The sequence below is a fragment of the Pseudopodoces humilis genome, chromosome 3, assembly GCF_049639895.1.
Source record: "Pseudopodoces humilis isolate 2021_Gansu_Grassland_sample_001 chromosome 3, ASM4963989v1, whole genome shotgun sequence".
Lineage (NCBI taxonomy): Eukaryota > Metazoa > Chordata > Aves > Passeriformes > Paridae > Pseudopodoces > Pseudopodoces humilis.
Window position 1 is genome coordinate 23285644 of NC_142202.1, and position 288358 is coordinate 23574001.

The 288358-nt window shown below is 39.1% G+C and overlaps 1 protein-coding gene and 1 long non-coding RNA gene across 7 annotated transcripts; both read left to right on the plus strand.

The window, feature by feature from the left end:
* Window positions 1-65173: 65173 nt before the first annotated feature.
* Window positions 65174-212088, plus strand: EML4 (EMAP like 4). Of its 6 annotated transcripts, none has more exons than XM_014252936.2 (24): window positions 65174-65322; window positions 143490-143672; window positions 154166-154295; window positions 159318-159491; window positions 161593-161721; window positions 164732-164757; window positions 165202-165234; window positions 176044-176167; window positions 181017-181166; window positions 182612-182681; window positions 183944-184054; window positions 186379-186474; window positions 188682-188816; window positions 189040-189175; window positions 190924-191075; window positions 192592-192717; window positions 192832-192963; window positions 193583-193650; window positions 197587-197675; window positions 198805-198902; window positions 202909-202996; window positions 204216-204314; window positions 208657-208787; window positions 209249-212088. In XM_014252936.2, the coding sequence occupies exons 1-24, from the start codon at window positions 65298-65300 to the stop codon at window positions 209711-209713; spliced, it is 2970 nt and encodes a 989-aa protein (XP_014108411.1). In that variant the 5' UTR covers window positions 65174-65297; the 3' UTR covers window positions 209714-212088. The 6 variants fall into 6 exon arrangements, with proteins under 6 accessions (XP_014108411.1, XP_087908800.1, XP_087908798.1 ...); XM_088052674.1 differs by lacking the exon at window positions 65174-65322 and adding an exon at window positions 99324-99484; XM_088052672.1 differs by lacking the exon at window positions 65174-65322 and adding an exon at window positions 125291-125395.
* Window positions 212089-247075: 34987 nt separating this feature from the next.
* Window positions 247076-259725, plus strand: LOC148184605 (uncharacterized). The gene is made up of 3 exons (XR_015772326.1): window positions 247076-247350; window positions 258113-258374; window positions 259486-259725. It is a non-coding gene; the product is annotated as an uncharacterized LOC148184605 (long non-coding RNA).
* The last annotated feature ends 28633 nt before the right edge of the window (window positions 259726-288358 follow it).

Consider the following 288358-nt stretch of genomic DNA (forward strand, 5'->3'; position numbering starts at 1 on the left):
AAGCTAAAGATCTGCTCTGGGTACAATCACTTCACCAGATAGGCAGGTAAAAACACAAGGCTTTTAAGCATCCCTTCCATTTGACATCTGATTTTTGTTCACACTAAGTAAACCTTCACCTTACTGTTTCTCCTATGGGTACAGAGGTGATCTTACTGTAGATGATGGTGTAGGTGTAGGCACAGCTGGCAGGCAGAAGGCTGGATCTGCACTTCTAATTTTCCCTTCATCCTTTTTCCTCAGCCTCCCTCTCCATTTCCAGGTTCCTGCCACTGTCCTTGCTCTTCTCAGCCCTGTAACTCCGTGGGACCTGAGGATGCCCTAGAAGTGTGGTGAGCCTTAGTAAAATAAGTTTACCATTATTTATTAACTGGTCTCCGCTTCTAGCTGTGGCACACCTCATTTGTTATGCTAGCAATACTTCCATCACAACACCTTTTTCTCCTTAGTGACAAAGCAGGGCAAAAAGAGGAAGACCAAGCAACAGGCTCTTGTCCTGTTCCATGTCTGATCCCCAGTGGCAGGACGCACTGTAAGCAGCAAACACAAGACCCTCTCCTACCCATCTCTGCATGGCTGCTGCACAACAGCCCTCTAGAATCTCTTCGGCCTATGCCCCAGTGGAAGAGCACATATATACAAGATCTTTCGTTTTTGTCCATGCTTTTCACATAATCAGAAGCTGGACCTACAATTAGATTTGTTACTTTTACTTTTATGGAGAGACTGAGGAGATATTAATGACTGGTAGGCACAGAGTACTGCAAGTCAGCTGACATAAGAGCAATCTACAGTTCATATATATTAGGGTATAGGCTATCTGGATATTCAAATATTGATGTTAATCACATGCACATTACAAATATCAGGTGGTTGCTGAGTTTGTAAATCACAAAAATTATGCCTCAGCTTATTTATCACTCAAAATCACTAGGATGTGATGTTATTCAATTTGATGTTGCAATGAAATGTCAGAACAAGACAATTCTCTGAAATGGTGTAAAAATAGCAGTTATGAAAGCATAAAAAGACTATGAAAGTACAATTTTTCTGTCTTGTTCCACTTCCTTTTATCAGTGCAGAAGGAAGGATTTAAAGTTTGGAAATTCTTATGAAAAGAGATAACTCTGGTAAGTAGACAAGGAAAAGCTCAGGAAATTGGTTAGCTGGGAGTGGCCACACACTGAAGTTGCACAAGCTGTATCCCAGGGTGTCTCTGTTAGCCATGGCCAAATGTGGCCTCAAGTCACTGGCCCAAACTGCCTGAAGGTCCGAGTGCTTGGCAGGGCACGCTTCAGCGTCAAGCTCATCCCCATGTGGGGTTTGATTTTTCCTGCTTGAGAAAACACAGTTGATTTGCCTGCAGCCAAACTGAAACATGAGCCAATAACAGGAAATGGGGATGGTGGGAGAGCCTGGACTCAAGCCATGAACCAACTTTTGTGCAATTAGGCACAAACAGCATCACGTCAGAAAGCACTGTTGAAAGCAACAAGTCAGCTCTGGCTGGAACCACCAGCCAGTTTGGTGTTATCAGGCAGTTATCTGGGCAGGTATTTAAGTGGAATCACATTATCATCTGATTTCTATGCTGAAGAAGGGAGGGGGTTGATTGCCCTTCTTTTTCAGACCTTCAGACATGACTGAATAAGATCCAGAAATGAGCAGATTCTCAAACGTTTCACTCTTAACATACAGACCCTTAACACACAGGCAGGAACAGCTTGGAGACAAATCACTCCATCTAGTCCATGTGATGCTTTCATTGATCTGACCACAGAGAGGAATTCAAGTGGGAATTTTCAACAGCAGAGTGCTCAAAAATATGTTTTGAAATTGCTACTCAGCCTCTAAGATTTTCAGAAAAGTCCTGCAACAGGTCAATTGCCCAAACTTTTGCGTACATGCCTTTCTATTCCTGATGGCTTGTGGATTTGAACCCCTGTCTGGTTAACATCTGGAGCTAGGGAATATCTGAAGCTTCTGCCTCAAAGGAACGAGGAAACTTTCAACCAAGAGCAAGCTAAATATAAGAATTTGAATAAGAAGGATGAATAGGCCTCAACAGATATCTCAGGCTCAGCCAAGCAAGTGCCACAGATGAGTGGGAAACATGTTGGTGAGGGTAAAGAGCAAAATACACTGAACAATGTGTGAAACAAAAGGAACACATTGATGGGTAAGGAGGGTAAAACAGAAAGCACAACATACAGAAGGAATTTAAATCACCTCCACAAGACGTGGCCAATATGTTCCCAGAACACCACTGACAAGATAAAACTTAACCCCAGAAAGGGCAGAGAAAATCTGCAGAAAAAGCTTGTTCAGCAGGAGTGGGGTAAAACAAGAAAATTAAAATTCTAAAGCTTATACAGAGAACTGAGGTCTTAACTAAGAGCTGTGAGACAAACCTTGTACTTGAATGCTGCTGGGACTTGAACACTATCCCACAAAACTAAACAGAGCAGCTCCCCTAGACCAGACAGCAATGGAAATCTCCTCCTGACTCCAAGACCACAGTTTGCTGGTTCTGTTTAGTCCTAAAAAGCCCTTGCTGAGTACATCAAACATCTGCATTGAACTATTTCAGGCACTGAAGCATAGTCCAAAGTCTCTGGTCCCTCAGGAACAACTCTTTGTCTGCAAGCCTCTCGATCAGACACCTGGAGGGCTCTCTGACGTAGCAGTCCAAGCCTAGGCAGGAAGCTTTTATCTTACATATTGGCTTTTAAACATGCAAGATTTATAATTCAAGGCCAAAAAACTACTACCAGCCTAGTCGTAGCCAATTCTCCTACAAAGTGCAGCATCTGGTAAGTAAATTCCAGCTTCTTAATGGTATTTGATAATACTAGTTAGTGCTAGTGCTAGCTAGTTAGTGGCACCACACATTTCTCTCTGTATACTCACTCCTTAGCAGAGTAACTTCAAAAGCACATTGATAAATTGGAGAGGTTGTAAAAAGTGATTTGAGTGCTGGAGAAAGCACAATACAGTGAGAGCTGGCAAGTTCAGTCTGTGCATGTTATCAAAAAAGTGAGAGATGAGCTGATTGTCACATAAAAACTTTCAGAAAAGACAAAAAGAGGGATTCAAGACCTCTTCACTTTAAGGACAGAATGATTGAGACCTGTGTGCAGCCACAGGAGCCAGACAAAAAATCAAATTATATTGCAGGAGCACGTTTTAATTGTGACAGTTATAAGCTACTGTGGCAAAACTTCAAGGGATGTGGTGAGTTCCCCAACTCTTGCTACTCATCATATCAAGGGTAGATGCTTTTCTGGGGAAGATGATTTTAGTAAGCAAATTAGAAGCTCAGTGCAGATCTGAGCCAAACTCTGCAGCCTTCGCTATGCGAAAAATGAGGCGAGATTTTCTGATGGTCCCTTTTTGGCCTCAAAATCTGTCTGCGGATTTATGAACCCCTTTGCTCAGTTCCGTGCATGCACAGGAGGAGAACTCCAACGCTGCTGCCAGGAACCCCAGCACCAAAACCCCACGACTCTCATTCTGCAGCCAGGGGAGTGTCAGCCACCCCAGCCCTGCCCGCAGCCCTTCCACGCACACGGCTCCGTGAGGACACACGGCTGCCCAGTCTCCAGCCGCTAATCCTCGCCCCCGAGGGGGCTCACTGGGTTAAATATCTGGCAAATACACACCGAAACGCCCCCAAGCTGACCTCCAATACACGGCCACGGGGCCCAGGGCGAAGCCCGTGGGGAGGTGAGAGCCGGTCCCTGGCTGTGTCCCTCTTTGCCAGAGGCGACTCGGCCCCTCAGCGCCCTCAGGGCAGAGCGGGGCCGCGCGGCCGCCGGGGGGCAGCGCTGCGCCGCCTGAGGCGCCGAGGCCGCGGAGGCGCCGAAAGCCGGCACTTTTCACCCAGAACGGGAGCAGCGAGGGGCAGCAGAACGCAGCGAGGTGGCTCCGGTCACACCCCAGGCGTGGCATTTGGAAGGGATGGATGCCACGAAGGCCAGGGAGCATTTGCCGTTGCTTTGTCTTTGCTCGCTGAGGCGAGGAAAGTCTCCTACGAGGGGAGCAGCTGTGACGCACGCCGGGATTTATGTTCGGCGGGGAATATCCGTGGGGAAACACAAGTTGTAAATGTCTAATTCTTCGGTTTAGTAACTGGTATGTTTTAGAAATTTACTATCCTTGTAAATTTGGAGGATTTGGAGCTTTTGTAAAACAACTGCGTGGTGAGCCAGACGTGCTGTCTGTGTCACGCCGAATTTATGCGCTAAGCGTCATTTCTGATCCCATAAATGCCAGCTCCAAAGTGCTTGCAGAACTTGCTACACGACAGCGGTTTTGCTCCGCTCAGTCTGAACCCAGAAAATGTGCAGTTTTACTATAGCATGAAATTTGGCATTTATGTTTAGCGCATGATGATAATTGTGGCAGAAGCACAGTGGCAATGGAAGTTTGAAGCAGAAATATCCATCATCTTCCAAAGCACTCCGCGGATTCCCAGAATTTGTACTGGATACATGGTAACACTTTAAGACACCGTAGCGTGACATGGTAGGGGTGGAAACATCGTAATTCCTCAGAAGATGAGGTTTGGCCTCTCTTTCTTTCCCTCCATGCTGTGACTTTTGTATTTATTAAGAACAAACTAACAGGAAATTAATTTTAAATTAAAAATTACTATGCACTCAATGCCTGTTACAGAAAAATCCAATCATTAGGACTTCTCACTGTTCCCAGTTAGCCAAAGTGAGCTGTCTTTGCCATTGCCACTTTTCCTGAGCAATCCATATCTACACCTTCCTCCCTAAATCCTGCTTGAAAAATCTTTTTTCTTCATTGATAAAAAGCAGCAAGAGAATTGACTCAATTATTTTTATCTTATAGTTCCTTATTTTTTTTTTCAAATACATCTTTTTCACAAAATTTGGACCCAGATCTTGAGGGGATAAGGAACAAGAAGAAGTTTAGCTTGTTCATTTTCCTTTCACTAAAGTTTTGGTATCTTTTCTTGCAAGTTTATAATCACCAAAATAGTTCCTTTTAATGAATAGTTTCTGATAGATGACAAGTTACGTTCTCTGTGCTTGAAAGGGAAATGACAACAAATAATTACTTTTAGAAGATACATCAACAGGAAAGAGCTATATTTCAATGTGTAAGGTTTTTTTTTCAGACTTGTTTGTTATTATTTCCTGGGACTACTGTTAATCTTGAATGAAGGGCTACATGCAATGTTTTCTAAATGAGAGTCTTCATTAGTTTTTCTAATTGTATTGTTTTTAGATCTAACATTACAAATGAGGAAATAAAAAATCCCACTCATTTCAAATAATATGAAGGTTTCTTCAGACACCAGCTATTGCTGCTACCTACTCACTGCTCCTTTGATACTGAAACAGTTAAAAATGTCTGCAATTTATTGACTGTGCCAAATTGCTCCCTGGTGTAATTCCACAGAGTATATCAGGGATGAATTTAGCACCATTTCGTCAGCATTATAAAAGCTGTATTCAGTCATTAGCCGGCTGATAAATTATTCAGGAGGTTTTCTTCTATGTGGCTCATAAGGGATAAAGAAAATACTTTTCCAATCAGTCATTGTCTCGTTTTTATTTTTTATACTAGTTTAAGCACACTCACCACATTAGCAAGTGATTAATGACATTGGCAGGCAGTGGCCAATGGACCATCGTTCCTTATGTCCATGAGGAGGTGCAGCTGGAGCCTGTCCCACATCACACACCTAACACAAGCAGCTTGTGCAGTGGCAGTCTGGTGTGGGCTCTTGCTCCCAGGAAAGTTCCATCCCACATCAGCCCCACAGTGCCCAGCTGCAAGTGCCTCCGGCTGCTCACTCCACACTGGCATCCTCTGCGGAGTGCTGATTAATGCTGCTCCTGATTGGGAGCTCTGGTGAACACGCAGGTCTGCAGCAGCAAATCCTCTCATGCCAAAAGAGATAACTTTCTGTTACTGCTGACAGAGGTCAAAGCTGAAGCTCTGCAGAGAAAACAAAAGTGAAGCTTCTTTTTTCTATTACAGAGTTTGGGAAGTGTACAGGCAGTTTTGTTAATGGTAAGGAGTGTGTGTGTTTTTGCCACATACAGGTGGCTTTGAGCGCAGGTGCCAAAGTCCCATAGTGCTGATTCTCCTGCTTCCCAAACCCTACAGATACCCATATTGTCTCAGCATCAGCTTCTGCCTGTAGTGTCCAACACAAGCACACAAGACCTTAGCTCGTTGAAATATCCAAATGCTTTGCAGCTTTCACAACTGGATGATTATGACAATTTCATTGCTATTCATGTTCTAACAATAGTCAGTGAACACAGGGAGAGAAGTAGAGGGTGTTTTGCCCCTTCCTCCCTCTCCAGCCATCAGTTCTTGAATGAATGCAACAACCAGCTAAATAGTGGGAAATCTCAGCTAAAATCTCTCTCCACCAGCTTTTTAAGAACAGGACATCAATCTTGCCTGTCCTTCTTGTCATCAAGTCTATGGTGAACCGGTGATGGATTCTTTGCTGCTTTTGTTATTTTATTTTGTTTTATTTTATTTTATTTGTTTTGTTTTGTTTTGTTTTGTTTTGTTTTGTTTGTTTGTTTGTAGAAGTTTTCAAGACACAAACCAGAAAATGGGGAGGGATTGAGGTCTCCCAGCTGAATGTCCTGTATATGGGCCTATGTGCTCATTTGCCTTCAATATAAATAGTTAATTGTACTCAGGATATACCATCAGGCACTACCATGAGTATCTGAGATAGATAAGCAGACAGGAGGGAGTGAATTTTTCTTAATAGTCCAAGAACAATGCAATCAAGGTGATAAAAGGCATTATTCAATTTAATACTAAAAAAAAAATACCCAGACAAACAGAACTACACTTAACTGTAGACACAGAGTTTTATTTAGATCATCTAAAGCAGGTCTGCCATATAAATTAATGTTGAATTTGTAAAATAGAATATGCAATTTATCTTCTTCTGAGTTCTATTGCTTCATGGTGTCTAAAAAGGTATGGAAAGTTTTCCATCTGCCTAGCAGGGATGTCGAGAAACTGATCTGCAGAAAATGGAAAAAAAATTAAAACTATTTCTGAGTTCAGAAGTGCAGCAACTTGTAGGTGAAGCATTCACATCCACCTGATATTTCAGTATTGTTATAAAATGTGGGGAGGAGTTACAGAAGTTTCTAGCAGGAATAGAAGGAATTATGAACCATACTAAAATTGTCTCCATTGAATGTCACTAGTTTTATCCCCCCATGAGTTGTGTAATTATTTTCATATATTCACACCACGACATAAATGGCTGGCCCATTCTCTCTTCTAGGGAAAGAACAAGCAAACCCAACAGTCAGGATATGTCTGTCATACCAGTTTGGCTCATTGCACCAGGGCCCAAAAGATAATACCCAGCTCTGCAGCACAATACTCACTGCTCTGTCATGAGGGTGAAATTAATTCACATTAGGAGATAGAGTTGCACACTCATAAAGCCAATAACCATGCCAAAACTTTGATGCATTATATAAAAATTCAGTATCAGTTTTCACTTCCCTTCACTTCTGCCTCACTCAAAAAATTCCCCACTCAGATCTGTTATTTCCAATCCAATCCAACACAACTTTGCAATATAAGCAAGGAGTTATGTTCTCTTGAAAACCAGATGATATTTAAATTAGCTTCATCTATTTGCTTATTTAAAGCAGCATGACAGCAGGGATAGCTGAGCTTCACCTTGATGGTATAATAAACTTGAACTCAGTGTTATGTGCAGGGGATTGATTTATGCTGTTGACAGATTCTAGGCTTCAACAATGAATGTGTTAGAGGGGATGTAAATGCAAATGGCCACATGGTTTCCTGAAGTCATGAGGGCTCCTCATGGTCTTATACTAATCACTTCCACATTTATTTTTCTCTCTAGAAGCATCCTGGTTTTCCCAGGAAGGTTATGACTATCCACATTGAATCCAAAGGTTTTGGAATAACAGACATTGATTCTGAAAAAACCAAACACACAAACCAAAACCTGTCCCCCAAAAAGCAAAAAAAAAACCAAAAACCAAAAAAAAAAACTTTTACACTTTCAGAAGTATTCTTTGAAGGTACTTTCTAATATGTGTTAGACCACAACCTTACAACCTTGACTGAATTAAAACTGACATAGGGTAAAAATCAGTATAGGAAATGTCAACCTGCATTTCCTATGTTAATACAGATAAATTGATACTCTTTTTTTTACCGTCTCTAAAAACTTCAATCAGAAACACACATTTGTGATGACAGTCTCAATTTTTGCCAAAAGGTGTTGGTTTTCCCCAGTTTTAGCAGCCTTTGTCATACTCCCATTCTTGAGAACGATGGAGGAGCCTCCTCTCAGACTTTCAGCATGTGGGAATTTTGCTGGTGGCTTGCAATGAGACAAAATGTCCCCGAGATGTTGTTACCTTTCCCCAGAATTTTTGTCTTGCTCAAATCAAAACATAAATTTTGAGCTATAGAAAACCTGCTAAAAGAAGTAGGAAAAGGAGAAATCCTGACATCTTAGCAGCATAACTGCCCATTGAAAAATGACTCCGTTCTTATCAAGATAATGCAGCTTTGGCCATGCTGCCAGCATGGTTGGAAACACTCTGTACCTCTGCACTCTGCTTCTGAGTAGAGCCTCCACAGCCCTGTCCCAGAGCGCTGCCCACCACAGCACCCAGCTCCTTCCCAAAGCCCATCTGCTGTGTGCAGGCGTTGGTGCGCTTGGCCTTTTGAGGAAGGAAATGACATTGCCTCAGAGAGGGCACAGTCACAGCCAAAACCGCAGCTGCAGTTCTGCAAGAAACCACTGAGACCTCAGCTGCTGTTACCTTTTCTCTTCCTGATTCTTGCACTAAAGGAAACAGAAGCCACACAAATTTAGAGGAATATCTTGACTGGCAATAAAGTAATTTAAATTTCGTAAAGCAATAAAGAGTTCAAGCCTCTGACACAGCTCCTAATGACCTAAAGAAAATTCTAAAGACAAAGGGCTTGACCTTGTGTGAAACCAGTATGCTGCTTTGTGAAGGAAAAGAAGTAACGGAAGGACAGACAGAGCTGACAGACAGAACTGTCCATCCAACTCCAGCCTGGCAGGCAGCAAGTACACATGCTTGGTAGCTAATACCAGCCAGCAAGAGGCATCCACAATTTCCAGCATAAATTTATTTCCTTGTTTGCTTGCTGTTGTATACTGGCAACCTAATAGTTCAAACCATCCTCTTACCTTGTACTCTGAAGGAAGCAAACTCAAGTAAAAGACTTCCCTCAGTTTCTCTGTGGAATCAAGTCAAATCAGATTACAAACTTGTGGTTTGTCCAGGCTCTGCTCAGTAGCATCTTGTCAAAGTATAGGCATCCTGGGCTCTATTTTCCCTTGATCTTGAAACTGTTGGTCTTATTTTCATCTTTAAAGAGATTTACTGCCAGAATTCCAGAAAATGGAGCCTTAAGCTAAAACCAAAAAGGTCACAACATTCACAATACCCTTGACAACACAGAGAGAGCTGCATATCTTGCAATAGCCTTACAGTCTCTGCTGAGCTATAGTGTAAAGACTCACAGAAGAAAAAAATTAGTTTAGGAACACCCAGATTACAAAAAGCCAATCTTTCAAAGCAAAACAGGAAGGCAGATCTCTGTGCCAGTTACCTGACTCATGGCAATGGAACCATTGGTAAAGTGCTGTTCAACACCCAGTTGGTGAAGGTCTACTCACAAAAAGATAATCAATGACCCAAAAGGTTACTGCTACATTTTTTATTCTTTTTGCATTATGTTTTGTTTTTATTACCTGGGACAGATTTACTTCCAAAGACTTTTATATGCTATGGGGAAGTCTATTAAATCATTACACTGAACTTCCTTGTTCTTACACTTAACCTTTTATGAACTTGAAATCTCATGGTGTTCTCAAAGCAGGCTTTATCTCTCTGTTTTAGAGAGAGGGAAGGAAAGCAGATCACTGCAGTCAACACCAGGAGTTGATGTCTGAGTCCAGGATTAGGACCATGGACCATGGACTTCAGCCTGTTGTTCAACCATAGTCAGGGATGGTCTGTGGTAGACAGGGGCCCATCATTGCAGGGCAGCATTTTGAGCTTCAAACTGAGGTTACAGGGAAGGTGCAGTTCTCTACACAATTTGCAGAAGGGTTTTAGAAAACCAACCGTTAAAGTAAAGTCAAAGTTACAGCCAAAACAGAGAGTAAAACTGCAGTTTCATTATTCTCAGCTATTTCTAAAAAACAACATCAACCTGTATAACAAACATTTAATCACCTTAATAATGCCCAAAGAATTCGTAGCTTGGCCAGGTTTAGAATTTAAGGGACTGTTGTTTGTGCAATCTCTGCTCAGAAGTATTCTGCTGTCAAAAGTTGGAAAACATCCCACAGACCAAAACCTCAGACACTGTGTTCATTTGCCCAGAGCACAGTCTTGGATACTCTTTGTGTGACCCACCTTTTTGAAGCAGAATATGCATCATTCTGCCTGGAAAGCAAAGGCAAAGCAGAGTCACAGAGGGCTCAGAGCTGGACAGTATCAGAAGGGCAATAAGTCAGTATCTGAACAATTGAATCACATTCACTGTACTGGGGAAATCAGGTTGAAATAGCCAGTGATGCTGCTGTCCTGATGGGAGTTCTATGTAACAGATGAGATAGATGAATAAAATACTTTATTTTAGATAAAGATTTCTTTTAGCTCAAGCATTGCCTGTTGCAATGACCTGATCAACACTCAAAACTGTGCCTTCAGCTATTGTCAGTACTGCAGAGTATCTCAAAGTAGTGAATGTTTTCTATGGAGACATTTTGCATAGTCTAATAACTATTTGGCTAGAAAAAAGATAAACCTGCATTTCTAGCTTAAATCACAATCCTCTGAACTCTCTCAGAAATTTAGCATAATGGTGGAAAAGGCTGTAAAGCACCTCTCACTATTTCAACTTCTCACCATCCTTGCTGTGAATTTCCATGTAGACAGTCTGGATGCCAGCACACTGACTACTGTGTTTTAAAAAATGTCATACAGGCTCATGGAAGAAGTTGCATGTGCTCTTTAAGAAAGAAATTAATTGGATGCCCATGCCTTTCAATCACTTGATTGATCACTCACTTGATCAGTCGCCTGACAATCACTTTCTAAAGTTTTTAGTTTTGTTTATAGCAGTATCATCCAGCTTCAGCAATTCATTACCTTGCTTAGTATTGCTGTGATTTATTAAATGTTCTTTTGTGTTTTGATCACAGTGTAGAAACCCGAAACAGGTACCCTGGCAGAGGCCAAGATTCCTGTCCTTAACTGTAGGTGGCATTCTTCATCTGTTCATCTGAGTTATTGCTGAAGGAATTTCAATATTGCTGACACAAATGAGTTATTTTCATGTTCCCTTGATTAATGTTATCAGTCTTCTCCTATGTTTAATTAAATGGTACTTTTAATTGGAAGGAATGCAGATTCATAAAATCTAAAGTTGCATAACTATGTTACTTGGAAAGATTAAAACAACTTTCTGTTCTTGCCCTAGAAACTGAGGAAATGACATGTCTTTGAGTGATCTGGAGTGTTTCCAGAAAAATTCTTCCACTGTGTGCTATGACAGAAAAAAAAGGTGTAAGGCCTCAAGACCTAGAGACCATTTTCAATTACCTTGCAGCAATAGTGAGTAAATCCAGCCACATTTTGAATTTTCAGTGTTATCTCTAGAGAAATCTCAAATAATTTCCTCTAGTAGGTGGATCTTGGCTTGTCCAAAATTTCTCATGTGTGTTTGGTTATCTGAGACAACTCTGCACTTTTCTAACAGCTTTAGAATGGTTACAAGGGAAAAAAAAAATAAAATTTTTTTTTCATTAAATTTAGCAAAAAATGTAGCAAGATTAAAAAAGAGAACAAATCATGTCTGCTTAGAAGTAAGTTATCTATGAGTATCCCATGAAGCTCTGAGTACGTTTTGGTCTCTAAGCTTTTCCAGCCCTGATCCTTCTTCTGATGTAATCCCATCAGTGGTATCAGATTATGTACATCCTTCATGATGCAGGCAAACATCCACAGAGGAGTAGACTTAAGGACACAGGGTTCATAAGTTCTTGTGACCTGGGAGAGGAGACAGCTTCTAATCCTGGGAATAAATCTTCTATCTAGAAATGCAATTCAATTAAATTATTCATTTCCCTTCTCAGCTTAATCAAAGATTAAGCTACGAGAAATACTTACTTGTGCCAGATAACTGAAAACAGATGGCTGAAATTTGTTTAGCTCACCAGAGAAATTGGTAGGTCAAAGACATCAAGTCCCTTATATAGTAGGCTTTATTTTATAAAAAAGAATTTAGTTTGGGGGTGACTCTTCTGATGTTGACATTTTTATTTCTGTTGCGACAGTGAGGTACAGTCAAAATTGTTAAATGATCTGTTATCCACATGGATGAGGGGATTACAGGAAACATTTCACAGGGATGTATTAATTTTTTCACTTTTTTTTCCTGTGTGAAAAGTGTTATCAAAATATTAATTTTGGCCTTCTTTATGACTGAGTCAAACCCAAGTATTTCAGTCTTATTGAAGGGGAAACATTCAGATCAACCTAAATAAAATATGCTGGAAAGTTTAATTTTTCTGATGGCAGTTTGGGGCCCAATTAAAACAAAATAAAACACTGAATTCAGCTACAAAATTAATATTCATTTTGATCAGTTCTAAATATTTTCACTGTATATTTCTGCAGCACTTATCAGAAAAAAACTTGAAGGAATATGAATTCTTTGGCTCTTACAAAAGTTCAGCTGGATGATAGTGCTGCTGAATTTCTTTTGTAGAAAAAATAGTGATTGAAAAAGAAAAATGATTTAGCAAAGCCCTCTCAAGGAGTTGGGCCTAGATTTCACTTTACCTTGTATAGATTTTCTAAAGACAGTGAAGGGAGACTAAGTGAACTCTGCTTATCTTTTTCCTCTGTCTCCCATTTTCACAGCTTGGGTCAATGTGCCTTCACTGATAGGAACAGTGAAGAAACTGGGATGAGTTTTGTCTCTCCCACTCATAGTGTAGCTGGGTTCAGCCTTTAGCTTATAGGGGAAATATAGTTCAATCACCATAAGAAAACTGGGAAAATCCTGTATTATTCCTGATAGATGTCCTGATTATCCACTTAGATACACATTTTTCTTCATAGCTGAAAAGGTAACACTGTTCTTGTTTATGGCTTATTATTATTAGACACGCACAGAATGCTGTATTAGAATTGAGCAAAAAGGCATTAATTAATTTGTTTTTGTGTTGGTTCATCTGCTAAGCAACTGTATGACAACTTAAGACATCTGCCTATTGGGGTCCAGCCTCTGTGGATATCACACAAAGAACTGCATCCCCAGGTATCAGGTGAAGGCTGGACTGCAGCCTGTGGGAAATTACTGTGGGAGTGCAGTATACGTGTAATGACTAAGGAAGGCAGGCTTAGATTTGCTGCTAATTATTACAAAATGGAAAAATATTTCACAGAGTTCACTAATATCAATAGGATTTTAAAATATTTAGCTCTGATTGGTGGATAAAAAATACATTATTAAAGCTGGTTCTGTACACTTGTCAATCCATTGCAGTGGAAAATCCTGCCCATGTTCAAAGTTCCAAACTGCAACATGGTCCCTAAAGAAGTCAAATGAAAAATAGACTCATGCAACCCAATCTGTCTAAGATCATGGAAGATTTAAATCTCAGTCTTTCTTACCTGGGTTTTGTAAAGTGTCATCAAAACAAGTTCTTGAGTTAGGGGCTTTCCTTTTTCAAATTGGACCAATGTAAATGAGGTCTTTAGCAACATGGCTGATAAAAATGAACAGTCATATTCTGTGAGGAAACAGACCACAGTTATATAAAGTCATCCTCTCATATGTTTTACAGTTCCCTGTATGTTCTCAGATCTGGAAAATACGCTTCACAGTGACAGTTTAACTAGAGTACTGTGAGCTGTAGCATGCAACAAATTTCTAGGTTTCATTTCAGGGAGAGAAAAAAAAAACAACCCAGGTTTGATTTTTTGTAAATAATGAGCCGTTTTGGTATTAGCTCAATCTTACAACTCAAGTCTCTTTCAGGTAGCTATGGCTTTGCACAGATCTCTGGAGTAAAGCAGCATGTCAGTGACTTCCTCTGCAGCGCACCACCATGCAGAGACAGAACATTTGGATTATGCATTCATAAAGTCACATTCTATAGTACAATGTTTTTATCACTCCAGTGAGGATACACCTGATGTGGTGCTCCAGATGATGTGATCTACATTACAATTCTGCAGCAAATCTGAGGTTAGCAGCATTGCAGCCACGTTGGCTGCCTGGGGATCATAAGCATAATTATCTTTAATTAATACGCAACTTTGCAGCTATTTGGAGTCTACTTTGGTTTATTTAAAACTCCTCCAGTGTCTTTCCTGTGAACTGTTACAAGGGCAAACATGAACAAGACCAGAGCAAAATCCATCCTTACTGGATATAGTCAAATCCTACCTCAGTCCTTTGACTGTGGTGATAGATTCCCCAGGCAACTCACACGGTCATAATATCTCTCCATTTTGCACTCCGTAAAATGGAGAAGAGATGGTCATAGATCCTCTACAACAGCCTGGGGACAGAGCCAGCACATCAGGGCAGCACAGAGCCCCATGATCTGTGCTATGACATGCGATCCTTACAGGTGACCGTGGGAATTAGTTCACAAATCCCTTTTCTCAAGTTTAGTAAAGGGATTTGGTTGAAGTAAAGACCACCATATGATCTGTAGACAAACATTCAGGGGAGTAATAGTCATCACATTGTGGACTTAATAAAGTGAAGTTTCAGGTGACCCACCTGGACCATATCTTTGCAAACCTTGCAGTGATTTTTCCACATCAAATCCATTCAGTGTTTTGAAACAGTGCCTTGAAAAAGGAAGTTCATGATTCTTCTTGTATCATGTGAACTCTGTGTAGGCTATTTTCTAATACCATAGGAATAGATAGTGCACTTTCCCACTCCCCTAGAAACTGAGTTAATGCAGAATGACTAATGTATCTGTTTGGACTGTCAAAATACTCATTGTAAACTTGATGCATAAACTTGATGCCTAAGTACATCACAGCAAAGGATACAGTCCAAGGAACACAGTTTCTTTTCCCTTGATTAATAAAGGCTTGGAAATCAGGCTTAAGAGCACTCTGTGCTCCCTCAAGGTCAAGAAAAAGATGCAATACTTAGAAGTATTTCATTCTGAGGCATTAATCAGTACTTTATCTCACAACACATTGCTCAATAATTTGCTTAAAAAACTTCCATGTGGCTTCATTTACTCTTCCCCTCTCTCTCCAATGTTTTGTTTCCCTATTAGGGTGGTCAGCGCAGGCCCCAGGGCTGCCCAGGCAGTTTTCATGCCATGGTCAGAGGTAGTTTGATAGAGCTCTTGGAAAAAAGCGTGCACTTCAGTCTTCTATAAAGTGTCTGTTTCATGGGAAACATTGTGCAGACCCCTGACAGAGACTACAGCAAACCCCCAGATTTATTTGCCTGTTATGTATGATTTCTTGAGTTTGGAATTTGCCACCAGACAATGCAAGCTGACTTTATATGGGTGATATAAAACATAGAGAAAGGTCAGGTTTTGCAGGAACTACAAGGTCAGGTTCTTTAGGAGCTATGTGCAGCATAAGCAAACGTTTTCCTTACAGCTTTCTTCCCAGCAATTTATTTCCAAAATAAACTCCAGTGATTGTGCCAATACTAAAACAGCCATTCCCCTGACCCACCAGTGCTAATAAACTTTCTGACACACAAAGAACAGGGGATGTTCAGACAACACCAGGTCTTTTTCTGTCATAACACTGGTGAATAACAGTAAAGAGAAAGAAAATATTTCTGAAGAAATACTACCAAACCAATGAGCATCACTTGGGACTAACCCAACTGATGTATGAGAAAAAAGCTGGATCAAGGAACAGCATGAACGGGTCATGAGGATACAATGCTGTACCCAACAGCCCTGGCTGGAAAGTGAAAGCCCACTTGGCACCCTTGAAAACTTACTCCTGTGCCACAGCTTAGTGGTGATCAGGACACCTGCAAAATTCAGAATTTTATACCTTCCTAATGCTGTTTTGGGTTTTTAGCCATTTTACAATGAAAAACAGTGATATCATGGTTCAACCGTCTCCTGTATGTTTGTTTTCCATAGCATCTTATATAAAATTTATTAGTAAGTCTGAAGAACTTGGTTATAAATAATTTAAAATTGTTTCTTCAACTGACAACACACTGAAAGTGTATTTTCTCTCCTGTGAGGAAAAAAAAAGAAGTCTTTGAGTGGCTTCTATAATATGCAGCACTGAATGTCTTGATTAATGAAACCCCAAGGGACATAGAATAGAGCCCATATCACAGAAAAAATGGAAGGCCCAGAAGCCTATTATCTCTTAATAATTACTAGGGTATTATGAGCATTCATTGCAGCATGTTCATTAGGAGCATTTCTATTTTATCATCACTGAAATACTCTAATATATGCTGGTCAGATCAGAGATGTGAGCTTGATACAGGAGGGAAACTATACTTTTAAAATGTGGAAGGTTCTTATTGATCTATCTCAGGAGCTAGTCTGAACATATCAGGATAATATTGCTGTTTAGAAAGGAAGAAGTTTGGACCCCAATGAAAAACATGAATGTCAGCTTCAGATTTGTCAAAATGGCATCATAAAATCATGTATTTCAAGTACTTTCAATGGTCTGTGGATTTCAGGTGTCTTCTATTCATCAATAAAAGGATAAAAAAGCTAAAATGGAGGAAATGTTTTTGCTGCATTTATGAATTTGAAATACCAACTAACAACAGCTCCAGTATATTTTTACTCCTTCAGGATTTATCAATCAGCTGAAAAAAGAAAAGATAACCACAGTTTTGTGGTTAGAATAAAAAATAGCTGTAAATAAGAAATAGTAAGAAAAATAAATGTGCATGAAACCCCATTAATTTCACATTGTAACACTTCACTTTTATTTCCAATATCCCTCTATTCAATTCCATAGTTATCTAATTATGTACAATTAAATAAAAAATAAACTAGAGGCACATAGTCATTATGTGAATAAAAGATATAACTTATTTGGTGAAAAAATTAGAAGGATTGGCAACAGCAAAATACTATGACCAAGGTAAGAAGAACTTCAAATAAATGCTCAAAAGTAAATGAAGCTTTAGTGGAAAAAGTATGCAGTGATAAAGAATATGGGAAAGAAAAGTTTGGGAAAAATGCAGTAAATGGATATGGATAAAACAAATGGGAAAGAAAAAATAAACAAGGAAAATTATGTTTAAAAAAAAACAGCACTTGAAATATCATATTCCCCCTTCATTGAAAACAAATTTAGTCTCTACTTCTTTTATGTGCAGAAGGGTAAACACTGGCTGAAACATGCTGGCTTCCAAAAGCATTGCCAACATAAATACTGCCAGGAAACACAAGCTGTCCCTTGCTTTTGCCCTGCAGTAAATTCTGTTGTTCTGATTTCCACAGGCATAAAACTCTGTGCAGGTTGTTGGTTAATGCTACACCTGAACAACAGGTATTAACCCAAATGCTGCCGGGGCAGGCTCGGGGTGTGTGCAGGGCTGCTCAGCAAAGAGAGAGGTATGTGAGCTGTGAGGTCTCTGTGGTGCCCTATGGGGCAGCAGCCACAAACCCACAGGCTCCCTCTTGTCTGCTCGTTAAGCTGTTCAAACAGGGTATCTTTCAAACTTGGCATTTCACCTCAGAAATGCAGAAAGCCTACAACTGCATCATATTTGACACCAGTGTCTCCACTGGAGAGCCTCATAGCTGCACACTCAAGAGCTGGAAACTTCTCTCAAATCTTCATTAGATGCCTGCCTTGTTTCCCCAGAATCCATCCATACACACATGGCTAAAACAAATTGTCTGTGATCAAGATTCCCTACTGATAATTATGTGATAAAATACTAGAGTATGAGAACCACAGAAAAATTTGAGGACTTTAAACAGATCTTTCTCAGGTCAGTTAGAAGTGACAGGATTGCACGATGTGATAGACTGCATGGAAAACCTGCAAACTGGGGTGCAGCTGCCAGCATCTGCTGAGGGTGGACACAGAATCATAGAATTTTTAAGGTCAGGAAAGATCTTTAAGACCACTGAGTCCAACCCTTAACCCAGCACTGCCAAGTCCACCACTAAACCATTTCCCTTGGTGCCATATCTACAAATAACTCCAGGGACGGCTACTCATCCCTTGGGTAGTCTTTTACAATGCCTCACTATCCTTTTGGTGAAGCACTTTTTTCCCAATATCCAATCTAAACTTGCCCTAGTGCAACTTGAGTGTGCTTCCTCTTGTCCTGTTACTTGTCGCCTGGGAGTAGAAACCATGTCAAACTTTCTGAAGGCTTTTCTAGCTCTGTCAATATCCTTTTGCATGGTGACTTCAATTCCTTGCTAAGGGAGGAGGCAGGGTGGTGAACAAGCTGTTCTTATGGTTCAGAGAGGCAGCATAGGGTCCACAACATATGCCTGGCATTCCACATACCTGTTCTTCTTGGGGCTGGAATTATTTTTTGCTTACATCAGTTTATTTGCCCTCACCTTGATATATGAGATCATGGCTTTGAAGCCAAAGAAGATCCAGACTGACATCAGGTTCTCAAGCAAACCTTCCTGAGGCCGGGATGTGCTCCGTGCAACAGCCTGTCCAGCAGTGCCCATGAGCCAGTCCATGCTTACCAGTACTACTGGGACAAAATTAGGCAAAGGTTGTTTTAAGTTTAGACTATTACTAAGCCTGGATAAAAGCCACTTTGCTTTTCCTTTTCTGAAGAATTGCTATGGATCCTTTATACCCTCAAGAAAACCACAATTATAGTTATTTGGGGAGGAAAATATGAAATGCTTTTATATCATGTTTCCATTCATTTCAAGAAAACTTTACATATCATGTCTTTGCCTTGAATATTCTTTCTTTGATGTAGGAAAGAAAGGTAACATCATACTTAAAATATTTTCATGGATGATTGTAATATATACTGAATCTATGTCAGGAACAAACATTCCTATCCTTCCTTCTTGCCTCACCAATTAATTTTGCATGAAATGACAACATTTGCAATATTAAAATTTCTGTGCTATGTGGCACATACTTACTCATAAAAGTATGAGTGACTTTTACAACTGAAAGCGTGAGCTAAAAATAAACAAATCTTGACTTGATTGCTGTCTCCTATATATTTGAAAAGGTAATATATGAAGGTAGTCACTGAACCAAAAATATGCAATGATCCATGGATCACTCAAAACTATTTCTCCCACAGTCTAGAATCCAGAAATTAGTCCAAACTAGGAAAAACTTAGATACAGCACATACATAGGTAGCAAGCAGAGCTCTGTAACGACCTGTTAAGGTTCACGTACTGCTCAGTATTTTCTTACTCAAGAAGCAATGTTCAGCTGTCTCAGCTCTTGAAATGAGGTAGCAAATTTCTGTTGACAACTGTGAATGTGTTTGCAATTCGGATTTCCTTGAAGTCCAGGTCTTGACTCCACAAGACTGATTTCCTATGTCACCAGTAAGTCAAGTCATTATTTCATGTTAAATGTATAAAGACAATATGCAAAAAATCCAATTAAGTAGCATAAACATATCAATTTAAACCAGAAAACCTATCTTAAGAGAGGTTTGCCAGCCTGTTCCTAAGCAAAAATATTGACAGCGTTTTCCAGAGTGGTAGAATCACTTTATAATTTTTCCCATGTCCTAGCCCGAGAATGTAAAACAGACAAAAAGGATGACATTTTTAAAACTATCCAGTGCTAATGTTTTGAACATACTGAACTTCTGAATATTCGAATTAAAATGCATGCATGCATTACATACATATATGTTTTAAGTGTAAAAATAGAATGCAAAATTGATGCGTTGCACACTGTGCAACCTCTGGGCAACTTTAGAAGGGAAATCAAGATTTCTGATGTTTTTCCATTTATTTTAAAATTATTTATTTAAAATTATTTATTTTAAATTATTTATTTTAAATGATTTTATGTATTTTTTCTGTTTGTTTGTTTATTATTATTTTATTACTTTTGTTTTCTTTTACTACATTCTTATTTCATTTGTTAATAGGTAGGCATTCTACATTTATTTCAGTTTTTTTTAAAGCTAGGCAAGGTCATGATAAAAATAAGATTAATGGAAAAGAAAAACAGGCTGTTTTAAGCCAGAAACTCAATGAAGTTAGAGTAATGGTCCCAGGTAGTCAATCCCAAACCTTTCTGTCTGCCCCCTGTGAAAAGTTGTTGCTTCTTTCTCCTTTCCAAGCAGTCTAACAGGAATTTACAACAGTGAAAATGCACTGTAAATACAACTGAGAGTGCTTGACAAAAAAAACCAAAAAACAAACCCAAGCTGTGTCTCAAATGAAAAGCTTAAAAAGATATTTTTTAATGGCAGAGATTTTGTGAAAAAAAAGTTTGCTCTTGTATGCCAATGATTCAGTAGCATTTTTGAGATCAGGAAATCCTTTCTCTACAATAGATACTTTGTCATGCCAAAAGACAGATCTAAAATTGCATTGTGACTCATTCATAAGGCATTCAAACATTTTTATTTTCTTCAAATGTCTGGAGTTTGAATCATCCAAATCTCCATAAAAAAAAAAAAAAAAAAGGCAGCAAGCAAACACTGTCTCCTTTCAGATGGGATATTTTGAGGAGAGGCTACCCCTTTCTCCAGCCAGCGTGGCCATGTGTGGCACCCAAAGTTTGGTAACAGCACTCAGTGGTGTTTGCAGTATCTTGAAGGCTCAGGGGCTCCTCGTCAACTTGTCTCTACAGATTTTTACCTCTAATAGAGCTTTTCAAAGAACAAAAGTACTTTGGCTGGGGTAAGGTATGTGTACATCATTATGACTTTGTACAAGCTATGTACTGTTGAAATTAATATGTTTAGACAAGTTCCTCATCTGATTCACAGCTTAGGTAACATACCCTGAAAAGATTTTCATGGGGTTTTATTAATTTCCTGTTTTGCTTCTATTCAACTATTGCTGATGTAAAATTTTTTAGATTAATACAGGAGCAGCAAAGATCTTAATCACTGACATTCATGAAACTCCACAAATTGTTTTCAAAAGAGATTTTATTCTCTGGTATGCTATGTATTCATGAAAGTACCAATAATGAGTTCAAAGGGGGCTGAAAGAAAAACTGCAGAGATGTTTTAAGTCAATGTTCACTTGTGAAATCTTAGTAGTAATCTGTGAGATTTTTTTGTTTTAATTCCTGAGAAAAACTACCATGGTTGTTTTGTTCCTCCTTTTGGTCATTTGCTTCTCTGTTCATTGCTGAGTACTTTTCACTTGTGCAAAATAAAAAATGGAGCTGTACATGGAGAAAGTTAGTTTTGGTATCTTCTACTTTTTTCTTCTATGTGGGAATAATCAGGTTTTGATAATAAATTTAAGAATTACTGAATATAATTAATTTAAACTATATGGCAAGTACAACACACTGTAAAGGATCAAAAATCTTGCTTTTTCAATCAAGTGCAAACCATACCATGCCATTTTTGGATCAAGAACGAGTGCATCACATCAAATGAAACAACTAGTCAGCTCACACACTTTAGACCAAATCAGTATTAATATGGTTGGTGGAGTTACTAATGGCCCAGGGTTAATCCATGATCACATATTCAGGATCCATATCCTGTTAATACAACAAATATACCTCACTATCAGGAATTTAGGAAATTTTAATAAACACCTGAATATTTCTAAACACATTTCTAGCACAGTTGTGGCTACGGCTGTTTCTGTCCCAAGGCCTCACCACTGGATGCAAATCTTCATGCTTCTAAGACCATCCACCTCCCCCAAAACTTACAGTAATATAAATAATATATAAATAAATGTAAATATATAAGTAATACATCAGTAAATATATAAGTAATATATAAGTAAAGAGCTGTGAAATATCTAAGTTCATGCTTACCAGGCAAGCAAATTAACTAAGTTCTTACTATATACTACTTAGCTGTCACTGAAATGAAACAAAACATCTCAAATTTAAGACATTTATCTTACAGACTCCTATGAGCCTCTATAGGACTGCCTAACTTTGCCACAAGGAGCAGTTCTATTTTGGTGTGGACACACAGAAAACAAACTTATGCATGTTTGCTTGATTGGTACTCCATGGCTCAAAAGTTGGTATATTGAAAGGTATTCAACAGCTCAACAATGTTGATTACCTTGACATTATTTTAATGACAGTTCAATTTTTAGTCTTTTCATTGCAACAGCTGCTTGCAACAAGCCTTAAAAAGTATTTAAAAGTATCTAGAATTACACCACGAGGTTTTATTTTTATTTTTCAAAAAAATAGCATGAATATTTGTTTAGTCAGTTGACAAATTTTAATTAATACACACATGAAGTTTGATTCATAATGAGGGAATCTAAGAAAAACACAGCTGCTTGCACACCTTGGGAGCTGGTATTTTCAAACTCTTCAGAGGTACAAAAACACATACTGGAAATTCCAAGCCTTGGCTTTACAAGATTTCCAAGCACTCAGCCTTAGAAAGCTTTATGAATAGAAAGTACAGGCTCTCCACATCTTCAATACTTGCTTCTGGCTCTTGCAAAGCAGACACTTAAATGCTATGAAGATTGGCATGCACAATTGTTGGTTAATTGAAGAGATATGCCATGGCCCGCATAACATGCACCTGTCTGCATTTCCACAAATGTATCTGACTGCAGCACAGTTTTGGAGGTGTTAAATATGTAATTCCATATTTTGCAATCTAAAATTAGAAAGAAGCTTTTTTTCCCAATTTCTGTTAATTATAATAGGCCTTAAAAAAATTAATTTTTACAGAGCAGTTCTACTGCATTCACCATCACCTAGAACATTACAGAAAAACATTGTATCTTTTTCTACATCAGGCTATTCATCCAGCAGGATTACCTTTTCAGGTTTAGAGATATATGTGCAATATACTTTTTCCAGTCATAGTTCACCTCTTTTTGGAGCTGGAACAAATCTATATAAGAATTGCCAACTGGAAAAATACTGGTGGGGCAACAGATTTGCCGAGGGCTGGGTTACACCATGCAACCATAAAAACCCCAGGAGCATGTTTCAGTTACTCTTTCTGGAATAAATTTTCCTTGTCTGCTGTAGCAAGTCATATTAAATACAGAGCTAGTTCAGTGGCAGCCTTTACTGACACCAGCAGCAAGTGACATTTTAAGGTAGATCATTGTAGGTAGATCTTTTAAAGTAGTGGGCAAAATCCTGACCTTAGTCTCTCTCTCTCTGGAATGCCACTGACTCCTGTGGACAGGGGTTGAAAGATGATTAGAACTGAACTGCATTTTTTGGGAAAATAATTACATTTCGGAATATTAAATGGCAACACAGATTGACACTTTTGACAGGTAGCCTTTTTACTTTCAAAGGAATGTTACAGCCAGTGAAAATCACTACTGCCTGCCACTAATTTGCAGAGAAACTTGCCATTTCCACAGTATCGTGTATTCAGCTGCCATTAGTTTAGTTGGATGTTTTCCTTGTGGGGCTTTTGCAGTCCATACTGTTATGAAAACTCATGCAGTAGTGGATTGAAGCTTGACTCATTGAATTGAACTGTAAAACACAAACTTCCCTGAAACAGAGTATCCATGAATATACCGATGCATCTTAGACAGCTTATGAATGGTTGTCATGGCACAATAAAATCGCTTTGAATAAAAACCAATTAACTTTCAAACACTCCAGCCAAAACTTGTGGATGCTAACTCTGAAACAGAGAGCCTGTAGAAATTACAGGCCACATAGCGTTCTCAGTCCAGCCTGAGAAAGTAGCCTGGGAATTCATAAGGAGAATTCAAAACAATCCTCAGGGACAGAAAACAGCCTTGCAGGTGCTGTCTGTCCCTTGTTTTCTTTGCAGGAGAAGGTCAGGGGGTAGTGTGCCCCACTAACCAATGATGGTAACGTAGTAGTTTGCTAACCAATAAGAGTTTCCTTTCTGTACTTTCCATGTATTGGTCTATAAAACAGACCTGAAGTAATAAACTAAGAGAAATTCTCCTGATCGACTCCATAGAGAGTCTGTGCCGCTCTTCTTGCCGTTCCTAATAGAGCGACAAAAACTAACCATGAAGTCCACATAACAGTACAGCCAACAAATAGAACCTACTGGGAAGGAGCTTAGGCTATCACAGCAAGCCATGCCACATATTTTCCTCTCTACAAGCCTCGTGGATCCATGAAAAAAAACAAAATGTGATTAATTCTTTTCTGCAGTCTACCAGTCTCTAGGTACCGGATTGTCCATCTGTGCCTGTTGGTTGTTAGCACAGGCTGGAACAGAAGTCTGGATTATCTCAGCTGTAACAAAAGAAAAAGAAAAATCCCACTTGAGGAAGGAAAGCTTCAGTCTCTACTACCTCTGCTCATCCCTCCCTGGTCCTGCCAGATTAGTCAAGAAAAGTTCAGTACAAACAGACTTTGCATTGCAGAGGAATAATTTTGCATTCAAAGCAAAATATGCAATGAATATTCCCAAAAACAGTTCAAGACCAGCAAAGACCCCAGGAGTATTACTGCTAAAATGTTCCTCCAAAGGGTGGTGCATGGCATTCTGCTGTTCTGAAATTAGTTGTATGTATAGTATGAAGACTCCCATGTTATTGAACAGAAAGCAAAGTAAGAAACTCACCCTTCAAGCTCTTTGTGCTGTAGGAAATATTTAGTGCAGCACATTTACATTTACTGTTCTGCTTCTAGCAAGAGTTATCTCCTGGAAGAAGGCACTATCAGTTTCCTTGGCCAAAAGACACATGGCAGGAATTTCCTTCAAGTACTGCAGATGGCACAGTGAGCCTCATGGACCTATTAATCCTCCCAGTTATAGAAAACGGGCTTTTCTAGGAATGATGGGGTGTTTTTCCAGATCCAGCACAAAGCATGCCATCTAAGCTCTAAAACCAACACAGGAAATTGGCAAGGGGAGTCTTCGTCTAGAGAGAGTAAGAAGACAACCAGAGAACAACAAAAATTGCAAACAATTACTCATAAATCTGAATTTAGTAATTTATGAAATGAGACAATCACGAAAAAGTTACCTTTTATACTGTACTCTGGTCTTTTTTGACCAGACTCTTATTTTAGAAGTCCTGTCAGACCATTTCAGAAGTCGACAGGGCGTGAAGAGCAGCTCTGGCTCTTACCATCCCCCATGAAGTCTGCCTGTGTAATTCAGCAGTGTTAGAAAAATCCAAAGGCTTGCTGACATTTTTGTACCCCCACACACACAACAACCAGCCGTGTTTTCTTTTAATGAAAGCAAAAAATACTCAGGTGAATGAAATGCTCAAGCCAGGAGAGAGAAAGTAAAACATTTCAAGTCTCAGTTACTTTCTAGGTGACCACTCCTTGTTCATGAGGATTTTGGGTCATCCCAAACCATTGGCGTTTCAGATGGAGTCATCTCATTTTCAGATGCAGACAACAGGTTAACAAGGCACGTATGAAGAGCAGTTAAGGCAATTCTGCAGAAACAGCCTTACTTAGGAAAAAAACATATTTTTTCACTCATTCTTTCTTTGCACTTTATTGTGTGTGCTAAAAACCTCCGTACTGTGTACACCAGTAATTGCAAAGCAAACATCATTCAATCTTATTCTGCAGCTCTGTTTCCTCCATGAATCTCAAAGCACTGTAAAAAGGAAGGGAAGTATTGCTATTCCTATTAAGGTGGATGGTTCCTATTTCACAGATGTAGGAATCACACCACAGGTTCCCCTCAGACAGCAGAAATGCTTCCTCAGTGCAGCTCTAAGTATAAAGAGAATCATCACAGTGATACATTTGGACCAAGACACACAAATGAGATAAATACATGGCTTGAGGCATTTTATTTCAAAGTCTGTATCTCTAGAGAATACATGAAGATTAGAGAAGATCTTTCTCACAGCCACACACAAGTGCAAACACCTGTATGTTCTTTGGGCTTTATTGTGTATAATGACTTTTTTTCCATTCTGTTTAACTAGCACATCTTCCCTACAACCAGAAATTGTTAGAAAACAGCAGGAAAGTGGGGTTGGGAGGGAAGCAGGAGAAAAAGAGAATATTTACATGCTGCTTTAAATGTTTTCCAGTTTTAAGGTTTCAAGGTGGTGGGAGAGAGGTTGCAACTTGTTTTTCTAAAAAAAGATGTAAATCCAAAAGTCAAAATCTTTACATTATTAAATGCCAAAATTCAGTGGCATTAAGTCAAAACAGATGTTTTATTTCAGTTTTGCATTTTTAAAATGGACATAAGTTTGAATATTGTCACTTCATAACAAGAATTTCTGTTTAAAAAGGTGCTATAAATAACTAAATTTTCCTTTTTCTGGAGTTTTTTTTAAGCGGGTATCCCAAGGGTGATCTTAGCAGCAAAAAAGAAGGGGCATTCTGATCTCTTCTATTTCCCAGATTGACTTTAATCTGCAATGAAAACGGCTCATCTCACAATCTTTATTATGCTCTGCTCAGAAAAAAGATGACCCAAGAAGGTGTTAGAATATTTCCTGTTGGAAAATAGATGTTGATATAATGTACTATAGGCAATGCAGACAGTACCTTTTATCACTTGTAATTTATGGAGAAACTATGGGATACAGTAGGATAAAGTAGGATATAAAACTGAAGAGGGGGAGAGTACATTTTTCATTTTGCAAAGTAGAAATGTGTATTTCTTACAAATTTATAGGTCTCTGTTGACTTTATTATTTTTCCTGATACAGTTGTCAAAATGTTTAATAACCATTTTATGTTCAATACTTGACATTTTACATCTTAGTTGCAATTTTTTGAAAGATGCTATTATACTCACTTGAAAGAATATTAGAGCAGACCATGATGCAAACATACATATGAAAAAAGGTACATGCCTCTGTATTTTCATTTTTAATCAATTTAATACAGCATGCTATAATACAAAGAGTGGAAAAAGAATTCTAAAGGCAGATTTTCTAAACTGTGCTCTACATTGAAAACGATGCTTTGTGAATGACATAGTTGTCATATTTGCATGGAAATGCAAAACCTTTTTTAAATTTTGAAACTAAGCACCTGGCTTCTGTAATCCAGTTCCTCTGAAAGGATTCCTGCACCATCACAGTGATATTTATGCAAATATGCCCTCTGAGATGAGCCTGAAAGACTGGAGAGCAGTTAAAGGGATTTTTTTTTTTTTAAATAGATAAGAATAATCTGAGAGGAAGAAAAGTGCAATTTCAAACTACAGAGTTAATGGTGTGGATCCTCTGTAGAGAGAGGGAGCAGGGAGGGAGAGAAGGGAGTATGTGTCTCAGGATTAAAGCTAAGAAATAATAGAATTGCTTTGTGAAAGGCAGAAATAGCTCTTGTGTCTATTTTTGTCTTTTGCAAAGTAAGTCTAAATAGCACAGGAGAGCCCAGGGTCAGATTTTTTAAAACACAAAGGATGTAGATAAGACAATTTGGGTGCAGAGAGGAGAAGTGTGTTATCTGTCATCCAACTTCCTTTGAGAATCATGAGGTGACCTACCGATTTTAACTTTAAAATCAACCCTCACCTCCATGTGCAGAATAATACGAGGGAGTAGCATTTCCTCATTAACATGTTCTTCCATGAGAGCCATTTGGCAGAGTGCAGTAAAGGCACCACAGTACAGCAGGTTATCAGTTCACTATTAAATCTGCCCCCTCAGCTGTCCCTCTGTATACAGGGCAAGAAAATACCTCCCTTATGTCGGGTTCCTGCATAGCTGGGCTGAGCCTGTGATTTCATGGCAAGAAGAAAGACTGCAGTTTTCTGAAAGAGTGACTTTTGCTCCCTGTGTCTGGACCTCAGTCCCACACTGTCTGCAGGGCTAGGGCAACCTCATATTCACCCATGAATTACCAAGGATCAAACTTCAGCTTCTGGTGGGGTTCATTTACCCATGACAGCATTTCCTGAGGGTGATGAAGTGGCTCCGGAAGCGGCTGAGCTATAAAACCCAACTTCTCCAAGGAGTCAGCACTCGCTCTTTGGTCCTGGATCAGCAGGGATGTGTCACCTGTGATGGGGAGGGAGACACAGGATGTGTGGCAGCTCCTTGTGTTCCAGGTCAGCTCCAATCCAGGCTGTCAGTGTGGAGACCCACTACAGAACAATGCTATGTTTGCAATTGAATGTTTTAATGTCACTGTCACTGTGGTGAGTCTTGATTCAGCTTGCTGCCTGTGGGGCAAATAAATCCCATTTTATGTTGGCAGCATGTATTTATGTGGGCAAGGTGTCTTTTGGTCTGAGACAAAGCAAAGTGCTTCTGTGCTTGGAAAAAGGTCAAAGCACAACAACAGCTCTGGCCTAAAAAGCTCTCTCCTGTTTCTATTGGGATATTTTCTGTTCTCATGCAATTTTCAGAGTAATCAAAACTGAATGATTCCAAGCAGCAGCTGAACGAAGTTAAGGAAGAGGTTAATATAAACTGCATGGACAGATACACTCTTGAAAGAGTTTTCAGTGTAAGCAATGAGAAGGGTGAGACAGTGAGATGAAGGAGAGCACATTCCTCATTCAGCAGGGAGCTGGGGGGAGTGGTGCAGCTTTCTGAAGCAAAACTGGAATGTCACTCATTTCCCTAAACTCATGTGTCACAGTCCCCTATGCCACTCTTCACTGGCTCAGGAATGAGCCTTCAATTCACATTTCAGTTTGCAATTTTTCAGCTTAGTTTTTATTGTTTGGGTCAAACTTCCTCGTCCTTAAGTGTGTGTTAAGATAGGTATTTCTGATTCATTAAACACAATGTGTTCATATGTGCACTGTGTGCTTCAGGACTGAAGCCTTATTTAAGTGTTTACTAATATTTACAGAACACTATTTACACGTCTCTTGACAATCACAAAATTGTTGTTACTCAGAATGTTCCTTTTTCCCTCAGAGTCATCACTCTGAGTTCTTTTGTTTCTTTCTCCCTGGCTTGTTTGCATTCCCTTTACTTTCCAAACCCATCCTATTTCCTCTCAGGTGATTTACAAAGAAAGTCAGTGACCTTCCACTGTTCAACTCTTGTATAAACTGTCTCGACAGAATTGTGGGCTTTAAGGAAGGGGGTAGGCGGAGGAGTCTGGCTCCTTGGCTGAGAGTGCAGCTTCCCCAGAGCTTCGGTTTGGGCTGTACATTGTTTGCAGAGCTAAATGACATCCTTATACATCATTAGCTGCCCAAAAAATTAAACTGGCTGTATCACTACATTCTTGTCAATCCTTTTGTTTTGACATTAGCCTCTATTTTACTGCAGCTGGGTGATTGACATATTTCTTGTATCATTTCATCATTACTCAGAGTCAAACAAGTGCGGCAAATGACTAATGGCACATTCATTGTTGGTCATGGATACCTGGTGATCTGCATGGGTGCACTGATTTCCCAACATTCACATTTCCCACTACATTCAGAAAGCATTGTACAGAAGGGGACCTTTGTAATACAGATTAAACCCCACACCCCTGCCCTTCTCTGAGGTTTTTAAACATGTTTGCTTGCAGTGTGTTTTCAGTAATCATGTCTGTTATTCCTGTGCTTGTCCGGAGCTGTGTCTTGGCATCTGCATGCAGACATTGTATATATATATCAGATTTAAAGCTGCTCAGGACTGGACTAACTGTTGCTTCCTGGCATTATTTTAGCAATGAAATTTATTGACACAAATAGTCATTACTTAAAATAAGTGAGAAATGGCTCTAATAGAAGTCTACATTAAATTGGTGTTATGCAAAATCTCAGTAGAAGCCCAGCTCCCTGAGGTACAGACATCTTATCAAGGAATGTGCTGGAATACTTGCACCCAGTGAGCACAAACTCAGCTTCTCATGTTTGCATGACATTGAATAATTGCAGAGAATTGATATTCTGTAGCACCACTCCCCATCCTAAAATTCCTTGTGCTTCTGCTACAACACTCTCCCTAGTGGGCTTTCCATCAGCCAGCCTCTGCTTCAAAACATCCCACAAAGAGAAGAGATGCTGCTGTCTCTGTTGCTGGGGTTGTCCAGAGAGGAACTGATGGATTGTAGCCCCAACAAAGAAGCTTCTCCCCATCCCTGCTGGGTGAGCAGACTCAGCCAGAGTCTGCTCCACATCTGGTTGTCTGCTCCAGCTTTTGGCATTGAGTCTGCATGGATATTTGCAGTGTTGAGGGTGTGATGAACATGTCAATATGATGGTCAAGCATGTAAGTTTTCATTTAATGTAGCATTGCCAAAGTATGTTTTTATTTAAAGTAAGGCTATTTTGAACCTCCCTTTCATTCTTCCGTGATGCCTCACAGATTATTGAAATTCATTTTGAGAAGGCTGAAGTTGAGAGCTTAACCTCCATTTTTCCAGGCTGCTCAGGGAACTTGCCACTCTTCCCCATGCTGAATGCAACAATAGGCAGACAGAATGGCTTTCAATGTTAAACTTTGCACATGCAAGAAAAAATTCCAGCAATGTTCACATTTTGCAATGTTTATATGTAACTGAAGGACAGGCTTTCTCCCTGTTGGAAGGGGCTGGATCTGGAGAGCAAAAGAGCTGTCCTACAACAGGGGAGTGTGCTTCAAGAGAAGACAGTAAACAACAAGGAAAGAAAAATGCACAAATTAGGACACCTAGGAAAGTTAATTCTTACTTTTCTTTAAAGTGGATTCATTAAACTAAATTAAAATCTCACATAGATGCTTTCTCTTCCAAAGGGATTAAGTAGTGGCAGCCACAGAAGCGTTTTTAACAGAATTCACAGAGTAGTTTAATTCAATTTAATTAATCAGTTTCAGAATTCACTCTTTAATTAAATTCAAGCTCACTTTAAAAATATATGATCTGTTGACAAGCCCTAAATGAATAGCCTTCCTAACAAGTTTTCTTTCTGCTAACTTGAGAATGGAAAAATAATTCTAGAACACTGATGTTGCTTAAGGGGAAGGAGCATTACAAGGCACTAGAACAAGGCAGTGCTTGGCTTTGCTTTAAATTACAAGCCTTTCTATGACTTTTCCTTTAATTTTTCAATTTCTGCCTCAGGTTTCTAAGGAAGAATTCAAGATGCAATTAAATGATAAGAATGTCTCAGTTTGGTGAGAAATCATTCAGTTTGGGTAGATTTGTAATAACTTGAAACTTATCAAAAACAAGACCGAGCACATTCCCTTAGAGAAATGTGTTTCAGCTGGAGCCTGTTCTTCCAAGGTTCCATCCCAGATACCAAGAATGGGCAGAAAGTATTACATTTCATACAAAGAAATGCCAGTACTTTTGGTTCAGTGAGATGAAAACTCAGTGAGATCCAAAGTCTGTTAGACAACTGGATGACTACAACTTCTCGGAAAAAGAAAAATAAACTGATAAGACAGAATGAGTAATGACTAATTAATTTATGGTACAGTATGGTATTTATGCTTATGGTTTGATCCCCCAACCTGTGATATTTGCAGGATGCATAAGCACATTTGTGCATAGCAACCTTCCAAACTTGTTAAAAGGCAGATGTTGAATGGAAATCTTCACTTTCTTGAATTTCTTATCTGAGAGTTTATTATCTGAGAAGCTTTGGGCAGCTAAAATATATTCCCCATGGGATTATTAGGCATTATCTTGACCCAATGCAGCACTTTAGTACCAAGCTTAAGATCTCTGCTGCACGTTTAAGCCAAAGGGCACTCCAGCACCTTGGTTATGACATCCCATGTGAAAGCTGTTGGGTGAGGAACAGGAAAGAAAAGAGATTCAACTCCTCTAAGAGTTAAAAGCACGGCTGCAGCATTCCAGTAACATCCTGGAAACTTCAGCTCCCATAAGAGCACATTGACCACAAAAATCTGTCAAACTTAAACACAGCAAATTGATTACTGTTACTTTTTAAAAAGCCCTGTCTAGTGGCAACACATTTATGAAGCAGATTTGTAGCTGCAGTTATGGCAAGTATCAAGTGGATTTCCTCTCTACAAGGAGAGAAGGATAGCATCAGACACTGTCCTCCAAAGGTCTTGTTCAGACTTTTCTTTCAAGTCAGGAATATGGAAGGTGGGCATCAGCAGCCACCACCTTCCACAGTTATCCCAGCTTTGGTGCACAATCACGCCTAACACCAACCAGCCAGTTTTCCGGCTGGCTTACCAGCCTAGCAGAACTGTAACTGCATCACATTCAACATCCAAGCATGAGTTAAGACACTGAACAAGGTGGAATGGTCCCTTCAGCCAGACTTTATGTGACATCTGATCCATACTAATAACAAAATATAAATGGGTAGATCGGAGCCCAATTCACTTTTAAGCATCAGACCACCAAACCTCACCATCTCACACAATGCTCTAGCACTTGTAGCCTAATGAGAAATTCCTTCTTATCCTCCAGGACTATTGACTGGGTTGGTTGTCCTCAGCAGGAGGGGACTTGTGTGCAAGTGCAGAGATGTGCAGGAGAGCATTTGACCTGCCTCAGGAGATATTTACCTGCTAGGTAGGTATGAGATGGGAAACTATATCTTTCTGGGTGGTATTGATTTCAGCATCTCACCTTACTGATTCTTCCATGGCACCTTGACAAAAATCAGATTTATCCAGATTCTGTCTGGCATTAAGTACTACAAAAACACATACATATGCCAAGACCAGCCTGAGAAAAACTGTGTGTGATCCGAAGAATACATGCATTCTCCCGACTTTTGGGATAGCTTATCTCAGTGCTTATCTCTTATTTTGAATGACTACAGCATCAGAAGGCCATGATGTTAACAGAGCACAGAATATGGCATTTAGAGAGCAGAATTATGCAGTAGTTGAAACAAGGTCTGTAAGCAGAAGAAATAAATTTTATTAGTCTTTCTGCTGCTACAGGAAAAAACAAACTCTGGTCTTGTGTGCACTGAACATCTAAACATATTTTGTTTACCTTTCCTTCTCTACAAACCATGCCCTTCTTACATCTTTCATAATAGAGGTAGGTTAAACAAACAGGCAAAAAATGAGAGGAAGAAGCTGGTTCCATCAAAAATTACATATATATATATATATATATACACCATTTTTCAAGTGTTAAGGTGTTAAGTATGAACCTGCATTCAAGCATGGTCCGTTTACTCCAGCTTAGGTCTTAACATCAGAAATATGGCCCAGTCCATATTTTTGACTTTGATTTTTGTGAAAATCAAGTAGCCCAAAAGCTGCTCACCAGCCCTTCTATTTGTGCCAGGCATGCAAAAAGCACATCCTTTTCTGCTAGTTCTATTTTTACCCAACACATCATATGCTACTGTTTAAATCCTGGTAACAATCTATTCTCCAAAGCATTATAAATATAGAAAATCAGAATTGCAATCCAAATGTGAAATATTTAGATTCTTGATTTGGAGCAATCTGTAAGCAAGAATGATTTCTTAAGTTCTTAAGTTTCTGAAATACATGGAAGTGGAGAAGTAAAAGGAAAGAAACAATTTCAAGACACCAAAACTCACTGGTGAAGGAATCGCACATTATTTCTTTCAACTTTGGCCAAAACCTTTGCTTCTGCTAATACTAAGGAAACTTGAAGGATGCAGCAAAATAATAGAAGGAAATTCTTGCCTTACAATGTTTTTTTTTTGTTCAACCATAGTCTGTGGTAGGTGAGGAAGGCACAACCTTACTCTAGAAAGGGCAGTTGAAGGCACTAAATACAAATACAATGATCACTGAACTGTAATTTACAGCTTGATCTGAAAGTTTCCACAGGCAAAACCACAGCGGGTGAATCAGAATTTCCACCAGGGTACCAGCACTGCCACCCCTGTTCAGGCAGGGAAACGTCTACACCTGGCAGGGGGCCAGAGCCTCTCCCCTTGCTGGCACTGGGGACACTGACATAGAAAAGGTGGCCACCAGCACGACTGGTGACCCAGATCCTGGTCCCTCTGCTCACACGTCGTCAGGCTTCGGGACACCACTGAATGAAAGGTGGGGCCATCAGAAATGCCTCAAGACTTTCTGGAGAGAAGATTGAGGGCTGACTCAGGGGGAAACATGCACCTACCTATTCTTGCAGCGCCTGGGATTTTCCCTGAAAACTCCTATTCAAAAATTCACGTGGAGCTCCACCAATTTACGGGTAAAGCATCAAGAAAGACAAGCGTCATCTCACAGAATGAGAAACAAGATCTGCTTACTGGACTTTCTGTCTTCGATTTACGCTTCAGTTTTTACTCAGTCAAACTACTGTAGATGTCAAAGAAAATTTTGTGTGTGAATCATCTGTTGCTGTTGCTGCTTTGAAGTATTTTGCAAACCAAACTGGAATTTTTCACTGAAATAATCTTAGTCTGAGGTTTATGGGGTCATCCTACTAATGGCCATTGCCACAAATAGAGCTTTTGTGATATGTATCCATTGGCCTCAGTAGATTTTTTTCCCAGATTTGTAAATATCTAGAGTCAGCTTCCTTCCATATGTACTATAGAAGTTTTACATCACTAAATAGCCATTAGTGATGAATACTGAAAGTGTTCTAAAAACTGTTTTATTAATGATGCTGTTCTTTTGCATCTTCATCTGCAGAAGCAAATTACTAGATCTCTTTTGTGCCTGATTCTGCTCTTGTTTACGTTAGTATTAATTTTTAACAGCTCTATTTACTTTGTTTATCTGTATTAGTATTTTGTTGCTCACAGCAGAAATTGGAAGCCTTTTTTTCTGACAGCTGGTGAGCCAAATTGTACTTTGTTACATGACTATGTACCAAAAACAAACCACTGCATTAATTCATTGCATTTAGCAGATTCTCTTCCAGAATTCTCTTTTAACATTTTCACCAGTGATTCCAAAATCTTAATTTCCCTTTGCATGAGACAAAAAAATCTCATTTTGATCAACTTGAAAGAGCCTTTCCTTGAGAATATAAGGTGTCGGAGCCCTTGTATGCATTTGCAAACTAATAAAACTGCACTAGGGCACTATGTTTGATGTTTCTGAAGCTGAGTGAAACAGCTGAGAGTGGCCCCAAATATTTTCCAGATGCTTTTGAGGCTGTTTCATTACAAATTCAAATTTTGTATTGTGGAAGATTGACACAAATAGATATCTGGGTAAAAGGTTTTGCATGTGTTGCCTGGCCTGGGTTTTTGACAAGGTACCAACTATTTTTTCCACAAACAGACAGAAACACTCAGAGTAGAACTTTGTGCAAGCCCCTGCTGTGAAGAAGGTGAGTGCTCTGGATTTAGATTTAATCACATTCTGGTGCATGCTCACTCATGTAGCAATTTGTCTTTTTGCATTAGGAATAAAATATACAGCTCGTCAGTTTAAAACATGCATTTTTCCCTTCTGCTTCTGTTACTCTTTCACTGGCAGGCCAAGAAGTCCATATCCTGAAATGAATTCTAAGAGTTAGGGTATGTTTTCTTTTGGCAGATCAGATTTCAAAGCTTTTCTCCTAAACATGTGAGATCTGATGTTAGCTAAGCCCTGTTCTCTTAAAAATGGGGCTACAAAAGGGGGCATAAGAAAAACAGAAGTAGTGCTCCAGAAGAAAGGGGTCAAGTACCCAGAGAGGGCTTGGTATCTATTGAAAAGAGTTTTCATGCTATCACATGTTCAGAGCCTATTTTTAGTTGCAAAAGTCATTGGCAATGAGATGTTGTTTTTTTTGTCAGAGCAAAATGTCTTTCACCTTCCTTTGAGGTATTTCTGACTGTCTTCTGAAGGGTCTGGCACCACCAAGATCCCTGGTATTCACAGCAAGTTTCATGGCTACCCCTCTTCTGGAAGGGATGAGAGGACCAAACGACAGGATAGCATAAGGAAAATGTTCCAGCTTGTCTTTCCCCAGTTTCCTCAGCCTATTCACTGACCCTTCGTTGGGCACGAAGGCTGAAAGTTTGTGAAGTCGAATTTGGAGAAACATCACAGACACAGAAGAGATGAGGTGGAGGAGAAGACCACCTTTTACGTAATTCATTGACTCAGTCTCCTGATAACATCCAGAATCTCCATTACACAGCGCAATTTCTCGCCCTGTAATTCTTCACTCCTTTTGTGCTGTGTCCCCTCATTGCTACATGCTCCTGCTCCAGCAATTTGGAGTTGCCTTCCCCCACAGCCTATGGAACAGCTCCAGCCTGCTGAACAACTTAAAAAAATTAACACCATTTCTAGTTGCATTGAAAACTGCTAAATTAACTCTTCAAACATCTGCCAGAGCATGGGGTTACTTCCCATTTTTGTCAGCATTCAGCCTTCTGGTCATATTCTCAGCTGCTCAATCTCCATCCTTCTCCCCTCAAGCCTGCTTTTCATTTCCTGCCTCTCAAATCTGGTCTCTCTAGCTCCCTTTCTGAGAAGGAAAAAGAGAAAATAAAACTAGCAGAATATCCTTTCACAAATTTACAAAGAAAAAACTTATCTATCAAGTGTCAGGCACCAAAACTACCCCCATCTAAGATATGTTTTACCTGCAAACTGAGCAGCAATGTATATTATCTCAGAAAAATTCAGAAAGAAGGAAGCTTTTTGCAACATCTGCAAGCTGTATACTCATTCTTCCTTTTTTTATCCCTGAATAGAAATTAGTATATAAAATTATTTTAATATATTTTTATTAAAATAATTTATAAAGGTACATATAAAAGAATGTGATTCTTCTTTGATCTACAACCTTATCCATACTTGAGCAGACAAAAAAAGGAGAAAATTTCCTAACAGCTAGAGGGAAATGGAAAAACATGTTGCCTATTAAACAGTACCAGCATTGATGAAAACAAATTGCAGTGATATGATGTTCACCTGGATGCACCACTTGACCAAACATACTTGATTGGGGATGAAATGCAGCCTGCTGGGCATGGGGCAGCTTTTACAAAGCAAATGGCAATGGAAAGGGTAGCAAGGCATTAGTCAGTGTTGAGTTTCCCTCACAAACCCACAAGCCCATGTAAACCACTACTAGCAAGAGCAAGGTCCCCTGTGGCAACAAGGTGCTCTTAGTAACAGACACCCAAATAGTGCCACAATACTCATTGCAAGAGTGTCTCTCAATAGCAGATGGGTATCACTGTGACTAGGAGGAAGGCAAAGCTTCTAGGGGAAGACAAATCATTTTACTAGACTACTTGGTGTACTGGGAAGAAGTGAACAAACTTTGACGAATGCAAACTCTTTTTCAAGGCATGGTCTGAAATCACTTTCAGCCTTTCTTACCCAACCTGTGTCCCCAGCCTTGGGCTGCTGGAACTGTGGCCTTGCTGTAGCAGTGAGCAGCCTGGAGGCTGCAGCAGGAGGGCAGAACCCGTGGAGACAGGAGATGGGCAATGCTGGAATGACAAGGGGGTTCCCTGACACAGGAACCCACTGGAAAGCCTCATCCTGTGGCTCTCCCCTGCTGTTATCTTCAGGACTTTCTCTAGGGCTCCTGGGAGACAGCTGTGCACAGTGGTCCAGCACAGTGGGGAGTTTCTGTGTGCCTCCCACTCGCAGCCCTTCAAAGCAAAGGCAGAGAGAGCACCAGCCTCCTCCTGATTCGCATGGAAACCCACCCTGACACCGTCCTAGCCCTAAAGGGGCTGTCCCTCCTCAGCACACCATAACTTTCACCAGGTTCAACTCCTTCAGGGCCCTGCAGGCAGCACTTCAAGTCCCTGTCACACATCTGAAGCGGGGAATTTTTCTGTACAGCTGCAGGGGAATCCCGCATTGTAGGAAAGCCAGATGGGCTGTGCTGGCGTGAGCCGTGCCAGAACCGTGGTGAGGAAAAGTGCTTCCTTAAGGGTAGAACCCTCTTCCCTCACAGAGTGGAAGGGCTCCTGTCACCGCAGCAATGCACACGCCTTGTTTTTCAGGAGAGGAGAGGAGTGGAGGACGTGTTTGAGGATGGCTGTGGGTGACAGACAGCCCAGGGCAGGTGCCACAGTGCCAGGAGGACTCAGGCTCACTCCCAGCCTGGCTCCCAGGGAGGGGCTCAGCTCCCAGGGAATAAAGCGCCTGCTTTCCCAGCATGCTGGGCAAGAGGCTACTCTGGCGAGCTTTCACACCACTGTCTGTGCGAGATTTTCTCACTGGGGAGCTGGCAGCTGCTTCCAGCAGCCCATGTACTGCTCTGTACTCCTCACCTTCTCTTAAATACCTCCTTGGCTGAAATGCCAGGCTCGTGTTGCAACTATCTCCCAAAGCCTCTCAGGTGCTCTTTTCCTACGTGCTGAATCTGTGAAGCTTGTCCCAGCTTGCACACATCACTGTACTTCCCCTCCTGAGGTCTGACCTTACAGATAAGTTACATAATGGATAATGTTATCAGAAACTCGTGCAGCTTGTAATTTTCCCAAGATCCCAGTTCTTGGCACATAGCAAAGTTCTGGCTTTCTGTTTTATTAAGTATAGTTCTAGCACTTATGGAAGTAGGATTATAAAAAAAGAAGTGCTGTCAGTCCAGAAAATAAAGGACAACCAATTTTTATTATTATAAAAAATACATGGTATCAGATGATCTCAAGATTTCTAAAGGCTTGGGGGTGGCAATAAATAAAAAACCAACCTGCCTCTCATTCCTTGAGTCTGGAGGGAGATGTATCTGCACTGCCAAAGCACAGCAATAGAGATTTCATTCTCATTCTGTTATCATCCATCATCACTCTGCCAGGCACAGACACACAATTTCAAGCAGTCTGGGCCACATCCTTATTTAGAAAACAGTCTCAGCTTCCTTGTACTTTTGCTTGGTGCCTGCTCATGCCATGCAGCACATTAACATAACAGCTGACAGAATTAATCCACAGTAATAAAAGCACTTGCATGACTTGACCTGTATAATCTATTTGAGGACATTTTTCTTTTGCCTATTCTTTCACTCACCCTCTATGTTTATGTCCAGTTCACTTATTCCTGCCCATCATCTGCAGATCAATTTGAACGTGCTGCAGCACTTGGGTGATTATTGAGCTGCACAGCAGAAGTTACTTTTGGCAGCGGCTACACAAAGCAGGCCAAAGATAGCTGCAACTCTGGTTTTAGACAGCCTTTTTTTGTTTTTCTTTCTCTTAATGAAGACCTGTATTGGAAAAATGTCACCAAAATATGTCTTCCCCTCCCCCCAAAAATCCAATTAAGTTTAAGAAAAATATTAATAGGCAAAGCAAAAAAAACCAACCAAACAAACAAAACCCATCTGCACCCAAACTTCAACACAAAACAAATAAAAAAATCTAAAGAAGGGAAGGAAAAACTACTTGGAAATGAGCACAAGATTTATTATGCATAGTGGGAGGTATCACTCTTGTATCCTGGTGAGTTATTGTTGTTAATGAAGTATATTTAATACAATCAAAGGACAGAAAAGGGAAAGGTTCAGACTAGAACAATGAATTTTTTTTCAGATCTGTGGGCATTCCTTATAAGAAGAAATGAAAATGCCTGATTTTATTACATTTGCAATGAAGTAAATGATGAGAACACGAGTAATTCTGTAAAGGACCATTCAAGGAAGAAGTAAGGCAACAATTACTGATTCAGCTATAATGCAGGTAGAAAGATGGCTTTCTGCCTGGACTGGTGGTAGGGACGGGGCAAGTCAAGCAGAAGAAAATTCCTTCTCATGAAGCTACACATATGCATGTTTCACATGGGAATACTGTTTCATGTTACTTCCTGAGGGCTTACCCAGGAGACTTTTATTGGTGGGATCACCTGAGGGTAGGTACTGCACGGCATCTCAGCTAACAAGCTGTGAAAGCAGACCTCCAGCACTGGTCTGGCTCTTCCTGCTCCCCTGGGTGCAGGTGACATCCAGGATGTGCCAGGAGAATCTGATATTGTGACTGACATGGAAAAGTATTCCTTTCTGCCCCTACCTTCTCATGCACATGGTATGACTATCCAACCTTTCTCAAGAGAATTAAGTAGAGGCAGATGCAATTCCCTGTGCTACTTTTAAATTTGGAAGCATGAAAACACACATGAAAGCAAGGCAGGGCCCAAGAGACATAAGCTGCTGCCAAGGTAACACTGCATATATGAGGGGGTTCCTTGATTAGGCAATTACATAACTGCTTCCCTGAAACAGTCTAATGATTATAAGATACATTCTCCACCTGAGTCAGAAATGCATTTCCATTCCTTCTCTCCCCGTTGTTATGTTGATAGACCACAACTGCAAAATTTTTGCCCATAAAAGTATTGCAGGTAAATTTATCCATTTTTCCATTGATAAATGAAACCCTACCTTATTGAAGACACTTCCTGTTTGCTTTGTCTGTATATTATCTATTTCCAGATGCCAGTTTTTCCAACTGTGTATTATTGATAAATTTTCTCAGTACATCTCTTATTTCATACTTGGTGCCATTCCTGTGGAGCTGCCCAGACAGAGCGGTGTGGGGCAGTGCAGAGTTGCTGTTTGCTGGCTCTAGGAGACAATTAAGCTTCTAAAGAAGATGAGCATTATTAGGTCAGGTTCTGGAACAAGTTCAGTGCTTTGAAAAGTGCACATCTTAACAGTAGTAAATCTCCACTGCTAGTGTGTTGTAAAGAGCAAATCTGAAAACTGAATTTCCTGGGTTTTTTTATTTTCTGTGTGCAAATAAAAGGAAAAGAATTTTGGTACAGATGAACAAATCTGGAATAGATGGGAAGTGGATGGGTTTACTTTTGATTTTTCCTGTGTACCATCTCATGGCAGTCCTTAATGTCAACTCTTCTGTGAGACTAAATCTACTGATCACAATTAGATTTGTTAGAAATATCAGCTTTTTGGATAGGCACTCTGGTGTCTCATTTAATGGTTGAACCAAACCATTCACCAGTTGAAGAGTTTCTGCAGGTATTTTAATTCACTTTAAATTTCCCAAGTGGCTTCTACAGGCAGTCACACAGTGGCCAGTAACAGTGCTTTTGGCCTGTCATATTTTCTTTCCTGAAGCCAGTTCTGTTGGTTCTGCTCAGTTTTCTGAGCCTGGATCCACTGAAAGCTCCAGCTGTCTGAGACTAACAGAGAAACTGAAGGGGTCTTGAACAATCACATTCAGAGAGCATCACTTGCTTCAGTTCAATGTGAAAAGCTCTGGGAGTCTCAACTATTTACATCTAGTACATAGAAGAGGATAAGCCAGTTTTTCATATGGTGGAAGGTAGAAAACAGACAGCAAGCCATGATCATGAAAAGGAAAGGAGCTTGGTAAAATTCTGTGTAGCTGGAAGCCTCTAGTAGCATTAGTAGCACAGAGTATGTAGAAAGAAGCCTTGACATTTTAAAAATAACAAGTGCAAGAAAAAAGGAAGTTTATTATAAATCTATGCATAAGAAATTCATCTTACATTGTAAAACCTTGAAAAGAAGAGCAGAAAATTAGGACCAGCAGAGATAAGAACAGTGAGATCTTTGATAGACTAAGAGTAAAAGGACAAAGTTGCATATGTAGGAACAAATGGTCATATCAGTGCATATGTTGAAACAAGTGGGTCAGCTTTGAGAAAATGGCCAAGTTTTTGACAGTAATGAACGAGGGAGCATGTCTCATATTAGCAGGAAAATATGGACCATTTCTGTTCAAGAATTTTACAAGAACTGGCTGAGAACTTTTCTGAACTCCCTCCTTGAGTCACTTTTATTTCTGGGTTTTTGTTTTTCTTCAGCAGCTGTTGGAATGTAGGGGAAAACCTGGGAGGAAAGATGAAAATCTTTTAGGATTGTGCCAATATTTAAAACAGGTAGGTAAGGTGAAAGTTATTACATGTGCTTGTCTCTGAATCTTAAAGAACATATCTATATATCTCTCACCAGATTTATGAGAGTGTATCTGTATTGCACAGCGCAGCTCTTGGCTGAGATAATATCTTAGTTTCTGGAACAATATAGCTGTATCAGTGCAGCCTCTGCCCTATTTTAATTAGCCTGGGCATAGCACTGCGCTGATGCAGCTGAACTGTTCCCAGTTCTGGAGATGGTTCAGTTGGAGTTATGTCAGGTATTGTAGCATATTTTGGTATTGCAGCACAAAGACAGAAAGGATAGAATCCATATATCTGGCCATGCAGTTCTCAGGGAAGGAGTCATACTTGCACCACTGAAGAAAACTTCCAGTTAGAACAACAGGCAACAACACAATATAAGGCTCATTATCCTTCCAGCAGGATAATTTGTAATTGTCTTCAGCAATTGTGCACTTGCAGTGTTACAAACAATGATATATGAGCATTCAGGTGAAATATGGTTCAGATGTTGCCACTCTATCATGTACTACTTTGCACAAGATTTCTTAGTGCAGATGATGTCAGCAAGGCAGTGCCAGCCTTAATGATTTATGCTCACAGAACAAAAAGGGAAAAAAAAAAAAAAGTTGAGACAAAACTCTTAATTAGAAAGACAAAGAAAAATAAGGGAGACATAAGAAATCACCACATAATCTGGTATATGGTCCATTGAAGAAGAGAGGATGGGATCTTTCATCTGTGTATCATTTTCTTTTCTGCAGCTGAGTCTCTGCTGGGTCTCTTGGAGTCTTATGATGTTTCTTCCACAGTAACTGCCATGGAAGCTATTATCCTAATTGCACAGATAATTTGTGCAACCCACAGGCTAGTACTTGGACTTGGCTTTCCCCACTGCCAACTTTTCTTTTTATCCCCAACAGATTTTCTTCCTGGTTTAGTGCCACACTCCTCATCTTTCTCTTTTCTTCCCTGCTGAGAAAATCTATTTCTTTTCTGCTTTCTCTAAAGCTCTTCTTGCCTGAGAAAAAGATCTGTGTTTCTGCAGAACCATCCATAGGCTGCTCATAAAGGGGAAAACAGCATCTGCAGGTTCTGCTGGCTGCCTGGAGCAGTACCCTCCCAAGTTACCCCAGCAAAGCCCTGCTAGCTGAGAAGCATCGCTGGTTATTCCCATAGGAGTGGATATATGGCTTCTGCTCCTCGAAGCCAGCACTTCCTGCTCCAGTGTATCTCTGTGATGCCCAGTAGATCAGCTCAGTGTGTCGTGGCTCAGGCTTTGGCATCACTGGGGCAGCTCCATCTGTGTTGTGTTCAGGTGTCAGCTGGCACAGGGGAACCCCCTGGCTCTGCATGTGCATGGTCCCTTCATTTCAAAAGACATCAGTGCCCTGACTTGAATTTATTTAATTGTGTTTGTCACTAAAATGACAAGCAGATAAAATTCACGGAAGCACAGACTGGAGGTAAGCCCTGGGCACAACAGATCCTCCCTCCAAAACAGAACAGAAATTACAGACTCCCGACATCAAAACATTCAAGAACTTTCACCCCTAGTTACAAAACATACCTTAAACATCCCTGAATGTGCACATAAAATCTTAAGAAAAAAGCAGTGGGAAAAAAGAATCAGAAAGAAAAAGTATTTTCTATATCTATGGCTCCTGCAACAAAAGAGGAAGAGGGAGGTAAAGTAGCCCAAGCCTATTTCATGGTGGCAGCAAGGCTTTCTTTCCCAAGCTAACACCCAATCTGCTTTACCACAAGATTAAGGAAGAAAGAAATACAATCTGCATGATTAGTTCCAGAATTTGCAGAGAGATGCTTAGCTTTGCTCTCATAGAAATGCTTTTGTGTCTTTGTCTTTTTAAAGTCTTTGGCAACCTCCCATCCTTACAATATATTGACTGCACACATACGTGTCATATTAGAAACTTATATTGTCCTTTACCTTCCCTCATCATGTCAGAAGTATCAACTTCTGGAATGAATTTGATGTCTTCTTTCTCCCTTCTTATTGTATTAAACCAATCCTTCTCAGCTATTTTTGTAATATTATGGTTGTAATATTTTTAACTCTTACAATTTGAAAGTTTTTTGTCTGTTTGGTTGGGTTTTTTTTATATTCTGCTTTCTAAAGTCCTATAGGTTTCATTTGAAAATTAATATGCCCTCAGGATTACTGACAAAAGTGGAAGCAAAATTGAAAACTTCCAATAATCCAAAACAAATGGAAAGAATTGCACAGCAGGTATTTTTCTATCTTGTGATTTTTAGACCTGCCTAATGATTTTTGGACTTTTGAATGTATAGGGCTGGTGCCTGAGCTTTAGTCCCTGTTTAGCTGAGGGGACATGCTCTTCACTTGCTGAACTTCTGGCACTTCCTAGGGAAGAAACATTTTCTCCAGAGGTAGCTCTGCCTGTAGTTCAGGATCCTGCCCATATAAAGAAAGGCACTAATGCTGGGCAACAGAAGATCCAGCTGAAGGAAGAGAGGTTTTCCCCCAATAACTGTAGCTGGATTCTTGCTTATCAATTTTCTGTCTGTGGTTTTTTCTGCTCCCTCAGCCTTTACCTCCCTGCCTTTGCGCTGCAAAAGGCTTACACAGAGCAGACATGAGTTTTCATTTATTACACAGGGATAGTCCATTTCTGCAATTTAGATTTTAACCTCACTGGATCAAAAAGGAACTTATTCCTGATTTAAATCTTTATAAAGTAGGAATGAATTTGGTTTATGACAGCCTATGTTTCTCTTGAGTTTTTTTGTTTTTTTTTAATGTGTAAGGTCTCGTTACAGCTCTGTAGGCAGAGCTTGGGGTCTGTCAGCACAAACTGCTGGTTTATCTGTCTTGTGGACACTCCTGCACTGCCAAGTCTCAGCTCTAAGCCAGTTCCCAAAACACACACTGTTCTATGAAGCCCAGTACATATGCACAGTTGAAGTAAAATAAGTTTTTCGTGCATTCTCTGCACGTATTGTATATCTGTTTCATACAGCTCTGGTAAAAGTTATTCCAAAAATGAAGGTGCTAAAAATATCAAGACTTCAGAACTGAAATAGCAACTACATACTACAGCTTTTTTTCCCACGAGGTATATGTCTTTCTTATCAAGAAATGTTAGTAAGACTCTATACACACCCACATTACAAACAGAACAGTATCACATCTCTTTTTTATATATATATTTTATATTGTTACATATTTTTATATATTTTTTTAATATTTTTTAACAGCATGTACATAGACATTTGGCTAATAATCATTGGAAGACATGGCACAACACTACCCCAGTTCTCTCACTTAGAACCAAAATGAGTATTTTTTTCTCTCTTCTTTAGAGAATTAAATACACAATATGCCCCTTTTGGAAAGTGCACACCACATTTCCAACATTTAGTCATAATGAAAACCAGAAGGCCATAGTCTGGCTTCTCTGGAGCTTGTGTGTACTGCAGAGAGGAGGAATAAGGTCCATTTCCCCTGTTTGTGTGTCTCTTGTGAGTGAAATGATGTCTCTGCAAAATGGTGAGATTGAGAGGCTGCAGGGTCTGTGTCCTGAGATTCAGCCCTGCAAGCCTGGGATTGTGCAGTCTCTTGTCATGCTTCAGTTCTGATGACCATCAGGGTTGGGGGAAGGGAAAAACAGAGCAAAAAACACCCACTTTTGTATGAGCAAAATCAGATCCTAAAAGCTCTGGGTTGGAGTAGTAGGAAGTGTGTCTCTCATCGCACACGTATGTGTGTGTCAGGATCTTCAGGAGCACATTTTGGCACCAGAGCCAAGTGCTCCAGAGGCAATGAGCATGATGGAGACAGTGCTGGCAGAGATCTGGGAGAGCCTCACCACAGCTGAGCAGTGAGTGGACTGCCAGGGAATTTTAGGAGAGCCCTGGCACTATAGGAGCTCAGGTAGAGGGGAGTCATGGCACTGTGGGCTCCAAACCAACCTCCCAACTCCCCAGGTACCTGGGGAACCCTGATGCCAGCAGCATTTCCATAGGCAGCTATAGGAATGTAGATCTCCTCCCTGCAGCACAACTCACCCATGAAACAGCAAGGAAGTGGCTGTTATGGTCCACAGAAAATTGGACAGGAATACAGCACACTCTTAGCTAATACATCTAAAAGTCTGCTGAAGGCATTGGAGGCAGCCAAATACTTTTCTCCCTCTGTAAATACATATGATTTCCCTCTGTCTGTGCATGACACCACTGGGTAAGAACAGCCACACAGGGTACCAAGATGTACTTTCCAAAAAAAAGTAAATCAAATTTGCCTTGTTTATATTCACGTGCTTTTTGGATCTTCTTTCTGAAAAAAATCCATCTAAAAAGTTTCTTTTCAAAACTGTTTGTCTTGAAATAAAAATGTTGTAGAAATTCATAAAGGGACGATGTGAGGGTTTGTAACTGAAGAGTTGCAGAGCATAAGGGGTAGGCTGAGACAAAAGTGTCCCAGGCATGGATTGCTGGGCCAGGAGCCAGGTGCCAGGCTGGCATTACTAAAAAGACACCAGGAGCTGGTGTTTGGGTGTCTCTCTTTCACTTGGGGTCTGCCTGTGCAGAAATCCACCTCCTGCACCTGCACTGAACTGACAGCATGATTGCATGGAAAAGGAAGAGTGGCTGAGCCAGGAATAAACTGCTGCCTCTCAGGGAGAGCAGCAGTCCTTTTAGGCTGCAAGCAACACCATTAAAGAACATGACTGACAAGGGAAGAATCTCATGGTGAGGGAGGGATTTGTTGCCTTCTCTCTGTAGCAAATAGAAAACTATAAGAGGGAGAGAGAACTAAATTATGTCTGCAGTCTGCTGGAGACATGAAAAGTCAAAGGTAATGTGCAGTTGACAAGCAGAGCACAGGAAAAAGAAAACACTCTGTTGTGCTAAACACATTACACAGTTCTCCAAGGGCTTGTGGAAGAGAACACTGAAAATTCCAAAGGATGCCAGCATGAAGTGAGCAGGACTGAAGTTTATTTTTCAAGAAGTTCCTCAAATTCAAACATTAGACTTTACAAAATAATGAAGGGACAATTAAAAGACCACTAAAAGAAGGATATAATCCCAAGAATTTTATCCATTTAATAAGAAAATACAAATTAATAGTGTGACTGGTTCATCCAGATCACATTATTTAAATAATAATTGTGGTTACTCTGCTAGCATAGGAATAGTTCTCATAAACTATTTTCTTCATAGATAAATAGAACAATCCGTACATTCACAGTGAAATGAGAATTATATTGGAAGTACAAATAAACACATAGTTTTGGTTTCAGCAACACTATGTGCTGCTGAAATACACTCAGGTTTGTGTGCACCAGAGGTGGATCCAGATTCTGGTAATTATCAATGCTACTTGAAGCTAACTGGCAAGGCAGATCTGATGGTGTTGTTCCCATCTATTTGCCATTTGGAGTGAGCACAAGGGATCTATTGTTCAGCCACACTTCCTGCAGTGGTTTAGGAATAAAGCTCAGGCTGCTGTCAGGGTAGCTGTTGCAGGGAATCCATTGACATGATTAAAGCATTACAACAGCAAAAGAGGAAAAGAGATTTTAATCTACCCATTATCTCCCCAGATTTTTCTGCCAGGTAACATTTTTTTCTGCCAGGTAATATTTTGTGTATTCCAGGTAACATTATCTGTTTTTCTCTTTGTAACTCTATAGCACCATTTTAATCGCAGATAGACCTGCCTTAACGCGAGAATAAGGATAACATCTATACTTAGGAGGATTTGGAAGTCATTATATTTAAAAAGAAAACTCTGGGAATGGGAGCTTTAGGAAAATGTAGATAGTTAAGATATGGCCAAGCAAATAGTTGTTATAACACCTGGACAGAAGATTGTGAAAAATGTTTATGGAGATGTCATACTTGTAGCCTGGCTACAAAGGGAAGATATGGACAGTAATGGAGAATGTGAATTTATAGAGCACCAATTATCCTGCACTAGCTCTCTGCCCAGACACCCCTAATGCATAATGGATATGGCATACCTTATTCCATTTTTTAAAGTGGAAGTTTTCATATGAAAACATAAATCCAAGACTTTGCCCTCCATGACAGAGTGATGCGGGGGTGGGGGGGTGAGAGAAGAGGCAGTTTGCAGAGAAATGCCCATTTCTAAACTGTTATCACACCCTTGTCCTAGATGAAAGCAAGGGGTCGCTGCAGGTCCTGAGGAGGGTTCGGTATGATGCAGTGAAGAGAAAGGACTGGATAATTTGAACCGGTGGGAACACAGACCTCTAGAATATGAAAGGTGGTAATTTTTCCAGAGAGATGTCAAACTTCAAAACTCGTTCATTCAATGCAAAATTCACCTAGCAATAGTTTTTAGTGATCATATGTGTCTTCTTCATGCAAATCCTGTTCTAATTCAACCCTATTCCAAATAAAAAAATTGTCCCACTAAAACCAAACTCTATGTGGTTTAAAAATACATCCTACAGTATTCCTGGTGAGGAATAAATTCCTCTTTTGAAAGAAGGTAGAAAAACCTGACTTGACAGCCAATACAGAAAGAAGAGCACTCTTCCTCCCAAAATAAAAACACCTAAAGGACTGCATGGGTTGCTGTGAATATTAATATAAAGTGCCTGAAACGTGAAACTCAACTATATTTACTAAGACTCAGATTCAGATCATCTTGACAATTGGTGGCCATCCCAGCATTGTCTTGGCAGACTGACAAAAAGAAAAAATAATCTCTTTTAGAGAATAATAGGGAAATATTAGTCATTTCATACAAAAGGATGCAATTATATAAATTTAATTAAATTCCATTTCTTTGCAATCATCAGCATTAACACATGAAGTTGAAGTTTTGTTATTAACTTCAAAAAAATAAGGATTTCATCCTTAATTATATTTTTCAAGGGCACTTTTAGGACCTAATGCAGAGCCTTCTGAAGGTAACAACAAAAGACTGTGGCTGATGTCAGTGGATTTAGTGGGAGTAGGTGGTAATTTAACAATGCAAAAAGGTGCTATGGAAAATACACAAGGATATTTTCCAAATCTTCTAGAATATCTGTTTCAAATTCTGTATAGTATATTGGCTATTGAGACATACATCAGTAAGTGTGAGTGACAGGAGTGCTTTAAAGTTTGAGCTTCTGCTTGTGGAGCGTGTGAAGTTTTACCTCCCATTTTTATTGGAAGCAGTCCTAGTCCTTTATAAAGCAGCAAAGTAGAGAAAATAATGAAGTATTTGGTAAAACTGTAATGCTATGGCAAGTTTTTTCATGCAAATTATTCATGTGTGCTAGACACAGTCCTTGCTTCTTTTTTATTTAGTTTATTGCAGAATATGCTTATCTCAAACATTTACTGATAAACAATATTAAGCCACATTCCATTAAATGCTCACCTGATATTTTTAATTGGTTCAAGAGAGGCTGGAAAAACACATTCATGGGTGGAGGGTGTGGTACCAGATTTGGTGTCTTTGCTTTTCATCCTGTTACTATGCAAATTTGTGCTTTTCAAAGAAGTGATGAAGATCCACATGTATTCATTCAAATAAGATCCAGACTCAAAGGCTACACTCCTGCAGCCAGCCAGTAGTCCTTTCTCACACCAGATGTCCCTGACTTCCCTGGGAATCCCTCAGGCAAGGCCATGGATGGTGTCCATATCAATCACTGCCAATTCTTCCTCATAAGGCAATGTTGGTGGGGTGCAACTGATAAATAACAGGTGCTCAGTGCAAAGGAATGTAGGCACATAACAAAGGCTGTATAGGGTTAAAACATTGGGATTTTGCCTGCAGCTGTCCACAATAAATATGCATAAGTTCATTTTTTGCTTAGTTATGGATTCATCCACCTGTTTTCCTAAGAGTGCCAGACATTTTGAACTCTAATTATTACCAGGTCCTATCCAAAGTCCATTTCAGTTAACACAAAAGAAATTGTCAGTGATCTCAGGGAGCAGGGATCAAGCCATATGGAACAGTTTCTCTGCCATATTTATATTACAGATTCTCATTTTTGAATTTACATTTGGTCTTTCTGCAAAAGACTTAAAAATTCTGTGCTTTTCTTATTTTCAGGCAGTTTTTGAAAATAAACCTGTGTGCCTGTTAAATTATTCCAACAGATATTGTTGCTGGACCACAACGTCAGTGGACGGTTCAGAGCTGCGGTACCAGTGAGCAGAGATGGATGTTGCTCTGCTGATGGCTCCCAGCTCAATTCAGCCTCCAGGCCTTCCCAAGTCAACTTTAAGGCTCTCTCCAGAGCCGATTCAGCTGCAGCACAACATTGCCCATAAAGCAGATGAAGTGTTGCTCCACAGAAATGAGCACACTTCTTTCTCCAGAACACCTCTCTACTCCCCAGGTACACTCCTGATACTTCTTGCTTCCTACCTGTTCGCTTTGACTATGATCTTACCAGTTTATGTCTGACCATTTTATCTCTATTGCCTTGGTTCACAGGTAAGGCCATAGGGTATCCTGCAGGCATAGTTCATCAGTAAATCCACAGGTGGAATCATGGCCCTCAGAAATATAACCTTATCAGAAAAATACCTGTAGTCTGTGAATACTCCAGAAAATGTCACATCATGATTTAACAAACAAAAAAGCCAAACCATAAAACAGAAACAGCAATGGAATACCTAGAGAATTCTCATGGGCAGAACTGAACAGCTCTGTAGAAAATCAGATGTACGATCTATCAAGCATTATTGGTTTCCAGTTAGTTTTGGGATCCATTTTATAAATCTAGAATTGCATCACGTATTATACTATTATTTAATAACATTTAATTGTGTAAGCCATTATATTGTGCAACCTGGCCTTCTCTATTCTCCATTTTCCTTCTTAGTGAAACAATCAGTGAAGCAATTTCTTGATCATGGCTATTCTGAATCATTACGCCTTACTTTATAACAAAACCTCTAGCTAATCAACATCAGATTAATCTTTTTTTATGACTGTTTATTACATTGAAGATGTTGGCTAGTCCTGAAACTGAGGCAATAGAAATGTGGTTTGCATGTTCACTGACACCTCTGCACAATTAGATTCTGGTGTGAGTCACTTGGGATGGAAATGTTTGTCAGCCAGGTTTTGGGAGGTTCATGGACTTAATTAAGTGATGCTGTCCCAAGAGACTAGTGCACACAAAACAAAAAGAAATCAGTCTTCCAGTCTTGGCAAGTAAATAGAGGAAGAGCTGGCCTAGACTTCTTTCTTTAATACATCTTTAGTTGTTATTTAAATTTCCTCATTACTACTTTATACTTTCATTAGCAGACTGAGCTAAAATATCATGAGTAGTTTTCCTTTCTTCAATATTTTAATTTACATTACATTAACTGTTAGTTAGACCTAATTATGTGATCCATCAGTAACAGTCAATGGCTTGGAAATGGAAAAAAACTCTCCAAATCAATCAGGAATATTATTTCCACAAATCGATTTGCTTTTTAAAGGCAGGAACAGAAACTTTGAAATATCTGCTCTTAAAATACACTGGTGAGCCAAGATGTATTTCCTTGACACTGACCACATTTCATACAGCACAGTCATGATTATTTGAAGAAGAGATGGAATCCCCCCACTGGACCTGAATGTGGAGTAGGGCTGCTTGATGAGGGTGCTCCAGGAGAGGCTGAGGAGAGATTAGCTCTTGGTAGTCCAGGCTGGTGTTCAGCTAACTGATCCCTGCTCTCTCTTTCTAAGTGCTCTGCAACCAAATCTGAGATCAGATCTATTGTCTTGACAGATGTATTTTTTTAAATTAGAAAGTGTGCTAATTTCAGCATAAAAACACTGTGCAGTTGTAGCCTCTGAAAGCTGCTGCAGTTCTGTGGATGTCTAATTATTTACTCACTTTTTTTGAGACATCAGCATTTTAGAAAAGACTGTATGCCCTAATCAGAGATTTTTATTGGAATATATTGTATTAAAAGACCATGTATGTAATATAATATTAAATATTAAAACAAGGCACAATACATTGTATTTGTAGCTTATAATTATTCTTGCTATAAACTATTAATATTGTAAAAATGATTAGTAAATTATAAGTATTTTCCAAAGTCCTGAAAATAAGACATCTAATAACAAGAGGATTTCATGTAACAGTTAAAACAAATTCCATACCCCCAGGTGTAAAGAAAGCTCAAAAACCTAAGTTGAATGCAAACTGAACAGACCAAAAGGAAATAAAGAGACATATTTGTAAAAGACATCTGCAAGCTGATTTCTTTCTGTGAGTAGAAGCCTGGTAATGGTTGATGAGACACCTGATTAAAAATAAGAACTGCTAGCAAGCAAAAACTGAAATAAATATTTTGCACAAGTATGGAAGCTTTTACTTAACCCTGGCCCAAATGCCTTTTAGCTTTTTGTGTTATGGCTGAGAAATTTTAAAAACCATATTTTCCTTTTAAACTAATACTCAAAAATAAAAATACAGCAGGACTTCAGAATAGAGTCTTCTGGGAGCTGAATAATGCTTTTCATTGAAGTTTGCTGTAGCAAGTCAGACTGTACTTGCTACTGCTGAGAATTAAAAAGGTAATTAGCAAAAACCAGGCAGAGATGCTTAACTGGCTGAACTGGATTGAATCTGTACAGCTCATATGCAATTCAGTCAAAAAGACTGCCAAGACAAGATGAAGACAGACTTAAGACTTTGTATTTTCCTTGGATATACAAATACCGGCACACAAAATTAAAGCTACATTTTTAATAAAGTCTTATAGCTATAATAGTTGATGCAAAATTGCACTCGACTTTAGGAGCCTGGCCTACATCATAAACTTTGTGGATGAGAAGTTAGTAATTGATTTGGCTCTGTTTTGAAGACAAAGCCTTATTTCTCAGAAGCATCAGCATAAGCTGTAAAGGGATTTGAGTTTATGAGAAAAACATGCATTTTAAAGGCATGCAGATTTCACCATAAGTGATGTGCTTCAGGAAGAAAGTTCTGTAAAGAAATATCCCCTCCACTTAATAAAAGTATGAAGCACTTCTTCCTAGTAAGACTGAACTTTTTTAGTTGGGAATATCCCATGCAATAAATATGAAAAGAATCACCCTTAAAAATTAACTGGTCTTACTAAGCATCACTAATAATTTATTTTAAAATATAACACATATATGCAAAGAGAGCTTAATTTAGCAAACAAATTCTGAATTTTGCAGAAAATTATTTTCCTTGCAGATGAGCATCCAGAACAATTTCAGCATGAGTAGCAATAAAAAACAAAACTTCAAGGGTACTAAGCAAGAATTTATCCTTATTTTTCATAATATTTCAAAAGTAATGACCTTAAGAACCTTGAATAGAATAAACTACACCGTACTAACACTAGAAGAAACAAGTTTTGTTTTACCTAGTTAATGGTAGTAACATTACTGCAAATGTGGATGCCAGTATTTTAATGACACACTTTGATAAACCATCAGAGATAATTTATCAAAGATATGCATAATAAATTATAATAAATAATATTTACATTATATATTTTATAATTTAAGACTTCTTTTAACAGTATCTTCAAAGGACTTTAAATAATTTTAATAAAATGGGGTAAATCTAGCTCAAATGAAAATCTTTACTGTTTTAGTACTGTTCTGTGTTTGATATTTCTGTGTGTCCTGAGATATTATGAAAATATTTTTATATTCAGAGCATGAAGAAGTAAATCATTAAGTATAATTTTTCTAGCAGATGAATTCACTGGTGTTGATTCTTCATTGTTTTGCATCTGGTGTAGTCATTTAGAGATGTGCAGAGTCAGTGCAAAACATTACAAAATTAGAATCAGACTTTTCCAAATCCCTTTTTGAAGGTGCTAAAAATGTAAGGCAGGAAACTGGAAAGTCACTTCCAGTGTCTTGTGGATCTCCTTTGGATACTGGGCTAGATTCTAATGTTATCCAACTAAATTCTTCAGAACTGATCCTTTTTATTGTTAATTCACAGTCAAGGATGAGATATATGGACCTGAACTCAAGAGTTCAGCCATGTACAGCATGCTTTCTTTGAACAAAATGTAATCAGTGGTAAACAGGGGCAGACTCTCAATTATTCTCCATGGGGGATTCTTTCAGGCATTTGCTGGAATTCTTACATGAAGAGTCTGCTCTGTGTGCTTTGCTGGACAGAATACGCACAAAAATATTTTCAAACTAAATGCAGCTGGCTCTAATCCTGTGATAATTCAATCTACATGCATCCCTAGCTTTAACATGAACCAAGCCATCTGTAAAATGTTAGTTACATTAGAAGACACAAATCTAGTTTTTTACCAGATCCGAGCCAATCAATAAGTCTTTCTTTCTTTGATCTTTGTATTTTCTGGAATAATGGCAAGAAACCAAACCAAAATCACCACAAAATCAATCCAAGCCTTAATACACTCTTAAAACTACTAGGAACAGTTTTTGATGAGGGGCTTCACTGCTGGTAGAGTTTCTCTCCTTGGGACATACATTCCAGTGGTGATTCAAATTTTTCTCCTGAAATGAGTGGATAAACTGTACTTGCAATCATATAGCAAGCAGTAGGAATCCTAAAAAGGTAATTTTATTTTGAAAGATATATATGGACCCCCTTAGCTTATTTCAGATGAAATCCAGACCAAATTGTTTAAATAACAAATAAAGACAATACAGGAACTAAATGCAGGAAGAATACTGAGAAAAAATAAAACGCAGCAAATTCCAAGTACAGCAAAGAATTTTATTCATATTGTATATTCATGTTACATTTAATAAGCACATTCATGTGCTTATTCCATACTCTCACACACCAGCTACAATATGGTTCCAGTGACATTTACAGATAACAGCTTGTATTTAAAAAGCCCAGAGTTGTTTTATTAAAAGACAATGAATTTGCATTGAGAAATGCAGTGAGAAATGCAGTGAGAAATGCCATTCTTTTTGTGAAAGTTCCTTTATACATCATGTAGTTTTCCTCCATTTGTGAGACATATTATTGAGAAGGATTTCCACTACCCCACATTTATTATGTAAGAGTGACAGGGGAGTAGGAATGATCATAAAGCACTGCTGCTGGAGTAGGGCAGTATTTTGATTTTTCTTGGTGCAACTGTCCATGCAAGGGAGGGATGAGCAGTGTATGAAACTGGTGTCTGCCCTCCAATTCCTCTCTGGACCTTGAGGAAAGACAGTAACGCTCAAAATGCTTTCAAGTAATTTTTTTAGCTACATACAAAATGATTCAAATGTAGCTCTTCAATTTCTGCTGAAAACAGCATATTTTAAGCAGAATTCCTCCTATGTACATAAACCCATAAGGCACAGAAATCAAGAAAAATATTATTTACTTGATTCTGTGTTTGTTAAAAGTCTGGTCTATTCCTCTATTTGCCAGGAATAATTAATAAGTTTTCCTCCACATTTTTTTTTCTCCCTATTCCTGCAGTCCTGTATTTTTCTGGCCATCTTATTAATGCTTATTAGCTTTATAATACAGTTTTTGCAGTCCTCAAAATCAATCACCTTTTAATTACATGGAACAGTTAGAATAACCAAATAGCTCTTCCAAACACCTGCCATCACAATCAAACTTCTACTGCTTCATTTACCTGAAACCCTTGTAGTCTATGTAGTGGTATTTTCATTTGAACTATTAAGTAAGGTCTTCTACTGCCCGATGCTTTTTGCATTCTCCACTTACCTGGTACCTTGACAGTCTCCTCTTAAACCAGAGGACTGGATGCTCATCCCCTTCTTCCATGTTGGTAAAAGATTTGGGCAGACTCCATTGTTTCATCCACTCTACTGGTGTGGTGTGCCTTGAAATGTTTTTTTGTAGTTTTATGGTCAGTGCAGTTAACTGCACTGGTACTCCCTGCTCTGAAGGATGCTAGAAGGCTGACATAGGTAGGGAGGGACATGACAAAAAGAATATTCAATTCCAATCTCCTGGGCTTTAGAACATAATCTGAATTACAAAATATAGTAGCAATCATACTGAAATTAGAAAAATATGAGAGATGAGTCAATTTCACCTTTCCTATGCTTCCATCTATACTCTTCCAGCAAGATTCTGGTTTGACAGACTTTGTAGGAAGAGCACTTAGAGTAGATTTTGATCTTCATAAATTTTAACAGCTGGAACTGCTCACAATGATTTTCCACATGAAAAAAAATGCTGGTGACATCTCTAAATCCTTAGATTTGGCAGAGGAAGATAGTATGTATAGCCAATATAATCTGCCTAGTGTATCTTTTATTCAAAACTAAAATTTCATTGCATGTCATGCATACTTCAACCAAAGCATGCAGAGATACCGACTGAGAGAGGAAACCTTTAAAAGGTTTCACAGAAACAGAGAATACTGGAAGTCTGAGGTCACTATGAAGCCATTAGAAATTTTACTGTTTAAATTTGAAACAAAGAACCTTCAGAATATCACAGATGTGAAGTGGGACAAGAACAGGCAGTCAACCTGGCAGGGCCATCTGAGCCAAACAATCTCGTATATCTCACAGTAGAAGGGAAGATTGTAAAAGGATTGGCAGAGTAGAGAGAAAAAAAAATTAGAAACATTTAGAAATGTCCATTGGAGAGGACTGAGTTGCCTGTTCTGAGATATGGTAAAGGAGTGTACAGAGCATGAAACACCATTCATAATGTTACACGAATGGTTAACTTGAGACATTTTTGCCAAATTTGAGTACTGTCCCTGTTTTTCTCAGCTATGAAGTCCTAAAGGGAAACTTGCCCTTCATAGTCCAAGATTTATTTCCTTAAAACATGTTATACCTCTGAAAATATGGAGCTGCAGAACCCAATGCTAATGCTTGAACAACCTGTGGAAATCTTACCTCCACTGGTTGTTGTTCAAAGGATGAATTTATGAGTACCTGGATATTAAATGAAACTTTTGTCTTCAGTGCCTGTCTCACAACTTCAACAATATTAGTTTTTGAATGGCATTTTTCTTCCTCTTTTGAGAAGCACTGCTGTTGCCTGTGACACCATTTATTCATTACATGATGCTCAGGAAGCAATTTTCTCAAATCTTGTTTCCAGCCTGAAACATTCTCTGTATGCAGAGTAAACCCTGGGAGTTGTGGCCCTGACACATTAAGGATTTTGTCAGAGAAGCACATTTTTGAAGGGCAAATGCCCTTATTCACCAATATTGCATTTAAAAGAAAACAGAAAGACCAAGTTGCTCTGGACGCTCACCTTTGCCTCCAGTACCATTTCCCAAGCATTACAAACCACATAAAAGGACAAAGGATACTTCAGTGCCAGTCCAGAGATACCTGAGCCAAGAAACACCGTTCCAGGAGGAAGATCACAGACATTGAGATCACATGCCTGAAAGAAGGTAGAAGTTTTGAGTTTCTTGTGTTTTCAGGACCAACTTGAAGAGATATTAGCCAAGAAATTATTCACAGCCCACCCACCCAAGTGAAGAGGGCAAACCCCACATTTGGAAGCACAGTCAGTGTTGCTGCCATCTGCTGTTTTCACGTGGTATGGAAAATTTCAAATTACTCTTTCCCCCTACTACATTTTTCAAGTTTTAAATGCAATCATATAAAGAAGATTAGAGGGAGTGCTTTCTTTCTCACAATTCTTGATTTAAAAATGCTAATTTACTAATCTGACCTGAGAAATTTTGCTTTAATTTAATTTTTCTGCCTATTTCAGGGATGAGTTTGGGTTTGTTTTTTTTTTCTGGTATTTTTTTTATTTTTTAACATGAATTCCTATTTGAGATAAAGGGAAAGGCTGTCCACTTCTACAGAAAAGCAAAGAAAGCAGATAAATAGGGGAAAAATTCATTTGGGCAACTTTCTATGAGTAAATTTTAATTGGATGACTTGCATAAATGGAATGTAAATTTGTCTACAGCACAGCATGGGTTTGGCGCTTCAAAAGCCAAAGTTCAACTGTTGACATCATTAATTAGGAACTATAATTAGTAAATGTAGGGTAGGTAAAGGAAATGAAAACAAATGTGCTTCATTAACTATTCTTCAGGCACAGGTAAATATGAGTTCATTCACTGCAACTGTGCACTGCATGCCTGAGACAGCCTTATTAGGAATAAAATAATAATCTACTGCCTTTGACTACAGAATAGCTAACTGCCCTGGTTACATTTGTTAGGGATCCATGACTAGGAATCACAGTGTAAGGCAGGTTTGAATGCTCCTCTTTGAGCATTTACAATTTTGACCCACAGAAAATTATCACTACCCCTATTCCACTATGAGCCTGAATGACCTTGGGGGTCTTCTCAAAGCAGGAGATATTAAGACATTAGGAAACCAAGATTAGAATTTTATTTTCTTGATTAATTGTGATGATACTGATATTATTAATTCCCAAAGACACAATCACTTGCCTCATTAGACTTTGCAAGTGATACATTGTTTCTGTATGACACATCTGAATGCTGCGTATCCCTGAGCCTAGCAGAAGCTCCTTCCTAGAGCTACATCTTCTCCTGGGGCAGTAAAGTAAATGTCTGACACTTCAGATACGAAAATACCGACAACTAAAAGCTCAGTTGTACATTGTTGGTATCCAGAGAACAGCTCTGCCCTTAATTCAAGTTATCTATAGATGGCTATTATTGCAAAATTAATTTTTTTGAATGGCAATAGAATTTCTTTCCCCTTTATTTCAGTTTAGCCCATGCTGACCTGTTTTTGGTCTTCACTCTCCAGCCTATGTCTAACACCTTTGTTGGCGCTCTCAGCCTGTAGAGCAGAGGATGATCATGGTGCTGCTCACTGAATTAGGGTGCTAACATTATCCTTTCTAAAGGAAAGCATCACACACCTGCCCTGCTGGCTAATAACCAGGCAATAGAGTGGCTGTCACAGCTTAAGAAGGTAGAAATGGAAATGGGAAAGAATCCTGAGCTCCCACAGGGGACAAGCCCAAACATAAGACATAAATCTATTGCTGAGTATGGCATAGCTGAAAGACAATAAAAGATTCCTTAAACTGGGTAGAACAACAGGACAAAAGAAAAACAAACCTCCTAAACCATGTCTGTTCATTTCTTATTATGAGGTGGGCTGCTGCCTGCCAGCCTGTTTTAAAATCAACACTTCACAGCAAGAAACTACACAGCAATGTATCACTTCTCTGCAGGCACTTCCTTCCCCTGACAAATGGTTCAGGCACAGTAATAGCTTAACCAGAACTGCACTGAGGGGCGACCAGCACTGAGGGAGGAGGATCTATAGGAAATAAATCTGTATTTATTTACAGACACATACACAGGCACACAGCTTATTGTGCAGAGCAGCTTCTTATTGTGGAAAATGAGCTGTATAAAATGCAAAGCTACAGGAGATGTTTTAACACTCAGGGGAAAAAAAAATAAATTCCACATGTTACGCTAATTTATTTTGTCCCCAAGGGGGATCTCCATAAACTTCTCAGTTGAAAAATCAGCTCCTCTTCCAGCAGTTTTAAGACTTACTAGTTAGTACTCCTTGTTAACATCACTAACCTGCTAGCCTTACATTTTCCTAATTTTTCTAAGAAAGGAGAACAGAAAAGGGATTGTTTGAGAGCTCATCATAGTGCTCCTGAGTACAAGCTGGAGCACATTTTTTCCTAAGGCAGAGAATAAACTGCACCCTAATGTAAATGGCTGATACAAAGCCAATGAACCAATTTATGCCTCAGCTAAATCCTTAACTTAGCACTTATGTAAGACATTAGACTTTTATAGCACTTGGACCAAGGTAGGAATTCATGAGGAGCTCACTAATTTGAGAAAACAACTTGAGTGTGCTTTTCAGTACGACAAACCAGACCACTTATCCAATTAGTGAGAGATGAAGATAAATTTAATTTTTTCAGCTTTCTGAAATGTTTTTCAGATTTTCTTATTTAATACAAGCTCAATACAAAGCTGTAGAATAAAACTTTTAAGCTGCTCTCTAGTTACAATGCTAAGCCTTTCCCCTCATGAGTAAAAAAAAGTATTGTACATGCAGGATTTAACTATCTTTGCTCGAATTCTGCCAATTTTTAAATGCTTAGGAATCACAATGAATCTGCTCATTCCCCACCAGGGCTGGTAAATGAATCAGCACTAGAGCACTTCTATTTTTCTTTTACTCAGTAGTCACATTTGTAGGAGACTATTACTTTTTAAACACATTAATGTAATGATTGGAAATTAAGCATAAGCTAACAGAGATTTGTAGGTTCTACACCTGAACCTAAATGTGCATTTAATGAGGACCCCAGGAAATTATGCAGTCCTAATGGCTTGGAACTGAAATTTTGGGATAATCAACACAAAGAAGCAACCTGTAAGCTGGACTTTTCAGGATATGGATTCTTAGCACATTCTCAAAATAAAGCCATCTCTATTCAGTCTCCATTATGGAGACTCTCACAAATCATTACTACATTTAAAAAAATTTGGCTTTTTTGACTGACAGTAAATTGTATTTGTGCTATTAAATGAAGACATTGAACATTTGGAAACAACTTTGCACACTGTGATGAAAATCTATTAGCAATAAAATAAAAAACTAAATGTGCAGAAGTGAAACAAAGATCAGCTCTATATGGCTTCAAAAGTCAACCTCTATGAATTTTTATGCTAACCAGCTAAGAAGTAGTGCCACTATAGAAATAAGACTATGATCCATCCTACTACTACTACAAAAAAGTCTACCTAAACAGAACTTAGTCACTGGAAAGCTTTTGGCAAACTCTAATATTTTTGTTTTGGAGGACAATTTCTGTTCTTACTTTTTAAGGCAATGGGGGAAGGCCAGGAGATGATTAGGCATATGCTAAGATCAGACCTCTAGAAATACTTTACTGAAACTGCAGGAAGCACGTACAGAGCAATATCAGAAAGACTTGGTTTCTAAAAAGGAGCAGCTTGGTGTCTTTACCAAACATGAATGAGGATAGACACAGCAGTTAACTCATCCTTGTTTGGATCCTAGGCCATATTTTTGTTAAACACATAATTAGGAGCCTTAATGGAAGTTCTCTTAGTTCTCCTCAAGTTCCTGACAAGACTCTTAGTGCCTTCCAGCCCATTCAGCATTACAGGTGCTGATTCGTGTTTCTGGGTAATTTTGAGGGACTGAACCTTAGGCTGCTTCTTGGGGGAGGCAAAATCCCAGCCCAGAAAGAAAACCTCCAGAGATTCTGTGATGAAGGTAAGAGAAGTAACCTCTATAAATCAGGAAGAAGTAATTTAATTTTCCTCTAGGTCAGGCATCAAATCTTTTCCCTTACATCAGTGACCCCTGGGTACTTGAGACTCACTTGGGAGAATTAACAATATCACATGCCTTATGGCAAGCCAACAAAGTTGTTCTCAAAGTTGATCTTCAAAACAAGGTATCATAAAGAACCCACTTATCTGCAAAGGACAACATCTCAAATGAGCATGGGCAGAAATCCTACACTGATTACACCACCAGCTGTGGGGCACAGCTGGTTGTAAATAGCATCACCTCACCTCTTCTTTTCCTAGGTCTGCAGGTAGAACAGGAGAGAGGCAGGGTCAGACTCCTGGCTTTCTGACTGCTTTCCATCTTTCTGACTGCTTTCTGACTGACTGTTCCCATCTGGGCTTTTGCTCTCACCCTGAAGAGGTGCATCGGAAAAACTGCAGGAGGGAGAAGATGAGTCCTGTGGGATGTACATTTCTCTTTCCAAACAGTAAGATGAAATGGCTCAAGTTCAGACTCACAATTTCATGTACAAGAATCTCAGCAATTTAATTTTCAGTTGTTAATAATTTTTATGTTTCCTCAGTGGAAAAATGCTTAAATGTAATTTATATTCAATCCACCAAAAGGTTATAAACTATTTCTGGGCTGAAGGCTGCTAAACTATGTCAATTCAAAAAAAAAACACCAAGACAAACAGGTATTCTTGCAAGAAGTACTGTTCACAAACTTGCAGTCCAAGGAAAATGTGCCAGGGAAATGAAACAATGGGGGAAAAACAGCCTATTTCCTTCAAGGGCTGTGTAAATATCTCTGGAATGTGTGTAGCCTCCACTGTGTATTTCAGGGTGACCTCCTTCTGGGGTTTGCATTTTCCATAACTTCCCTCTGGTAAGAGAAAGACTTGGTGTGTACATTCAGGTCCCCAGCTAGGGTCTGTCAGCCTTGCCTGCTGCAGTCAGCAACACCAAAGTGATTTAGTGCAGCTGAGGCACTGGCTCATTGCTCACCAGCTATTCTGAGAAGCAGAGCTCAGGCTTTGCCTGTCCCAGCATTGGTCCAGCTGCCTCCTGAACCAGTGGGAGTCACAAGGGGTCTGGCTGCAATGCAGAGGGAGGGAGAGTGGCAGAGAAGAATTTAGATCTCCCAAACTGTGACTCTGTCAAACTGATGTAAAAGTACTACCCCATGGTATCACATTTATCTTTCCCTATTTGCTATCTATATGTGCAATAAAGCACTGGATGTTTAGCTGATTTGAAAGTTGAGATGGGATATTTCAAGTTTACTCCAACCTTGAATAGTATTATCTCTCCTTAGCATCAAAACATAAACTAGAGGGAGACAATAACTGAGCTTGTTAAAACTTTGTAACCACTCTCTGGGTCATGTTTTTGAATCACTATCAACAAAGAAACAGAAGTTAAACCCCTTAAAGCACGGTACAATTCCTCCCTTCTCCAAGTCAAACATTAGTACTATACTGGAGGTAAGAAATCACCTTTTCCTTAGGGTTTGCACCTGGAACAGTCATGCTGTTAATCAGTTTACAGCTATGTTAAATAATTTGCCAGTACCACCTGTCTGAAACTGACACAAATAAGAGTATTTTTTTCATTAATTGTAAGTTCTTCAGCCATTAATTGTAATTTCACTCATCAGCCAACTAAAATTGTTAAAGATTACATACACAGGGTAATAGATGTATTTACTACAGATTTTTTTTTTTTGCTGAAGTTCTGCTTCATATTCTTCATATATTATCTATACTGCAATTATATCTGTTGTGTACACCACAATCAATAAATAAATTAATGCTTCAGTCAAAACCCCACCTAAATTTACATGGCATACAGAAGTTGGCTTAGACTGAAGAATTTAACATAAGAATTTAAAAGCTGGACTTTGCCATATTTAGTTAATTCTGCATACTGTTTTATCTTCAGAAATTCCTATATCAAATCACATCACAGTAAACTTCCTTCCCAAATGTCTCAGTTTTGTTAATTTCCTTAACTCTGCAGCTTTACTTTTGAAATACTGGAACCAAATCTTGGGCTCTCAACAATACTCCAGTACCATATTCATGCTCAATGTAAGATTACGGAGAACTGGTTTTCTTTGCAGCTCTTTAACCTTTTTGGTATACTTCCATACAAGCTCTGCACAACCCAGCTAATCAAAGGCATTAATTCATGCTCCTAACCAATTTCAGTAGGATCAAACATCTAGACAAGGATCTATGATGCCATCTTCACTTCTGAACCTCAGTTTCCAGTCTACAAAATAGAGACAACACTTACAAACATAAGGATGTTTAGAATACCTCACTCACGGATGTATCTGAAGGACGGTTTTGAAGAGCTGAAGAAGGCAGCTGGGCTTGCTTTTTGTTTGGTTGGGGTTTTTTGTTTAGCAAAACAGCACACCTGATACACACAAATCCCACCTGGGGAATTTGCATAAGGCTCTATCTGCGGGAAAGGGACTTCTTTTCTGAAGAAAATTGTGCACAGGTTCTGAATTCCCAGAGCACTTTTCCTTTCCTACCTTGAGGAACTTTCTCTGTGTACTCCCAATGCTCTGAGCATATTGGAAACCTGCCCTGAGGCAAGCAATAAATGGGGGTTGAGGAGATAGGACCGCAGCCTGGCTCTTCTTGCTTTTGTCCGTAAAATGAAGCATTTTGAAAGGAATTTTGACTGGACTATACTGACTGCAGGGCCCATTTCTCATAGCTAAGAGACCATGAAAGTAGCCTTTCCATATAGAGCCATTCTACAACATACTCCAAGTGCGAGCAGAAGCTCTAATGCCTGGTAGTAATTAAGACCAGACCCTAGAGGCTAATGGTGGCTCATTTATAGCAGATCGATTACAGGACATCGTTTTTTGACAAGACTGCAGGATGTATGATGGTGGATTATTAATGTAGTTGGCAGGCAGCTGCACTCAAATTCATTGCTGCGGCAGCTGTTCAGTAAAATTTGCTGGAAAATCCAGTGGAGATTAGGTTTTGATGAAAAATTTCAAGGCGCTTTTCTCTAATGTGGGCGAGCACAAACCTCCTGGGTTTATTGAATGTTGCAGATCAGCAAGATAACGATGCTTTTGCCTAAGCGGATGGAAGGTGCTGGGAAATGTGGGCTGCTCCCAGCAGGTCTGTGCTGCTCTCCAGCTCCGAGCTCTCCCCAGTCCTGTTCGACAACATCCACAGCCTGTCATTAGAGGGCCCAGCTGCAAATGCCAGGGCCGTGTTCGTGAGGCAATTACCCACGCCTCTGTGTAACTGCGGCACTCGCCGAGACTGCGTTACGGGGAGATACTTACAGCAAAACAGGATGTTGCGATGGGTACGGAGCTTTTCCTGACCGAGGAGAAAGTGCGTCATGCAACTCGTTGATGTTGCTTAACATAAGAAATCGCCTTGACTGGGCGATCAGATAGTATGCAGCAGAGCTGACTTGAATTTCTGGTCCTACTTTCTCTTTTCCCCAGACATCAAGCACATGACTGGAAGTTATAAGAGACGGTCGGGAGCCCGGCCGGCTGGGAGCGGCAGGAGTGACTGCTTATGCCCAGCTGTAAGAAATGCCAGGGTACAGAAGTGACAGTTCCTCTTACTTAACATCAGCGAAGAAAAACTTCCCCGAACTAGTCTGAACGAACGTTTTGAGATTCACCTAGAAGATCTGTTTTAGATTGCTGGGGTGATTACATTAAGCCGCCCAATTAACCCACCCAGAGCCTACTCGATAGCACAAGCTTTTGACTATAAACCGAAGTGCTGCTCCTGGCCGACCCGCACGGGAGAAGGCGCGCTGGCCCCGGGGCTGCTCCGGCCGCACCCCGTGTCCCGTCGCGGCCCCTCTGTGCCCGGGGCAGCTGCCGCAGCCCTCCCAGAGCCGCGGCCCGAGGCGCTGGGCGCTGCCCGCCCGCAGGGGAAGCGGCGGCTGCCAGGGCGGGCGGAGTCGGAAGCACGACAGCACGGGGCGCTGGGGCGGCGCTGCTGGCGGGGGCGGGAGTAGCTCGGCACTCGCTGCCGTGCTGGGGTCGCGGCGCAGGGACGGAGCCGGGCAGCGCCGGCCCCGCAGCAGCTCCAGAAGCAGCGGCGGCAGGAGGAGGAGGGGCCGGGGCCGCCGGGCGCAGGGGGCCGCCGGAGCCGCCGCCCCCGGCGGCTTGCGAGCGCCGGGCCGCGGCGCCGCCGCTGCCTGCCGTCGCGCCGCGGGTGAATGAACCTGTCCCGGCCGACCACGACGGCGGCTTCGCCTCGGGCTCCGGCACCAGCCTCCCCCCGTACAAGATGGACGGTTTCGCCGGGAGTTTGGGTGAGTGGCGGCGGGACGGGACGGGACGAGGTGCGGGCAGCCCGCCGGCGGCGGGGCCCGGGGCGCGCCCCTGCGGCCGGCGGGGATGCCGGAGCCGCCGGCTGGGACTGCCCGGTGCCGGCCGGGCCGGTGCGTGCGAACACCGCCCGCGGCGGGAGGGGAGGGGATGCCAGCGCGAAATCTGGTCAGCTTCAAACCATCTGTTGCGAGAGCTCCGGCTGCACTTGCCTTCTTTGTTCTTCACTCGCCGTGGGTTTGCGCTTCCCCAGAGCTAGTTGCTTGGCTTTGGGCTGATGGTTTGGCTCAAGCTGTTTGGGGTTTTTTTAAACGTTATTTTGTTTTTTGTCTCTTCTTTTTGCTCCGGGCGGGAGAGACGCCGTCGGTCCGGGCGCAGCGGGCCCGGTGTCGCACCGAGAGCCGCAGAAAGCTCTGCCCTGTCCCGGCTCAGAGCGGCTCCAAGGGAAACGCAGCACCCCTGGAAACTTGGGGGCGCTGGCGGCATCCGCGGGAATGGTAACGGGGCAGTCGGCGCCTTCCCGGTGTCCGAGCATCCGTCCGTGCGCCCGAGGCGCCCTTCGGGCTGCCTGGGCGGCAGGTTCCTCTGCCGGAGCCCTGGCGTGAGCGAAAATATTAACTGCTTGTTTTTGTTGCCAGAAAACTGATAGGCTGCTCTGCCTTCAGTTTTATGTGGGCTGCGCCAAATTCTCACCAGTTTCTTGAAGCAAAAATACTCCACCAGACCAGTTTTTGACTCGTTTGGGGGACAGATCGCATGTGCAGCCAGGTTGTGCTGATTACAGGTGTCAACTGACTATGTATCCAAATGTAACACTTGTAAACCCTGTAAGTTTCCATTTCTGCAAATTTTAAGACCGTTGACTTTGAGGTGCTGCCTACCTGCTGCTCTCATCGTATTCAGTGCTGCTGCATCTATTGCAGGCATTTCGTGCTCAAACTCACTCCATCTTTTGTAGAATAATAAATCTGTGCCCCTTAAAAACAAGATTAATTTATTTTTACGTCACTCCTGTAAAACCTGTAGTAACAGTGAATAGTTCTCAATTTTCTGGAAAAATTGACTCATTTAAATACTTCTGAGTGTGATCCTAACCTTTCAGGTTTTTGAAATGTCAGCTCCAGCATTTTGGGCATCTCTCCAAACCAAACTGGTGCACCATAATTAACAGTATGCTTTGGTAGTTTGGCTCTTTGCCAGATATACTGTCCTTGCTCAAGTAACTGCCATGGCCATTTTAGATCTGGTGATCAGAAAGCGACACATGGAGGAATTGTACGGGTTCTGTTCCCGGTTTTCTGAGGGAAGATTGTGCCTGTGGGTGACATATGTAAATGTGCCTTGGTTAATATTTATGAACCTCTTAACCCAGCAGAAGAACTGATCACCATATCAAAGCACACCGATATTGCTTTTAACTCGTGCAGTATTGGTCCCTTGAGGTCGATATTTAGAAATAACTGTTTTTTGTTGGAAGTAGGAAAAAACTCAGTTATTATGAAATAATTAAGCTTTGCTTTCTTGCATGGAGTTTCTCAGTGGACAGTGGCATTGGGTTATCGGGTGGGCCAGCACCTTGTGCTGTGGAGCCATGATGGGCTCATTGAGGCATCCCATGTGTCTTGTTAAGGGGGGCTCCATCTGGATCCTTAATTTGTTTCACTGTTTGTTCAGGAACATGCTGTGATTTTATGTGAATTTAATGAGGATTAAGCTCAGCTCAACCTTTTAAAATGTGTATTATGATATTCACTGCTAGTTGGCCTTTGATTTTGCTTTTGTGGCAAGCACTGATGCGCAGAGGTTTTCTGGACTTGGGCTGAGGGGAGGGCATTCCCAGAATCTTTTGCTTTGAAGTATGAAACTTTATGTGACTTTTTTGTTTCCAGGTTTGAATCATGCTGCTCAGTCCTTTTCTGTATTTTAATCACTTGTTGGCTTTTCTAGCTGCTAATGAGCACATAGTGTTCACAAAGATGTGTGAATTGTTCTGAGACCTTTTTTTTAAAACATGTCTAATTAAAATCTAATGGCTTGAATTTAATCAGCTGTCTGCTAAATGTCTTTTAGGAAGGCCATAAATTAATGTAATTTAGAATGAAATGTAAAAATTAATTAAAATTATTGTTGGCAAAACTGTGCTGTCTATGTATGTGCATGCTCAACCAGTCAAGCAAGCTTATTAGAGAGCAAGTTGTCCTTTTAGTGCCTCTTGTCATTATCTGGAAGGCAAAATATTATTACAGATTGTGCCCTCTAGCACAGGCAGAAATACCTTCTTGCATGTCTCTTGCAGTTGAAAATACTTTATGCAGCTGTTTTCTTTTGGCTTCCACATTGAAATTTTTATGAGAATAAACAGATGAAAGAAACCATTTTATATGTAATTTAGAAAATTGTTTTGGTTATTGGCTTAGTAAGTGCTTATGTAGCACTCTACTTACAAGTATACAATTACTGTATACAGTAAAAAAAAATCTCTATGTTATGAGTTAACTTGCACAGTTGAAATAGATATTGATTATTTTGATAAAGCACTGAGTTATTTCCCGTTTGCTGTGACTTCAGTACCTTTAGAATATCACAGTGATAATTGGATCCCGTTTATTGTCTCACGTAGGACAGTTTTATCTCACATTTGGCATTGCCAAAGTGATGGCTCTCAGAGGGCTCAATGGATTCTGGCCATCTGCTTTTTCAGCTTCATCCCTCGAAGTCAAAGTATGTGCTTCTGAATGGGAACAAGAAGTCTGTGAACTTGGACTGGGGTGCCTGGGCTCTTGCCTTATGCCCTGGCTGAGACAGAAGCACAGCATGGGTGTCTGGCTCTGTTGCTGCCAAGTTCCCCTGCCCCTCAGGGTCCTCATCAAAACAGACATGCATCAGGGCAGAGAAAGCACTGCTGATGCTGCCAAAGGAGTCAAGCAGAGAGCTCTAGCAAAAGGAAAAAAAAAAAAAGGCAAATAAAAAAGCCCGTGTGGGAAATAGTGCAGCTAAGGCTGTCAGTAAGTGCTGTCCTGTTTCATCCCTCTCTCCTGTTTGTTCTGCACTACTGCCCTGTGTCTCTTCCCCTCTCACGCTGGTGCTTGCGAGCCCTGGGTGAGCTGATTCAGACATGCCCATCAGAGGGCTGCAGGACTGCAGAAGACTGATAGTTTTGCCATAAATAATTTTAAGTTTTAGGTATCATTGGGTATATTACTTTTCTGCTTTGGTGCTTGCCCCTACTGTTTTGATGGGTTTCTGCCTAAATTGTCTTGTTAGGGAGTAGGAGAAGAATGCCAGGTGGTGGGAGGGAAGCAGTGGGAGCCTTCAGCTGAGGGTAGGTAGGACCAGGTGGGGCTGTGTGTAGCTGCCAGCTCTGAGAGTGACATTGCTGGGTCTCGTCTAAGGTGTGAGATCTGTTAGATTTAAGGAGAGCCAGCCGTGGCAGGCTGCCTGGGGCTGGTGAGGAGTGAGTGCTCTTTGCTGGACAGTTTTCCATTGCTTTTAGCAGCTGCATTGTTTTCCCTTCTGAGAAGGCTTCTGCTAATTGAACTCTGTGACAATAACTCATGGTAAACAAAGATATGGAAACATTCATCATATTATATTAAAAAAATCACTACAGCCTTTTCCAAGTTTTTCACCAGTGTGTGTGATAACAATCTGGAATAAAGCATTTCAAAAGGACTCTCTCCATTATTGATGTCTGTGGCAGAATAGTAACTCATAAAAATATGGAGAAGTCTCAACTTCTGATTTCAAACCGGGGTTTTTGTGCAGCTGTGCAGGGTGCCCTGAAGGTTAGAAGGAATCTTTCTGAAAGATTCTCTATGGTTGAAAATAGTTTCACAGAGAAATTAAAATCACTCTTGTCTTCAGGCAAGTAGAATAATTTAGGATTTTTTTTTTAAGATTCTTTGAGTCTGTGCATTTTGTTTTCAGGGAAATAGAAAGCAAAGGAGAGCTGAAATTACCAAGTGGAGACCAATGCTTTGCTCTGCCATTGTTGTTACTGGAAGAAGAACTGGAGACAAAAAAAACCATTCTTTATTTATCATTTTGTGCAGTATCTACATTTTGTTCTGTCGCTGTATTGCTATTAACTGCAGTTTATATGCTAACCACTTACGGGAGGGGTGACACGGTTCATATCATTTTGCTCCATTTCTTTTCCTGGGTATTGTGCAGAAGCTCTCTGTCTTCTGGGTAGGTTCTGAGGTAGTGTTGTGAGTATGTGCTCCTGCTCAGCCCTGGAGGAACCAGCAGTGTCTGTCGAACCTGTGGCTTTGCTAAAACCCAGTAAGGCTTCTCCATAGCCCTCGGTCTGTGCGGGCAGAGCTGCTACAGGGCTCAAGGTGGCTCAGGCAGAGAGGATCTTGTGGTCGCTGGTGCTGTGAGCCTGGAAAGCGTGTGTGCATGATGATTCATCTCTGGCTGGGCTCACTACCGAGAAAAATGAGTGTGTGGGGTATTTGTCATTTATTTGGGCTAGAATATTAAGTTTTATCGTTGCCCGTCTAGACTGCAGAAGTGGCCGTGGTGCTGCAATGCAATTGCTCATAGCAACAGCGAGCTCAGCCTGATTCACAGGGCTCTGCTTGCTCGTGGGATTGCTGTGTGCTATTGTCACGGTGTGTCTTCTTAAAAATAAAATCTTTGGCAGGACATCATTCTCCCCTGCCTGAGAAGGGTGGCCTTGGCTGGTGCCAGGGGAGATTAAACTCCAGCAGCAAGGAGGGAACAGGCTGTTTGCTTTAGAAAGTTGGTGGTGGCGGCACCTCACCTTTTGCTAGAGGCCTTCAGTTCATGTGCAGTGAGGAGGAACCCTTTGCTCTCTAGCCAGCTGAAAAGCAAAGGATTGTGTGTTTAAAAAACAATCCTGTTTTTGCACAGAGTAATTGGTAATATTTGGTCTCATTGTGAGTAGTATCTCAAACACAGGAGCCTGTTAGAACTCCCTCTCAAAATTTCTCTCTCCCTTGGAAAAGCTATTATTAATGCTTGGGATGCTTAGAATAATTTCTGGCCTTACAATGGGTTTTTCATGTTCTTTAATACTTTTGATACGGCAGTAGAGTTATATGACAGGATTGTCTCTTGCCTGAGGAACCTACTCTGAAAGGATTTTTTCCTTCTATGCTTTATATCATGAAATATGCAAGAGGGAAAAAATTGGTCAAGAACGGTGTTCTTAGAAGTTTTTGAAGCAGTGTTTTGTTTAGTTAGTATTATTATTAATAATAATTGTTTTGTTAGTAAGGGTGGTCCACGCCAGTCCTTGCTCTTCAGAGCTGCTTCCCTTCTTGGTGTGGTTTGTATCAATTAGTGAGGTTTATTTTTCTCTTCTCTCTTCAGGTCCTTGCTAAACCTAATCCTTAATGAATGTGATCGTAAGGCCAAGAATGTTGTTCCTGTTTTACTCTCACATAATGTAATGGGAAGGGTGTTAGAGTGTACGATGACAGTGCAAGCCTCTCCGCTTTTGCTGGTGTTGAGCCTTTCTAGTAGGGACATTCTTCTGTTAAGGAGGTGAAAAACACCTGATAAAGAACTTTCCATAAGCTTCACTAACTTCCTTTTCAAGAAATCTGTCTGCACTTACTTATGGGCTCAGGTGGAACCACTGCTCACCTCACTTTTCCTCTCTGGAAACAAGTAAGCACCAGGAGTTTATATAGGAATTACTTCCCTCTTTTTGTTCATCTGCTTGTTTAAATTGAGGCAGAATTCTAGTTTTCTGGATTTTCCTTTAATTGAATGCTGAAGGATGGATAACTGGACACCACATGGTGATGTGCAGTTTTTTCTGAGAGTGTGAGTGGTCTTTAGCACACGTATGGGCATTCAGATTGCAAAAGCTTGTGTCCGTGGGGCAGCTTGGAGTCTGAACTGATCATTCAGTCAATGAGAGTGGGTGGGCGGTGCTGATGGATGTGGAGCGCAACACCATCATCATTAAAAATATCAGTTTGTTGCTAAATCTTGGAGCATACAGAAAGTTTTTTCTCTTCTCATTTTGCCCTTTTCTTCCTTCCTGCTCCCTTTCTTATTTTTTGTTTAGCTTTTTTTTGCTCCGTGATGCAAGTATTCATGCTACAGACTATCAGTGAGTGCTACAACATTCTTAAGCATTCTGCCCTAAGTCTTCTGGGTTGAATGAACTGATGTTTTTTAATTAGTTTTTTTACTGTTTTGCCTCTCAGTGGGTTGCTTCTTTTTCTTATCCTCAGTGGTTTCAGCCTAACTTGTTTACTAAATATAGCTGTGTCTTGTTGTTCTTTGACTGCTGGTTTCTTGATCCCTTTCCTGACTCTTTAATGGCTGCACTGCTCTGCATGACAGTGCTGTTGATAGGGAGGGACAGCTACTTTCTACCACGTGTTTGGAGAATCCAGTTTCTTTCTTTCTTTGGTGGTGTTCACTGCCTTTCTGCCCCATCTAGTGATAATGGTACAAGATCATGCTCTTGTACCTTCTTAAGGAAGATATTTTTGAGTGCAAATCTGTCTTACTGTAGAAGTAGGCTTACTTTTTGTATTTAATACCAATTCTTTCTGGAGCTGCTTGTACTTGTGAATGACTCTTATGCATAATAGAAATGCAGTGTGAGGGACAAGAGAAGAAACAACAGCTATGCACTGTAAATAGATATGATGTATTTTGGATGTGATATATTTTGTACAATTACATGGAATTTCCAGTGTATTAAACTGAAGAAAAATACTGCTGTCTGTCACCTGGTTCTCTCATTTTGCTGAAGCTCCACTCAGAGCTGTAAATGCAATGTTCCAGCCCAGAGTTGTTCCCAATTCTCTGGCCTGTTTTGAGCTTAAAAAATATGGGAGGGGGAGGCTGAAACCAGACTGGTTTATATTTGATTGTATTTTGGATTTGTGTAAACAGTCTTAATGCATCAAGCTAAATTGGCAGGCTTTCATAATCCTCTGGGAAAATTGGGAGTTTGAAACCCAGCGGATAAATGAAAAAAAAAAAAAAATGGTTCTAAGCCCCAGATTTAGCTCCCCAAAGGGATGCTGTAAATTAGTTAGATCTAGAAATGTGGTTTAGTTAAAGAAAATGAAAATGTGTTTTCATGAGAACCTTACAACTTTAAAGACAAAAGAGTAGGATTTATTTATTTTGAGTTGAGACACAAAAGCGAGAAAATGGCTGTTGACAAGAAATTTATATTTGCTGTCCAAACAAAGAGGTAATGATTTCACCACTTTTTATGGTTTTTAATGAAATGATGACATAAGGGTAGTAGAAATTGTTTTAAAATACTTAAATTCAGTCAGTGGCTGAGGTAAGCAAGCCTGCACATGCATAGCTAATTTTAACAATCCCAAACATGTATAAGATGAATGGTAGAACTATTAGTTTCCTTACAGTTTACTATATGTTACTTTTTTTCTCTTTTGAGAACAAAAGAAAAATGTTGTTTTTGCATCAGGGTTCTGATGAGCTTTGTGCCCATGACTGTAGAGAAGAACAGCAGTAGGGTGGGCTCGAGTTTGTTTCCATTCCCCTTATTCTTGGTGACAAGCAGACCATGCCACTTCCTCAAGACATTTCCTGCTGTGTGTGCATTATTTGGATCTTTCCTTCCTTAGAATTGAAGGTTTGCATTGGCAAGCTCTGTTTAAACACGGCAGAGTAGAGCCCAGTCTCACAGGTTCAGTTTTTGAGGAAGGATATCACCTCCCCAGATTAATTTTTTTTTTAGTCTTTATTATATATCTTCCAGTACTTCTGGCTTCTGTAACTAATAGGCAAACTTTGGAGTGGCTTTGAATCGTAGATATAATTGTAGATATTGTAGACATAATCCTTCAGGTAGGGCACAACTGATTGAATTCCTTTCCAGGAGCAGTAGATGTTGGAGACCTGGCCACATGGAATGGAAGGAAAAGGACTGCTGTTAAAGATTTTCTTGCACATCTCTGGTTTGGTGTAGATGTGGTGAAATCACTCTTTGAGTAGGAGCAGTTCCGAGGTGATTGCTCCACACATCCATTTGGGATTCTCCGGGAGGAGAGTCCACTTCAGATATGTGAACATGCACTGCAGCTGGTACGGTTTGGGAGTTGTTTGGGTGCAATTTGATTGAATGGAATTTCAGAAGAGTATATCTAAAAATGTGCTTTTTGGTATTTCCAAAGAGAGGCATAGAAAGGAGAAACCTCTAGGGGTAAGAACCATAAATTAAACTTTTTCAGCTGCAAGGTTCAGAGACATGGCAATACTCATGTCTGCATAGTATCACTTAGCTTCTTTAAACAAGAGCTCTAACAAGGAGGTAATTACAACTTTGTTTAACTATGAAATTCTGCACTGAGCTGCTATCCCCTCCTCTCCCAGCGTGTCCTGTGCAAATGCCATCAGAGAGACCTGGCAGGAAATCAGTGGTTTGTGTGGCTGTGGTGCTTGCTTTCTGAATTCTAAACATGTCCATTAAAACCATGAGGCAAGAGGGACAATAACAGACAGTACAAACTCTGGCAGGTGTTTTTTAAAATAATTAATTTTTTTTTTTTTTAATACTCTGTCACAGGATAAGCATGAAGCAGCACTGAATCCATCTGCACGTCTATTTTCTAAGCACTTAATGATGGCATTTTTCCATGAAAATTATATGACATTTAAGAAAGATGACATGTTGGCAGTGCTGTTCTCCAGATCTGGAATTTTTTCTGTATTTTCTGTAATCTGTGACTAGTATTTTCTGAAAGATGCTTGGAGAGATGAAATGTTGGTTATAAACAAAGGGTTGGGTGATTTGAGGTATTTTCAAAGGAGCTTTAAAAACAGAAATTGTTTCTCTTCCTCTTAAACATAGAGAAAAGTGGGTCTTAGGCGTAGTTGTAGAAAACAGTAAACAATTCAGATTCTTGGTAAAACACTTTGTTTTCCCCCTGAACACTTTATTTGGCTTATTAGTGGGTCATTAGAAATGATATTTCAGTGCTATTTGCTGGAATAACTAATTGTTATTGTCAGGACTAACTTAATTGTTGGTACAAACTCTAAATAGGAAGAAACAATTGCTGGCCCACAAGTGCTGTGGAGCTTTTGGTGGTGCATTTCCAGCATTTTAGGCAGTAACGGTGTTACAAACTGATATACATTTTTATGATTCAGTTGGAGAATTGTCCAATTGTGGACATAATTTCTGTGTGAGATAAACATGATGCCTCAAGCTTTTGCATGCTGGCTGGTTTAGGGGCAAAGAAAACAGGAACCTGGCAATCTTTTAATTTGTAAACTCTGAGGTTTAGAACCACCCCAGACAAGCACTGAAAAACAATCCCACTTTATTCATGATGTGGAAAAATACAGAGTAGAAGTTACTGTTTAATCACAGAATGTTTTTTCTTGGAATGAACCTTAAAGATCACCTGGGTCCAACCCCCCTGCTGTGGGCAGGGATACCTTTCATTAGACCAGATTGCTCCAAGCCTCATCTGATGACAAATTTAATTCTGAAATAGACTTCCATTTTTCATTTTTAGATGCCAAACTTTTAGATGTTAATAGTTGTAAGTTATTTAAACTTCGGAGGGGTTCAAGCTGTGGGCATCAGGTTGGTAGATGTTGCCAGTATTTGATCTTAGTGTCCTGCAGAATGGTTGATTATGGGTTAAATGTCATGGTGTGCATTAGCAAATGCAGGAAGTATTTGTTGGGAGGAATCTTATGTTGCTTTTTCATTGGGATAATTTTTCAGTGAGCTGGTATGGGACTCTAATCTGGCACCCTTACTGAACAGGAGATAGGAGACCAGTTTTTCTTTATATCAAGGCATCTGAGTTTTGAAAAGATTTTTGATCATTCATTTTGTGTGTGCATGCCAGGCTTGTGGCTCTGCTACAGGAATGTTTGTATGTGTGTATAATGTTCTATTTGTAGAGAAATATGCGACTGGAAGAGCATTTAATTTGACTTTTAGTAGTCAAATGTTGAAGTCATCATTCACCTCAGAAACAAACAATGCAAGCTGTTTACTACTGGATTAAGGTATTTGAAGCATTGTTAGGGTAGAGATTTTACTTTGTTTCCCTCTCTGCCTATCAATTCAGTTATTACCTAGCTAAACAATACAGGTTTGTGTGTACAGATTCTTGCTAACATGCTTTTAATTATCTGCATTTACTTAATTATAATTTGCAGTAGAAATTTCAATTTCCTGCTCCTATAGCTATGGCAGCTTTACCAGCAGAAGGGCTCTAACTTGGCTGCTGGCTTTTGTGAATGGCAAAATTTGTTGTTTGTTTTCTGTAGATCACAAAGTGATTTTTTTTTTTCCAAAGCTATAGATAAAATGGCAGGGAATTGCTGGAAAGTGAAGGAGAATTGATAAGAAAGCTTGCATAGAGTATTTGAAGCCTAAATTGTATTTGTCAGTTTGTGCAGATTTGTGTTTGATAAGATCACTTACATCTGCCTTTCAGCCTTTAATTGAAGGTAATTTAAACAGATAAAATTTTAATAGTCCTTATTTTAGATTCCAGAACTAATTGGGAAATTTCCAGACTCTGGTGTCTGCATATGTATATATATAGTAACACACCCACTGATATCCTCCTACCCTCTCCCCCAGTTTCATTTAAAGGCTTCAAAGTCTGGCTACCCTTTCAGTGAAGGAACTTCTCCCAATATCAAATCCAAACCTGTTCTGATGCAATTTCCTGTGTTGTATGACTTGTTTCCTGGGAGACTGACCCCCACCTTATATATAACATCTCTCTTACGTAATATAGCCCTATCTGGACTTACTTTTTGTATGTTTGATTAATGCACTTTTTGGCTTCCTGTCAGTATTACTGGCTCCTGATTATCTTTTTGCATTGCAGTATGTATTTTGGTTTTGAAAGACTTTAAGCTTTTGAAAGCTTAAAGTTTTGGTTTTGAAAAACTTTGAAATAGCTTTTGTTTTTTTTGTCTTTGCCATGTTGCTATTTATGGAGCCTTTTGCATACTGCATATGGGTTAAAACTCAAAATACCTTCAAAGTTAAACTAATTAGCAGGCAGAAGATAGAAATCTTTACTAGAAAGAAGTGACTTGCCTAAGATGAGCAAGAAGCTGTATTTTGGCAAACGGCTCTTCTGTACTATCATACGATCTTTGGGTATGTATTTTTAGAAGAAAAATGGGTAGGGTTGATGTCATCTAAGAGTTGTCTGTTGACTCTTAACTCCGGTTTTCTTCGTCAGCTTAATTACTCTGGGATTTTACCGTCCCTTGAGTTGCAGTACTGGCTTAACAGCCTCAGGTAGTGGCTCCTGCCTTTGATCTGCATCTTTCTTTGTTGAGAAACAGGGATGCAGAAGCAGCCATTTCATAGTGATTTTCATCTGCCTCATCAGCTTTAATGTGCATGTGCTAACATTCCCCCTTCTCTGTCGTGCACAGTTTATGCTGTGTCCTACAGTCTCCTCCAGGCTCCACAAAGAGCAGCTGCTTGGTGGCCTTGAGCCATGTGCTGCCCGTGGGTACTGTCATGCTGGGGAGCTGAGCCAGATCCCCATGGGATGTGGGGTAAACCCTCTGGGGCAAGACCTTTGAGATGGAAACCATCTCTGCTTCTTTTGGTGATTCCCCTGTAGGTGTGGTCCTGAGTGATGTATAGGGAAGCTGGGTGGTGTGACAGCAGAGACTTCCATGTGGTTGTACAAAACAGGGGTAATGCTAATAATTACATATCACATATAGTTTTGACTTTCCCTGAACAAGCAGTTTTGTAGCATGGAAGGGAAAGGAAAATGTCTGCCCTTGGAAGGAAGGCCTCTAATTTGAGACTGCAGGAGCCACTCTGGTGAACTCTCTGAGGGGTTTCATGGGGATGGTGACAAGCTACAGCTGCTGGAGGGATGCTCTGCAGAGCAACTTGTTTTTCTTCCTGTTGTGTTAGACTGCTGTGACATGTGCTCCTCCCTATGAATACCTGGATTGTCCAACGCTTTGTAGCTTTGTAGAACCACCCATTCCCTCTCAGGTACTTCTGTGGACGCCTTGTGATTATTCGGGGTTTTTAAAAACTTCTATTCCATGTAGAATATTATTTTCTGTTTTTCACTGAGTGCCATTTAACTTCAATTTTTTGCTGGAAAGTTTTTGAGGTGATATACGACACGCTTGCCATGTTCACCATGCTTGTCATGGGCTACTTTATGTCATGTCACCCTTTTTCTAATCTGTGCTTTCCTCAGATGCTGACTTCTAGTGACTTCAGCATTATAGAAACAATTTTCAGTCTCTTGGAAACAGGTATTGGAATAGGTTTTAGTCATTTACCTCTTGTGTTATGTGAACCAAGCACACTGATGCTCTGATAGCTTGATGTCTTTCTGGGCCACTTCCAAGGATCTTGGAGAAGGAGGGTGCTGCAGCTGTTGCAATTTACTGGCTGTTCAGTCCACCAAGGTTCTGCTCCTCAATTCTCTTGTAACAAGAAACATCCCTCTAATTTAATAAGATAATGGCTGCCATATGCTTTTCTTCATTACCCTCTTTTCTTCTTCTAATTTTTCATATGTGTTTATGTACTAAAAGGGGACCATCTTCCATGCTAGTAAAACATTGAAAGTAGGTAAGTTTCTGCTTATTTAGAAACATTTTATTGTATAGAAAATAATCATAAAGGCATTTATATTAGTTTTTTATACTCTGAGGTACATTCCACATATTTGTTAATCATTATTGGTTTGATTATTTTGTTTGACGTAACTTATTTTTCCAAGGACTTTTATTGCAGCAATTACACATGAAACTTAGAAGGAAGTACAACATCAGATCACTAAAGATTCTCTGCTGCTTTTACAGTTAATTTTTATGTTTTGTGGTATTAAAGTTAATGATTTCTGGCTGTGCTGGCTGTTTCACATGCGTAGTGTATATTGTATCTGCTTTATTACTGAGGGTATTTTTTTGAACCCACATGCGTCAATGTAATTGGTAGGAAACTTACCTTTGGTTTTGTAATTGAACACACAGTTGTATTTGGGTGTTTTCTAGTGCTGCCTCTTTTATTGATCTAGCAAGTGACTTGTAGCAGTCATATAAAGTATATAATTACCAAGAGGTAATTATATAAGTATATATTATATATATATATAAGTACCAAGAGGTACTGCAGTTCTTCTGTTACATATTGTGATCTCTATATTGCCATGTGTGCTGTTCTGCTCTCATTTTGCATTTCACTTTTCTACTCCCTTTTGAGTAAGCTGCATATCGAGCAGTTAATCCACTTTCTACCTACCATAAAACCCCCTCCGTTTTAGTTTTGAGGCAGTAATTTATAGTCCTTTAGTAGGTCAGTGTTCCTGTTTGTATAAAAACATTTGTGAAAGTGGCAGCAAGAGCAAACGAGATGGAGTCAAGCTCTGGTGGTGTTTTCACTGCATTCCCTGCTCAGAGGGTGGACAATGCACTGCTGCCTGTGGGAGTTGGCTTTGCTCTGTGTGTGCAAGCTCATCAGCATGGTACCTTGCTGTGCTGGGGAAAGAGCTGGGCCCATCCCATGGCTCAAACCATGTGGTGCATGAAGCTGTGTTGGAGGACTGCGGGGGGCTGGTGTGAGACAGCTGTGGCAGTAGAGGGCAGCTGAATGTGACTCTTCTGTCTTGGGAAGCAAAGAATTTTTTAATTTTTTTTTTTTTAGCCTCCTTTTATAATGCCTCTTCAGGTGAATACTGAGTACTGGCTGTATTTGTGGGCAGTAGGGTAAGGAAAACAAAGGGTGAGCACTTGAAGCCCAAATGATTTCTTGTATAAATTGTTTAGGATTAGCTGTGTGCCCATCAGCATGATAATGGGTGTGTTTCTGCAGAAAATCAGCTAATTCCTGATCCAAGTTACAGGCTAGATGGTTTATCTCATGGTAACCACTTCCTTGCATGTCCAGGGTGACTGCAATAGCTCTATTCTTTTAGTCATGTTGGAGAAACCCTTGAGTCTCTCTGAGGAGTTTTGAGATGCGGGGCGTTGTGGGCTCAGCTATGGTGTCCTCAAGGAGCTCAGGGGCAGGGGGCTGCGCTGGCACCACGTTTGCCTTTGACTTTGATGGGTCACTGTGTGGGAGGTTACTGGGAGGATCAGTTTGTTACTTTATCTCTGGAGGACGAGAGATGTGGGGAAGTGAGTGGGCAGATAGTGGTTTGGAAACTGTAAAGATAACATCGTGTAAAGAAGTTAGAGAAGGTGCCTGGCTGGTGTGTGCTGCCTGGTACAGCCAGCCTGTGGTCCAGTTCCCGTTTGCAAAGGCCCATCTGTCTCTGTTGTGGAGCTCCTGTCTGCCAGCATGGTGGGTGGAGGGGGTTCACTGCACACCCCAGAGGTGAAAATAACTGCTTGATGTATTGCGGCTGCAGGACAGATGCTGTGAGGGAGGAAGAACAGCTTGGTGTGGTAGTAGAGCAGTTGGGGAGACAGCTGGATGCTCTTGAACATCCCACTACTCTCCAAATCTCAGCAACTTTTTTCTTACTCTGCTGCCTTTCCTCCATTTCTTCCTTTTTCCTGCCATTGTCAAAAAAGGTGTGTGAAAAGACAGAATGGATTTTCCTTTTCAAAGCCTTCTGAGAAAGCCTAACGTTTCACATCCACCTATGTCACTGTGTTTTCTCAAAAATCAAATATAAGCAAACATAGTACTGTTTTCTTAACCAAACCAATGCCACCCCAAACTTGAAATTAGCTAATGATATAATTATCCGGTTTAATTATCATTGTTTGTCTTGCTGTCCTTATTGAGGCAGTTATGCATATGTTCTGGATGAGAAAATGTGTTTTAATTTTTTTTTACACTTGCTGTGTACTAAAATGAAAAAACAAGCCAACCTAATTCCCTTAGAATGTATATTTTATGGAAAACATATATTTCCTTAGAATGTAGGTTTTATGGAAATACCTGAAATTAAGGAGTCAATAATTTTAACTTAATACTTCATTTATAAGACTTGATTTTGAGCTTCATATTCTAAAGCTAGTATGTTGTGGAGCAGCTAATCATAGCAAAGGCAAATAAGTATCAGATTACAAAACTTTTCTACATTAAAAATATGACCATATGTGCCTCTGAATAATTCCAGATGGAAGGTTGGTTTATAATTTATTTTATATTACATTTCTTCAGAATTCTTTGCTTCTTTTTTTCCTTTCTTTTTTTGTTGTTGTGAACATAGGTTGTGAATCCAGAGATATATTACAAGCAGAAAAAAAATAAAAATAGAGAGTGCAAAATAATAGTTTATGCCAGCAGAGTTTTAGGCTGGACATTATGAAAAATTTCTGCACAGAATGGGTTGTAAAGCATTGGAATAGGCTGCCTGGGGAGAGGTGGAGTAACTGTCCCTGGGAGTGTTCAGAAAACAGTATGGCACTTGAGGACATGGTTTAGTGGGGAATGTGGTGGTGGGTTGATGGTCAGACTTGATGATCTTAAAGGTCATTTCCAACCCTAGAGATCGTATTTCACTTGCTAGGTGTGTAAATCCCATTCCCCAACGTTTTGGTTGTGTACTTTAGCTAACAGGAACGCCACGTTCCAATTGGTCATACATGCTTTTTAATACATTATGTAGTCTCTAAGTGATTCCATTTTAGAGTACTATTCTTTTTTAATATGTATCTTAAGAAGCATGTTCAGATGCTTATTGAGACAGTTCCCAGAGTGAATGTGAAACCTTTCAAATAAAAAGGGAAAAACTTGAGAAAGTTACAAACCTCTGAAGACATGAAAAAAATGTTACAGTAAAAGTGGTTTTGCAGCCTTGGCTCTGTTTGCTGACAGTAGTGCAGCATGGAACTCCTTTGGAAAGGAACATACTCTTAAGAGCTTGTCAGCTTATTCTGTTTCATGAGACTTCTTTTAGAACAGCCTTGTGTTACAAAAAGAACCTTAGAAATAGGCATAGCTTGGTTCATCTTGTCAAAGGCAGCAGTTAAATATTCTGGTTCAGTAATTACAGCTGCACTTTCATGGCAATGTGAGAAAAATGTAATTTTAGGTAATAGTCAATGAAGTTATAATTGTTCCTATGTGGCAGGTCACTTGGGGCTGCCTTTGGGAGTGGGTTGTAGTAATCCTCTTACCCTCCTGCCCGGAGCAACTAGATCATTCTTCATCCCCAAGTGGAATGCCTGAATTGTGATTCTGGTCCTTATTAGTCCGTGCTTGCTTTCTCTTTATCTTAGTGCACTATCAAGTTAATTCAGGATGATCATTTCAATTCTTACTATCTGTGTCTATAGTGTTTTCCTTGCTTCTTTTTATTTACTAATTTCTCACACAGTTTTAACCATATAAGTCACCATTGTAGGAAATAATAACTGCAGCTTTGTTAATAGATTCTTTATGTTTAACTTCACTCAAATGTCACACAGGGTCCATGTGCAATGTATTAATAACACAGATGATGAGCTCGGCATAAAAAGTGCCTGTTCCAAGTTGCTTTTTCATCTGTATCCTCCTTGTTTTTATTTGTTTATTTTCCCACAATCAAATTTCAGGGCTTTAAGAAAGGCTATGTACTATATTTACTTAATGGCAGAGGCAAGTATGGGCTTTCGTTTTGGCCGTGACAATAACAAAGTCAAAATATCTGGAAAACTTCTTTCCATGTCTGGAAACTTTATCCTTCTTTTACTATTTCTTGGGGCTAAATATTGATTAAATTACTGATTATTCAGGAGTCCTGTGAAATGCAAAATGCTTCAGAGCCCCTTGGTTTTAAGCCTTTAGAACCTTCCCCCAATGCCTTTCAGTGGGCTGTGCAATTAAAGAGGTGTTCTTTGTGTGCTTTGCTGAGGTATTAACTGCTTGTTTCCGCAAAATTGGGATTTTCTTGTTGTAATGCATGCAAAGTGAGTTCTGTGGTGTGTGCTTTGTACAAAAAGTGTAAATATATGTATTTTTAAAAAAGAATCAGATCAGGTTCAATGATGTTACAAGAATGTGCAGCTTAAGAGAAATCATCTTGATTTCTCAAAAAGCATCATTTTGTTGAAAAGTGTAATTTGAGTAAAATAGTTTCTGGAGTACAGAACCTCCTGTACAGTGCTATTTCTGAAATCCAGTTAGGAAAGAGGCCAGGATTCCTAGGGGAGCAAAATTTAGCAGTATGGAAGACTGGGATTGCTAATGGTAAGCTTTTTCTCAGGCTTGTGACTGTACCGTTTTTACGCAGGAGTCTTTGAAAGACGGATATTGTGATATTTCTCCTAGGCTCAAGTACTTCTGTGGTCATCTTTTTTTGGTTCAAATTCTACACTTCAAGGGATTTTACCACTTTTCTATGAAACCTTTGCCCTGTCCTTTAGCATTTTAGATGAAAACCATCCTTTGCAGCTAGAAATTCCCATTAATTGGCTTGTTTCTCACACAGAGTAAGTTTAAATGTATTCACAAGCCCTTGTGTATAAAGAGGAGGGTGTTTGCTTGCAGTTGCTTTCAGAAAACAGGGGAGTGAAGGAGCCTTTGCAATATCAGGCTTGTTTGCTCACTTGCTGTTATAACAACCCCCTCAGAACTACTGCTTTGTAAATGACACCCTACCTACTGTTAATTGTTTTAAATTCTAAAATGAATTCTATTTGGTGAACATTTAACCTGGAGAACTTGCCTTGGCATGTCAGGCCGGTTAGCTTGTGTGGTGTGGTGCTCTTTGCATGCATTTTTTTATTTTTTAAAGAGCTAATGTAGCAGTAGTGAGGCACTGTCTGGCATTTCTTAAGGTTTGCGATGATTCCTCTGCATTAGGGTTTCAGGAAGACACTGTCACCACACCCACCACACTCCCTCTTCTCTGGGGACTCCTTTTCCTGCTATTTCCTATGGTGCCTATGAGATTCAGCCGTTCGGAATTTGACTTGTTTTCCCAGGTGACCGGATTGTACTCAGGAGTCAGAAGCCCATGAGAAAAGCCATTGCAAGCTGGCAAACCCTGGCCACCTGTGCCCTTGCAAGGGATGGAAGGCTGGGGTGGGGTGTGCGTGTCATGTCTTGGAGCTAATTTTGACGGAAACCGTATTTTGGAGCAGAAATGCGTAGGAACTCGATTACATCAGCACTAATTTTCTGTGCAGAGCGCGAGGAAGATGGACTGGGGTGGGTGCATAATCAGCTTAAAACATGACTGAATTGGTTCAGTCCTTCAGCAGGAATTGCCTTTGAGTAGAAATCAGGCATGAGGAGCACAGCCCCACATGGAAGTGATTTGCTGCAAGTATGAAGATGTAATATTTGAAAAAGGAGAGGGATGCTGTAAATGGGAGGCGTGCTTGCCACCCCCAGCATATCCTTTCACACAAGCTAATGGTGTTTCTTCAGGTGAAATGTGGGCTGGCACAAGACAGGAGACAGCATTATATCTCAAGATAGATACTTAAATCTTTAATTAAAAGCAGATGTTGGTGGGGGAGAGGATGCCTTAGGAGCACAGGCTATTGCAATAACCAAAATGTGTTGAAAGATAAAGTGATGCATTGCATAAAAATCTAGAGGATTTTTGAGTGTTAAAGCTCAGTGATACAGTTAATTTCTTCATAGAGAAGTTCTTCCACATTACTCAAAAAAAACATGCTATGGCTTTTGGCATTGATATCTGTATAAATCGATACTTTCTGGTCTGAAAGTCACCTTTTGATCACTTTGCACTTTCTGTATGAGTGAGTTGACATTTTTAATGTGAGTGAAAAATAAAATGGTAGGTATGTTCTTAGTTCTGCAAAACATTGATGCTCCCTAATAAAACCACTAAGTAGGGGTTCTAACTGTTTAAAAATTCCCTTTACAGGTAAACACCTGGAAGTGGTTAAAATGCTTAAATATAAATGTTTCAGGTTTATGTTTCTGTGACTAGATAGATAATGGTTTCTCCAGCTCTTTTTGGTGGTCTAATCTGCTTATTTTAATTGTCTAAACAAGCAAATCTATAGTGACATGGAGATGACTGGATCAAGAAAATGCAACTGTACAATTCAGTTTTCTTGTTATTTTTAATAGACATATAGACTTCTTATTTGTATAACCTTCCTAATTTAATGAACAGTGGTACCAATATTAGATGCAACTGCATGTTTGTTCAAATGTCTGAGTGATTATTCAGTTTTTCTCGATTTTATAAATTAATTACCCAGATATATCTGTTTAAATCCTATATTTCTGATGCTACACTATCTTGAATCATGGAGTCTCATTTGCCTGGGCTGCATTTTTGTAAATGGCGTTTGGCAAGCCAGCAGACAGGAATTTAGAAACTGATAAGTGTTGGCATCTTTAGTTACTGATCACATTGTGCCACACATGCCCTCACAGAAGGTTTATAGGTATGGGATTTTTGTTTCCTCCCCTTGCATCTGTCCGTGCATGGCTTATTCTTCACTTGTTGGCCGTTTTTCAGACACGTGTTAGTTATTATTGTGTTGTATTTCTTTGCAATCAGGGAGCTAACAAAAACTGTTGCAGTGCATGTGTATTTGCATGTAGCTGAAACTATCTATGTAGGTGGCTTTGCTTTGCAACAATGTAATGCATACCCAAAATGTTAATTTGCAGCTCGGCAAGAATGGTGAGGAGTTCAGTGTTTAGCATCTTTGCCGTGTTTTTTGTGCATTCAAACACATTTGAATGTACTCCTTTCATCAGAAGTCTCCAGAAGACTTAATGTTTGGGCCAGCAAAATAGGGAATCTTCTACTGAAACTGTTTCCCCTTCTTTTCCATCCTCTTTAAGATTTTTTAATTTTTTTTGCATTTTCTTCTGCTTACATGTATGATAGTATAAATTGCACTCAGTTCAATAGCTACTCGTACAGCTCATGAAGAAACTCTTACAATGCAGGCTGTTCTCCAAATGTCAGAAATGCATTCTTAGTAATGGCTGACTGTCTGCAACATGTCTCAACCTCTGTTTTTAAATTATATATTAGTGCATAAATTCTCCAGTATTTTAACATCTGAAGTTATTTTCACCCAAGTCCATTCACCTCATTCTTCAAGCTTGTGGGCTTGTTTGTAAATGCCCACAACTTTAACCACATGTAGCAAGTGAATTTTTTTGGAGGTGTATATTGTTGGATGGGCCTGTTTTCTTTTGTCTCCATTCTTCCCCACAGGCCATCACTGAAAATTAAATTCTTCAAAATATTAGTTTTTCTTATGAAAATAGACTTTTCAATGAGTAGATGAGAGATGTTTTTGTGGCTACATGAAGAAGGAAGATCAGTGTGAGAAACAGTTTATTGCTGGGTTTTATCTTGTTGGGTTCTACTAACCTACACTTGTCACCACTGTAGATTCTTCTTGTTCCACCTAGGTTCCAGCCTTCAAAGTAAATTTCAGTTAGACTTCTAAAGTTAACTTAAACTTTAGAAACACAGTATCTTTATTATATTTATTAGCAAAAAGTAATATTTTCTTCTGTATTCCATGTATGTAGAGTAGACTGGTTTCACATTTTTCAGAGAGGGGGCAAATTCTGTCAACCTCTGGCTTAAATGATCAGCTGCTGAAACAAGTAATAATCTCTTCCCCTGTTTTTAACAGACTCTCTGTCGGGGGGGACTGTCCATCAACATAAATCAAAGTTATCACATCGGATTCTGCTGAAGGTGTTTCAGCATATGCAGCCGAAGCACAGCAGGCCAGATCCCCTCTCCTTGATGGGGTTCTGTTGATTAACATCAGCTGAATTTCTGGCCCAGCATGTCCAGGGGTCTCAATTCCCAAACACAGCCCTACTGGCTCTGCAAGACGCCAGTGCCACATTTATATTGGAGGAAAGTTTGTTGTATCAGCTGTGTTACAGAAAATTGTTTTCCCTGGGCTGTTTGTTACAGACTATTCATTGTGACTTTGGCTGGCTATCAGATGCTCCTGTTTAAACAAACAAATTTCTTCTCCTGGTTTTCTTCAAGATGTCATGCAGTGAAGTACCTCTGACTGAGACAAAACGAGTGACACATATGTATTCAATAAGTGACATCAGGATTTGTTCAAATGCATCAATAAAGCAGTCATTGAATTGTGACTTCAGAGTAGGTTCTAGTGGCAGTAAAACAGCAACCAGAATTTCTAAAAGTTTCCATTTTCAAGTCACTTACCTTTTGTCCCAGGTGTTTTTTTCCCCTTCACGCCAGATCAGTGCCACCAGTTTATGTGCTACCTGTGTTGTTGCTCAATGCTGAGCCACAGAAAGGTATGATTTGCTATATTTAAGGCAGAAGTCCTTATGTACAGATAATGTCTAGGCAACTGTGTGTTTGCATTTCTGGATTTTTTCTTTTTTTTTTTTTTTTTTTTTCTTTTTTTCCCCTTATGTTTCCCCTTATTCCCTGAGTTTTGACACAGCATTTTGGAGCATCTGCTGACAAGAGTATGTCAAAAGAGCATAGAGTACTATCTTCTATTCTTGCATTTTGGCTGGCAGTGTGTTTTGGCTTGCTGCTATATTACACTTGTAATCCTATACCAAGCATGCTGTCCTAGAATAGATCATAGAATCACTGAAAAATGTAGGTTGTCACCGCTGGAGGTCATCTGGTCCAACACCCTCCAGCTCCAGCAGTGATGGCTTCAAAAACAGATAGTGTTAGTCAGGGTCTTTCTCCAACTGAGTTTTGAATATCTAGAATTAAAAAAAAAGGTTACGACTCAGGTTACAAAGGAAAAGAAATGGGTTGAGGGTGTTCAACAGGTAGAACAGGTGGCTGAGTCGGAGTTTCCTTCGTTGCCCCTTCCTTTTGCACTGCTGAAGAGAGTTTGATTCACTTTTTTTCTGTAGTCCACACTAGTCCCAAGGTAGTGAAGGATTGAATTGGCTCCTCCTTTGACTTTTTGCACAGCCTCTGGTGTTCCGTGATGTGCTGCAGCCTCCCTACCACTGACTCTCTCCAGCTCTCTAATCTCTTCTGTACTGGGAGATACCAAGCTGGAGATGTGTCTAGCTGCCCCCCACCACAGGAATAATAATTTCTGCCAACGTGTTGGCTGTTATTCTGCCCAGACAGCTCAGTGTGTGGGCAGCCCTGGCTGCTGCAAGGGTCCCTTGCTGACCCCCCCAGTTCCTTCACCTGGATCTTCAGCTTCTTTGTGCTGGTCATCCCAGCCTGAATGGCTGTTTGGGATTTTCCTGCACTGCTGCAAGACTGTGTTTGTCTTTGCTGAATATTGTGAGACTTCTGCCAAACAAGTTTTCTAGTTTGTCCTGATGCTGAGGAGCAGCAGCCCTACACCCCATCTTTTCAGTCCTCCCCAAGGCTGATGAAGTCAGGGATTCTTAGAATTCAGGTTGGAAAAGACCTCTGAGATCAAGTCCAATCGTTGATCCGTCACCGCCAGGTTCACCGCTAGACCATGTCCCTTAGTGCCACATCTGCATAGCATTTAAATATCTCCAGGGGTGGTGATTCAACCCAGAAATTATCTATGTAATGTGACCTGAATTTTTCCCTTAAACTGCATTAGGAGTGGAGTATTGATTACTCTTAACCAGGATGAGGGTGTGTTCATCCCATGGGCCAGATGAGGCACTATTTACCTGGCTACTGACCCATGAGCAGGTACCATTGAGATCAGCCACCAGTAGGACTATTAGACCACAGCCACTGCATTTGAAGCCTGATGACCCAGCCAGTTTTTCATCCCATGCCTAAAAACGATCACATATCTTCTTCTCTCACCCAATCCTTACATTTGAGCAATGCAGATTTAATGAACAGGTTAGTGGAATGGAAATTATTAATATTGTACACTTCTAAAAATCCATTTTTGCATTTAAGAAGGAATTGGAAATTGTTTGTGGAAAACCGAGAGCCCAGCAGAGGAATCTTTTTGTTTTTTCAACCAGTATAGATTTGTGAAAGTGTCACATTCAAAGTGATTTAAGCTGAAAAGAAACTAAAGGGAGAATTGCAATTGGTTTGAGTTAGTTTATTCGGTACTAATTTACATTGTTTAAACTTTATTGCACTGGCTGCGTGTGGAGACCATTTATAGGAAAAGCAGCTGAGTAGTTTTAAGGAGAATGCATGACAGTAAAACTGCAAAGTATCAGGATCCTGATTGATTCCTGAAAAGCAGCTGAGTTAGAGTGGTTTTAAAGAGAATGAATGGCAGTAAAACCACAAATATCAGGAGCATTCAGCATATTGGAACAATTTTTACATCATTTTTGCTTTAAAGTCACTGAAGTTTTAGAACTATTAAATGTACAACTTTTTTATTTTTTTCTTTTTTTGTTTTCTTTACACTTTGTGAGACTCTTTTCTGGACATGATGGCAAATTATTGTTTGTTATTCAGAATTCATTTTGTAAACTGTTCTTCTTCTGAAAAGGAGCTCATGTTTGGCTTGGATAAGCCCAGGAACTATAAGCACAATCGTGCTGAACACTTAGGCACATCTGAGCCTCAAGATGCAGCTCTGGGCAGGGTTTGGTGGAGACAGGGGCAGGGGTCCTGTTTCATAGGGCAGTGAGGCAACTTGAGTGAGTGTTGGGAAGTCACAGCTGAACACCAGGGAGCTGTGAACTTGCTTGGGAGAAAACAGGGATGGGAAAGTGTGTTTCCAGCTCAGGAACAAGGGATGTCTGTGAGCTTTGTGGAGAACTTTCCCACTGTGTCAGCGTGAGGAATGAAGTTGCAAATAGGGGAGATGACCATGTGGGCAGAAACAGGGCTTCTAGTTTTGCACAGCAGCTTAAGGCAGGAATAATTCAGTCCAACATTGCTGTCAAAAGGGGGGATTAGTATGATTGTGTTGTGTTGTGGTGATTACACTGATTTTATACCTCTTTTTCTGCTCTTCCCACCTGATACCTCCCTCTCCATTCCCTTTCCCTTGTCAAACACACCCAGCACCCATCACAATCTGCTACATTGACAGACATGTTCAAACAGGTATATTGTATTTAAAATATATACCCGTAGCTCTGTATTAGTCAGGTTAACTTTACATCATGCCTTAGTGCAATGATTTTGCAAATCTCACTCCATTATTACTTACATGTTCTTTCCAATTCTTGTTTTGAACTTGAGAAGGTTTGCACAACCAAAGATGTTTGTTTGCCTCTTAATTAAGCCAAGCAGATTTGATTGTCAAAAAATATACAATTATGTTGACTTTGCTAGTGGATAAGTGTTTGGTAGATGACTTAAATTCCAGAAAATCTTTGGAAAGAAAAGTATCTTCAGTGAGGTGCCTTGATGAATGAACATACATTTTCAGTACGCCGTAAGTGGTTTGTATTAGCAAATGCAGTGGTCAGAACGTCACCTGCAAAAGATAATGTGGTGGTGGCAGAGATCAGATCTAGTGTGCTGGAAATGAGCAAAAAATTGTTCTTGAAAATTTTCATGTGCTTGTTTTTTGTCCTAAGTGTTGATACAATGTTTTTGAAGGTTATGTAAAAAAATAGCCTTTTTTTTATTGTTGTTGTTGTTGATTATGTAAGCAAAATAAAAGCCTAAGAATTGTTGGAATGAATGTCGAAAAAATTCCACCTATGAATTTATACAGCTGTGCATGGTACTGGAGACATTTACTTGTCAAATGTAAAGGAATATAAATACAAATGGAGGTGCATTGCCCTTTTATTCTTAAACACTTGAGTTTGCTGGAAGCACAGAAAATAATGAACCATTTTTCAAGGTGCTCTATGTATAGATGATGCCAGCAGGAGTCTTACAATAAAGAGAAAACCTTCAGTTTTGAATGGAATTCATACCTACATTCACCATACCTTGAGTAGTGGTCACTCTTCTGAAAATAATCTGCTATCAAATACAGGGAAAAACTTGCAATCTAGTTTAACCTAAAGGAAGATGTTTATATTATTTTAATTTCTTTTTCATTGTTGACAGTGGTAAGTGGGTGATTTTTGTTTGTTTGTTTGTTTCCCCACTCATTCTTTGTTTGTTTTTGGTGCCTTTTGGGGGAGCTTTTTTTCCCCCTCTCTCTACAGGTTGCCTGATACTCTCCTTGCAGAGGTTGAATATGGAATTGAGCAGCAAGGTGTATCTGCTGGAAGGGGCTGCAAGTTCACCTTAAACTGCTGCTTCAGTGAGAGAGGACTTTGGTGTTGGGGAAAATTTGGGCTGGGTTTTGAGAGGGAAAAGCTCATGTGCAGTTGGGAATTTCCCTTATGGTGCTGCAGGGAAGAATCATGTGTTCTGTTTTCACTGTATGCAATCACTGGAGATCTTGGTCTCTGCGGTGACCTAATCAAGATCATGTGCAATCTTTGAGTTTCTGACACAAGTCGTTAACTTTAGTTTGGAGAAAACCACTAACTTTCAGGCAGTTCTGATGTTCATCTCTGCCCCTGGGCACAACCTTACATTTGCAGTTATAAAGGTGATTCTTGGTCTGTCAGTCTGATTGAAATTCAACAATCTAATTTTGGAGAATATAATTTCCTTTCTAATAATTACTAATAATGTAGTCATTACTCACTGGTATTGAGCTGTTAGTTAATTTGCCTTTTGCACTGTTAGCAATAAGCACAAAAAACTTGTGATAAAAATGTGATCCTGGTCTGTGAGTTTGTGAGATGGAATTAGTGGAGTTGAGTGGAGACAAAGCAATTCAACTTCAGCTCCCAAGATTCATCCAACTGACACTGCAGTCACCTCTGCCACAAAGCAAAAGAGAAATACAGAAGAAGTTCCCACTCCTTTCTTCAGTGTTTTTTCCCCTTGCAGATTTAAAGTGCAAACTTAAGTTTGAGCACAGCTCTATGTGTGACTGCCTATAAATAAAATTCAGACTGCAAGTAATATTTTGTACCATCAGAAACGAAGAGCTGGAAATGTCCTTCTGTGATGCACTGGCATTTTCTCCACCATTGTCTCTTGCTCTACTCCATCCCTCTGCTTCTGTGGCTTGGCTGCTGCATTTTTTTTATTTCCCCAGGTGCAGGCAGGTACTTTAAACAAGCTCCTGGCAGGGACTACCAGCTTTTTCCTCTTTGTTGGCGGGATTTGGTGAGGTCATGCAGACACTTGCTCCAGGAGCTGGGAAATTGTGTTGCAGTCTGTTCCAGTTAGGTTTCATGAGTAATTGCAAGCTTCCCTTATCTGTATTGTCTTAAGGGTTTCTATTGTTAATTGATTCAGTTGCATGAAGCTGTGACAGCTGTGATAAGCCTTACCATTTTTACTTCCAGTTAAAGATTTATAAAATGTGAATTTCACTGTATGTGGCTCGAAAGTCAGATGGGGAGCCTCTGAGTGTATTTGTTTAATTGTCTGTAGCCAAGTACAATTAGCATGTACTGTACAGGCAGTGTAATTATCCTGTCTAGTAAGCATGCAGAATTATTTCTTACTAGATTATTTTATTATTCCCTTGGTGTAGTGTGGGGCAGCAGCTGGATCCCTATGCTAAAAATAAGAAAGGAAGATGTGCATTTTGCATATTGCATCAGCTTTCAGCAAGCTTAAAATAATGTATTGTGCAAGAACATGTCCTTCAGCTGTTTGCCTAAAGACTATTGACAAGTTTAACTTCTTTGAAACACACACATGCACACCCTGCCATGTATGGACACAGAAATAATACCATTCAGCTTATAACCCATTCATCTTATAAAATAACTCATCAATTTTTATGCATTGGTCTAAATTTAGGAGGAATTTGGATTGTTTGCATGGAAGAGAAGAGGTAGCATTAGCTTTAACTAAAATATTGTACTCTGATTGATTTGGCATGAGTGCTGGTCTAATTAAGTGCTTTCTGGAAAGATTGCTTATGTGTCCATCTACTTTCTTTGGTTTTGTTTCCCAGGGAGGGGAATTGGAGAATGAATGTGTTGTGTGAAACTTTTTTTCTTTAATGTGTGTGCGTTGATGCCTTTTTTGTTTGTTTGTTTATTTGGATTTTTTTACAAGTGAAATCACATATAGATATTTTGGAAAGTTAAAGCTTATTTTATTGGTTGTTTTTGAAATTATGCAGTCTTGATACCTGTAAACTGGGCAGGACAAAAAAAAAGTTAAGGAATTTGGTACAGGGTGGGGAAGAGATCACCATGACACTGAAGTTTGCTCTTTAGGGAGGAGAGACCTTGTAAAAAGGCTTTTATTATAACTTTGCCAGATTGAGCGGGTGCTTGCGCTTGTTGATGTTTGAATCAATGCTGAGATAACAGATTCTAATGTTTTTTATACTGGTATTGGAGCAGAATGAGCCTGTTTCATGGAAAGACTCACTGAGATATTCTTTGTTTTAACTTACTCTAACAGGAATAATCTGAAATCATAAGTATCTATAATTCTGTATACTAGAGACTATCTCTCAATTGCAACTCTTGGAGAATCAGCAATAAATGCATCCCAAGTACCAGTTAGGCATTACTGCTTGTATGTGCTCATAAGTTGCCTAAACTACTGCAGTAATGTATGTCGTATCTTGTACAACAGAGGTGTATTTCTAGCACGGAGATGCTTAGAAATAACTTTGAATTCCTCTTTTGTCTTTCACTTTAGCTGTAGAATAATAATTTTTTTCTCTGCTTTGGTGGGTTTTTTGTGTTGCCTCCATATAGTTAATACTTAGAGAGAGCAATGTGGTTGTTCCAGTAGGCTAGGTAGCTATTGACCTAAGTGTTTAAAGCCTATTTTGGAGATGTGAGATGAAAGTATAACTTTGTAAATGAACTTTCAGCTTCAGTGTTTGAGACTTGTATTTATTTTCTGCTCTGTTTCTCACTGTGTTTTTTTTTTTTTACACTATGTGTATAAATTAAAAGTAATGACATCATTAAGAAGAGAAAGCAATGAAAATGTCATTCATATCTGTTAAGTTATGACAAGTTTGGCTTGGGCTTCTTTCTGTGCATGTATTTCCTTAGAGGCATTTATCCCCAAGGTTGGTGAAACATCACTGCTCATTCCAGTGCGTCTCTCATTTCCTCTAAGACGGGTGGCAGCTAGCTCTAAACCATATCTATGAAGTGCCAGTGTCCTTTTGTCTGTCCAGTACTTACTGCTGTGTCTTCCTCTGGCATTTCTTGGGATGATGTGGATTTAGAAATGTGTACAAATATCTGAATTCTGAATTGATTGACCCAGCTGTTGGAAATACACTGCAAACACGAGTTGCAGAGTAGAATAACTTTTAAAAGCATCAGTTGATAGCAGTGCCAGGTTGTACTGTATGTTACTTTGGGAAGGTACTGAACTGTAGAATATGTGTGCTCGAATAAAAAGGATTAAATTTAACTTGGAAGAAAAAAAAAAGAAGCAGCTGATTGAAATGTTTTAGAGTATGATTCCAATACTACTGAAGAGGCACAGTTGCAGTTTTACCCAGGCAGTTTATTCTGCCTTGGAATCAGGGAATAGGCAGCCATGAAGCAGGTAGTCTTCATCCACTAAAATGTTAAAAAGAAACTAATTTTGAATAAGGTTGATTTTTTGGTGTGGTGTTTTTTAATTTGTTTATTTTTGGGGGTTTTTGTTTGTTTTAAGGAAGATGTGTGTATGCTTTCAAAACTTGCACAGAGAGCTGACATTTCTGTCTGAGTATTTGTAAAAGTCTGGCATGTCTAGCAAAGTGAATTGAGACAATGGATTGCAGGTATTTGATGGTAATTATTTTCCTTACTTGAGTCAGAATTTCAGCTTGAGTGTAGTCCACTGAATAGATTCAATTAATTGCAAAATAGGTTTTTGTCTCTAAATAATTAAAAGTGTCCAGATATTGCCATACACAGGAACCTGAAATTACCATTAGTACTCTGTTAAACTGTATTAAAACCAAATCCATGTATAAATGTACAGATTAGAAATGATACTGCATCTAATTGGCTTTTGATATTTTCATGATCTGTACTAGCCGACAGTTAATCAAATGTTGATTGATATTAATTTAATTTTTGTTTTGTGGTTTGAATTTTACATCAAATTATATTACAAGAGGCTTAATCACAAGCCTGTTGATCTTTAACTCAATTTTTTAGTGTACAGTGCAGGGTCTTTTAAAAATAAGTAACATTCATATACAAAATGAATGTTCTCAGCCTTAATTAGTTACTGAAACTGAAACACAGACTATCAGACTCTATAATTAGAGCTGTATATTGTAGAGTTTGGGGTTCTTTTTGTTTTTGTTGGGGTTTGTTTTTGTTTATGGATATGCTATTTTCTCATACTTAATTCTGGTTAACCATAGAATTTTAGAACTCTTAATTTGATATGACACTTTTCCTTTTTTGTGTTCTGCTACTCTGTTTCTTACCACATGAAGATGAAGGAGCACTATATTTTGCCAGTATAAGAACTGTTTCGTATAATCCTGCATTAAAAGGTATTTAGGGAATTTCAGCAGTATGTACTTAACTGGAAAGATGAGCTATAGTGCACAACCTGCTTTAACAGGTTCCTGCAGTTTTGAATGCCTGCCCTTTGTGTGCAGTAATACAGAGGCAGCTGATTAGGGTTGGCCAAGTTCTGCTACATTGACTGTAATTACCTAAACTTACACATGCCAGCTGTGATGAGGAAAAAATAAAGTAGGTCTTGCTCTTCTATCTTCTGTCCCTTATTTAAAGTAAAAGCAGATTACCTCTGAGACAAAAATGTTTTTAAAACCTTTGTGGTAGAGGGAACTAAGCCATGATGTTTGTGGTTTTTACATGTGAGAGGTTTTTCCAGATATTTTCCCAAATAAAAGCTAAAAGAGTACTGCTGAAGTGATCACCCTGAGCTGATAACTCTGCCCTGCCCAAACAAGTCCAGTGAATTTTTGGAGGAAGGAGCATAATTCCTGTCTGCCTACCCCTCCAGACAGAAGTGGGCCATCAACAGTTTGACTTGGGAAGCAAAGAACTTTGAATAATTAAATTTAGGTAATAAAAGCTTAAGTAACATCCGGTTTCAGAAAGGATACCTAAGTCTGGAGTGTGTAAAAAAAAAAGAGAAAAGGGAAGCAGGAAGAGAGAGAAGTACACCAAAGTTGAGTCAACAGAGGCCCTTCAGAAAAGGGGAATTCAAGCCTGAGGAAACCAATACAGAAAGCCATAAAATGCATCAGGCAAATGTATGGGAAGGAAATCAGAAGGGTGAGAAGTCTATGAAGCAGATGGTCTACTTTGTAATTTGTCGCTTTACAAAAATAGGAAATGAAATAGTTCCTTCTCCAATACATAGTTAAAGGAAAAAAAAAAAAAAAGAAACCCTGGGGCTGTAGATAAGTAATTCTATGGAGGTGTCTTGTTTGGTTTGTTTGGTGGTGTGGTGTTTTTTTTCTTTTTTATTTTTTTGTCAGTGAGAGGGAAATACTGTCACACTTTAGGATGTTGAATAAAGCAATACTCAAGCTGGTGCCTTGAAACACAGTGAACTATTGTGACCAGTTGGATATGCCAAAGAATTCTGGGAGAAGTCAGGGATGATGAGATTGTTCTGTTCCAAATGTGCATTTTGCTGTCAATGTGAGCATGGTGGAAGGACAAAAAGAATAAGGAAAGTTAATTATTTGGCTAAAACTAGACAAGTTGGAGATAATACAGAGTAACCTAATGAAGCAGCATGAGTGAGCAATGAGACAAGGACAGCATGTTGGGCTAAGAGGATTTACTGAGGCTTAATTACTGTCTTAGTTTATGAAGCAAGGGAACAGGACAAACATGAGTTTACAGATTAAAGAGGACCTTGATGTAGATTCTAAATCCAGAACTGGGAAGCCAAATTTTAAGTACATGGAGGAAATTAGAATGCTTTATCTTAGTGCTTGTCGCCAAGGTATCAAAAAAAAGGGGGGGTGGGGTGGGGGAAACATATGAGACAATGGAAAGGTAGAACATCTCCTGTGAACAATGAACACTCAGCAAAACTAAATCCAAGGAAAAGGAAATACTTCCACCCCCTCTTTTTTCCTTATCCTTGTTCTCACAGAATCTGTGTTTACATTGAATAACACATCTCTTTCAGAGGCCACTGAAGCTGAGAAATCTTCTGAGAAGTCAAATGATTTAGACATTTGTATGAGTGGCAAGTAAGAAGTATTACAGTAAACAACATTTTGTTTTTAGCAAAGTGTAAAATTATCATGGTTTTGGACATTGGCCAATTTCAGAGGTGTGGTTTTTAGTTTTTCTGCTTCTTCCCCCTCACCCCCCTCCATAATAAAGTATGTCTGAATGTGTTAGCAACATAAATGAAGAAGCAGATGCTTTCCCCTTTTCTGATACATGCTGTAGGATAGATTCACCAGTACTCTCACCAGATTGAATGTTCTTCTGAAGTACAGCCCTACCACATGAGCATCTTCTGACTTCAGTGTATGTCAGGAGTGATGGAATGAACATTTGTTTACTTCTTTTTTATGAAAGAAACAATAAAAACAATCAACCTTCCCCCCTGCAACAAACAGACAAACAAAACTCCCAAATCAAATGCTTTGGTTTTTATCTTGTTTGACTCGTGCTTGGGAAAGTCATTAGGACATGTTTACGAACATAGGAGTATATTCTCTCCAGTGTTTAACAAGCTGCTATGAGGCTGTAGCATCAATGGAGATGATGTGGGCTGTTATCTCTGGATATAGACAGAATTAAAAAGGAATTGCTCTGTCTGGAAATTGAACTCCCTTAGCAGTTCAAGTACTTCCATGCACTGGTGGCTGTAGGAGCCACAATGTCTTTGCCTGCCCAATTCCACCTGCTTTGCAGCCACTGCTGTCACCAGGGAAAATACTTCTGAGGAGCTGAGATCTGCCCCATAACACGAGAATTTCCATCTCAAATATGCAAAGAAAAATCTGAGGGCTGAGACGGTCTGGTGTAAGAGAGTCAGTCCTGAAGCTGTCAAATACAGCTGTTGATTTGTTTCTTTTTTTATTAAGAGAAATGCAAGTCAGTTGAAATCAGGTTGGGCATGTTGGATCTCCTTGTCACTCCTTGAGATTTACAGCTGATCTAGTGCAGATAGTGGCTGGTGGTGATGATTCCCTCCTGTGGCACAGGGAGCTCCATAATTCATGCTTATGAAATTAACCTTTTTTAAAAGTTTTTGATGGGCAGGTTATATCTTATTAGTAAGCATCAAATGCAATGAAATACTTTTTCAGAGGGGCTTTAAACTTTATAATGCATTTAACAAGTATTCTTCTCTCGTTCACTGTGTGTTACCAAGAACATGTGCAAAGCAGTTTACATGCCTATTGCATTTATAGTGGATGTTTTTTTGGATAGTTTTTTTTACCTAGAGGGGCATGTGTAAATCCTTGGTGTGTTAATGGCTTCTGCAGATGTGTTCAAGTAGAAACCCCACACTTCAAAGTCTGTATGTTATGGATGTAAAGTACTTGGGGCAAGACAAAGCCCCGTGTCAGTGTTATCTCAATAAATGTTTGAGGCTTGCGAAAGCAAGGTGCTTTAACTTGGACTTTCCTGCTTGGGGGAAGAAACCTGTCTTTTATTACCGTTTGTGCCGAATTACGGGAGTTAATCATTGTTCATGTGTGTGTGTGTATTGAGAGAGAATGTGTTCACTGAAGGCAGTAAATCTAACAGTTCAAGATGTTTTCTTCTGCTTGGTGCACTCAGTGCAATATTCAATAATGCTTTTCCCATGTTAGGTGCTTTGAAAGGATTTTTTAAATACAGTAATCACGGGTGAACAGTGTCTTACAAAGAATGCTCTTGCAATGTTTGAGTAATTGGTGTATAGTCTGAAGCACAGTAAAGCTGATGTATGGTTGTACACTCTGAAATACAATTACATCTATCATTAGACATGACAACTCATACATTGGTTGAAGGCGAAATGCCCCCAGGAATCACATAATTTTCTTCATTTTCACTTAGTGTTCAGTTGATAACATTCATTTTGTTGTAACTGCAGGATGCAAAGGTAGGTGAATTAAAAGGAGGTGCTGTTTTTAAGCGTAATGTGGTAAAGCCCATACTAATAGTTTCCTCACACCTGGTGACCTTCAGTGTGAGAACATGCTGTTGTCTGTCTAGTCCAGTGTCTTTTAGTTAACTTCAGGCATCAGCAGCCTATTTCAAAACGGGTGTAAAACTTCTGTACCAGACAAATGTGGGATGATCTTCCTCCTCATTCTCAATGAAGTTGTTTTATCATGCTAAAGAAGAGTTGCATGCCATGTCCGTTTTTAAAACTGGCTTTTCTTTGTGTCTTGTTTTTTTTTTTACTTTGTGCCTATTTTTGTCAATGGTAATCCATTTATTAATGGGAATCCATTTATTGCCGTCCTGAAAAGAAAAAGTGACATTTTTAGGAATGGTTGAAACATTTGATGTCACATTTTTTTAAGGTAAATGTTTTTATTAACTTAAATACAACAATACTTGTAATTAAAATGCTGTTGTGTTTTTAAGAATATTAATATAGCTTATATAGATTTATGTTAACAAATACAAAATTATTTCTTTTGCAATAGAGTTCTGAAGAAAACTAAGTCCCTGTTTAACATTTTTCTTGTCTTAAAATCGTTTTGAAGGCAACATTTTCTTCTACCAAAGTCTTTAAAACAAGACATTTAATTTTATTTTGCCAAAGCAATAAAAACTAATTTTGGTTGTAATGAAAATTAAGAATTAGATGTAATAGAGAAGAATATGAACCTATGAAATATTAATTGCTTTTTGTAAGGGTATTTTTGTTCATGTTTATTTGTGGTCAGTTGGAAGGAAGTAAGCACTTGGTCTCCTGCTAAGTGTGGAAGGCTTTAAACATGCATTGCTTGGTGCTAACTTTTTTAAAGCATTACTTATGACTGACACATCCTGGTGTAGTTTACTCTTCCCGCAAGTGACCTTGAAAGCATGTCTGTGCAATAATTGCTTATTGCTGGAACAAAAGATAGTTCTGTCTGTGATTTGTTTGAATTCAGGAAGCTGTGTTTGCCAAAGTAAAATCTTGGTGACGCAACTATGTCAGGTTTCAGCAGCCACACCTCTGCTAAGCAGTTTCAAGTTTTCAGTTTTAACCTTTGTTCATAGCCATATTCCTTTTCCAGCAAAACTTCTGAGGTGATTTGCTTTCTTCCTTTTGCACTGAAGCTGTGCTAAAGAAATGCCAAGTTAGAAGGAAAAGCAGCAGCAAGTACTATTGAGGTTTCCAGCCCCTCTGTGCTGAGGCAACTGGATGGTTGCAGAATAAATGGATTCTCTTCCTGATCATTGTGGTAAGGTTGACGCACAGTATTCTCAAGTGTTGAATGGTATAAATGGTGTGGGTTTTGGAGAATAGGATTTTACAATGCTATGCTTGATACCTGAAAAGTAGTGCAGAACGCAATCACTGAGCTCCAGTTGCCTTCCATTGTGAAGGGATAGTGAATCCAATTAAATAGGTACTTCTTCACCACTGTAATGCTGTTTTCAGCATGGCTCTGAGGTATTGCATTAACATTTGTCTTTGATATTGGTGTTTAATGCAAGAATACATTTCTAATGAGCCAAGCTGCTGAAAGTGCTCCCTCTAGGACTGTGTGAATATGGTTTTCACTGCTTTATGATGAGGATTTGCCTTTCTGTAATTATGGATTTGTAAGAATCCCTTCAAAATTAATAGGTTTAGGACAGCAATTACAGTTTTGCAGTGTGTTAATGTGCCAAGTTGGTCCCTGTGCTGTACTGGCGGTGTATACTGACCTCTGCTCAGGACCGAGTCTCTGGTGAGTGCAACTTCTCATCATTATCAAACTGCAAGCAAGCATTTAATTACAAATTAGCTGTTTTAACTGCTTTAGGGGAAAAAACCCCAGCAGAGTTTTGAAATTAAATCCTGATCAGCATTTCAAAAGCAGATCTGTCCATTTCTGCCTGGAGCCATCCATATTTATGCGCGTGCATACAGGCGGCCCTTAATTATCAAATACCAAAGTTTCGTACTGAGATTTCTGGAATTTCACCCTTGGATGCAAATTCTAATTTTTGTCAGGCTCCAAAGTGCTTTAAGCATCATGTTTGAACGTTTTCTGAGTGTAGAGGGCTGAAACCAAGGATCATGGTCTTGGAGAGCATTCAGAGCTTTGTTAATACTGCTCCCCAGTCAGATGCAATGCCAGGGGTCAAATCTTTGTTTACAGCAGAAGTAAATGAAGCAGTCATTTTACAAATGACTTGTGAAGAAATGATAGTAGTGCTGTGTGGGGCCTCTCTAGACTGTTTGTTGCTTCATTCAGCCATGCCTCATCTTTGTCCCGCCTGATTTACTGCCAAATTATGGGACAACTCCCAAAGACCCTCACTGAAAGCAGTTTGTAATCTTCTACCATGCTGAGTACAATACTACATTCATCATCATGTCCCACTGCTTATGAGTTAAAATGGGCACGCAAAACTTGTCATTTACAAAAATAGACTTTTTTTTTCCTCCCTTCTAACTTGCTGATACTGTTGTGTTTCTTGCTCTCCTGTGCCTGCCTTCTGACAGGACTTCCAGAGCTAATCAGCACCACTCCTTTCCTAAGTCTCTCGGAGGTGCTGGGGAAGGATTCATGCATATTCTGTACCTTGAGAGACTGAACTACTTTCCACTAGGCACAGGCTAGGAAAATAAACTTGTAAGCCCAGTTTTTTTTCATGGGCAGCACTTTCCAACCAATGCAGCGGTCACCAAATACAGAAAAACTTCTATTTTTAAAAAGAAAAATTCTAATATGGCTGCTGAAGTATTTAGTGTGGTTTTTCATTAGGGGAAAAAAATTACATTTTCTCATTGAATGCATTTTCAGGCATTGATATATGCAGATTTTCCTGCTGCAATACAAATAAACATCATCTGTGTTCAGTGTGGTCTGGATAGGACAGTGGGTGTTTGCAGAAAGAATAGCTTCAGCTTTACTTGAAGTAAAGTTATGATAGACATAATATAAGATACCTGAGAGATCCAGATGATCAAGAGCAGTTTCTCCTTAATGATAAACAAAAGAAAACTGTGTGTGCCTCAGAAGAAGTTGATGAATGTAATTCCATCAAGAATTGGGGATGGTTGTTCAAATATTTGACTTTTACTGAGAGTTTCCTCAAACAAATTTTTTTCTTGTCTCTGTAATATGTAGGCTTCAAATTGAAATGAATTTTAAATGCTTGCTGGAGAAGGCAAGAGGTATACAACAGCTGTTGTAGATGAAAAAAGGTCTTTCAGCTTCCAAAGTAACTAAGTAAGTGGTGAATGCTAAAGTAGTGTGAAAATGGGATGGTAAAAGACTTGGAAAAAAACATGAAAAAATCTAATTTAAGAATGTTTTAATTGAGGCCTGGTTTTCCAGCTGCATTTAGATATAAATGATACCCTTTCATTTGGTATGTGATGACCTCTGAGAAAGGGCTGGGATGTGCACTGGGATTTTTATTGCTTTGTTAGGAAATAGGTAAATTTAAGAGTGTTGATAATTGAGTACCTAATGTTATTTTATGCAGAGATGAACCTTTTACTTGAAGACAGATTTACATGATATTCACAGCTCATAAATCATTCTTGCATTGCCTCCCTGCTAGACTGTTGGCAGTAGAATGCATTTCTCAAAATATGCCTGTTTTCAATTAGCTCAAGGAAAATTCTCTAGTTACAGCAAGAACATCCATCTCTATTACCTGCCCCAGGAATTAACACCCAAATACATTTGCATGAAGATTACCAAAGCTTACTGTGTGTAAGTCATGATTAGGGCTGATTTTTAAAAAGGAGAGGACAGGAAGATTTTACCCAGCTGCCTCTGAAATGTTTCCAGTCCTGAGATTCAGTTGTCATGGGTTGCGGAACAGCTCCTCAGGAATGGAGACGTGCAGCCCAAAGCATTTTGGGCTTGGAAGGCAGGAGGATTTGAGAGAGCCAGCGTGGTGTGAGCTGGAGCTGGTTGGGCTCTGGTTCATGGGGGTAATGGAAAGGCAGGATGCTGCCTTGCTGGCCCAAGCTGCTCTGCTCTCCTGGGCAATTGTGCTGTTTGTTGTTTTTCCTCTTTAGCAGCAGTTTTCTGTACACTCTGTATACAACCTTCCCCTGTTTTATCTCTGGGCTGAGGTAATTGAGAGCTTCTTAGTTCTGTTTTATTGTGTCTTCTCTGAACAGCCTCCAGACACCCTCGCCTTTTGTTTGCAATTTGCCCACTTCATTGTGCTTTGGTTAAAAAAGGTGCTTGTGTTCATGCAATTACAGATCTTGGCTAAACAGTTTGTTCTGTGCTCTCACGGTATTTCTTGCATGGTGAGTTCTACCTCTCCTACATTGACTTTGTTCTCTTAACTGAAGAAAAGGCAAGTGACACTGCCAACTTGTACAAAAAGCTTATTTTCTTCCAAGGAGAATTGAAATGGTTTTAGTCTGTGACTTTTTCTATTGAAAACCAGATTTGTGTGAACTGGTGTACTTGGAATGAACAATGTCCCATTAATGTGGTTGATCCAAAATCCCTTTTTGAAGGCAAAGTGGGTGATCTTGATTTATGTGAGGTTGCCAAAGTAAATGTCCCTTGAAGTCATTGGCTTGCACTTAGCTGGAACAATATACCTGGCTTTTAAATAAAGATTTTTTTTTTCGCTGCCTGATCGTGGGTGAAGAGCTAATTTCACTCTGTTTTGCTTCTAGTGAGCGGATTTCTAAGGTACTGTGTTAATTAGAACAAGTATTCCCTGTTTTTCCAGGGAAAGAAGCGTTTACTTCAGCACATACATTTCAATGTGTGAAATGGCAGAGACAATGTTTCTAGGAGTATCTTGTCTCCTCAGGTGGAGAGGGCGGGTTGCTTGAGAGCATATGTGTGTGTATACATTTGGAAAATCTGTGTGAACATATGTCTGCTGCTTCTACACAGTGAACATTTCCATAAATTTATATGGATATGTGTGTCTAGATTAAAATGATGCTGGTGTGTATTTGGGCTGATAGGGCAATGCTAGGCATCTAATAATTAAGATAGTCACCTTTTCATTGTGGTCAAAAGAAGTGGGTCGTTTTACAATGTGTGTACAAGAAGTCGTCTCTGGCACAGACTGTGACACATTATTCTGCTACTTGTTGTGGTGCACTGGGGCTTGGTGCTCAGGCACACAAGACAATGCTAAGGAAATGCTTTATATATACTCTGTATTGGGAATTCTTGACATTTGTGTTAATAGCATGTAAGTCTGTGTTTACAAGACTTGGAAAACACTTGAGAGATCTTCACTGTTTGTGGCCATGTCAGTACAAAACTGGGCTTTTATTAAAGACTTAGTGGACAGTTCTGGAGTGGCTGTAGTTTATCATGTCCAGAAGTGCTCAACAGGAAGACCTGTTCTGATCAATATACCTATTCAGGGATCTTTGTCTGCTGGCATTCCATGTGTCAAGATGCAAAATGTTCTTTAGCAAAATTAAAAAGAAACTGACTGTGGGTTGAATTCAGTATTTGAGTGAAGAGCATCTTTTTATCATATTTTTCAGCTGGAAGGTGAGAACGGGAGAGAAGGAGGAAAGCCCTGGCCATGCTAAGCTAACTTGTGTAGGTCATGAGTCAAGGGGTAGCAAGTACCATTTTGTACCTACTTTTTAGAAATGTTTATTTAATATGTCTGTGGTCTCAGGCTTTTGAAGGCTTAAGGAAACCAATGCTCAGTTTTCATGAATTCATGTAGTAGATGCCTATCTCTTTGCTGTAGGGCTTCTGGAAAATGTTATTTCTCCTTTACTTGCATAATAATTTTTTAAAATTTGGGAAGAGATAATTTATTACTTAGCTATAGGTTCTGTGCTTTAATAAGAATAGTATGCTTTCCCATGACTCTTGCGTCCCACGATGTAACCTTTCACTCGAAAGTCTTCAACTTCCAAAAACCCATAAGTTGAGATTATTTTAAAGCAAGACCTTACATTGTTCTTTATAGTAATACCTAATAATATATATATATATAATGCACATATAAAATGGATATATTATATATATATATATGTATATGTTTATTTTATGAGATAAATATTTATATATGTGATTTTTTTGCCAGAGGGGCTGTGTCTGAGCAGAACACAGGGAAGAGGGAAACACCATAAAACACAAGGTGTCATTTGTTTCACCAGGTTGTTGTAGTGCCAGTGGTCAAACCTGCTTCAGCTTTAGTAACAGTGTTTGAGTTGATGCTAAGAAATGAGAGGTCCTGCTCCTTTTGGAGTTTTACCCTTGATTTCTAGGGAGGAGGATGGGGGAACTCCTAGAATAATTGTGTTAATATTTTGTTGCTGTCAGAAGTATTTTCTAGAAGAATTTTTTTGAGGGATTGCTGCCTTATCACCACAGCCTGAAATGTAAGTTGCTTAGAATGAGCGTTAAACTGAAATGCTGCACAGAGAAGCATGCCTGTCATGAAAGATAGGAAAAGCTAGCATAATGCATTGGGTTGCTTTTCAGACACAGATGATGCTCTTGGGGTTATTGGTTTATGGGCCTGGCTCCTAGGAGAGAGTAGTTTGGTTAAAACCACGACACTAATCAGGCTGAGAGGGAGATGCTCAGCAGCTTCACTAATAGGATGTTGACTCTTGTCAATACTGTCTCCCAAGTCCACTGAGTGGGGGCTTCCTGGTGTTACTTGGCTTCCCTAGGTGGTACATGAGAGCTCTGAGCTTTCTGTGTGCCTGGGCTGGCTGTGTTTGACAGGAGCGAAGGACCTGCACATCCCTCAGGGTTCAGGCTGGAAGGCAGAGGGTCCTCACTGAGGTTTCTGGATTTGAGATGGTGCTTTTTGAAACTCAGTTTCCTTAACTCTGTCTGCCAAATCCATCAGTTGAAGGATGCTTCATTGTGTTGGTGGAAGAAATGGTGGGAGTGGTGGCTTAGATTGAATTTTAGATGTCTCTATATTTGAACAGTGGCGGTAATAAACCCCTTATTTAGCCCCTTGCATCCAAAGAAAACAATTCAGATAACAGTTTTCTGTGAAAACTTTTAGAGTATCAAGTGAATTTTTCTTCTCTTCCTACTGCTATGTGACACTAACAGCTTTGTTCAGAATGAGTATTTTTGGGGGACAAGGGGCCTGGGGTTTGTGTAATTGTCCCTTTTCCTTTTGCCTACGTACCAAATGAGCTTATCATCGTATATTTTCAAAGCTGCTTCATAGCAGCTAGAACATACTGACATGCTGTCCAAAATAACCACATCTTCCTTTGAAGAAAGAAAAGTAAGTAAAGGACAAAGTTCTTGTTAGCAGGTCTAACTGCTCTCTTATAAGGCAGAGAAAGCTGGTTAGAAAATAATATTACTTACTCTGAGGCATTTTGATTAGGTTGTATATTCTTATTTATGCCTTTCCAAATAAAAAACCAGCAAAGTAGCACCAGCTGCTCTGTAAGTTCTGTGAAACATTTCTAGTGCTTCTACTAAAAGGCAAGGAAAACAGAAAAAACTAATTCCTGCAGTGAGAAAGTCTTGATTTTTTTTAATCTGCGTGTCCTGCACAGCTATTTTTCTTTGTGTGATTGCTTACTTGATTGGGTTTTGAACAGTAGAAATGTGACATAGAGGCAGATTTTGTCCTGCAAACAGCAACACTTGAACATAAACTGAAATATAAGAGGATGCTAATTCTAGGACTGTAGTTCTGGGTTCTTATATGCACATGCTATCTTTTCTTATATGCTGTATACCAGAGCTTATCAGTATGGTTTAGACCACATAATTCATACACGGGAAATAATAAAAAACTTTTAAAAAAGCTAAAGTAGGCTTGATATAACTTTTGCCCTTTCAGTTAGGTTTATTTTGTTTTTGATTGACTGTGAACCTTCCATGTAGCAGGGATAAAGTCATAATCAGTTGTTCAAATCAAGAGCCCTTTCCTCCTTTCATAGCTCATCTTGCTGCTATAGGTATGGGAGTAGGCTGCTGCTTTTTTAAATGGGGAGTGTTTGCCAGTTGGAGAAGGCAACTTTTTTCAAAGGTTGAAATACTTTTCAAAACTCAAAAAAACTCCAAAACATTATAGGATACAGCAAGCTGAACTTGTCTTTAAAAAAAAGAAAAGCCAAGAAAGCGGGGTAGGGGAAGGATGGGTGGTTTGCCAGAATAGTGTCATGCTTCAAAGTAAAGGGAGAGACTGGAGGTATGACACATGCAAAGTAATATGTAAATTTGCTGAAAACAAGTTATTTTGGGCATGCATATGATTGCTGTTGAAGTATCCTACGTAAATCCTATTTAGGTTTTAATGCCTGCTTTACCCAGAATATCAAAGCAAGTAATAGCATATATTCATAATCTAGCAATTTAATGATTAACAATGAATTTTAAATAGTGCTATATTCTGTATTACACCCAGTGCAGGTAGTCCTGTTTGCTGGATGCCTTGCAAACTTGGGAAGAGAACAAAAGGCATCATGACACATTTCTAATAAAAGAAATACAAAAGATGTGTACATTTTGTTGGTATTCCAGGACAGTTAAAAAAAACAGAGTATGTTGCCTGTAAAATAGGATTGAAGTTCACTTTCCAACCTTTGAGTTTGTGTCTGTGAGTTCTTAGACTGTGTGAATCTGTTTTGCAGTGGGATAAACTGGAGGGAATTTCAGTTTAATTTTGAAAATTTGGGTTTGAAACCAAAACCTAAATAAACATTTCTGTTTTTTCTTTTAGCACTGAGACTTTTAGCGGTGGGGGAACTTCTTGTCAAAATGCTTAGAACATACCTTGTAATGGAAATTGTGGGAGAATGTGAATAGAACAGAAATAGACCCAGCGTTTATCTGATAGTTCAACAAAAGTAAATATTGAGACTTGTTTCTTCTCTTGTAATGGACTATTAAAGTACAGCTGACTTTGGAATGGAGGGCTGAAGGGGACAATTTCCCCAAATAGTAGTGTAAAAAAGAAAAGTTGAAATCTAGATGGGCCTGTTGCTCCCACTCTCCATGTGTTCTAACACATTTAAAGCCTTTATAAAATGACAAAGCATGAATAAAGCATAGTGTGCCCTAGGGAGGGAACAGAAAAGTTCAGAGACATTTTTTCTACATCTCTGTTATAGCAGGGAATGCACTAAATGTAAATGCCTGGCTAGTGGGGGAACACACCATACCTAAGCTACAAAAGTCTCACCCAGGAAAAATTCATTCAAACAGTAGTGAATATATAAATGAGGTGCTGTGCAGACCCTGATGAAGTTTTCAAGTTTGTTGAAGTACAGCTTGCCAGTCCAAGATGGAGTAATACCTCAAGCTTTGGGGCAGTGGGAGTCCTTCCACAAGCCTGTGCTTCCCCCTCACTCCCTTCCTTTTCCTGAGATCCATCCTGCCTTACATAAACATACCTACAGAGCTCTGTTGCTTTCAGCTCTTAATTGCTAAGCTGGAGGATCCCATGTGCTTTAGCTTCCCTTATAAAACAGTAGTATAAAATTTTTTTTCTGTGATCTGTCTTCTGAGTTGTCTTCTCTGCACCTGTTTCTGGTAAATTGGTTTTGGGAAGGGCGGATGACTTGGTTTCATTTTGCTTTTGACTTGGTAGCCACAACTACATGTATAAAATGACAAATAATGGTTTGCCAATACCTTATACAATTGATCATTCTGGTTTTCTGTTGAAAATACCCATTTATTGTGTGTGCATGTGTAGAAGTACTGCAAATTATGAGTCTCAAACAGCTGTTGGTGCTTTCTTCTCCCCCTCATCTCCTGTTACTGGATCGTAGCAAAAGTTAATATTCAGTTTTCTTTCACTTTATATGCTTAAATTTCATTGCACTAGTGTTGCTCCAGCTAGCCCAAAAGATTGTCCAGCTTCTGAGAGACGCCTTTGGGAACAGATAATTCTCCAGGCTTTGGTTTCTCAGAAGTCATTATTGTATATCTGCTCTTTTTGTATGGTTATTGTGTAACTCACATATAGCCCTGATGTCACAAAACCTAAGGAAATACATTTTCTCTTTGCCTGTCTTTTAACTAGTGCTTTGTTCATCTTTAAAATGTTATATGTCTATACTTTAAATACTACTGTTTATCACACCAGCTCTTGCTTTAATTCTGGAATAAGTTCACTGGTGCAAGCTCTTTGGTTCCTTTTTTGAGGAATAAATTACTCAAGTAAAATTTTCTTTATCTTCATTTCACTGCTCAATTACTTTTCTCTGATATCTTTTGTTCAGATCTTGTCTTATCAAGATCATGCTTTTGCACTTGTAGCACCAAAGTTGATCTTCCTTCTCTCCCAAATTACTTCCTTTCCCCCTGCCTCTTGTAGTAATTTTTTGGCATATCTGTCACTGTTGTGAGTGTCAGTTATTTCAGTGTTGTGGAATGGAGATTATCCAGATCCCCTTATTTATTTGCAAGTGGTCCCATTTTGTCTCCAAACTGTATGTGGCAATAACCATTATCCTATCCTCATTTTCAGTGTGTTGTTTTGTTATCTTTTTTGAAATGGAAGGCAAAACATTTTCTTTGGTGTACGTTCCTGCTTTTTTTTTTTTTTCCTAAATGATCTCTTACACCTCAGTATGTAGTAGCTGTCTTTCTCCCCCTCCTTTGAAGCTGCAGTGCACAGCAACAGCGATGCCCCAGGATTTTTTCTGCATGGTTCAGCTCAAGCAGGCTCCCAGTTGGTTTTAATCTTCTGTTGGTGTCCTGTAACCTCTAAAATATGCTTTTCTTTCTTAAGATTTTTTTTTCACTTATGAAAAAAAAAATGTTTCTTGCTTATTTTTAGCATCACAGGTCAGGTTTTTATTAATCCAGGTAGTCTGGGTTCCTCAACAGATTTGTTCCTTAGCTTGGAAAAGAAACTGAATACCCTCTGCCAGCCTTTGACTGTGTCTCTGGGAAGTGATCAGGAATGGTCAGGTCTGGGTTGTGGTTGCTTGAGCTGCTGGTCATCTCTCCTGTTCAGCAGCATGAACCGAGTGGACAGCATCCCTGCTGACCTGTGACTGATCATGACCACTGACCCAAGGAATCCTTCAGCTCTTGTGTCCATGCCACTGCTATCATTCATGCTCGTTTGGGTTTTTTAAAAAATAAAATATGTTAGCGTCTCAGGAATTAACACTTTTCTTTGACTTTTCATGAGGGAGAATCTGTGGACCACAGATGTAAATGTCTGTAGGATGCCCTTATATTTCAGTATTTCTTTTCCTTCCTTCCTTTCTTCTCCCTCATCCACTACCCTACCTGGCAATTTTGGCCTTTGTGTGTAAGTGTTGGCCACCTCTCAAAGGTTATGTTTCTCTTAGCCTGCTTCTTATGTTTCATAATGTAGCAAAGACTTGTTTTCCTGTGAGGCTAATACTTTTTCTTTTGAGTCTCTGAATTGTCAGCTGTGGTAGGACACTCTGGTGCTAGCATGTGGAAAACAATGCATCATGCAATAGAAATGTGTGGCCAAATTATTTGTGTGTGTGTGTTTATGAAAAACAACCTTTTCTGCAGGAGACTGTTACTTTGGGACTGAAGACTGCGTGGGAGAGCTGAAATTGCTGGAAACATGTTTATAGGGGAAATTCTGGCAAGTTTTTAACTGCCATACGAGGAATGTGGCTGTCTAAAAACAAGAAGTTGTATGATTCTTTTTCCAGATGTGATCCCTTTACCTTTAATTGCAATTTTAGGATATGAGAAGGTTTAGGAATGGAAAGACTGATATAAAATATCTGACAACACCAATTATTGACTCAGTTTGTTTTCTAATTCCATGGTGCACAGTAATGCATCTACTTAAAGGTGCTTGTGCTGTATAGGCAAGTGTTTGTGGTTCCTCTCTGTGAAAGTGGGATGGCAGACACTAATGGTGATGTGAAACTGTGTAAGTTGTGGATGGTTCCTCCCTCTAAAAGAGGGATGATGGAAGTTAGTGGTGATGTAAAACCATGTAAGCTTTGAATAGTTAAATTTTAATTGCATATCTGGATCTGTTACATATATTGTTGTATTGTTGAGATTGTTGCTTTCATTTAATTGCCCAGACCTTCTTCCATGCTTGCTGGGGTTTTGTATCTTTGTTCTCTGTGTTTACTTTCTTTTTCCCTTTTCCACTTGCTTTTTTCCCTCCTTTTTTTACTTTTTTTTCCCCCTCTAATTTTTGTTTGATTGTTTTTTTTGTTGTTGTGTGAGGGGCTTTTTTTGGGGGGGGGGTTGTGTTGTTTTTTTTTTATTTTTGGTTTGGTTGTTTTGTGTGTGTGTGTGTTTGTTTAGCTTTAGTTAGGCTCCAGAAGGGGAAGACATCATTAGGTCTGTCTGCTGGTTATGGGTCTCTGTAGGTGAGGGTGTACAGAGGGTGGGGGATTTTTTGCTTGACTCTTTTCTATTTTTTTTTTTTTTTTCCTGATGAATTAATGATGAGGAGAGATGGGCAGAGGGAAAGCATTAGCAAGCAGTGGTGCCTAGCAGGGGTTGATTACATTTGAAATAACTGGTTGTGATTTATGTTGTTTAGTTTTCAATGAGAAGGAAGAGGAAGTGGGACACATCCTGTCTAACAGCTTCTTTTAATGCTCCACGATTTATCTTTGCAGCATGTGCAGTAAGATTGTTCAGACTATTTTCTATGTGAAAAATGTTCAGTACTGTCAAGTCTTGAGACATCTGCCTAATATTGTCTGTCTAATATAGACTTCAGTATTCAAGTAGCCCCAGGCATATTGTTGCTACTGCTTCCTTAACAGGTGAGCATATTTTTAATTTTAATGTAATTGCCCCATGCCAGAGAAAGGATATCAAAACTTTCGAACCCCAAACCAGCTCATTAATAAATATAATCTTGTCGTTTCACTTGACACAGTAATTCCTTTATGGTCACTGAACAGGTGTGGCCCATGTTGAAACTCAGTTGAATTTTGAAGTAATCACCTGCTATCTTGGTGCTGCTTTGTCCTTTATGATCCTCAGTGGGCAGTTCTGATGGGTCATTGCCTGGCTCTGTGGGTCATGGGTGCAGGTTTGCATACAGACAAACCAATCTTCAAGGCCACCTTTTGGTCCTTTGTGCAGGTGGGATCTTGTTTGCTCCTGTCACTAAGGAACCTCTTAACCCCACAAGCAGGTTGTTTTTAAGATGAATTATTGTTGAGATCTAGGGAGTATTGTAATCAGGTCCTGTTTGTCAAGAAAAGCCTGTAGCCTTTATTTGGAGAAGTGCAGATCTTGTTGAGTTCTATTATTTGCCACTCAACAAAAGAAGGATTAGTTACCAGATCTTTCAACTCTGTTTTTAGACTAAGGAAAATAAAGAAAAACAAGAAATAAGAATTTGAAATAAATGTTTTTAATCTTTGCTGTTCCAAGGGTAGGTTTCATTTTTGTCAAGGTCCTTTTGGAGAGTGAAGTGTAAATTTTAAATTTGTTTTTTTCAGTCTTTTTAATGTGCAAATGGTACTGGAATTGTGTATATTGTGAAAAATCCTGGACTAAGATTATTTTTTTTCTAGGCAGAAATACTAGGAGAAATTTACTCGATTAAAAAGTAAAAAACATTCTTTAGCATAATAGCAGCCTCAAAACAGTTCCTGTCATCAACAATTCATGCTTTAAATAGGCAAGAAAAGCAAAAACAGGATAAAAGGAAATATTTAAAGGAAATAAAGGTATTTTGTTGGCCATCTGTTCTCCCCTCTTTGCTAACATCCCTTAATTTTATTTCCTGCCTGGACCTGAGTGTCAAACATGCTGATATGACACCTCTGTTCCCAAACCTGTGAAATTACCACCTTTGTGCATGTTGTCAAAGAGGAGTATACAGTTTTAATGTCATTATTTAAAGGAAATCCATGGAAGAATTTAGAAATAGACCCTTTGTGCAAGGAATTTGTGGCTTTTCCTTCCATGTTTCCCCCAGGAGGTTGTCCTTGCTTTGGAGACACCATGGGGCTGCTGTGTGTCATTCATGTCTGCCACAGAGCTGGAAGCAGTTCTTGTCTTGTTGTGGCAGGAAAATCAATGCAGCCAAGGGTTCCTTAGGAGGGCCTTGGTCAGTGTGAGCTTTGGGGAATAAAACACTGGCCGAAGTAAAGAAATCCATCCCATCACTAGGAGACTGTGCAGGGTGGTCTGTGTTCATGTGGCTTGTGTTTTGGTTTTCAGTTTGTGTGTCTGCAACCCTATTGTGGGCCTCTGATTTGTTCAGCATGGCTAATAAATTGCTACCTTGCTGGATTTTGCAGTTGATTGGAAATTTGACTCTTACTATGGGAAAAACCCATGAATCTGTTTTCATTGATGTGCTTTATTTTAATAATTTACAAAGGAGTTATGAAACTGTATTGGGCACAAAATTTCAGCTTACATCTAGAGGAATGAGTAAAAGCAAAAAATACAGCGTCTTTTCTGGCTTAAACTGGATCTTTAGGAATTTTGCATTGATAATTCAGACATGTGGATTTGCTGTCATTGTGCAGCCCCTCCTAAATATGCTGGGAATAGTCCAGCAATGTCAGCAATGCCTAGAGCAAGGTTATGTGGTTATTTTTTTTTATGAACCTAAAATTGTGTTAATCTTTGTAAAGGTTAGAAAGGCAAACTCATAATTCTTTTTTATTGCTTATGTGTTTTGAAGTGACTTTGATACTGGACCTGCCCATATATAACTGCAGGTTATTTTTCAGAATGGCACATGCTTCAGTCCTTTCTGACACAGCCACTTGCAATTCACACAGGTTAAACAGAAAAGAGTTTTAAAGGCTTTCTGCTTAATGCTCCAGTGCAATTAAATCCTGCCTTTGTTTGTAGAAGATAGGATCAGAATGCATTGGAACAACCAATACAGCCCATAAAATAAGAGGCTTTTGTTAATTTTTGTCATGAATGCTCAAGTAAGCCAAAGTGAAGTGAACATTACCAAGAGATGCATATCCAGGGATTTAACCTCCTGGTAGAGGAGGCTTTGTACAGCTCCAGATGTGTTGTTGTTTTTTTTGGTTTGGGGTGTTTTGGTTTTTTTACATCATCAGTTCTACTGCTAATGGATCCAGGACTGTTTTAAGGGTTTGGGTTTCTTTAAAGGCCATGCTTGAAGAAGCTGTGAAGTATAAGGAAGAGAATTTGTGTGTTTTAGCAAAACTGTAAATTTAGCAGCCCTCCAAGTTGCAAAAGGAAGAAGCATGAAAATCAGACATATGTGTGGGGGAAGTGATCCTGAATTAACTCACAAGGTCAAAAGAATTGCCTTTTTCCCAGTAAGCTGGGTTCTGAGGTTGGCTTCAGAACACAGTTTAAACAAAGATGGTTAATTTAACCTGACAGTGTCTGGCTGTCCTGTTCAAACTGCATCTCTGTGAACAGATCCTGCTACCTAGTGGCTCTGCCCAGCAGACAACTTCACTCCACTCAACTATGGGAGGCTTCACTCTCCTCCAGCTACACCAAATATTAAAATATACTTTTGCTGTTGTGGGGTAAACTCCCACTACCACCTCTTAATAGGAGGCTGAGATTCCTCCCCTACCCCTTCTCTTTTAACAACAGATCGTTTCAAAAGCAAATCCAGTACTGTACACTAAAGCAATTTTTTGTCTGTAATTCAGTTAAGTCAGCATACTACTGTTTTTGTGATCTTTATGAATTTATTAAACTTTTTTATTCCTAGCAAACCAGTATGGGAAATCAAAGTACTTGAATAATTTGGAAAAGCAATTTTTTTGACTGATGGAGTAACAATATTAATAGCCATTCTTTTTACAAAAGTAGCTCTGATACTCAGTCACTGGGAACATGATGCCTTACATCAAGCAGTGAAAGCATCATTTAATATTTTATATAGCCCAAGTTGTCCAAATGCCATTAGGGTGTGTTTTGGATAAAATGTTGGTTTTCTAAAGACTTTTGTATCTGAGTATACCTACTGTAATAACTCGTTGAAATTTGTCATGTTATGCTAAACTATATCAGAGCATAGGGTATAATGGTCTGGAGGTGAGTCCTGGTTCCCTTTTCCATCAACTGGAGCTTCTCCCAGGTTTCTGGCCTGTCCCTCACCTCGCTTAGCAGGTCTGTGCTGAGAGCTGTGCCCTCTTCCTCCCAGTGCACAGCTGCCAGCCAGCCAACCCTGCTGCTAAATCGTGCAGCAGGATCTCAAACCTTCTTACCAAATCAAATCTTCCAACATTGAATCCTGTTTAAACTGCAAATTTACTAATGATCTAAGCCAAACTCCTGACTCAGAGATTTGTGCCAAGTACGTGCTATTTCCACTCTTAATCCTTTTAGTGGAGAGTGGTACCTTGCAAGCAGTTATCTGCAAGTGTTTTCTGGCCTGCTTTCCAAATGGTCGGCTCCATTCCCACAGCCACTGCCTTACTCCATCCTGTCTGCAGGAGAGTGGATCTGTGCTGGAAAGGCACTCTGCTGTCCCCACCTGCATCAAAGTTGCTCCACACCACATGTGTGCATGGGGTACAGACAGCCCAAGGCATTGCTTTGAGTTGTGTTCTTGTAGGCTGGAGGGTTTCATGGAAATAAACAGCTGTTTAACATTTGAACATTATCGTGACTATAGATTAATGCAATTTTTATTTTTTAAAAAGGTGTTTTTATTTTTAAAAAAGGTTGTTGTTTTTTTTTACGTGGACTCATCATATGTTGATGTTTACGCGTGATGTACTTGTTCAGTGGTCTCAGGTGTAGCTTAATTGCAGGCCACTTTGTATGGCTCTTCAGGTGGGTGATTAAGATTGGATTACAAGCTGAGTTTACTGTTTGCTACTACATTCCTTCCAATGTTCCTTCCTATCCTGCCTAAGAATAACAATTGGTTTATAAATGAGAAAAGGAAGGAGACAATGTGAATAACCCATGTTCTCTCATGTCCTTTTTAATGCCGTAGATCTGATTTCATCAGTGAAAACAGTAAGATGCTTCCTCCAAATTATTGTTTAATTTAATTCTCTTTCCACTTCTCCCCGTGTTCCTCCAATGCACATATCCTCTATGGGCTTTGAGGATGCTGCAAGAACAAACTTGATTTCATCTGATTGCAGGTATGCTTGAAACCCTGTAATTTGCCTTAATGGAAGGTAGTGCTGACCTCTTGATAGCAGTGAAGCAGATAAAATCAGTTTCCTGATTACCCATCAAATGAGTTACTCATTAAATCGAGTAGCTCTCCTGTGGTGAGACAAAATGAGTGATTTGAATTCTGTCAAGAGCATGACAAAGACAAATACTGAGGTAAAAATCTTCCATTAAGAAAATCTTGAAGGATATGAAGTATAGTCATTTACAGTCCTCAGCTTCTCTCTCTTAACTTTGTTTTGAAAGAGCTAGGAGGAACTTTCTCCTTGTGAGCCACCTTGCAGGGTTACAGACCTTCAACGAGGTGGTTTTGAGGGCTAGTTTTGCAATACAAATGTGTCTATGTACATTTTTTAATATCTGGGCTTTGTAAATGTAGGAAAGCTGCACAAGTGATTTGCAACAATTCATTAATACCTGATTGCTGTAGTAAACTTTTACACTTAATTTTCTTATGGTGTGGCAGAATATTGAACAATTTGACAGAATAGTGAAAAGCTGTGTATTTGATGGGGAAGAAGAACACGGTTCAAATCCGTTACACTGCCAGTGGGATGCATCTTCAAATGATTCCTAGAGAAACGTGCAATGTTTAGTGAAAACTTCAGAAACGGGGACTGGAATTTTCTCTGCATTTATGTCAATCCTCTCATTGATATGTAATGCCATTCCTTTTGTTCTGATGCCTTTGAATAAAGTTTGGTAATGCATGCTTTCCTGTAGAAGCCTTCTTTTATGTTGGAAAAAACCCTTAAAAACAAGCAACCCAACAAACCAACACATATTCATGCTATAAATACAGGCCATGGAGAAATAGAATAAAATGTCCAGTATCACAGGTTTGTTACTTTCAAGCAGATTTTCCTGCGGGCTGTGTTAAGATGGTAAGTCACTAGCAGTTGGTTGAAGGAAGTAACTGAGTCTTCCTGTTTATAGAGGTAGCAGGTGAAAACGTTGCTACTAAATAAAACTTACACTGAAATTGTAACATTGTCTGGTACTCAGTGTCCTATAAGCTTCTGTGATGATTACAGACTTGCAGATAAATAAATCACCATAACTGTTTGTCTTGTCTTGTTTTGACTAAAGCCTCTTGAACATGCTATAAATTCTTTCGGTCTAAGGATAGAAAAAAAAGTGGAATGTGGGTTTTTTTGGGAGTTTGTATATTGGACTGAATAATTAAATGGTCAGATGTAACCTCTGGTGCATATGATTTTAGAAAAACTATTTCTGTTAAATAATTTAGATCACTTTACTAAGGTTTGGACATCTTTTATATCTCAGGACTGTCTTGAGGTCAAGTGTCACTTACTTTAAAAATTTAGAATACTAGAGGGCATCACAGACTGTAAATATAATGATGCTTTATTATGTCCATAATTTAAAAATCTGTGTAACCATGTGCATTTAAGAGTGCTGTAATTCTCTGTGCAGTGTTTTCAGCCCATTTGTGGAGTGCTTTAAACGTGGTGCAAGCTGATACGAGAGTGTATTTGCAGTCCATATCTTATATGTATTTCAAATGGAAGTTGTATGTTCAGAACTTAGTGTTAAAAAAGAAACACACACACAAATCCCCAAAACTTGGATTAAAAGAAGCTATGTGTAAAGGTGTTTGTCAAGTTTCTGCCTAAAACCTTTTGGAAGAATTGTGCTTATTACTCCCCTTTGAGGAAAGGCTAGGTGATTTGGGATTGTTCAGCATGGAAATGAGAAATGTTTGGGGTGACATAATTGTAGCCTTCAAATCACTGTAGGAAGCCTACAAGAACAATGGAGAGAGGCTTTTGATTCAAATTGAGAGTAGGTAAAGATATTCAGTATTAGGAAGAAATTTGTTACTGTGAGAGTAGTGAGGCACTTGCACAGGTTGCCCAGAGAAGCTGTGGATGTCCCATCCCTGGAAGTGTTCCAGGCCAAATTGGATGGAGGTTTGAACAACCTGGTCTAGCAGAAGGTGTCGCTGCCCATGGCAGGGGGTTGAAACTGAATGAACTTTAAAGTCCCTTCCAACCCCCAGACCATTCTGTGATATTCATTGTGTAAACATGCATGTTACAGCTAGTTAGATGAAACCTGTGAACTTCATACACTTGCATATTAAAAAAACCTAAATGCTTTGTAGTCTGTATTAAAAATTAAAAAAAAAAAAAAAAAAAGGCAGGACATTAAAATAGTTTTTATTAGTTTAGTTTATGTAGTATGCAAATATATATAGTTTATTCCTTATCCTAGGATGCTGGGAGCTTAGAGCAGTCAGTACTGTTGTCTTTTGCTAGCAAGGAAGTTGTTTTTAGTTGTAGCCCTATCACCCCTAGTATTCTATTCACTTAGCTCATGAACTTTATCCTTCTCAAGGAACAGATGGGTAAACTCTTCATCTGAGCCTCAATTAAATGCCTTTAAAACTTGCAATTTCAGTGTGTTCTAGATTGTTCTCCTGTTTTTCAGCCCTTATTACTTGATGATAACTAGTCAGATCTGTCGTACAGGAGTTTCTTGTGGTGAAGTAAGGACATAGTGAGCTTGATCATATGTTACCATAACCATCGCCACCTCGCAGTGGTGGTTCCACAGTGTGTGGAAATGCCTCTTAGGTAATATGGTACTATCAAACTCCTACTTGCTTCTGACCTTTAGTCAGTGTCTGAATCTTTGGTAAGCTGGATTCTTGAAAAATATGACTGCATTTCTTAAAGCCATTAAGGGTCTTCTCCATTTCTTCTTCTGTGGTGTTTTTCCCCTGTAGAATGGTGTGTCCTTGTCTTGACACGGCTGTTTGGTCTGTCAGTTCCGCTACACCTCTACTGCACATTGCAGTTCTCTCTCTCTCTTTCTCCCTCTTTGAAATTAGCCTCTTTGTTCCTTGCTTTGACCTTTAGCTGTCACAATAGGATTGGTGATCCAGAGGAAGAAATTATTTTTTCTGACCTATTGAATGTTTATTTTCTGGCAATACTAACACAATTCTGTAGACAAAAGTTGACCTTGGTCTTGACTTCTGTGAAAGAGCTACCAGTTAAAATGGTGGGGTGCTTGTTTCTTGCTGTTCTTTGGTTACCCTCCAGAGAGAGAGACTGGCAAAGGTATCAGTTGTGCCAGTTTTTTGTAATACTGCTAGTCCTACAGGAAGAAAAAAATGTTAACATCCATGTGTTAATGTCCATAGTGTTACTCAGACTTTCAAGTAAGCATGACTTCTAGTCTGGTAGACTTTTTATTTTTAACCTAGTTGAAAGGTCTCTCTGGCTTCTGTGTGTGGATCAATGTGATTCCTTCTAAAGCAATTTGTGAAAATAATATGGCTTGTTCTTCCATTTTATATTCACCAAGTTTTAGGATACTGAGAACACTACTGGAAAACAAGAAAAGTAAACAGGAATTTCTATACCTGCCTTTTAGAAAAAACACTAATGTGTATCTTGTGTGTTTTTCCAATAGCATAGGTCCTAAACCCTGCCTGGGGATTTCACAATAGTTCAGTCCTGCATTTGTAAATTTGTAAATAAATCATCGTGTTTATTGTTGTGACCCATTTTCCTTCGGAGTAAAAAAATCTGTTGTCAACTAAATTTAAAGGAATGACATAGATATAAAACTGTTTCTACAGATTCCCTTTAAACCACTTTGGTAGTCTGTGCCATCAGAAGGGTAATTAATTTGTGGACTGTACAGCTGTTGTATATAATATGTCAAAACTGTGTGGCTGTAAATGATCTTTTGATAAGGTCAGACTCTGAAGTGGAGTAATAGCTTAAGGTCTGACACCTATATTACATTTGCATGTACTAGGTAATATTTAAATAAGCAATGCTGTGTTTCTGCTGTGTGATCACAAATGGAGATGATCACCCCACCCCTTGGGTGGAAGATTTGGGTTATGCTGGCATATGCAGAAGTCTGGAAGCCAAAAGGTGTTCCTGTTGGTCTAGATGAAGCCAGACTGAGGCACCTGTGAGGCTTGTCCCTCATCTCCATGGCTTACCATATGTCTGAGCCACTCTTTGGGATGGGGTGGGGTGATGGCAGTGCAGCCACATGTCACCCCAGTGCACAGCTGAGCAGGTCACCCACTGTGCAAGCCCTCTGTGCATCCATATCTTGTGTGCTGGATGTCCTTAATCAGAACTAGTTTTGTGGGAAGGATTGTGCTTTTTGGGGGGGGGATTTCATAAAGGCTTTTCTACCTCCTCAGCACTTCAGAGTGGATAGTAAACAATAAATTTGTTGGTCTCTGTCATAAATAGTTTGCTCTTTCAAATTCTCTTGGGTTTTTAACTCTTAGTTTATTTTTTACTACTTTAAAAGCAGTAAAAATAGTCACCATTGCAGCAATGTGTTAATGGAAACAGCCAGCACCTGGAGATGTTTTGACATGCAAGAATGACATTTAATCATTTTCTGAAAGGATGCACAACTCTTCAGCAGTGTTGTACTTCTAGAAATAGGTATTTTATTTTGAAAGTGCTTTATTAAAATTTCTCTGCACCGCTGTTTTCCCAATTCTGCATGGCAGAAGCAATATTTGTCTTTCTGTTGGCATAAGCTAAATAATTAGACAGCAGTCATTTCACCATAGCTAGTCCATAACCATAACTTTGATATAAGACCACCAGTTGTCATTATTAATTAAACTTTTGCTGATCACTTTCAAAGAATGGGAATGAGTCATATTGAACGACCCTGTGCAATTTTACCTGCACTTTTAAAAATACCACTTACGCAAATCTTGTCCATTTGAAGCTTAGTTCTTGACCAGAGATGAAACTGATTATCTCCATAAAGATACAGACTGTATCTAACAAGGATGCTGCTCTTCAGATCTTTGTTCCTCATGCACATTTTCATGGGTGACCGCCTAGGTTATGTGGTCTGAACTATGGTCTGGAACATATGCCTAACATGAAATTTGCAGGAGGAACACCTTTTTGTGTCTGTGTTTTAGATTTAACACTTTTTCATCTTGTCTGCTGGAGGGGGAGGAAGGCAGCTGCAAGCAGTCTGCGTGCAAGTGCTCCAGGCCGGCAGCGGAAGGCGTGCTGCAGCTGTGGTTTGATGTTATGCTCAGTGAAATACCAGCCTTACACAAAGCTACCCTTCCTACACTCCACATCAGCCTGCTGCCACCTCCATCATGTTGGTAGAGCTGCTGCAGCAGCAAACCCCCCCTGGCAAAAATAGACATTCCTGTGGCTATTCTTAAAATATGTATTTGCATTTGGAGGGTGCTGTGTTGTTTGCAGGATTTTTTCTTTTTCATATTAGGCAATGTGTTTTTGGATCCCTTTCCTAGGCCGGTTAACCTAGATTTAGTTTAGTTTAAAGCTGATGGTTTAGTTTAAAGCTGAGTACAGTTTAGTTGCAGAGGACAGCCTCAGGACGATTTTTAAGATCCACTGTACACCTCTTGTTTCTCGTGTTTTATGTGTGCTATCTCCATCTGAGAAAAATGCCATAGGATGAAGGAGCTCAGTTTACAGTCTAGGAGGGGGGTGATGAGGGAAGGGGCTCAGGCACTGCTGTGTGCTCTCTGTCACATCCTGCCCGAGCACTGCTTGCCTGGGGACTTCACTCTCCTGTTTCAGTTCTTATTTTGCTCAGTTTTCTGGCAATGAAATGTGATTTACAAGTGTAGCTGTTTCACAATCTCCTTAAGTCATCCATGGGCAGAGCTGCTGTTGACAGACACGATTCCCACCACTCTTTCCAGAAGGGTACTGCCACTTCCCTTGCTGCTGCAGCGTGGCTCATTGTGCCATACACCATATGACTGGTCTGGTGAGTTTCCCTGTTTTGATATTGATGAGTTAAGTTTCATGCTGATCAGTCTCCTCGTGTGCTTCCTTGTGCAGCCCCATGAGCTGTGTTGGCAAGAGCAGGATGAGAATGGGAAGGATGCAGGAGAAGGGCAGGGATGCTTATTTTAGCAGTAGTGCTGCTGTATGCCAAGTGTAAGTGACCTTAATCCTAGTCAAAGGTCCTGCTTTTCATTACACCTGGAATTAGTACTTTGGAGAATGGAACTTTATTAGGGTTTATTAAAATGCCCAACACCTGGAGTGAAGAGGAGCTAGCAGAGGCAGCCACATCCCACAGGTATTAGTGGGAGCAGTGGATCCTGATAGATTGTCCTTGTTCTTTTTAGCTCACTAACCAACCTCTGAATACCTCACAAGTACTGCTGGAAGCAGGGTTAATGGAATGAGCATCCTTGACTGAAGTGTATCTTGTAAAACTGTTTAATTACTTTGTCTCACCTGATGAGATAGTTTTGGTCTGTTGTGCTTGCCAAGTGATAGCAGATATAACATGGGTTTAAAAACAAACTGAATTTTTTTTTTCCCTAAAAATAAAGCAATAAAAGGCTTTAGGAATTGGGTGGTTATTAAAGAAATTACTTTTATTCTCTCTTTTCTGTGGGGTAAAGCTAATGAATGCAGCTGCTGAGGGGTGATACTCTTTGGCAGTGAGGTTAATTGCCAGCTGAAACATTGCTGAAGTTTCTTTTCAGAAAGAAGAAAGCAAAATAATTGAAGGATCATCTGCTAGTGGAAACATGATTGATTTCATATATATGAGGAAACAAAATTAACTAGTGCTGCCCTCTTGCAGTTCAACAGCAAGACAGTCATTAAACTAGTGTCACTGCAGTTACCACTTTGTGATGCGTAGGTACAGTTACAGGTTTCATGAATAAAAGGTAGATAGAGAGAGTTTCCAGTAATCTTCTGGGTGGAATATAACACTGTGACTGCCTTGTATAGCAGCTCTTGGATCTGAAATCTCTTAAATCTGAAGGAAATTAAGAAACCCTAGTTCTGTGAAAACAAATTTCCAAATTTCATGTGGCAGGTACTTTCTTAGGAGCAGTATCACTTGCCAAGGAAGCTCAATAGATAATTTTCCTCTTTTTTTTTTTTTTTTTTTTTTTTAACTACTAAAGATGTCCTAGGGACAAATGTCTGTTCTGCAGCTGGGGATATGGTGACTTTAGTCACCTGTTAGCTCTGGGTAAGGTAATTTTTCAGGTATGGACCCATGGGGACCTGTTTTGTCCTCCTTTTCACATGGAAGTGATGACTCCAAAGAGTTCATGCCTTCCTATGGCTGTCTTTAAAATCTGGAGGAGCCATTTGCTCCCTTCCTTGAAGAAAAGGCACATTGGAGTGTTTTTTGACCCATGAAAACCTGAAGTATGTCTAAAATAATTCCTTTTCTACAGTCATAAACTGATGCTGCTGCAGTCTTTGGGATATTCACTGCACCAGCACCAGATGTGTGGTGTTGCTAAATATCTGTATGTTGGAGATAAACAAGCAATGAACTAATCTGTACTTGTACAGTGTACACAGCTCCGTTCCTGGTCTTTAGCAGGCTTTATTTTGTTAGATTGAAGAGTGTTTATTTATCTTCTTTTCATGGTGTAGCAATGCACTTTGCACTGCTAATAATCCGAGAATTTTTTCCTAAGCAAAGGCTTACATTGTGTATGTGTTTTATTTTGGTGTGTGCTGTATTTTAAGGTTTTTTTTCATTATTTGTGCCTATCTAAAATACTTAAAAAGAGCACTTCCTCATCACCCACCATTCATATTAAGTAACATCAGGGAAGAGTGTCCTGAGATGGTGTTTCAGCTTGGATAGTGTAGAGGTAGACAACTGCTGAAGATAGGTGGCTTAAAAGGACATGTATGATAGAAGGGCCAGAGACAGAAGAGTGAAAAATCCTAACGAAGGAGATAAGGTGAGGGATTTAAAGGCAACTTGAGGAATTTTGATCAAATCTTCAGCTGAGGAAGGGAACAGGAGATAAGTGGGTTGAGAGTGCTTCTGCCATTTTCAGGGTGAGCTATATACACTGGGCCTTCTGAAATCTTGTTTCAAAAGTTAGAGTTCTGAGGGTCATTCTGATGGTGCTCTGATATTTGCTTTGGTTCCTGCTGCCTCATCCTGTGTGCTTTTGATGGAGCAGACACTAAGCTCTGTTTAAAATACCCAGAAATAGCAGTGTTTCATACTCATTTTATAGTAAGACAGGGTAACTTTTTTAATATGATGTGTTTTACTTACTTCAAAATCGATATATTCTAAAATAAATTTATTGGTGTGAACTACATTGGATGCTTTTTTGCCAGTTGCATGTAATGTGTCATTGTTCAGAGTGCTAACGGTGTCTTTAGGATTGCAAATCAAGCCTCTTCCTGCTCTTGGCATGGATCTAACCAGTGCATATAATGTCTGTTTGGCCTCATGGGGCATTTTGCCTGTCATTTCTTCCAAGGCTTCATAGTTGTATTGGGAAGTATGTTGAGTTTGAAAGGATACCAAAGTACGTGTGTTAGATTATTCTGTCTGCCCAGCCCTCCTGAGATAAGATTCAGTGTTTCATCTTGCAATTAAGATCGTTTAATAACTTGATGCAATGTAGGGGTTGGGACAAGTTGGGAATGTGGATTCTTGGTCAATCCCAGTATCACAGCTGTGTGTTGAGGCCCATGGCTTCATTAGGGTCCTTAATTGTGTGCCCTTGCCTTTTACGCTTTATCGTCTTCCACCAGGCAGTTTCCTAGTCCTTTTCCTTTTTGTTAATCACAGTAGTTGTCTGGCTGACTTCATACTGCAGAGCTGTGTTCAGCTGACTGCCATCTCTTTTTTTAGATCACTGCAGAGGTCGATTCCTCCAGTCGATCAGGAACTGCTGGAAAAGAAATATACATTAGTTATGTAGATTGTCAATCCTGGGGAAAACACACAAAACCAATTGTGTGCTGTCCTAATTATATGTGTTCTTATGAACCTATTAACCTTCTCATCAACCATTTCTGATGGTGGGAAAAAAGTGCTGCCCCTCCTTGTTTTTTAACTGGAGACACGGACTTCCACCCCCATCCCCCCCCCTTTTTTTTTTTTAAATCTCACTGTTGTCTGGAAATCTAAACTTTAATCCAGACTTATTTAATATGCTTGAAAATCTCGAAAATAATAAACTATTTCAAGTATGATAAAAGAGTCAAAATACATGCAGTACATATTCACAAATAGTTTTGTTTTGACATTTATCTTGCTGTAGTCATTCTGCCAATTGGCTTCAGGCACGGCTACCAAAAGAATGAACACATGTTGCATTCATTAGTTCTCATCTGGCTGTGCTTCGTCTTGCAAGACAGACAAAATCATGATCACATTAAATAGATTGTAATGCATTTGTAATACGAGTTCCCTTCTGCTGAACGGAATGATAACTTTGCAAAGCTGATGCTTTTAAGCCATATTTTGCTTAGTTTTCATATAATGGATATGAGTGTAGTGCCAGTGATGTCATTGCTTTTTCGTCTCGAAACGATGTCATGTGAAAAATATTCCAATATAATACTGAGCAAACTGCTGCCGCCTTCTTCCCCCGCCGTGTGAACTCCCCGTGTCACTGCTCCTGTCACTCCTCGTGTCGCGCCGTGGCTGACGATAGATGTGTGCCGTTTCTGACAGACAGACAGACAGACATGCTTTGAAACAACAATGGTTTATCTGCATCTCCCGGTGGTATTGTCGTTAGTCCCTGGCGGTGGTTCTTTATGCCCCGAGCGCGGACAGACGGCTGGCTGTGGGATGTTTATGGCCCGTGCACCGCTGTGCCCCCGGCCGTGACACCGAGCGGCGCGGGGGTGTCGGTTCCAGATTGCTGCGCTTCCCTGTGGGGAGAGTGCAGGACCCTGTCCGTGCAGGAGCAGCTGCCGCTTTCCCGTTCGGGAGCAGCTCGGCGGGCTCCGCTTCCCTGCCGGGCGGGCTCCGCGTCGCTGCCGTGCAGGCCCCGGGGGCCGCGGCCCCCCGCCCGCGCGGGAGGGAGCGCCGGGGCGCCGCCTGCCGGCGGGCCCCCCCCCGGCCCCCGCCCGCCCCCCCGCGCCCGCTCGGGGGCGGGGGCGCGGGCGGCGGGGCCGGCCGCCGCCAGCAGGGCTCGGTGCTCCGGGACCGTGTGCTGGGCGCCCGCCGGCCGGGTCGCGGCGCGGGAGCTCTCGCTGAGGCGCGGCGGGGCCGGCTCGGCGGCGGTGGCGGCCGGAGGGATGGAGGAAAGCTTGTCCTGCCTGGCCGCAGCCTGCGACCCTTCGGCGCTCGCCACCTTCTGCACGGGTAAAGTACCGCGCTGCCCCGCGCAGGGAGGGCTCGCTCAGAGTCATCCCCGGCGCTCTCCGCCCCGCATTTCCCATCCCTGGAGGCGAGAGAAAGGGAAGCCTGTCAGCGCCGGGGTAGGCTCTGCCCTGCGAGGTGTGAGGCTGGCTGGCCCCGCGTCCCCGTCAGCAGCTCGCAAGGTGTGCCTGCCCGGGGCCTGGGGGGCTCGCTGCCGTGCGGCACCCGCACCGCGAGAAGGTTGGCAAAAAAGAGATAAACACATACAACCGGGACGTGCGTGGGTAGCGGAGGAGGCTACAGGGTAACAAAGATGAAGTTAATGCTCGCTGGACGGGAGGTGCGGAGCAGCGTGGGTCCCGACGGCCCGGGGCTCGGACAGGGAAGAGTTCGGTGCGAGGGACCTTTCGCAGCCCTCGTGACAGGGCGGCTCTGGCGGGTCCAGCCTTTCCTTTGGACCTCTCGGTTTGACGCTCTCCGAAGGAAAAGCCGGAGGAAGCCCCGGTGGGACTCGCGGGGCCTCAGGCAGGCGGCAGTAAAGGCTCGTTCAGCGAGGGGAGAGCAGAACTGCGCCTGCTGCAGCTTTCTCGGTCTGTCCAACCTGTATTTGCCCTTCAGAACTAGGGGTGCTTTTCCCTTCTCCCTTTATTTTTACCAGTGTCGTAGTAAAAATGAAATATTTCAATACATTTTCTTTCTATTTTAAACAGCTGCTATCAAAACAGCCTCTCTTGAGTGCAAATTAGGTAATTAATTATTCTGACTGTAGCTACCAAAACTATATGGTCTTAACAAGACCTGCCAACCAAATAACCCTAGCCAAGAAATCCTATCAGAGATAAAGCGTGTTCCTCTCGTACACGGAGTGGAAGTGTTTTACTGCGAATGAAACAGACGTCAGTGAGCTACCCGTTCTTTGCTTGCTGATTCATGCCATATAATTTGGATACAAATGCAGCATCTCACATGTAAAACATTGCATTTATGGCCGAAAATATGATGGTCCACAGAAAAGTTTCCTAAAAAAATAAAAAGGAGCAAGTGCTTAAAGCATAGATTTCTGTGGCCATTTAATGAAGAAAGGACCTTGCTATAATGTACTTTGTTAGAGTACTTTACTTTATCTGCTTCAGAATTCAAAGCATTTGGTTTAGTATTCAAGATGTTGCAACCCTCAAGAAAGAAGGGAGGGTAAATTTGAAACGTTAACATTATAAGTACTTTGTATGATTTTTTTGCAGGCTTGCAAGGATTTTTACTGTAGAAAAGAAAAGCTAATGTTTAGCTGTTTGTCTTCAGAACAAAATTCAAAAGAAAAGCATTTTTTATGGCTATAGCTTGGAGCTTTTTTACCAATATTTAAAGGTTTCTGTGACATTTCTACTGACTTAATGGACTGTAACAAAAGTTTCTGTGATTGTCCGTAAAAAATTTATCAGTGTCTCAAACTTCAACTCAAGGTGTATCTTGAAGTTCCAATGTGAGTGTGACATAATAGATTTACCTTTGAGGTTTGTATAGAAATCCAACAAAGTAAGATGCAAGAAATGCATTCTTTTCTGAATGCATATGTTCTATTTTTTTCTTTTTCTCTGTCTTAGGAAATTGTTTTTACTGAAATTTTGATACAAGTCTGAGCATTTTGCAGGATAAGAGCATTTGTAATTAAAAGAAAATGTGGCTTTGGATATTCTTAGCAGGGTAATATGTTTTGTTGATTTAAAACTTGATTCCTACTTGTATGGTTAAGCCTAATATTCCTTTATATCAGGTTTCAATGACAGTGTGTTGGCTTGTGTATAAAGCGAGTGATAAGAAACTGGATTGATGGGGAATCAACAAGTGCTTTGTTCCTGTGAAATTTCTAACTTCAGCCTTGAGGGCTTTTGCACTGGTAACAAGTATGGAAAAGCCTGAGATTAAGTTATAGAAAGTATTTTTTTTTTCTTCTTTTTGTTGGGCTATGCATGCTCATTCTCGCTTTATTTAAACGAGCTTAGGGCTTTCTATTAACAGTAGGGTATTTCAGGTGAGGGTTTTGGGTATAACTTAATTTTTTAAAAATAAGTATCCTAGTGTGATGTACTTTTCTACAGAACTTTTCTACCTTTAATTGTGATTTGTTCTGTGCACCTCTAATTGCCCATTTCTTGCCAGAGCTAAAAATTAATTCCTAATTCAGCAGTAAAGAACTAGCATTTCCTTTTAACATATGGGGTATAATTGCTGATAGGCAGCTTAATCAAATTTTTTAAAAAAGCTTGTCTGGTGTCAGTAGGAAAGACGTCTTTTTTTCTTCTTTTTCTAATTAGCCTTTTATAATTAAAACTAAGACAATGACATGTCCCTTAGGAAGAGTGTAGCTATTAAACTGGATATGGGCTGGAATTAATCTCAGACAATATTCATCAGGATAGAAATTTTCATTTTGACCAAGGGAATTACTTATCTGCAAACAAATCTTCAGTTGGCATGCTTCTAGATTAAATATTTACCTCCAGTGATACTTGGCATCGAAATTGGTATTTATAAACAGGGGAAAAAACAAACAAACTCCAACATCCCACTATTTTTAAGCTTGATTTCTTTCAGACTCTTGATTTATATGCATTTGTCTTTAATGTTAAGACATAGAGAGAGTTTGTTTAGGGTGTTTTCACAGTGTTTTCCAATTGCTGGAGATATTGATGGCAGAAGTTGGGTTGTGACAGTGGCTCTGCAGGGTTTCTCGGGGCTTGACACTGGGTCTGCCTTGGGCTTGGTGCCTCTGCCAAGGGGCTGTCACTGTGCTGTGGAGGGCACCTCGACTGGCAGTGCCTGTGCCACCTGCCTCATTGGCAGGCAGTGACAGTGGCTGGCACATTCTGCTATTCTTGCTGCCTTGCTTCCCTGCACAGGTGCTGGTGCAAAATTATTTAATTTGAATTAGTATCTGACATAAGGGACTGTGCTGTGAGTATTTAGGTGTTACAAGAGCCTTTCTCTTTCTAGTGCCTGCAGTGCTATGTGTACACAACATAAAATTGTACATACTGTAAAGGTCGGGATAGGTTTTCATCTCACACTATTTAGAAGGCCAGTACCTTGCCTCAATAGAAGTCTCATTTTTTGACTTTGTAGTTACCTTCTAAAACTGTAGTATCATTTTCGGGTAACATTTTTTCTCTTTTGCCGGTTCAGATCTCTAGCTGGGTCCTAACAGTTCTAGGAACACGTATTAGTCATCAGAAGGGGGTTGAGGAGATAATAGTGACTTGTGCAGGTAATCGTTAGCGTTTTTTAGCAGTTGCAGGAAGTAATTGCAAGTTGAAGTAATTGCAAGCCACACTTGGAAGTTGCTGAAGTATCAAAATTGGTGAAATGTCAGAGGTGGAGTTGACACAGCAAACTTGTCATTAAAGGTCAGCTGGAAAGGTTCAGACTGCACACACTTTCTCAGCACCAAGTCTTTGCTGTCAAATTTTGAGTAATGCCCCGATTAAAAAAGTATCTTTATGAACCCCTGCTTCTCACAGAGAAGTAAGTTCAGCCAGAAAGAGGTGGCATTGGAAACTTCCCTCTTGCAGCAGACTTCTTCAACCTGCTCCTTCTGCATGGAGCCAGAGCAGCTTTGAGAGCAGAACTTGCAAAGAAATACAGAAAAAGTGCTGGACATTCAGCTCCTGCCCTGTGAGCAGGGAAGAAGGAATAACCAGATATGACAGCCATTAGTCACAGTTCTTTATTGCATGATGAGAAGATGTCTTTATGCATCATAAAATCAGGATTTAGGTGATACGTCTTCTTGCTTTGCTCTTCTCTTCCAGCGCCTTTTCTGTTCTTTGTATGTTCTAAAAATGCATGAATTTGTTGGAGTTTGCCCTTGTTTGCCTGTGAAGCTCTTCAGAAGCATTTAAAACCATGGTAATACCCACAATCTAATTTCTGATCCCTATGTAATGCATTAAAGGGAGCGTTCACTTCCATGAGAACCTGGTTTGGGCTGACACTTCAGGTTTTTGCATGATTTGACTTATTTGGTAAATAAATGTCACACAATGTCTTGAGCATTAAGATATTTTTGAGGTTGCTTTTCTTAGATGATAGAGGTGAAAAAATCAGAGCTGCAAATGTCACCCTGAGTGATTTGCACTGATATGGTGCAGTTTCTGTGCTGGGGTTACGTTGGGTGCATGGTGGCAAAGTGGCCCTGAAGGTTGTTGGGCAGGGGTTTGGCAGGAGCTGGCCAGTGGGGCTGATCTAACTGAAAACTAATTGGGGGTGAAAAAAGTTTTGTGTCAGGTAGTCACCAAAAATTGTATCCTGCAGCAGATACTGGGGCAGAAGAAGCAGCATGAGCCTTCAAGGAAAATCACCCCTTTTAGCAGCAGCCCACAGTTTGACTGGCTTAAAAACAAATTAAACCATGCCCAAGACAGTAGTACTACAGACTGAATCAATACTAAAATTAGAACAATTTGTCGCTTTGACTTTTGATTTGATCTTAATGTAAAGAAACATACTCTGTCTCCCAGTGTTTCTTCTTGCTTTCACCTTCAGAGTCTTGAATGATTATTTATGGACAACATTGAACTGAAGAAAACATCTAATGGATTTCACTGAAGAAATCTTTGAATTGCCCATCTTTACAATATTCTATACATTTTTTTGCAATCAAGGAAACCTTTAGGCACGTAATGATATGAAAAACTGCTGAGAAGAAAAACATTTTGACAAACTTTTTCTTTAAAGGATGCAGTTCAAACTTTTAAAAATACCACTCTGTCTGTACTATAAATAATTAACTGGACATTTTGTTCAGTGGAGGCAGAGCTGTGCTCCTGGCCCTGCTGTGGCAGGGTCACTTGTCTCCTCCAGCTTTCTGGGAGGTCTCCCCCAGGTGTACACATTGCATGACCATTCTTGCAGCCTGCAAAGACATGAGAATTCTTTGCAGGCTACAAGGATGGTCACACCTAGTTTAGAGCATGGGCTTGTGCTGGACTTGCAGAGGGCCAAAGGAAGGTGGAAGCTTGGAGCATGTTGACGCAGTAGGTTAGTAAATGTGGATTAGTAGGTTAAACAAGCTGGCATTCAGTCTTGAGTAAGAGCAGTGTGCTTGAGTAGTTACTGCATGGTAGTTCTCTCCTGGGCTCGCTCCCTACTGGTTTATGTGGGCACATTCCAGGTTGCAGCCCAAAAAATATATTTTGTTAAAAATAAAATAAATGTTGTTAAATAAGATTATTGAAAAGGTTAGAAAATGCTGAAAAGTTATAAATAATCTTGTTCCTGTTGATGTTATTCTGTTGTGGTGGGAGGAATATTTTCTATGCATGAAGGATCCTGTTACTTTGGTTAGCAGTATTAAGCAGAAATAGTATCCTCCTGGATGGTTCTTTTATATGTATAAATAGCTGAATTAGCATAGCTAATGCTTAGTAAGTGTATGTGGAATTAATCAGTCCTAAAACATAAGCATTAGTGGAATAAACTAGATAATTCAGTGGTTTAAGATAATTGCTGCTTTCAGAGTAACTATTATCTTTTTGGCTTTAGATTGTTCTTCCCACAGTTATCAAACAAATACAAATCTCCAGGGTTTAAAATAAGAGAATAAAATTGAATTGCAGACACTGGAGACCTACAATATGTAGCTTTTTTCCAGAATGCTTTTCACTTGATGATTTGGAGTATATTAGTAAAAATCTATAAATTTTATTTCCGTGGGTTCAGGCAGGCCTAACCTAGCATTGCTGTTCCTGATCTGTTATGAAAAGCTGGAAGTGTTACCCAGTGATAACTACAGAAGAGCTTTGACATAGGTCTGCAAGGGACTGAAAGCTGATGTGGTAGTGGTGGGTTGAATGGCAATTCAGAGGCTCTCCCGTTGTGTTGGTGCTTGTGTGATTTTGTAGAAAAACATCACTGCTTTTTTTTTTGAAATTGTGTCTTTAGCAAATAAAAATTTCTCTTTCTGAGGTGGCTTTGATTGTTACCAGTTCTTGATTAATTAATGCCTTAATTTTGAGGAAGAAGGAAGTAAATGGGAAAAAATGCAACTTGTAATTTGTGACACTGCTGTTAGTCCCAACTATATTCAAGTCTTGTTTTTCAAGTATTTGTAGCACTTGTAGTATTTATAATACTAGACAGATATATCCATGGTCAGTCATTATTGCTATTTGTAGGGCTACATTTGTTACCTAAAACTGTTGCTTTGTAGTGAATAGTGGGAAGAGAAACCTGAAGATTTTTTATGCTTCAGAGATCCCATCTTTAGGAAGATCAGATAAGTAATCTGTTTATGATACAAAATGTGATGTATTTAAGCAACTTTGATAGATATATCCCTTTTGAATGTACAAAATTTGGGAAACATTCCACACAGAAATGTGTTTCTCTACAGGATCCTTTGAGGAGAAAGGGAAAAGTGTCCCTATGGAAAGGCAATTTTCCCCTGTAAGGAAATTCCATGCACACATGCATGTGATTTATCAACAGTGATTGTGATAGTTCAATTTTGTGTAGGACTTCTACATAAAATACCTTCAAGGTGAAATTTTAGAAGGTCTTAGCCTGCCTGTGTCAACCGAAGTGTTCTGTTCAATGATTGATTTTTCTCTTGAAAGCTGTAGTACCATGTAAGACTGTTTCAGAGTGCTTGTGTTTGCTTTGCTTCAGTTCTGAAATCTGCTTTGTGGTTCAGCCTAAATAAAGGTGAGAATTAATTCCTCCCTTTTCTGGGGAGTTTTCCATTTTAGGTGTACTAGTGCCAGGATTAGCAACTGAAATTATGATTGAAACTGGTTTTATTTTTATGTATTCATTTCTGCAGAAGTGGCCTAACTGCAGCTTTATAAAATAGATGTGCAGTCACACGTACAGATGTCTGTCTTGCTGTTCAAGAGTTCTTCCTTGTCATGAATTAAATCTGTTTCATTTCACAATTACATAATTTGTTTATAGAGCATTTGTGGGAATTTGTTGATAGTGTCCTTGCTAAGGAGAGTGCAGCAACACTTGGTGACAGATCTGCAGTCTGAACTGTTTAAAAGACTATCTTTGCAAAAGAACAAACGTTAATATTTCTACAGCTCAGGAGAAGCAGCTTGTTGCAGGACAGTGAGTCTCCTGTCAGGCAGCAGTAGCCACAGCAGCAGGAAAGGTGTGAGCAGTGCTTTCCACCCACACCTTGTTTGCAGCTGTTACTTCACCAGGGCTATTTAACTGCTAACATAAAATAAAAAGAGCTTAACTAAAGAACCAGTCAGTTTAATTGTATTTATACTCACTACCCCTTTTTGAGGGTGGCTGTTGACTTTCACCAGCACAGATACTTCTTACTGCTCTCTGGCCTGTGTTTTCTCTGACACACAATGCGTAGATATTTCTCAGTACCTCCTCCTGTGTAGTAACTTAATTGGAGATTGTGACTAATGTGTGATTAGTACTTGTGCATACCAAGTTCAAGGTTGGCTGTGTGGGAGCCATGTGCTTTATCCTTGAAATCAAGCAGACAGGTTAGCTGTGTCTTTAGTATGACTGGTCTATATGGAGATGGGTTGGTTCTTTTCTATACAAGAAACCCCCAACCAAACCAAACTGCTGTGGATTTGGTTCCACCTGGGGTAAATGCAAGCTGTTGTAGAAATGTTTCCCTAATATCAAAGCTACAAGCAGTTGCAGAAGCTATGGAAGCTTCTTGGTGGAGGTAAAAAAAGAAGGATTTTGACTGATGCTGTTGCAAGTGTTGAATTGGATCAAGTTTGTGATTAGAGAGCTTTAGTCTCACATTCCTAAAAAACAGTGGACTTTTAAAAATATCAAAACCAGGCCTTGTGTCTGTTCTTGCTTACAAGACACAGGAGAGGTTGAATGGCTGTGAGATGGTATCCCCTGCAGCAGGGAGGGTAACATTTGTATGACAGAGCTGGGAAAAGATGTGCCTTCTGCAGGAGATGCTTCCCAGTGGGATGGATAAAGCATGACGGCCTTACAAGCACAACTGGCTGCTCCTGCCCTGCTGCGGCAGAGCTGTGGGCGAATGGTCAGGAGAGAAAAACTAGCTAATGAATACTCCCAGCAGAAGGCTTGTCCCTTAGAGGCTGTTTTTTTCAAGGGAGGGAGTGGATTGTCATCCTTAGGTTTTGGATTAGAAGATGCAAAGAAGGACAGTAACTCTTCAAGGTCACTTTAGCTTGTCGGAGTTGAAGTTCAAAGCTGGTATTTTACTGAATGGACTCTGGTATGGAGAGGTAATAAAGCAGTGGCCACATAGGGCTGTGAGTAAGTGGAAGGAATTCATGTACCTGAAATACCAGAAAACTGAAATAAGGCAGCAAGTTGGGAAGTCTATTTCAAAACAGGTTTTCCCTTTATCTGAAATTGCCGTGTCCTGTGACTTGGCATGATAAGAGGCTTGAAATAGCGCTGTGTACACCAGTGCTGGTGCCTCCCCCTGCTCTGGTGTAAGCATGTTTCTGCTGAGCAAAAAATGCTCAGATCCTGCTTTTTCCAGCAGTGCTGAAAGGGAAAGCTTTCCCTGCAGAGTAGATGAGTGTTTTGGGAGAAGGAGGTCTGTATTTCATTGGGAAAGGAAATTAATACTACAGGCCAGGATTCTATTTTTCTTGATGGAGTTTTGCATAGTGGCACTTAGGATAGATTGGCTTAGAATAGCACAGAATGAGATCAAAGAAATGGTTTGTACAGTGGTGTTTTAGATGTTATAAATTAGATATTTATGAGTCCTGGGGGAAAGAAATGCACAGCACAGTGAAGCAGCCAGTACAAAAACTTTCAGAAATGTTCCAACACTTTTATTTACAGGGATAATGTCTATCATGATTTCTAGATAACAGCAACTAGAGATTATTCATGTGTGTGCCATGATTTGAGATGAGTAGAATTTTGTAAGTAAACATTGCATGGTACAAAATGAAATGTATCCATAAAAGAAGAGGTTGTTTTGCTTTGCCTGATGTTATCTCACTTAATGATTTCAGTGCTTTTCTGTTTTGCTGCTGAAATGTTACTCTAGAATTGATGAGAATATAGCAATCTTAGAGTAGAACTTCTTTCCTCTGGGGCAAAAATGTACTTGTTCAAAGCAAAACAAAAACCCGACTAAGTTAGTTGCCCAAGTAAGCAATAAATATTTAAGATATTGGAAGATTTCCATAAGTGTCAGATTGAAAGTATGTTGGTACTACTGAATTCAAATCCTTTGCAGCAGAGGAGATGCACTGCCATTAATGGGGAGTGTTGGACTTTGCCTGCGTTGTTGCAATCTAAAGATTGAATGTTTCACAAACTTGGATTTTATTCATGTGTTACTAGGAAAGTATATGTTTTGGAAATAGAGCTTGGATAATCAGTGGTAAGCTGTATTAATTGGGGCTTAAATTCTGAAAAAAATTAAAATTCTATGTACACTTCTTTGAGCAAGAATTAGCACCATTGCTCTGGCAAGAGCAGTTAAAAAATTAAGTGGTTCTGGGTAGAGGGAGGGGTGCAGAGAGAGATGGAGAATCTGAGATTACTGTGATGCTTTTTTTTCCTCTCTTCTTCCCTCCTTCCTCTCTCCCTTTCCATTTACAAGCCTCCACACCAACTTCCTTGCCTGCCACATAACTGCTGGTATCTGTGCAAATGAGTTTGCACAGTACTCCAGGAAAACCACTGTTTCAGATGGTCCCATGTTTCTCCATGAACTCTGTGCATTCGCTGGACTTTGTGTTGTTTTGGATAGCAGTACTTTTGTCTGAGCCTGACTGTGGTTATCGTTCATTCTGTTGAGCAGGTCAATGGCAATTAATGCTGCCATCTTTTTTTAGATTTGTGCATTAAAGACATGGAGTGTTCTAAATGGGAAGTTAGACTGAACTTAAAAGTCAGAGTTAGGGCTGTCCTTCAAGAGTGTGTTGAAATCATACAGGTAGTAAGATCCAGTTTTTAATTACTTGGTCATGGTCTCCTCCAAGTTAGAACTCAGAAAAGGAGATTCTTCCCATAAAAGCAGTTGGTTGGTATTTTGAGTTACCTTTATTTTCTTTGCATGTCTCTCTCTTATTTTTATGGGAAAGCTCTTAATCTTGCATCTTGAAAAATTGCATGCATTTAAACACTGACCTTGCTGCAGCACTTAGGGTAGTTCATTGGTAGCCCACAAGTGTTAATTAACCTTTAGGCAATGTGGGTTCATGAATTTAAATTCATTTAACAGAGGAAGAGTGAAGTTAAAAAGATATTAAGGTCAAAAGCATCTGCTAATTGCCTAATTTTCTAATTAAGCAGTTGCCTAATTTGAAACTAGAAAGGCTTGATTGTCAAAGTGCATAGGGAGAACTGCCCTGTACATGTCAAAAGCCTGATTGCTTCTGGTGGGTTTACCTGTGAGAGCCGAGCACTTTTCCACACTGATATCTGGTGTTTTGAGTTAGGCACAGCATGCAGGCTCCTCTGCAGTGAGGCTTTGGGAGCGCGGGAGAAATGCTTTCCTACTCTCGGTGTCCTGCCTGCTGGGGCCACTGGGGAGCCCCAGGCAGTGGCTGGCTTTGTCTCTCTACTGCAGAGCGAAAGCCTGTTGAGCTTCTCCATAGGTGGCTTGGGTGCTGTCTGCTTTTGGTGCAGGGAGGTGAGAGGTGGCTGAACCCTCGGTGAAGAGGAAGACTTCAGGGATGTGGTCACCCTTCAGCATATGAAAAGTTGTTTTCTTAGAAAATGTTAGCTAGATCAGTTTGGGCATTAAGGAGGATGGGGATTAACCTACATTGTTTCATGCTCACTTCATTTGTTACTTTTAAATTAGCATTTTAGCATGGAAATGTTCTAACACTTCTAGCACAGTGAAAATGAAATATTTCAAGTGAAGGAATACTAATCTGTGTGTGCTAAAGTGTTAATTAATGCATGTGTAACTTACAGTAGAGCAGTGTATTGCAGCTGTGTGTGGTTGCTGTGTGAATTTCCAAGCCTCTATGTTAGAAAAGATGCTCCCTGCCCCTCTTCTTACTGTGACGTGAAAATGGGATGGCGCCAAATATTGATAAGAGCTTGGGGTGGCTGGGATATCTGCTAAGCCATACATGGGGGATCCCAAGTAGGTGCCCATAGCCACCATGAATTCTGTCTATGGAGTGTAAAGGTCACTGATTTGTAGCAAAAATATTATTTTGGAAGGGTATGGGCTTGTCTTGCATGTTGAGGGCCAAGCGTTGAAAGGTAGTATCAGGAACAATGTCAGGAGCATCAGTAGCCAAGGAATATTAGGGGAAGAAAAGTACTTAAAAATCACAAGGCTTTTTAAGCAGTGGGTGGGGAAAAACCCATGAATGGTCTTACTTTTGAGATGCATCTCAGTGGATGTGGAGCTGATAGGAAGTGCGCAGTTGGGGAAGGATATGAAGCAGTGCCTGCATAATCTGCCTCTTCAAGTAATCAAATGGATACCAGTGTCAAATCTGAGAAGTGTCTGTAAGCATTTGTTCTGTTTTTGCAGTCTGTCTATCAAACCTAGTATCAGCAAATATGAAATATAAAATTTTTGTGCCCAGTAAGCTATACAGTTACTGGAAACTTAGGCAAGCAGAACACTCATGTTGATCAAATATAGCATGGGTGGGGCTGTGCCCTGTGAATCTCAAACTGATGTATTTCTAGATTATCTGTATTAAAACGGAGTGTTTACAGCAGCAGATACACAAGCTTGTTACAAAAATATTTTTACTTTCTTTAATTTGTGGTTATTATTAGGTTATTTTTTTGTCAGGATGCTTTTGCGTCATCTTTTAATCTTTCTCCTTCGTTTGCTTTTTCATGACAGGCAAATAAAAATTTATTAATATCTATGTGCACAAATCTGTCTAGCATATACAAACAGAGCTACTAATTGTTAGGCATGAAGTAAATCATCTTACAGAATAACCCTTTCAAATAAAGTTGCTTGAAAACATGGGCCATGTTCTTTATAATGTAATGATGCAGGCTCACAGACATGAACATGCTTCAAACTGGCCATAAAGCAGTCCACAATATCGAAGGCCAGCAGCAGCTGTTGCACAGCAGAATACTCATGGGCTTCAGCTAAATCATCTCATGGATCATCTAAAGACAAATAAAATACTGCTTGCTGTGGACTTGTGATCAAAGTGGTTTGTGGAATGGCTAGTGTAGAGTAATATATCCTTTTATTATTATTATTATTATCTACTTGTATGGGGTAAAATTAGATGGGTCTATGAAACATTAAAAAATCTCATGAGCTGTTCAAACTGTTCAGACCACAGTCTGGTTGATGTGATGGTCCTCGTGCAGCATCAATCCTGAGCAAATGAGTGCTGTGTGACAATGTTCTTCCTGAAAACCTGAAGAAATGTCTTAGAAGTCTAAGAAGGAGACAAATACAAGGTTTAGCCAGTTTGAAAATGTTAGTATACTGCACTGTCTACAGTCAGTGGCTTACCTGTACCCATCTCAGAACATCTGCATTATTATTCTAAAAAGAAAATAAAGAAAGAACTAAAACTTTTGTCACCAGTAACAAGTGTGAGATCAAGCAGTGCATTGGTTTGAATTTGGTGCAGGAAAACTGGAAGATTAGGAAAAGAATGGACAGCTAGCACAGGAAGCCAAAGATGTGTGAGGTAATTGAAAGAGTTAAAGGCCAGATACTGCGCTTTCAGGAAGGGAGAGTTGGGGGGAGCTTCCCACTCCACTGCCATGCCATAAGCTCTAGGTTCTAGGATGATAAAGTATCGTTTGGGCTGTGGGAGAGCTCTTTGAATCCTCTGTGCTCATGCTGTGTGCTTTAATTCCCATTCTTGTATTCTTTCCATGACTCACGTCCTTTACAAAACTGAGATAATTTTTGCATGTGCTGGCATTCAGAGGAGATACTGTGAACAAAAGTATGGAGTCTTAATTCTACTTTTTTTTTTTTTTTGAAAATTATGAATTACAGATATGTAACATAGTTCTTGATCTTTGCACTTTCTTAAGCTATAAGACCCTCTATAAACTACTCTTAAGATGGGTGATCTGCAGAAAACTGTAGAGAGTTTTCTTTCTCATAACATGTAGGAAAAATAAATTTGTAAGATATCTCTCTGGAAACACAAACCTCATCCAGAGTCAAAATTTTCAGTGCTCTTTAAAACAAAAATTGGAATTTATATAAATACATACTTTCCTTCACACGTGAACAGGTCATGGTCCTCATGAGAAAAGGTTCTTTGGGGATAGTTATCTCCTGAAATTGTCAGTCAGATCTTTATTCCAGTCCCAGTAATTTCTGTTCTGTTCCTTTTCCCTAATAAAACTCTTACCTCTCTGCGCAAAATATAGAGAGCGCTGTGGGTTAACAGCCAGGGCTTTAAAATTACCTATGGTTGATGCGGCTATATTGGATAAAACATCGCCCTGTGGTTTAAATTTCCATGCACTGGAGTTTATAGAATTTGTTTTTCTGAAATGCTGTTTATGTCAAAAATTATTTCCTTACTAAGATTTAATCAAAGCTGGGAGGAATTTACTCAGGTGACAATGGATGATCTGGATTTGTTGAGGGGGCCCAGAATAGATGGTTCAGTAGTAAGACTTTTTATTTTTTATTTTTTTTTCAAATGTAGCCAGTTCAACATTCTCATAGGCAGCACATGATGAAGGGTGATGCATTTCAAATGCTGGTACCCTCAAATGCCTGCTAGATGACATATGAGATGTGTGTCTTGGAAGGTTTAAGTGCCATCACCCTGTCCTGGACACCCCTTTTGAAGTTCCTGGCCCAAGGCTACGGGGCAGTTGGAATTGCTGCCTTGTTTGATCTGCTAGGAGTGGTTTGATGCCTGTGCCTATGAAGATTCCTACACAGACTAACCTGTCTGTTCAATGCTGTTCATTGACTATGAGAAACGACCCCTCATTTTTAGGGTCATCCTTGCATCTCATGAGTACTGAATACAACCATCCCATGTATATCTTTTCTAACTCCAAAAGCAAGGGAAGAATTGATGTTTTCTGGGCTAAAATCAAAAATCAAACTGATGAACTGTGAAAAATAACAGAACATTTTATTTTGTAAGTTATAGTACTGTATGTTTAGACCTAGCATGTTTTTGCTGTCATTTGAGTGCCAGTACTCTTACCTTAAACCAGTTTTTAAGACTGAAATAACCTAGATTCACATCTCTGTGGATGTCTCCTCACTACTACCAGTAAGCACTGTAGATGGTGCTTTTCTTCCACACTGCATCTTGTTCCAGTGTGTCCCTTAAAAGCATAGGTCAGCAACAGCTTAGAAAATACGACCAACACATCGGAAATGGTGATGTTTGGTTATAATAAGAATAGCCAGGGAACTTAAAAGGTATTTTTAAAATGAATCAAATTAATGGCTCAATAGTCAACTGCACTTACAAATTACTTGCTCTATTTTCTTAACTGTTTTTCCTCTTTAAATAAATTTCTCTCTGGTTTAATAAAAGAAGAGCAGCTTATGGAAGGCCTGGATAGATGCACCTCTATGTCAGCACAAGGGAAAGGACAGATGTTTAGGAGTGGGAGAAGGGGAAGGGAGGAGATGGAATTTTGCTTCCTATTAACTGACTTTGTTCTTGCATAAGAGCCATTTCCTCTCTGAAGGGGAGGACATGTCCTTGAAGGAAGGTTTTTTTGTTGTTTTTTTTTTGGTATGAACTTCTTTTGAAGTAGTTCTTTAGATTATAAAATATGTTTTAAATGAAAGAAGAAATCTGGAAGATATTTTGAAAACTTCTGTGAAGAAAAGATGTAATTGTGCAGATTTGTCAGAATAAGCTCATGGATTCCAGCTTTGTTTACTTTTAGTACATCTTCTTTTAAGATAATCCCTATTGAGTTACTTTTCAAGACACTGTCAGGAAGGGCATGTTGAAATTCAGTTGAATATTTGCTGTAATGGGTGAGATATGTGGGTTGGGAATTATTAGTTTGAATTCTCTAATAGTTGCCAGGGATACCTGGTAATATGTATGGTTGTCATCACTTGAAACAGATGCTGCTTCTGTAGAATGATAAAGAACAATGAAGTGTGCTACTGTATTCTTTGATCAACCAAATGTCTCGATTTACGAGTGATATCCTTGTTCTCCAGCTTCTTTCAGTCACTGTGTCTCCCATGCCCTTTCTGCAATGCAGAGCAGCTGCTTGGGGTTTGAAACTTCCCATTGTACAACAGGGCACATTGCTTTGCCTGGTTTGAAATCAGCTGAATGGCTTAACCTTTCTGGCCTTCTCCTCATGCCCCATTTCCATAGTTGTGCCCTCTGACAAGCTGTTGGTTTGAAGCTGAGTTTGGGGGTCCTTCTGCCTCTCTGTGCTGTGCCAAGGCTTGAGCCTCCACAGCACAGCTCACAGAGGAGAGCGTTGGTCAACTCCTCTGCCGTCACACCAGATGTGTTGAGGAGGTCAAAGCTCACCCTTACAGGGCAGGAAGATTTGCTCTCCTGTTGTTCTTTGAAATTCTAATTAGTGACATGCCTTCGGGAGCTGCAGCAGCCAGCTAATGCGCCCCAGTTTTGCGGTGCTGGGGTTCAACAGCAGCAGTCAGGTCAATTAGCAGTTCATGGGAAATAAAGATGTCCAGAAATGTGCAGAGCATTTGCTTCTGTGCTCATCACAGAGACTGATCAGTAGTGGAGCCTTTTCTGGTTTGGTAATTACTCTTGTTTGGACTCTACACAGGGAGCACAGTAATATTTGGCTTCTAAAATGATGATTTGACGTAGCTGCTTATTCCTTTTACAAGTGTTTTACAGTGATCTGCTGTATATTTATGCAGCCTGGGAACATACCCATAATTTATCCATTATAATGGATAATATCTATTAATTGAAGACTTTAGCTAACAAAAAAAGCAAAAAAATTAAGTTGGGGGGGTTTGCCTGGGTTTTTTCCTCCTCTTTTTTTAAGGAAATATCAAACTGCTTTCTTCTGTTTGGACTGCTACTCGGTCTAAGAGAAGTTACAAAGTTTATGATATTTTGAAAGTAACTGTTTTCTCAAGTGTTCATTCTGACTGGTCCACTGCATCTGCTTAAAGGCCGATACTTGCAGGATAGTAAAAATATGAATTATATTATAAGTCCATTTACTTTTCCAAAGAAAAAGCTTTTCTTCATGGATGAATGTCCGTTTACCTTGGTTTCTTTTTTGTATGCTGCATAGGTATGCATGTAGGACCTTTCCCAGCTCCTTAAAACAGATGGAGATTTATGTTTTGAACATGAGGGTTTTAATAAAAGAGTGTTACACAGTCCTTCCAGCCTGAGGAAGGTGTCACAGGTCTGGGTTTGTAAAGTCCTGCTGAGAGACCATTGGATGTGCTGGCCTGTGGAGTCATTAAAATCAATTTTCTGCATATAGGGAGGTACAGTTTTGGATGGTAGTATTAAAGGTATTTTTGTTGAGTCCTAATCTGTTGTCTCTGGATCTCCATTTGATTATGTACCTTATTTGCTATTGAATTCCCCTGCAGTTCTTTGCATCATCCAGAATGAATATAGTACTAACAATGAAGTGTACACTTTTGCTTTTACCAAATTGTTAATTAAAACAATATGCAAAATTGTCATTTAGGGGATGCTTTATTATTGTAATCTTAACTGTTCCTTTCAGTTCAGTAATAATTGTGGATACATTTCATTACTAAAGTGTTTTTAGGGTTTTTTTACTAATTCATGGTAGGACTTTTGGTTGTGTTGTGAAAGTAGTAATTATGATGCTTTATTTTAGTTGGTTCAGCTCTTGGCCCATCAGTAGTGAGTATCATGTTTTAACTGAGTGAAAGTTGCCATTAAACTCCCTAATCTCTTTGACAGTGAATTCATTGGAGGAATTTGGCTCAGTATTTCTTTTGTTTACATGTATTTTGAAAGTTATTAAGGTTTTTTGTTTTGTTTTTTTTATGGAAAATCAGAGTATAAGGATTGTGGCTTGTATTAAATTTTTTCTCCTTGATATGTCTTCCTAAGAATACTGGAAACTAAAGTTTAGATTTAATAGAATCACAGTAATAATATCAGTTATTTAGCTTTGCATTTAATTTTGCTGTATTTATTTTCTAGAATATGAACTTAAATGAACTATATAATACAAGTGAATTTTTGTAAACCTCTATTAGAAGTTCCTTACAGAGATTTTAGGAAGTCTTAGACAGGTTGGATAAGGAATTCAGTACCTTGGTGATTGAGTGACATACTCTTTTACAGGTTTGTTGTTTTTTTTTAAGTGACTGGCCTATGATTTATTAGAACAGCCAAATACGAAGTTCTGTTATTTGTTATTTTGGCTTGGCAGAAATAATGCAAAGAACTGTCAAAGGCAAAGAGTAAGCAGAAGCTGTAATTTCCTTTTTTACCACTGAAGAATAGATTTGGCTGGGTTAGGCCTTCAATGCTAATCTATCTCTGTGTGGCCAAACAGATTTTTGGAACCTTTTTGTACTGCATTTATTTTCTCTTCACTTCAGGCCAAATCTTATAAGGTTGTATGTTTTTTGGCACATCCAGGGTGGTGATGTGAAAAAAGTTAAAGAGAAGGAATTGAATTTAAGAACTCTGATCTAGATCATTTAAACTGAGACTGCCACTTGATGCAATTAGGTCATTTTTAACAGTACTTGTATGTTCAACTGTGGACTTTTTTTTTTAACTTTGAAACTTGCTTTAATATTAAGGGTCATAGTTAAAATTCTTCAACAGTTCCCCAAGAATATATTGCAGAATTTTACCATGGTTTTAACTTTTTAGGTTAATTCAGTTGGCTGTTTAAATAAAGTTCATTTCAGTCTTCCTTGTACTTGTAAGCATGTTTTTCATAGGAAGTGCATTCCTTCTTGTGATTTTAATAGGACCATGCTCCTTGCTAATGATTAGTAATGATTTCTGTCCTGAAGCATTCATTTGATATTTGTGCTAATATCCATTCTTTATTCGCCTGAACATGTTTGTTAGAATGTCTTCAGTATTTCAAAATGATGGGATAGATGTACTTGTGCTGTACATGCCTCTTCCTGTGGCTTTTAGTTCAGAACAAAGCATTTCAGTGTCTCTTTCTGCTCTGCTTTGCCTCTGTATAGATGACAGCATCTCAGCTGCGAGCACCTCCGATGTCCAGGACCGTCTTTCAGCCTTGGAGCTGAGAGTGCAGCAACAAGAAGATGAAATCACCGTGCTAAAAGCAGCCTTGGCTGATGTGCTGAGGCGTCTTGCTATCTCTGAAGACCATGTAGCTTCTGTGAGAAAATCAGCACCAAGTAAAGGTAAGCCCAAATTTGGTAAACTCTTTCTAGAGTCAGACTGTGTTATCACGTCAGAATGTTCTCCATTGGTCACTCATCTTTCCCTTTTCTGTCTCATTTGGGAAGGCTGATCTATTTTGAGCTGGAGGGGTTAGGTTTATAATAGTGGCTTAAATACATACAGCCAACAGATATTGGAAATATGCTTATTAATTATGATGTTTGCTAACATTTTTATGTTCTTGATACCCTAAAAATTTTCCTTACTTCTTGCTAAAAAGTTCCTGTTTTAATTTCAGTGGTGGAATGTTAACCTGCCACTGGAGGCTCTGGGGCTTATGGACAGTTTTGAGTCTTAGATTTGACTTTGCCTGGAAATTATTCGACTGAAAAGGCATATTAGAGATTATGTTTTCTCTTGTTCCTAAATTATAACCAAAACAAAAACCAAAATGGATTGCTACCAAATAAGAAGGCTTTCTGAATGTAGTTAATTTTTGTTCGTGTACAAAGATAACTCGCCACCAGTAGATCTCATGTAAGAAATGGCCATGTAGCAGCAATATCTCTTTTGGTTAGTCACTAGTAACTTTTATATTGCAGTACTGAAAATGCAGGATTGTTTAAAAGTAAAGAAACTGGATGCTTTTTGCACTAATTTTCATATGCTTCCCTTCCCCCCTGCCCCCCCGTGGACATTTTATTTTGTATTCTGGAGAAGTATTTGAATTGAGTTTTGAACTTACTCCAACTTAAAGCTGTGTATTTGAAGAGAATTATGGCTGTGTATGTTTCTGGCATATATCAGGTCTCTGATTCTATAAAATATGAGGTTATATTTCAAATAAATCATGGTTTTAATTCACCATAATTGCATGTAACCACATCAAACCCTGCAGCGCAGAGATCTCTGGGATCAATCCCTGTGTGAGTGTTGCAGTGCACCTATTACACCTGTGCCAATTTAACACTGAACTGATACAATGTAGCCTATGCTTGTTCGGGTGACCGCTTTATATAGGCTGAAAATGCTGAAAGTTTGAATTATTTTAGATATGACAGAGGGATCAAATTCCTTACTTAAGTGTTTTTGCAGTCTCTCTGCCAGATGGAAGGAAGTCATGATGCTTAATTGGCTTGGGCTCTGAATCCTGCCATTCTCTCTTGCTTGCTAAATGGTAGACTGTTGTCATCTCTGCTTATAAATGCAGCTTTTATCCACCCAATTTGCATGTCTAGCCTCATGAAGATTGAAGCTTCTTTTTTGATCTCCTTTTAAATATAGCTTTAGCACCTATTTTGACTAAATCACTCTGCTGTTTGCTGTCCATTATGAGAAAATGTCCAAGTGAAAAACCATGGGGAAAACATGTCCATAGTGCCTTATTTTTCCTATTTAAATGCAGAGGAGCTGGAATGTGCGCTTTGGCTTGGACTGTCTAACACCCAGCAAGCTTTGTGTACAGGCAGGCAAACTTCCTGTGTTCTGCAAAATGCCTTGAGGCTATCTCCTTTCTGGGGGTCTTGGGACCATACTGAATTCTATAAGTCCATTTGTTCAGTGAGAAATAAACTAATTATTTGGGGGAGGCAGAGCAGAGGGAGGGTGGAATGTCTAAATATCTTCAGTTTGGTCATATTATATCTCTACAAATGAAGGGCAACAGCATGGAACTGTGAAGAAAGAGATGGGAACAGGGACAGATACATACATGCATGATCTAATTCACTGAACTTAAATGAATTATGACTAATTGGCACTGTGTTTAATTGGTGATGGATGTGTTCCCATTGTGTTCAGCTACCCAATACCACCAGAAAACACATTAACTTCACTTGTAATCATGAAATCAGCTGTACATAGAATTCACAGAAGAAAATGTTTACAGAGACTGGAATTTTAAGAGACTAAAATTAGACTTGAGGAATAAACTTGGGATTAAAACAACTTCATACATTGCTTTTTGCAATGCCCTAGGTTCTACCTTTGATTTCTGTATTTTAAATTCTTTAAATGGCCAAAAAACTCTTGAAATGTTTTAACAGAGAGAAGTGTGTTATTTTTTTTTATAAGTAGGATTAGAAGATGATCTGAATTATCATACAAAAATAATACTCAAATAAGTAACTGTTAGGTTTTCTTTGAAGTATTATGCATGTATATAACAAACTAACTAGTCAAGCCAAGACTTCTGCAAAAGTAACTGTATTCCTCCAAAACTCATTTTGGTGTTTGTGATCCTGTCAAGAATCTGGATTTATGCATTACAATAATTGCACTTTCATGTAAAATATTATAGGTTAATTTTCTTATAAGAAATATGCTGAGGCTTTCAATCACAGAAGTATTTTTCTCTGCAGCAGCCCTTAAATACATACTGACATAAATAACGAGTAAAGAGAATAGATGTGTATATATACTTCTGAATACATGGGGAGTGATGTGTTTAATCTGAAGTATGGCAACACAGTGAGATAAATACTTTTAAAACAAACTGAATTTAACAAGAAAAATAGTACCAGAAAAAGCCATCCTGAATCTTTCCATCAAACTAAGGCAATAACTAACCTAGTTTGAAGGGTGGCTTTTCTACTTTTTGCTAAAATGAGTTTTCTAAAACCTCTCAATTTTTTTTTTTATTGTTGCCACCTCAGCAGTGCCTTTGAAACGAGATTTTTCATAGGCTATAAATAAGTGTTGTGAGCCAAGAGTGAATCACACTGAAAGAGACAAATCCATCCTGATCGCTTTTTAACTGATTTTTCTTACTCTGAAGTTGATGGCTTGACTTAGTGAAAAAAGCAATCACTTTGTCCTTTGTCTTGTTTGTCTGCATGGGACATATGGTGATCTAATTCTGTTCTTAATTTCTTTTATTTTAGATTGACAGATTGAAACAGTAGATGAAGATAAAGTTTATGTATTATCCTTTAAATCTTTGTTTATCTTTTTTCCCCTACATTTCTGTCACATGCTTGTTTTGAGCTTAGTCCAGTCTCCAGCGAAAAAACTGACACGGTTTGGGTAGATTTATATTTCTAACTGATGGGCTCTCAGTCAGGAGGTTGCTACCTAATATCTTGTGTGTAAAGTTCTGTCTCAGAAGCAAATGGGTTTTCATACAGGGATTTGCAAACTGTAAAAGACAAGATAAAGGGCAAGTTTTTTAGGCACCTTAGTGTCTCCTAGTAAAGCATGAAGTAGAGATACTGTATAGGGAAAATACCTCTAGTAGGGATCGCAACATGATTAGCATTAGTCTGTATTTCACAGTGAAAAGCAGGCTGAGAGTGTTTGCACATAACATCCCAATGCAAAGTTATTCTAAACAGAGCAAATCTTTTCAATATAAAAAAACTGTGATAGTGCTTCTTCATCTCTGCAGACAGCTAAGAATAACTACACAGAGGAGAAATTACTAGGTCCAAAGATAGTGTTGAGGATTAGAAATGTGAAAGGGCTTGGTAAGGGATCATGTCCCAGCAGTTACAGGGCTTGTAGGGATCATAGTGTGAGAATGAGTTTATGAGTTTAATTTCTTTTCTTTCTCTCTTTTATTTTTAAATAGATGGCTTGGTAAGAAGAATTTCTTTGGTGGGAAATTATTTGCATTTGGCAGCTCTGCACTCTTGTTGCCACATGCCTCTGCTGTAGATGCATGATTGATGCTGTTAGCATTAACAAAAAATTCCAAAAACAAAGATTACCTGGACACTGAAGAAAAGGAAAGCATAAAGCAGTCTGGTACTTCTGGCTGCCAGCAAGATAGATTGGCTCACAGCTGGTGCCTGGTAAACCTATTAAAATCTTCTAGGGTGTCAAAATGTGTGTAACGGGAGAATTCATCCCTCAGGCTCTGGGTGTGCAGGCAAGTTTGTGGCACCAGTGAAATATCTCAGACTAATCATTTCACTGGAGTATGAGCTTGTGCCTGAAAAAGTACATATGATGTTGGCCTGTAGAGAAACAAAGAGTTCATGTCCTTTTTCTGGACTCAGAAATAATGAGGAGACTTGACGAAGGTTAAACCTTTGGAGAAATGTTTCCTATTGCTTGGGCAGGAATTAATGTTAAATAGCTTGTATGCAAATTCAACAAGTGAAATTGGAATAGTGGATGACAATTTGCAGGGAGGGTTTCCCATGACAATGAAGAGTGGCAAACTGAGAGGCATTTTATTTTACTTAAAGCAGTGAACTTGGGGACCTGCAAAAGCAGGTATGTACTGGAAATGCAGTTGGTAGGGGTTTTTTACTTGTTTTTTACTTTCCTTTGTGCAGTGGGCTTTTATAAGAGGAGCCCATTGAGTTTTCCTTCTTTTCCTGCTCCCTCCTCTTGTATGAAATAGCATGTCTCATCAAATTTCCATTTCATTCCACTTGTGTAAGTACTTCAGATGTCATTTTTACCTTATCTCAACAATGGTTTCATTTCACCAACATTAAGTCATTTTGTTTTATGTTAACAAAAAGTGACTCCAGGCGTTCAGCAAGCTTCATTAATGAAAGCATGAGACAGATTTTTGTGTTTTTTAGTCTTTACACTATTCAGTAAGCAGAATTGTTCTAATAACTGAGTACATCTTTATGTTGTCTATCAGTAAATGTTAAAGAAACAGACAATAGAAGTTTATATAGGAAAATGCTTATGGTAGTGGTGTGATATAGGTTCTTATCCAAAATATTAAAGCTAAGCTGGCAAGCTTGTATGTGGGTTATTTTACTCATGGGAAAAGTCCTATTGAAGTCTGCAGGCTGTATGCTCACATAACAAATAATGGTACTCTTGAGGTCTTAATGCATTTCCCAGGTACTGGTTTTAGTGCCATCTGTTCTTTCTGCATTTCTTCCCATTTTTTCCTATCTTCTGCTATGACTTACTGAATATTTTCTTTTTCTTCTGTTACACTTCCTGTTCTTGATGTTTTTCGTATATTTTCCTTTATTTAAAGAATTTGGATCTAGAGGGCATTCATGAGCTAAGGGTCACTAGCCAGCTAAACCAAGTTTAGGAAGAAGAAGTGAAGAACAAGGCTCAGAGGTTTTTTTAAAGTTCTGTAACCTAATCTTGTTCATTGTAGAGGAATATTTTCAGTTGTGGTTTTAAGTATACTTATTCTTTTTCCATATGCTTACAGTTTTGGGTATGTTTTGTGCATCTGTGTTCTTCTTTTAGAACAGTGTGAGCAAATCATCTTGAGTGGTACTCTGCTATTCTCCATGATGTTTATCAAACTAAGAAGTGTAATGCTGAAAGAGTTCAATATTGTCACTAAATTTTTCAAATGAAAACTCTTATTTATTTGAGTAGCTTTTTCATCAGTTGTTTGCCAGAGTATATCAAATTGTTTCAATTTACGTAGTTAAGATTTTATTTCCTCTGCTTAAAATTAGCCCATTTCACAATTGGTTGAGCATGTAGATGGTGCTTCTGGGAAAGTATATAAAATAATACAGAAGGGAGAAGGAAAAGAGCTGTGTGATTTGAATAAGCAATTGGACAAACAAGTCTTCAGTTTTCTGTAGTATGTTTTAAAATGCCTGCCATGGCTCCCCTAACACCTGAAAAATTAGTTTTATATCCCTGTGAGGATCATTTAAAGTTAGAAATATATGGGTTAAGTAATTATTTATAAAAATCTTGTTGGAAATCTAAAAATAAATATTTAATTACTCTTAACATCTAAGTTAGTTTATTTACCTACTTATGTACCTCCTAGGACAGATGCCCTTGGAGCTCAAGTTGTTTATGCATTAGCTATACACTCTCAAACTGTTGCTTATTGACATGCCTCTATTTGGCTAGTTCTTTTCCTTTTACTAGGAAATGACAAATAATGTATGTTTAATAGCTGTCAGTTGAAATTTGGCTTCCATTGAAAGATAATAAAAGAATGTTTAGTTTTTTCAGCTAGTTGTAATTACTATAAGAATCATAAAGTTTGTTGAAACTTAGTTGTCTTAAAATTTGATTATTAAACAAGAAGCATAACCCAATGGTAGTGAACTGATTTATCCTGATTTGTTTTGTTCATTATTTGAAACTTGAACTGTCTTTGTGTGATAGAAGGACACTTTTTCAACTTAAGAAGTTTTAATCAAAATTTGACTCTTAGTATGTAAGTGAAGTAGTTGAATAAAACAGAGTGCTGAAGAAAATACTGTACAGAATACAGTACTCTCTTGGAAAAGAGTTTTTGTGCTCCCAGGCTACTTCTTTGCCAGCATCTTCCATGGGCTGAGGGACTTGACATCCTTTGAGAGTCTGGAAGCAGAGCCATGACTAAAGTTAGCTGCTTTTGTACAATTCATTGCAACGCCTTAAACTAAGTCTAAGATTTGTCATAATTTCTATTGATTTTGATGTTGTTCTATTAGGAAGGAAGTGCAGATAAAATCTTACATTCTGCTATACTTACAAACTATTTCTGGCTGGTTTTCCACAGCTTACTCTGCGGGCTTTCTGGTGAGTTACTCACACTGTGCACTTCTTTAGTAAGAGTACCAAATTGGTTTTCTGTCATTCCAGGCAGAAAACCCCATGGCATTTAATATGTTTATAATCTTGAATCACATTTTGCTGGAAGTCAAGTGGTTCAAGGTTGTTGAAGGATTTGGTTTTTGTAAGCCTTAATGGGAAAAAAAGAGAAAAATCTACTTTTAAGAGATCGACTTTTTGATTTTTGTAAGGTGTTATTTCTTGAGCTTTTTCTTTTAAATCCACTTCAATTAAGTGCCCAGAAAAGTAACTTTAATGTGGCTGCAGCTACTTATTTTAAATTAAAATTACCTGAAGAAGAGAAACAAGTGTTTGGTTTTTTTCTTGTAAAAAAAAGGCAGTTTACCTATCAGAATATTAGTAAATACAAAGATATTGAGGAAATTGTTTCAGTTAATATATTTGATAACAGAATAAACTACATTTTAATGTAAAATATTCTAAGTTTTGGGTTTGGGAAGAAAAGTGAGTTACTAATTGATTCTCAGCTCTAGCACCTTGTAAGTATGTTTGGAGGGAAAAGCTCTCATGTTATCACAAGACACACATTTTCAAACTTACCACTCTCTCTAACAGCTTGGCTTCATTTTTTCCCTAGTTAGCTAATCAAAGCTGATAAAGAATTTGAAATAGATTTCTGGTTTATTGTGGTCTGTTTTTTCTAATCCTACTTATCTTTCATTCACACATTTGTGTACTTGACAGATGTTAATAAAATGTTTCTTTTGAACCCTACAGATACTTTTCTGTGAAAATTATCAGAACAGAGATGAATCTGTTCCATAAAATACATTTTTACCACTTTGATCTCTGACAGTTTGGCTTTAATCCTGGTCACCATGCACTGCCTTTCATTCTACATTCAGTTTATGTCTGGCTTTTGTTCCAAACTAGCAGATAAAGCTAAGTGCTATTCAGTCCAAAAAATTTCAGACTGTTTATGCTAGGAGGTGGCGTGTGACATGGTATTGGCAGAGATGTGCAGCGCAGTGCTAGGACAACCAATTGTTTCAGTGTATTGATCTGGAATTCGTGTTCTCCTGTGCCACTTCATTATTTCCAGGTCTCTGGAGCAAAAGCACTTGACTACTATGAAGGACTATCTCTGCAGCAATGAAAGTTATTGTGTTGTTAATTTTTGACATCTTTTGACTGCAGAGATGTCCTGTGTTTTGGAGTGGTGGGTCAGCTTCCTTGCACTTCTGACCCAGCTGGGAAGATCCCCCTGGTGTGTCTCTGTCAATAGCCAGGCTTCACTGGGATGTGCACAGAACTTCAACTCGCCTTTCCTTTTCATGGTTTAAAATATAAATGCATTTTCTTTACATATAATTGCAGATGATTAATTGAATTTTTTTTCTTCCCTTTAAAAGCAGTTATTCTAAAGTCACTTTTGACTATCTAATTAACATGCAGTATATAGAGAATTTTGACGGTGTCTTGTTTCTTATGGGTGTTGAGTGTGGGGTTTGGGGATTTTTGTTTGTTGGGGGGTTTTTGGTGCTTTTTTTCTCTTTTACATTTTATTGCACATTGAGTGTGTCACGCTGACCAAGATTTTGTTTTGGAGTGTAAGAAAGCCTGATATATTTTTTGACACTTGAAAAAGAAAATTGTCACTGCAGTTTTTAATCTGGGTTATGTTTAACTGTTAGTCATTTTGCAGAAATAGTTTTTACTTCAATTCAAAAATTTTAATCTCAAGTGGGATTTTGCATGTCACTTGTTGACATTAGGAAGTACTTTGCCAATCTACCATCAATATCCACCTTACTGGAAAACAATCCCAAAGCTGCTGTCTGGATCCCTTTTTTGTTGTTATTGTATTCATCATTACATGGAGCAGTGCACATTCCTGTCATGGGTATACGCTGATGTAGAGTTTTATTTGTAATCAGTTTTGTCCCTGGACATATTCAGGAAGTAACACTTTCCATACCTAGTAGGGGGAAATATTCTAGATGTAGTCAGTAAACAAAATAGCAGTGTGCTGCTTGCACACTGACAGTGTGTTCGTCATCTTAATAAGTTCCTGTGCCTGTTGTGTAGCAGTGTTGTCCTTTATGCATCCTACTGAATGCCTTACCCACCACGCTGGGAATTACTGCTGTTACGTCTCCTGATTCACATTTCTGGAAAGCCATGCTAGAGCTGGTTGGAGAGACATTAATCTATTTCAATGAGCAGACAGAGATGTTAAGGTCATATACAGTTCAAGAGTGAATCATGGGCCTTGATATTATGCATCTCCACAAAGAAGATGACTTTGTCACTGAAAATAAAAGAAGCTAATTTATAGGCTTCTATAGTAAATGTGCTTTCTAAGCTCAGGAGCTTTTGTTCTTGCATCTGAGTTACATGGGGTAAAAAAAAATCTCTTGAGCTTTTGAGCAGTATATTAAAACAAATTCAAGAACAAAATTTTTATTCTAAATGTTTATGTTGCAAATAAAACAGTCTCTAAAAACTACCAGTTAGAAAGAGTCATGCCAAATTGATTTATACGGAATTTAGGAAGAACAATGATCTTTGAAGCGTTTTTTGGTTTTAAGTGTGTCTTAACTTTTTTTCACATTTCCTTTATTCTCGTTTCTGCCTGAGATATTCCACATGCTCCTTTTGGCTTTCCTGATCGGAATTTCAGATGTGATAGCATGCTACTTGGTGCATTTGAAGTAGTGTTTGGTTTGTGTAGGCCAGCCCATTTCTGCATTCATCCAAATAGTTCTGACATCTAATATTCCCTTGATGAATATCTCTTGTATATAATGTGGTAGTTTAAAATAAGAATCAATTTGCCTCTCAACCTGCTTGAAAGAGCTGTGCTGTGACACATGGCTGGTAGTGTTCAAATGAGGCATCTGTGTGCGTTTGTCCTCTGTTCACAGAGCTGTCGATTTTCCCCAGCTGCTGTTTTACTCCTCACTTTTATCTTCAATGTGTGGCCTCATGCCTTATCTATCTCACGCTATTCAAAGCTTGCCATGAACACAGACCTGTTATTTTTCTGTCGGTCGTGTCCTCCGTGTTTGTTGCTGAAGTCAGAGTGACCAGCCATCACAACCCTATGAGATGGAATAGAAATTTGCTGTCTGTGAAATGGGTATGTGACACAAAGGGGCTCAAAAGTTTCCACTGATTTTTGGATGCTTAATGTGAGATTTGCTCAGTGATCTTTCTCAGGGCACATTATACTTCAGAAGGGAAAAGTACAAGTGTAGCACTTTAAAGGAGGAAGGGGCAAAATTCTCCTCTGATTAAGACATTGGAAATAAAACAGGCACAAAAAAAAAGAAAGGCAGTTAGTGGGAAAGGATAAAATATCAAGTTCAAGCAAAATGCCTTGTATTTCACTGGCATTTTGTGGAAAAGGCAAGTCTGGGAGCTAATTGCCAGGCTAGCATTCAGCTCTGAAAATAGAAGAGCCTGTGCTCCCCCTTGTCTTCCTTGCAATCCCCTCCCACATTCACTGCATAGTTTTAAAATTCTGCAATGAGTGAAGTGGGCATCTGACAGACAGCAGCCTTCTTTACATACACCCTCTTGATTCATCCCTAGAGAGAGTCTGTAATGTTCACTGGATATGGTAGATGTTTCACAGAGTGAGCAGTATCAGAAACTTAATAGCTGTACCATACGGCATATACTGAAAGGTATTTTAAGATGGAAGGGGCAGCTGAAATGAAACTGAAAATCTTGTGGGTTTTTTGTTTGTTTTTTGTTTTATCCTTAGAATCACAACCCTTAAATAACTTGACAATTCTTTCATGAAATCGTAGCAGTAGAGAAACTGACCTCTGTCACAGCGTGCTCTTGCCTGCCTTAGTGTCCCAGGATTCCCAGGTCCAGCTTCTTAGGTTAAGGTTTCATGAATATATGTCACTGGATGTTTGTCCTGAATGCTGAGGCTGCTGCTGTGTGATACCAGGTCCACAACTGAGAGCTTTTTGTTGCTCATGTGGACCTTTGGATATAGCTATAAAACCTTACATTCTTCAATATTGCTTTTTTCTAGGTCAGCCAAGCCTCCGAGAAGCTATCTCAATGTCATGTATAACTAACGGGAGCACAGGAAGCAGGAAAACAAGCCACAGTTCATCCGTTTCTGTTGCCAGAAAAGAAACACTTTCATCTGCTGCAAAAAGGTACCAAATTGTTATTAAAATTAAAATTTTTTTATATATTAAAAAACCCCAAAACCACACAGAGCAAGAGTTTGATATTTTGTCTCTGCACAACACTCAGCAGAGCTGCATGAAGTCCAGTAAGGCGCAAATAAACTTTGGAGATTTACCATGTTGTTGGGCTGTATACAGAACACTTCTAAAAAGAGTTCAAAAATGGGGAGAGTATTTCTGTGGTGTGTAGTGTAGAAATGATTTCTCACTAAGGGAATAGGAAAATGTATTTCCAGTGCAAATGGAAAATTTTTCCTTTTGGTATTCATATGCTCTTTTTTTGTTGGTTTTTTTGTCCCCCCCTCCTTCCTTCCATCAAGGAAATTAAAGGGCAAAACTGACTTCATTGTCTGGAGCCTAAAAAGCAGGCAATAGCAAAATAAATATGAGACAATAGTAAATTGCCTGAGTTAAAGGTTTACATTTTTGGGTAGAAAATCTAACCCCAAATATGGTTACTTAGTCCTTATGAAAAATATCTGTATCAGATCTCAAATGTGAAGAAAAAATATTGCTTGAGTGATTTGGAAGTTAAATGAGCTAGGACCCAAACAGCAGTGGTTTTCCTCCATGTAATACTTCCAGCTTCATACAGTAAACAAAGTGTTTGCTTAACTGCTTTTTTTTCTGTGGGTCTGTTAGACAGTGATTGCATGGGTTCTTCAGCAGTAGGTTTTGCACCTATTCTTGTTTGTTGTGAAGAACAAGCTGCCAGATTTAGCCACAGGGCAGAGAATACTCTAATGTGTAACTCTGGTAAGTTATGTGAACAAATTCTTGGCCGCCGCAGAGTACTCTGGTAGCTCCAGTGGCTGGTTTATCTTCCAGTGTGGATGTAAATACTGTGCTGTACAGCAAGACAGGGAAATTATATACTTCAGGGAATAAAAATGCTGCAAGCAAATATAAACTGTATGAGAACAAATCAGAAGAAGATTTAGTGCGCTTCGGAATTTGGAAAGCGAGGGTAGTGCCCCGCTCTTCTCCACTGTGTAGCATTGCATATCTTTCTTTTTGTTGAATTCTTACATTTACTTTTCAACAATAGATCAGACAGTGATCAGTGTATGTCTCTATCTGCTAGTGCGACATGCACAGGGACAAAAGACATTCCTGCAGGAAGGTATTTCTTAGTTAGCACTTTTCCATTAATCTTACCACTGTGGCTCTTGGCACTTTGATGAGAGCCAGTCCGATTCCTGTGGTGTTCAGCTTGCATTTGTGCTGAATCACCTGCTTGATGCATTGGCTGCTCAACACTTGAGTACACTTGAGTACGTAAGAGCAGAGTGGAGTGGCTGGCATCCCTTTCATCTGAGTTAAGGTCTTTAAAAGGAGACCTGGATAGGCCAGAAGAGAAAACCTTCATATGCAGAGGGCAGCTCTCCCTGAGCGCCTGGATAACTGTCCAGGGGAGGTATTGGCGGTTCCAGTGCAGCTGAAGACACATGACTCCCTTTGTCAAGACATGTTTTAGAAAGGCCTAGGAAGGTTCTGTTTCCAGGAGTTCCTTTCACTGTCATATCTTTATTACATAAATTTATTTGGTATTTGGAAGAAACAAATTTGCTCTTTTGTAAAATTACCAGCTCGAGAAAGGGGAAAGGAAAAGCAAGTAAATGTCAATAGTAGTCCTGTCTCCTTACAAAGGTAGAGTAACCATGTTTATTTCTAACACTTGTCATGTTCAAAAAGGAGGGAGGCCAAAGGAGACAGGCATGTTTTACCGCAGCTTATCCAGGCCTTTCTTCAGGCTGAAGCTTGGAACTGGTGCAGTAGGTGGACACAGTCATCTATTGACATAGAATTAACCTTTAGACCCCATAGCCTGCCTAGGGCTTTTCATGTTCTAACTGTGTGCAGCCATACATCTAGCCAAAATAACAGAAGGCCTACCCGTGTCCAAACTGTTACTGGTGATGAAGTTTAGTGTGTGAATTTCTTCTATGAATGAGCAGTTTCATTTCCTGGACTGTTTAATCTTGTTCTGCAAACCTGAACATTGAGATCATGGATATAATCAGCTGCCTTCATAGCTCCACAGCAGCAGGATGTCTCATTTCAACAATGGCATTCTAAAATACCAGAAATCACTAAAATCAGAGCCCGGGAATGTTCCCTGAACAGTAGGTAGATGATGTCCCATTAACAGAGATGTGATAATGGATGTGTTGAGAAAATTTCATCCCTATAGTTTGGACTGGAAACAGGTTTATACTTTGTACAAACGAAAACCAAACAAACAATGACTGCCAGAGACCCGTTTGATCATTTTCCTTACAACTAAACATTCTTCTGAAATCAGCCTCTGATAACAATAGCCTTGATGTTTCAGAGTGACTACCATCCAAGTAGATGACAGTGCATTGTGGTCCAAAGGATGAAACATTGTACTAAGTGAAATTGAGAGAAGCTGCAAAATTAGGACAGAGAGTAACATCTCTCAACTACTCACTTGTAGACTGAAGAAATGCCTCATCAAATTGGGTTTTGGAAAGAAGTTTTGGATGCATTAAGTGACTGCTTCCCAGAACAACTAGTCTTTAGAAACCCACAGGAAAAATTCTGGTTTTGAATTGGTTTCAGCAGTTACACAAGACCTACTAGAAGACGTACTAGTGGGAGAGCCATTCTGTACTAGCCAGTCATAATACAATTAAGCTGAAGATTTTAGCAGAAGTGAGCAAACCAAATAAATTCAGAACAAAGATATTCAGTACTCAGACTGCCACATATCTACATGATTTCCTTCCAAATTAAAACGGCAGTCAAAAGCGAAGCCTGCTTGCAGCCTGGTGATAGATAAAAACACTTTGTTGGAATCCAAGTGTACCTTGTGCTACAGTCCAGAGTGAAACAAGAGTGATTCAGCAATTCTCATGGCCCAACAAAAAACTTAAGGAGCAAACCTTATGGCAAAGAAGTGAAATGGATAATCTGCAGTGACAAGCTCAGTGAAGAGATTACCACACTGAAGATGTGGTTTCTAGGGAAGGATCAGATAAGATGAGTTTGGGTAGGAACACAAAATATGGGACTGAACTGATAGGTTAGATGATACGCTGCTTTCAGCAAGTAGCATTCACCTGAGCCTGCTGGGGGAGCGCAGAGGTGAATTGCTGATGTGTCATGGTTAAATTGGACATTAAAAGTGTGAGTGTACCTGTCATAGTAGGAAGAGAGAGGACTTCTGTTTTCTTCAGTGAAAAGAGATTCCAGTAATTTATTTCACTATACTACATTTCTTGCAACAGACTGCAAAAAGATTAAGTGTAGTGTGCTATGTATCCAGCAATGCAATCTAAGTCTTCTGATTAAAAAATAATAATAAATTTATGTGCCACCAGTTAATTAAGGACTTTCAGCTATAAATTATTAATCAAAACCCCACAGTTCTCCAAGCTTTGTTCTCTATGATCACATATATGCCCTCAAGAAATGTGAAATTCTTTGTTTTGTTTTCATCTGGTTTATTTGAAAAAAAAAAAGTCACTCTGATGGATTATATTGACATTTTAAACCAGTTAGTATATTTTACAGTAGAAATCCTGAGTGATGCTTACAGATATGTCTGGGTTTCATATTCATGTTTTGACCTGTGTTTCAGTGCTTCTTTTCTCTGAAAGCAGTTGGAAAAGTTGAACTCCTGTCAGTCTTGGAGGCTTTGTCTCAGTGGTAGATGATACACTTTAACTGAAATAAAAAAAGAAGCAAAAAGACGTTCTTAAGAATGATATGTTAAAATTCGGTGCCCATTTTTTATTAATTTATTTTGAATGTTGCTTTTCTGTTTTCTTTATGTTTTGAGAAAAGGTAAATGAAGATACAAATAATTATGGTAATGCAAGAATTCAAGATGGGGGGAAATTGTTGTGAAGGAAAAAAAATTGGATTCTCATGTTCATAAAGATACTGTTTCTTTTTTACTTTGCAGGTTACTTTGACCCTAAGAGAAAAATCTTTCTGTTATGTTTTTAGCTGGTGTTTGTATCTTGCATTATTTCTTCACTGAGAAGTCTGTCTTGGAAGATTTAATTTTTTTTCCTTAAAAAAGAAATAGGCCATGTACTCAAGAGTACTCTTCTCTTTCAGGTCCCAGTATTGTTTGTGTGATTCAGTATATTACAAAGTATGTAACTTCATAGAAGAGCCTTTTAATTAATCTTTCTGTTTACCTAGCAAACCTTTGGTTTGGTTCTAATAGGTTTAAGGTTGGTAATGGCATGTATTTAAATCTGTTTCAAATATGAAACTAATAAATGCAGCACTATGAAAATAAAGATGCGTTCTTAGCTGTCATGGCTGAAGGCATTAAAGAAGTGGTGAGAGAATCTGATATTAGTCAACTACACATCAAAACAGTCATGAGTTTTCAGAGATGATTTCCTTTGAACTCTGGTGCAGGCAACAAGAGCTCAGGGACCAGCACCAGCATTCCAGGGCTTTGGTGGCAGCTCTAAGACAGTAGCATGTATGTCCACAAATGCAGTTTCATGGTGGGCTTACACTAATGAGAGACAGCACAAGTCACAGTCCTGCCTTGACTTGCACTGAGCCTTGGCTGGCAGCACAAGGTGGTCAGGGAGCTCTGAACCAGAGGAAGGTTCCTTCCTGAGGGATGGCACTCTTGTAGAGCATCAATCTGTGTTAGCTTTGACTGCTGTAGGAGAAACCATGAATGAAGGACACTCTCAAATCAAAATTGCATTAATTTTAAAATCATAGTTAATGTAGTACAGCTGAAATGTGTAAATAATCATCCATGTTTTCCTGACTGTTTTTTATTGTTAGAGCTAGTGGATAAACATTATTTCAGCAAAATGCTAACATGAAGGGATTGAGTACATAATCAAAGTGTTCTTTAGGTGGTTGTTTATAGTAAGTTGTTAAATGCCTCTCCCATCTTTTCACAGAGGACATTTTCTCCCACTTTTCTAATTTATTTGCTTGTTCTCTTTTTCCCTCCCTATGTTACACTTTATTTTACAGCGGTACAGAAAAAAAGAAGGAAAAACCTCCAGGACAAAAAGAAAAAAAAGAGGACTCTCATTCTAATGATCACAGTGCACAAACTCAAGCATCACCTTCTCCCCAGCCCTCCTCACAGACTCTCCAAACACACAGGCAAACTCCAGAAAGCAAGAGTTCTGCTCCAGCTAAAAGGTTTTCACACTACCACAGTACAGAACTAGAAAATGACTGTAATGATACTGAGTTCATATTTGACAACAAGTCATGTGAAATAGTTCTAATCTCATGATCAAGTTAAGGTTTCATACTTTTTCTGCTAGAGAAGATGCATTCAGTATGCATTGCAGCAGAGCAAATAGATAAAAACGCATGTTTTTCTTTGAATATATTTTTAAGATTACACAGTTTTTTGTTCTCAGATTAAAATCCTAATACCGTAGATTACCTCTAATCAGCTGTGATTGTAAAATATTTAATGATCACTGTGACTTGATTCTTCTCAAATACACTTCATAGATTTTGTCTGATATAGCTGAATTATGGAGTGTATTTTCCACATGGCCATTTATTAAGTCTCATAACAGTGTTTTTTAAATACTAGTATCATTGCAACCCTTGGTTCAGAAACTTTTACTCTCAAATTGTTCTATAAAGTGACTGCAGTTTTGTTTTTGTTGGTGTTTTTTATTTCCCTTTTAAATTCCTCTAGGTTGCAGGATGGTTTTATACCCAGATCATAGAACTACTTGACTTGAGTAAAAATGCAGAAATTTATTTAGGGTTGCCTTATAAGTTCCCACACATTTTTGTGGGAATTAGGCACAGGGGGGAAAAAAAGGTATGTTTTAGAGATACTAGATTGCTTTTTGAAGTCAAGAAAATGGATTTTAAGATTTGGATGGTAGCTTCTAAATTTTAAAACTATGCAGATCACTTGCCATGTTTTGTTTTTTTGGTTTTTTTTGTTTGTTTGTTTGTTTTTGTTTTTTTATTCATTGTCACCTTACTGTTTTGGAAGGTATAAATTTTTTTCTTTTTTACTCTCTGCCACTTAGAGACTGAAACAAAATGAAAATGAAATTGATTACTCTGAAATTTACTGTGGTTCACAAGATTGTTGTCTTGCATTGCTTGAATTCACAGCTCTTATAAATATTTAAACTTCCACTTGACTGGTGCATGTTATAACACTCCATAAAGGCTCTGTCTCCATGTCTTGCACAAACCTGTGAGTTGTCTGAAGCTGAACTTGCGGCCTGTTGTTCTCTTGCCTGGTATCTCCCTGTAAAGATGTCTGAAGTCTTGCTTACTAATCTTTTGCAGTGTGGGGAAAAAAATAAATGCCTTTTTTAGTCTTCTAAGGGTTTAACTTGATTTGATTAACTTGTTTGTCACAGGACCTTTGAGCCTCTTGAGGTGCTGTGGAAGGAGCTTGCCATTTCTAAGGTTGCATTTCAGGACTTAACTCCTGCAAAAAGCATTTCTGACGGGATGAAGTGTGATACTATTAGCAGGACATGCGCAAACTCTAGATCAGCTGGTTGAAGGATAATTTGGGCTAGGTTGATTTTTGAACATGTATTCTGTGGTTAAGACATATGCGAAATTATTGAACTAGTGACTACAAAATTTGCAAGTTCCCATTAGTGTAGATTGTCTGCAATAAGATTGTTGAAAAATTACATCATAGTTCATGGATTTAATTGTCTCTAGTATCAGGCCAAACCTAGCTTGTCTTACTCATGCAAGAGGTTTGCAAACATTTGTTTCAAAAAGATTAAAGCCATTAATGTGATTTAGTATATGCTAACTGCAAAGCTTCCATATGAAACTAATCTGATAGAACTGTTCTGCCTCAGAAATCAATGCTAAAGCTAAAGCTGGGGAACAGTTAATCAGGGAAAAAAAATTACATTGTTATCTATTTAATTGATTTTTAAATTTTTAAAGTTTATTCTTTAAGGCTTTTATAATTTAGCCTCATTTTTTCCACTATTGTAATTTGTTAGTGATGTAGTAATGAAGAATAGAGTTATTTCGTTCAAGTCTTTATGTAAGAGCATTTGGAAATGGAAAAGATTAGATAAAATGTGGCATTGTCTTGCTCAATTGTTTTCATTCATCCAGTTAGAACTTTTTGACTAATCTTTTTTCCCTGTTTCATGCTGCAGCTTGAAGGAAGATCTAGCTCTGCTTTTGTCTCCTGCTGCTTGATCTGTCCATTTGCATACAAGTTCCAGTTACTGTTACATTATTATCTTGTAATTGTAAAATACTGTTTTGTTTCTTCTAGCATAAAGAAATCCTTGACTGTTGAAAAAGCTCACAGTGCTTGGGAGAGTTCCGATGACAGTCGTAACAAGCTGATGAGAGTAGCATCAACATCTAAATTAATATCAAAAGTGGCAAAGAATGCAGACAAGTATGTATTGGTTTCGTACATAAAAGCAAGAGAACTTGAGAGTCGAAATATTATGAAATCACAGAATTCTAGTGAATTTACTGGTGTATATGCTAGGACCTTTTGCATCTTTGTTTTTACTGTGACTACTTACATAACCTGTCAGTTTGGTGCTCTAGGTGACCATGGAATTTTAAGATTATTATAAAGTAATTCTTGTGTAAATGTGTTTTAATATTGCCTGTTTGGATTAGCAGCATTATGACATTTTATGGCTTAATGCCAGTGATGTGAAACTTCCATTTTTTTCCTAATTAAAGCTGATTTTAAAATGCAAGTGTATTTCCTTGAAGTCAGTTTCTGGATTTCACATAGGATATGTTTCCAAAGTAGACTGTAATAGTAGGAACATACTTTTGTGGTTTCAGATAGGTCTCTCAGTTTAACTGTTTAGCAGGTTCTAGACTATAGGCAGGGATCTTCTTTTCAGTGTCACCTTCAGCAGGTGATGTGCTGTAGCCAGCCATTCCTCTTATGCTTTTCCTCAGCAGCAGATTTTCTTGGTTTGTGGTCTCCAGTCAAGGCCTCTGGGGGTGAGCAGCACAGAGTAGTTACTCCTGCTCCTGTCAACATAGGGGCAAGAGTTTGCTTCTTGCTGTAATCCCACATTGTTGACCCCTGTTGGGACCCACTCTTGTCCTCAGTAGTCTGCCAGTTGGGTTTCCCACTTTGTATTCACACACTTAATTTCTCTTTTTGGTTTTGTTGAAATTTTGCTGAAATAGTTGTGTTGATTCTTTGACTGACCCCTTTTCTTTTTGCCAATATCCCCCCAGTGTGCTGGCAGCTTCTTCCAGCTTGGTGTTTGCAGATTCCTAGATCTGCTCACTAATCTTCACTCAAATAGCCCTTAACTGGTGCAAGGCAGAACTACCTGGAAACCCATCCCATTCTGACAAATAAAGCACTTCAGACCTTTCAGATTGTTACAGAGTAATTGCCAGTTTTTATGATTATGTCTGTAGTGCCCTCCTTAGCTTGCACCTTCAAATACATAGTCAAGAGTGGTGTAAGTGCATTCCTTCTTCCCTGGGAATGGGAAGAACAAAAGCAAACTAATCTTGGGTGTGGATATCGTCACATTTAATAAAGCTTTATCCTTAGCCTGAAGAGTTCTGCAGAGTAGTGGAGTGCTGTGTGTTGAGGGGATTATGTGCTGCATATTTTGCAAGTATTTCCTTTCCTTTTATAATTGGTTTTCACTGTTGGAATTTAAAAGCCCTTTGGCAATTTAGATTATAGCATGACACTGCTGGATAATATTTTGGAATGACAAAACCCTCTGCCTTGATTTTTTTTTGCTATGCTGCTAAAATACCTTTCACAGTGTGATACATATTTTAAATTTGTTAAAAGTAAAAAATAAGTTTTACTTTTATTGACACATATATTGGTTCAGATATGGTCAAAATAGGTATTTTATTTCATTTTTCTATGATTCTGCTTATTCAGAGACCTCAAATGTTTTCCTTCTATAGTATCTAATGTAGAAAAAAAGTCAGGTGTCTAACAATTGTTAGAGAAAGTTGTCTGTTCATAACTTGGAGCTATTATATCTTAACTATATTTGGCAAAAGCAAAGCCTCAAACATGAGCTGTAGACCATCACCTGATTGAAGAATGTGAATGTGAATATTGTTGTGTCCCTTGTTCTAAAGCTCATGTTTGTAACAGAGGCACTGTTTGCATACAAGGACACACATTAATAATAATTTCTTACTCACTTTCTGTGTGCCGCATTTCCATAAAAACTGGTTGGTACTGTGCAAAGATGTATTGTTATATTTAATTTATTATTCACAATTTGAAACATTGGCCTCATCTGCTTGAAGCTACAGGAGCCTTGTGCAAGGGAATAGAATCCAGCCCCTAATGTGGGCCCCAGGACAGAAATGTTTTACATATGCTTTGCACTATCAGCCCAGGATATGAACTTTGTTTACGCAGCTCAGTCTTTAAGTCAGCACTGAGCTGTAAATCAGTCTGATAAAGCCGTAAGAAGTAAAAGGGTTCCCACAGCAGCCACAATTCAGTGGTTTTCAGGCAAGACTGGGTATCCACTTTAGATTTTTCATCTGGCAGTTTGGTAAAGGGTGATTCCACCGACAGCCAGAGATGACTTTCCTCATGCATATGCTTGACCCTTTGTCACTGTTACAAAAATTTGACCTCCATCCAGCTAAAAATACTGGATGCCACTCATACCTTTCTGCTGAATTTCAGATGAATTCAAGAGAGCGTTTTATGCAATACGTTCTCGTATCAAGGAGTGCTGTTCTATTAAGAAGTAGGTCTGATGCTGGAAATTAGTATTTCTTCCCTTCTCACAAAAAAAAAAAAAAAAAAAAAAAAAATTACTGAGTTTTTTAATGAGTAACTCATTTCTGGCTCTGGTAAGGAGAGATGTCTCAACTACGGTCTGTTGAAGACTGTGTTGCACACCCAGTAATGCTGCAGGGATTGGTATAAATGAAAGTGCAACTTTCTTACATTTAATCCATGTGTCTAATGGAGTTAATTCCTAGAAAAATTTGTGCTGTTGTGTGCTGACAGCTTATTTTGACAGGTGTTAAATGCTTTGCATGCAGGCCTGAGGATGTTTGGCAGCTTAAAACATTTGGTTATTACAAGTTCTCACTCTCGAAATGGAATTTTCTGTGCACAAAGGAAAATGCCCTCTATAATTTAGTTTTAAAAGCTTTTTGAATTTTGTAATTATCAAAATAATTCTTAGAAGCCCTTAACATAGGGCCAAAGACTAAGTTACTTGAAAGATATAGTGAACTGCATATAATAATATATGAATAAAAATGCACTACAGTGATCAACTATTGAACATCATATACTACAGTTACACTGTACACAGAATTTGATGGTATTGCCAAATGCAGTATTGGGTAAAAACTAGATGGTATTGCCTTGATAAGCATTTTGCATATTATTAATGATAATATTTTGAATTTTTCCACAGGCACAAAGATGTCATTGTCAGCCAAGGTAAATAAAAACATTGATTTTTAAATACTGGATGAAGCTGAAAATATTTGCTTTTGACTGAATAGTATTTTCTCTAAATGAATAGATTGGGACATATGCTTATGAAGCAGGGGTTTGGAGGTTATATAGCATTAATCAACTCCAAGAATTCATTTGGCAAAAAGTTACTCCAGACATGTATATGATTATTGAGGTTATGGAGAAATACCTCATCAGATTGGATCTTTAATAAGTACAGAAGTTTTTTGGTAGGTGGGTGGTGGGAGGATTTGAGTTACTTTTATAAAATAAACTCCTTTTTAAAAATTATTTTATCTATGTATGTGCACAGAGTGGTTATGAAAACAAAAATCTAAAGTTTTGATCAATGTGCCAGTCTTCATCCAAGCAGGTGTGAGACTTTAGAAGTAGTTTTAAGATATTTTATTTCTGTCCCATAACTAGCAAAAATGTCAACTCGTGAAAAAAACAGCCAAGGTAAGAATTAAGCTATGCCCTTTGGTCGCTTTCTTCTAATTTAGCACTCTCACAAATCTTTTATTTGGCTTTTCACCATCAAAGAGTATCAGTGCATATTCTCTTAATATTTCAACTCTCTTCTTACGGAAATTTATATGCATATGAACATTGCATTTGGGGACTATTTGGGAATAGTTAAAATAAATTACGGCACACATAATTTCATCAGAGAGGAGTATGTGTTCAAATAGAAGTCTTGCATCGTTGCCTTAGATATCAGAATATTAAGAACTGCCAACTAAAAGATTTGTTTTATCTCAGCTTTCTGTCTTGCCAATATTACAACATATAAATGCTGATTAGACAGGAACAGAGACTGAAGGTTTTAACAGTCTCCTGAAATGAAAAATGAGTCTCTTCTGAAGTGTATGTCTTTGCACCACTGAATCTTACCTTCTGTGGCTACCTGCTGCTGCTGGCTTGTTCAGTCAGGAAAAAGAGCCATCTATCTGAACATGGTGGGATGTGACAACAAAAGAAGTCCACTTCTGGTGTTGCACAACTACTCTGCTTTTATGTCCTGCAAACTGTCCTAAAGCATGCAGTTTCAAAATTAAAGCATGTAATCCAAGTGCATGCTGTACGCAGCAGATCTATGTACAGGGGTTTTGTCTTGTGCTTTTTGCTGCTAATTAAAAAATCTGTAGTCTTCAGATTCTGTGCTGTCAGCAAGTTTACATTATTCACAGTTTGATTGCTTTTGGTCTCCTTCAAAAAAGAAAAGAAAACCTCTTATTTTTTTGCAAGTTAATATATGAATTGTCGGAGTGGAAGCAAAAATCAGCTTGGATCCAATTACTTCATCTTTTTCTAGTTCACAGAGAAATTACAGGTATAAAAATATTCTGAATTGATGCTTACCAAAAGCATCTTCAGAGACAGGATGTGTGAAAGAGAATGAATGAGTATCAAGAGCAAAGAAGAAATGTTTCATTGCACCATGGTGCTTAACTTAACCAGCTGTGGAACAGTACATATGTGCAGCACTGGCTACTGTAAAAGGAAAGCTAATCAGTAGTGGCCAGATGAGCTGCAATTTAGCTTTGCAAGTTTTTGAATAAAACTATTATATTAAAAATACCTTTCCTAGTAAAAACAGCTTTTCACAAAACCAAGCTGTGTATAGCTAAAATACCTTCAGTGCTTCTACAACTTTGCATGTTCTGCCTAAAATGGACCACCCTCAAGTTCTCTCATTCTGGTAGCTGTAACTTCAGTGCCACCAAGTGCTCCTTGCCATCTTCTGTGTTACTGTGCAGAACATGTGATACATGGGCACCTTCCAAGTGTGTCATGCCATAGCCTGTCCTGAGCCTAACTGGAATCAAAGAGAAACATGATGTAGATAACAGGGCCCCACACATATGGGAGGTGGAGGGAAAGTCTTGTCATAGAAAATGCATTTGCTCCATTTTAAACACATGGAGTGGCAAAATGTTATTCAGTCTCTAACTTGGATGCAAATGCAATTAGAGGATTCAAATTATTTTTTTTTTATATTGTCACTGAATGTATTTTTTACAGGTTTTAGAGTGTGACTGTGTGTGTGAGACTGTTAGCTTTTATGTTGTGTTAACTGCCACAGAAAAAACCCTGTGTAGGTTACTGTTGTTGCAGCAGGTTTACCCATCCTTTCCAGTAGAAGTTTAGCAATGCTTTGTCACTTCCCCGTCAGGGCAGATGACTTTAGCCTGTTTTGTACTTGACAGTTGCCATATAAGTAAACCAATTTCCAGTAGGCACCTTGACCCAGCTGGTCAGGAAGCTGAAGATTTGTACAGACAGTTAGCATAATGTTTCTAAGGTAAATCCTGTGGACTCAGACAGTGTTGTCTTGGATAGATAAGGTGGGATGAAGAGCTGCCCTTGCTCATGGTGTTTGTACAGAACTTTCCTTGTGGAATGCAAGGGCACAAAAAGTTATAGCTGCTTTGATGCTCCTTTGTATCTTGCCAGCCTTTGCCTCTAGGGGTGAGCAGTCTCTAGCGCGGTGTTAATTAAATTACAGTGGATCCCCATAGCTACTCATTTCACTGAGCTGTGTGTAAAACTGTGTATGCTCCCAGTACTCATCTCCCATAAGGATTGTGTCGATGTGCTTCCTAGATCTAGAAATTATCTGAAGGAGGCTCTTGGGAAGACTGCTGGTGTGCAAACTGTTAAGCTTCAAAGGAAATCTACCGTAAAAATACATTAGTGTCTTCATATACACCTAAAATAAGTTTGGAATCACTGTGAAATTGCAGATTTTCATAGCAGATGTTTGCATAGGGTAATGGGATGGAAGATGACAATTTTGTGTTGCTTTGGAACCACCTGGAATCACTTTGTTTCCTTGTTTTGATTTAGCTAATAAAAAAACACCTTTGAAAATATTGGTATGGTATACTACCACAAAATATAGATTAATACGTTTTTGCATGCTTAGTTCTTGGAATCTAATTTTTCTAGCAGCAGAAGTTGCTGCAATTATATCTGTCTTCTGATACTCTGTGTAGTTCATTGTGGTTTCTATTGGTGTTGGAATTAGATATTAAAGTGAAAGACTTGGGGAGCAAGCAAGAGTCTTAGAGGAGCTTCAGCAGTGAAAAGCATTAGCTGTGGTGTTGGAATTGGCTTTGGTTTGGTGTGAGTGTTGCATGTAAATGTCAGCAGGACATTAGGCAATTATCTTTTCCGAGCAGGAGCAGCAGCAGCATGGGGAACCACAGCCTGCAGCTGCCTTGTGAGCAGCTACTTGATTTTCTTCTGTTTGTCTCCATGCCTAAGCCACAAGTGTTGCAGTGTCATCTAGTACCTTCTCAGTACCAGTTCTGTTCCCTCAGTGCTTTTATCTCTCCCACTCGGGTTGAATTGCATATACTTCCCGTAAGGTTAGTCCCAAGCTTTATGCTTCTAGGTATGTGCTGCAGCAGAGGTCATAGGGTCAGTGTGTTTGTTTGTCCTTGTAAACCACCAGCCTTTTTACAGTAAAATCCAATTCTGTGAAAATCCAATAAAGCTATGGGTGAAATGAACAGGTGCTTACTACAGCCTTTAAAAGACCCTAACTAAAGCTATTCTTTTAAGTTCTTTACCAGCAGGTGTTTCTAATTGCCTATAAAAGCCAACTTGCTTCTCACTTCAGCAGAAACATTTTTAAAGTATTAATCATAAGACATTCATATTTTTATACCCAGAAGTTAAAGATCTGGCTTATTTTAAGATAAAAGGTAATTTATTTCACTGAGATTGTATGTTTGAGTTTGGTTTTCAGTGATAGCAGCTCCATATATGAATCACTTGTTCACTTATTATAAGGTAATAAGAGATGCTTGAACTTTTTGGATGGCAATAAAAACCATATGTGAAAGAATTAATGGAAAACATGCACTACATTCCTAAGTTTTTTGGGTTTTGTTATGATTTTTTTTTAATTGTGCTTTTTTAGTTTCCATACTTTTTCTCCTGTTAGTTTAACTGTGCTGTAGTTTCAGCTTAGATAGAGCTGTCGTGGAGCACACAATGGAAAAATGTCCCCTGCTGACAACGTGTGCAAAATTCATTGCCTTCCTCAGACTGCTTTTTCATCAGACACTGATTTTGTATCAGATGGTTGCTGAAGATGCTCCCATACCTGAGAGCAAATGGAGACCTCGTCTAACATTATTTGGCTTCTTGTTCTTGTTCAGGCACAGTGCATATTATTAAAAACCATTAATACTGTCACAAAACCAAATTGTGTACTTGGGAGTTTTTATCACTGATTCTTAGTGAAGTCAGGATTTTATTATTTAAGCAGGAAGCATTTAGATAGTCTTATTGAGGTTGTTTGTGTCCAATATTCCTTTTTCAGTTTTTTTCTTTTTTTATAAAAAGTCAGAGTTTAGTATTAAACTTCAATTATTTCAGTGCTAATGGTAACCGTTGTTAATACCTAGATTCATAACGTCACCCAATAAATGAAAAAGCAAAGTTTACTTATCAAATTATGTAAAATTAATAATCAAAGATCTGTTAAGATATTTCAAGGCAAAGCTGTAAAGTCATTCCAAATCAGGGCAAGTCTCTCATCTCATCTATTGTATTTGACTGCTTGGCTGGCACTGCATCAGGGCTCAGTAACAACAGTGCTTGTCTGTCTGTCAGGTTCAGCAGGCATTGGCACATAATAGCTTGGGGTGAGAGGTGGCAGACCTGCAGCCACATTTTAATTCCACTGTCAGGTTGAATGCAATGGTCTGGGCCTGGTGGCTGAATTTGGTTATTGGTCTCTGTGCTGTTGCCAGTGTTTTAAATTAGAAACAGGCTTCTAAGCTCCTGTCCCTCAGGTTAGTGGTCCTGCAGAGTTCTTGGACACAGGCCTGAAAGCAGGAGGCTTGTGTGAAAGAAGCTATTTGTAGTTTTAAAAAGCATAACTTCACTGGTCAAGCAACTAGAAGGTGAAGACAGATTAATAAATGTACCCTGGATGTGGTAGTTTATTGTATATTATTAGAGTGTTCTGGTGGCCAAGCAAGTTGGAGTCTTTTGGGGTTTTTCATTTGCTTGTAAATCACTTTAGGGCGCTGCTATATACAAATAGAACTGAGCTAGGGTTTTAATGCATCAGCCCATGTTGAAATTTGAAACTAAATGGGGTGGGACCTACTGAAAAATAGTCAGTAATAATTTGCAAAATTACTGTAATGATTCCTTTAGAACAAAACGTGTGTGTGTATATATAATCTACTATATGCTCATTAGACATCCCATTATGTACACACTTGCTAGCTGAAGAGCAGTTAATTACAGCACAGACTTGTGGGGTTATCTCAGTGTCTTGTCTAATGAGGAATAGTGTCATATAAAATACATTCTTCTAATATGTCCAGTTTTGTTGAAGAAATCATTAATTGAGGGTGAAGGTTTCTCACGTGCTTCTACAAAACTACTTGATTTCTTTTTGTGACATGTTTTTTGGAAAACGGGTGGATTTTGTAGTGTCACTGTCTTCAAATTTCTGAAGTATCTGAATAGTAGCTTTGTCATCTGAATTGCTTTTCACTATAGATACTTCTGAGTTAATCTACAAATACTTTGATCTTTTTTTCTTCTTCTTTCCTATTATTTTTATTATTTTCCTTCACAAGCCTTTCATAGTCCCCTAAGATTATGACTCTGGGAAAGTAATAAACTGCTTAAGTGCCATTGCATGAGTCTTTCTGTGCTGGTTTCATGGAAGCACTAATTTCAGCTTTTCAGATGGTTTGCATTGCAGTATCTTCTCTGTTATCACCTGCAGGGTTTTTTCATTGGCCTCACCTTCCAGCTTGCTTTCCCTGATCTGCTGGGTTTTAAACTTTCTTCCAAAGGTGAATTAATAGAAATTGTTTGGAGTTGAATTTTAATGTTACTGAGCTGCTTTTTCTTATTTCTTCAACTTTTTTTTTATAGGGCCTGATTAAAAGCTTATTCATACTAACAGGAATCTGCTCTTCATAAAAGCAGGCTTTACAGAAAACTTTCAGTCCACTATTTGTCTACAAATTTTATTTGCCCCTAGTTCTAGTCATTCCTGGATTGCCTTATCAACTGGTTCCTTGAATGAAAGGTAACCATGCTGGCTTACAGTGCTGGCTTACAGTCAGAGAAGATGCACTCATTTTCTTGCAGGTCAGCCAGGCTTCTGAAGCTCCCTCTCACTAGCAGCACCTTGTTTCACCAATATATTTATTCCTTTCTTCTCTCTCACGCTGTAAACTTCCAAAGAACATTTTGTAGATACTTTGTTTGCTAACATCTGCCTCCAGCCTGCTGGGACCTACTTGGCTTAGTGTTTACGCTAATGAACTTAGCACAGGAAAGTAGAAGCACTGAAATTTCACTGATGACACAAAGCTGGGAGGCCAGACTGATAGAGTTGGAAGTTGAGATTTTAATACAGTAAGACCTAGATGTTCCTGAGGCTGGAGTAGTATTAAAAAAAAAATTAATTAATTATTCATGCAGGAGTTGACTAGCAAGGTTCTAGCTATAAACAGGTACTTGCCAGAATTAAGTGGTAGGGGAAGGGGCTATAACATGCCAGTTAGTTGTACAAAGATTGAACCACTCACTTATTTTGAAAACACAAATGCAATCCCAGGATGTATCAAAAGTAATTCCAATGGAGATAGAGGCCTTGTGTAAAGTCAAAACCCTGGTAGGTTCTCTTATGTAACACTGCATGCACCCATAACCATGAAGGGTAAATTTTGTTGTGCTGTAGAGACAGACTAAACCCTTATTATACAAAAAGAGAGTTAAATAGCTGGATGTTTTTATTTTTTCAGAATATGAAGGCTGGGAGGATTGCTGTTTTCATTCACTTTCATTCACTTTTCCGTTCACTTTCTGACAGCAGATAGGCAGACCTGTGCTGAAGTGATCAGCCATGCTGTCACACACACAGAAAGAAAAAAACCTGGCCTTGTGTTCTTGTCGCCTGGAAGTTGAGTAGTTCCCAACTAGTAGTGGGAAGAGGTTTTTGGATGCTATTCTGAAATCAGTAGAGTGTGTTTATGTCTTTCTCTGTGACAGCCAGGGCTCTGCTCTCCAAAGCAGGTGCTGCAGTACTCTGCAAAGTAAAAAAATATCAATGCAAGCAGAGAGAGGGCACTTGGGGGGGCATGTTGGGTATCTGTCAGGCTGGACTAGGCTGAGCTGAGCCAAGCCATGATGTTCCTCTAGCTCATTACATTAATTTGCATTAATTTGCAAAGCCCCATGCCTGCACAGTGTTCAAGACTACCTTCATATGTGTCCTCACCATGTTCTGGCTTCTCTCTTTGTGTCTCTCCTTCTGAGCAGTGTTTTATGTCACTTAAGCTGAGTGGGGCCACATTTTAGTCAAATTAAGTGTTTCTGCATCTTTGGGGCCGAGTTAGTAGTTTCCCCAAACCTCTGGGGGACCCACGGAGAGCCAAGAGCTGCATGCATTCTGCTTAGGTCCAGCACACCCAGAGGGCTGCTATGTGAGGCTAATAAGCCTGAGCCAGTCCGGGGAGCATGAATTGGGAGTGCTGATCCTATGTTACCTGGCACTTGTGTAAAGAGATTGTTGAGGCTCCAGAGGTGAAATATTGTGGAGCCAAGCAGAGTTTGGCAAGGGCTGTGAATTTGAGCTCAAAGCTGCACAGAAAGCAGCTACAGCTGTTCCTGGTGAAGAGCTGGCCCCTGGAGCCAGGATGCTGCAGCCACTTGATGCTGCCTTTTGTAGCATCTCTGGGTCTGAGCTGTTACTTTTTGTGTGTTGGGGATTATCCATGGCACCTGGGTGTGCTACCTGAAGAGCTTCAGCTGTGCTTTTCAGTTAGTTTGATCCATATTTGGAAGGATTTATAGGGTGTCTGCAGTTGCAGATTAATTAATTTAGCAAGTGCCAAGAATTCTTCATGGTATGACCTCCTGGCCCTTTCCACACACAACCCCCAGCCTCATCTTCCCCAGATGCTTCTGATCATTGGATAGTGGGATCTGAAGATCTCTTTATATGGTACAAAATATTTTTTTGCTTTCATACTTATGTTTTCAGGCTGGTAGATACCAGAATTGTCAAGGATTTTTTGTTGGCTAGGGTTTAGTGAGTTTTTTACCCACTCTCTTTAGAAGTTTTGGCTTTTTCTCCCTTGTCACCCCTTACATACATATCTGTCATAACATGACCAAGGCTCTTTTTTCCCAAAAAAAGGACATAAAAGTCTAGACATTCTGCTTTATATTGAGGTTTCAGGAAAGCAATGTTGTCTAATGCTCTTGATCATTTAGTTAAAGTAGTATAGTATGAAAGAGTTAAATCACTGATTTTCTTAAGTTGCAAATACAAGAATTTGGCCTCAGGCAATTAATTGCTGTTTGAGAATGGTGTTGGTATGCTGTCATCCTCTCTAGTATTTCAAAAGATTTTTACATTAATATTATATCTGCCCAACAGGTTATTCTAACAAAAGGAAATTTACAGTCTTAGACAAAAAAAAAATCTTTCAGTGGGTTCTCTTGTTTTCTAACCCTTCTTCTTCTTTAGGGAGAGGCTTAATCAAGTTTTACCTAGCCTTTGTCTTTCTAACAAGTGTTTTATATATATTTCTTCAGAGGTAATCTTGAGTAACTACAGTAAGGGTAAAAAAATTTATTTTTTAATGGGGAACTTCAGAGAGCTAATTTGTATCTGAATGCCCTGTAGATATTCTTTTCCCTGAGATCCAGGAGAACCTCTTCTGAGAGACACTTGACTGAATTCCTCTTGGACTCTTACGTCTCTCATCTGCAGAGTCCCAACAGGTGCAACTGCCTCCATCCATAGGAATTTCAGTTGCTGGTTGTCTCCACTGTTCTAGGCAACAATGAAAAATTTGATCCTAAATTTGTGGTGTCATTTTGCACTGATCTTGTGGAACCAGAAGTGTCAAGCTCAGTGTTAAATCAAGAATTTATGGTTTAACAATGATCGATCTTTTGTAAATATCCTCAGGCTTTAAATTTAAAAGACTGTGGGTGCCAGATTTTAATAGAATGGTCATTGTTAATGCATTACTCTAGGGTTTGGCCAGTGTTATTTTTTTCTCAGAATATACATACTATAAAAAGTATATTGGTAGATAAATGAGGCATGGTACTAATTTGGAATAATTATCTAAACATTTATGTCAGACAAGTGACAGCTCCAACCTTTAGCTTTTCTTAGCAATGCAGTTAAGTAATGAACTTGTGGTAAAATAACTGTTGTGTCTAGTTTAGCTACCAGGGAGTGATCTTCTTTGTTCCTTTTTATTTTATCTGACACAGGTTTTCTACTGTTCTCAGTGGAGAGACTCATGGGGTTCTTGTTCAAAGCACCCATGTTTGTTCTTGGAAAGAAGCAAGACAACTGTTTTTCACCTTTTTAATATTTCTTTCCTTTCATACTGGACTTCTATGGCTCAGCTTCCTTGCATTAGTATGCTAAATAAGAAAAATCTTTATATATAATATATATATTAATATATATATATATATTAATATATATATATATATTAAAAAAATTGTTTAATTATTACAATTATTGACCTGGTTTCTTTACCTTTTTAGATCTCCAAGTTTGACTTGAGCTGTTATACTATGATTCTGTGGAAATAAGTCTGAGTTTCTCATAATTTTAATTTCAGGTGTTTTAGGGAAGGTCCAAAATAGGTTGCACAATCATGCAGTCTGACTATTAATCTTATGCGTAATTGGGAAAATATTTCCAAGCATTCCTTCAAGATTGTAGGGGAGTCTGTTTCATGTTTGTTTCTTAAAGAAGTACTTAAGTAATTGTTTAAAAATCTTCATTTTAGAGTTTAGTGTTTGTTGTGTCAAATGTGATTAGAGATTTCCTAGTACCATATTGCTAATTTACAGCTATTCTTCTACTCCACTTCTACGCAACTATTCAAATTTTGGTTTGAACTCTGAGTTCCCGTGTCTGCTATGATTTTCAAATCCCCACTCATAAAAAAGTGTCAGTGTTCCAAATTCAGAGCTGAATATTACATTACTTTGGTTAATATTTATACTAAAATTTGATATTAATTGCTAATGAAGCTGAAGAGCAATAAAATATTGCTACTTCATTTATGCAAAGTTAGTGGAATATTTGGCTCTTTGTCATCAGTGCTTTTTGAAATGGAGCTGTAATTGTGGTAGGTAAGCTCACTTTCCTTGAAAAGGAACTCCTAAAGGTTTGTGAAGTGCTCAGATTCCCACAGAGATGATATACACGTGTTTTGTCACAGCTGTATGCAGCATTAGCTGGAGTTATTCTGAGCTGTTGCTTTTTTCCATTCTTCAGGATACGATGCTTAATAGCTCAGGTTGCTGTATTAGTTTGTGATGATATATAATTCTTGATTATATTAATCAGCAAAGCTCTTGCATTTTCCTGCAATGTCCTGGTGTCTTAGCTTGGCCATGAGAGTTTGGAAAGGTGGGGGTGGGAAGCAGTTGGATAGTTGGCCTCGGAGGGTTGTGGTTAGTGGGTCATACCGTACCTGATGGCCAGTAGGTGACACATGGAGTCTGCAGGATTCCGGCCTGGCCCTGCGCTGCTCATCATGTCTAGCAATGGCTGAGGTAGGTGATGCAGTGCACTCTCAGGTTTGCAGTGACAGCAGACTGGGGGCCCAGTGGTTCTGCTGGAGAGATGGGCTTGCAGGAACCTCACAGAATTAAGCAGAGACAAATACAAAGTCCTGCACCTATGGGAAAGAAGAGTCTCTGGCAGGAATGCAGTCAGGGGACAGAGGGTCTGCATGAAGCAAGCTCACTGGGAAAGGCCCCCAGGGTCCTGAGAGGTGCCAGGAGAGGATGTGTCATCTCTATTCTTGGAGTTTTTCAAATCTGGATAGGCAAAAGCCTGGGGAACCTAGTCTGGCCTCATAACCAGGCAGAGGTTTGACTTAGACACCTCCTCAGGTCCTTTTCAAACTGAAATACTTTATCCTGTAATTCTGTGACTAATTATTTATTCAGTTTCAGATTTGCATTTGGATTTTGCCTTTATAACTTGCATGTCTAAAATGTTATATGCTCAGTCTGTTCTATCACAAATTCAACTAACACTTGTTCTGTGTGTGTTTAATGTTCCATTTAAAAAAAAAAAAAAATTCTGAGCCTTTACCAAGCTCACATTTCAAAAATAATTGTTATATAACCAGTGTGATTTGCATCTCTGTGCTTATTACTGGTTTCTTTTGTCTTACTTCTTGTGTAAACTTGCCACATGATTGATGTGCCTTTTTGTTTCAACAGAGGGAGAATATATCAAGATGTTCATGCGAGGCCGACCAATCACAATGTTCATTCCTTCTGATGTAGAAAACTATGATGATATTAGGACAGAGCTGCCTCCTGAAAAGTTAAAACTGGAGTGGGTGTATCCTTAATATCAATAACTACTCACTGTTCCCTTTTTGTCTTGTCTTGCATTTTTCCCTTTTAGAATCCAGTCTTGTCTGTTCGCTTTTAAGAGGTAAAAACTAAAAGGTGGGGGAAAAGGTTCAAATTAATATAACAATGGAAATGGTTCTTAACTCCTGTATGGTACAACTTTAAATAGCAGACAACATAGATACGGAAATACTTTTTCCTTGTTTCGCTGTTGATGTTAATTCTAATTTATTAACTGATTTATATTTAATGCAAAAGAAAGCATCTTTGGAGAGTTACAGAGTTTGAAAAATGTCCCCCTCTGCCTTCTACTATATTAATGTAGCCTTTGCTTCAGGAACAGTTAGTTTTCAATCTCTGATCCTTTTTAGGAAGTTTTAGAACTATGGAAGATGTTGAGTTTGTTGTCCTTTCCTACTTACTGAGGATTGGAGAAGCAGCCATCCTTTGCACTGCTTCTGTATTTCAGCTCCAAAGTGAAGTGGTTAATTTCTTGGAAACTGGTTTGTAATAAGTGCACTAAATTTGTCATTTGAAGAACTGAGTAGGTGTGTGGCTGATGACAATTCTCCAAGTTCTCTAGATCAGACATTAAGTTCATTAAGAGATGTGCCTTTGCAGATGTTTGTGTCTTCCTGTCACTCCCTCATCTCTGTAAGATTTTTCCAGTAAACTGTGATTGTATAAGTAAGTTTCTTAGTACTTCAGTAAAATAACATGTCTAGGCAGCAGTTGAATTGTTTTAATAATTGAATTTTGATGCTCTGATGTTGCAGAAAGAAAGAAGGAAGATTTTTTAGGAATGTTGATGATACACTGTCATATGTCAGGAGGAAAGTTTCAGATGAAAGTCTGGCTGGAAGGAAAACAGAGCTCTTTTTCATGCTTTGTAAAACTCTGGTACCCAATTTTACTACCATCACAACTCTCTGTTGCTGATGCTGGCATTCGTGACTGTGGAGTGAATTGGGTCAGTCAGTGATCTGGCTGAAATGTAATCTCTTTTTGTGAAGTTAATTTTCAAGCAGGACCCATACATTAGTTTGATTTTCCTCACAAATATGCAAGGACTGGAACTGGCATACAGGAGGAGCATCAGCTTGACTTTTCCAGCATCAGTGAGCAGTTTGTACTGATGAAAACTGATCATGAAATCACACCCTCAGTTAAGTAGGTGCAAATCCCAGTGTGGACACATTTAATGTCCAAGAACCTTATGTTCAGGTTAAACCAGTTGTCTTCTGAGGTCTAATTAAAATGAAATAAATGTAGTCGAAAGAGACTGTCCATATGTTTTGGAATCTGTTTAAGGAAATGTCATCCCAAATCAGACCAGTAGATTTATGAGTGTGGGGGTATCTTTTGGATGCAAAGGTGAAGAAAATGATGAAAAGGCAGTAAAATTTATGAGGACTAAATATTGATCTCTATGATGAATTAGAACAAAATTGCTCTTCAGTTTGGAGAATGCAGCAGCAGCAGATCTTGTGCTTTATTCTTAGGGTTAGCAAGGGGAACAAATCTGCAAGACAGCAAATCTTGCAAATATGATGGGAGACTGAACCCTGTACACCTTCTTAAAAAAGCATGGGGACAATTATTCACTGAGTCTTTTGCTAATGTCAGTGTTTTGCACCTGAAAGCTCAACTTAGTGTTGAATAAGTTCCATTTTATATGATTTGTTTTGAATTCTTTTAATTCTCCTGCCTTTTGGATGATTTTTTTTTATAATTGGGTTTTCCTTTGTTATTATTCTTTTGGAAAATGCTGGTCAGCTATGACCAACTGCAAGGAAACAACAGGCAGATTATTGGAGTGGATTTTCTTGGTTTATTGCTTGGTTGGGTGGGGTGGGGAGGTCTCCTTTTTAGATGTTTCCTGTAGGTTTATTTGACTGCTGATACCCTGTACTGTAGATTCAAATAGGGAAACTTAGCTTTTGTCTGTCTTGAAGATTATAGTCATTTGAAGAAATGCCTAAGCTGCTTGGCAAGATAAAGCAGCTCATGGGGGAGTCTGAGCTCTTGACTGTGTCTGGTTCCTGAGTGATGTCATTTAAATTAAATAATATAGTTTGAGTATCCCAGCTTTGTAGTGCAATCTTTGCTACTGAACTTCAAAACTGGTTAAAGCATATCTGGCGTTTCTAGTAATAGCAATATTGGCTTATTTAATAGCTTCAGAGGTCACAGTCAATGTAGCTTTTTACAGTGACTTTGTGGATTTTTTCTCCCAGTGTATAGTAGCTCAGTTTCAGGAGGGTTTTTCAGACTCCATTTTATGAGATTATTTTTAGCAGTAGTGCTCTTCTTTCTAAGAATAATTGAAGACAGTGGTAAATATACTGCTGAATTCTGGTGTACGGTAGATCACTTTTCATGAAGGCAGTAGCTATTTTTAGCCAGTTAAACAAACAAGCAAAAAAACCCCAAAACTCAAAGTTTTTAGACATACCAAATGTTGTGACAAAACAGTCCTCTTAATTGGTGAGAAATAATCACAGTATCAAGGCAACTATCTCTCCATTTCCCCAATTTAATCATCAATTTCACTGAAAGATAAACACTGAAATTCAGTGGAAATCAAGTATCAAAGTTGTCACCCCTTTTTTTGAAGTGACACAGTCAATTATTGCATTAATTTTACTGCATTAATTGTGTTGCACTGTATGTGCTGCTTTGTTCTGCATGTGTGGAGCAGGAAAGAAATTCTGTGGAGCAACAATCCTTTTCTTTACTCAGGATAGTTTGGGATGGAGAATGAAGAAAGCAAAAAAAAAATGTCCCACAAAACAGGTGGTTCATTTACATGCTTGTAAAAAATGTGCTTCTAGAAAATGCAGCCACTCTTTGCTACTCTGTTTTATAGGAGGGGTAAAAGAAAGGCGGTACTGAGAAAATGTTTTTTTGTTGTTTTTTTTTCTTGCAGTTTCATGAATATCAGAGCTCAGTGGTGGGTGCCAAAGTATTTAGCTCTAGCTCGGCTAAGCATGGAAGTCTTCTGCTGTGGAAACACATGTTTGTGCAAATCATTAATACTTTTCTAGGATGAATGTTCAAAGATGTCAATCTTAGTAAATCCTTATTAATACATTCCTTAAATCCTTATCAGTACATTCCCTATTGTGTACAGCAGATGAGCAAAACCTGCCTCTCTCCTCTGAGAAGGTATTTAAAATAGCATTCTTAATGCTTCAGGTTAGAAAAAATATTGTCATTGGTTTATAGCTCATTGCTTTTGAAAGTTCAGCTATTTGGTTTGTTGTTTGTTATTTTTTATAGAAGGCCATTCTGGGGTTTCTTTTAGTTCTGTCAGTGTTTAAAAGAAGAAAGAGGAAAACCGAGTGGGGGAGTAAATAGTAATGGAGGAGAAACAGAGGCATCCTTTTTTTCCTGCCCTCAGCATTGTGTTATATCAGCATTTCTCTCGGTATCGTTTGCTTAGCAAGCCAGTGAATAACTTCTGCTTCAGGGGAGCCATTGTGTTGTTCCCTACTAAACAGAAGACAGCAAGATATAAATCTGTTTTGTTTTCCACACTCCAAAGGGCTTTAATTGACAACTGAATGCAGTGTCCCTCTTTGAACTACTGGTTAGTTACAGCATGTGTTTAATTTTGCAAGCGTTCCTCTGGTCTGGTGGCACTGCAGAAGAGGAAGGGTAGCGGGAAAGTGTAGTGGGGCATTTTTAGTAAAAAAGTGGCCCTTGTTCATGAAGAATAGAGGTCAGACTATCAGATCAGGGAATGCCAGTTTAGACACTCCCAAATTTGAGCTACTGCACCTGCCTTCATTTATGAGAAAGGGCCACCTTCATCCACTCAGCTTTTTCCACATGGGCCTTTCACTTCCTTTTGTATACCTTATTAGCCAGGACCTGAAGCAGGAATTCTTTAGTAAAAGTTGCTTAATGTGTTTCCCATCTTTTTTTTGCTGTTGCAGGTGTATGAGTTGGCAGTGAAGTGGAAAGCTCTCTAAAGTGCACGACATAACAGGAAAATAATATTTTTGGGGCTACATATCTAGATGTTAAAGTCTGAGTTATTATGTTAATTGTTCCTGGTGACCCAAGGAACTAAAATTTAGGCAAGCAGCCACATTAATAGTCTAGAGGAAGAAAACTGCACCTGTTCCAAAGAAATAACGAGTTGTAATAACGTTTGACCAGTGCCAACCGAGGCTAGTTCACAGTGTGTAAAACTGCTGAATGTCATTAGGAGCTGTGCATATTCCTACAGAAAACATGCCTTTTATATATTTTGGGTAGATTTGGATAGAGTATTTTTCATTGTGTAAATTCCTTTTAAGTTTTTTTTGTTTAAAAAATACTCTTAAACCAGGCTTAAGAAATCTTTCCTGAACTTGGCAGCTGCTGTGCAGAAGCTTGCCTTTCTCTGTAGGGCATTAGGAATTGTTTTAAAAGGCCAAATGAAAGCAACACTGCTTTCTAGCCTGCTGATACACAGCTCTGCTGCTGTAAAAAATGTTAAATTAGAATAGAGAGTCCTCCTGTTACCTAATGAAATTTCACATGAAAATTCTTAGGAAACTGCAATACTGTGTTTGCTTTCCTCTACCATATTTTATTTTTAACCAGTTATCATCATTTCTTGAGGGATTTGAGTTCCTGAAGTCCAGTTTTTTTGGGGTTTTTTTTGTTTTATTTTTAAACTGTGTTAGTGAAATCATGCTGTAGTTCCAGAGGGAAAAACTTGAAGAACATTTGCTGACATGAGAGCTCCACAGGAATCCTTTAGAAAAAAGAGGAAAAAAAATTATTTGTTTTTTTTCCTGGTATTCAGTGATTATGAAAACCTTAACTAAATAAAAATATAGATATGGGTATCGTGGAAGAGACTGTCGAGCCAATGTTTACCTCCTTCCTACCGGAGAAATTGTGTATTTCATAGCCTCAGTGGTGGTACTGTTTAACTATGAGGAGAGAACCCAGCGGCACTACTTGGGTCACACAGACTGCGTTAAATGGTTAGTATACAAAATTTGCATGTAAGTGTGTGGGTAATAATGCAGAAATATTTCTTTTCCTCTCCTGCTGTATGTACAAACTAATTAATGTCATCATAGTTGTAGCTATTTCCTGTTTAATTAATCCCAGTAGATTTCACTGTAGTAAACACAGCACAAACAAATTGTGTCAGAGCAGTCCATGCTAGCTTAGGATGTCAGGTTTAAATGTAAAACAAGGGGATACATGTACAATCTGAGAGTGCCAGGTTGAAGAAAGGATCATTGCATAAACTATTCCAAATATTTGTCCCAGAAATTAAAAATTGTTGTTAGCCTGACTCTAAATCAGTTGTTTACAGACAGTATGGCAAAAGTGCAATCTTAAAGGAGAACTAGAAAACCAAGTCAAAAACTGAACAATCATACTCTTGTTTTGTAAAAGATGCCCTGTCCAAGTATAAAGAGAATCAGGGAAATCAGAAAGATGTTAGCAAAAAAGAAAAGTATAGAAGAAAAATTTAAGCCAATGTCATTGTGGGTGCAAAGGCAGAATTTGCTATGCTAGTCTGAAGAGTAGTGCACAAAATGTAATGGTGAACATAAACTCTCTACTGTGCAGTACCTGACTGGAGAAAATTTGACATCTAAAGCTCTTTTCTCTTGTCTGCGTAATTGCTTCCTGTGGGAGGAATGTTACCAGTTTGTGTTCTTTGCTCTCATTCAGAAAATTGCACTGAATTGTAAATTTTTTTGGTGTCCATCTTTATGATCTCTTCAGGTTTGCTCTGACCCCCTTTATTCTTTCAATGGCTTTCTTCACCATTGCAGTTTTACAGAGAAAGCAATTAAGAATATAGATCAAAAAATCCCAGACTGAGAAGATGTATTCTCTAAAATCTGTTTTTTCGCATCAGCTTCATAACAAAATGTGATAAGCGAGGGCAGAGTTTTACTTCCACTAGTAGCGCATCGCACTTCATTAATACAATTACATCAGTAACTTATTTCAAGTGGTGTTAATCTCTGACTCCTGGATGCACAGGCAAACCCTCAGCCAACCTTTCTGCCTGTTTTTCCCTGGGTTCGTGACACCTTTAGGTTTAGGCATAAAATACACCTTAGTGCTTATAAATATGGTACATAACTATGTGTAGGAGGTTCATTACAAGACAATGTAGATTTTGTTACATTAGACTTCCAGTGTAGTGCAAACCTGAGATGTGTCAGAGCACATGTGGAGGTGGCTCTTCTGGCACTCCTGGTTGTGTGTCAGCAAACAGTTAATACATTGTGGAATGAAATATCTGATGATAAACATTCAAGCTGTCTCTTTAAAAGTGGGATTTAGGATCATAAGTGTCTTCATGGGCTTTTGTTGAGATACAAATAAAAAATTTACGAAACACCTCTCAGTTTTGAAGACCTATGACAGCAAAAGCAAGTCATATTTCTGTCTGTCTTAGTCTTGCAGTTCATCCAGACAAAATTAGAATTGCAACAGGACAGTTAGCTGGAGTGGATAAAGATGGAAGGGTAAGTAATAGAGCTGTTGAGCAGTAGTATCTTGTTTTGAAAATCAGGACGAAGTGGACTGGGGTTTTTTTATCATCACCTTCTGTCTGCAGTTTACATTATGCACAGCATTTACTGAGATATTTTGATTTTCTCAGGTAACAGCCTGTATCTCTAGCAAAAGACAGTAAAATGAAGCACACAACCATATATGAAAAATGAGCAGAGGCTTATGAAGTCCTTTATCTGCAAGCAAACATGAAGCTTGTAATTGATTTATAAGGCCACATAATTTATGTTATATTACTTTCAATATGTCCTCTCCCAAGGGAGAGCAAATCTCCAATTCTGTGGGTCAGTATAGTCTTAAGGCTTCGTGGAAGAGGAAACCAACTTTGAGAATTCATGGAAGGTATACCAAGCATTCCTGGAAAGTTGCTCATTTCTGAGCAAGTATATTTAAATGCTGCTCTCCACCTTTTGGCATAATTCTGTCAGAATTTGAATAATTGGACTATTTTCAAGAAGTTATAAACAGAGGGGGGAAAAAAAGACAGATGCTATAAAGTATAGAAGGATGTTAAATATATCTCTTTTTCAGATGTTCAACCTAATTTTTTATATGTTGTAAGAAATTTATGTGGGGGGGGTTGTATACATGATTTCCACTGAGCATATTCTGATTCTTGTTAGAGCTGGTTGGTTTATTTTTCCATCAGTACAAAGATTTGTCATTTTCAACGGTAAATGCTGTCCTTAGGCCAAGTTAATTTGTGATTGTTTCTAAGCTAGTTTGGAATAGTAGTTGTATGAAATAAAACCACAGACATTTTCATTGAGTGATTGGTGATGGTTAAGAGACTCACTGCACCAGGGTTTGTTTCTTTACTTTTTTTCCTAATTGATATATATAAGCCCAGATTTGATAATTATTTTTAGTTGTTGCATAATATCACTAGTCTGGGGTCTGAAATGCAAGATGACTTTTCCATTATTTGTTCAATTCCTTGAATTGGTTAAAGTGTTTTCACAACTACCAAATGCCACTTTCCTGCCTCAACGGCACCGCCGCGGTGTTGGTAGCCCAGACATAAGGATCCACATTGCCTTGACTCTCCCCTTTTGACTTTGAGGATAGTACCCAGCAGCACCACCCGCACAGGTCATCCTGCATTTTGCTCTGCAGTTTGTAATTCAGGCAGCAGCTGCTTAACAAAGCTCGGCCCCTGCCCACGGTGCTTTCCCTGCTGGTGACCCGTTTGTCCCGTTGCTTTCCCACGCAGCCCCTGCAGCCCCATGTTAGAGTGTGGGACTCGGTGAGCCTGGCGACGCTGCAGGTCATCGGCCTCGGCACCTTTGAGCGCGGAGTGGGCTGCTTGGATTTTTCCAAAGCGGTAAGATGGGTGCGGTTCCTCGGGGTGTTCCACAGAACGTGGCCAGTCCCATGGAAATGGGAAGGAAATCTATGGAGATTTTTGCATGTGGTTGTCTGGCTGATCTCTTTTGGTATTAAAAGTGCCAGTAAGTTTCTGTATACTTTATAAAAGCAGCCGACAGCAAACTAGCTGGAAAAACAGGAAATGGCACATGTGAAATTGCAGTAACAAACCAGCACAGTAAATAAATACACAAGAAAAGCCCTAACGAGAAATTGAAGTCCCCTTTGGTTTGGTGGTTTTGTTTTGTTTGTGAGGACATTGGTTCTTTTTACTTTGATGTTAAAATTTGTTACAATTTGTTAGTTAGATTTGTGAAGACAAAATTTAATGAGTTCTGATAGGAGGGTTAACTTTTTTGCTTTCACAGCTGGAGTAGGTTTCGGTCCACCAACAGGAAATGAAAAAAAACCCAAAACCCTCATATTATCTTGTACTATTTTTTCCTGAGGAATAGCTTGTTCATTTTTTGCCTCTTTTACACAGGAAAAAAATAGCAGTCTTTGTTACTGGGCCCATAGAATTTATCAGAAAAATTGGTAGCGCATGGAGATTCACTACTTGGCATTCAGAAAGATCTCATTTCAAATTTGGAAATAAGTTGGGTTTTTGTTTTTTTCTAAAATATGGCCATATTTTAATCTTTGAGCTGCCACTGCACTTTTGCCAAAAAGCTGAGACATATCAGACCTCCTGAGAACCCAGGCTGGATTCTTGCATTCCATCAAGAAGAATTAAAATATGTAAAAATCCAGAAAATGTAGAAAAACAGTGTCTGCAGTATTTTGCTAATAGAGGAAGAGATTTACAGGTCAGCTGAGGTGGGAAGGTATTTCTGGAGATCACCTTATCCACTGTCCTGCTTGCAGCAGGTTCTGTCAGAGCAGGCTGCTCAGGCTCTGGTCCAGCTGGCTTCTGGGAATCTCCAAGAATGGAAACTGAACAGTGTCTCTGGGTGACCTGTTGAAAAGAAATTCTTGCACTCTTGCTGCAGTTTCACTTAGCAATTGAAAGAAAAAAAGCAATTGAAAGAAAGTTCTTAGCATTGTATGTTTTGTGTTTCAGTAAATAATGTGAAAGGAGTACCAGCATTCCTGTCACTCCAACAAACCACTGAAACTTAGATACTCGGATAGAGATCTTTTTCAGCTTGAATAAGAATGTACTCCATCATTTAAAAACCAAAAAAAAAAACCAAAACCCAGGGAATTTTTGAGGACTAGATTTTAGCTTTTATTGGTTCTGTTTTTCAGCTGCAACTTAATTTGATACCTTATTAGAGTCTCACATGATTGCTTACTAGACTGAAACAATTTGTGTGCAATATCTAGGATTATTTTTACCACAGAATTTATTAACCCCCACAAGAGCTGTGTACATCACCAATGCTGTCTTCAGGGTTTCTTCCCACCTAATCATTTAAATGTATATTTGCATATTACTGCTCAGAATAGTGCTTGGGAATAATAACTTTAGCCACTTCTATTTTCATAATTTGTTAGAGAATAAAGTGTAAGAATCAACTTTAAGATAATTGAAGTCTCCTCTAAATCTTTCTACAAATGTCCTTGAAACAACTGGTTTGTGCAAGTATGCATTGCTGGGAATAAGTATGGTTTTGTTTTAAGGTATTTTTCTCTATTCCTTTAATTACATGTAGCCATATATTTACCATTTTGTTGTAAAGTTGCTTGAAATAAGTGGTTTCAGTTATTTAATACTGTAGGTGCTGCTCTACCTCCCCTGTAAGCATTGTTTTATTCAGAAAGTCTTACCTTTGCTGCAGTTTTACCAACTACATGATGAAACTGCTGGTACTTTATGACCCATAAGGAAAAAATGAGACATGCTTACAGAATCTGATAATGTAATTGTGTGTATGTGATAGTGGCATTTAGGAAAAAAACACAAGTGGAGCTGTCTGTCTGTCCTCTGAGACCTGAGGAAAAACAAAATACTTATAAGAACCCATAAACAAAAAACCCAGCATAAAAACAAACAAAACCAGAGTAAAGACTTGATAAAATAGCTTTAAAGCTTTCCTAGAGTGTTATTTGAAGCATGATCATTTTTTATGAGATTATACAAAAATGTCTATCTTTATGAAAGAAAAAAAAGAAAATTTTATATATATATATATTGAGGTTGTAATTACTTTAAAAGGACTTGGTTAATTTATATACCTTTGTGGATTTTTGAAAATACCTCTGCCCTGCCCTGTTTCTAAATTGGGTAATGATAATACTTTGTCAGTACTTTTTTTTTTTTTCTTTTTCCTTTAGGATTCTGGTACTCATTTGTGTGTAATTGATGACTCTAATGAGCATATGCTTACAGTGTGGGATTGGCAGAGGAAATCAAAAATAGCAGAGATAAAGGTAATTTTTACACATGAGTATTCTGAAATACAAGTGGTTTTATTCCCATAATTACAGGTTTTGGAGACACACTTTTGATTGTACTTGAAAACTGCAACTGTGTTATACTGCTGGCTTGTTTAAGGGTTCCACAGAAATGTATTCTTAACTTGTTTACTGCAAGAGGTTTGAATACTGAAGAGTTTGTAATTACATTTTACTCATCCTTAAAAGCCAATGTAAATAAAGCTATTGTTTAGTGGTTTCTTAATTTAAAAAAAAATAAATCCTGGGAGCTTTAAGAAACTGAACTGATGATTCAATCTGTAGTTGTTTAAAAAAATAAAATACTTTAGACTTTCCTTATTGTATTTTTCTCTGAATCAAATTCCAGTTTCTTATTTGCAGTATGTGTCTCTTCTCATTTGAAGTCCTAAGTACTTTCGTGGATTGCAGCCTTGTCAGCTTTTCTGTTTCTTTTTGAACTTTCCCAAATTTCAGACCAATGAAATGTGTTCAGAGGTGTTGCACTCAGTGCTCTTGTAAAGCTGTTTTCACTTGGAACACCCAATCCTTCGTGTTATCCAATATCAAGCAAGCAAATATTTACCTGCATGTGGAACTGAGTATTTTTATGTTTTTATAAATCATGCTCTACAAGCACATATGTCTATATCATTACAAATTTGCCATTTCAGATAACAAAATCAGGTTGGTTTGACCCCTTTTTTCTAGATTATCTTGACTAATGCTAACTGTATTCTACAAGTTTTAATTTAATTCTATGACAGCATTTTTATTTCCTTTTTGATATTTTATTTGAAACTATCTGGCATATGCCTTGTGTTTCCCGTTCACTGACATCATGTTTTGACTGTTTTTGCACTCAGGGGAGTTCCTTGGTGTTTCAGAATTGGCTAAAAATTATTTGGCAGGGACAGTTTGCCCTTCAGAACTTATTCACGTCTAGGACTTTTGGTCTTACAGTATCTTAAGCACCTTCCACAGGAGACAGTGTGAGCAGAGTTGCATCCCTTGAGCTGGGATGCAAAACAAAAGTTGTTTCTTAGCTGAGCTCCATTAAGGTTTTCAGTCCTTAAATTCCAATTTATTTTTTTGGTGTAGCAGTTTTGCTCATGTGAAAACTGTGTGAGAAACATAATTCAATATATATGGCCATGAACAAAAACAAAACAAAAAGGAAATTTAAGGAGATTGTTTTTTTAAAGTAAGCCAAAAGTGGTGAAGTAGGAGAAGTTTCTCCCAAAGATGTGATTTATCAGTACTCTTATGTATAAGTCACAGAACAGCTGGACAGCTGGGGTTGGAAGGCACCTGTGGAGATAATCTGTCCAACCCCCAAGCCAAAGCAGGTTCACCTAGAACAGGTCACACAGGATCATGCCCAGGCAGATTTTCAGTATCTCCAGAGAAAGAGACTCCACAGCCTCTCTGGGCAGCCTGTTTTGAAATCCTGTACAAGTAAATGAGTTTACTTTCTTGTTTTGTAGTCACTGCCTGCGGGAGATTTGTCTTCAAAGACAGTTTGGTTGAATATACATTAGAAGTTAAGTAAATGACCAGTCAGTTTGTTATGTTTTTAAAATCTATTGGTAAAGGATGAAAGACTTTTAAGATGTTGGTAATTCAGTAAAAGTACATGCAGCCAGGAAAAATACAAAGGTGAGACCCTAAGTTTCAGAATTTTGAGTTATGCAGGCTTCTCTTTTTCTTCTTTGTGAGGAGGAATGGAAAACAAAGAACCCCAAAATTTTTTTACAGAATTTCAGAAAGAGAATGATGGATATAATCCTACAATATTTTTGTTGTCTTACTTGCCTCTGTCACGGCTTTGTTATCCAGAATAGCAAACCAATCTGTACAAAAACTAAGCAGGGTTTTCAATCCAAAAATGTGTCTTTATTCACTTTCCTTGGCAGAAGCTATTCAAGAGATCAGAAGCCTTTGTGTTTAAAAAGGGAATGTAAAACCCTAACTTCTGTACTGAAGTTTAATAATGATCTCTTATGTATGTGAAAAATCAATATATACAGAATTATATATGCAATCATTCAGACAGCTGACTTAGCACAGAACACTTAAACTAGATAGCTTGAAAGTATTTCTTACATATCTCTGTTCTAAAACTTGGGGTTTACATGTGTTTCTAGTCGTTAATGTCCTATCTGAATATATATGAAATAATACTATTTCTGTTATTATTTCAGACTACAAATGAAGTCGTTCTTGCTGTAGAATTCCATCCCACTGATGCAAATACCATAATAACATGTGGCAAATCCCATATATTTTTCTGGACCTGGAGCGGCAATTCATTATCAAGGAAGCAAGGGATATTTGGGGTAATAATATGTTGATACCAGGACAGTTTTAAATCAATGGAAATCACGTTTTCTGTACATTTGCTTCGTTGTTACCATGTACTGTCTGATCAGAGAGGTAATCATACAAAAAAAAGGTTAAATTTTGCTTATGTATATGCAGAGTGTAAGAGTGTGGATGCATTATTCTATTTATGTAACAAGTACAAGGAATTATCCCTTTCTCTTGCTTATTTTGTTTCAGAAATATGAGAAACCCAAATTTGTTCAGTGTTTGGCTTTCTTGGGAAATGGTGATGTGCTCACTGGAGATTCAGGTGGGATAATACTTATATGGGGCAAAACTACTGTAGAAGCTACTCCAGGAAAAGGAGCTAAAGGTAGGATATGTTGGGAGTTAATCACAGATTTTACATAATCTGTAGAAGACAAATGTAAAGGATGGCATTAGGCAAGGAATAGAGAAACAGGCCTGACTCAGGGCATTCACTTCCTATCAGTAACAGGTGCTATGAAAATCCTGCAAGTCCAATGACTTTGCTGACTTGAGAGCAGTCTGGAATTTCTGTATAATTAACAGAACTGTGTGTGAAATTAATGAAAACTACTTTATCTAAATGTTTTGCATTTTTAAAAAATGTGGATAATCAGCTTTCCTTTGATCTGGTGATTTGAAAAAGGCTGTGGGATCAGTTTGGTGATTCTTCAAGCTGCCTTTGTCTCTTAAGCCTTATGTTGCATCATGCTTAGTCTCAGAAGGATACAATTAAGTGGTGGAGCTGATATTAACAGGACTTGTATGTGAAGTACAATTACAACACTTAGTTGTAGCAGTTGTGTGAATAACCATTTCTGGTTTAGCAGACCCTCAAGTCTTGATATACTTTGAAAAAAAATAAATTTGAAATTGAACTAACTCTTTAGAGCAAAGCTTTTGTAAAAAAGAAAGGAAAATGATTTGTTACCCAACATATGCAGACCTGGCACAGTTGAGCCCTCATAAATTCAATGATAATTCATTTTACATGGCAGCTATTTCAAACACTCTGGTTTAAATTGGTATGCCAGGAAAACATTAATGTAAAAAGTACATTTTTAACAGTAAGTCTGATTTTGTAGGTAAATCTTTTTCTCATCTTTCGAGTTAACTGCAATGGAAAAGTAATTCAACATATTATATGATGTTTAATTTTTATTTTCTTGTGCAAAATTAACCTTTTTTCAGTATAACCCTAAAAGTTACCAAATAGAATATTTATTTACATTGGCTTAGTTGGCTTATCACATTAGATTGGTCACAGGACTTGATCTCATACTCTTTCACAGTGTGAGGGCACACTGATTTAAACTGATTTGAGCCATAGGCAGAGTCAAGCTCATAGCTGGGTGATGTTTCACTTTTTCTGATTGCTATTTAAAAATATGCAGCACCAGAATCTTGTTTTGTTTAGGTTTTTTTAATTAGTTTCCAACATCAGTTCTTTTGATATGAAGACCCAATGATGATGAAAAAGGCTTCTTTTGTTACCCTTGTTGTTTAATATTCTCATCTCCTTCATTCTTCCAAGTATTTTCCTTTGGCTAGACTGCTGTCTCGATAGATGCCAAATGCTGGTTGTACTATTTTTATGTGTGGCAGCATCCAGCATTAGATATTAGGTTCATGCATCGTGGAAATTTTGCTATAAATAATTGGCCTTTTATCCCCAAAAAACTATAGACAGCAAGACTTTTAGTTTCTTTTAATAAAGTATCTTTATTTCTTTTTAAATAATGACTTGCTAAATATTTTTTTTACTCTAAAAGACAGTTTCTCTTGCATCTGGAAAAACTGTGTTCCTTTGAAAAGCAGAGAAAATAAAGCATTTTACCAATTGTTGATTTTGCCTTCACATTTTGTAGGACAATCAGTTGCAAAAAAGTTTTTCTTCAGAAAGACAGGCCCTTTGTTTTATCTTTTTATCCTGTAAGAAAACACTACCACCTTGTGTTTGCAATACTAAAAACCTGACAGTCCAAATGTAATTATTATACACTTCCTTTATCCTTCTGCCTAAAGGCAAAGCTTCTCATAAACCCTAGGTGAAAAAATTACTAGTGTTCTTTCTTTTCTTTTTTGTGCATGTAGGAGTATATCAGATAAGCAGACAAATCAAAGCTCATGATGGCAGTGTGTTCACACTCTGTCAAATGAGGAATGGAATGCTGTTAACTGGAGGTGGGAAAGACCGAAAGATCATCCTGTGGGATCATGATTTGAATCCTGAAAGGGAAATTGAGGTAAGAAATCAAGAGAGGCAAGGAAATTGCCTTCAACAAGGTATTGACTAGCAAGACAGGGCCTTCCCCACCCCCAGTAGGGGAAGTTAGGATGAAAGAATACCTTCTAGTTGCTGTTTTTTAATTGGATTACAATGTTTTATTACAAGAGTGTTTAAATTTTAGCCTATAAATGAGCCTATATGAGGCTTCAGTTCTCCTGTGTTTAAATTGAACAGAAAATTTAAGGGTTTTCTTTCTTCAAAACCTTTTCTTAGTTGTTTGGGTTTTTTAATTCATCCTGTTTGAGAGGATGTTTGAGGCTATTCTTTAGTACTGCCTGTGTTTTTATAAATTTGCCTCTCCGGGGAAAGACAATGTCACCAGCATTTCAGGGTTTTGGTAGAGGGTTTGACATAAGTGGTAGAATACATTTTGGAATTCTGTAATAATTAATGATTAATAAGCTATTATGAGGAACTTCTTTTAAATTTATCCTAAATTGAGTGTTCAGTGACTATGTCTGTTCTTTGTAATTTGCAATATGGCAGTGGTAGGTCACTGGGGATGAACTGGAAAAGGTAATGTATTTTGGATTTTAAAAACTTGGGCTTTTCCCTTAACTTGAAATAATATGTTCTTCCTAAACAGTTCTTTAAACATTGGTTTACTCCACTTACCTATTTTCCATTCATAGCAGCATTTTTTCTTAACACTTAGGTAAGTTCAGTCTAGAATTTTTTACTGCCTTGAATCTACCACTGACATTTAGAAAACATGGCAGAGAATGTAGCCACTATCATATACAATTCTTAGGCTCAAATAAAACACTCTATTCATACCAGTGTCTCCATTTTCCTTTTGTTAGTAATGTCATGTTAAAGCTAATTTTTATGTTACCAGAATCCTGACAGATTGATTTTTCTATCTTATGTTATCACTTAATATTAGTGTGCTTTCTCAAATAAAATAATTTAAAAACCAAACAATTGCACACTGTAAAATAAAGCAGTATATTAGGATTCAAGCCTGCAATAAACAAAGTAATTAAAATTCAGAAACATTGCTAACATAACGCATATGAACATTTACTTTGGGCTAATCAGGAAACATTAAGAAAATCAGGAAGCATTTACTGTGTGCTACGAGATTTTTCTTGGTTTTCAAAGCGTGTTTTGGAAAGTAAATAGTAACAGTGTATTATTCCTTTCCTTGTAAGATGAGTTGTAAGGCTGTGGAGTGCATTTGTTTAGTGAATTTTACGCTTAAAAGCAGTGTAATTTAATTTGTAATTTTCTTTCTACTGAAGTTATTAAAATGAGTGATTGGCTTGGAATAAGATCTTGTATGCCTGTGCTGAACAAATAGATGAGAAAGGTTTCAGGTCAAGCCCTGATCAAGGTTATAATAATTGGATTGTTCCTTTTTACAGGGAGAACTCCAGTTCTGATTCTGTCACTGTGCTCTATTTGTGGCCTCCAAAATGAGGCACCTATCAAGATGCCTCATGTGATTTGACAGATGTTTCTTTTTGCAGGTTCCTGACCAGTATGGAACAATCAGAGCAGTAGCAGAAGGAAAAGCTGATCAATTTTTAGTGGGTACTTCACGAAACTTTGTTTTGAGGGGAACGTTTAATGATGGTTTTGTAGTGGAGGTACAGGTGAGCATAACTTGTTTTTTTAAACTATAACCCTAAAATGTAAAGATTTTCTCTGCTGGTGTGTTGAGACTCTTAATTTTTTTAGTTGTTAAATTACATGTGGTTTCTTTCTAGGGACATACAGATGAACTCTGGGGACTGGCATCTCATCCTTTCAAAGACTTATTTTTAACATGTGCCCAAGATAGGCAAGTTTGTATGTGGAACTCTGTGGACCACACACTGGAATGGACCAGGCTGCTAGATGTATGTCAACCCTTTAATTTAAATATAAAGCTCGAAAATGGGAAAAAGCATTCAGTTTCTGGAACATTCTTGTCCCACCTGATTGCAAACAAAAATCCTACAGTTATGTTTTTAAAACAGCTATCTTGAAGCTTTGATGCATTTAACAAGGATTTAACAAGGCTCATCAGGCATTGGTAAGATGTAATCTGGTTACCATTGCTTGATGTCATTTTGACAAGCCAACTTGAATAAATCTTAGTCCGTTACTTGTGTTACAAGTTATTTTTTACCCTGTTCTTCAAACAATCTGAAGAGGTCATCATACAGTTGTGAAGATTTGGCTTTAGATGTCCTTTCCTTACTGTCATTCAATTAGTAGTTTGGCTAGTTCTTTGCTAATGTCCAAGAAAAATTACTTTTTTCACAGAAATGTAGGTCTTTTACTCACAAGGTGGTCTCACAGTGCATGTCACTGCTACACTGTGAGAAGAGCTGTCTGAGGATTAGCGTGCTGCTAAGTGATTGGTTTTTCCCGTGTCAGCTCAGCTGAAACTTTTAGGATAGTTTTAGTATAAGGAGAGCTGTTTGGCCCTCAGGGTGTGGCTGGGGCAGTAACGTGTCTGTGCCTCTCCTGCAGGAACCCGGGCACTGTGCGGATTTCCATCCCAGCGGAGCTGTGGTCGCCATAGGAACACACTCGGGCAGGTAAATGCCTCCCAGCTGAGCTGTGATGACAGAAAGTGTAAAGGAGACACTTTAATACAGTGCACCTTATAATTGGAGTCATTTGCTTATTATTCTTTTTGCTTGAGGTTATGGAGCCTAAAAACCATGGCAGAAGAGGGTGGAGCATCTTATATTTTTTAGACAAAGAAAGAAGAATTGTCTGATTGCTGTTAGGCTGGTTTGACTTTGTAACAACTCTTTAAACGAAAGCCCAGATCTTGGGATTTGTTTTGTTTTCGTTTTTTTAAGTTTTTTTTTTTCCTCAGGGGCTTCCATGAGCACTCATTATTGTCTTTTCCAAGTATCATATATTTCAATGCAACGTTCACGATCCATTTCTTTTTAAGACGGGTACAGTAAAGATATTTGTCTTTCCCAAGTCAAACACACTTGCAGCCTTTCAGACTGAGGTGGAGAGGCAAGTGAGCAGATTTTTTGATATTTTGATTTTTGTGTAAGACAAGGTTCAGCATGGCACATTGCTGCGCAGAAGTGGTACTGAACTGTTCTTGTTCTTCCTGAAGCCATCGTGCCTTTGCAAGCTGTCAAAGCACAAACTGAGTCTTTTTAACTTGAGCTTCTTACAATGGGGGAAAAAAGTTACTTTATTTCATAGTCAAACTCTGGCTTGGTATCATGTTCCAAGAGGGGAGCACCAATATATCAACTAAGGTTAGGTTGTTCATAGCATTAGAAAGGTGAGAGGAACACGTATTAAATCTAATAGCATTTTTGATCTGCTTTTCAGTTACACCTCATGGTTGATAACTTGATAATAATGTCTGGTGCATTTAAGAAAATTGGGAAATTTTTTTTGTATGTTTAATTTGCCAGCTAGAAATTTTTTTATGCCTAACCTCATGCCTAAAAAACATTTGAAGTTTGGTTTTTAGAAACTGCTGAGCATGTGCAACACACTCAAAATTTCCTGGAAAAATGAAATGTTAAAATACTTTTAAGGAGTTTTCTCTAAGATGAAGATGCAGTCTACACTAAATTCATCAGGTGTTATATACAGCTACAAAACCAAGTTTACCTTCTAGTAAAGCCTTGCCAAGCTCTTGTATATTTGATTACCACGTTGAACCTTTCCATCTTACAATTATAAACATTAAATTGAACTAAAATTTCTATCTTCATTGAACAGAGCAGAATATACAGGCCTAAGAGTACTTGAAACAGGAAAAAGGGGAAGAAGGTCAGGCTATGTTTCTTCAGAATTTTTAGATGTTTTTGAATTTATATTAAAGTACAGTTAAGGCACATCCCATGGCCAAAGCATTCAATCTGTTGCTTGCTTTTGGCTGACTTTTTTTTTTCCCCTCTCCTGGAGCATTTAGTGTTATGTTTTAACTTTGGCACATTCAGTTTAAATTCTTATTTTTAATTTACTTGCGGCAACAAGTGTATACTGCATTCAAGAAGTTTATGATGATGGCCTTGGAGTTTTTTGGGGTTTTTTTTTTACCCTCAGTAAAAAGGGTTTTTAAACAGTTATATTTTCACCATTATATTTTAGTGTGTTCTGAAATTGTATGGTTCAATGAGGGGTTTGAGATACACAAATGAAACTGAGTTGAAATGAGACCTGGTAAGTGTATAAGTGGATGAGAAATAAATGGAGTTGAGTCAAGATAAACAAAACAGTTTTAAAATTACTGCCTACCCAGCAGCATCATGCAGTGCTTTCTGTGCCAGAAAATCTGGTCCAAGGGAGTTATTTCCCAAGGAATGAGGGCTGCATGATATATCTAGATTAATGTAGGAAAAAATAATCTCAAATCCATAACAAATCTTTTAATAACTTGATTCACAGCCTAAAAATCTTAAAGCAAATATTAAATGGGTCTAATCTGTTTAGAACTCAGCAAACCCAAACCTTGCGTGCGTCTGTTACCATTCTAGTGCTGCTGAGCTTTCAGCACAGAGGTAAGACGGGCAAGGAATAGAGTACTAAGGAAGTTGGGTTTGGTGGTTAAAGCTATGGCATCAAAAGAAAACTGACTTTTCTACCTTTTGTCCCATTGCTGTCTGTTGTTTTACAGTGGTGTGTCTTTTATCAGGCCAAGCATCACGCTTTTGGTGCGTGTTTCATGTATCACTTCCCATGATAAATATTTCAGTATAATTTCCCCATTTGGGCTGTCTGCAAAGCATCTACTGCAGGTTTTGTTACCACTTCCTTAAATACTTGCTGTGGACCTGATCATCAGTTGTTTGGGACTACTAATTCTATTTGTAGGTTCTGCTGCTTGGTGAAAAGGCACAGCTGTAAAACTAAAAAAAGCTTTTTCAAGGTACTTTTCAGATCCTTTTGTCATGCTTCCAGTGGTACTATTTGCAGGGAAGTAGAATATCTTGAGTACTAAGCATACCAGTATTCAGAGGGACTGTGGAAAAAAAACCAACAAGATTCTAAGAAAAGTGCTAATGTTGATAAGAAAACCGAGGGCTGAAGGACAAGGTTAGGTAAGGGTTACCTTAGAGTAAGGTAGAGCCACAAGGAAATAAAACAGGCAATAGAGCTACACATTTCCTTCCTTCCACTGGTTCTGTCTGTCTGGCACACAGGTTATCCAGCAGTCCATGCCATGTGGAGTTGGGTTTTTTTTCTATGTGTATTTTGTTTAATTTCTTTCATGTGGTTCTCTAACCACAAGCTGGTTTTAAGCCTTTGGGACCAGACTGCTTTCCAGATGCTTTGCGGTTGGACACTGGGTGAGCACAAGCTGGAATCTCATCCCCACCCATAGAAAGCAATGTGTGATGTTGTTCCTGGAATTCATTTTACAGCTTTGCTGTGGAATAAATGGTCCCAGGTTTAACAATGTTCCACTGAGTTCACTGTGAGACAGAGGGTGCAATTCCCTTGCTCATTTCCACAGTGTTTGAACTTGCCATTTGCCATTGGGGATAAAAATCTGCCTGTGGCATATGTACATGGCTGTGAGAGCACAAGTTAGGAGCAAAGAAATTAAATTCTGAGTACAGCTCCAATGTATTCAGCCATATTGACACCTTCTGTTTTCGTGATCTGTTGGTATGAATACATATTTTTATTAAATTGTCATTGTCTCTGTCTTGCTAATGTTCAGAGTATTTAGGAGTTGGGTGGACATCAGACCTGTTGCAAAGTGCTCAGGTTCCACTGATCTTGCACATCTTGCTGTCAGTGGCCATTTTGGTCTATGCGTAAGTTAGTTTTTGTAAGCATCTTGCATGTGCCTCATAAACAGTAAATTGCAGGTTAAAAGTTACTGTTAAAGAATAAAACATGCAATTAATTACCTTTGTTATAAATCATCAAAGCAAGAAATATAAAATGCTAGTTTATGAAACATCAGATTCTAATGAGTGGTTAGTTGTTCCTTCTTACTTTAATAAAATTATTCATAGAAATGAAAAGAGAGAAAAGTACCAAACTAGAATATAATTCGTGCTTACAATGAGTATGGAAATGTTTTCCACTTACATCTACTACTTCAATTTTTTTTTCTAACTTTGCTTTATAAAAGTTGAAAGATCAGTTTTTATATCAAAACTTATCTTCAAAATAGGGAAGTAGAATGAAATTCAGCTGTAGCCTTAAGGCTTAATGATGATAAGATGCAGTCATATTATCTGTTTGGTAGCATGTTTATTGTCCAGTAGACATTTTGGTGATTATTACAGTGTTCAGGGCACTGAACAAATTGAAATTGAAAAAATTGAATGGTATTTAGAATCTTTTATATATTGTTCACGGAAACTCATATTGCTTTGTGAACCAGAAAAGTGTTCCATTAAAAAGAGATGTTCTCTATGCTGCCCTTGAGGGGCTAGCATAAGATGATGCAGGCAGGCAGTGTTTATGGCTCTTTTACTTGGTTTTTTGTTTAGTGGAAGCGATACTTACTGGAATTCTCCTCTCTCTAGGTGGTTTGTTTTGGATGCAGAAACGAGGGATCTGGTTTCAATACACACTGATGGCAACGAACAGCTTTCAGTGATGCGCTACTCAGTAGGTAGGCAGACTTATACAGTCAGAATAATTCTGATAAACCAGATGGGTGTTCTGTTAAATGGTGTTAAACTACTCCCTAGACATTAGAAAAGGCACAGCTTTGAAAAAATTGTTTCAAATGCTTGGTGTGTAACTGAGGATTTGCTTTTGGATTTGTTTGTGTGTACTAAATCCTGGAATTTTGTAACTGCAATCATCATCACGTTTCTCAGCCTTTTCTTCATGTTGAACTCTGCTATTATAATAAATGCTAGCTTTGTTCCTCCCAAAAAAGTTCTCAAATAGTTGACAGGTTAACAGAAAAATCTGTAAAAACCTTAATATTTCAGTGATACTTTAATATCCTTCCTAGTTAGTTTACAATTTCATTAATGTAAACCCATAAAACTAAGCTCATGTTTGTCTGGAACTGTTTGTGAAGTATTTGCTCTGGGATTACATGGAGCCCAAACCAGTGTTGCGTCTCCTCTTCAGACATGACATGAGAAATCATCAGAGGCTGACTCCTCTGTTAAAACAGGATGGAAGAACACCCTTGTAAATATTTTTCCTGTTTGCTTTTGGCTCACATGCCATGTCAGCGAGCAAAGCATGTGCCAAGCACAGCAATTTATTTTAAATCACTGATGTTCATTGACACGGGTGATGATGGTTATTTGTGGCAGCTCTTGTCATCTTTTAAAAGGAGATAAGGTAGAATAGAAAAATGCTTATAATGTTCGAAAATTCAACATCTTTTTATGTTTAGTGTTGATTTATTTGCAGTCCACACCTCCAAAGTTAAGCTATCCGTAGACTAAATACTCTTCTGCATTTTTATGATGCATAAAACTCAAGTCTGCCTGCTGACAACAGCTTTCAGAAATCTGGTGCAGTCTGAGGGTTTATATCCTGTCCATTGAACAGTTACTCTAAAAAAGGGCAGAAGTGAAAGAACTTGTCCAAAAAACATACCCACAAAGTAAACAGATATAGCTGAAAAGCAACGTAATGTAAACTATTATGAATCCTTCAGTACAATTCATAGGGAGTAGTTTAACTGAGACTATGGTCTTCACAATAAATCTGAAATAATTAAAAATCACAAGACAAACATTCTCTTTATTTATATTAAATATTCTGTGTTGTAGATGGCACCTTACTTGCAGTTGGATCCCATGACAACTTTATTTACCTCTACGTAGTAACCGAAAATGGAAGAAAGTATAGCAGATATGGAAAATGCACTGTAAGTTTTGGAACATGTATAATCATTTACATGATTATTACGTCTTGTACATGCATTTTGATGTTACACATACATTTAGATGTTAAGCAGTGAAACTCTCTCCAGGTTGATGTTTTTCCCTTTTGGATATGTGTTTTATAGGGTTTTTTCAGAATTTGATTGATTTTAAACTTCAGTCTCAGATGGCTGCTCTACATCTCTTAGTGTGCAGTGATCAATTCTGCATCAGATATGACTAATTTATCAGACAATTGCCTTCTTTCTTTGAAATGGGAAATTAGCAGTAAGATGGAGAAATGCCTTGTTTAATATGCTGAAATTTGTTCAATGAAAATATTACATTTTTTTGAGGATATTCTCCTCCTTTTGGTAAAGTGCTTCTTGAACCAACATAAAATTAGGGTGGTGTAATTCCATTAGGACATGTAGTCCTGGAGGCTGCAAATAGACGTTGCTTTCAGTTGTAATTTTTACTACAAAATTTGAACCTGAGGGATGTGGCCCAGAGTAAATAGATTTAAATGTAGCATGGGTAGTGGAGTTTGTTATTATTGTTACATTGGATGAGCTTGTCCCAGTACTAAGACAGACTATTTTTTGTAAGTGTTTAGTTATTGAACATCCTGGCCTTAAGTTCAGCTGTCTTTTAAGGTTAGTGAAAATATTTTCATTAAGAGCAAGTGAAACTTGATGAAATTTTCAAATTATGTCATGGGAATATAGGTTCACCTTTGAAATGTGCCACACACTAGAGCACTGGGGTCATAGCAGCCTGTGTGCAGCTGTTGTGGGGGGCACAGGGCTGCCAGGGCAGGCAGCAGCACTGGGTTTGCCCCATCACTGCCTGAGCTCACACGGTGGGGAAAGGCCAGAGCCCACAGGGAGCTCAGACCAGGGCCCCAGTGGGGCTCCTGGGGACAGCAGTGGATGTCTGCACCTCAGTACAGCATCTCACCTCAACATTTTTTAAACCATAGAATATAAAATCACTCAAGATGGCTGATCCCAACATACATAATATTTGGTTTGCTGTGTATTTCAAGGTTTCTGTGAGCTCTTTGAAGATGTATGAGATCATTTATTTCTATGTATTATGTATGTGGAGAGAGCATATTGCAATGTAAACCAACATCTGGATGTCCCTCTATCCTGCTGTCTTGGCAGGAAAAGCATTTGTAAAAATTGGTGTGGGAGAATTGAGCATTGCTATACCCAGGCAGAAGTGTCAAGGCTTCAGAGCAGGTTTCTGTTATCCTTTAACTTCCAGCGTGAGTGACTGCATGTAGAATACAAAATCAGCAGCATGGTTTCTGTCGGGGCTGAGCTCCGTGACCCTCCCAGCCGGCAGAAAGCAGCGATGTGGAGCTGCCCAGAGCTCACTGCGAGGCTGCAGATCCAATTTCACATGCCCTGCGCCTCCCCTGTGCTCCCTGCCAGCACCCTGGTGGGTTCAAACCAGCTTGATGCTAAGCAGGGAGACACCCAGGCATGCTCAGGACCCGGAGCACTCTCCTGGCACTGCATCCTTCTGGCATTCTGTCATTCAGTAGCCTCACGGGTGACCTCCAAGTAGTATGACTCAGTCCTCCTGGTAGTCAACTTGTGGTTGTTTCTTCCAGCTTGAATACATTATTTGAATTCTTTCAGAAGGATTTTATCTACTGAACTAGCGTTAGCTGGTGCATAAGAACTGTATGCCCGCTGTTAGGTTTAAATCCCCTCTCAGTCACAGCCAGGCATTCTGTTGCTGCGAGAGAGGCAAGGCTGTGACCTGTGGGCCCTTTTCCACAGAGAGGGATGGTGTTGGTTGTGATCAGAACTTCAGATGAGCATTTTGACTAGTGCAGCTGGTTTTTGAGGGCTTCAGCTATGCAGTCAGCAGTGTGAAGGTGTGGGCTGGGGCTGAACTTCAGCGTGTCAGCATCCCTGTTTGCCTTACATGAGGGACACCTTAGCAAAAGAGAAGTAAGTGCTGGGCATTTACTCACTGGGCATTTACTCACAGGGCTGTGGGGTGAAAGCCACACAGACTGCTGCTCTGAAGTATTTGGTGTACTGGACTTAACCTGAAGTAATTTAGTGTGCCTGTCCTAGAGGCTGTGGGCATTTTGAACCTTGCACCACTGAAGTCTGAAACAGATAAACACTGCCAATGGAGGAAGAGTTTCCATTTAGTCAGATAGTTTTCTTAGCTGGTGAAAACATGAATCATTCATTATATATAAAGGTACAGAAAAGAAGAGAGTAAAATGTTGCCTTATTGGTGGGCAGCTACCAAAGAACAATTTTAATAGAAAATGGATCCTCCTATTGCAAATATGATAACAATGTTGTGCTCCATTTCATCATTTAGTGGTCACTTGCCTGGAGGGATTTTGCAGCCTGGAGCCCCCTGGCCAATTGCTTTGTTCTCTCTCCCCACCGCCCCCAGGAATTTTAACAGCTGCCAAATGTCTGGCAGGATTTAGTAAATGACGGACCAGGTTTTTTTCTGCATTGGAGTTCAATTGCAAATTGGAAGAGTAGGAGGAAGAAAAGAGGGGAGATAGAAAAAAACCTAGCCAATTGTGCAGGTTTGTTGTTTTTTTTTTAATACCAGGTTTGCATGTCAGTATCATATGTGTCACCCATGGCTGCAAAGCAGTTATGTCAATATACAGTTCCTCTGCTTGAGGCAGAGATTGATGCATAAGAAATCATAAAGGCCAGCTTTTCTCCTAAATGTTTTTGCAGTGTCTCACAGAGGACCTGGGGATAGGGAGATGGGACATGGGTATATTTCTACATGTAATTCTGGAAGGAATCAGCATCTCTTAGAGCTCTCTGTGGAAGAAACTGGCATGGTGGGTGGCACAGCAGCCAGTGCAGAGCTTCTGCATGGCCCTGGCATGGCTGCTGAAGGCTGTGCCAAGAGACCCTGTGGGGGACTTAGGGACACCCTGTTCATCATGCCCACTGAGAGAGAGACATGGATTGACATCTGCCAGTCAAGAATGTGGCAGTTTGTTACCTGGCAGAATGACTATGAAAGGGAGAAAATAGATGGTCTTACAAGGGGAAAAGGAACAATAAGATGAAATGGAAGGGTGGAAGAGGAAGAGTGACATGAATGTCACTTTTATTAATTTGCCACCCATGATTCCTACCTTATATAAATTTGTGGCTTTTCTGGAGCTTTCTGTAGCTTTATTATTACTCTTACTTCCCTCAAAAGAAGTTTGTGCACAGAAAAAATACTCTGTCCAGCTGCATTTGTCTTCTTTCTCAAAACCAAAGCCAGGTGTTTATCCCTCAGTGTGCTCTTGATGGTGATAACTAAACAACTAGACCAAAGGGTTTTGATTCTTAATAGAGATGACCCAGTACCTGTAGGGCAGACACCTTTCAAAGCTGGTGCGAACATGGTGCAGTGCAAAAAGCACAGCAGAGACTTTCAACAAGCTTAGAAGCATATTCTTGTATTACCAGTCAATGATCTTGTACTTCTGCTTGGCAGTTGTTAACCAAGATATCCTAAGTTTTTAGGATGAGCAAGGGTTATTTGCATGAGTGTGTATTTAATGGAAGTTATTTTAAATGGATAGAGAAATAAAAAATGCCTATCTGTTACTTTTTTGTTAGGATCTAAAACTGATCCTGTGCAAGTTACTCGCTTTTCACAATTAGTAGCAATGTGTGTGTTCTTAATTCCAGTATAAATTTGGGTTCATCCATATTTTAGCATCATGCCTTCTAGGAGTAAATAATTCTGGAGTCCAAGTAGGCCTGGCTTTACAAGGGAAGGGTGGGAGAGGCATGATGCCCAGCCTGCGTTTGTTTAGCTGTTAGCAAGTGCGGCACTGAGAGTAAGGAGCCTTTAAAGGAGCACAAGTGAATTGCAGCAGACCTAGGTCAGGTGGGAAGGTGATTTTTTTTTGCTGTTAGCTCTCCCATCTGTGGGTCAACTTCTGCTTCACTTTCAATTAAAATCAAGTGTTTCACACTGGTGTTATGCATTCTTCTTCAGGGACATTCCAGCTATATTACACACCTTGACTGGTCCCCGGACAACAAGTATATAATGTCAAACTCAGGAGACTATGAAATACTATACTGTAAGTATGAAATTAAATACACTGGAAACAGAAATATGTATTAGCTGTCAGAGTATTTAGAAAAGTGTGCTTGACTGTACAAAGTGCTTACTGACAAAGGGACTGATTTGAACTTGTGTAACCTGATATCTTGATGTTATTCAGAGCTCTGTATTACCTAATGGCAATGCCAAATATAGCTTACTTCTTTACAAGGTCGTAAATCAGTTTAACAGCATAGAATTTACAGAACAAGTGGCTCTACAACTTGATGTTGGCCAAAAGTTGTCTAATTAGTGTCAAAAATACCAGTTATTTTGGGGGAATAAAATCAGGGGGCCTGTGCCACAGTTCTCTCCTGGGGTTTCTTGTCTGAAACTTTATCTTGGCTGGTGTGGTAAAAACGAAGAAGAGCAGTAAATGTTACTTTAATGAGTTAATGGTAATAATGTTTTTGTGATTGTATTTTTTTAATATGTGAAAACACAAATATAACACGTAGTGGTTATGCCAGAAGTTCAGCATCAGTAGTGCATATCAGTCAGTTTTAATTTTTTTTTTTATTTGTGTCTTCCTATGGCTTTAACTGGATCCAAGAGGATTGTATTTTTTTCCCTTTACAGGAAAAAATAGCAAACAGTTTAAATGTCTATCACCTTAACATATTTTTTCTGCCTGTCACAACTTAATTTTCAAATCTAGATAGTGCAGTCTTTCAAAAGGAAGTATTGGTGCTTACAATTTCATATAAAGGGAAGATAGGAACGACCCATTATTACTGGCCTGTGTTACAATACAATCTTTCCTTTTCTAGTTAAAGGTTGTAAAGCAGTCTAAGGCTTCTCTGCTTAGATGCTCACTGTTTTAAAAGCACAGCTTTCTGAATGATTTGGTGAATTTTAATACATCATTGGAGCTGGTAGGAAGAAGAAATTATTATATTACAGACTCCATTAAAGCATTTTGTAGAGTTAGTAGCAGAGTACTCAAGTTGCAGGGAAGTGTTTTTGAGGTTATGCCATCAGAAGAGGGAAATAATAAGTAAATATGACTCATAAAAACCAAGTTAAAACTTCAAGTATCTGGAATTTGATACAGATGCTGGACTGTCTTTGCCTCTACAATTTAATTCCAGATTGGATTTAAGATGCATTTATTTACTTCAGTAGCATCTCTTCAAAGAGCACCTATGGAAATATAATTTTGCATTGCATAACTCATCATTCACTTTTTTTTACAGGGGACATTCCAAGTGGCTGTAAGCTAATCAGGAATCGTTCTGACTGTAAGGATATAGATTGGACAACATACACTTGTGTGCTAGGCTTCCAGGTGTTTGGTAAGCGCTGTTTAACTTGCTTTTAAGCTACTAGCACTGTGCTTTTGTGGTTTTGTTTGCTTCAATTTGTCATTAAAAGTACACTGTTAATGATTATCAAGGGATGGTACTGAGATCACAGACCACAGTGGCTGAGCTCTGTGTTAAAGTGCACTGTGTTGAAGTGTTCTATAGACAATGTACAATTGATTTCTATTTAGTTATTGAAGTTTGGGGGTTGACTCTTCCACTGTCATTTTAGGCTACCAGTTATGGAAGCACTGAAGCAAAAGGCTTATATTTTAAAGTGCTCATATGGCACATATGCATTTGCCTTTGTTTACCTTGTTTGGGACAGGAACAAGAGTGTTACAAGTGTAGGTTATAGTTCATAAATTAAAATTATGATAGCACTTTGATACTGCTAGTCAAATATAAGTAATATACTCTGTCTGTAAAGAATAAAAAAAACTTTAAAGAGTAGGGGTTTTTTACAATATACAAAAACAGTTTAAAAAAGCTGACAGATCTGCTTTTAATAATACCATTTTACACTGTGACAAAACAGTTCAAATAGCTTTTGCTGTAGGCAGCTCTGTTGACCATTAATGAGAAGCCCCTTTGTGAGGGGTATAAAAGTAAGTTTCAGCCTCCCAGTGAAGTTGTATGAGCAGGGTGCTGAACATCTCTCCTCCACCACTGAGATCAGGCACCTGTGTCTGTTCTTCATGTTGGTAGAAATACCAATAGCAAGTAAAGCAGCTAATTCTTTAGAGGTGAGGATTACATCTACAAATCTCCTCACAGCTACTAGGAGGTCAACTTTGAATACCAGTTTACATGCAGGATAGAAGAAAATCAGTGAAGTGTGAGGAGTCCTTTCTCTAGCTTCTGACACTTCCCATGCGTATTTAAGGGCTGTCATGTGCTTGATGAGCAAGTAGCCTCAAAGGATTGGTGTGAGGGCTTCCACTGACACACTAGTGTGGCACATTGGTTAGGTGGAGGGCATTTGGTGCTTAATAACCAGGCATCATTTCCTTTTTGGATACCAAAGATCTGAGACAGAATAGGATAAATAAAGGGATCAGAGAAGGAAGTTTATAAGAATAAATATTTCTGATTTTTTTTGGAGCTTGATAGGTAGCAGAAATAAATATGAGTATGCCCTTTCTTGAGCTGAATACTGTTGCTTGTTGCTAATTCAACAAAAATACTTGCTTCCATTAGCCTGAGAACTGTGAAGCAGGCTATGTATTTGTAGGTGTTTTTATTCAATCTGTCTGGGAGAAGTAGAAGCATCTCCTGATGCTCTGTTCATGTAAGCCTAGGCTGACAAGGAATTGGACCACAGCAGTCATTTCCTCACTGACTTAGCTACTGTGATTGAAATAATAGTACGGTAGAAAAGCCTTTTTTAAAATGGAGTATCAGAAGATTCAGGAGATGCCACAGAAAGTGAAAAGCAAAACTCTGATGCTAATATGATGTCTTTTCCCAGGAGCAAATAAAAAACTTTGTAAGGACTGTGTATTCCTTCTGGAATAGGCTCGGAGCTGAAACATTTTATAGTTTTTTGCAGAGTACTTAAATCTACCAGAAACATGGAGGTAGCAGACTCTTACTGCTGAACTTTTTCCACTACATTTGGTGTTAGAGTAGACAGAATAGGGACAGCAGCTCCCTGAATCCCAGGGCTTTCCCAGAAGTGTCCTTTACTCCTGACCTAAGGAGGTGAGATGTGGGAGTGCAGAAAGAGTTTGGTTTCACATCAAGATCACTGGCTTTGTCTTTTTAACAGCTGTTAGATAGAAGCTGTTACTGGTGGCTGGGGCCAGGCTGGGCATGAGCAGCTCCCATAACCATTTTACTTATTGCTTTTAGAAGTGAATAAGTCTCCTGATCTTGTCTGCATTTTCTTTTGGATTAATACAAACTTCAACCACTCTGAATTCAGTTTAATTAGTTTCAACTGCCCTTAAAATCTTCAGTGTGTCAGAGGACCCAGGGATGAAATAGGTAAAGCAGATAATGTGATGGTATTCCAGGGCAGAACAGAATATATTTAAATTTCCTAGCCAAGATTCATCACGCCCTAATTTTATACTGTCTACTAGTCTGACACCCTTTGCAGAATCTTAAAATTATGGTTTGACCTCAAACAAAGGCAAGTATTTTCCCATTGAATCAGACAGTGCAGCTAAGCCAGCCCATCAGATATTTGCTAACCTGGCTTTGACCCAAGGATCAGCTGGCTCAGGGATCCAAGAAAGCCAGGGGCTGCTCACTGATCTTCAGGAGACAGCGTTAAGTTTGTGGGATTTGGGCTTTTGGGGGTATATATTTTACAATTCAGCTCTGTAGGTAGTGTGCCATAGGAACAGACATCACACTGTTGTCAGCAGAAGGAAAAGGATGGAAATGTGTGGTTTGGATGAGAATAGCATCGCTCCTTTTGGCAGCTGCAATTACTATTGGCTCAGCAGTATCATCACTCTGCACCCTGAACACTTGAAGTCACTCTTGGGTTTGCTGCACATTTCCCACAGTTTTGTCTGAACGGATTCTTTTGAGAGGCTTACTGCTGGCTAGCAGAATTTATTAAAATTGATGTGCTGCTGTCATGCCTTATAATAAAGTCCTATTATTTTGGGGGGGGTTGTTATTTTTACAGTTATTAAGAATTTTTGCAGTTATCTTAAGAATTCAAGACTCAGTCATATTAATGTCTTGGATTTTTCATGTTTACCTGATGCACTGAAAGCAAATCCTGCTGTCTTATGATAAAGGGTTGCCTTACCTTTGGAGCTGCTAAAGGACTTTGCGAACATAAAAGATGCTTCATAAAAGCTTCAGTCTTGACTATTAGTCCTTTTAATCTTAAATTATAAAGAAGAGGAAATTAAAAAGAAGAGGAAATTGCATAGTTCTTTGTCAAAGCCTGCCTAAGGTGGTAGCTGAAACTTCAGGCATTTATTGCACCCTCATGATGACAGTATTTCATATATAGAATGAATGAGGAAAGGTAAAATTCATTCATGTTGAAATACTTGAAAAATTCTCAAATAGTATGTATTTTTCACTTTGATTTCATTGATGTAAGAACACTAAAATGTTTCTGAATACTTTCCTTAGCACTTCATATCTTTATTTAGTAAATTACCTACAATGTAACTTATTGGCATTGTAGCAAGTTTAATAAGCTGCCTTTGTTATTCTTCAAAGAAAATAAAGTTCTTACTCCACCCACTGAAGAATGGGGAAAAATAGATTTAAAGTTAAGCACTCTTTGTCATTTTGGTTAAAAACAAGAAGGCAAAGCAATTCTGAGTTGGCTTTTTGTGCTGTATAAAACAGTAGACAGCACATGTTTTTTATTTTACTGAAGTCAGCAACTGTAAGGGAGGAAGAAGATATTTTCAAATCTGATAATCAACAGTCCTCTTGGTCAACTGGACACACAGTTTTTAAAGGTGGGGATGAAATTTGAGAGGGGAAATTTCCTCCTAACTCCTAGACCTAATCAGAAACCCAAGTCTGATCTAAAAAACAAGGTACTACTATATTATAATCCCGTGCTTACCTTTCGTTCAGCTTTCCTTGCAGATCTGAATTGTCTGTTTTATTATAGGAATCTCTAATGTCTTTATGTTTTGTTAAAAGGATTTTGTTTTTGAGTCTCCCTCATCCCAAATTTGATTTTCATCAGGAAAAAGGGTTTTTCATCTAGGAAATGTTGTTATTCTTTTGTTTTAGACATATCTGTGTCACTCTTTTGACTTAAAACCATACTGAATTGCATTTGAGCACTTGACAGCACTTACATCTATGAAACTTGCACAGGCTGGGTTTCTGTGCAGAGTATCAATCAGTTGTCTTCTCTGAGTTACACAAATACTAAGATTTAAAATACAAGAAGTCAAATAAACCAGAGAAGAAACCAGTAGGACCACAATGTACGGTACCTGGGTTTGCCCTGTGCTTCAGCATCACTGTTGCTTTTAAAATATCTGTTCATGAATGACAGTATTAAGAGTTACAAGTTTTAGCAGCAAACTTAATCTAAAGATAAAGTTTAAACAAGACTGATGTTTTGAACAGGAAACGAATGTTAAGTCTGAGATATCGTCCTGGCTGAAACTGAGGATTTGGGAGAACAGGGTAGGGGGAGCAGCATTAGGCTAGCAAAATATTAATGACATTTAATGGAATGCACATTCCATTTTCCGGCTGAGTTTCTGTCTTACGTTTTGTTCATCTTGCCTTTTCTCACAGCTTTATAGATCTTATTTTTGTTCATAAATTGTTTGTTCATTTGCTTCCAAAACTACCATTGCTGATTATCTTCCACATTCTTTCCTAGGAGTTTGGCCTGAAGGATCAGATGGGACAGACATAAATGCCCTTGTCAGATCCCATAACCGAAAGGTGATAGCAGTGGCTGATGATTTTTGTAAGGTCCATCTCTTTCAGTATCCCTGTTCCAAGCCAAAGGTAAGGCTTGACTGGTCTAGTCCATGTACTTGTTTACATTGCCTGAAAGATTTCCTTGCTTCCAGCATAGTTGTTTTGGAACCTGGCAGGCAAATACTTCTTTTATATCCAAGAGCCCACATTAATTTCACAAATAAAACAGAAACTTTAAAACAATATAAATATAAAATAATATAAAAGTGTCAATAATTACCCTTAAATTCTGGAGATGAGGCTTGATGCTTTGTGTTTGCTGGCATTAGTGTTAGGTCCATTACTTTTTCTATAAAATCTAAATCTGTTCAAGTTGCAAAGAAGAAAGGAAGTAATGCAGTGAAAAATCTAATATAAATATAATTCTTTACTCTTGTGAACTAAGAGCTCTCATGAAGGGCTAAGCAAAAATGTTAGTAGTTTTAAATTTCTGTATCATGTACTCTTCTAGTCAACGTGTGATTTATCTTTCTGCTTGTTTTCAATAGGCCCCAAGTCACAAATACAGTGCTCACAGTAGTCATGTGACAAATGTCAGCTTTACTCATAGCGACGGTCACTTGATCTCAACTGGAGGGAAAGACATGAGCATTATTCAGTGGAAACTTGTGGAGAAGGTAACTCTGCCACCAAATGACATTGTCCTGGATATCAGTGCCACCAAAGTGCCCATCCCTGCCAGTGAAAACGCTGTGCAGTCTCCTGCACATCTCCCACAGCCTTTTAACGAAATGAACCAAAATGAAAGTGTAACTGGCAGCTCTCCGGCTTCCTTGGAGAGCAACTTGGAGCAGTCTGCGGAGGCCAGCGAGGAGCACAGTGAGGAGCAGAGCGAGGGAAGCAGCCTGGATCCCGCCGAGCCGAGCTACGAGGAGCCCTCCAATGAGCTGAGCGAGGAGCACAGCGAGTCCACGGTCACGGAAGAGCAGCAGGATAACTCACCGGCGTCTTAATGCTCCCAGCTCAGGCGGGTGTTATTTTCCCTTGGTGTGCGTGCTTTCATTACAAGGGTGAGGGTTCAAATAGGAAAGAGTAGCTGAGATTCATGACCACTCCAGATTTTGAGTTTCAGTGAGATTTTTAGTCTGAGCTTCAGTTCAATGTGTGGAACCATCCCAAGGGCCTGGCTTGATGGTCTGTAGCAAGATCTGGTCGCAGTTAGTAGTGGACATTACCATAGATCCATTTCAGTTCTGAAATTGCTGTCAGGAAGTGGCATGAAATACATACTGGAAAAAAGGTTAGCTTTGAGAATTAGGTGAAGTAGACCACCTTAACTATGTGAAAGTGCTTTCTAGAAGAACTGAGCTGATGGGAAGCACTGAGCTGTTCCAGCTGGGAGGCACTGTGCTGCTTTTTCCAGGTGCAAAGACAAGCAGAATGAAAAAAACAACCAAAAAGCTCTTTGTAGGGCTGTTTTCCTTTGTTTTTTCTTGAGAAAAATAGAGGAAAAATAATGTAACAATGCCACATGTATGGCGATGCCTTCTTGATCTAACACATATGCAATTTTCTAACACTACTAATTCCTCATGGAGTCTGGATGTGTTCAGAGTTGGTCTGCCCTGGGTGCTGCTAGTTCTAAGGCAAATCCTGTCAAGGAACGGTGTTGGCTGTTCCATTTTCACAGACTCTTAACTAGCAGAATAACCAAATACTGGTGTGTTTCACTTTTCATGACCTGAAAGTTAACTTAAACTATAGGACATAATTGTCTCTTCAACAAGTTGCTTGCCTAGAGAGATGGAAACTTGAGAGAATCTTTTATAGTGACTTAGATGTGAACAGCAGAGGAAGCATGACAAGAACACAGAAGTCAGATGGGCTCCAGAGTTAAACTTTAAGCCTTCAAGCAGAACTTGCTCCATCCCTAGTATGAAAAATATAAATACAGTTAACTTAAATTATTAAATTGGTGCTTAGAATTAGTAAGTTGATATTTTTTTCTTCTGAATTTTTAGAGGTAATTCCTAAAAATCATTAAACTGCAATCTCTACTTTCTGTTTTTTCCCCTGGCTCCTTTAGCAGTTGTGATATAAGCATACAGTAATTTAGATGATGATGATGTGACTTTCTTTTTTTGTGTTCCCTAGACTTGCTGATCTAGTGTTTTTGTGATTTTATTTCCACTCCACCCCTCCCTGGGTTGCTCTAAGCCATGCAGCTCTCATGTGGCTATACCTGGCCAGTTACGGGATATCTTGGCATTTGTTATGCATTTGGAAAGTACTTTTTTTATGAAGTTTGTCAGATAGCTACATTTTTTTTCTTAAGTGCATACATTTCCTACTTTAAAAAAGATATAGATTTACTGGCAGATATCCATTTCCTATGTACTTGTTTATATTTTGATTACATAGAATTTTCTTTTTTAACCTGCTGCATTGTGCTGGTATTTTAGTTCTTAGTTAGAATATCATGTTTAGAAACTTTGGATGAGTTCATAAGTCTTAATTGTGCAAACGTTTACGTGATTGTGCCATTCCAAAGTGCATCAAAACTGTCATTCCCTTACTAGTATCTTCTCAGGAGAAATGCTACAGATCAGGTATTTAGTCATAATTTGGAAAGATAAAAACAAATGGACTCCCAAAGGACATTTAGAACATTTATATATAAAATATATAAATATATATATACACACATATATATATATAGAAAAAATATCCTCTTGTTTACAACAGTTCCAGAGAACCTCAAAGTAGTTCCCTTCAGATGGAGGGAGATATGGATTCCAAGCAACCCATCTGTTTAAACTGTGCTCTGTACATACAGTTTTACTGGAGAGCTCTAGTATGCCTGACTTGCAAATTTGCCAAATAGCAGCAGTGGAAGATAAAGTTCATCAGCTCATCAAAGTTCTTGGTTACAAATGAGAAATATGCTGTAGGTTTAGAAAATTATCTTAGTAAAGGAGAAAGGATAGTAGAGCTAACGAGGCACAGAGAGCTCTCGGTCATTTAACTCCACATAAGCAACACATTTCTCTTTGGAACATCTGTCATCCGGGGTTGCCATGTAAGTGAGAGTTAGAGTTGTGATATTCTTGTGTAGTTCAGAAGACTCTACTAACATGCAAAAAGCCTTACAGCTTTCAATTGCTGGCAACTACTGTTTAACAAATAATTAAATCTGTGATAATGGATGGAAATGGGATTATGTAACTGTAGACGTTTTAGAAAAATAATTGTGAATGAATTATGATTAAGAGTGTTTCATGTGAAGATGTTTGAGCCATTTCTATCATGCATTCCTGTCTTGAGGCAGAAAACTTTGAAGATTAAAAAAAAAATAAAATAATCAAAATAAAATATTGCTGTGTCTCCATATCTGTTCTTGTTCCTTCTGTACATAAAGTGGATGCTCTCATTACAGTTGTAATGTCTGGGTCTGTGATTTTGAAAGAACTTTCTCAACATGTGCTTTTTTGATAAACTCCCAGGCTGTCTAAAAGTAAGTTAACTCTGCTTTATGAATTCTATTGTCAGATCTAAATATTGCTCTTGTTTATGTCTCAAAAGTTCTATGACATTTCCCTTTTCCATTTTTCATGAACAGCTGGCATTATCCTTCTGTAGCTAACTGATGAGTGGCAGAGTGTTACAAACAGGTTTTTGTCCTGCTGCAAAACGCAGTCTGCCTTCCAGAGCTCTGCCCAGAAGCTTTCTTCTAGAAGTCATGAGAGAAGTACAAGCTTATTTTGGCTATAATGTATTGAATACCACAATGTTTCCCCATTCCTCATAGTCTCTGCCCAGCTGCAGGTGCAGAAGGTCACAATATGCTGAATATATTCCTTGTGAGAGCTTCTGTCTTTTCAAAGGCTTTGAATCATTTGCATTTCTTGCATCTGGTTTCTGTCCTTCACAAAATGGGCGAGAAGGCAGAAACCTGCAAGATAGACAAATACCTCATGTTCATCCTCACTTAAAGGAAAAGCTAACAAAAACCATCACTGGCAGCCTGAGTTGGACTGGAAACCTGGACTCTTCCACCAAATTGTCAGGAGAATGCTGACACCAGGAGAATGTTCTACCATGAGCAACAAGCAGATGTCCCAAGGTCATGCTGTGCTGTTCCCAGCACACCTGCAGCTGTGCAGTGCTGTGCTTTCCTACACTGCTCCCTTTCTCTCCAGCTCAAGGCTTTTGCCACCTCTTCTTCTGGGATTCTCAGTAAGGCGGGAGTCTTTCTGAAGAGTAGGTAAGCTGGTCTCTGAGTCCTCGTTGCTGATGCAGGTGGGGCAGGGTTTCCAAGTAGCCACTCATCACCTGAGACAACAGCAGCTGCTGTTATGAGAAGTTGCGTGATGGTATCTGTTCTGTGGAGATGAAGTTTAGGGTAGAGACACCACTGAAGGCATAAAACTATAACTGCATCCCCTTTTACATGATGGAAAACTTAAAGTCCATATTAAAATGTTTGTATAATTTTGTAGTAAAACACTGGAAATTTTATTATGGAGTGCCATGCTCATGGATTCTTGCAGTCTGCATCCACATGGGTGAATTAGATAAAGTGATACTGAGTTTTGTGAATATGACCATGTATCCATGTGGGGTTTTTTTCCCATGGAAGTTTCAGGATAGATGAGGAAAGAGATGCGGATGGGAATGGGTATTGATGAATGATGAGGTTTTTTGGTTTGATCATGCTGGAATTCTCATTATATTATTTGTATAGAAATAACAAGTACTAGTTTTTGCATATGATGGCATGTCAAAGTCTAGCTTCTTACTTTTCTTAATCATCCCTAGAAAGCAATGATTCTGATTTTGCCTACAAAAATGAGCAAAAATTATACTTTGATTGTTATATTGATTAGTCTCCACTGAACAATATGCTGTATTTTCTACTTTGTGCTTCACCACATAAGATGTGTTGCACCCCCTTATGTTTCCTTCACTTCATTGCAGTATTTCAGTTGAATCAGGATGGAGTAAGTAGAATGTCCAGGTGAAATTTAGGCTTGGCCAAACCAACAAACCAAAAAAATCCTCATTTCCACAGCCTCATGCTAATAAAATGTGGGCTCCTGGCAGTGGAAGGGTTACTATTACATGAGGTGGATTTTACTTGAGTGATATTAGTGCTGCATGTTTGCTTTCCTCGTGAACAAGTCCAAGCCCATTGCCTAATCTTTATTTCTGACAGATGTTTTATGTACTAATACTTTAATCAACTGAGAATGAAAAACTGCTTACAGTTTACAGTAGGATTATACCCTTTAGAGCTCAGGCCAGGGTACACGTTTTAATGTATTTAACATGCATGGGGCGGCTTTGTGTGCACATTCACATATGCAAGCATCAAATGGATATGGCTGCTCTAGGCTTTATTTTTTTTTTTTTTTTTTTTTTTTTTGTGGTTTGAAGGAGAGATGTGGATGACTTCACTGTTAATAAAGAAGGTTTAGGAGCATGGAATAAAAAGCCTTCCCAAAAGAATGGTAAGGCAAGAGGATTGGGAGAGGAGGGGCAGTGGTGGAACTGGTTTTACCAGAGCAGGCGCATCACACACCCCAAATTTCCTTCTTCTAGTTTTTTCCAACATGCAAAAGCCTATAAAAACTTGCATTTCTGTTGGATGTACTGGTTAGTTAAAAGGTGGTTTTGAGAAAGGAAGTTTATGGGGATTTTGGCTGGGTTTTACTTTTAACAAATTATTCTAGAAAACAGCTTTCTTCCTGTCTTAGTTTAGGGCAAATTAGGAAGGAAAACTCCAAATGGGGATTTCCCCAGGGAAATGCCCCTCCCCACTAACTGGTCCGGGAAAAGAAAAAAAATTCCTTAGAGAGAAGTGGAAAAAGCTGTTTATTTAACAGAAATTGAGTAATATTAAATAATAAAACCTCTTGCTGTTCGATGGGATGGCAAGTCTAGGAAGAAAAGTCCTTTTCATGTGGTGTAGCTCGGCTCGCTCAGGTTCTTATCAGTCCCTCCGGCGCTGGAAAGTGCCGAGGCCCAGGCCCCGGTGGGCCACAGGCGTGAGCTCCCGGGATTTGGCTGGGTGTTCAGTCCAGAGCAGGCTTGCACAGATCCAAGAAAATTGGGAAAAAAACAAAGGTCCAGGGAACTCCTCTGCCTCAGCTGGCTAAAACTAACTAAAAGCCAGAGAGAAGCTCTGTCCCGCTGTCTGTCCGTGCTGCAGACACCACAGTCCAGGAGCGGGATGTGTGGGAGTGATGTTTTTCTTTAACACAAACTGCGCGCTTCTTCTTCCCCCTCTCTTGCTCTCAGAGCCAGTCTTAAAGGTGCAGAACTTAATATATAACATAAACCAGACGATTGGGGATACCAGTATCATAAAGTCACCCCAGGACACTTCCAAAAAGTTCTTCTAAGGAACCAAAATCTACAAACAGCTTACTTCTTTAAGGGATATGTATGTCCTTGTGATTTTTACAGCCCAGTACCCTTTTCAGAAGGGGACCTCTGGACATTTCCCAGCTCCCACCAGCCAAGTGATCTCCAGCAGGGCTGTGCCTTTTCAGCAGCCTCTGCTGTGTAGCTCTGCACAGGTCACATTATTTTTGCTCTCAAGTAACCATCACACTTGTCAATTCCTTGCAAAAAAAACAACTTTCTCTAAGTTCTTGGAGGCTGTCCAAATCATAGTCAGTTACCTTGTCCCAGTTTTATTTTTTGGTAAGTGCCTTTAGGTTACTATTTCTAGAACAAGCTTTTGTGAGCCATGTGCTCCAGAGAGGTCTTGGTCTGCTCTGTTCCCCTCCGTGGATGTTCCAGCAGTGCCATGTTTGTGTTGTGCATTGCTTGTGTTGCCAGTTGTCCTTGCTCTCAATCCCCTGTCACACAACACAAGGCTCCTCACTCTGCCTTCGTCACTGCCCTCCCAGGCTGCAAGCAAGCGGTGACACTTGCTTTTAATGCTGCTTTAGAGTTCTCTCAGCTTCCTTTAAATGCACTCTTGTCAATCCATTTACCATCCATGTGTGTGTGTCCCCTTTGTTTCTCCCCCTCCACAGCTCTATCAGTGATCATCCCTTCCACTGGCAATAATTTTTTTTTCCTTTTTAAGTCTATTCACACCCTGCTATGCACCTATATCTGCATACAGGAAAATCACAGAAGAGGAAAGTCATAAACTGTGTGCATCAGACAATGGCTACAGCTTCAAATGCTACCTAGGATGTAAGTATAAAAATCCCTGGAATTTTGTACTCTGACAATGAGTGTCTCTGCTGTTGGGGGGACACTGAAAATGGAACTGGGAACTTAAAAAAACTATGTATTTCCTAAGTAAAAGGAACAAACCTGGTGTCATTGCTACATCAGGGGAGCCTGGGGGTTCACCTCATAGCTTGGGAAACAAGCCAAAAACCCCCAGAAACAAACAAAATTATAACCAAACCTTTTGGTTTTAGCAGAGCAGGCAAAAAGTTTCCTATCTAACAGCAAAAGCAGAGGGAGCAAATAGAGCTATGAAGTGTGTGTGCACAGAGCAGCCCACTGTACAGCAAATCTGCTCCTGCTACATTTCCTCTGGTCTAGAGGTGGGTATGAGCAGCACCCCTCTATGGGTGGGCACTCTCTTTTCTCTGCTGCTACAAACTCTACCCTGGGCAGAATTTCTGTAGAAAACCCTGTTTTCAGCATTGTGTTGATTAGAAGTTTTACTTGAAGAACTAGACAACACAGAACTGAGAGCAGAGTGAGAGTCAACATCTTGTCCAGGCACAGGGGTCCTCCGTTGCTAATGCTAAACAGAGATTTTCATGACTGCCTAATGTGAAATGACTGTTGTATAAACAGGGCTTCTGAAAGGATCCCATTTACCCCGAGTTTGGCAAAGGGAAAATGAAATGTCAATTGAGCGTGTTAAGCTGGGTTTCTTATGTCAGAAGTTGTAATGCATTTGTAGATTGATTCACAAATCAGGAGACCTGCAGTTCCATGGATTTTCTGCCAGCTGGGAAGAAAACAGATGTGGAGCATTTTATACTTTCAAAAAAGCATACCTATGAGGGATTTTTCAGGACAGATGTCCATTCCACCCTTTGCCAGGACCATATGGATCTGCTTACATTGTATTTTGTGGGGGTGTTCATAGAAGCTGTACTTATGTTGGAGTATTTTGTATTAGACTCAGTACTTCTGTAGGGAAAAAGACAAAAACAAAAACACACAAACAGCTTGAATAACCATCTTCCAAACTGCCCTCTCAGTGGCCTTCCTAGGGTTGTACCTCTGAAACATCTTTCTCAGAGTAGACCTCTTGCTCTGATAGTTTTTCATTCAATTATACATAATGTTTCAGAATGTTTTTTCTCTCCTAAGAACAGGAGAACCTTCTAGGTTATTCCCAGCAATTAAATTAGAGTCATTCTCCCTAACAGCAAAGAGGGGAATGGCTTCAGCTTGCCTTGGACTTGTGTCTTTGGAAACTTTTGACAGAGGCTTCAGCTGTCCAGGTGATGTTTCTCTGCGCTGATGCTGCACTTGGAGGCTCCAAGTGCCCGTGGCCATGTGCCCATGGGTTGCTGTGTATCCTTACGGAGGCTCCAAGGGCTGGCTGTGTCCGTGGGCTCCTCTGTACCACTTCAGGAGTGGCAGGAGGTGGCTGTGCAGACTCTTCCACCCACCTCTCGATGGAATGCTGGCACGGTCATGGTGTTTTGGTGAGCCTTGTCAAATGGTTCATCGTCATTGCCAACCAGGTGGTGTTCCTGCAGCAGTTTCACTTCCTTGGATGGCTTTCTCCTGGAGTATTTGCAGCTTAGCCACATGCAATAGGCTAGCAGGCTATTGCAGTCCATAAATTTCTCAGAAAGGGAAGGGAGAGGATTTGGTATGCAGCCTTCTCATTTACTGCTTTGATTTTTTATTTTTTTTTCCCCCTTCATTCTTCCATGGATTTAAATCTGTTTGACTGGAAATGAGTGAAGGAACACATTGACACAAAGACTGACGCAGGTTTGACTGGAAAGTTTATTCTTAAATTCCCCCCATCAGTTTGGAGCCTGACCAACATCAGGGATTTTAATGTCATAGATAGCGTGATAGAAATTCTGGCTTAGCTGTGCTGTAAGGAAAGACCAAGGGGAACTATGGCCTGTGTCCCATTTTTGGGTCCTGAATTATTGCCAATTATAATATCTCCTGCTGCAAGCACTTTCTCCCCACAATCAGCCTGTGGGAACTGATCATAACTCTGCAGCAAAGAGCAGCAAGAGGGTTTGTGCACAGGGGGAAGGGCTGCAGATGGGGAGAGCTGCCATAAATGGCTCGGCTGACAGTCCAGCTTTTTGCTGAATTGAAAACTTGTCTCGCTGGAAATCATGGGAATTGGCCTATGAGTTTCAGGCTGGATGCATCTGTACGGGGTTGTGTCTGCAAAGAGCTTGGCCTGGGGGTGCTGTACTCTGTGCACATGGTCTTGCTGCACATCTGATGTGCCACGTCACTGTAAAATATGTAAAATTGAATGGAATGTGTGTGGAAGAGGGGGAATGAGTATCATGTGTGCAAAGGAATAAGCACGGTTTGATCAGCCCAACATGCCACCCTTTTGTCACCCTTGTCCTGATTTGTTTGTTTTACCCTCTTCCTTCACATTTTCAAAGCCCCTTCATGAGGTTTGTTCCTGGTAGTTCTCAAGGAGCTTCAGTTCAGAGTGATTTTCAGGGCAGAGCCCCATTTAAACAGTAGTAAAACACACCACTCTTTTGTCCTGTGATCCAGAATCAGTCCAGCTACAGGTGATGGTTTGATGCACTGTGGCAGGAGTGAGGCTCCACAGTTACTGGATATGGTTGTAAGAAAAAGCCCATCAAAATAGATGCCACCTAAAAGCCCAGTGCGGTACCGGCACACCATTTCTGCTGCAGATACTGCTGATTAGACTTTGCCTTTAGTACTTGCTTTAACAGGGGTAATGCTGATCTTGTTTCTCTTTGATTTACATGCACCAAACACTGCCCATGTATGTATGTACAAAGATATAAATTAACGTAATTACAGCTCTTACCCCCTCACCTGTAATGCTGCATGGAAACTTGCAGCTTTTTGTTGACATCCATTTGGAAAAAAAGAGAATTTTTCCCCTTCTTATCATGAATATGGAAATTTCACACCAGACAAATTCTAATTTAGCATTAAAAAAAAATCACGGGTACAAACCTAAGTTTGAAGCAGAAAGGTGATTCCAAGAGTTGGTTAGGAGAAGGCAATAGGACTGACACAAGGAAAGAGGGAATTACAACACTGGTTTTCTAAATGATAACAGACAAGTGGCTTCCAAACAGTGACATAGAGAGTTGGGTTGGTTCAACAGTGAATATGGTCTAGGAAATAATTTTTTGTTTCTTAAACAATTTGAAAACTGTAAGGATGGAGAAGGATGTAAAAGGAGAGGGATTTGCATGGATTGGCCATCCTACTTTCTCTTGGCTAAGGAGTGTGCTCGCCAGTACATTGTAGGCTAGATGGGTTTGTGATTCTCATTCTCTAAACTACAAGAATCTGACCTTTCAAAAGGGGCTTTTCTAGTAGAGAAGAGGCAACAGGAAGAATTCTGTGCAATTTTTTGTCAAAACCTGTTACAAGACAGACCATCATAAAGGACTTTCCTTACATCCATCCAGGAATATATTCTATTAGAAAAAAGCTCGTGGGGTCAGTCTGTGGATACAAGCCCTCTGTTCATCAGAAATTCTACCCTCACCCTTCCCTGCACCTTGTGGGAGGCTTGGATTTCATTATTTTCCTTTTTTATTCAAGCAGGTTTCAAATATCTTTCCCCCCTCAGGTATCCTGTGGTTCAGCGATAGCACTTCCCTTAACATACAGAAACTAATAATGTTTAATTTGAAGACTGCCCTTAAAGGAAACAGATATTCAAGCTTTTGAACTTGTTCATCCAGTGTTCCCCTGAACATCCCATCTGTGATACAGGCTATGCAGGTTACCTTCACCATGAGATCCCAGACATTCTGTACTGTAGCTGTGGCCAGTCCTGCTTTTCCAGCTGTGTTACAGTGTCTCTAATTCATCTCTGACCACCAGCTCAGTACAAATTGGAGCTGGGTTGATGACTGACTGTGTTGCTCTCTGTCCTACCGGAAGGTGAAAATCTCCCTGGGTGGAAAGATGCTCCCACCTCCCAACTAAGACCTGGAAAGCACCTGTACCCACCAATGGCAGGAGGATATGCAATAAGACTATTTTATTCCTCATGTTGGAGCTAGTGGATAGCTTGGAAAATGCTACAACTTTGCAGAAATTTATACAAAGATATTTCAGAATTTTTTCTAATTAGATTTTCCCCATTCTTGGTGAAATACTTGGATTAATTTACAGTACTTTTGTTGCACCTGTGATTACTTAAGCTGGCTCTGTAGGCTTGTACTAACACTGAAACTAAGCAGTGCTTCACAGTTAACATTTTAACTTAGGAAATACTTTCCAAAAATATATCATGTTCTGCATGTATTTTTTCTATTTTTTATTTCTCATTCACTTGCAGAACATCTGGTATTTTAACTTGCTGCAGGTAAAAACTGATTATATAATCTCTCTGCCAAAACTTCAACCCTGTGGTGAATGGTGTCAGTTTTCAGGATCTCTACTTTGGGCAGTGGCCAAAAAGGTGTTTCTTTCTCTTTTTCACTAGCGTAAACAGTGAGTGTGTGGAAATAGGATTTTACCTCTCAAGAACATTTAGAGATGGGGTTTTGGCAGTGCTGATGGTGGTGGTGGCTTGGGTTTTTGTTGTTGTATTTTTTTAAATTAGCAAGTTGTATTTTGATATAGCTGGTCTCTCAGGTTTACTGCTGTTCATTTTCTGGGGAGGAGTGCCATGGGTATCCTGCTAGCACTGACAATGCTTTGTTGCCACATTCTAAACAAACCCGTCTCTCCAGCTCAATCTCTGCATTGCAACAAGCTTTGCCAAGAAACTGCAAAGGACAAGAGACATTTCAAAAAATACCTTCAGCAATGTATTATATGGAATCATTTAGGTTGGAGACCTCTAAGATCATTGAGTCCAACCATTAACCCAGCACTGCAAGTCCACCATTAAACCATGTCCCCGAGTGCCTCATTAACACATCTTTTAAATACTTCTAGGGATGGTGACTGCACCACTTCCCTGGGCAACCTGTTCCAATGCCTAATAGTTCTTTCAGTGAAGGAATTTTTCCTAATATCCAGTCTAAACCTTCCCTGGCACACTCAAGGCCTTCTCTTCCTGTCCTGGTTGCCTGGGAGAATAGTCCAAACCCCACCTCACTACAACCTCCTTTTGGGCAGTAGAGAGTGATTATTGAGAGTGATAAGGTTCTCACTGAGCTTTCTTTTCTCCAGGCTAAACAATTCCAGTTGCCTCTTCCTTGGAGACAATGCAAACCCATTACACTGGTGAGGTGCAGGTGTGGGATTCTCAGGTCGTGCTTCTCGCTGCCGAATCTGGCTTCTGTGTGCGCAGTGTGAGCCCTTCCACAGCCAGCAGCAGCTCCCAGCCACCACCAGGGAGGCTGAGCTCTGCCTTGGAAGTTAAATTCAGCTGCTCAGACCGATTCTCCACCATATGGGATGAAATGTAGGACCTGCCATCCTAAAACTGCAGTTAGGTGAGTGAGGACACAGACTGAGCAGGGCCAGGACCATCCTAGCCCTGTTTGACAGCTGCCAACTGGGCTGGCGGGGCTTTTCCTTGTCCTGCCCTCGGAGGTGACCCTCCTGTGGCAATGGATTTTCATGAGAGCCACGTGGGCTCACCCTGAGCTCTGCCACACTGCAGTCAATGTTGAAACATTTAGACACCAGGGATATGACTCAGATGCCTCTGCTAGATAAGCAAAAATAGAATAAGAACCAAAAGGAAACCCTCCGGAAGGAGGGGAGGACCTGCGTGCATGTTTAATTGGACAAAAATCAGGCATTTTAAAATCTGAAAGATTTCTCTGAAAGAGAAAAACAAGCCTAGGCCTTAAGCTAAAATGCTGTCCAGCTGTTCCCCTGGCCATTTTGACAGCCATTCCCTCCCCTCCAGCTGATATAACAAATGGAACCAGTTTCCACCCCCGTTTCTCTTTTATCTGTTTCCTTTCAGTAAAGTCTGAAGAAAGTATTTCCGCTCCCTCACCCTCCTTAAACCAGGAGGCTGCCTGATATCCCCTTGATCCATGGGAAACGGGATGAAAACTGCGACGGGATGGTTTGTTCCATTACAGATGTGCACAGCCCCTTCACCCCCAAGGCACAGGCTGCCAGAAGGTGACAGCTCTGTATGTGCCTGCAGCTGCCTCAAAAAAAGGTCTGAAATACATATATGTTGTGGGAAAGAAGCACGAGGGTTTTAAGCACACATTTATGAAAATATGAGAGCTTAAGAAGAATTGGGTCACATCTGACTGCTACCATCTGGCCCACTTCACTCCAAGATTACCCAGGAATGTATTTCACATGTGCCTTTGGAACAAGATTGTGAGCTGCCAAAAAGAAAATATTTTACAGCTGAGCATTGCGTTTCGCTTGGAGGAGTTCAAATGTAATATCCCAAGGAGGAGGATTCCACTGGCGGGTATCAGGCAGGGAATTTGGGCTCAGTCCCTTTGTTTTGTCTGTGCAGTTTTGTAATACGGGACCCTTTGCTGATTACTGGATTGGTTTTAAAAGTTCTTGGTTAGAACAGAAGCTTCCTCATGGGGAGCGGTTTCTTAAAGCAGAGCCCTGGGTAGGCAGCTGAGCTTGTGTTGAGCTGGAGTCACAGCTCAGACCCACAAATGTCACAGCTCAGGGGCACCTGAGGTGGGGGCACCTCTGATGGAGGCTGGAGATGCCAAAGTGCTGCTCCCCAGGGGGAGCTCCCCGCAGTGGGGAACCTTCCCCAGAGGGCTTCACCCATGTGTGCTTCCCTGCGTGTGGCACGAGGGCATCTCACTGCTGTAAAACAGCTGGGCTGCCTTGGCAGACATGTATATACGGATATGTGTACATAGCTAAATATTATTTTATATATTTTAAAACATATAAAAATAGGTTTTGTGGCAATCTTTGCGTACTTGCAAGGATGCACACATTTCTGTGTGGCACACCAGCACGTGGGACAGAATCTTACACGGTGGAAGAGCACGTGGCACCTGTTGCACTTGGGCTGCAATGGGTTCATTCTCAGTAAAACAGGGAATGTGGGAACAGCAGCACTTGACTTTGCCTCTGTCTGGGAACCCTGTAAGAGGAAAGGGAGCTTTTTGCTCTAACGAGGATGGAGTTAATCCTCCCTCTGCCTCAAGCAAGGTTTGCAGGACCAGTGAGCTGAACCAGCTGTGGAGGCTTCATTTCTGGAGATTATGAACTGCTGAGGTTAGTAACAGCTATGGGATGTTGGGGTAATCCTGAAGAGCTGGGGGGAGTGCATCCTTGCCATATATATTTATATATGTATATATGTATATATTTATATATGATTTTTAATTGTTAGAATCAGCCACGGTTCATTTTTTGTCTTAATCACTGTTTTAAGTTTTGAATAAGGGGACTCCTGATTTTTAAGATGTAAAAGATAGGGTACTTTCATTTATCCGTGGGGTAGGAGCTCTGTCACACAGACTGAAGTATGAAAGGCTGTGGAAGTGTGATTTTGCTGGCTGGAGCCACCTGTCCTGAGTTTTGTGTGATGGAAAAGTGTGCAGTGGGACCAGCCTGAAGCTTCAAACTGTGCTTATAAGCAAGTCTTCCCAAGGCCACTGGCATCAAGGCAGCCCCACACCCTGCTAATGTTCTGCTGGGCTTGCACCAAGTTCTTCCACAGGTTAAAAACGGGCTTTGTCTCAGCACAGTGGCACCTCTCTCATCTTTTGAGGCTTTTGGGTCAGAGCAGATGGCTTCTGGTTACCACATAAGGAAAGTAGTTCAGTTTGTTCCTACAGTAGTTGCACAGCAGACAAAGGGTTCAAATTGCTACACTGTTGAGTTTCATTCCTCTTAAACTCAACTGCTTTTAACAAAAAACAAACTAACAAACCAAAAACCCTCATCAAATTGTGTTCTGCAAGGGTGAATTTTTCATATTTAGAAATATTTGCTAAGCAGCCATGAAGTCTTGTTTGTCCTGTAAAACAAAAGGATTTGATAACTTTTTTTGCCATGGTCCATATTTGTAAATTATAACAGGCTACAAAGGCCAACAGTGACAGTGGTGTTTTGTGACTTTGCTGGATTTGGAAAGCACGGAACAGGATGAGACAAGAACTGGAATAGTAATACAGAATAATTCATTGAATTATATCTTGTTCCATTCTGCCCATTTCTATTAGCCTAAATATAGGCTGTGTCTTTGGTAACAAATGTCAGTTAATCTCAACTTTTTCTCAAACACACCCAAGGAAGAAGACAGAACTGAAGAGCAAATAGACTTTACCTCAGACTGTGTTTTCCTGGGAATATCTGTGCTCCACCCCAATAGTCTGTCTGAGCCAGTGGTTCATCACCACACGTAACACTCACCAGAGAAGGGACTGAAGTTTCTCTACTCTGGGTATTGTTTTCTGGGAAATCTCATTTTATAAAACACCTGTTGTTGGGTGTGTTGTAGGTTTAGGAAATTAAAAAAAAAAAAAAAAGCACACTTAATTTACTTAATTTTTCCTTTGTTGGTCTCAGAGAAGAAAATCTACAGCATGGGAACATCATCCTAGCCAGGGAAATGCTTTCTCTAGCTTAACAGTAGGAAATGCTTAATCTCTGATGGAGCTATCGGGGAATTTCTTCCTCCCCCCACACTCTGCCAGCCTTTGGAACCAGTAAACACATTTAAGGAGTGAAAACCTTAGTCTCCCTCATCTCTTTTCATGTCCTTTACCATTCTGAGAGCCCACAAGCAGAGTTTTCACCTCATATCTATTTAGGGAATTGTGGGGACATATAAGTATTTTGGTTGAGATTTGCTGGGATCAGTAAATGCCTTTCATCTGTAATACAGAAAATATTCCTGGCTTGTGTGATGTGCTAACTCCAGCCAGGGGGTTTAACTTTTCTCTTGGTGGGACAAAAAGTACATCAATCAAGAGCACATGTAACTGGGAAAACGCACTCACCTAGAGCTGTGGGGTGTTGCTAGTGGCAGAGCCTTGTCAACTTTACAGAGAACATAATTAGTAATATAAAAGAGTTATAACTGTTTTATAATTCATTATAATCTAACAGAGGGTGTCTTACACTGCCAGTACAGCTGAAGAATGAATTTCCGGTCAATATTTTCCAATAGAGAAGAGCATGCCTTTTGAAATCAAACCTGCTTAGCACTAGGTGGCACTCTGCTATAATCTAAATTAGTTTGCTTTAGTTTTGAAGTTTGGTAAACATTTTAGCAATGGCAACAACACAAAGAGATTAAATTCATCAGCAAGTTGCCAGGATAGGCACCCATGTTGTGAAACAAGGGCAATTTTAACTAGATTGTAAAGACTCTCTAATGTCCACTGGAAGAGAGGGCAGGGTGGAAATGAAATCCATGTATTTCTTCTAATAGTGCCAGTCTTTGCACTTGCTAGTGAGATACCAATATGGTGTTTTGTGGGGTTAATAATATGGTGCCCTCTGAGGAGGTGGTATGGAGGTGCATAATCCTTGTCAGAAGACAATAGAGTGGGGATTGTGGAACACCTCCTAAAAGAGCAGCTGTTCTGCCCCACTTGTTCTTGGTAAATTTTATACCATGGAGGCCAGGAGAGGGAAACCTGAACTCATCATAACTTTCACCGGTTTGCATTGGTAAGTTTTTTTGTTTATTTTCATGGACTGAATTCATGGGTTGTGTGATTAATAGAGAGGTGGTTTCTGGGTCAAATGTTGCCTGAGTAGGTGTAGGACCAACTCTTGGTCCAAGGGGAGGACAGGGTTCTGGAGCTGGGTAATGATGTGGGCATGTTTGTAGAGTGAATCCTTAGGGGAGGAAATGGAACTGAGGGATGTAGTGCTGGAACCCTGTTTCAAGCAGTAAACACCTGGGAACCTTGGAGTTGCATTGCAGTTCATCCAAGCTGTATACGGGATGAATATGTATATTTGTATGTCTAAGTAATGAATTTGTATATGGGATGAATTTGTATACATATGTATATTTATATGATGATTTTTCCTCATTCAGAAGAAATGGAAAGTCTTAGAAAAGCTCAGGCTGTCAATGATGTTAAGAAAAATATATGACTTGGAAAATGACTGTCAACCACTGGTTTGTCAGTGCTGTTTCTGGGCTGCTTCTGAGGGAGGGTGACCTATGGCTCGGGTCACAAACCCAGCCCTGGGATTGCTGCTCTGGAGATTGAAGTCTGACAATCCAGACTTCCTATGTGACTGTGAATGCAAAGGATGGATTCAGTCAAAGGCTCGTCTGCTACAGCCTCATTCATCCTCCAGCTGGCAGAGCTGGGGACCTGAGACTCTGAAGCTGGTGCATGATGAGAATTAAGCATCTCTGCTGCTGACCAGAGAAGAGAGAGAGTTGTTGGTAAAGCTGAGGTGTATGGGGGAATTTTGTGTGCTCAGCAGAGCTTAAAAGCATGTCTGAGGCTGCTGCAGGCACCTGTCCCCTTGGGAGCCAGAGACTGAGGACATGCCAGCAGGGAGACTGCTGAAGGCATTTTCTGGGGAAAGCTGACCTGAACTCACTGCTGTCCTAGAAAATGAGGCTGGCAGAGGAGGGGAAGGGCACTGGCTTTTCTGAACTAATTTAGGTATTAGACATCTCTGCCCGGTATCCTGGGGACCCTGGGCTGTCTTTCTTCCTTGGCATGTGGGGGTGCATGTGGGGATTTGCTGTTTGCCAGGAGAGAGCTCCAGGGCACCTGCAGCACCTGGCTGGAGGAGCTGCAGGGCTTCCACCTCCTGCAGGGTAGCAGGAAGATCGAGTGAAAAGGGAGAGAGCCTGGCCCAGATCCATGCTTTGGGCATTTACCTGGGAGGGAGGAGTGGGCTTCAGGTGCCTCAAAATGCCAGGCTGAGTCAAAACATCAGATGTGTTTCATATGAAGGGTGTGTGCCTCTCTCTGTCCATCTGTGTGTTTCTTGCTGGTGAATGCTGACTTTTTAATGCTACTTGGTGACCCTGGTGTTTTGGGTTCTGTCCCTAACACTAAAGGCTCCCTCCCCTTTTCTTGTTCTCAGTGTAGACCAGTTCTTATCATCCCAAGTGACTGGTGCCATTTTCCTTGGATATCTGGGCATATCATCTGTTTGCCAGTTTTCTTCCAAAAGTTGGTTTACTGTATTATTTTCCTTTTCCCCTGAATTTTAGCCCAGCCCTTGTTTTTTTCCTGTAAGGCAGATCTGATGTTTTGGAATGCTCTTATTATTTACTCCCCTTCAAATGTTTTCAAATAATTAACTCATGTTTTTGTTCCATAGCACATCTTTGGTGGTTGTAATAGCAAAAAGGGGCATATTTTGTAGATTTCTTCTTTTCTAAGGCATAAGAAAGCTCAAGACTTCTGTTTCTATCTGGAGGCATGTGTGCAAAGAAAGATAAAGCCAAATGAGAGCAAATGGTTACTCATACACACTGGTGTACAGGCTGAGGGTTTTTCTTTAGTCTTTTTGGGAGCTACTGCTTCCCTCCCTGTAAAGACTACCTGACAAAATTTTCCATATAAATTCAAATCCTTCTGAGGTGGTTCACGGTGAAATGTGCCCCACTGAACTGTTTTTTGTGGAGGAATACAACTGCAGTTGGTGGTTTCAAATCAGTCCAACATGTGGTGGAGCACTGGTAAAACACTAGGCAGCCTGTCTTCCAGTGTATATTTCTGCTGGCAGAGACCCTAGATCTCCTTGGCCAAGCATGCAGTGCTGGGATAAAATCTAGATTCCCAGCAAATTCTCAATTAAGTGCAAGATGTTTCTTGAGCAGGGAGCCAGAGATCAAACTGAAATAAGGCTCACTCTGAGAAATATTTTGAAAACTGTTTGAATAACCTAGCGTATACAAATATTTTAGGTCAACTATCATATTCTCTCAAGACTTGTAGGCGTTTCTGTATGGGTGCCAGCAGCACTGCATCTCTAAAGAATGGAACCAATGCTGAATTCTTACTTCCACTACTGTGTCAGTGAATCCACCCACGGCTTGATAATGTCAGTGCAATGTAATGGAAAGTTTTAATTATTGTTTGGCCCCTGTGTTGTTTTAGTGATATTTTTGCATCAGCATTGCAAGGAAAAGGAGATGGTAGTAACCAGGGGTAGGAAAATAAACCATCCAACTCTTTGAAGAAAAACTCACCTTGTCTCAGTTTGCAAAGTCGTGTTGGGAGGCAGCTTTTCATTTTTTTATCTTTAAAACCTTGGCCTGAAATTAGAAGATAAACAGCCCTAGACATTTTCTTCTCCTTCATTTCTGAATCTGAATAGTGCACACCTACTCAGTGCCTTCCTAGAGCCACAGACATGTTTGGATACTCTGTCAATGGCAGCAAACCTGGCTGAGTTTGTCTTGTACCAAGAGATGAGCCCAGACCCACAGACTCTAACCAGCTGCCAGCTTGGTTCCATCCGTGGCGCAGACAGAGCCGGTGTCTCGCTTCATCACAGAAACCACTGTGCAGGCTGCTGACCAGCTACATTTAAGTATTTTGGCAGAATCCTGTTTAACATTGGAAGGAATGCTTTTAATAGTCTGCATTTCTCCTGGAGGCCTGCATTAGGGATGTAGTTGTCTTCCACGCACGCACAAGTCTGATTGGAAAGTGTGATATGGTGTGGATGTGCGCTGTGGCCACGGGATGTCAGCAAGACAGATTTAAAGTACAGCTGAAGGAATGACAGAAGAAGTATGCAGACCTTTCAAGATCAGAGGCCAGATTCAGATTTTTCATATATGAAAGCAGCAGCAACTTTGCTGAAGGCAGTGGTGTTAATGTTCTCTAATGCATGTGAAGAGATTGTGCATTATTCATTATTTGAACCAAAGCACATCCGTGCTTTTATGCCACTTTGATATTTGGTACATGGAGCTGTGAACCTCCTAAGGATGCACTTGCCAGCTGCTGTTAGTTTTTATGCAGGAGAATTCATCTTATCCAGAATTCTTGCAGCAGCTGATGACAAATGCATTGTTGCTCTGCAGTCTGTGGTGCTGGAAAAGGGAGGAGGCTCCCATAAACCTCCAGTCAGGTTTTGGGGGTGCTGAAAAGATACCTGGTCACCTTCAGAGTTATTTGCAGTTAAAAAGAGCTCTGTGGTTTGCACATACAGCCTCAGATGTTTGCAAATACTGTGATGGGGCTGTGTTGGCATGTGGGATGGATGAAAGGGTTGTCAGCCACAAGTATTCACAGCTTAAACATTAGTCTCTTCTCTCCCTGCCTCCCTTCCCCAGTTAAACTACAGTGAGAAGAATTTATTTTCATATTAAATACTTCGGCTTTTTCTTTTAAAATTTTTTTTTTTGCCTCTCTCTCACTTGGATTGTGCAATAATGGCTACTAGGACTCAAGACTTATTTTAAAAGACAAGCAAAAATGTGACCCAGAGATGAAAGAAAAAAATCTTTCCAAAAGCTGCCGATTCCTAAAGAGGCTTGAGGAAAATACCAACAAAGATAACACCAATATCCAGAGGCTATTGATAGGATTGCAAGAAGAGATAAAAAAAGGCGTCTCCTTATCTTTATTATTTTTTAAAAAATTATTGTGTAGAAGCTAAAGCATGAGCAAAATGAGCAGAGAGTCAATCATGGCTGGAGCAGAAATAACAATTTCCTGGAAAATGGTGATAAAGCAAAAACACCTGGAAAAAGGAATGTGAAAACTGTGATCCTGTGCATCAGAATTTTGCTGAGCAGAGGAAGGCATGCTATACCTGGTGTGTAAGTAGTGCAGCACTTCATGATAACTCCTTTTTCTCTGAAGGATTAGAGAAAACATGAGTCTGCTTTAGTTAGGTGATGTGGATCCAAGTATACTCTTCAAATGGGAGCTTCTATAACAACTTAATATTTTGTGGCACTTAAATATTTTTCCAGCACTTCCATAAAGAATTAAGTAATCATACTGTGGTCGGTGCTGTGGATGTGACTTCTCTTTTTGATACACAATTTCTCTGTTGCTGTGAGGAATGTGATTTGTCCTTGTCTCGACAAACCTGAGTGTTTTCAGACTGCTGACAAGCCTTTGAGTTGTCTGTATTGGTTATATGCTGATTGTTTCTTGGCAAAACAATTGTTGAGCATAAGAAGATGTGTGGAACTGTAGGTAGGTGGTTTCATCCTTAGGAGCCTTGGTAGGGAATTCTGCAGCACACCCCTGCCTTTGACAGCAATGTTATGAGGACATGTGTTAGAAAGGATTTCCTGAGATGAAGTTTGTACACCTACAGAAGCTGACAGACCCACCTCTTCTAGCAGCAATCGAGGGACTGGCGGTGACAACAGCAGATATTGACAGGTGCAAAGGAGGTTTATTTTGAGAGAGGTGTATTTGTATCTGGGATGTTGCACATGAAAAAACAGTCAAAAAAAAAGTGAATTAGGAATGAAAAGGTGTCTGTGAATAGAAAACACAAGGTAGAATACATCTTTTCACCTCTCACTTGATTCTTTTTCAGATTGATTTGGATGAGCTAATTATTCCCCTAATGATGGTGTTAACAAAAAATGCTCTGCATAGAGAGATCTGTATGGCAAACCCATGCTGGGGAGTCTGCTGTCTGCAGCAAATGCTGAGGGGAAATTTATTTTTCAATAGCTCTAATCTGATCCTGTTAACTTGCTGCCCACTAGCAGCATGTGCACACTCCTGGAGGGCACCACCTGGCTGAATTTAACACATAAGGAATTAATTGCGCCCTCTGGGTCAGGAGCACAATCCTGACAAAAATCTCTTGGTTGATCCCACTCACTTGGTTTTTGGTTTGCATCCCAGAAACATCTCAAATGAGCACAGGGTCACTCCAGATGATACAACTTATAGTCTCACCCTCCTTTGGGAGAACCGTGCCTCCTCATGTCTGCTCATGTGTCTGTCCTGAAGGAGGCTTTGGCCAAGCACCTCTGCTGTCTGCAGCTTGATTGTGCAGAATTTCTCCAAGCAGAATTCCATCCCAGGCAATCCAAAGCAGGACCTTCTGGATCTTGGCTACTCATTCTAAGTATCAAATCAGAACAAAGGCAGTCAGAAGGGAAGATCAGAACAAACCTGCTTGATGTTTGCTATTTACTGCTCAAGCATTCCTCTCAAAGCCTGGAGGCTGGAGAGGGAAGGCTCACCTGCTGGCAGCATATTAATCCCTATATTTTAATGCTGAAAACTCCCATGAAGGATCTTAAAAATCTGCTTTTTTCATATCATTAAAAAACCTGTGTGTTCACTTCATCACGGCACTGTTCCCTGTATTATTAAGTCCTAAAACTGCCTTCCCTATTGTCTGAATTTCCATTTTCAGCTTAGATTTTTTTCTATTCCTGAGGGAGGCTTCCCACTTTCATTTCCATGCCGTGTTAAAACTGGGAATCCCATTAGCATTGTTCATATGACCTATGGAATGTGAGTAAACGTTTCGTAGCTGTGTATCTTCTTGGCTGCTCTCCAGGGCCTGTAATTAACTCCACACATATTCCTCTATCTATCATGGGCCTCTAGATCTGAAGTAATAGAAACAGTGAAAACTGGAATAGAAAGCAAAACTTTATGGAAAAAAATCAAAGAACATGCTTTGCTTGCTGGTAAGTCTAAGTGTTTACTGTGCATGATCTCCTTTTAACAATATTTCATTCCTAGGAAAGCATTGCAAGTATAAAGCTTCCCTTTGAAAGGCTCATCCGGCTTTTAGTGTGCAAGAGATGCTTGGGAATCCTTTAATTTTCTAAGTATGGTGGTGAACACGTCACTTGTGAGTGGGTTGAATGAATCTTTGCGTGGGTAACAAAACTTTTTTAATTTAGTAAGTCATTTATCTTGTCATCCTGGCTAACTAGAGCAGTTTTCAAAAGTAGCTGCTTTTCAAGTAATATACTTGTCTTTCCTCCTTTTGCTTTCTATCATATATGCTTCTGAAAAAATATTCATTGATTCTGTATTTAATTGTCTTACAAATTACATCAGGTTTTTTGATGTCAGTAATAATTCTATTACATTTTACATATATATATATGTACACATATTATTATTTCCTATGGTGAGGAAAAAAAGGTAGCATTCTCAAAAGTAAGATACAAATGCAACATGCATTCTTTGCTGGGATATCATTTAATTCTCAACCTATACTGAGGTTCAGGTCTTTGCTATGTAAATATGGAGTAATACCACAGAAACAAGTGCACCAGCTGAGCTGGAAGTTGACCTTGGCTTTTGATTTTAAGTATGATATTAGAAATTCAGATCTTTAATCCATTTGGTTTTCTGTTAGCTCAGTCTATCTTCCATATCTAATTATGTATATTTAAATCTGACTAGCATAAGTGTTCAGAAACAATGGCTCTCTTATGATTTTTAGGCTCAGGCTATTGAGATGCTTAAGACACTGCTTAAAGAGAAACATTAGTGGCTCATCCACCCTTGGTATCATATTCCAGTTGATGGCTTTTATGTATGTCATTCACCTGGAACAGATGTTTTCCCTCCTGCTTTAGCTGTTCCCCAAAAATATCTGAAAGGAATATGAAAATACAATTAATATGCATGTCTAGACAATTGATTTAAATAAATTTGCATTAAAATTGATTCTGGATTTATTTAGACGCTTTCTGCAGCAGCCAAAAATAATCTTGATGCAGCACTGAATTTTGTCAGATGCCTCAGTAAACAGCAGAGACTTTTGTTCAAAAGAAGAATCGTTGTTGCAAGATGTTAATTCAGTCCTAGAGCTCTGCTTTTTGAGAAAAGTGTGAACCCTTGGATTTTGGTCTGCTGCAGAAATGATAGAGGAGAGCAATACTTTGAAATAGGATGGCAGTCAGCTGAATCTACTGAGGTTTTGGGAGAGGAGCAGTGCAGATCAACTGTTGTTTTACAGTACGGACTGTAAAATTCTGTGCTGAACACTAGTCCAGCAATTCCTAGGCTAGAGGTATTTCTAATATGATGGAAATATGTATTGCAAGGTGTTGGAGGCTCAGGTAAGGAGAATTGTCTGTCCAAGTTTAAAGGATTTCATATCCAGGTGTCAGATTGCTGAGCAGAATGAGGAAAGAGGATGGTATTAAGGCATTTGAGGAGGATGTGCTTTTTTTAAGGGGTGCTTTCTCCTGGTAGCAAGTTTAGTTAGGTACAGACATTATTTCCCAACTTCCCTAGCTTTTGCTTTCCTTTGTTGCAAGGAGTTGAATTAATTAAAAATTAAAATCTATTCTACAAGGTGCCTTTCAGCAGCTTTTGCTTCCATCCCCAGCAAGTTTGTCAGGTCTTTTACGGACTGTGGACCAACTAAAATGTCAGTTCAGTGGCAGGTTTGGAGAGCATCTCCTGTGAGCTGTGCCAGATGTCAGCTCCAATCCTTTCCAGCCCAAGCTATACAAATATATTTTAAGGATTGGCCATGATCCCATAATTAAATAGCTAGCTGTGTTGGACTTTCCTGACTGTAATTGTATTTGAGATAGAAAATAAGTGTTCCCTGGCTTTTAGGATTGACAAAGTTGGAAATGTCATGTCAGGGTGGAAACCATGTAAAATACAGATATAAGGGCTTTTGTCAGGGACTATTCAAACTCAGTCACAAGATGACAATGGAATCTGATCACTAATATATTGTCTCCTCATAATGTGAAAAAAATTAGGAAAGGCTGAAGGGGTTGAGAATAGAATTAGCTACACTTGCTTGCATGGTGTATTCATCTTCCCCAGATCGCTTTCTGAGGCTGAAGATTCACCCTCCAGACCATGGTATTCTGAGAAGAGGGCTGGCAAAGCCAGGTTTATGGTGTGCCTTTGGCTCCTGGAGATACCAGCATCCCAGAGAACCAGCTGCTCCCAGCAGTGCAGCAGGTCAGCTGGGGGCTTTGTCACCAAGGAAGGGTGGCTCAAGTTCTCTGCTGGCAGTCCTGTTTCTCTCCATCTATTGGATTTGCTCTTGCCCATAAAACACTAAGCCGTGAAAGAAGTTGGATTGGAAGTTCCCTTATTGTATGTTCTAATGAAGCCTGTAAAAATAGCAAATAATAACAGGACATTTTTAAAGAAGGTACAAAATTATGATAGTTTTTCCTGTCCTCCCCCAGAATATCAGATGTTAATCTTGTTCCTCCCACAGGCTAATGGTACCAGAGGCTTCTAACAACAGGTGAAAGCTAGAGGTGAACCAGAATATTAAAGAAAATGTACTCTGAGGTAGCCATAAGCTTTTACTAAGTAAAATTGAGTCAGCTGTGTTTTCTCTTTTGAGCTAAAGCCTGAGCTTAGTTTAAATGGATAACATGACACCTGGACCTCACTGCAACAAAGTCAACATAAATATACCAAATACTTGTAATTTTTTTTAATGAAATGATGAAGTGAAAAGTTCATTTTACCACCTTAATAAAGCTTTTGTCAGCATACCGGTGAAAAATATTATTTATATTTTGGCGGGAGCATACCTTTTGAAGGTATTTTATTACACTCCTATAAGCAGCAAACTCTTGGTAGGCTTTTGGGAATCTGTGAAAACAAACATATAAATGATCATGAGTCATGATGTACTTGCTGGTTCACTTTCTTTTCTGAATGATTTAACACTAATTTTTTTATGTGACTTGGCAGTTTATTGCTTTAAGTGATAAAACCTTTTGAACTGAGGAGGTGTGAGGGCAGGTGTGGGATGAGCACGTGGGATGTCAGTGCTGCTGCTTCCCCCACCCAGGGAGATGCCCTGGTCAGGGTATGATGTGGCAGTGTCCTCATTCTGGCAAGGAATCAATATTAATATAATTGATTTTGAAGTTATTGCAGCGATCTTCCAGAAACAGACTGTATGATGGAGGTAGCCATCAAAATTACCTCTTTTCAATCTGGCACAATCTTTCTCTTCTGAGGCTGAAATGTTGCTTGAGAAAGGCAACCCTTTTTCATTGTTTAATAAATATTGATGATATGCCTGTATTCTGTTTGTAAAAGTAAAAATAAGGAAAAAGAAACCCCAATATTTTTTTCCTTTTGTGAAAACATTTGAAAATTATTATTTGAATAGCCCATTTGAGAACTGACATTTGGCCAGGATTACAGCTTTCATTGGGAAGGACTTTGGAGAGTTTCAGTGGAAATTGGCTTTGATTTGGCCAACTTTCTGAGCCTTTGAAAAATATAAAATGGATAATGCCAGTATGTTTTTTCCACTAGGCTTGTATAGACGTATTCATCATGCATTCCAGTGCGGATAAGTAGCAGTGTTATGAAATAGGAAATGAAAATCCACAGAAACCCACGTCTCTGGGTTTCTGGTAAATCATCTGTTCCATGAGATGTGTACTACAGACTGCTGTGGTGAGGCACCTGGGAGCTGTTGGTGGACACACCTTCCTGAGCTCTGGAGATGTGCAGGCTCGCAGGGAAGAGGTTTTGTGGTGGAGCTTTAAGGGGGCAGCATGATGTTGTTTAGAGGCTCCGCTCTCCATAGTAAATATTGGGCATGCAGTACTTAAAACCTGCCAGATTGGGTGCAGTGACTTAACTCTGAGGTTTTTTTAATATATATGTTACATTCAGCTGTTTGACTGTACTTTTTTTATGAAAAAACAAGACGTGGTAGCAAGTGATTGTTACAGCCACTCTCTTTTTCTGCTCTGTGCTAGGTTGTGCTGTGCTTCATGTCCCAGTGCAAACATCATATTGGTAACCTGTGCCTGTGTCTCTCCACCTATATTATTAGAATAATTTCCTAATATTCAGTTTTCACCTCTCCAACAAGTTTTTGTTTTTTCAGAGAACCAAACACTTACATCTCTTTTCACAACACCCTTCCAAATGGCAACTAATGACAAATATAATTATTGCCTCTGCCTTGACTTTTATCAGCTGGTCATGCTGCTCTTCTCTTTTCTCACATTTTACCACAATCCTTTTTGGCTCTCTGCAATCAGGTCAGGTGGTCAGGTCAGTAGGAAAAACCTGTCCAAAGAAGTTTGGCAAGTAATAACCATGCAGGCAGAGTTCTCTCATGCTAAGGCTGGAATGAATCCACACACCTAGTTTTTTCCATTCTTTTCTTCAGGTTGTAGAAAATGGCTGGAGCAAGGCAGGTAGAAGACACATCCTCTGTCTCCTTTTTAAGCACAGCAGTGGCTGGTGAAGAACTCAGGAGTGTAACAGAGCTTGAACCTGACTCAGCAGCCCAGCAGCTTTTGCTTAGGGGCAGTAAACCATGGATTCCTATCCACGTAACACTGCATCTGTGCCTCCTTATGGAAAACCCAGATAAGTTTCAGGACTGGAAATCAAAGCTGGACACCCTGCCATGTGTAACCTCAGCAGCTGGCAAGCAGGTGCTTTTCTGCATGCAAAGCTGTAGCCTCCTATTTTATTTATATATTTTATTGATATAATCTGCTGGCGCACCCAGCTGACACAAATCCTGGGGATGCAGGGAGGAACTGGAGACTGAGTAAAGGAGAAGGGTAATTGCTTACCAGTTCTACATCTAGTGAGATGTTTCTTGAGTGGTTGCAAGGCCAAAAGTTGACAGGAAGCAGGAGGAAGTCTCTTTTCCCCTCCTCAGAAGGGAAGAGATGGTGTAGAAAAACCTGTGCTAAAGGTACACTCCCAAGGGGTTGTGGTCTTTATTGGGAACAGCATTAATAGCCCCTGGGAGTCAACATGCCTTTTCAATAAATGCCTCTCCCCTCTTTATGAGGAGATGCAACTTCACAAAATGTATTTTTATTTAAGACCTTCCAGTAAATTATGAATATAAAAGTTTTTATTCATATTTTTAAATGTATCAAGAGAAGAATGTTCTCTAAAATATTTGGCAGACTTTCCACACTTCTTTCCACAAAAAAATTCTATTGTTCTCCATTAAACATCCCCAAAGACTTCAACTGCTCTCACATAACAGTATAGAGCTTTTCACATGTCAGGGCATAATTTATTTTTTTAATTAATGAATGTAATTTCATTGAGTTTAATATTTTAACCAGGATTTATTATAGTGAACTCTCTAATTTATGTTCAGCTGAGGTGAATAGTGCCTTACATTTGTCATCATAATAATGACTGATTGGAAGTCTCATTACAAAGCAGTGGTGTGATGGCTCCCATTTTATTCTGAATAGGAGCAATGACAAAAATCACTGCTCTGTCTGACACTTTCTTGTCATTTTTTCTGCACTTTCAGCTGAGGCAAACTGAATTGCAAGGAGTCATTTTCTTTATTTCTGAGGTCGTCTTTCAAGCATAGTTTGAGGGAAGTACCTAAAATCTGGAGACCCCCCAACCAAAAGTTGCATTTCTGACATCTGCTAGGTACCAGTGGTGTTTGGCTTTTAAACTTTTGATTTTCTTGAGCCTAAACCTCACTTCTAGGTGGAGAACTAGCCTTAGCAAATATTTTTATTTTTGTGAATTTGAATAAGTCATTGCTCCCCTCTGCCATAAAAATTATCACAGAAATAAAACATATCTTAATTGTATCATTGTCTTTATATCTGTAACATGACAGCAATTATCCTTATCTAACTAACTTTTCAAAAGAAGCACTGAGTATATTCTACAGCCATATTTTCTGTCTTTCTCTAGAGATATGGATTTTGTTTCTTTAAGTATTTGTTCAGTATTATTTGTCAGCTGTAAGAGTTAGAGTAAGTACAACTGGGATATTTGGTATTTGCAGCATGGATGATTAACAATTGACTGACAAAAGCTGCTTTGTTTGGCTGCATAAATAGAATAGAAGAACTCTATTCTGAAGAGCCAGCAGGCACCACAGACACAGAAGAGGATTAAAAATTGTCCCACTGATGAACAAAAAGACACTGAACTGTGCTCAAGTGCTCACAGCACTCATGCGTGCACACCAAAGACTGATTAAACTTTATAACTGTGCTGAGCATAAAAGTTAAAACCCAGCATCTCTTCTGGACCTGAAACAATCCCAAAACAACCATGGTTTCTACTGAGATCTAAAGCTTGCTGCTGGGGTATTCTAAGAGCATAAGGTGCCTTTAGGCCAAACTGAATCTGAAAATCAAAACTCTTGAGGCCCTTGTTGCTCTTTTGCAATTTATCTTCAATTAAAACACTGTTATATAATCAGGGATTAAAGGCATTAAAGCATCCTAAAGAAACATAAGGATGCAATTTTATCTGAGTTACCAGATTATAGATCCAAAAGCATTTTTGATTGTTTAATTGCAACATATTCTTTCTTTAGTTCTGACTGACTGGCCAAGTAATTTAAAAATAAATTATTAAAATCTGAGGGATTCTCTTCCTCCTGTGGAGATTTGGCCTTTGAGAAAATGTCACAGGCTGGCCATCTTTCTGATCTACTTAAGCTTCAATCAGGTTTAAATGTAGGCAGCTCACTAAACTGCAGTGACATGCAAGCCCCACTTGATCCCATAAGATTTGTATCTAGGACTTAGCCAGTTATAATCCTAGTGACTAAATTTAAACAGCAAATTTGGGTAGCTGCTTGTTCTGTATCAGTAAGCTGCCAGTAATTTGCATCATGCTACACTCCCTTAGACTTAAAAATAATACTTTGAAATATTTAAATTTAATATTTAGTGTGTACCCTTAAAATTAAACTCTGCATGAAAGCTGTATTTAACAATTATTAGCATTGGTATTAAAAGAAAACAAGAAGTACTATTCCACGCATTCACAAAATAGACCTATTTTTTTTTTTTTCTCCAATAGCCTACATAATATACCCTAAGTCTTAGACTGGAATACAAAATTCATTTGGCTGGAGAGATTTTGTGGCATGAACTAAGATTATCTAAACTGCAGATTTGTCAGAAAGTATCTCAATAAGAGCTGAAACAGCTAATCATGGTTTGAGAGAGGGGCACACAGGACTTGCTGAACCAGAGAAGACCTTCTCTTGCTTTCCACAGTGGGAATGAAATCATTCCAGATCATGAACCAACCTGTCAGAAACAGTGTGTGCTGTAAGGAGGTTTGTGGCACTGAGAGGGAACACAAATCTCTGGTGGCACTCAGAAAAATGTGAAAAAGAGCATTCAGGTATTAAATCCAGAGTCAAGTGCTTTGCTCAGCCTCCCACAGGTATATGCTGGAAAAGGCAGCCCATGTGTTTTATATCCTAATTTCTAGTCGTATTCAAAGCTGGAAGAGCTCTTAGACCAATTTAGGCAGCTCACGGAGTTCTAAATTTTAGAACCTCCCCAGGTTTGTCACTGGCCTTTGTTTTCACCATTGGGCTCAGCTCTACTTTTTTCCTCTGTGCTTTGTAAGAGCAGGGTGCAGCCAGCACCCCTGGGGTCACCAGCCTTGGACAAGGACCACCAGGGCATGCTGAAGCCTTTGTCTGAGCTGATCACTGTTGTGGCATTTAAAAATGGAATAAAAATTAGACCATTTCTGAAGTGTAATATTTGATTGCAGGCAGGCAATTTCTCCCTTGTTCTCCTAGTAGTTGCATTTTATTGTTTTGCGGCTGTATTTTCCAGGCTTCTCAAAAATAGGGAATATTTACTTAGTACTCTCAAAGGCAATTTGGATGGCAGCTGCCTTGCTTGTTTGTTGTTCCATCCACAGAGAGAGGAGGTGCTGTCCCTGACACGTGAAGCTAAGGATCTGAAGTGCCAACATAAAATTTGTTATTCTCAGTAAACACTGTGATGTACTTCTGTGCAAAGTCTTTATTTCCACGTGTTTTCCAGTCTTTGCTCCAGGAATGCACTTAGAGCTGACTCCCAGAGACATGGGACTTGTTTCACCAGGAGCTCAGATGGAATTTAATTATTTTTCTGCAGGTGCACTGAAAAAATATTGGTGAAGTCACAGGTTGAAAAAACCTAATTTATAAAGAATTAAGCATTTATTATACTCAACTTCTCAACATATGACTCAAAGTACTTTGACTGGACAAATCAAATTTTCTAGGGAACTGCAGATAAAGCAACTGAGTATTGGTCTGTTAGCAAATACAAATTTATTTTGCTAGTGCCTGGCCATGAAATCACATTAGACTTGTAAAGACAGCTGCTGGCAAAGTATGAGAAAGATGCATAAATTTTTATTATTGTGGAATTTCTGAAAGACATTTTTTGGGGGAAAGGGGAAAACCACCAACAAACCACTCCCACTGTGCTGTTCCATTTGGGTGCATTACACTGATAACTGGAGTCTGTGCTCTGCTGGAAAAACCAATTTCCAGCCCTGCAGCTTGACCATACCATTATTTTCCTGTTCCTCTTCTCCTGCCTCCATAAAGATCCAGGCTTTCCTTCCTTCCTTCCTGTTCCTCACCAGTTTTTCTTTTAGCCATCATACACTGGTGCTTCTTGATCCACTCTTCTCTTGGACAACCTCACCTTTTCTCATGTCTTCTCTGATGTGTGGCTTTGGCTCAACTTGCTCTTCATTCACAACTGTTCTTAGGGAACCACTCCTTTTAATTGCCAGCTGCAGAATAAATCCTTTTTTTTTTTGAAAAGGCATGTATTATATAAATGCTTATGCATAATTTTTTATGTTGAATAACCCTGGTATTTAATATTTTTCTCTAGTTTGCCATCTGGTCCTTGAAGTCATGCTGCTGTAGTCCTTTGCTGATTATGCCTTACTAAGTTGACCCTGCAAGTTGAATTCATCTTGTCTAACCTAAGCAGAAAGCATTATCTTCAGAAGTATTCGGATTTAGGATCCTGGGGTAAATATTCAGTGTGGGAGTGTTTTTGTCAGCAGCCCTGGCAATTATCCCATAGGATAAGAGGTTATTCTGCCATCAGCCCAGCTGTCATTCTTTGCTCTCAAGCTTACTGAGAAAATGCTGTTTTCACCACGAAGCACACTAAACAAATATTTAAATTAACTTATCTTACACAGTCAAGTTACTTCAAATTCATTGTGATCTATTGAGAGACACAGTTATTAAAAAACCATTGTATTTGTTAAGTGTTTAATTCTGTGAATACCGAGTGCAAGAGAGTGGGCTGCATTAAACCTGTGCTCTAACGAAGAAAGGGAGAGGAAAACACAGAGACTGACTAATATCATTGTTCAACTTGTACTTTAAGTAATGTCAGGAGATAAGAAGTGAGGTACTCTCAGGGAGCTGATAAGTAAACTACTGGAACAAATGGAAGGAGGATTATGAGACTGGGAGGGAATAAAATTAACTGATAACATATGGAATCTTGCAGCTATTTCTTCTGTTTCCTAAAGATTAATTGTCACTGGTGACATTTTTTAGAGTGATTTAATAATGAACAGAAGGTTGTGGCTTAAAATGCTGGCAAAGGGCAGATTTTAGCAAATGACTGCAACATGGAGATCATAAGAGCTGAGGATTGTAATGGCAAATTTTTACTAAAGAAATTTTCCTGAAAATTGATGAGTGGTAAATGTATTTCTGGCTCAAAATTTAAAAAATCAGTGAAGAAGATGAGATACACACCATGATATGTTTGATTATGGCCAAGTGTTTTATTTATTTTAAAACTGTGGATATAGGTCCACAGGTAGTTCTCTCCATGAGATGCTGACAAGGTTTGTGAAGTGTGTGATTTCTGTGTAGCAGGTGCTGCTAAACAAAGGAGTCCCTGATGTTCAGTGACATCAGCAAGGATGTTGCTCAGTAGGGCAGATGGTGACAGAAACTTTATAATGTAGCCATGTATTGATGTCAATATAGTCAATATTGATATTGAACTGAACTGAGATCAAACAGGCTTCAGACTTTCTCATATGAACCACTTGAGTCAACTTTACTTGTCTACACACTATTCATATGACTTTTGCTATTCTTAAGGGTCAAAATATATTGTGCTTATTATGTTTTGTCTTTTTTGTGCATGTGGGAGCAATGGAGGGTAGGTGATATTTGCTTCCAGTGACAGGCACTCTTGGCATCCCTGTCAGCCTTTGAATTGATAGGAGTGGCCAAACCAGTCAGAAGAGTGAAGAGTTTAAAGTGTCAGGGGATGGAAAGAGGTGTTGGAATGTTAGTGGCTTGCTTGGACATTTTCATGTACAGTATGGAACCCCCACCTTCCATAATTTAAACTCCCACTATCTGCAGAATGGAGCTTCTGTGCCAATAGCAGCTGAATGAAAAGACAGAAAAATTAAAGGCTGATGTACCCAATTTCATGCTTTTTCTGGATTGACAATGGCAGAATCTGCCACTTTAAAGAAATTTATTTCCTATTCCTCTGTTTTGTAGAGCATGCTTATATAAAACCCCACTCACAGCAGTTAATCAAATGCCTTTGTGAACAGATAAATAAAGAAGAAGCAACAGATAAATAAAGAAGAGGAATATGTTAAAAGCAGTCATTAGCATGTACCTCACATCAAATAAAAAAGTACTGCAATTAATCATAAGGACATAATTTTTCTTAACCCCATTTCAGATTTCTGTTTTAAGTGCAATTTATGCCACACACCCACCCATGTCTATTTTAATCAAACATTTTGTGCTGATGGGTGAATTAAAGTAATATAAGAACAGAGAGCTGAGATATGTGATAGAACAAATAAAAGGCTGTTATGCTCCTTGTTCCAGAACCTCAATGCACCAGGTAAAAGAGAAAAAGAAAAAAAAGAAGGCAACTTTTTAATCAAATAAAAAGACATATGGATGTTCCAAATCAGTCTGACAAAAGGTCAAAAGTAAAATAATGTATTTTCCTTTAACCATTGGTGACATCTACAAAACAGTGGAGAATTTTCGTAATTCCCATGCAGACAGAAATTGTTCTGATCACTGCTCATCTCTTGTAAACATTGTAGATAAGGAGGAAGTAATTTCATTTAAATATAAATAGATTTTTTTTTAACTGACAGACTCTTCTGGTATAAACAAGACAGGTCATCTGTGTCACTTATAAATGGCATGGATCTATTGATGCTCTTGGTGCTGATCTACTGTGTGTTGCCTGGATTTGGCTGCCTCTCTTCTCTTTGAACTGATTTTGATTGCCAAGAGGAAATTATCCAGATGAGCCATGGTAAAGTTGCAGAGAGAGTGTCTTGGCATCAAAAATTCAGCAAGCATTGCTGTGAGCTGTTTCATTATGTCACTATCCCTCTGACTGTTCCTTGTGCTTGAATTCCCTCCCAGTGAAATTGAGGTACACCTGTGTGTACCTGCTGAAACTCCAAGCTGTGCATCCACTGAACTTCTGTTAATGACCAAATATTACTGTAAATTATCCTTGCTTTTGCCAAGAGTCTAACAACCCTCTCTGTCTAAACCAACAGGAACCATTCATAAGTTAGTTCAGCCTATTGTGTTTCCCCCCTACCAATGGAATATCCAGGGAAAAGGTTGCCAATATCCGTACTGTTGACACTGCAATACGGTGATGTAGTTCAGTCCCCCCCGCTCCCCTTTTTTTTTTTCTTTTGGAAAACATTTGTTACACTCCTCTAGGATGTTTTTTTCTGGTCCACTTCATTCCATCTCAGATATATGACCAGTAAGATTGCTGTTTTTAATATACTGACAAAAATATTCAAACTTAGTCGAAAGTAAGTAGTCTAAAGTCAAAGTTTTACAAGAATTGATGCAGAAGTGTTCAAAATACTTGTTCTAGTGAAAGCATCAAGGTAAGTAATGTTCTGAATGAAGGACAAGAGAAAAATTGAGCTTTCCACTTGAACAGAATTTATGTTTAAAACTGTGCTTCTGAATGAGTAACGAATCTGTTTCAGGTTTCCTTCAGTTACTCAAACCCTAGAGTAGATGTGTCCTGCAAATATCCACCTAATCCCGTAGTTTTTGATGCAAATGGTAACTACTACTTAAGGAAAGGAATAAGAACAAGGGAGTCAGAGACAGATAAGCATACTAAGCATACCAGGCCTTCAGCCTTGAAAATCTGGTTGGTAACTTCCTGAAATTATACAAACAAGGATTTCATGTTCATGTTAGTACCCAGTAGATGTACCAAAACTGGAAGTTTGCAGAATTTGGCTCAGCTTTTTTAATGAGAAACAGCATTTTCAGTAGTACCAAAAGAAAACACCAAAGGGTTGATATATCTATTCCAAACAATTCTGATGTTCAGATGCAATCAGGATTTGCCTTTATAATGGTAGGAAAAGGCACTGGAGTCTCTATAAGATTATTGTCAATTATTATTAATATGGACGGAACCTACTTTGAAACCAAATTCTATGTAAATCAGAAACCTGAGGCTGGCATCCAAATTTACTAAATGTAGAACATCTTCTGTCAGTATGTCTGATTTAGAGTTTGAAAACTGTTGTTTGATTAGTCTCTTGCTGCTTCTGTATCCATTTTTTCCTTTGTGTCATTTTATTTTATTAGAATTATTAGAATTATTATTAGAAGCATTCTGAAGAGGCAGGAATTACAACAGTGCAGCTGTTATTTGCTCAGTCCAGAAAGAAATTATCACAGTGAATGATTCTACTTTTTCAGCTCTGCGATGAAGTGTGGATATTTGAACTGTCATGTCCACTTGTAAAATATCCAGTTTAACTGGACTCAAATCTTCCAGTGGCACTTGGACTGCTGCCTTCCTTGAGCTGTCTGTGACGGGATGCTACCCTTATCAGTCAGTGGCTGTGTGTGGAGAGAGATCTGATGAGCTGATCTGGTGTGAGCTGCCTGCACTGTGTAGCTCGCTGCTGGCCCTGAGTTCGAGTTTCATTGGGCTCTAGTGATTCAGGTAATTCAATTTTGCCTGGAGGCTGACTACACCCAGGCTTGGTTAGGGACTTGGTGGCTGCCACTTAACCCTGGAAGGTTATATCATGCTACCAGTTGCAGAAAACACTATGTAATTACCAGAGAAAAGATTGAACTCTTAACCGAGTTTAGAGAAATCCACACTCCCCTGAAACTTGTGTACACAGACATAGGTACATCTGTATTGTGTTGTTAAAGTCCCTCTGCCAAAGCTTCTGTCTGTAAGCCCTGCTAATCAAGTGATGCCTACTTCAAAAGATATATCCTAGTTCCTAAATCTTCTCCACTGGTGAACTATTTCCGTGATGCATGACCCTGCCATGGTGTGGGAGCACAGCTCACCAGGACGAGCTGGTGAGCAGGAGCTGTGGAGGGGAGGTCTTGTCTCCTTACCATGCTATAGGAAGCTAGAGACTGTATTTACAAAGAGGTTTGAGACAGTGAAATGAGTGGTGGAATGGACAAAAATGAGACTGCAATTAAAAGTCATTGGCCAACAATTCAGTCGGTGCCTCAAAGGACAAGGAAAACATGGAAAAGAAAATTGGTAAGAGAAACTGGATGACTACCAGAAAATTTTACTTGGAAACTCTGGCTTGTAAGGAAAAAAAAATAAATTGAGAGTTCTAAAAACAGTGTTGTTGGAAGCTCTGCTATCTCCTCTCTTTCAAACTTTTTTTTAAATGGCAGAACTCTTTTCAGGGCTGCAGGAGATTTGTGTTTCTTCCTCAAACCTGCCCTAGAAGACCTAATCCCAGATGTGTGCACGCACACAGAGGCATGTTCCCATTCCTTAAAATAAGAATTCAAACAAAACCCTTATTTTCCTTGCATCCCTGACAGCCCTCCTATATTTGTGTTTCTTCTTTGATGTTTTGGTTTAAACTGCAGCAAGCTGGTGTTGCAGGGGTTTTTTAGTTATGTTTTCACAAAACTCCATTGGCTCCTTTATGTGACAGATGTTAGAAAGAGCTGAAATGAAAACTTGTACCAAATATACTGAGACATCTTGATTAGCAGAACATTTTTCCATAAACAGGCTTGTATTTTACAACATTTAAAACCCATCTAATTACCCCAGAACAGCAGAATGAGTTCAGGATGTTGGAAGGATCTGGAAGGTTGTTGCTTTACAGTAAGTGACTTTAATCATCCTGATAACAGAGCTGTGCTTTATGCATAGAAAGTCCTGCTTCCCTCTTTTCCCCTCCATTGATGTGTTCCATATCAGCTTTCCCTCTGAGCTCAAGCCACAGAGGATGTGGACAGTCACGTTATATCCCATTTGCTGTCTGCAGATTAAACAGGAAAGATTAGGTTAATGTCACGTTAGCTTCTAAAAAGTCATTGCTCTTACAAGTACATGTTTTGTGTTTTAAAGACATTTACCCATTTGAAATAGAGTGATTACAAGAGCATGAAATCAATGTAAAGAACAGTTAGAACGGTGCATAGCCCACATTTTTGTCTTTAAATCAAAAACTGCCTTCTTATTGTATTGTATCTTGCATTTCCACACAGTCGTAGCTGGATGCTTTGGAACAGATCATCTTTCATTGTCTCAGATGTGGATTTGGCAAGGAGATTTTGTGCTGGTTTGAATTCTGGGAAGTCTGAACTCTGCATGGTCTACTTCTGTCAGAAGGAAGTAGTTCACAGATAACCTAAATTGTGATAAACAATTTTCCATAGCTATTGAAAGTCAGTTGGCAGACACTGAATACTTTTTGCTTACTTAATAGTAATGACTCACAAAAGTCACTCATAAAAATGATGTGAATTTCATAACCTTTCATTTCATTGGAATCTTGTCACCAGCCCACATTTAGGCAAAACTCAAAATACTTTCTCAACAAAGTTATGTCTTACAGTGGAAAAACACACCTGCCCTGGGCTTTAAACCCCTTTGTGCTGATTATCTCATCACCCCAGTGGGTGAGGGGCTGGAAACCCCAGGGTCTCTGCAGGGAGCTGAGCCTCTGCTTTGGCTCAGGTCCTGCTGCTTAGCATGTGCTGAGTTCAAGGGAGGCTGAAATTAATGTGAGAGGAAGAATTCTTGCACATAAAAAACTCACTTGTTAGGTGCTGGATAAACTATAATTTCATCCATGTGCTTCCTTGATAAAGAATGCTCCTGTGACACCATTTTCTCTTGTTGCTTACTTGCTGTTTTCATTATCACAGCTGCAACGTTTTGAAACCAGCACAGGTAAATCTGAAGGCAAACCCCAACAGACACTCAGAAAGCTCAGCCTAACAGATTGCTTTGCCTTCATAATTTACTACTGTAAATAAATGTGCATGCTGGAATTGATTAATTGCTTCCATTTCAGTGCAAGCACAATTAGCCATTGATATGTTTTTGTCAGACAAGTTCCAGGTCATTTTACATCTCACAGCTCTTCCTAATGGAAAAGGGAGGTTTACTCCTCCTATGAATCACTTCACTAGGTATTTAAGAGTAAACAGGCTGTGGAGACTGAGGATGTCGGGAGGGTCCAGAAGCAAACACACTGCAGCTGGGGGCACTTTTCTGGTGCAGAGCCCAAGGACTTTCTGCTGGGCAGGCAGGCAGAGAGAGAAAGGGCTGCTTCCTCTGCCTTTGCTTGGGCTTTCCAGAGCCGTTTAACAAAAAAGTAGAGAAAAGGTCCTAACAGTGAATGTCTGGATAACATTTCAGTTTTCAGGTGCTCTTTTTCCGCTGTGGATCAAGGTTGAAGTGGATAAGCAGACCTGTCTGGAGAGTACCCAGCTGTTCCCCAGGACCTCAGTATACTTTTTCCCAGTTGTCTCCATAAAAACAAAACAGGCAAGAAATTTGATGTGGTAGAAATCCAGCTGGTTGGCCAGCCATAACTGATACCAAATAGTCTCCCTATTTTATTTTCTAATGATGTGTATATGACAAAAAGCTTCTTTTTGCAGGTGATTAATTTGATAAGGTTTTTTCAGCCATTGTTACCAGTGGTATGATAGTTACATCTTTGGATGTTACAGATGGAATTTCCCATTTAGCCACCAAGTGTGTACCTATCGCTTAAGATGTCTCTTGAGGAAGGATGAGTTTAGTGTGCTTGTAAAAGATGTCCAAAAAATGCAGCTGTTTGCTTCCAGCAACAAAGTTAAAACCTTCAGGAAACTCTGCCCAATGTGAACAAATGTTAAATCATCAGTGTGGTAATTCACTATTGTGTGAAGCTCAGCAGAAGTGGATAGGACTTGATACGGTGCCATGACTGATATCTTGAAACTGTTCTCTTGAAATTGATTCTGGCTTAGGTTATGGATTAACTGCTTTATATAGAGGTACAGGATGCTACACAAAGTTTTTCACAGGGGTTTCTCAGAGGGTGTATAGAACATCCTCCAAAGTTTTTGGTACTGACCACATGAAGTCTTCAAAAACTAGCAACAAAGAGGTCTAGAAGTGAACTATTTTACTGGTAGACCTTTTACAGTTTGTTTTTCTTGTTATTTTTATTTTTCCCAAGTATTTAAGAGGGTCTCTGGGCCCCAAAGCCCAAGGGCATGGGGACAAGGAAACTGCGATTGCAGGTCATGCTTCACAGTACAGCCTGAGCAGGGGGCTGTTTCTGAGCCTCTCGGGTGGAGACATGCTTGGTACTGCTGGGATTTTGAGCACTAAAGATGCTTCAACTGCAGCACCTTTCATGCATACTATACACATTTAAGGAAAAATAGTGGAATGAAAAAAAAAGGGGGAGAATTTCCTCTTGAGACAAATGTCTCTGCACAGTCTCCCACCCACATCGCAGCCACAGGCAGCTACAGCCAGCCCTGTCTATAGCAGACTTAAAATGTGTGTCCAAACACAGCTGTGAATAATGTTTTAAGATATGCACAGGAAGACCAGCTATTCTGTATTGTGTGACTGGAAGACTATGAAAGGTTCTGGGATGCCTCAGTAAATCCAGAAGGGATAGTTTCAGCACTATGGAACATTAAAAGTTCCCAATATTTTAATTTTTTTATAATGCAGTGACAAAAAATATCACTCAGACTAGGCAGTCTTAATGGAAATATTTAGTCTTCTATCATGTGGGAAACAGACTGCAGCTCTTGAACTCTCTTCTGCAAATTCAGAGTCAAAGGGTAATGATTCTCCACATGGGATAAAAGTGATATATTATACACAGTTGCTGAGGGCAATGATTAGGAACTAGAAGATCTCTCAAGGCTCCTGAACTCTTTACTATGTCAGTGATATTGCTTTAACAGAGATAATTTAATAAGTAAAACAATACTATCCCTAAAATGGACTTTCTTCATTTTTTCCACTGCTTTGGACTAATGCCCTTGTGTTAGACATACCAGCCTGAATTCATCTTTGCCATAAATCCACTGGTGTGACTGGGGCAGTGTGAAGGATGTGCACATGTGCCAGTTTGCAGCACCTTGTGAAACTCTTGGCAGCGAGCAGAACAGTCTGGACTGAGCAATCTTTGGTGCTTTTCTGGAATCTCATCCTGTTTAAACTGAATGCAGACAGTGATGGGCAAGTAACCTCCTGTTTGGATGATCATGTTTTTTGGATGTTCACTGCTAAAAAAGACCATCCCACAACTATTAGGTATTTTGATAGATATTCTTGAATTCTGAATTATATATTCTTAAATTCTGCGTTAAGTAATTTTACCTAAGGTTAACAACAGATATATCATAACTTCCATGTTAAATATGAAGATGAGGTCATGCAAGATTTTAAGAAACTGGAGAAGGTGCTCCTACATGTCAATCTTCTCTCTCTCCTACTGCCTACCTGTCTTTGCTGCTCTGTAGCTTAGGTGGGTTGTTTTCCCCACTTGGGAGCACAGCAGCCCAATTTTTGTCATAAATCCTCCCTGTATCTAGCAGGAATGCTTCTCTTCAAAACATGTGCACCACTGGCCTTGGGGGAGAAGAAATTACTAAATGACAGGAAATTTGCACTTTACCTGAGGTGGCAGGGAAACAGGTGCTCCATGGCTGCTAGAAGGGGCCATGGGAGAGGACTGTGTGCAAATGAGTTTGGGGATGTCAAATCTCCAGGTGGTGACTGTGGCAGGTGAGAGGAGATAATTCAGCAGCCCTGTCTCGCAGTGAGCCCTGGCTTTTCTCACCCTGCTGAGTCACACAGAATAATTCATTACCCAGCACTGCTCAGGGACTGTCATAAACAAGCCATGGGCTGGAATTTTTTTCATCCCTCTCTCCACCTAGCAGACTGTATTTTGAGTGTAATGGAAGTTTTACATTACATCTTTTTTCTTAAGGCAACAGGTCAAGAAATAGGATTTTTATATGAATTTGTCTGTCCATATAGCACCTAGTACACTGAAATATAAATATCACTTGAGGGAAAATACATATGTCACTACACAGAAGAATTTTTCACCTAAGGTTTGATTTGGTCACTGAAAATATTTTAAGCGAAGTTTTATTTTCAGTTGCTTCACTTAGTTGCCTTTCCAGAACAAGGATGTGCCAAGACAATGCAGGTGATTTTCTCTCTCTTTAGAATTAAGATATGAAAAAAAATAATTGTAAGAAACTCCTTAAAAAGATGCCTTTTATTGATGGTTAATACCATAGATGAGCATGTAGATATGATGATCATACAAAGAGCATGTACCCTTTCCCACTGATATTTCTTTTGGTTCATTTTGCTGCAATGATAGAGACATACTTTTAGTGACTGAATTGTGGTTTTTAGTCCTTTATACGTGGAGGAGCAGTTTTTCCCAGTTAAAGCAGGGAGATATCATTCAGTGATACCCTGGCTCAGTGACGAGCAGCACTGAGAATTGTCTTGTTGCTCTGCCACTGTGGTGTCCATAGGGAATATTTCTAAATCTGTAAAGTAGGAGCACCTGAGGAAATACTTTAACTATATAGTGGCTTTTCATGCATCAGAGACTGTGGATTTTTTACCTCTCTCACTCTCCCCTGAATTTCTGAGAGATGAGTGTTGGAAAGTATGGAAAACTAAGATGAGACTACTTGGATTTATCTGTGTGCTGAATTCTCATTCCAAAATACCTCAGTGATTACTGGGAGATAGACAGAAACTGTCCCACCAGTTCTTGTGGAGAAGAGCAATATTCTTTGTATTGTGCCAAGGGCAAACTATGGTGTTTCCAAGGGGCTAAGCCTTCCTGAGTGTTGTTCACTAGAAAGGGGAAATTTTTCCCTCCCCACTAACTGCAGAATTCTCAGCCTCAGTATTTCCTTGAATCACAATTAAATGAAAATCTAAAACTTTTTCTCCTAAAATGTAATCTTAATTTTTGGGTGTGAGAACAGTTAAGTTCTTGATTTTTCAAAGGGACTTCAGTTTGGCTCTCAAAATTTATTCTTGCTCTTTCATCTGCACGTAATTATGTCTAGAAATACATATAATTTCTTTCACTGGTTGAAGGCTAAGTATGCATTTGTTGGCACAACCAAATAATTATCTATCCAAGTAATATAAAACAATTGTAAAGATATTTGCAGCTCCCTTCACTTTATCCACAATTACCATAAAACTAAGGGAATGTGAAGAATGAGGTCTGGATTCATCTTTGAACAAAGTAGAGACTTCTAGAAAATAGACTTTAATTACATTCCTCCTCTTGTTGGAAAGGTTATACATCAGGAAAAGTCTTCTGAGTCCTTTTTGTGGCAGGAATGTAGCTACCATATAAAACCTGCAATAAGAAATGTCAAATATAACGATTTTATGATGTCTGTTCATGATCTGGGCAGTGAAGATTTTCTTTACGAATGCATTGATCTGACAGACGAGGCCCAAGGAAGAAGCAGCACAAAAGCAGTACCATCGCTTCAAGGGAAAACACAGAGGTGAATATTTGAAAGTCAGGGGCACAAAGTTTTCCAATTGTTTTGCTATTGCTGGTGGTGAGAGGCTGAAGGTGGATGATAGGTGTGAATTCAGCCCGTATTGCCCAGAGACAGCGAGGAGAGGGGTCTGAAGCACAGGTTATCAGATACCTTGCAGGGTGTGTAAATCAAGACACATGCTGTTAAAGTTTGGGTCCTTGGATTTGTTTTAAAAGATTACAACAGACTGCTGTAGATTATCTATTTATATCATGCTGAAGAAAATGGCAAGGATTTTGGAAAAGCACGCTCTCTCCATGCTGAAATATAGCTTTAGCCTCTGTGTGAGTGGCTAAAATAATCTCACAGTGTCAATAAATGATAGACAGCTTGCTTTTTAATTTTTTTTTCTAAAGCAAACTTTCCAGAGGCTTAGAGACACTTATTAAAACAATCAGGACCTGACTGCTGCACGCTCCCACTGACATCAGTACAAACCTGCCAAAGTTATGCTCCAGTAGGATCAGATCCTTCTCATCCTTCGGGCTGTGTCTCCAGTTGTTTACACAGGTGTAAATTACGTGTGAATCTATCGTGGCCAGAAGAGGCATTAATCATCACGTCAGCCAACGAGAGCTGCCTTCAACCTTGCAGTGAACTTTCTGAGGTGCCTCCCTACCCTGTGATAAATGTGCCAGACCAAGAGTGATGTGGAAATGCCCATCTCCCAGCACCATGGCCCTCCCCAGGCACTGTCTGGGAGCTGCTACCTCCAGCACCAGTGGTGCTTTGGGAAACTGCTCCATGGTTTGTGCTTTGTGACTGTGAGGTGCACAACACATGCTGACTGTCACCTGTGTGGTGGGGCTCAAAACCAGTCTGCCAATGCTCTTTGCTACTATGTGATACCTTGCTCTCTCTCCCACAGAATTCTTGTTTCAGAAGAATTTCTTGCTTTATTCCTGGAAATACCAGCTCTAGAGGGTCTGTGGTTCAGCTCAGAGCACGAAGCAGCATCTCCCTGGGACAAGTTAACTCCACAGCAGCTCTGAGGCAGTACTGGCCCTGGAAGGAAACAATGCTTCAGCTCCCTGGAAAGAAGCCTTAATGCCTGTTGTGAGTCAAGACTTGCATGGTAAAACGGATTATTACTGGCTACTGCAGTAAAGTATATGTAGGAAAATGTTATGGATCCACAGGAAGATGGTAGGGGTTGTAAGAAGAATTTATTATTGTGGCAGTCTGGTTCTTTTTCAGTGAATTGTAAAACTGAGTTTCATGTTGCGATAGATTCAGTTAGTTGAGTTTGTTCTTAACTATTTGTTATTGACATTAGTAAGACAAATTATAAAATATGGCTGCAAGGTTTTGTTGACCTTTTCATTTACAACAGGTAGAACTGGAAGTTCATACTGAAAAGTTGACTCTCAGTGTTTGTAAACACACACACAAACACAAAGGGAATTTATGTGCACTTAACTGGGTCCTCAGAGAATAGCTGCATTCTGTGTGTGTTTTCTTTTTGTGCTGGATTCTGCAAGGCTACCTGAAACAAAGTAAAATAAATACTTTTATTTTTAAAAAGATATTTCACTCTTCATAACTGATGGCCCCATGGATTAGGAATGTTCAGGATAAATGGCATTTTATTATTATGTTTGGTGTTTTAAGGAAAGTAAACAAGGGCAAGGAGACAAGCACTAGGCTTTGCCTGGAGCCGACCACAGACTTATTCTCTGTGAGTTTGCAGCTGTGCTGTGGGTAGGAGGAATGTCTGTGCCACGTAGCCAATATGCAGGAACCCTCTCAGGATGCTGTGAGTGAGCCTGAGGCACTGACACGGTCCTCATGCACTGCCCAGGTGTGGTCTGAAACCTCCCAGCAGCTCACATCATCGGAATGTGCCATGTCCATTCCAGTTTCCCATTTTCACACAAATATCGAAGAATTTACACTGAATAGGTGTGTATTTTGACCTGTGTTCTCCATAAATATGATGTTTCATAGTTTTAGTCATGGAATACACTGTTTTTGAGAGATTTTGTTTCATACTAACAGAACTTTCTCAACTCAGAAGTTCTGAATTAAAGAAAGCATTTGGGAACAGAAAGTGGATCACGCCAGTGGCACTATGTGAATAAGTTTTTTACATTCATAATTTAAGACTCTTCACACATTTTCTTTGGAAAGCTCAGGTTTCTATTTTGAGGGTTGAATTTTTATTTTAATGAATCAGAAAGTGTGAAAGCAATATGAAAATAAGTTGTTAAGTCTTGGGGGAACTATAATTCAGAACAGTCTAGCAACAGAAAATTGCTTTCAATAGGCTACATCTTTGCAAAATTTGAAGGGAAAAAGGACAGCTGGATTATAATCTACATAAACATAATTGTTCTGAGACTGTAGAGTGCCTACCTTTGTGTTCTGAAAAGTGACATGAATGAAATCTGTATTTTCTGTATCTATTTCACAATTACAAAAAATATAGAATGTACACTTACATATAAAGTAATATAAATTTCTTATTAAAAATGAGGGAAAAAAGTAATTTGAGTGACCAGAAATCTGCTAAAGGGAGTTGGAATGAGAACCTGACCTTGGTTTCTAACTGCCCAGGCAGTGGCTCTTTAGCTACCCTCGAGATGCCGGACATGCATCCATTCAGAAGCTTGGGGTGCTACAGAGTGCAAAGGCAATACAGCACTGCAATCATCTTTGATTTAAGAAGTTCTGGTGGCTTTTTACCCTCTGAACCTGGATTACTGGAATGATCTCATCTTTTTTTTTTTCTTTTTCCATCATGGATGTGTTAAAGGAGGGTTGCTCAAATGGTTTTACCCAAAAATATGACGAGACTGGGCAATTCTATCTCCAAGCATTCACTGGGTCCTGAAGTTACAAAGACTTAAGTGCATCTACAAGAGTAAAACCAATGTTTAAACAGGCTAGAGCCACACAGAGGAAAACACAAATGCAATTCATAGATAAAGCTACTATGAGAAATGGTGGCAGCATTGCAGTGTTAATGTTTTCATTTTAATGCAAATAAAACTACAGATATTTTTCATCTGATTTTTACAACATTCTTTCAGGCCTGAGAATACAGTGTTAAATACAAGACTTGGTAATTTGGCTGCTCACTGACATCTGAACAATACTGGATTTACAAGAAGTCTGTGGTTTTAAATTAGGGTTGCCAAGTGTTACATAAAACAATCAGATATGCACAAATCAAAGCTGTTGAAAGGCTGGGTTATTGGGAGATGCATCTCAATGAATATTACTGCCAGCAAATAATCTGACCTGTTTCTGACATCAGTATGGACTTCCTGAGATATCCGGTGGCACATTTCAGGTAACAATATTGACTTAAAATAAAAAATAACCCAGAATTTCTTGTGACTTGCAATCAGGAAAGACTGCAGCATCACCAGCAATTTTTCGAAGGTAGACAGAGACTGTTTGATGCTAACAATTTTATATGAATTCATAACTCTGAGGTATAACAGCACTTTGCCTGTTACCAGACTCTAAACAAAATAGGAGACGTGTCCATTTTTAAAAATCCTTACTTAACTTAAAAGTTCTACCAATTACTATCCTCTTATGGTAGAAAAAGAATTATTAATATGTCTTGCTGGAAATCCTGGTGCACTGTTTAAATGTTTGCTTTGAATTGCCAGCATGGTTTTCTTTTGAGTCCTGCTTTTCTATGTAGCAAAATGCAATATTAGTTCAATCAGCTCAATGCAGAGCAGACCAATGTTGCTGGGATCCCCAGCACAGTTAATATCGAGCAGCACTCTTGTGGTTTTAAATGTGAATTAAATTTGCAGAAATCAGGGGAAAATTGGGGCCTGATTAATGGTTGCATATTATGCCTTGAGGTGGTAGATCTTTGTTTTCCTCAGGACTGTGAGAGTTTAGACCAACCTGTGTGTTGGTTTAGACCAACTCAAACCAGATGAATTCCACTGGAAAACTCAGGGGAGCTTGACAAAATAATGCCAGTGAGATCTTGGCTCCCTCTGGAAGATAGCAGGAATTTTGCCATTAACATCATCTGGGACAGATTTCTTCCTTTTGCTTTCCATCCTGGTGGAGTCTGTTTAATCCCCTTTTGGGCCAGTGAGATGGAGCAGCACTGAAGAAGGTGTGCTGATGTAAAGCATCAGGAATAAGTTATAAAAAATTGTGTCCAAAAGGCTAGATAAATATTACTTTACCCTACATCCAGGGGCAGAAGAAAGAAGGACATGTAGCTCTTCTTTCCAGCATAGAAGTACTTCCTAGATTCTTATAATCTCCAAGAAAAGTTTCTCAAAAATTCCCTGTTATGTAAAGATTCAAGAGTACAGTTTGTTTGTTAAAAAAGGCAAAGAAAGGGGAAAAAAAACCCCACAGCTGCTTAATATAAGAAATCACCTGTTTATCATATAAATCTAATGAAAAATGTTCCATGTCTTAATCTGCATGAGCCAAGATTTACATGTGGCAGAATAAAGTAAATTCAGAGTAGAGAAAATATTCCAGAGTTGAATGTACTACAAATTGCTGTGTCTAAATTGTCCTTCCTGGATTTATGTTGTAAGGGAAAGTTTCAGCAAAACACAAATTTGTCATAACTAGTCCTTAAGAAAGGTGATATTTCAGTGAGGAGACCTGGCAAACCTGTTTCATTTGCCAATGTAATTTCCAGGTCCATATTTCCTACAACTCCTCTCTGTCACTCCTTATTTAGGATGATTTTCAATTTCTTTTTTCAACTGAATTGAGCTATATCTGCCAAGGAAGCAAATATTAAAACTAAATCCAGAATTATTAGTAATAGGTTACTTATAGAAGAGGTCATTTTCTGTCCCTTACAGGTCTATAAATAATAGCTAATATAAAGATGGGTGTTTTGCTCTAATAAAATAGCAGCAAATCAGGAGGAGAAAATGGTGTGTGGTAGGATAATGCATTCTGTATTGACTGCAAAGATCTGTCTTCATCCCTAAAAGCCCAACAGTTTTGTTAAATTACCAAATTGAATGTTATACACCATCAAACTAAATTTTTTTAAAATATGTTTTACATGAGCATCTAATTATAAGTTGCATTTTCATTCCCTAGGATGCTTAAATATTTGCAGACTTCACTGGGCTTAGTCCACATGTCCCCTCCCACCATCCAATGTGTGTCAGCTCACACCCAGACATTGATTTAGATGGCTGTAGATGTTGAGTCTCACCTGGTGTCAGTGATACTGCTTTTCCATGCTGCTGCTTCAGGTGTGAATGTTGCTGGTTCTTTTTCATGATCATGCTGACATTTGGTATGTGATCAGTAAAAATGTATGCCCCCAAGCACATGATGGCTTAATGGCATGGATAAAGGCAATGTTCCTATATCATCTAGAGTTCTTATACAAACTAAAATTTCCTTGCATAAGAGAGCATCTCTGTCTCCCTGTCTCAGATTTATCGATTTCAAAGGGTCATAATGTAATTCAGTAGAGGCTGAATTAATTGCAAAGTGTTTCCCAGCTGCATAGTAGAGAAATTGGTCACTACTGACCTTCTAACTGGAATTCTGCCTGCATAGGATCATATTCCCAGCCCAGACTGAAATATCTGCCAGATTGTTTTGTTTGTGTTTTTGAGATGTTGCTCCATAAGCTCCACTTATCCTATCTGCTTCCTGTTGCATGGACGGACTTCATGGCAGCTTAGGAAGAGTCATTACAGACTGGTGACCTGTGGAGGAAGGACTGGAGTTCAGTTCCTTTTCCAGAGAATGCTTAACAAAAAAACTATAAACAGGTGCTGGAGTGGTGACAGGGAGACAGGTTCCTATTGAAGGAAAATGTTCTCACTTTTTAATCATGCTCAAGATCATGCTCTGTCAAAAGGCAAATTTAAATAGTCTGTTGAAGTTGAATTGTTTCCAAAGAGACTAATAAATGTAGTAAAGCAATTACAGGTGTGGCTCAGCACAGGCATGTTGGGACTGCTATTTGAGGTGATAAATCAGGAGGGAGAAAAAGGAGATGGCAGGGATGAAGGGACAGAAATGGAGAGGCAAGCAGATATAGAAGTTGGCAGTGAAGCCAACCTATAAAAACAGACTGCTCTGCTTTCCTTCCTTGCAGGGCCCAAGCCAGCAGATGTGCTTTGAGAATTCCCATCAGATCAGGCTTCACAGGAGAGCCAGAGCAGTAACAAGTTCATAGTTCCCAGCAGGGTTTGAGATCAAGCTGGAAGCTGTGCTGCTCTGGCTTGTCAGCCTGTGGATGCCCAGAAGCAAATCCTTTCCCTTTCTCTCCAGAGCTTTGCTCTTCAAGTGCCACAGGAAGAGGAACATGGGGCTCGAGGAATGAAATTTTAGTCTTTGATTCTTGGCTCAGCAGTTAGCCTAATTATTATTGTAAATGTGGCAGGCAAGTTGTCTTTTTAATATGTTCCCTCTCTTTTGAACTATCCATATAGATGGTGAAAAAAAATTCTATACTTCTCTAAGATGCCAAAGTTCAGTTTTAAAATTAAAAAGCCCAGAATCCAGAAAGACCTTACTGTGCTTTCAAGAATAACCTCACCTCCTAAGCATCTGAAAGCCTGAAGAGCTTGGAGAGAAAATGAAGAAGGGTATTTAACTTTCATGGAAACATGTATTTTTTTCCCTGATCTCTTTATTTATTTTGGTAAGAAGTATACAGAAAAAAAAGGAAAGCTATGTTGAAATTAATCATGTGGAACCGATTTCTGCAGGGGAGGCCATGAGATAGCTGGGGAAACGCAAAAAAAGTCCAGTTCTGGTGCCGTGATGTGCTGACATACAGGAACCTGCATGACAAGAAACAACAAGGGCTGTGAGACACACAGGATTGAGTCTCTCTCAAGGCCACAATCTGCTTACACTAGGCAGATTTAACACCAACTGGAAGACAAAATCAAGGCCTCATGCAGTGAATAACACAAGTGGAGAGCTGAGGTGCAGCTGTAAGGAGGTGTTCCAGCACCACCAAGAAATGTGAGTGGTACACACCACCTTCACCCCCTTGTGGCAAAACAACTGGCAGCTTGTGGGTGAGGAGGCTGCTAATATTTAAACATTTTGCTGTATTTTTGTCCTGTGGCCATGACCAGAGACAGAAATTCCAAGAGAATTAGTGTTTGATAGGTATGGGATATATAGGCATATATAGTGGGTACAGGAAAAATATGAGTACTATGCTTTCAGCAAGACAAGCACTGAATCTCTGGGAATATTTTTGCTCCCAAACTTAAGATGCTGTTGTGAGAAATGCACAGCAATATAATCCATGAGACTGAACTTTGAGAGTGAGATTTTACAAAATAAATTGTTACCAACAAGGTCTGTGCAATCCTGGAACATTTAGCTGTTAAGCACTGTCTTTTTTTCTCCATAGGGGTATAATTTGCATTTTGATTGAACTAGTCAAATATTTTGTCGAACAAAAGAATTTCTTAGTAAACATAATTATGCTTTTAGTCTAGATGACCTTTTTCTTGATTAAAAAAAAAAACTGATTACCTTTCCTATTAATAATAAGTTGATTAATGTAGTTGGATGAATTATTAAAGAAGAGATAACTGAATTAATCATACTTAATGTAATAGCAGATTACTGGGAGCTTATAGATTAATATTAGTATTTCCCTTCCTGTTACAGGCTAATCTAAATAGATTTAATTCAAAGGGACCATGTCCATTTTTTTTTCTGGCCTTACTCATGAATTAACACTGCTCTGGTAAAAACTCCTGGCATATAACAGACCCAGAGTAGCTCTGAATCAGTGTTTTTCAGCTGGTCCATGCTTTTCACTTCTTGCTTTTAACAGAACCTAGAAATCTGTTCTTTTTGAAAATAGATTTTAATTGTCACACACTAAAATGAAGTCTTGTATTTATTTAAGGCAGATTTGGAAATATTCAGACCTTGTGGATGATAAATCAGTTTTGAGCTGCATTTAGCTACCCAGTTGCTTTGTTAATAGCTGTCCTGTTGGTGTGTCTCCTGAGATCTGAGATAGATCATGCAGCAGCTGGCTGATGCTCATTCTCATGTTTGTACTTGGAGAGAAAAGAAAGTCAATTCTGTTGTTCCTTTTCTTTTCTAGACCTTGCTATTACACAACATGCACTATATCCATAGCTGGGACACATGCAGAGGATTAACAAAGCAAGCAGGAGCCAGGTGACAATGGTTTTCCACTCTCTGGGAGTGTCTGATCCTTCTTGAGGAAGACACTGTCTGAATCCACTGGATTCCTGCGCAGCTCAGCTTGTGACAGACACAAAGTGCAATCACAGCCCTTGAAACCTGATGAGCCCCTCAAGTACAGTGAAACAATTCCACATACACATGTGACATGGGAAGAATCAGGTGCCAAAAATTTCTCTTTTGCCATAAAGGGTAAAAATACTCATTCTAAAAGGTAAAATAAAATGAAGTTTATATAGAAGTGTTTATACATGGTTTTATTCTGTCATACTTCTGTTCAGAATCTTTTAAACACCTTCCGAAAAAGGGTTGGGTTGTTTTTTTTTAGGAACCTCCTGCCCTATTTAAAAGGCTGCTAAAAAAATCAATTAAATTTTTATGCATGTGAATGTAGCAGCATATATGTAAATCCAGAGTTGTAATGGACCTTTAGTATGACCCAGCTCAGCAGATGGTGACCAGCAGAAAGTTCTATTCTGCTTGTCTGGGACACATTGGTGGCTCCCACGGTCCTCATGAGCTGGATGAGATGAGAGGGAAGATAAGGCACTACTCGCCAAGCAGAGACTGAGTGGTGATCTCTACTCTACAGAGGGGACAGGAGCACAAAAAAGTGACTGATATTCAAAAGAAGTTTTGCAATGAGCAGCCCAGGAGGTACATTCCATTTTAACAGCTGGTTTGGTTGAACAGGGCTGTAACCTACCCAAGACACTCTACCAGGCCCTCTTTCTATCTTTTATCTTCTTTTATCTTTATCTCTGTCCCCTGAGAACACCTAGGGTAATGAAATATCTCCCACTGGAGATATCTACCACTTTGGGTGGTAAAATAGTTGGGCTGTTGGAGGCAGTGTGATGGTTTGCAGGGATAAACCTGTAAGAGGGATGGCCAGATGGGCTCAGGCCGGGAATTTGGTTTAACATCTCACTTGTCATCCGAGCACGTGAGGAGGGCACAACACACACAGCAGAAAATTGAAGGAGGGCAGTGAATCAAACAATCCTTGTGGTTGTAATGGACCCAATCATAGCAGACAGTCTCTATTTAGTCCTTCATTATAATTTATTATACCTTTCATATTATATGAAATATACATTATATTTAATATAATTAATGTAATTTTATCATTATAACCCTTGGTATTTTTCTTATCAGTTTAAGTTTTGATTATCTTTGAACTTAGAAATTCTGAGACAATGAGGTCTATAATTTAACCGTGTGCATAGTGTACATGCTCTAATGGGGAAGGATGGGAGGTGCCCCTTTTTCTGGTTTTTAAATTTGTAAGTTTTCATTCTCATGGAATTTAGAATTTCTGTTATATCTGAAACTATGCCTGGTGTTCTCCCTGCTTTAATTTCCATATAATGGTTACAAATGCAAAGAGCAAATGCAGAGTAAACAAATGAAAGAACACCCTCTATTTGTGACACAGCCATTTAAAACATTCCTGAGGTGTTTATTTATCAAAGACATTCTGGAAACCATGTTTGAAAGGTTAAAAAACAGACTTTGTGTCTGTAGAAAATAACAGAGTTCACATTTCCAAACCTGAATGGATCTAAAAAGACCATAACACGTTTTCATTTTTTAAAAATGTAGTTAATCTCAGACTTAAAATTGCCTACAATCTGTTGAACAGCTTTCAAGACTGATATATAAGCATAAGGAAGTATGGTCCCTAGGGAGCTAATCTTGCAGCAAGCAATGCTTTGGGTTTTCAGCCAAATAGGATTGGAGACCAGGTTTTCTATCAAGAGTGATTAAACTGTCTATATAAAGCTCAGATTAGGAGTTTTTTTAAAAATGTGTACATGAAAAGGCTTTAGCAGAAAAGTAAAATCTCACAAATTTCCTCTTTTATTAAGAGCAGTGCTACTCATTTAAATGGAAGACTCTCCCTCTCCCTCTCCCTCTCCCTCTCGCTCTCCCTCTCCCTCTCCCTCTCCCTCTCCCTCTCCCTCTCCCTCTCCCTCTCCCTCTCCCTCTCCCTCTCCCTCTCCCTCTCCCTCTCCCTCTCCCTCTCCTTCTCCCTCTCCCTCTCCTTCTCCCTCTCATTCCAGCACAGTCACCTGGATCATGCACTGGGCATCATCTTCTTATTTCCACATTCAATCCCAAACATTAAAGTGAAACTAAAACGGCCATATGTTGTTTAGCAATACTGTGAATGTGTAAAAATTGTTATCCAGGAATGAAAGAGAATAAAAATGTACTTTTAAATCTTGAGCAAACCCAGATTAGGACACTAATGACCCAGTGGAAAATTCTGAGGGTATCTCACCTAAGTCTAGTGGAGCAGCTTGAAATCAAACCTCTTACAGAGGGTGGAAAAGCTATCATTACAACAAGGCAAAAATACAAAAAAAGTTGAGATAAAACCTGTGGCAAGACTAATTTTGGGAAAGTTCTGAATCAGAACTAAAAAATATTAAATGAATATTCATCCTGATAGTCTTCATATATTTTGTGAATAACAATTGGTGTGGAATTGCATTGTATAAAACAGTACTCCATTCAGGATTAAAGCAGTACTTCCCTACCTCTCTCTGAATTGTTAAATGCTTTACTGAAAATAGGGGTGGTCTAGTTTTCACGGTTTCATCCTATTGCTAATGTGAGGAGTGGCCAGTATTAATAAAAATGAAGAAATTATCAGAAATGTAATCATAGCTCCAGGTATGGTATAAAAATCTCTTTAATAAACTCAACAAAACAAAGCCATTTTATTCTCCTTATATTATCACATATCAACCAAACCAACTTTAAACTAAAATAAATGTAATCAAAAGGTTGGAAAGAAATATGTGAAGAAGGTTAAGTAATACAGTGTATCACATCCAGCTTCAATGTAGAAGCTATCTTTGGGGTTTTTTGTGTGTGTTTCTAAAGCCTAGCAAAATCAATCAGTATTTTTGTTCAGTGCTCCTTCCCATGGTGATTTTGTTAGTGCTTTTGCATTAAGCAAGGAAATGTTTAACTGTGTCAATGTATTAGTGGGAGCTGGGGGACAGAAATGGAAATGAAAGTCATGATGTCAGGATGGTGAGGCTGGCTTGGACTAATGGGAATCAGAGAGGGCCTCAGTAAGCAAAAGGCACAGGAGGAGAAGAGGCTCTGGCTCAGTTCAGGATGGAGGATGTTTGAGGGGCATATGGGGTGTGTAAGGATGGGGAATAGTTCAGGATACTTCCTAGAAAGGTAAGCCCAGACCGAGAAATAGAGCTGAACAGAAAGCTGCTATGTATTTTGGGATGTTGGATAATGATAATGGAGGGATCCACATGTATGAAGCCAAAATATCTCCTTATTTTTAAGTCAAATGCTTGCACACTACAGACTTGTCCCATCTCCTAGATGTTTCCAGTACACAGGCTGCTCACATTTCCTCTAATCCCATCACACAGCAATGCAAGGCTGCTTCTCCAAGTTTCAAAAAGATGCCAAGTAGTGGAACAAGTCTGACTGAGCTGAGCAGATAGCAAGCCCAAAATTTTCAGGTGCTGCTGCCTTACATATAACGCATTAATATCTTTTCCAACAGGGATTTTTGATTGATTAAGGTGTCTTTACAAGACTGAGTTCTGGCTTACTTTATATTTAATATATTTTTTTAATCAGAGCCCTCCAGATGCTACTGTGTTCTTCTTATTCAAAAACATCAACAGCCATATGCTATAGAACCAAAGGCTTAATTGCAAAGATGTGTCTGAAATTCAACAGAGTGAAGGAGAGAGAGGAAAGGGAATTTCAGCAGTAATCAGGCAAACAAATGCAGGCATAATGAATAAGTCATGAAGAAATATGCTTAGCATTCTCTCTATTGATCAAGTTTTCAAATACTTCCAGGTTCTACAAATAGGGGAATGAAATTGGTGTGTAATGTACATGTATGCATTCACCTCTTATTTCTTTAAATACTAACCAGGAATTGTTACCAATACCACACCTCTCACCAGGAGAGGTGAAACTAGGGAAGAAAATAAAATGTGAAGAAAAGACATATCACTACAGTTGGGTGATGCCTCAACACTTTTTGGGAGGAACCAACATCTGTCCAATAATGGAATTGCAATGGAGTGAGGTGGCATTTGTGGATGGAAAAAACCTGATGCATAAAGATGAAAATGCATGAGGTTGTTGTAAGAATTTGTGGTTATTTATGATGATCAAGTGATTTTGATCATTGCAGAGAAAGAAGCAGGGTCTGTCCCCTGTTACAGAACATTATTTACTAGGGTCTGTGTTGTTGGTGCATTTCATACATTGCTACTTTAAAATTACCTAGTTTAAATCAAAATAAAGACCTGGTTTCTGAATGTGCAGTAGCTTTCCTCCTGCTATGCTAGGAATATATTTGGGTACACATTGAGAGGAAAAGTCACATTTATCCAGACTTGTTTTTATTTTACACAGTCAAACATATAATATGAATAAAATAAAATTTTAGCACCCCAAAACTCCATAATCATCATAGTATCCAATGACATTTAAAAAATTATTCCAAAATTTGCCTTATTTCCACTAGAGGTCAGTCAACAGATGGTAGATTTTCATGTTGTAGAAATATATATTAACAGCTTTACCCACATAACTTCTGCAAGCCTGCTGAACAAGAGAATTATTGTATTTGAAAAATTATGCATGAGTAAGGTTTTTAAATGTACAACAAATTCACCATCCATGTGGGTATTTTAAAAAATATGTAAATGTGGCACTTAGGACATGGTTTAGGGGTGGACTTGGTGGTGTTTGTTTAAGTCTTGGACTTGCTGAAGTTGCATGGCTTTTCTGACCTGAATGGTCCTATGACTCTACGAGTGCTATCAAACAGAAAACGTGCAGGAAGAATTGCTTTTCCACAGTTGCAGCACAGTCTGGGTAGAAAGACTGTGCTAACCCACTTGGAGTGTTTTGTAAATTACAGAACCTGACTGGAAATCTCTGTAAACCTTTAACTAAGCTGAAAATGCAGTAAAACTACTGGGGTTTTTTTTAAAGGCAATCTGTCTTAACATAAAACTTGAAAGTCTCAAATGGCTTTAGCATGGCTCTCTGGTGTTAAAACTATCTGTCATTTCAAAAAAAGTTTGCTCCAGCTACATTTACCACTGCCCTTATTTGTTACCTCCAAATGTGGGGTGTTGTCCATGTTGATTGTTGAAGACATATGGCTATTAAGTTTCTTTATTTATCCTGATTTTATTTATTACCTTTTATACAAGCAGCATATTCACTCCTTGTATTTTTTTTCTGGATATTGAATTGCCTTATTTTTAATATAATAATTATATTAATTATAATATAATTATGATATTATAGAATAATAAATAATAATAAATAATACTAAATTATATTAATAATTTTAATATAATATAATTTTAATATAATATTTAATATATATTGATTTCTCTTGTCTCAGGACCTCAGTAATGAGGTCCTTGGTCTCATATGCTCTTTTTTGGCTCTAGCATACAGGTAGTGGGTTTTCAATCTAGAAATCAATTTTACTGCACAAACTCTTAGAAAGTGTTAGGCTGGAAAATGGCTGTGTTGATTGCTATGTTTTGTTCTCAGTGAGTATTACCTAATATTTGAATTTAAATGCTTCTAGTATACTCACAAAGATCTCCCATCTTCCACCAAGTGTCACCAATTATTATGATTTTACTCACACTCAAATGCACTTTTTTTTTTTGCCACACCCCTGGTGCAACTGTATCAAGGCTGAGAAAAGGAATTTCGCCTAAGGATTCAGCACAACACTGTCTACATGTGGACCAAGAAAATCAAAAAGTGAGTAGCAGTAAGCAATCTATTAAGGTATTATATATGTATCTATATGCCTTCATATATTTGCTTGTCACTCAAATGGAGACATAAGCCCTACCTGGCATTACTCAGTTATAACACTGAAATACTTAACCATCAAGCATCAGGAAAACAGAAGTGCTAAGAATATAATTCAGGAATCATTATCTGCCCACTGCTTCAAATCATGTGATGCATGACTACAAAAAAAAAATTTACATTCTTACAGTACTTTAAAATAGTTTTATAAAATAAAATTCATATGCAGTTCCTGCTAGCCCCAAATTGCAGGTCACTGACTTCTTAACTGAGATTTGTGGCATAGAAGTACCATTAGTAATTGGACTTGACAGCTGAGTACAGGACAAAAAAGCTCATTTCCATGAAGGCCCTGGAGGAGCATTTTCAAAACTTCCTATTATTCCAAACACTACCTGTTTTATTAGGCTTCTCAGTATTAAGCTGAAATGTCACACAGTTTCGAGCACAGGTCAGAGGATTATTGAATACAGCAGCAGCACTTTAAAAACAAGTTATGTCTTTTGCCCTGTTAACTACACTTTTTCTGACACATGACATTTGAAAATTTATTTCTGTCTGCTTCAGCAAGGGAAGGATGACCTAATAGAGCCCTTGAGTCCCTTTAAAATACATTTCTTTTAATGTTTCACTGCATCACAGGATGCTATAAAAGAAATGTGCTTTGAGAGAAACTAATTAAGCTAAGACATATCATATGATACACCAAACTGATTGGGTTTATTTGTTCTTGGGCTTTCAGTCCTTAAAATTTCCTACTTCAGTCTGAATCAAGATGGCATCTTGGTGAAAATGATAAAGTAAATATACCCATATTCTTGTTCATTTACAGTACCTAAAGATCTGGCAGTCATATTACTTTGTTCCTTTTTATGTCCTGCAGCAGAAGACTATGTTCATGAACCTGGGAAATTGTGGTTTTGCCATATCCCTTTTGTGCTTTTACTGTGACAGATAGCTTTCCCCGAGAGGGAGCATGAGGGGTGGTGGGAGGACAGCAGAGCTGCACTAAGTGATGAACACGCACAGAGAGCTGGTAAAAGAAACCCATTTTGCTTGCGTGTCAGAAGAGGTGGGATGTGCCCTAGGGAAGCAGATTTTTGGATGAAAGTTGCTGAACTTTTCCTCTGATGCTGAGAAGTGAGCACTTTGCATAATGGCTACTCTGAGAAATTTACCTTGGGCCCCTTGGAGAGCTGCTGACTACAACAAATGGAGAGGGATTTTTTTTTCCCTTGCCATGTGAAGCAAGTTTTCACTAAATGAGGCTTTTCTGAAGAAGCCCAGCACACCTTGCTCATCTCTTGGATGGATTTACTGAGGAGGAAGGGATCATGGCCTCCCTCACATCCCTTCTTGATGCACTCACAGTCTCCTTGCAGTGGAAGGGAATAGCAGCTGCCTTGGGACTGCTAAAGAGCACAATGGCACATCTGAGGGCTGTTGACTCATTACCCCAGTCCACATTAATACCTGGGATGTGCCCACCTTCTCAAGGAGAATGCCTTGGGCTGTTCCTACCAGACTGCACAGGCAAAGTGAGTTCCTGCAAAGAGCTCATGTCTTTGTTCACTGTAAATATTTCCTGGCAGCTAGTTAAGGTGCCTTCATACTGATACCACTAAACCTGTAGCTGTGATTCCAGACCCACGCTGGGGACACAGCTCCAGTGATCTCAGCAGGGCTCTGCACGTTTAACCAGCCTATGAACTCATTCTCTCCATGCAAATTCTGTGAGCAGGTAAGCTCCAGAAGGGTTAAATGTTTCTAGGAATAGTACCTTGCTGTGAATCTTGAAGGAGCACGCCCCCTTTGGTCTATAACTCCTGAGAAGTTATGACTGTCTCTCTCTCTCAGCATGAATAACCCTTGAAGGCTCTTGAGGTACTGATGAAAAAAGTGTTATGGAGATTTCAGACTTAAACTCATATAGCTCCTATGTCATAAGAGCAATTTTATCATTTTATACCGGGCCTGCTTCAGTCTTCACCATCTGTAGTTCTGGTCCAGCAAAAACTAATAAAGAAAATTCTATCAGTACCCTTGTTCATTTATAACAACTGGTTTTCAGACCCAAACTGGCCACTTACGTGCTTTTATTTGAAGACATATTAAAAATCACGTTGGGCACATAGAGGACCAATAGATGTATATACATATATATATGTGTATATGAAGAGATATATATCTATATCTTACATATATATTATATCTTATATATCTATATCTTCATATATGTATATATGAAGATACTATAGCCTTATCTGCTTAGCTACGTAGGTTTTGGATTGGATTAAATAGAGAGATGAGTACAGAAGGGTAAAAAATAATTGAAAGAGAACTGAGGATTCATAAGGAAAACCAATGAAATTATTTTGGAATGGATTTTAAGACTGAGAAGTGCATGCTTTTTGCATGGTAGTTTTACTCTTAAGTTCAACATGCTTTACTGAGCCCCAAAGGATGATTGTAGACAACTCTGAGTAAGTCCAGCTGTAAGAATGCCAGGTAAAACAAGGCTCTGGATACCATTTGTCATTGTATAACTCAGAACAAATTGATATCAAGAAAATACTTTGACAACAGTACTTACAAGGGTGCAATACAAATAACAGAAAACTTTAAAAGCTGATACAAGAAGACAGCTGCAAAATGTCATATGAAAAATCCACAGAGAACCAGAGAGATGAAAACAGACAGGACACATGATACCTTGCTCTTGGCTGGGAATCCAAACATCATCTGCTCAGCCATAATCAACATCAGTCTGCTACCTGATCTTGACTCCCCACGCACCCATAAGAGAGAAATTAAGAAGTGCTGAGACTCTGGATAGCTAGAGCTGCTCAGATGTGTTTGGGGGGAAAAAAACAGAAGAGATTGTATGACGTTCTGAATTGTTTATTTTATGACCAATGTACCATATTTCCTCCTGCCAAATCTAAAACAATGTTGGGATGCTAAAAAACCCCACAAAACTCAACCCCAGGTCCGAGAGTTCTGTGTGCCTTAGTCTTCCTGCATAACCAGGACGGATATAACTGGAGGATATTGTATAATTAACAGCTCACTCTCACAGTGAAGTTAACTCAGCAAGTAAAATAGTCAATGTGTGTCAGCTGAGCTGTGGCAATTGTTCATTCATGTGCTTGACATATAAAACAACCAAGGAATGTTATTTAACTCTCTTTCATTACATCAAATTACTCCCAGTGTGCAGTGGGTTAGGAGTGCACATTGGGAGGGTTTCACTGCTCTAAATTTAGATCTCTCTGTCAGGGAAGTCTATGTCTGAGCTGGTTGTCTAAGTTCATACTAAAGCCAGTGGAAAGAAACAGGTGCATCTGCAGTGCCCTTGGCCTTCTCTCCAGGTAGCTGTTCAAAACTGTGTGCGAGTCCTGCTGCACTGAGACAAAACAGCACCTACATGATTAGCTCAGGTGTTACTCTCTGAGGTTAAGTGGCACTAGTGTTTGGAGACCTAACACATCTTAGTTGATGGGTGATCATCAATTTGAGCAGGAAGATATACCAATTCATCTGGTATAATCTTTCACTGATCATAGCAAAAAGAAATTCAGTTTTTACTATCAGTAAGAAAAATCTTAATTGTTCTAGTTTAGGGCAAATTTGGGAGAAAAACTCCAAATGGGGGTTCCCCCGGGAAAACAAAATTCAAATGACCCCTCCCCCTAACTGGTCAAGGAAAAAAAAAATTCCTTGGAGAGAAGTGGACAAAGCTGTTTATTTAACAGAAATTGAGTAATATTAAATAATAAAACCTCTCGCTGTTCGATGGGATGGCAAGTCTAGGAAGAAAAGTCCTTTTCACGTGGTGTAGCTCGGCTCGCTCAGGTTCTTATCAGTCCCTCCGGCGCTGGAAAGTGCCGAGGCCCAGGCCCCGGTGGGCCACAGGCGTGAGCTCCCGGGGTTTGGCTGGGTGTTCAGTCCAGAGCAGGCTTGCACAGATCCAAGGAAAGGAAAAAAACAAAGGTCCAGGGAACTCCTCTGCCTCAGCTAGCTAAAACCTAACTAAAATCCAGAGAGAAGCTCTGTCCCGCTGTCTGTCCGTGCTGCAGACACCACAGTCCAGGAGCCGGATGTGTGGGAGTGATGTTTTTCCTTAACACAAACTGCGCGCTTCTTCTTCCCCCTCTCTTGCTCTCAAAGCCAGTCTTAAAGGTGCAGAACTTAATATATAACATAAACCAGACGACTGGGGATACCAGTATCATAAAGTCACCCTAGGACATTAATCTAGGTATTTTCAGGCTTAAGGTGGGGTTTTTCTAGTTTCCCTAAATCTCTAACTATACAGGCAGGTCAAAGAGAAACTGGCCAAATCTCACCTGCTGTATTAACTAGAGCTCTTTGCTTTTAGGTACATAGCAATTCCTCCCTTTTAATCTCATTACTTCTAATCCTGCAGACACTGGATGTTTTTTTATTCTGCAGTTCAAGCAGACTGCCACAGCAATTCAGTGAGAATGTGAACTCCAGCAGCACTAAAGGAAAAGTACAGCTCCTCATCCGGTATGATGACTCAATATTTTCAACAATTTACTGTCAGAGAAGCATTTACTGTGGTTTTACTTCATTCTTCCTGAAAGCATGTAAGCCTTCATCCTCTCATGTGGTTTGGCAATTTTGTTCCTGCAGTAAACTTGAAAAATGACAGGAGATTTAGTTTTATTGTCCTATCCTAATCACTTTTGCCCAAGAATGTTTCCTATAGGATATGAAGAACCCCTTGCCCAACACCCTATCTCCTCTGCTTTGAGGTGGGAGTTGGTGGGGAACTTTGGATAAAAGAGCTTCCCTGAGCTCTTTTTCATGGGTATTTATAAACAGGTATCTGAGCATACTGACAATAAAATCCAGGGCAACCTGCGGTTTGCTCTGGGTTATATGTGATGAGCTAAGTGCTCTTAGATGGACCAGCTAAATCTGCCTCCAATAATGTCATTCCACTTACCTAATCTATCTCAGTCTCTACCTCATTGTCTTTTGGTGATTCACATCAGTATTACCAATAACTTTTACTGCAATGCGGGTTAAGCATTTGCCACTTTATTACTGTCCCCTGTTAGGCTTTCCAGTCCAGTCATAGATCCTACCTTGTGCTGGCAAGAGATGGAGTAATAAAAAAAACAACATAATGTGTTCAAGGAATCCTTTTTTCCACATGTATCTGTCCTACAGTGTAGCTGCTGAAGCACTTGCTCCAATTCAGCAGGGAAGAGGGAGGAGAGGGTGACAGCCGCTGTACACAGGGTGCAGCCTCAGGACACAGACAATAAAATTGTCTTGTTTTCCCCTCTAACAATCAACAAACACTGGTGGTGGGGGGGAAAAAAGTCATCCTTATTCCTAATAAAAATGAAGTTTAAATTCAGGCTTGTGATGATGAAAAATGACAGGTTTAATGAAAAGAGACTTCATGAGAACACAATATTTGGCTTTCTTTCTAAAACTCTGCATTTTCTCTCAGTGCAACGCTTTTAGGGCTTGTCTTTTACAACCTTTGCCTTCATTTATGGTATCTATTAGCTAATTAATCACAAGAAAGCTAAACCTAAGGTCAGTTCCATGCAGACTCAGATTCAGTCAGAGAAACCCTGGTGACTGGTTTGCAGCACATTTTCCTCAGATACCTGTCATACCTCTAGAGTGGCTGGTTGTACTCTGGCCTTAAAGAAGAATCATGAATGATCCCAGTTTAGTTTCCTCCTCTCAGGACATGCTATGGCTTTTTTAGAAGCCTCCTGTTGTGTACAGCCAGATAAAATGAAGCCTATACTTGTCGAGATGAATAATGAGGGATGGGACCACTGGTGCTATTGATCTGATTTATTGCTCTAATATATCAGATAAGATCTCAGCCATAGCTCAAAGGTAGTCACGAGTTTCTTCTTCACACAGTAATACATAACATTTTAGTCCAACAGACAGCTGACATGGAGTTTGCTTTTAATTACTAACCCATCACCTTTGCTAAGTTTTGCTGCACTCTGTCTGATCTTCATCCGATAATGTTAGGTAACATACACACACACATATCTCTATTATAACTCTATCTCTAGTATAACTTCTAAATCCTTAGCCTACTCTATAAATCATACTGTTGCATTTCAAAACTCTTTACTATCTTACCCAATATAGTTTCTTACTTAAGGCATATTCTTACTTACAACTATAGGAACATAAATTTCTAATTTTTCTACTTAATGTCTGTGTACCTTTATCATTACATTAACCCAAGCTCCTCCCAAGGCTGCAGATTGAACCCTTCAGCATGTGTGGAAGTTTCTATTTTCCCATTTTCCACACATACTGCAAGGCATAAGATTGCAGTCTTGGACTTCAGCAGTGTCAAAACCTGGCTCCAGATTAGTCCCAGATTAGGCAGTCTTGTGAAATGATAAAATACACCCCTTCTATCCCAGCTGTGTTTTGTAAGTTAAGAGTAAATGTAGTTCAGGTCTTTGGGAAGAGTTCATCAAATTCCAAAACAATTTACTTGTGAAGTTCACAGGGAATACACTGGGGTGTGTGCAGAAACATTGACACTCCAGATTTCACTGCCTGCTTCTGTAGGCGCAGGGAAAAATCCCCGAAATTTCACTAGATTTTAGAGTGAGTTGCTTATCGCTTAGTCTGTGTTTCTTCACCCTCTCTATATGTCTGCAGTGAGGTCAGGCAAACATACTGGCATTTGCTATTCCTTTTTTTTTACTTAATTCCTTTCTTGCAGAGAAATTTCCCCTCTCCTCTGTGTTATGGCAGACGGTGGGATGATGGTCTGATCCTTGGTGCTTACAAGTAGCTTCAAAGTATTGATTAGCACTGGCTTGTTCAAATGTTATTCTCTTTTGTTTAATACATTCCATTACGCTGCTTTTCAATGCAAAAGAGTACAACTTCATTTGTGGAATACAACATAAAATATGCAGGGTTTGTGACCCAAGCTGACTTTTTCCTCTGATCTGAGGGTTTGAGGAGCAAACAGTTTATGACAACTTTGCTGCTCTGCCTTCTTCCAATATTTGTTAATTAGTTTCATCATTTAACATGAGATGTTCACCGATTAGAAATGTAAAAGAGCTTGTTTTCATTTCTGTGTCACATAGTAGAAATCTAGCGTTATGGAGTATTTACCAACCATGTTGGTCTTTTACAGTTTAATTACAGAAATACAGGGTACTTTCATGGTTGAAAAAAATGGAGCACAAAGAGAAGGTATTCAAGATGAGGTTGCTTCCTGGTTTTTCAGTTGTTGCATTTCTACCCAAATAATTCTTCCAGCATTGGTCTCTAACCTAAATTGATTTTTAGAGAGATTTGTTAGCATTACACTTTGGCTCTGCAGATAAGACTTTGGAAAGCGTAGGTTGTGAGTGTAAGAAATGTCTAAAGTGGCTGTGGTAAGCCTGTTTCCATGCTGTCTGAGAGGGTGTTATGTGAGACGCTGGCCTCAAATATTTGTGCTTGCACAGATGATTGACTTAAAGCCCCAGCACCTGTGATCTCTGCAGTGTTCAATCTATTTGTGCAGCTGTTCCTGTGAGGCAGTTACATGCAGTAATTGATTAGTTCAGCGGTCCTGCTACGGCACTGGGGTGTTATGAAAGCTGGTGAATTAAATAGAATTTCAGCAGCATGCTTCCTCTCGTTCTGCATGACACTTCTTGGGTACAAGTATTTTGCTGTGGGAGCCCTAATTTCCCAAAATGATTAGAACACCCAAAAACACTGATTTTAAGAGGTAAAAGCATCTGTTTTCATTACTTCCTTTACTGAAATCGAACACTCTTTCTATTTTATTTGATGAAGAACTGATGAAGATAATACTCTTAAAAAGAGGACCAGGAGGCAGAGAGCATGGAGTAAATTAAGTGCAGAACAAGAAACCAAGATACCTTGTCTATATTCCTTATCTGAAAGGAAAACCTAATGTTTGAAATTAAAAGATGATAGAATTGAACCGTTCTCACAGAATTAATATAATGTATTATTTTTAAAGTACTGCTAGAGTTCAAAATGAAAGGTTTTAATTAATCTTATCCCATGTTGCATAACTTTAAGAGAACAGTCCTTTAATTCACATACATGTAAAATAAAAATAAATTCTCCTACAGTACCAGGTTTAAAACAACACTGTCACATAATCTGTTGAGATTAAAAGGGAAAATAATGCAGTCATGACCATTCCCATTCTGCTGCGCACAATTAAGTTTATTTTTCAGACTAACACTTTTCTAGGAGTACTGCAGCAAGTGATAATCAAGCTGTGTAAAAAGAACTGCATGAATTATGGATTTTATGTATGAAAGAATTGTATTAATTGTGCTTCCATGAATCTAACACACACTGTGAGATGTTTTACATTGGAACCTTCTTGAGAGTTCAAGTTCTCCAGAGTAAGATTTGATTTAGGACTAAAAGAGTTTTATACCTGTTTTATACCCATGGTAAGTCCCATGAGTTCTGATGGGGTACCCTTTAGAAATATAAGCAGAAAAGAGCCTTATTCTTTCAAAATATTTCTACCTGTCTACTTTTGGTGTTTTTAACACATGCTTTGGTTTTTTTCTCAGTGGCAACGGTTATTTGCAGATACAAATCTTATAATTTGTGTTATTCACTGGGTCCTAGTCCTGCAAAATGCTGGATGTTAAATATAGAGTGCAGAGGATGGTTATGAACCCAAATATTTTTTTACATCGGTTATTTATAAAGACATCATAATTTGTATTTGTGATAAGGACACATGCCTAGGTAAGGGATTTGCTAAATGATGTTTAGGAGAATCTTCATTCAGATAAATAAAATGTCATGTGTAAGTGTAGATGCAAAACAAGGTCAGTGAAGTGAGAGACTGAGGTTGTTTTGTAAATCTGGGCTGAGGTACTGGAAGACTGAAGCTCAAGTGCTCACAATTTATGTGGGAACAAAAGGGAAAATTATTACAAACACATATCATTGTGAAATAATAATTAAAAACTGGTGTAAGAGAAATAAAGAAAAGGTGGAATTGCTTTAGATTTTTTAAGCTTTCTCACTTTACAGAATGGAGAAAAGACATATATGTTGCTAAAATCTAGCATGTAGTAATATAACTGTGATGACAGCATTCTCCTGTCATGTGTGAGATATGAAACAAAGCCTGTCAATGTGTGAGGAAACATTTAAATCTTATCCAAGCTCTGTCGTAATCATGGACCACAGTCTTTTTCCAGTCTGCTGTTGTAAATCAACACAGTGCATTTACATGATTTACAGCTATTCTGGGTTTATAAATGGGTGTAATGGGTTTAAATGATTGCTTGTTTTAGGCTAGTGTTAAGCTACATGCTCTTATGTAGGTCTTGTCAAAGTGACAAAGGGTAGTCCAGGAAGACATGGAAGATGAGGCCTAATTAAAGGTTCTTGCATTAATTCTTGTCTTTCAGTAAAGCAAAAGTAGCTCATCAGGAGCCCAAGACTTGAGTTGCATGGTTAAGAAATTCCTGTTAGCTTGTTGCATATATTCTTGTTGACGTAAGCCATGCAAAATTCCTTAATGCAAAATAAGAACAGGATGGTTTAAAACCTAACAAAGAGAAGTAGATTTCAACATTTTAAATTTAAGTTGCTTTCAATACTAGAAGATAATATCTATTTTTCTTTGTCTTATGACCAGTCCTGAACTTTTAAAGATAGCTCATTAAGCTTTTTGAATATCAGTGTTACAAAAAAGCAATTCTCACTCTCTTATTTCTGAGTCAGATTACACTTTGGTCCCATTGAAAATATTTTCTCTATTTTAGGATTTTAAAGTTATAAAGGGGAGCCGTACCCACTCCTTATTTATTTATTTTGAGTGAAAAGTAGTATTCCCATAAAATCTTATGGATGATGAGCTTAGGTCTTCAAGCCATTGAATACATTGAAGATCCTCGTAGAGTTCTGAGTTGGCAGGACTCATGACAGATATTTGGTATTGTCTTTGAAAACTATATGTGAAAATCTATAAGAAAAATATAAATGTATTGAAAACTGTGAGGAAAAAGCCCTGAAAACACAAAACACAGAGTTTGACTAATAGAGAGCTGCAATATATCTTTTTGCAATTTTGCCTTCTTGCTCTGAGGTCACGTTGAAGTGTTGTTTAGCAAATATTTACCCAACACGTTATTGAAAATCTCCAGCTTAATTTCCATAACCTTTGTAGGCATTCTCATAGAACTTTGCTGTCCTTGTGACTAAGTAGGAAATTGCTTTAAATTCCAGTCTAGCCTCTAACCTTTCCCTGCTGTGAAACAAACAAATTACTCTTTGTTTCACTTTACAACCTTGGAGAATAGTTAACCTCAATACCCCTTTTAAACAACTTTGAGATACATGAGAACTGCTATGTCTACTAACCACCTTGCTACCCTTTATGTACTTACAAATTGATCATTTAACATTTGCTCTGGCACCTTCCAGGAAGTGGAGTAAGCTGATATATGATTCCCTGGACTCTTTCTATGCTAAGGGAAGCACAGTGTTTGCCTTTCACCAGCTCTCTCTGACTTCTCAAGGATAATGATTCAGAGATTTCTTTGACTTTAGTGTATATTTATGCATGCCCCATTGACTTTAATAGAGTCAAATTATCCATTTTCTGCTGTGGCCTTTAAGTGTTCTGTCCTGCTCTGTACCTAAGTTAAGTGTCCTGTCCTTTTGCATTAGCATGTGTAGGAATCCAGAAATGGAGAGACATTTCTCTGTTTGTCCTATCCTCCAAAAAGGTATTAATCCTATTTGTCACTGGCAGAAAGGCTTCCAAATATCCCTGGGTAAACCAAGATTTATAAAAAATTAAGTAGAAAGTAGTAGAATGTTTACTATGTCACTGAAGTGAAAAATATAGATTTTAGAGTGTTTAATACATGGAGTAAAGATGGAGGAACAAATGTGTGGTTTTTAGTTCTCCTTGTTCCTTCTTCTCCATGATTCTGCAGTTTTTAGGAGCACAAAGAATGATTGGTTGAAAGTCAGTCGCAGTTTTAGTTATGTAAGTAGATACAGAAAACTTATTTGTTAATATATAAAAACAATGCACTTCTGTAGTTAATAGGGTAAAAACAGATATAAAGATGAGGTGGCCGCATGATTCGGGGCCATTTTGTGCCATCAAAGCCCAAAGTGTGCCAGGTTGTAGTGATTTGAGCTTGTGCAGAAAATCTGGAGAGACCTGCCAAGTTTTGTGATAACATCCTAATAAACACAAGAAACAAGATCCTAATGAGCTTTGAAGTTTTCTTCAGACCCAGAGAACTGAGATAAGCGGGACTCCCTGTGAGGGAGTATCCCAAAGGACCTCAGCTCAAAGAAGCTAAGGAATCCAGGAATGAAATGCAGTAGAAGTGCAGCAGAATCAAGAGAAAAACAGATTAAAAAAGTTATAGCATGCACAAAATCGATAACAATTCAGCCTTGTCTTTGTTATCCCTTAGTGTGCTCACTCCCTGCTCCCTCAGGCTGCTGAAGGGATTGCTCCCTCTGCAGCACTCCATGGCTTCTGTGGTCCTGTCCCACACCTGTGCAGGTGTGCCATCCCCTCAAATCCTCACCCTCCCTGGATTCCCTACCCTGGCACTGAGTCTTGTTGCTCACAAAGTGATTCATCCGAAGTGAAGCATTCTGTCTTGAGGATCTCAGGCATTTCCTGCCTAATTGTCAGCACTGAATGAAAAGTAACTGCCCACCCAATTGTTTCTTCTAACTTCAAATACATAAACAAAGTAGTAAATCTGAGGATATCTGTGCTCTGCTGTGTCACATTTCCTGTGGCTCTCAAGTCAGCTATAGCCTTTATTACAACGTTTATTAAGGAAACACGCCCTTGCTTGTTTTGTTGCCTGTTAGAAAAGTCACAAAAAATTTGAAAATGTAAAATTAGATTCATGCCCTCTCAGGTTCAATATTTTTAACAGACTATCTTGAAGTTAATATAAAGACTAATGCAGGATTATTCTCCTAAAAGAAAAATTAAATCCTTAAACAAGTTATCTTCAAAAGGCAAAGCTTTCAGAAAGATATTGCAAAACCTGGATGATTTGGTCATTACAGAAATCAACAACCCACTAAGACAAAGTAAATTCCCTGATTTCAGACAGATGAAGCAAAAGCAACTACGTTGTTGGAATAGTGACCATAATAATTCTTCAGATGCTGTAAGAAAATGTTTGGGGTTTTTTCCACTTCTGTGAAGAAGTGATAAAATGGAAGTTATTTAAATTCTGAAGCTGCTATTTTGAAAAAAACCATCTTTAAGAAGGGCTGTGCAATAAGAGTCAATCCCGCATTTAATAATATATTCTAGTGCTGCTCAGGATATATTTCAGTCACTTTTTTCTGAAGCTTGGAGAAATTTTCTTGTGCCTTTGACAGCAGGTTTTCTCCTTTCCTGTCAGAAACAGCCCAAGTCTACATGTTATTCTATTGGCTTAGCTTCAGATCAAATGCAGAAATTCTCTAAGACATAGTAGCTTCCTATTCACTTTCAGTTATGTTTATGTCAGGTCTTTTTAAGACTGGTGTCAGAGAGATCAACAGAAGAAAAGAGTTGACATGCAGTGGAGATACCAAATCCTACCTCAGGTATTTAGAATGATGGAGGGTGAGCAGAATGTAAAAACTAAATTCAAACTACTGGCCTGGGTGCAGGTGCTTGGCAAATTAATGTGCTGTCACCTTTTTTACTGCTGAGCTGTGATTGTGTAGCAGACAGAAATATAGTAAAAGAATGGAAGAGAAGATAGGAAAAAACCTGCCATTCATCTTCAGACCTTGAAGAGTATGGTGAACCCCTGTGTGCTCCACAGGTGTTTCTTGTGGTGGATTCCCTCCCCTCTTGCACTTTATCAAAACCTGCACTTTAGCAGTTGTGATTTGTAGGCTCTTCATGTGCATGGCAATTGCTCATCTTGGATCTCCTCCTGATTACCACATTTATGTCTTTCAGGCACTCAAATAAATTAATGTAACTTAAAATTAATATCTTTCCAAAAGAAAATGTTTTTATACTCACAGCCTTTGTGGGACTTATCCAAAGTATTAGTCTAAGTGATGGCATTTTATTACCTTTTCATAATATTTTACTGCTTGTGAAATAAAAATCAGTTTAAATGTAGTTTAGCATTGTCTGCCCAGTGATAATGAATATCTCTGAAATAAATCCAAATACATTAGCAGCCTTTTCAATAGACTTCATACTACCATCTAGAAATCTTATGAATTTCCATGTGTTGGTATATTTCACATTCTCCTGTTTACATTATGCAGATAGAAATGTCAACACTATGATATCTATCGAGGGAATGCAAGAGATGCTGATTAAGATAAGGTGTGTTGATTTCACCTATTATTAATGGATACTTCTTTAGCATGCGTTTTCCTAATCTGAAGCAAAATTTAAGGGCATGACAATCCACAATCATGCAGAAAGGCTTTTTTTTCTTTTCTCTTACACAGCTTTCAATTGTTTATAAACCAACAGCACACGGGTAGCTAGATACAGAAAGCTTATACATAGGTATTTTACATTCTAAAAATGGCACATAAACAGGTACAGCAAAAATGAAAACAATTAGCCACCTGCCCAAATAGAAGGAACAACATTTCATGTTATTCTGGTCAGCCTGTGATCAGCAGCACCTCAGACCAGGTTAGGAAAGCATCAAGATGCTTCCATACAGGGCAAGGAGCTCCCCACCACCTTGCTAACAGTGCCCAGGGGGGTCCCAGCTTAGGAGGGGCATGGGGACATATTGGCCCAAGTTCCACTTCACTTCTCCAAGTTGCTTCCAGCTCTGTGGTAACTGTGAAAAAGGGTGCCATACACCGTCTGAGGATGCCTTTAATGGCAGTAGAGACAGAGTACTCATGTACTGCTGATGACAAATGTCCTTAGGTTGCATTTTCCATACTTTTTTTACAGAAGCAGGATACTTCAATAAAAACTGTAGGATAGAAGTTTCTGCATCTGACCTCTTTTCTCCTGAATTCAGCCAGCCTTTCACATTCCAGGAAGATTGAAATAGCTGTCATGGTCTCTGAAAGCTCCTGTTCTAGGAGTTCAAGCCATGTAGTTGAGCTACTCAGGAGTACTTGATTTAACTTATTTGCAGCTCAAAAGCATGAAGAGAGATATGTTTTTTGTGTAGTAGGATGGAAAAGCCTTCATTAACAATGCTTCTACCCCTAAAATAACATTTTCTTTTTGAACAGGGGAGGACAAAGGGATGCCAAGTAGTCCCAAAATTCCATTCATTCTTAGAAATGTTTCAGTGCAGATGGTGCTGCAAAACTGAACTGTTCCAGAGATCCTAAGTGGCAGATGGAAGTACCCAAACCTGTGTGAGCAGACTGCTACCTCCTCTCTATTCTGGCTGGGCACAAACCATGCTGCCCAAGTGATTAGAAAAGGGAAGTTGTGCCCAGTTACCAGATCCTTGAGTTCAATACATCCTACTGCTTCACTTTATCCACATAAATTAAAGAAACTCCATTAAAAAAGTGTTATGACATTTTGAGTTGGTAACTGGCTATGTGAAGAAGGAGGCCCAGGAATTATCTCTGGATCTTACTAAACAAGGTAAATATATTTCTCTACTGTATTTACATTATTCATACTACAGCAGTTAAAGGTGCCATCAACTTTCTCAAGTCTGTAAAAAAGGAACTGCAGACCAATCTATCTTTTTAAGTGCATTTTGATGTCGTTTCTTGGTCAGTAACTTTTGTGCCCTCTCAGCTCCTGCAGAGACAAAGTCTTAAATCTTTAATAGAGTCCTCAGAATTGTGCTGACACTACATGCATTTCTCTTGCATTATGTAGTGGGACTTTTAACACATGGGATATTCAGTCTTCAGGTGGAAGTGTCATCAGCTTTTTACAAATTAGTTTCTAAGTCAGTTTGGATACAGTGTGGAAGCTGACTCTCTACCGCAATCAGTTTAAAGATATATTTTTCTCTTTGCTAAGAGATCAAAGAAAATAAAGCTCCTAATAAAAAGATACAAAATTTTCCTACTTTTCAAGGCTGTCCAAGTGGTCCATATGCAAGAAATTTGCCATTGCATTCATAGGTAAGGAGGGGCAGACACTGAAAATCCCTCACACTCATCTATAAAACACTGAACAATAGAAAATATTTTTTAATAAAATAAACTTGCAGGAAATACTGAAGTGTAAGCAGAAGATAAAGATGTGGTTCTAAGGTATGGAGGCAAATACAGGAGAGCCCCTAGAGGCAACAGCATGCAGTCCTCTGGCTCCTTCTCAAGGAAAGCATTCCTAAATGTTTATGTCTGTTTATGTTTTCATCACCGACTTACAAGATTGTGGACAACACACTTTGTCTTCTCTTCCTCTGCAGCTCAGAGGTAGCACTTGTGTCTCTTTATCAAGGGCTGACAATTCCAAGGGAGAAGAGGCTAAATCACCTCTTTATGTCCTCTCCTCCATGCTTGTCACATAACTTACATCCAAGTTTTATGAAGATCTTCTCTTTTTGTTCTTGAGGGGTGCAAGGAAATGTTATCAGGCAATAAAAATATTTGCCTCAACTTTGTTCTGCATGATGCATTTTCAGTTGAAAACAGCTTCCAGGGAAAAAAGGGCACAGTCATGAATAGTAAGAAAGCCACAAATTGATCTGTACCAGCTCATATTTGATATGTCCTGCAGTCTACTGCCCTTCCAAGGCACTAAAAGGCAAGCAAGTTTTGTATTTTCTACAAAAACAAACTAAAAAGAAACAAACAAAACCCCCCACATTTATTGTAGGAGTCACACATTTAGAAATTATGTCCTGGCACTTCATAACATCAGAAGGAGAATATATTTGTCATGTTTTTAGAGCCTGTAATTCCACTGGTTTAAGAAAGACACCATAAGGCCTGAGGTGACTCTGCAAATATTTGAGTTTTGTGGAGTTCAGAGGAAGGAGTCACGTACAGAAAAGAAATACCTGACTGAAGGAAGGGACTATGCTTGCAGGGAACACATGGAAAGAAAGGATGGGTTATGATGAATCCCATGCACAGTTGGAAGGAAGCTATAAAAGGAAGGCAGGCTGTCTTGAAGAATCCTTTTTCCTATATAAGTAAAATTTCTGTCTGATAGTAAGGAAGAGCACTTTTCAACTTTGAGAAATTAAACCAGGAACAAGCTCTGAGCAGACTATCTGCCTCAAGCTCTTTAAAAGAACATTTTTCAGCTCTCCTGTACAAATCACATTACATGTAATGGGTATAGTTATGATCATGGTAGACAGAAAGGAAGGAATCAAGACTTTTCCTGACAAGGATAATTTTATAGGGCCTGATATGAAGATGAATCTACAGCAAGGCACAGAAAGAGGACACAGAAGAAAACATCAGTGTGGCAGTAGAATTTAACAAGGGAGGCCCCCAGAGAGCAGAGCTGGGCAATCTGATGGGATTTGTCCCTGTTTCTAGCAGCACTCAGTCTCCTGGCTCTCTGCTGGGGAACACCCAACACCTACAGCAAGCACACCCAGGGTATTTTTACAGACTCTAAGATTCCCTTAGCAGAGCTCATAGGAAAAGGGTCACTAGAAATATTAAAATCCTCAATCCCTATATCAAAACAAATTAAAATTACACCAAGCTAGAGTTACTGAAGCCTTTCCATACCTATTTGGTAAAAATGATGGACAAGAGGAACCTATTAAGCCCACAAAGTGGTAAATTATTTTCTTTGGTCTTCCCTTTTCCTGTAATGGGTGGGGACACTACTTAGGTTACTTCTCTGTTGTTTGAGACACTGTGGTGATCCACAAAGCAAAAGAAGCTGAATTTCTATGGCTGTTTCTGTGTGGGGCTCTCCATGACCTTACTGTATTCTCATTCTGGGGACCAACATGTGGAAAAAAACACAGGGTGTGCCAGTATTTAGCCAGTATATCTGGATGCTTAGTCTTAGTCATGTTTTACAGTTGCTGTATTTCCTAAAATATCTCTCTTGATAAAAATTAAGCTAATCAGGACACTGTCATCTATAACCATATAAAGAATTTAAATGAAGTTTGTAACTCCAGTAAAATTTCTTATAAACATAGATATTTTCTAATTCAGTGTCTGATAAACTATGAAAAAAAACCCTCAGAATTTTTAGTGCAATGTTCCTTTTCAGATGAGATTAATTGTAAAATGTTATTGAAGGTTAATAGTTTGAAACTGTGAGGACACATAACAATCTATCAATTAATCTCAGTATCCACCAGCTGTCATGTGCAAAACAGTTCATACAGCTAAACAAAACAACAGATTCATTGGCTTTTTAAACATTAATGCAAATAATTAGCTTAATGGCGTCCTATCATCCATGGTTTGCCTGCAGGGCCTACTTCATCATTTTTTTCAGAAATTAGGATGAAAAGAACACAGTTGTTTTCAAACAGGACTGTTCCCTGCCTGAGCTACTTGCTGTTTCTCACAGCATCACAGCAAATTATTTGTATGAGTACAGTATATTAACTGTAATTGATAGACTCACATTCAGCAATGCTCATTCCCTCTGGTGGCCCAGGGTTGTTCCTCTGATGTTGTACATTAATCTCTGAAGTAATCTGGGGTCCTGCCCAGATTAACACAGAAGTGCTCTGTGCACACAGCCCATCCTCTCCCCTCCACCCCCAAATGTATAGAGGCAATCAAATTCAGGGAACTCAGCCCTGGTGAGGCACATCTGGAGTGTTGTGTCCAGTTCCAGGCTCCTCAGTCTAGGAAGACAAGGAGAAGGTCCAGCTGGAACATTTCTCTTATGAGGAAAGGCTGATGGAGCTGGGCCTGTTCAGCCTTGAGAAGAGAGGACTGAAAGGGAACCTCATCAATGCCTGTCAGTGCCTGAAGGGACAGTGCCTCAGAGGGGGGTGGTAGGAAGCAACAGGACAGGAGGCAACAGGCGGAAACCGATGCACAGGAAATTCCACCTGAAGACGAGGAAGAACTTCTTTACTGTGCAGATGACAAAACACTAGAATACAGATTGCTCAGAGAGGTTGTGGAATCTCCCTCACTGGAGATGCTCAAGCACCATCTGGATGCAATCCCGTGCCCTGGGCTCTGGGATGGCCCTGCTTGAGCAGAAAAGTTGGGCCAAATGGCACACTGTGGTCCCTTCCAGCCTTACCCATCTTGTGATTCTGTGGGAGTGGAAAAGCCAGGCAGTACAGGGATGTTCCATAAGATACAGGTTCATTGTGCAAAACCAACAAGCCTTGCTGCAAAATAGAAAAGAAAAATGACTGCACAAACTGGCCCACAAGGCAGAAATGGTGGATGAATGATTCTATTTGAGATTTTATTAATTTCTCACTGCATTCCTTCTGATTATTCTACAAAACCAGAAGGGACAATCTGGTTTAGTCGTCAGAAGTCACAATGTTGCTTTTAAACCCTCCATGGACAAAAAGGGTCTTCTACAAAAACATTATTCTTTGTTTATTTAGTTAAAAAAAAAGTTATTTAGTTATTTTCTTTTTTAAATTTTCCATGCAGCTAGTGTGTCACAGTCTATTCTAATTCCTACATAGTTTGCTGAATTTTAGCAAGAGTTGTATTCATTTGAAATCTCCATATCCTACTGTGAGTACAAGAATTTTCCAAGATGGAGAACATCATGGGAAGAGTCTTTGCATTTTTACGTAGAGGTTTATATTGGTAGAAAGAAGCAAAATTGGTTTGTAACTGACCAGAGCATCATAATTTAATTTTTGTGGATGAATCTCTGGTCTCAACACCCATCAGAGGATTGGGAGACCCTTATCCTGAAATCAAAAGCAAGCTAAGACTTTAAGACCTAGCATTAGGTGACAATGGCAGCTATTATTTATGTGAACACTTTATTTATGCACCAAAAGACAAAATAAAGAAATTCAAAAGAAAAAAGCACACCTATGCAATCTGAGCCCCTATGGTTTCTTCCAGGAAGGAGCTTTCTGTATCTTTCAATCTCCGAACTCCAAAATTTCCTAGAGATGGCTATGGTACCTTATACCTGGAACCTGGTTTGATGTGTATGGTACTTTGCAGTTTACAAATCATCTTACTATTAAAATTCAGCACCAACAGGATAAGCAAGATACTTTAAATACTTTTAGTTCCTTGAAGATGAGTTGCCTGTGATTATTAGGTTTCTTTAATGTTTTTAATGTGTCTCTATTTTAAAGAAATGGCTGTTATGCCAATGCTGTTTTCTTGTTCTAGTGAGTAATGAAGCTCAGCTGGAAGAAACAAAACACAATTCTGGTGAATAAAATCTGTTTACAGTGAAATTAAGCCTGGTCTGCTTTGCTTCATGATAGTTAAACAAAAAGTGTTTGCTTTCTTAGCACTGACTCGAACTTTGAAACTCCTTGGTCTCTGGTGTAGGAAGGAGAGGATTTTCTGCAATTTTAGTCCTGGAAATAAACAACTGCCAATCTAAAGCACCAGTGATCTCCTTTCTTAACATTTACACATGATGCAACAGAGATGGCACCTTATGTTTTTAGTATTTCATAGTTAGACATTTCCTTGAAGAAAATGTAAGTTTCTTTGGATAAATATGTTTATCTTCAGATAAACATGGGACCCATTTCCTAAAAGGTATTGTAAACATATCTTTGTTTACAGTGGAACAATTCTGAACACAGGCTTGTATTTGAGACTGGGGAAAACACACTCAAGCTTCTTGTCAACAGCTACAAATTAATCAGGAAATGTTTGGAAGTCTATTTCTAGCTAAGTTGATTTTGGTGTTTGTGTTAGAAAAGCTGACTTGCTCTGAAGTGCTTTCGGTGTCCTTATGAAACCTTGCTTTAGCAATCCACCCATGCCCATGCCTCTGCCCTTTATGTTCAGAACCATTTTTGTTCCTAGGTTTTGTGCCAAGAAAACTAAACAGACTATTGGAAATCTTGATGGCATCAGTGCATGGGTGCCTGCTTTCATGATTTTTTTTTATACACTGTAATTTGGTTATGAGAATAATATCAATTTTTGAATGTTAATGAAACAAACAGTCAAACTTTGGTTGTTTGGGGTTTTTTTCCCATTAATTTTTAGCCAGCTCTTCTGAGATCTGTGTGAGAGTTGGAGCCTTAACCCTGCAATTCAGCTTCTTCAATAATTCATAGTACAATAACTATGCAAGGGCTAAAACAATGGGATTCTTCTGCTTGTGGAAAATAGATCTTCCAGCTATATTCAATATTTAAACACTCTCAAGCTATTAGTTGTCGGAACTGGGAAACAGTGGGAAATCACTATTCAGACAGGCTGATCAATAAAATATAAGAAACAACTTATACACATTGGTCATTATCAGTTGCTCTTTTTGAAGCTGTAAATTGCCTCAGTCCTCAGAAGGAAGGAGTTGCCAGCAGAGCTGATTCACATCATTCTTAAATTCGACAAAACAGAGTAACTCCTTATTTATCTGCTTTAAAATTTGTTACAGCAAGCCTTTAAGTGAAAAATATCTCACTGGAATGTCATCAATGGTTGGCTTTTTGAATAAGATTCATGGTGCAATTTTAAGAGCAGAACATGGTCTGTGTATCACAAAATACTTAGGGGTAAGAGAGCTGATAGCAATTGCTGCTGCCAAAAGCATTCCTCCTATTGAATTCCAAAGCCATGAGGCTTTGTGCATGTGTGCAGTGTCTCTATCCTCATTTTCAGCTTCTGTTCTACATGTGAGAACGATATTTGTGCATGCATTATAGGCCTTGTTGTTAATCTTGACATCTTTTCAGATGTTAAAGGCTGTAGATAATATTTATGGAATTGCTAATTATGATTACAGTGTCAAAAGAAAAAGGAAATTCCAAACAATGAATAAATTGTAAGCAGTACTGGGTGATACCTAAATATATTTTTATCTTCAGGTTTGGATGACATCTGTCTGATGGCTTATCCAAGTCTGATACAAAGAAGGTAAGGATGTAACATAAAAAAGAGCAAGGCAAGTAACAGGATAATTACTAAAGGGAAGGGCAAGAAATGACTGAACAAAACAGTCATTCTGCAGGAGTAAAAAGGATTAACAGAGTCAGAGTTTCAGAAAGCTTCTTTGGTTTGATTTGGTTTTGATTTGTTTGTTTGTTTTTGTCCTGATCTTAAAGGAATAGCACAGGGGCTGCTTCTGCTGTCTCAGGAGGAGTTGTCCCGTTGTTCCCTGGCTTCTCACAGGGAACCTCTGTGCCATATTACCTCCTTGACATTGCCAAAATCTTGGAGACAGATTGCCACTGAAATCTGTGTAGTGAGCCAGAGCATCCAGGCCCTAATATTCTCTGAAAGCATTAACTGTTTGCTTAAATTAATATGATATTTACAGTCTGTAGTGGAATCGGTGCAGAGAGTGCAAGCGGGAAGTTTTTAATGTCCTTCAAGACTGAAAAGAACTGAATCAAGATCTTTGGGTTAATGATAGTACAAAAAAATTCTGAAACTAAGAATTAATTGAGTTTTGCTGTCCAGATAAGGTAAAATAGAATTAAAGACCTTTCTTTCTTTTTTTCATTATGATATGGCTTTTAGTCAGTCTCTAAGTGATAACATTACATTTAAATAACAGAAGCAACACATAAAAGCATGGGTCTTGCAAACTGATTCCCCAAAAGACTCCTAGAATAGTTGGAGGTCCTAAATTAACGGGACATCCATCAAATCCTTGTACCTGTCTCCGAATATTATTTTCTATGCAGTGGTAGTGGTGGACTTGGGTTTTGTTTTGTAGTAAGTGGTCACAGAAAGGAACACCTATGGCACCATAGCTGGCAGGTGGCCTATCAAACCATGGCTGGTGGAGATAAAGGTTCATTTTCAGCACCAGACCTACCTGAGTATTTCATCCTTTCCTCACTGCCACCACGGAGGGAGAAGCATGGGAATGGACAATGCAAAGGGAGTGCATTTAGGACATACTTACTGTCTGACAATTTTTAATTTAACAAGTAACTGGCAATACCTAGTGATGGTGAGAACAAATTCTGTCTTTACATCCTGCCAGGGGAGGGATTGTGTGGCAAGAGGAATAGAGCTTTAGTGAAGTAGAAGTGAATATCTGAGCAGCAGGGGAGGCCAGCTTTAATCCTCTCCTTGCTGGGCTATAAATCCTAGTTCTCCTTCCACATGGGTTGAACAGTGTTACAGAAACAGCTTTTTCAAAGAGGTGTGGGTTTTTCTTTGGGCATGAAAACTGTAAAAATCAGAGCACAAAGGAAAGCTATTTGAACTCCTCATCTAGCAAGTGTATTTATAAAGTCTATTATTATATTGGCAAAGTGCTGCTAACCCTCCTCATTTCTACATCATTAGGGTAAGCTGAAATAACTGTCCTTGCAAATGAAATCACTGCAAGAAAGTAAAAAGAACTCATCTGAAATTTTGCAATACTTTTAGACACTGTTTGCCAGTAGTCAAGCAGCATTTTCTCATATGCAGAAATCTATACAGCTGCTATAAACCTCAAGATTCTCAGAACACAAATTAACCTCAAACTGGGTTGCATGGCAAATACTGGCGTCATCGTGCAGGAGGGAAACTAAGAGAGAAGGCCTTGGAAAACATGATAACATACTGAAAGAGGAGAAAGACATCTAAAGGTGTTCTTGCCATGTCATCTAATTTGGGTGACACCAGTAATTTGTACTGATCACTGGATTAACAACCTTAGACTCATCCTGACAGCACACTGTTAAGCCATTTGCAACCCAGTAAAATTCAGCTATCAGGATCAAGAAAACATGACATATCTTATCCCCAGCAATATCTGAAATACATAAAGACCGACTGAGGAAGCCTTATCTTTCAGTAGAAGCTGTGACTGATATCCAGTGTCAAAGAAGACTTTGACAATCATTCACAAA

Excerpts from the sequence above, each read along its gene's own strand:
- EML4 (XM_088052672.1), top strand. The coding sequence starts at position 125,329 with ATGGAGGAAAGCTTGTCCTGCCTGGCCGCAGCCTGCGACCCTTCGGCG. Across the intron at positions 192,718-192,831 it reads GTTTTGTAGTGGAGGTACAG|GGACATACAGATGAACTCTG; the intron begins GTGAGCATAACT and ends GTTTCTTTCTAG. Across the intron at positions 198,903-202,908 it reads GCAGATATGGAAAATGCACT|GGACATTCCAGCTATATTAC; the intron begins GTAAGTTTTGGA and ends ATTCTTCTTCAG.